General features: G+C 61.6%; 10 protein-coding genes, 2 long non-coding RNA genes, 1 other non-coding gene and 1 pseudogene across 24 annotated transcripts; 6 read left to right on the top strand and 8 right to left on the bottom strand.

Moving 5' to 3' along the window:
• Positions 1-14,215: 14,215 nt before the first annotated feature.
• ASB1 (ankyrin repeat and SOCS box containing 1) lies at positions 14,216-25,793 on the bottom strand. 2 transcript variants are annotated; one of them, XM_036236471.1, is made up of 5 exons: positions 25,718-25,793; positions 23,621-23,762; positions 21,386-21,688; positions 15,989-16,374; positions 14,216-14,799 (listed from the first exon to the last, which is right to left on the bottom strand). In XM_036236471.1, the coding sequence occupies exons 1-5, from the start codon at positions 25,764-25,766 to the stop codon at positions 14,768-14,770; spliced, it is 912 nt and encodes a 303-aa protein (XP_036092364.1). In that variant the 5' UTR covers positions 25,767-25,793; the 3' UTR covers positions 14,216-14,767. The 2 variants fall into 2 exon arrangements, with proteins under 2 accessions (XP_036092364.1, XP_036092363.1); XM_036236470.1 differs by having other exon boundaries at positions 14,216-14,895; positions 25,718-25,789.
• Positions 25,794-37,190: 11,397 nt separating this feature from the next.
• Positions 37,191-70,812, bottom strand: TRAF3IP1 (TRAF3 interacting protein 1). Of its 2 annotated transcripts, XM_016144255.2 has the most exons (16): positions 70,585-70,812; positions 67,565-67,633; positions 67,034-67,195; positions 65,153-65,296; positions 64,672-65,052; positions 62,426-62,497; positions 61,504-61,576; positions 56,465-56,485; positions 55,574-55,658; positions 55,130-55,210; positions 52,695-52,818; positions 52,481-52,517; positions 51,999-52,075; positions 41,687-41,910; positions 39,743-39,904; positions 37,191-37,770 (listed from the first exon to the last, which is right to left on the bottom strand). In XM_016144255.2, the coding sequence occupies exons 1-16, from the start codon at positions 70,705-70,707 to the stop codon at positions 37,731-37,733; spliced, it is 1,875 nt and encodes a 624-aa protein (XP_015999741.2). In that variant the 5' UTR covers positions 70,708-70,812; the 3' UTR covers positions 37,191-37,730. The 2 variants fall into 2 exon arrangements, with proteins under 2 accessions (XP_015999741.2, XP_015999742.2); XM_016144256.2 differs by lacking the exon at positions 37,191-37,770 and having other exon boundaries at positions 37,797-39,904; positions 70,585-70,811.
• On the top strand, positions 49,436-49,554 carry LOC118614576. The gene has a single exon (XR_004956124.1). It is a non-coding gene; the product is annotated as a 5S ribosomal RNA (ribosomal RNA).
• A 10,796-nt stretch (positions 70,813-81,608) lies between the features above and the next one.
• On the top strand, positions 81,609-81,727 carry LOC118614731 (annotated as a pseudogene).
• Positions 81,728-83,245: 1,518 nt separating this feature from the next.
• Positions 83,246-84,963, bottom strand: LOC118613778. The gene is made up of 3 exons (XM_036237447.1): positions 84,912-84,963; positions 83,512-84,264; positions 83,246-83,429 (listed from the first exon to the last, which is right to left on the bottom strand). Exons 1-3 carry the CDS (start codon positions 84,961-84,963, stop codon positions 83,332-83,334), a joined length of 903 nt encoding a protein of 300 aa, XP_036093340.1. The 3' UTR covers positions 83,246-83,331.
• Positions 84,964-88,561: 3,598 nt separating this feature from the next.
• LOC118613648 lies at positions 88,562-90,125 on the bottom strand. The gene is made up of 2 exons (XR_004955611.1): positions 89,804-90,125; positions 88,562-89,639 (listed from the first exon to the last, which is right to left on the bottom strand). It is a non-coding gene; the product is annotated as an uncharacterized LOC118613648 (long non-coding RNA).
• Positions 90,126-90,439: 314 nt separating this feature from the next.
• PER2 (period circadian regulator 2) lies at positions 90,440-125,453 on the top strand. 3 transcript variants are annotated; one of them, XM_016144259.2, is made up of 23 exons: positions 90,440-90,559; positions 99,140-99,383; positions 99,842-99,904; positions 100,815-100,969; positions 103,621-103,742; positions 104,542-104,743; positions 106,853-106,904; positions 107,615-107,757; positions 109,476-109,554; positions 111,602-111,708; positions 112,125-112,278; positions 112,510-112,618; positions 113,359-113,484; positions 113,891-113,975; positions 115,068-115,227; positions 115,311-115,435; positions 116,160-116,324; positions 117,113-117,343; positions 118,307-119,121; positions 120,222-120,408; positions 121,011-121,203; positions 122,145-122,295; positions 123,524-125,453. In XM_016144259.2, the coding sequence occupies exons 2-23, from the start codon at positions 99,154-99,156 to the stop codon at positions 123,671-123,673; spliced, it is 3,804 nt and encodes a 1,267-aa protein (XP_015999745.2). In that variant the 5' UTR covers positions 90,440-90,559; positions 99,140-99,153; the 3' UTR covers positions 123,674-125,453. The 3 variants fall into 3 exon arrangements, with proteins under 3 accessions (XP_015999745.2, XP_015999746.2, XP_015999744.2); XM_016144258.2 differs by lacking the exon at positions 90,440-90,559 and adding an exon at positions 97,316-97,484; XM_016144260.2 differs by lacking the exons at positions 90,440-90,559; positions 123,524-125,453 and adding an exon at positions 96,355-97,484 and having other exon boundaries at positions 121,015-121,203; positions 122,145-122,282.
• Positions 125,454-129,423: 3,970 nt separating this feature from the next.
• HES6 (hes family bHLH transcription factor 6) lies at positions 129,424-131,214 on the top strand. 2 transcript variants are annotated; one of them, XM_016144261.2, is made up of 4 exons: positions 129,424-129,585; positions 129,671-129,757; positions 129,864-129,945; positions 130,174-131,214. In XM_016144261.2, exons 1-4 carry the CDS (start codon positions 129,502-129,504, stop codon positions 130,596-130,598), a joined length of 678 nt encoding a protein of 225 aa, XP_015999747.2. In that variant the 5' UTR covers positions 129,424-129,501; the 3' UTR covers positions 130,599-131,214. The 2 variants fall into 2 exon arrangements, with proteins under 2 accessions (XP_015999747.2, XP_015999748.2); XM_016144262.2 differs by having other exon boundaries at positions 129,864-129,905; positions 130,174-130,302.
• A 2,934-nt stretch (positions 131,215-134,148) lies between these two features.
• On the top strand, positions 134,149-138,648 carry LOC118613646. Of its 2 annotated transcripts, none has more exons than XR_004955607.1 (2): positions 134,149-134,931; positions 135,300-138,648. It is a non-coding gene; the product is annotated as an uncharacterized LOC118613646 (long non-coding RNA). The 2 variants fall into 2 exon arrangements; XR_004955608.1 differs by having other exon boundaries at positions 135,362-138,648.
• A 4,331-nt stretch (positions 138,649-142,979) lies between these two features.
• Positions 142,980-166,544, top strand: LOC107510596 (ILK associated serine/threonine phosphatase). Its single transcript, XM_016144263.2, has 12 exons — positions 142,980-143,143; positions 150,475-150,540; positions 150,993-151,049; positions 153,485-153,604; positions 154,790-154,916; positions 156,533-156,639; positions 157,000-157,093; positions 157,377-157,464; positions 158,825-158,946; positions 164,202-164,321; positions 165,935-166,016; positions 166,274-166,544. The coding sequence occupies exons 1-12, from the start codon at positions 143,089-143,091 to the stop codon at positions 166,412-166,414; spliced, it is 1,179 nt and encodes a 392-aa protein (XP_015999749.2). The 5' UTR covers positions 142,980-143,088; the 3' UTR covers positions 166,415-166,544.
• A 2,421-nt stretch (positions 166,545-168,965) lies between these two features.
• Positions 168,966-177,587, bottom strand: ERFE (erythroferrone). Its single transcript, XM_036237450.1, has 9 exons — positions 177,473-177,587; positions 175,800-175,990; positions 173,668-173,790; positions 173,107-173,209; positions 171,673-171,905; positions 171,493-171,601; positions 171,304-171,394; positions 170,612-170,690; positions 168,966-169,539 (listed from the first exon to the last, which is right to left on the bottom strand). Exons 1-9 carry the CDS (start codon positions 177,585-177,587, stop codon positions 169,441-169,443), a joined length of 1,143 nt encoding a protein of 380 aa, XP_036093343.1. The 3' UTR covers positions 168,966-169,440.
• A 5,013-nt stretch (positions 177,588-182,600) lies between these two features.
• On the bottom strand, positions 182,601-193,939 carry KLHL30 (kelch like family member 30). Its single transcript, XM_036236476.1, has 8 exons — positions 193,860-193,939; positions 191,312-192,124; positions 189,943-190,075; positions 187,540-187,626; positions 186,879-187,034; positions 185,580-185,768; positions 184,636-184,781; positions 182,601-183,226 (listed from the first exon to the last, which is right to left on the bottom strand). The coding sequence occupies exons 2-8, from the start codon at positions 192,083-192,085 to the stop codon at positions 182,975-182,977; spliced, it is 1,737 nt and encodes a 578-aa protein (XP_036092369.1). The 5' UTR covers positions 192,086-192,124; positions 193,860-193,939; the 3' UTR covers positions 182,601-182,974.
• A 4,629-nt stretch (positions 193,940-198,568) lies between these two features.
• Positions 198,569-217,560, bottom strand: ESPNL (espin like). Its single transcript, XM_036236466.1, has 9 exons — positions 217,267-217,560; positions 215,969-216,159; positions 214,685-214,871; positions 212,531-212,713; positions 209,643-209,774; positions 203,873-203,984; positions 202,829-202,941; positions 201,598-201,792; positions 198,569-200,115 (listed from the first exon to the last, which is right to left on the bottom strand). Exons 1-9 carry the CDS (start codon positions 217,558-217,560, stop codon positions 198,574-198,576), a joined length of 2,949 nt encoding a protein of 982 aa, XP_036092359.1. The 3' UTR covers positions 198,569-198,573.
• A 980-nt stretch (positions 217,561-218,540) lies between these two features.
• Positions 218,541-242,590, bottom strand: SCLY (selenocysteine lyase). Of its 6 annotated transcripts, none has more exons than XM_016144265.2 (13): positions 242,423-242,572; positions 241,791-242,059; positions 240,139-240,251; positions 237,107-237,207; positions 233,250-233,427; positions 230,954-231,081; positions 230,613-230,777; positions 229,621-229,727; positions 224,984-225,020; positions 222,485-222,568; positions 221,957-222,056; positions 220,774-220,849; positions 218,541-219,763 (listed from the first exon to the last, which is right to left on the bottom strand). In XM_016144265.2, exons 3-13 carry the CDS (start codon positions 240,239-240,241, stop codon positions 219,610-219,612), a joined length of 1,233 nt encoding a protein of 410 aa, XP_015999751.1. In that variant the 5' UTR covers positions 240,242-240,251; positions 241,791-242,059; positions 242,423-242,572; the 3' UTR covers positions 218,541-219,609. The 6 variants fall into 6 exon arrangements, with proteins under 6 accessions (XP_015999751.1, XP_015999752.1, XP_015999750.1 ...); XM_016144266.2 differs by having other exon boundaries at positions 241,791-242,037; positions 242,423-242,507; XM_016144264.2 differs by lacking the exon at positions 241,791-242,059 and having other exon boundaries at positions 242,423-242,590.
• Positions 242,591-243,793: the final 1,203 nt, after the last annotated feature.

Genomic DNA, 243,793 nt, shown 5'->3' on the forward strand with positions numbered 1-243,793 from the left:
AGAAAAATTAGTGAAAAGAGCCTCATCCTTTAGAGAACTAGGTCCACCCTTTTCAGCCAGAAGGAAAAGTACAGGTTAAAAGACTGGAAGCAGCAGCCACTCCAGGCGAGTTATAAAGGTAATCCTATGCTGTCAAAGATTGAAACCAAGAAAGAGTACTATAAATTTTAATCCAGTGTATTACCCTAAATTATAGCAACCTAGAGTCAAGAACTGAAAATACGGTGTGAAATTATCTGCTAAAATGTGTTTCATAATTTGGTTTAGCTGAAGTGTTTATTAGCCTAACGTAACAGGTGTTATCAGACTATAAGATTGTCGAATTTATAAAGGATTTGGCCCAACATGACAGATTCTATGAGATAATTGTTATACTAATTTAATGAGATTACTCAGTTTGTCAGTATGGTTAAGCATAAAGACCAGCCAGCCATCCGGACTGTCTGATATTCACCACAATCTACTCCTGCAGAAATCCTTTTGTAGACGGCGCAGACGGATTTCATCGGCTCCTGCAAAGACAACATGCCCTTCTCCAGTCACAAAGTAGAAGCTGGCCGGTCTATGCGTGGCTGGAACTTAAGGAATTTCATCGTGAGACTCCTTATAATGGGGGACTAGGGAAGGAGGGAAATTAGAGCAGAAAACTGTAAGGTGTGCATCCATGAACTAAAGCGGGGGGAGTCAGAGAACTCAAAAAAGGGACCTGTATCTATAACTAGATTCAATATTCAGTATGTAATCCAGGTGGTGATCAGCCTTATGCATGTTACAACTCAGATGAACCTCCCCAGTTAAAATAGTTCTGAAACAGGGGAAGCTTTAAGGGGCCACAGGGGAGGATACAGACAGACCCACGTTAGCCAGAATCCAAGTTAGACACGAATTTTTATCTAGGAAAAATGTAAGGGTGATTCTTGATTCATCTACTTGATAAAACTGATAACTTCTAGAGTTTGAACTAAGTTGTAGTGCAGGAGAAGGCTAAATGGCACAACTGTTCATGTGGGCATTTACCCCAGCGAGGTACTTACTGCTAAAGCTGGACATAGACCTCGAAGTATCCTAGAGCATAACACCGAGTCTCACCAAGTAGGAAAGGAAAGGGGCAAATATAAGGAAGAAACATTTGAGAAGATGCAGGAATGAAGTACTGAACACACTGTAAATTGAGATGCAAATTTTCAGATGATCTTTTAAAATGAATTTGGAAACATCTTAATTCGGGTAAATACTTGTCAGAATTAGGGTTCACATATAATTTGCCCTGTCAAACTTCGAAACGAGGTGAATTAAAACTCATGGATTCCTCCTTTAGAAAAAGTCTAAAGTCATAAAGTTTGAGAGTGGAGGAGGAGAAAATAGGAAAAAATTCGTATATTAAGGCAGTCTTAGAGGTCATTACTAATGAAACTAGGAGAGCCCTGACCCTCCTTGCACATCAACAAACTCAGAGGAGAAATGCCACCTACCACAGTCAGTCAGTACTAGATTATCTGTGACAGCAGAAAGAGGCAAGCACAGGAAATTCAACCTTGCCAACTACTGCATACGGACAGATAAGCCAGGGCCAGGTAGCTAAGGACAATGTCGAACAAATGACAAAACTAGCACGTGTATCCGTGCCAATACGGCACGGACGAGACCCCAACAGCCTCCTGGAAGGTTAGTTCTCTACTTCCGGAGGCGAGGCACCAGCCTGGAAGTAGCGAAGACATACCTTCCAGAGCCACGCCGAACGTGGCAGGATTGACCACTGCCTGGACGCAAGTGACGCCCAAACAGGAACGCGTCAATAAGAGGGAGAGAGAAAGAAAATACAGACTACAGCCTAGTAGAACTGAGAAAACATGCACGTTAAATAAGTTTAAGGAATAGGCTTTCTGTACAGATGTTTAAGGCCATAGAAGAAAAACTGCAGTGAAGACCTTCAGGTAACAGAACCATCAGTCTCTAATCCAGGAAAATCAAGAAGGAAATCAAAAAGGTGATGTCCTAAAAAGAACTTAAACGGGCATCAAAAGGGAGGGATGAAGAGGAAATGTGGGCAATTTCATTAAAAACTACCCAGCTTTCTGTTCTGCTTCTGTAAACATGCTTGCTTTCTGCAAAAGTGCTTGCTGTATGCAAGAGCTCACTTGCGCTCTGCTCGATCTGCAAATGTAACTGTGTGTGCCCTTAGCGACACTCGTCTCTTGTAGCACTTTGTACCCTGGCAGCTCCTTGCTTCCTGTAACACCTTGTACCGGCCAGTAACCCATAACGACTCCCGCCCTTCTCTATGTTACTACTTGAAATCTGCATAGCCACTCCTGCTGTAACGGTTTGTGTTCAAACTGACCAATCAGCTTGTGTAGAATTTTCCCATCTAAGGAATGTTGCCACTGAGCACACAGGCCAGATCTTCAGAGCACTAGCTCGTCTGGGACCGCGCATAATAAACCTGAGTTCTCCTTCTCTCAGAGTTACTGCTTGGTTTTTCACTGGTTTCATTTTGGAGCTTTTCTGCAACCATTTTTGGAGGCCCTAGCGAGATTCCAACCACGCCATCCCCTGGAGCCATCGGACTGGTGGCTCAGCCTGGCCGAGGCAGAAGGGAACCGAGACGACTGAGGAGGCGCGCCACCCAACCAGTATTCCGGGTTCTCTTTCGGATCGGCACCCCGACTCCCGCTGAGGCTGAGTCACCAACTGGACTCAGGAGGGAAGGACCAACTCACCAGAAACAGCCACGGGAGGAGAAAGAGGAAAAGGTACCAAAGTTTTGTTTTATTTTTATTTTTGATCCCAGGATTAGCCCCCAATCAGGTCCTGTGTGTCAGACGGAAGAGGAGTAGGAACACCGCAGGTGTTCAGTGAGAAGACGTCGGTCAGGGAACCTGACAAGTATTCCAGGGTCATCAGCATCTCCAAAAGCGGGGGCGGAGACTGGGTCTCCCCAGCGGGGGAGACGTCGGCCTAGGCCAGAGGCCCCCCATAAGGGGGTCGGCACCATTCGGCCTGCTGTGCGAGTGAGAGCTTCCTCAGCGGGGCGGGGGTGGGCTGAGGCGGGCCCCCGCCGGCTGAGTGTGCGCTGGGGAGGAGCAATGTTTTGACCTGATGTGTGAACCAGTGAGTGAATGGGCAGCCTGCCATGTTTGCAGCCCCACGGCGGGGCGCCCCTAAGGCCCCCTGAAGGCCACGGCGCTCGTGTGGGCGCCCTGCGGGCCCGTGGCGGAGGGCACACGGCCTGTGGCCGCATCGGACTGGTGTCCGACTGCAGGTCATGAAGCTGAGTCTGCTACGGCGAAGCATCACCTGAGCGCCCGCGAGGGGACACGGCCAGATGAGCCCCCGAATGGCCACCTCTGCGGAGGGGGCACCCGCCCTTATTTGTCTTTGCGTCACCGTCACAGGGTGGGAAGAGTGTGGTCAACACTAAGAAAAGGGGGGAACTCCATCACCCTCCACGTTGCAGCGACGGCTAGGAAGAAGAGTCGGAGTCTGAAAATGCCGTTACTAACGGGGGCGAGGGGGACGAGGAACGGCCAGGAGGGGCGATGCTGGCGCCCCCGCCCCCGCCTCTCGCACAATGCTGGCCTCGTGATTTACCATCAGGTACCGTCGGGTTAGTGGATACGAGCTACAGCCAATCCCCAGATGCAGCCTCAAGGCCACCGCCGTGTTCTCCGCTATTTCTTCTCGAGTATCTTTTTCTTACCCTCGTCCCTAGAGCAAGAAGTCCCAGAACTGGTCAGGCGTGTGCGCCCTCCCTGCAGTGTGTCCTTGTGTGCAAGTCCACACCTGCTTCTGATGACCTCGTGGCTCCAAGCGCCAGGCATCCTGCCAGGTCCGCGGGCATTTCTCACAACACTCCAGAGGACCACCAAGTGCCCTCCACAAATTAGGGGACACGTTCGGGAACGGTGGGAGGTTGTAAGAAAGAGAGTGAATGCTGAGTGACTGAGACGTGGCCTGACTACGGAGTGTGCTGAGCCCCAATCCGCGGTTCCACGGCGGTCCTCATACGGCTGCGGTGGCCTCACTGGATCTCCATGAGGGGTCAACTCCAGTGGTCCAGGTCAGGGGTTTGTACCAACCCAGCGAGGCTAAAGGCGCTTGAAATCCCCGCGAGGGGAGGGGGCGGGTGGAGACAGACGAAGTGAGTGGCGTCCCCTCGACCTCCCCCGGCCCTGTCCCCCGCCCCTTTGTGGCATGATGGCTGTGTCGTGGGAAGCACCTCAGAGCTATACAAAGAAAAAAGAAAGCGTTTTGGGGAACAGGAGGTATACAGTCCGGAGACCTGTTCTGAAGGCGACTGAAGCAAAGGTATTGCCCCAGAGGCGGTTACTGCTGAAACGGGCAAACCGAAGGAACGAAGAAAGTGTGCGAGGAGGTTTACGAAGGGAAATCCTGAGAGGAATTTTATGAGAGGAAAGTGTGGAAGAAGGTTTTTGAAAGAGATCTTGAGGAGAAATCTTATGTAATAAAGCTAAACAAGGTTGGAAATTTGAATGCCGAAAGTAAGCTGATGCAAAATTGGAATTGCGTTTAATGTTTCTTAGACTGTTGGTCTGATGCAAATGTTACAAAAAGGTTTTCAGAATAGAAAACTAGGATTCTGTATTCCATCAAAATAATTGCAGAGTTTTGTGCTGCCTTAAGCAGGTTTCTTGCACTTTACAGAATATACTAACACCGGCCTCTGTGCTCAATTTGCAAAGGAAGTTCTTTCTGCTTCAGGTAGAGCGGAGGACTGTAAACTAGATCACGTATAGGGGTCACTGGTCTGATTCCGCCTCAAAGGAAGCTCCCTGCAAACATGGGGGGAAGTTCTTCTAAGCCAAGTGTCTTAAACTGCATGTCGAAAAATTTTAAGAAAGGTTTCTCAGAGAGGTACGGGGTCAAGCTGACCCCGAGAAAGCTTCGTCCCCTTTGTGAGTTTGAATGGCCCACCTAAGGGGTAGGTTGGCTCCTGGAAGGGACCCTAGACCTTCCGACCGTGAGGGCAGTGTATCAGGTAGTGACAGGGACCCCTGGACATCCAGACCGGTTTCCATACATAGACACCCGGCTGCAGGTCGCTACTGTAGTGCCCCCTGGGGTCCAGTTTTGTGCGAATAGGCAAGGAGAGCGTAAGGTCCTAGTGGCCCAACTGGCTCGGAAAAAGAACAAAGAGGAGCCAGCAAACGTAACCCACCAAGGGGACCCCAAGGGAGAACCTGTGTTCCCACCGCCGTGCATCCCAGCAGCTCAACCAGCCGCCGCCCAGGCACCCCGCCATCCGCGCCTTCGCTGCCCCGAGGGACCACCGAGCCCGAGTCCACGGCGCCTCCGCTCGGCCACACAGCCAGTCCAGCAATCTGCGGCCCTTCAGATGCCCCTCTGAGAGGCGCGAGGTCCCTTCGAGACTGGAGAAGATGGCGCACGCCAGCCAGGCCGCCCTGGCCTCTGCGACCAGCCATTCGGCACCACCGACCGCCGCGGCGGGCAGCGGCGCACCCCGGCCTGTTCGGAGAAACCTCGGGCGACGACTGAGCTGCTCGGATCGTCTTGCAAACTCCTCGGCCTGCCCAGGATGACTGCTGTCGACGCCTCCTGACTCTGACATCGAAGAGCGGCATCAGATTCTGTCGGAAGCGCGAGGCTGGCTCCAAGGCCAAGCACCGGGCAGTGCACTGGACCCTGTAGCAGGGCCTCAAGCCCAATAGGGACTTTAATGTACCACATGGAAGAGAGTCTCTCGGCAGGTACCGGCGGGCCTCACTGCCAGGGGTAAAGCTGGGGCTATGAAGCCAACAAATATGTCAAAAGCGGCAGCGGGACTCCAGAAGGCCAGAGTCGCCGTGGAGCTCCAAGAGAGGCCGTGCGAGGCGTAGCCCCCGGTGCAGACCCCTTTGGACCCTGAGGCACGAGAACCGGCACGAGGCCGACGCGGCGTCTGCGGCGCAACCCTTCACCGACGCCCGCCGCAGGCTTCCAGACTTAGCGGGCTTTGCTGGGGCGGATGCCACCCCGCTGCTGGGGGTCGCAAACAAGGTGTCCGCAAACCGTGATGTGGGGGCTCAAAAGGCAGCTGCCAACAACTGAGACAAAAGGCGTCCCTGCTGGCAGCTGCAGTAGGGACCCTGGACCCGGTACGACAGACTGCTGCTCCCCTACGGGGCAGAGAGGCCAAAAGGAGACCCACTACGCCGCGACCAATGCGCCTGCTGCAAAGAGGCTGGCCCCTGGAAGAACGGGAGCCCCCGCCGCGGGAGGCGCCTGGTGCGCTAGAGAAGTGTGACCCACCTCGCGAAGGAGAGTGCCAGCCTGAGCCGGCCGTCCAAGAGCTCACTGGCCTGGCCAAAGGACAGTCGGACTAGGGCCGACTGGGCTCCCTGATCCCAGGCACCCAGGAGCCTACGGTCGCAATAGAGGTAGGGGGCCCATGAACGACTTTTATGGTGGACACTGGGGCTGAACATTCCATGGTAACTAAGCCTGTGGCTCCTCCCAAGGTCGCACGGCAACCATCACTGGTGCCGCGGGGAACCGAGTCGCTCACTCGTTCCGTAAAGCCCACCCATGCAAGCCAGGGGGCCACCTAGTGACTCATGAGTTCTTGTACCTACCGGAGTGCCCCATTCCCCTTTTGGGCAGAGACTTACTGACAAAGCTTGGGGCACAAATAACCTTCACCTGAGGGAAGCCCATCCGTCTCCCACTGAGGGACCAGCCTGCTCTAATGCTGGCTGTGACTGTGTCCGGGGAGGACGAATGGCATCTTTACTCTTCGAGCGAATCCGACCAGTCTGCTGCCTGGGCAGAAGAAAGGGGCCCAGGTCTAGCCAAAGATCACGCACCCATCATGGCAGATGTGAAGCCAGGGGCCATCCTGTCACACAAAGGCAACATCCAGAGTCACGGGAAGCACGCCTAGGAATTCGGGACCACACCCAGAGTCTGCGCCGCTGGGATTCTAGCCGAGGGCCAGCCACCTTGGAGCACCCCACTCTTGCTGGTCAAGAAGCCAGGAGCGAACGGCTTCCACGTCATCGACAACGCAGCGGTCACCATCCATCCGGCAGTCCCGAACCCGCACACTCTCCTAAGCCTCTCACCTGCTCAAGGGAGCTGATTCACGTGCCTCGACCCTGAAGACGCCTTCTTCAGTCTCCAGGATCTCCGGCCAGCCAGGCCTTGCTCGCCCTCGAGAGGGAAGACCCGCACACCAGGAGAAAGACGCGACTGACCTGGACGCGGCTGCCATGGGGCTTCAGGACTCTGCCCCTCTGTTCGGCGAGGTCTCACTGCCTTCCCTGGGGAGGCTCTGGACTGCACACCAGGTTGTGTAGATGACCTGCTACTGGCCAGCCCCGCCCAAGGAGACTGCTGGGAAGGTACCAGAGCCTTACTGGCCCTGCCCCCTGCCATGGGATACAAGGTGTCACGGAAGAAGGCTCAAATCTGCAAACAGAAGGTCAAACACCACGGGTTCACCATCTCAGAAGGACATCGGGCACTTGGACATGAAAGGAAACTGGCCATCTGCTCAATACCCCGGCCAAACACCAAGAAAGGGGTCCGTGAGCTCCTAGGGGCAGCTGGGTTGTCAGATCTGGACACCAGGCTTCGCCGAGACTGCCAGGCCACTGTACAAGGCCACGGCTGGGTCTGGAAAAGACCCCCCGGATTGGGGCTCCGAACAAGAAAAAGTGTTCAGAGAAATTAAGAAACTCCTAACCGGTGCCGCGGCATTAGGACTACCGGAAGTAACACGGGACTTGAGCCTCTTCGCACGTGAGCAGAGTCGCACTGCGCTGGGGGTCCTCACAGTCGGGCTGCAGCAGCGCCCGACTGCAAATCTGTCCAGAAGGCTCGAGCTGGTGGCTGCGGGGTGGCCGCCGTGTCTCCGGGCCTTATCTGCCGCGGTAATCCTGGTCAGAGAAGCGGACAAGCTTATGCTGGGACACAGTGCAAACGTAAAGGCCCCCCGCGCGGTGACTGCGTTAATGAACAACTCGTTATCAGGGGCTGCTTCGCGAAAATCCGCGAGTCCGTCTTGAAACTATCCAAACATCGAACCCTGCTCCGTTTCTGCGCACTGAGCAGGGGCCTCCCGACCGCGGCTGTGAGGAGGTCACGGGCGCAGTCTACTCACGCAGGCCGCACCTGACGGACGTTCCCCTGGGGACCCGGAACGTGTGCTTCACAGACAGGAGCGGCCTCACCCGGGAAGGGCCGCGCAAAGCCGGCTCCGCAACGACGGCCGCCGAGGTCCTCGGGGCTGAGGCCCTGCCGCGGGGCTGCTGGGCATGGCGGACGGAGCTTCGGGCACACGTGCAGGCGCCGCGGCGGCCGCAGGGAACGGGCCGACATCCACGCGGACCCCAGGTGCGCCTCTGCTACCTGCACGCACGCGGAGTTTACCGAGAGGGGCGACGACTGGCGGCGGGAGGAGAGGAAATTAGGAACGAAGAAGAAACCCTCCCACTGCCAGGGACAGCCCAGAAGGCTTCGAACGTGGCGGTCGTCCACCGCACGGGCCCCCAGAGGAGAACTGGCCCGGTCAGGAACCGGCCCCGTCGGGAGAGGGAACCGACCGGCAGACCAAGCGGCGAGGAAGGCTGCCCAGCAACTGAGTGCTGCGGTGGGTCCCAGACCCATCTCCAAGGTTCTCCTGGCACCAAAACTGCCTCTGTCCCCATGACACGCCAAGGAAGATCAGTGCGCTTCAAGGGCAGCGGGAGCCAGGAGGAAAGGGGGCGGCGCTGGCGGTCCGGCTAGCAAAACAGCTCCACGAATTAACTCGCCGAGGGCAGGCGACTTCAGGAAACCTGCCAGGCCGCTTCTGTTTCACACCCGAACTCCCCCCCGACGCGCCCACATCAGTGCTAGGTGTGTGGCCTGTGCACAAAACGACGCTGACCAAAGACCGAGGCCTAAGCCAGGTAATCCAGGGGTGCCGACGGGTGGAGCTACGCCTGCCGAAGGCCTGGAAGCGGGCTCTGCCGGGGCCGAGCCCTGTGGGAGCCGCTGGCACCTGCCTGTGTCGCTGGCACCCGCTCCAGATGGGCTGATGCCTTCGCTGCGCGCACTGAGCGGGCACGGGAAGCCGCCGGGGCCTTACTGAGGGAAACGGTCCCAAGGTACAGACTACTCCTCTCTATAGGATCAGACAGTGGACCTGCCCTTGTGTCTGTGACAGTCCCGACCTTGTTAAAGTTCTAGAAATCAAATGGAAGCTCCACACGGCCTACAAGCCACCGAGATCAGGGAAAGCTGAACGCGTGAACTAGGCCTTCAAAACCACTCTGGTTAAGCTTTGTCAGGAAACCCAGTTACCTTGCCTTTAGCCCTACTCCAAACGTGATGCACCCCAAGACCTTCGGGCTACTCCCCACTCAAAATCCTTTACGAGAGACCTCCCCCAGTGATAAGGAAGTTAAAAGGAAACCCTCGATTAATGGCAGACCTGGAAGTGTCCCCACACCTTCGGGCCTTAGGGAGGATCCTCTGCAGCATCACTCGGGGAACTTCAGAGAGAGCCCCACCCCCTTAGGGAACGGGGTCCGCCCCCTCCAGCCAGGAGATGAAGTGTGGGTAAAAGATCGGAAAAAGGAGCCGCTCCAGCCAAGCCGGACAGCCCCGCACGCTGTTATATTAGCAACTCCCACTGCTATTAAAGCTGCAGGCATCACCCCGTGGATCCGCCACACCCGGGGAGAGAGAGCAGCGTCCCCAGGAGACCAGGAGGCCTGGGCTGCAGAGCCTCTTCCTGATCAGATGCTCCGAGTCGCACTCCAGAGGCAGCAGAAATCCACCTGAGATTGTCAGCCCTGCTCTGGCCACCCGGAAGCTGGCCAGTCCACGCACGGCAGAAGCCTGAGGAATTTCAATGTGGGACTCCCTATAACTGGACACTGGGGAGGGAAGGAAATTAGGGCAGTGGACTGTGAGCTATGCATTCATATCACCGAAGGAGATAAAAAAATTTCCGCTACCTTAACTTTCTACAGCTACTGTGAACGTCAGGGGACTCAGAAAGGGACCTGTACCTATGACCAGACTCAACATTCAATACGCGACCCAAGAAGTAATCAACCTTATGTATGTTACAACCCGAATAACCCTCCCACTGAAACAGTTTTTGAAATAAGGGTAGCTCGGAGGGACCACGGCGCAGGACGGACTGATGGACCCATTTGGCCCAGACTAGAGTGCGACAGAATCCTAATCAGATAATCCTAGTCTGACGCCTGTGCTGCCATGAGTCAGGGCCGACGGGAGGAAGGAGATCCTGCGCGTCTGTCAGCTGAGAAGAAAGTTACAGGACAGAAGAAAGGTACGTGCGTCCCCACAGTTCCTCATGTGGCACGAGCTGTGCCTATCGGTCACGCGTCCTACGGGCTGCTAGGGAGAAAGACACCCCCAGTAAGGAAGAGGTACTTGGAGGCAGAGGGGCAGCCTTATCAAGCTGCACCGCGCACAGTGCGATCCATTAGAGTTCATCATAACCAACCCCTTGAATCCCCGCTGGAGGATTAACACTTGGCATTGACGGGACAGGGCTAAATCCCTATGTTTAAATTCGTATTCGTATTAGAAGTCAAGTCCTAGCCCATTCGGCCGGAGTCTATCAGGTTTATAAGCCTTTCTACAAGGAAGTAAGTGAACCCCTATCCCCATCGTCACAATCAATCAGAAACTTATTTCTCAGAGTGGCTGAGGGAACAGCTCGCTCCCTGGATGTCGCTCCCTGCAGGTGTGCGGGGGAACTCCAGTGGGAGACGGCCCTGGGAAGCTACCGAATTGGTTTCCAACCAGGCAATGCCAGATATAACGGCCCCACACACCTCAAACGATGGTCAATGGATTTTAGAACGTACTATTAAAGGACAATACTGCCTGGCCAGCGATGGAGGAAATCTCAAACACCCAGTCAAAAACTTAATTTGCTCCCGCCAACGATATTGCCACCTCCAGATGAAGCGTGTGGCTGGGAAGCAGAAAAGAGAGAAATCCGTGGGCCAGATTCCCAGGGCTAACTAAAGCTTGGCATGACCCGGGCAGGGTCCGAGGCTGGACGGCCCCGTGTGGGCTCTCCTGGGTTTGTGGAAGCTCGGCCTATCTATATCCGCCTCCCCACAAATTGGGAAGGAAGCTGTATAAGTGGCATGATAAAACTATCCTTTCTCCTCTTATCTCTGAAAAAGGGGACCAGCTTGGTCACCTAGTCCCACAATCCTTGCAAAGGGTAAAAAGAGAACTCCAAATAGGGGACTGAAGGATGATGAGAGGCCCCCAGAACGAACAGTCCAATACTGTGGGCCTGGCACTTGGGCAAAAAATGGATCTTGGAGATACTGTACCCCCATTTACATGTTAAACTGAATTATCCGACTGCAGGCAGTTTTAGAAATCATTACTAACGAGACCAGGGGAGCCCTGACCCTCCCTGCACATCCACAGACTTGGATGAGAAATGTCATCTATGAGAACAGGTTGGCACTCGACTATCTCTTAGCAGCAGCAGGAGGCGTGTGTGGGAAATTCTATCTCGCCAACAGCTGCATACAGATAGAGGACCAGGGCCAGGCGGCCGAAGATCTTATCAAGCAGATGACAAAACGAGCACTCATGCCTGTGCAAGTCGGGCGCAGATGGGGCCTGAACGGCCTCTTTGGAGGTCGGTTCTCTCCTTGCAGAGGCTCAGGCCTTAGTTGGAGGAGAACTCCTCCTCAGCGCCTGCCTCCTCCGCCTTGCCTATTGCCTCTTGCTGCCGTTCATTACCTCCTTCACAGAGGCCATAGAGAGAAAAACTGCAGCAAAGATCCTAATGCAGTGGAATTCCCAGTCCCTGCCTCAGAGAGATCAAGAAGGAAATAAGGGTGATGCCCTATGAAGAATCTAAACGGGCATCAAAAGGGGGGAATGAAGAGGAAATTTCAGGATTTTCATTAAAAGCTAATCAGCCTTTTGCTCTGCTTCTGTAAATACGCTTGCTGCATGCAAGAGCTCACTTGCACCTTGTCCCACTTGTCTGAGCAGGGAATGTAACTGTGTGTACCCCTCAGCAGCTCCCGCTCCCTATAACAATTTGTAACACAGCAACTCCCGTCCTTCTCCAATGTTACTACTTGCAATCTGCATAGCAATTACCGCCATTTGTAAGGGTTCAAGTTCAAACTGACCAATCAGCTTGTGTAAAATTCTTATGTATAAGGAATGTTGCAACTGAGCTGGTTGCCCAGATTCTTCCGAGCACTAGCTCCTCTGGGACTGCGTGTAATAAATATGAGTTCTCCTTCTCTCCGAGTTACTGCTTGGTTTTTCACTGGTCTGACTTTGGAGCTTTTCTACAATGTAAGTGTCACTCGAAACCAGTAGGGATGACTGGAAGCAGCTACGTATCATGCTGCCTTCACATCCCCAGTTGGCAGCTACCTAGTTTCACACTAGGCTGAACCTGAAAGTCCCCGGGATCCTGAAAAAAACACTCAACACTGGCTGACCAAGGCAGCCGCCTGTCCTCTGGAAGGGGGCACTCAGGCCTGGCCCTGCACAGCACCCTGCGGGGACGGAGCGGGAGGCCCGCTCCCTGGATTCCCCTCGCCGTCACAGTGCCCGGCCAGTCTGGCAGAGGCCCAGCATCTCCTTCTAGAGACCCTGGCAAGCAGCTTGACCCCTTGAAACTGGCCCTGCACCTGCTCCACGAGGCGGAGGAGCTCGAGGCCTCCTGCAGCCTGGAGGTCCTGCCTACACGTGGGGACTCCCACACTGGCACCTTTGCCAGGTGCTGCTCTCCAGGAGGTCTGAGAACAGAGCCAGCCTCCTACCAAGGGCAGGGCCGAGAGGATGTGTGCAACAGTCCCCCCAGCCAGCAGCCTGCAGGCCACCCCGAGCCACTGCAAGTCTGCATGGCTGGCCTGGAGGACCTGGGTCAAGAGAGCAGCCCGAAAGGGGCCCGTGCTGGAAGGGCTTCTGAGCGAGTGAGCCACCCTCTCCTGAGACGCCTCCCGCAGCCCTAGCAAGAAGGTGACGAGCCACTGCTCACCCACTTCCAACAATAAGCAGCCCATCAGCGGCCCGATCCGCCTGTGGGTGCTCCAAGTCCTCACAGCCTCCCCCTCTGCAGGCAGAGCGCTCCCTCCCACCGCTCCCGCAGCTCCTCTCCGCTCAGAGGAACCCCTGGCCTCAACATGGCCAGACCCCGAGTCCTGAAGGCTCCCGGCCAGCCAGAGCCCTGGTCCTGCAGGAGGAGCACGCAGCTTGTCACACTTGTCACACTGCACAGACTCCCGTGACTGCACCTTCCCCCGAATCCCCCCGGGCCCAGCCCTGCGCTCACAGGCCAGCTTGGCTTCCCAGCACAGGGCCCCCCACGACACACGAGGTTTGCGATTACACCCCCGAGCCATAGAAGACAAGGGCCAGACGCCGTCTGTCCGGTCAGCTAAAACACACAGTGATGTTAACAACTAAATAAACTCTATCGTTAGTTCATCTGCTACAAATCAGGTTCCTCTCATTACAGAAAACCTAAGCGCAGTTTCAAATCTGCCCATCTCCGAACACTTCCCAAAGTCAGAATCGCCACAGATCCTGGTCTGAGGCCTCGAATGACCAAATGTGGTTTCCCTGGAAAAGCACCACCTGCAGTGTCGCCTCTGCCGACAGAGCCGCGCACCTGGCTGCACGGCCGGGACTGAGAGCAGCCCCAGATGCAGCGACCCGCTCGGCTCTCTCACCTACCATCGGGCAGGCTGGGGTGACCTCTCACCTCACTGCTCTCTGCTACCGCCAAGGCTTCGGGTACAAGGAGTGGAGGGCGACCAAGCGACCGCCCCAGATGCTCCTTCCACTGCACGCCAGGCACCTGGGGCCCGGACCCCGCCAGAAGGCAGGAGGCCTCCTGCCCTGGGACACGCAGGCCTGGAGAGAGCGCCGTGGTCTCCCCCGTTGGCTGGCAGTGGATGCTGTGTACGGTCCTCGGTCCGAACGCAGGCAGTCAACTACTGGCATGTCTGGGGGGGGGCCCAAATCGATCACTGTCGGGATGCGCCCCAGAGTGAAATGACCAAAGCCCCCTGGGGCCTGCTGGCACAGTGCCAGGCAGAGTCAGGTATCGGAGCGGGCACAGCACTGCGGAACGCTGGGTGACAGTGCTCTAGATTCCGAACGGCGGGCACTAACCTCGAGATAACAGCCAACCCCCGCGGCCAGGGAACCATCCAAGAATGAAGACGATTAATATGATACTCCCACCGCAGGGAGAGAGCATTGAATTGGCAAGGAAAGGGTGTGCGTATGACAAATGTCACGTGTCGACCCTGGGAGCACGGAAAGGAACTAGCGAGTTTATGAACTGCGTTTCTGTACTCTGTTATCGAAACTCCCTTTTTGTTTAGGTATTAGAAGGCTTGAATCAAATGATTAATTGAGAAGTAAAAATATAAACAGAAGCACAGTTCTGGAAAGTGCTAGAAGATTTCCGCACCGGGAACATCAGCAGCCCTCAAACCTCAGCCCATGCTTGCACTCACTTCATTAATATGCAACTGTGAAAATCCAAAACAGAGATAGTGAGGAAGAACAAACTTAAGTCCGTACGAGCCTCTCAGCTGACAACGACCCAAGGGCCGTGGGATGCCCCACACCCGCAGCCGGAGGCCCGACCGGAACACGGCCGCGTCTCTCTTCACCGGCGGCTCAAAGGGGCCCAGTCGGTGCGGGGTCACGCACGGGGTCACACACGGGGTCGTGTCCAGGGCCGCCCTCCTCCTCTCCTCGACGTCCTCGCCTTCTACTGGTACAGCAGGAAGCTTTTCATGGGCTCTGGCAACGGCAGTGAGGGAATCAGATGGAGCCGGTGTTTGCCGAGAGCCCTCCTCACAGCCACACGGCACAGACTCAGCAAGGCCCTCGGGACACCTGGACCACCACAGGGGGAAAGGGGGACAGAGACACAGGTTAGTCCCTCCCCTGGGGCGCCCGCAGGCCGAAACGCGCAGCGCCCTGCTGACTCCCGCTTCTGCAGTGGGGAGGAGGGCGGGCCTGGCAAGGAAGGTCTTGTCACCTGCTCCTCCACCCGCGGGGGGCGGGAAGCCCTCGTGACTGGGGCCATGTTATTCCCTGGACAGAGCACTAAGAATAACCACTGAAAGCCCCACGGGGGTCTGGGAATGCTGAGCCGACCAATACGTGAAGAGGGCAGGTGACGATTTTGCTCTGGGTCAAAAAAGCCTAGCCACGTCCCTGCCTCGGAACAGGCACGAGCGCAGGCAGCTTCGCCCTGCCGGTCTGGCTCCGAGAGCCTGCGAGCCAAGTCCCCTGGCAGGGCCCAACGGGGGCCACGTCGCACTGGTCAAGGAAATCCAACGACACAAACACGAAAAACCAAAGTTCTGCGAGACGTCAAGTTGGGGACAAGGCTGTTGACTCAGGCGCCCTCGAGACCTAGGCAGGAAGGGGACTGGGCCTGGGCAGGTCGCAGAGCCGTCCGGCCTGCAGAGGGCGTGCGGAGCACTTTCTGAGTCCCGGGGGAAAGGCTGGGCCGGGACGAGACCGAGCCCAGCAACGCAGAGCCTCTGGCTATCGGTTTATTCTTTCATTAGCATGATCTTTCTTCATAAACATGCCGACTACGGACTTCATTCCAGCAAAAATGAGACTTAATGCACGATCCAAAATAATGGCTTCACACAGTCCCAAACTAAAGAAAGGGAAGCGGGACTCCCTAGCGGATGGGCTCGCACTGAGGTAAGACGTTGAAAACGAAGCGAGAGAATCTGGGGTAAACGATACAATTCTAGGAGCTTCAAAACCGCGCCCTTTTATAAGTTTCTTGGTGTCAACTCTGGGCATCCAGAATTTTAAAAGAGAAGCCCGACCTGGGAAGTCCCTAGTCCTCACTGAGGGTTCTGACCGGGGCCCAGTCCAGTGCCATTTGGGTTTAACTGCTGCCACTTGGTTCATTCCCCTGACCCGCCCCAACTGCAGGGCAGAGCGGGGCCCGGCCACTTACTTCTGGCCTCCTGAAAGACCTGCAGCGCCGTGGGGTCCACCTTCCGTCGCCCCCTGGACTCTGGGCCCAAGGCTTCCCACTTCACCAGGTTCAGGTTGGCGCCGAAGTCCACGAGCAGGCTCACGAAGGCCGCCTCGCAGCCGTGGCGCAGCACGGCGTCCATGACGCAGCCGGGGGAGCCCCTGTGGAAGCCCTGCGTGTTGACGGGGCCGCTGCAGTTGAAGTCGGGGTTCGCCCCGGCCTGGAGCAGCAGCTGGAAGCACTGCAGGTTGTGGTAGGCGGCGCTGATGTACAGCGGGCAGACCACCAGGGAGGTGAGGCGCCGGGAGAACGGGGGCCGGACGTCAGGGGTCACGTGGTGGTTGACGTCCACGTCGGCCCCATACCTACAGGGGAGACACGGGGACAATCAGGGGAACGACGGCAGTCGACGGACTCCACAGCGCCCTGGGGACGGCCCGACCCCGGGAGCACTGGGGAGCCCCCGGCGGTCACGACGCAAGGGGAGACGGTAGTCAGGAACCTTAATTCACGCAAAATTCCTGAGAGAATTCTTTCACAACTTTAAAGACCAGAGAATCCCATGGTTACTCAAACCATTAAAAGAAGAAAAACTTCCAAATTCGCTTTATGAAATCAGCAAAACGAGAATCCCAAAACCTGACGAAGGCCGCGCCATGAAGAAAAACTACCATTTTCACTTCTGAATATCAGCTTAACTGTCAATAAAATGTGAGCGACAAGAATCCAAAAGCATAAAGAGAGCAACATACGCAGGGCCTCATGGGAGTTGTCCCACGAATGCGAGGGTAGTCCCCACACGGGAACCCGTGGACGTGACCCGGCACCCTCACAGAGCTAAGGGGAAGTCATGACTACCTCCATGGAGGCAAAAAAAGGGGGAGCATGATAAAACTCAACACTTATGCAAGTTTAAAAATACTCAATAAAGTAGGACGTGATGGGTGTTTTCTTAACACGATGAGAAGCATTCCCTCAGCCCAGAGGTCGGCATCTTCCCCGACGGGGACGCTCTCGAGGCTCTCCTGCCAAAGCCTGGGGCCAGAGACGCGCTCCCGACTTCTGACCCGCCATGTTTAAAGGCATTTTTAATAAAGGTATTAGGACAATTAGAGGAAATAACTAAGATTGGAATGGAAGAGTTATAAAACTTCCCATTTTCAGAAAATATGACTGTACCTGGAAAGCCCTAAATCATTCATAAAAATACAGCTAACAAACAACAGAATTTATTAAAACAGCAAGCTGTAAAACTAACGGCCTTCATCTATACAAACAAAAACAAGTTCAAAGATAAGACGGGAATACCTCATGACAGCAAAATAAACTTTAAAGTGAGACAGCTAAGCACGAACTGAACGGAAATGTCCAAAATGTGCACGAGGCAAATTATAAAATAAAGCTGCGCCCTGGGCAACGCGGTTCGGACGGCGCGGTCCGCTGTTCCGCGGTTCCCGGCACGCGGGCGCGCGTGCGGGCTCCACCGCGGGGTCTGCGGCGGCGTTTCCGGGCCGCAGGCGGGCATCTCGGTTCGGAGGACGACGGTCCTATGTCACGTCACAGGAGGGACTGGAGCACTGTGGGGATCCTAGAACCAGCCCCTCGCGATACCGAGGGCCGACTGCAGGGCAGTCTGGGCTCAAAGTCACTCGTGAACCTCGAACTGTGCGGGTGGCGACGCCCCGGCCCCCGTGTGGTCCAAGGGTCAGCTGCATTTTGATAGATTTTCCCTTTGAATCATGTAAATAAATATGTTGTAAAACAAATAAAAGCAACACTGAAAACCGAAAGCAAGAAGAAACACTTGGATCCGACCGCGTGCCCTCAGGTATGCGCAACACTCGGACAGCCACCCCCCGCCAGGCCAGGCGCGAGGCCAGCAGGGGCGGGCCTGGGACAGGGGCGCGGGCCTGCGACAGGGGGCGCGGGCCTGGGACAGGGGGCGCGAGCCTGCGACAGGGGGCGCAGGCCTGCGACAGGAAGCCGGCAGGGGCGGGGCTCGGGCAATCCCTCCACCGCCCAGTGGCTCTCCTCTGCTCACTGCCAATGACTGCCCCGGTGTGAGGACACCAATCTCACGGTGGCAGTGACAAGGACAGGAGTTACCTGACGCCTCATTCCACCAGAGCCAGTCTCTAAACGACTCTACAGGTCTCCACAGGGACTGGCCTTGTCACTGCACAGGGACACCCAAACATATGACATTCTATCAAGCATTTGGAGCACCGACTGCCCACCGGGCCATCTCACTGCCAGCAGGGGTTCACCACGACAGGGAGACACCTGGCTCGGCGGCGGCATCCTGCCGGAGTGAAGAGGTGCCTGCTGGGGGTGCTCCATGGCATGGGGACCCAGCGCCGCCAAGGGGCGGGCAGCAGCCACAGGCGCCTGCTCACACACGGGGGACGGGCGGCACGTGTGAGAAGGGTGGGGAACCAGGTCTCTCGCTGCTGGAAAAGAGACTAAGTCTGGAAAGGAAAAGGGCAGGCGCGCCCGGCGGCGCTGACCTGGAGTGCGGGCCCCTGGCCGCCGCCGTGCGCGGACGGAAACGCGGACGGAAACGCGCCCGCCACCTGCGGACTGAGACCCCCCGCACGCAGCACGCACCGCCAGCGTCCGCACGCGGCTCCTAAGAGCCCTGTCCACGCACAGGAACCCGGGCTCCGTGGAGAAATGAGCCGTTCCAGGGCTGAGACGGGAAAGTCCAAGATGAGCCTAGAATATCCTGTCACGCGAGAAAGGAAGGGACTGTCCAAAGAACGATGGGGACATGTCAGAAGACACAGAGCTGGCTCGACGGGGTCTCCGGAGCCCAATCGGAGACAATCTGAGCATCAAAATCAATTAACAATATGATAAATAACTCATTGGATGATACGGGAAACTGTGAACCTAACAGAAAAAATTAGTTAAAAATGTGATAAGGAATAGGACGTTTACATGGGTGCAAAATACCTCTCCACGAGATACTAATTAGATAATTAGAGAGGTAAAAGAATAACTTTGCAAGACGTCCTGCGATGACGAGAGAAACATTCTCAAACACACACCAAACCAACCAGAAACGCCCTCATTTCACACTCAACCAAGAAAAAGAGAACCAGATTTCAAGCAGAGATTCTTTTCCTCCTTGTTCTTAGGGGTTTGTCTCGCAAAGTGTTTGCAATGAGGGGCAGTGCGACGACCTGGCACGAGCTGGGCCGCAGGAAAGCCAGCCCTGCGTCCCCTCGTAAAAGCATGCTGGATGGGGTCCAGGTCATTCTAACCCTGAGCGTTTCCCAAAATTCCCCCATTGCTTTTAAAATCACTGGCAAGGAACCACTGGGACAACTCGATAAATCAACATAACTTTACGCATAGAGAAATGCCAATCTTTTTTTATAAAAACATCGGTAACATCGAGGGAATGCACAAGGAACAAAACAGAGGTTTACTTGCAGAGGGACAACGAATTACAACAGTGACAGAAGAAAGCCCTGCCCGTGAGAAGAGGACAGAAAAAGGCGGAAGCCGAGTTCAGATTATACTGAGACGGTGCTATCAGTTCAGCAATTACCACGTTGCTCTCGTTTTCCGACCCAGTTATCTAATAACTTAGAATACAGAAAACTTGTCAACAGACTAACGCCTGTTCTTGGTACCTCACTGTAAAATACCGTCCCGTGCTCCAGTGTGGGAACAAGATGTCTCAGGGACGTTTTCTCAAGAAGGGCCCCTGTGCATGAAGGGCCCCGCGTGCGAAGGCCCCGCGTGTGTGCTTCAGAAAGCTGTGCCTGAGGTTAATTTCTAGCAGTTGTGCATCACACACTGACCGAAATGCCCCAAGGATTTCTGGAACTGAGATGCAATTTCACTGACCGATCCTACTCAACACATCTCCAAATTAATGACTTACACTCTCCAAAATGCAAAAATATGGGACTGAGGTGGATTACATTATCGGACGAGAAATCCTTAAAAAGAAGGCAGAAAAGCAACACAGTTATCACCCTTATTTATCTCCCAAAAGGCAATTTCACAGCCATTTAGTGCATTAAAACTTTGGACAGAATAACCATGCTCTCGGCGCCTTAGAAACCGCGTTCCGTGCTGGTGAGGGCAGCGCCAGGCCCTGCTCTGAGAACAACTGCCCACTGCAGCCTGTGGCAGTGGAACCGCCACCCAGTCCTCCACAGAGCACCGGCTCCCTAAACCACTCTCCCCAACCATGGAAGGAACTGCCTCCCGGGTACGGAAGGGAAAAAAGGCATCTTTGGTAGAAAGAAGTCACTGGAGACACGGAAAATGAAAACACAGTCTGGTTCAAATACGAAAAAACGTTGCGGCATCAGTACAATTAAAATACGACCATGAACCATCTATAATAACAGAAAAGGAAAGCAAACACAGATCATGACACAAAGATATAAAATAAAGAAACAGTTAAGAAACAACAAAAAGATGACAGAAACAGACCTAACGTCGCTGCTGCGATGTTAACTGTATTACGCAACAAAGAATCTCGGACAGGCAAATCACAAGGGTGAATACACAAAGAATTACTGGAACCCACCAAGATTAAAAGATTAAAAACCAATGGATTTTTTTATTTAAAAAAAAAAAACCTTTTGTATGATAACAAGCATAATCAATAAGCAAGAATATTCATGAGCTCAGTTAGCACCACGACGCAGGAAGCAGAACCACTCGAAGTGTGACGGGAAAGCGCGCCGGCGAGCGGAGACTGGCAGGCGTCTCCGCGCCTGGAGCAGATCCGACGGCTGAAAACGTGGAAACGGAAAGGGAGACTCTAAACGACGTAACTGAGGCCGCCACACCGCACTACGCGAATGCCACTCACGGTCCCTGTCACAAGCATCCACAACAATGTGGTCTGACGTTAAAAAAAAAATTTTGAAAAAACACTCCAAAATAGAAATTAGATGGTCCATATTATCTGAGCACTATACAAAAAATTTAGAAGTTCATAAATACTTTTACTAAAATTTTCTCCTCCATAACTATAACAAAGAGAAAATCAACGACAATCACACCTATTTAAAAATGAAGAAAAAAAAATTAGTGGATGTGGCCAAAGCTATAAACAAAGGTAAATTAATAACCTTGAATGTTTACGTTATGGAGAAAAAAAATGAACAAGCTTCAACTTAAAAAGTTAGGAAAATAGGAAAAAATAAAATAAAAACAAATTTTATTGGTAAGAAAAAGAAAACCGATAAAGCTAAGAAGTAGATCTTTAAAAAGACTAACAAAACAGACAAACGCGCTAACAAGTGTGATTTGAGAGAGAGAAGGTAAACACAGAGCACGAGGAGTGAGAACGCGGCCGCAGGGAGCAGCAGGTGGCCGTCCCCGGGGACCGGCCGCGGCACTGACCTGATGAGGGCGTTCAGGATGTCGGCCCTGCCCACGCGGGAGGCGTGGTACACGGGGGTGCTGCGATGGTGCCGGCTTCCGTTGGGGTCGGCGCCAGCTTCGAGGAGGATCTGGGCGCTCTCCAGGTGCCCGTTCACCACGGCCACGTACAGGGCCGTCTGTCCCTTGACGTCCACCAGATCCACCTCGGCCCCCTTCCGGATGAGGAAATCCACGCAGTTCCCGTGGCCTGCGGTGGCCGCGATGCGCAGCGGCGTGCAGGGCAGCCAGCCACAGCACCACACAGACTTCTCGTTGATGCGGCTACGAGAGAACACAGGGGGGGCCAGGCAGTGGGGGTGGGGCCAGGAGCCGCCACGGGCGCGTGCTCCGGCACCCCCACAGCGAGGCTGCGCACCGGAGGGCCCGCTCCTAACAGTCACCCTCTGCTTCGGGGGCTTTCGCCTGCGTCCCGTGCGTGAAACACCCACACGTGTTTGCTCTGCTGGACGTGTGCATGTCAAGAGCCCGGTTTGCAGATGAGGACGCTCGAGTACAGGTAGACCGATGGGCACCAGAGCTACGACCTCGGGTTTCCTGACTCTGTTCCACGAGCGGGGACGGGCCCACCTGAGGAAGACACTCACTGGGTAAGCAGCTCGGGGCGCCCGGCACTTCTCACCAGCTACGACCCCCGAAGGCCGGACGCTGCATGACACACTGGGACTAAGTGACGCCCCATCCCTCTGATCTGACACAGCGCAGGATGCAGCCCGCGGAGATCGCTGAGGCCGCACAGGGCCGACGCTCCTGGCCACGGCAGCAGAGGGACCCTGTCCAGACTCAGCGCGCATCAGAAGCGACAATCAGACCACGACTCCCTGTCAACAGAAGCCATGGCCGTGCAGTCCAGTGCCCCACCATGTCACCAACGGAGGCGTAGTCCCCCTCAAGCTCCCAAGGCAGCTCTGAACGTTTGGGAGTCGGGCCCACTGCGACAGGGGCCCAGAGACACACTGTGGGCCAGAGGCCCCTCCCTCAGCCACGAACTGGCTTCCGCTGGCCAAGCAGGCCAAGGAACGCTCCAAGGACGCACTGGCAGAGAGACAGAGCAACCGCAAACACTGTGGAGAAACGGGAGTCCCCGAACCCGAGTAAAAGGGAATGAAAAAAGGGCTTGCAAAAGCAATGCGAAAATACGGGTCTAAGACCTAGCTGAACTCTCTATCCTGCTGTTCTGTTCTACTGTTACGTATGCAAATTTAAGGTTTTCTTTGGCCTCATAATCCATCCGATGTCTCTGCATAAAATCCTTCCTGGATATTTAGAACTCTTCCTAAAAACTGACACTTGTCCTGATGAAATAACGCTAAGACATCAGAAGGAAGAGAGAAAGGAAACCCATCTCTGTATTGCTGGAAATTGTCCCTTGGGAACTATCCACAAAAAGCAGCGTTAGATTCAGTAGCGACACGCGGGTGTTTCTGTTGTTGACTCGCTGCACCCCAGCCCTAACTGGGGCACAGAAAGACGGAAAAGACAAGAGGGGTTTCTGGTTGCAGGTGAGGTTCAGATCTAGCTGGGCTCCAGGCCTCGACAGCCAGCATCGGAGAACAGCGCAGAGGGAGGGCGGGCTCCCTGCGCGGGCGCCCCAGCGGATGTGAGGAAGGGCCCGGGCCGGTTTGGAGAAAGCGGCAGGAGCCGGCAGGGCGCCATCGACGAAGGGAACGAGAAAGTGGCCACCAGCATATGCCTGGGTGAGGGGACAGCTGTCCCCAGACCCTGGAGGCCGACAACTGAGGACCTGAGAAGCCAGAGAGGAGAGCACCCCAGAAATGCCGCACAAATACATCAGGGCGCATTAGGAGATCTGCATCCGTAGGGGGACAACCAGGCCACATAAACGAGGAAGGAGAAATGACGTGCATGGCTTGGGACAAAGAGCCACAACAGACACTCAAAGGGCGCGGCCACCCACAATTAAAGAGGAACGCTGAGGAAGCGGACACCCAGAGGGACAGAAGTTGCCAGAAAATACAAAGGCCAAATGACGGAGCTGGACTTGAACACCGGTCTCCCTGCCCGCACGACCCAGCGTCTCCCACAGCTGTGCCCCGTCTCCTCGGCCTCCGTTCTCCCTCGTTCTCTGAAACTGGAGAGCAGAGGGCTCTTCGCCCGCACAGCGGCGCGCCTGGCCCCCGCCCCGCGCCCCGCACGGCCGCGCACCGGGCCGGCCGGGGCAGCCAAGGCGCTCACCTCCGGTAGCTCTCCTCTTGCAGCAGGCTCCTGAGGGTCTGCAGGTCCCCCACGTAGGCTGCGTCATGGAGCCTCGTGTCCTCGCAGTGCTCCAGCGGGTGGTCACAGAACTGCTCCCTGAGCCACTCCTTCAGATTAGGACCTGCACTGAAGAGAGGGGCTCCTGTCAGCTCCCCGAAACCTTACCAACACCAACCAGGAGGGGGCGCCATCTGCAAGGACCCCTTCCTCCCAAGCTCTGGAAACTTCCGAGCTCGGAAAAATATACAAAGTTTCCCTTAATGAAAGTTAGCACATTCCTGACACCAAAAAACAATTTTTAAAACATCGATGGGATGGGGGATGGTGAGTCAAAGCCACTAAGAATAGAGGATCCTAAATAAAACAAAGGGTTTGTAAACATAGGTTCTCAGGGGCATGAGGAAGGAGAATGAACTCAGAACGCTCAGAAAGCCTGCACCAAGTTCCACGCGCCACACCGTGCTAGCGTGACCCCGCACAGCCGTCAAGCACACCCCCTCCACAGGCCAACGCCTTCTGATGCTGAAGTTGCTTTTTACATTCAAATCAAATCTCCTGAGTACCCTCCGCATACAAGACTCAACCACAGCACAGCAGGCGTGCTGGCTAAGTTTCCTCGCCCTCTAGGATCTGGCAGTCGTTGGCAGAGGCAGCACACGAGGTCGGCAGGTGGCTGACAAACACATGGGTCACTGAAGCTGATCCCACAACCAGACCTGCAGATGAACAGGCAGGAAGCAAGGAGCGTGCTGGGGCCGCCATCCCAACCCTCCTTCTCTGTACCCTCCACAGTCGTCACCCCATAGTGTCAGCCCAAAGTTCGGAGGAGTGGGTGAGATTCAGGTGCAGGGCGAAGACTGACAGGTACAAGGGAGCCGTGAGCTTCTGCTAAGTTCTCCCCTCGCCTCCCTTTGCTGGCCTCATTTCCGCCCACTACCTGGCCCAGCTCGATGCAGCTTCCTCGTCCCCAGTTCCAGATCCCTCCAAATAACTTCGAGTTTGCGTCTTTCTGATAGGGCTCGCCAGTGACAACACTGCACTTAAAGCTTTAAGAGGACACCTCTGTGGCCCCTCCCCTCCCCGGCCTGCAACACACTAAATAACAAGATGGATAGAGCCCCCGGACAGGGCAAAGCTGACCTTTCTTCCAGTCTTCTCTCTAAGCAGGAGGCAGGGGCCAGTTCTCTTTTCCCAGCTGAACACCTCTCATTCCATCCCTCACTCTCACGCGAGATGACGCCGCAGACACTTTAAGGTCCCAGCTGTCCCTGGGGTCAAAGTCAATACCAACCAAACCTCAGAATGGAAGGGGCTTTGTCTGACCTGTTCACTGAGCTGTTCCCAGCCCCAGCAAGGTGCAGCCAATACTAGGTCCTCAATGAATGTTTGCTGAATGAAAGGAGAAAGAGTTGGATGCAAAGTGCTACTTGCACGGGTCTCCGAGTCAACATCGTTATCTTAAGATGCGGCACAGTTAAGAATTAGAGTGATGTTTATTATCAAGATCTAAAAAACTCTTCGTTAGTCTCTCTCCAAAGACAGCTGAGTGTATTAGGTCCAGAGCACATAAAAGCACTCGGTACACGGGGCAAATTCAGACAGCAGACAAGGCGGGAGTCCCACCGCAGGTTAAAAGGGAACCTCACTGAACGCCGGCATTTGCGTCCCCTGCAGATGCACATCTGCGTCGCAGGGCTATTCCAGGGCAGAGACCCTAAGTCAACGGCTACTCTGGGCGGTGGGCGTGAGTCTTTCCCGCTGCCTCCGCCGCCGCGGGACGTGCTGTGTCACTGACAGCGCGCTGGGAGCCGCGTTATCGCGGTCCGCGGGCGGCGTGATGGGGTGAGGGGCCGACTCGGGGGGCTTTCCCGGCCGCGGCCCACGTCCTGGGCTTACAGTTGGGGTCCTATCGAACCCGTATCGGCTAACGGGCTGGCAGTTACAACGCGGGTTCCACGGGGGAGGAAACCCGGCGCGAGCGCGGGTCGGGACGGGCGCGGGGGTGACGCCGCCGCCGCCCCGGCCTCGCCCCCGCTGCCCCACGCGCCCCGGGACGGGCGGCCGCGCGCACGTTACCTGCGGGCCCCGGCCCGACCCGCCCGTCGGGGCCGCCGCCCTCCGCCATGGGCGCTCCGGCCTCCCGGGCCCGTCCACGCCACCCGCCGCCGCGGCCGCGGCCCGAGCGCGCGCCGCCAACCGGAACCGGCGCGGCCGCGACCACTTCCGGCGGCGCGCGCAGGCGGGGCGCGGCTGGGACGCGGCTTCCGGCGGGCTCGCGCCTCGCTCACGGGCCCCGGCACGTCCGCGCCGGGCGCCGGGCCGTCCCGTCCAGCCCGACTGCGGGACGACGCGGCGCGACCTCGGCCTCGGGCGTCGTGCACAGGATTCTGGGAAGCACGTCAAGCTGGGGGCGGGGCCGGGGACGGGGACGCTGGTTGGTCGGGCCCGTCCCCGCCCCCACGTGAGGGGCGTGGCCACCCGCCTGGGGCGAGAGGGCGGGGCCGCGGCGGGGTCGCGGCGCGGGCTCGAATTTGACCTCATCGGTGCCGGGGGTCGGGGGTGCGTCCCGGGCGTGCCGGTAAAGGAGGCCTGCGCCAGCAGCAATGGCCCAGCTCCGCTGTGTCCCCGCGCTCAGCCGTGGGCTCGGAGCCGCCCCGGGAGAGCGCGGGTGCGCGGCTAGCGGCACCCCCAGCGCTTTCCCCGCCGCACCTTCTGTTGGAGGGGCACCGCAGGACCGGACACGTACTAATGTGCTGTCAGATGAACGCTCCCCGACAATCCCTTGCTGGAGAGCAGGGATCATGTCTGTCAATTGCAGCAAAGTTCAACGCCTGACACAAGCTTTTATCGAATAACTTTTCCTGCACACTTGCTTATTAAACTGCTGTCAAACCATGTGCATTGAATTTTGGTTCTCAAGCATGGCTCCCGTTGGCCGCTTCCACGCTCCGCACCCGGGTTAGAGAGAGGGCTTCCGCAGGAGGAGTAGCAGGAGGGCCTCAGTGGGTGGGCACGGAGGGGGCACGGAGGGGACGCGGAGGGCAGGGGAGGAGCAGTTCTGGGCTTTAGAGGTGAAGCAGGAGTTCAGACAGCAGCGGACTGATGAGCGCGAGGCCGGAGCCCTCAACAGTGGTGCATGTGACCGGCTGGCCAGTCCTGTGTTGTAGTAACGACTATCTGGAGTAAGGGGAGCCACGCAGACAGGAGCTGGTGTCCGCAGGAGTGCTCAAGTGCGGGTCCTGAGACTGGCCCCCATGTGCTGGGTGGTACCCCAGGACCGCAGACCTGGGGGACTATGCTTGAAGAGGGGGCACTTCATGCAGCAGCTGTTTGGACTTGATAAACAACCAGCACTCTTGGCACTAGGGCTGGGGTGACGCCCACCGGGCGGATGTGCTGGAGCCTGAGCAGCCCCGCCCACTGGCTTCCACCAGAAAAACAGGCGCCACAGAAAAACATCTGCGAGCTTTAAAAACACGGATGCCTGGGAAAAAACCCAGGTGTCCAGCAGGTGAATGAATAACAAAGCGTGCTCTGTCCTTACAGTGGAGTAGTAGTCAGCCTTAAAAAGGAAGAAAATTCTGGTACATCCCACAACATGGATGAATCTTGAAGACATTATGCTCAGTGAAATAAGCCGGCCACAAGGGACAAATACTGCATGATTCCACTCATGCGAGGTTCCTCACACGAATTCACAGAGACAGAGCAGATGGTAGGGCTGGGGGGTGCGCAGCGTCAGTTTGGGAGGATGAGACGGTCTGGAGGCGGCTTGCACTATGGTGTGAGTGCACTTAATGCCACAAAGTGCACACTAGAAGGACTACAACGGTGAAGCTCGCCGTGTACAATCACCGCGACGTGTAAGGAAGCCTGGTCCCACTCCTGAGAGGCCGATGCAGCCGGGCTGGGGAGCGGCCTGGTCGTGGGGGTTTTTGAGGCTCCCAGGTGACTCTGAGGTGCAGCCAGGTGGAGAGTCCTGTCCCTGCCAGCTTCGGCTGCTCCGCCCCTGTTGTCGGGGGTTAAGTGGCCTGCGCAGAGGTCACTGCCTCCGCCTGGCACGGTGTTGACCTGGGGATCCTGTCTCTTTTGGAGAAGGACCTGAGGCACCAGTCAGTCCACGGTGTCCCCACCCCCTTCCCCTAAATGCCCGCCGGGCGCAGGGCAGCGCTCCCGATGCGCTCCCGATGCCTGGAAGTGGCTCTAACCCTCGACCCGTTTTTCAGGACCCTGGGGTCAGGGAGGGTCGGCGCCCTGCCCGAAACGCAGTGACTGAGATGGGACTGAAACGCGGTGGTCCGGGCCTGCAGCCGCCCTCCTCCGGCCTCGGCTCCCGTCCACGGGGCCTGCAAGCCCCGAGCAGCCACAGAGGGACGCCCGGCGGACGCTGCGGACGCGGTTCAGTCCCACCGTCTGATCTGCAGCCCACGGGAGCAGGCCGGTGCCGTCACAGCCACGGGCGCCCTGGACCAGCACCAGCCCTGGCGGCGCACAGGGCCGCCGCAGGCGAAGCGGGGGCCGTCCCCCCCCCCACCGCGTCCCAACGGCACCCTCGCATTTCCCCACCCCTCCGCTCCTGCTGCCATCCGACAGCTCCGGCCGCCCCCGCCGCAGCCCACTCCTCACGTCCCCGAAATAAAACGCTCAGCACCCCCAAACGGTCCCTCCTTGGAGCCTGGCCCAGTCTTCCTGGAGGGTAGCTCGGCATGAAACGCTCAAAACCTGAGTTAGACGCCTCTTCTCAGCCCTATTCTAAGGACACGTTGGCTGTGTGAGAGAGGGAGCTACAGCAGAGCTCGCTAAACATAATTTTTATAGCACAACTGTCCGGCATAGTCTTCTGGCTCCGGAGGTCTGGGACGGGGCCAGCGCCCCTCATGTGGAGACCCCTGTCCCACTCTGTTCCCGCCCCCCGTGGGGACCCAGGTGCGCAGGGCGGCTGGAAGCCTGCACCTCCATGCTGCGTGCCGAGGGCCCCTTTCCCGGGACTCGGGGGTGCTGTGATGCCAGCAGCCTGACTCCACAGCCCAGCCCCAGAAACGGGGCAGCAGACAGCCAGCTGGCTGGTGGGAAGCAGGCCGCTGTGGGCCAGGGCCGCTGAGGCCTGCATCTGGGCCGCCCCCACCTGCCCTCAGAGGGAGCAGGGCTGTTCCTCAGGTTTACCCAGCGGAGGCCATCGTTTTGACCAGCCCTGCTCTGCAGACCTGAACCCCTCAGCCCCAGGCCCAGGCATCTTCCCTAGAAAGGGAGCAGCCCTGGGGTCAGGAGCCCGAGGCCGTGCCCTCCCAGCTGAGGGACCTGGACGAGGAGTGAGGCCTCCAGGCCTGGCCCTCGGTCTGGGAAATGAGCGGGTGATACCTGCCTTGCAAGGCTGCTGTAAAGCGCAGAATTCCCGGTGTGACAGAGCCTCAGACCAAAATGGGCATTGGGGCCATGGCTGCCAATGCCTGGGACAGTGTCCCTTTGCTGAGCGTGGCCCACAAAGTGCCCTACACACCGCTGTCTCTGGCCAGAGACGGTGAAGGACAGTGTGGACCCCTGGGCCACCGCGGGAGCCCGGACAAGCAGGCGCCCGCTCTGTGTGTGTCCCCACAGGCGTCCGAGCACGCCACAGTGTCAGGAGACCACAAAGCTCCTAGCCCGGGCGATGCCTCACAAGCACCCACTGTGCGCCGGCCACTGGGGGCGGGGCGGGGTGTTTAGAAGCAAAGCTGGGAGACGCCTGGAGCTGTGTCCCAAGGAGCAGTGCCTCAGGGCAGAAGTGGCCGATCCTCAGAGAAGAACCCCAGTCCAGGGCCGCCAAGCACCCCGTTTGCCCCAGACTGTGGGGGATCCTGAGCAAGGACTCCGCTTTAAAATCAGAGCGAACGGTTCACGAGGTGAACTTTTCCTGCCATTTAAAAGGGTTTCTGCCACTCAGACTGACAAACCTGAATGACCCGGGCACCCCTCCGTGTCCCTCAGCGGGCATCTGGGCACCGGACAGCACAGGCCCCGGCCTCCTCCCCTCCTGCAGCCCCTGAGACTCCCTCCGGAGCCCAGCGTGTGCACACCCCAGGCCCCTCTAGTCCCCTCGCCCCGCCTGGGGACACCAGCGCTCCCGATGCCGCCCCCAGTCCCTCCCGACCAGCTGGGTGCCTGGGCTCCCCGCCAGCCTCCCCCACCCCGGCCCCACATAACCCCTCTCCCCCCACCCCCGTGGGAGCTGTGCTCTCTCTGCCGACAGACACCTCGCTCCGGCTTCGCCGAATGCTGCCTCTGGTCACACGGGGGTATCCTGAGCTCACTGGGGTTTGTGGCTGACAAACAGGTTAAGTCACTCAATGCTGCCTCAGCCAGGCGCTGTGCCTGCTCCCGGGGGCAGGGGTGAGCCTCTGGTCCAGCGAAGCGTGGATCCGCGGAACCCCGAGCGCTCTGTCGCTGGGCCTGCACCAGGCGCTGGCCTGAGGGAGGACCTCCCCAAGGGAACGGGCGAACAGGGGACAGAGAGCTCAGAGACAAGCACGGCCACGCAGCTCCTCGTGGCCGGGCGGCTCAAAACGCACGCTGCTTCGGTCACTCTTTTCCCAGAAATTGTTCTGATGTGAAGATGAATTTATTTTCTCAAAGGCCGTAAGCCAGAAAATGCATGCCACTCACCTGTGGATGGGAGTGGAGGTAACTGCGTTTATCCAGGTGACGGACGCATTGCACCTCGCTGCTGCTCCCCAGAGCGCTGCCACACCACGGTCGGCCCCCGGGGCGCGCGCCCTGGGCAGGGGCCGGAGCGAGGGCACCGCCGACTCGAACGCCGCCGTCGTTACCGGACCGAACGAAGCCGCCTTCGTGTCTGCATTCGGTGGCCGGTCTGGCAAAGCACTCAGGCAGCCCAGGCCAGCACACACGCGGAGCGGTTTTCATTACATCCTGTGAACTCAGTTTTCCAGAGAGAAGTATTTCTCGGGGAAATGTCCATAAAAGCACCTCCGGCCGCAGTGTGGCTGTGCGTGTTTCCTATAGGAAGTCTGTTTAGTGTAAGTCCCAGCCCTGAGCACACCTTTTACAAAGACGGGGGTCCCCCAAAGGCTGACAGCCCGGCGATGGTGGTCTGGTGGCCGGGGACCAGGGCACGCTGGGCATGCGGCCCCTCCCGCCAAGGGAAGGCAGCTGGGTGGGGGCGGCTCGTTCCCACGGGCCCCCATCCAACACCCCTCATGAGTGTGCAGGTGGCTCCCACGCCCTAAGCCAGCTGCACTGGGGGTCCCTCCTGAAAGCAAAGTCTATGGGGTCAATTTCAGAAAGAAGGGAAGGGCCCCGGATAGAAGGCCTGAGATGCAAGAAATAATAAGCAGGTATTGCTAAATATGTGAATAAATTCTGACAAACCGTGGTTGTCTAAACAACAATAAATCATTTAATCTATGTGCAAAAAAAAAAAAAAAAAGGATCAAATGAAAACACTGGATAATAAAGTATATAAGTTGGGTAGTCATTGCATTATTGCAATAAAGCTAAAAACACCGATTAATCCTAAATTTTGTAAACTATCAGTATCAAAGTCACTAGGTGACCATTAAAATAACAACCATATGATGCACAAGTTCCAAACTGGAGAGATCTAAAAAAAAAAAAGAGCAAGAAAAATAGGATGAATATTTTTTCTTCCACCCCCAAAAAAAACAAGGCCAAAAAGAAAAAAACGAGCCTGAGAAAAAACGAAGTGGGGCAAACAGAGGCGACTCAGTAAGACAGTGTAACACATCCAGGTGGACTAAACGAAGGCTCCCGGCCAAACGTTCACGGGACACAGTTAAAACGTAAGAATTCAGAGAGGTGGCAAGGCCCAGGGCGAGAACACTTATCAAGGAGAAGCCACCCCATCTTCAGAGCAGGTGGGAGACCGTAACGCATGTCACTCAGCATGCGGTGACTCAAACAGAACAAGATCTACAGGGACGTGGCTGGGGACACACGAGCCAGTTGGACGGGAGGGCAGATCCGGACGGCACGTGGCGCCCAGCACTGTGAGAGCGCAGATGCTTTTCAGAATTATACGCGACGTGTGGCAAAGATGTGGGGAACTGGACCCCTCGTGCGCGGCCGGAGGGGGCAGAAAACGGTCCCCCCACTGCGGAAAACGGCACGATAGCGTCTCAAAAAAAGTCGCAGAGACCGACCATGCGGTCCGGCGATTCCAGCGCTGGGCACACGGCCATCCGCGCAGAGAGCAGGCGTGTACACGGCCATCCACGCCGCGTGTACACGGCCATCCGTGCCGCGCACACACGGCCATCCACGCCGCGTGCCCGCAGCAGCGTCATTCACGACAGCCCAAGGGTGAAAGCAGCCAGGTCTGTGGACAGGTGAACGGATAAGCAAATGTGGTTCGGGAGGGGGGACCAGCCCGTTACCCAGCGGGGTCTCCAGGGACTGCCCTGAGGCGGGAGGGGGCTCACCCTCCAGGGCCCAGCCAGAAAGGAGGAGGGGCCCAGGCCCGAGCGGTCCCCCCGCCCCCATCCGGGGGAGCTGAATCACAGATATTAACCATGACACAATAATGGATTCTAGAAATATCAGTGGTATAAAAACAGCCCACGATTTCCAAGAAATGAACGCAGCAACGCTCTTTTTCGTGAATTCCATGGGGACGCTGGAGTCTCTGGGACGCTTCCGTTGCGTTGTGCTGAACCCGGCACCGGCCGCCCAGCCACGACCGCGACTGAGGAGTGCGTGCGGTTCTGACACCGGTGCCGGTCAGCGCTTTTGCTCAACGAGAAAAGCGAGACCCGCAGAGGCACCCGCTCGCTCGGCAACGGCGCGAGCGGCTCTGCCGGCGGACGACTGGCAGGCGTCCCCCTCCTCCTAGCCTGCCCGCTGCCCGCTGCCCGCTGCGCAAGGGCCGTGCCGCCGCCCACGCCGGGTCAGGGAGTGGCGCGCGGCGGCGCCGACGGACACGAGACACGAACGACCTCGACGGCACAGACGCGAGTCAGATGTGACGACAACCCAGAGCCGGTGAGTTTTCGGTATTGACCACCTTTGTTTCCAACAGAAGGGGCTGGAAAACTCCCGGAGGTTTAATTATCCCTGGCGCCCCTCCCCCCGCCCCGCGAGACCGCAAGCTCAGGCCCTCAGTGACCAGCATCTGGGGCAGGGGCTTGGAGGTCAGGACGGGGTGACCAAGCTCAGACTTGAGGTGTCCTCCAGGCTGGGGGTGATGGTGACCCCTTAAAACAGCCCGACTCACCCCAGGGGCCACTTGCTCTTTATAAACTGTGACCTTGTCTCTCGCCAATGCCACGATGGTTGTTCTCGCGGGTGTGGCTGGAGGGGACGGTGACATGGGTGTGCAGTTCCGCAGGCAATAGAAGGGGCTTTGGGAAAAACCAGGCCTGTCCCCGAGGCCTGCGCCGGTGAGCGGGGACGTTCTCGGCAGGACACGGCAGCCACTGCAGCCTCGGGGCGCCCCAGGCTGCGAGCGCCAAGCCCACACGCCGGCTCGAGGTTGTGATGTGCAGCTACCCAAACGAGACGAGATGACGGCTGAAATCCCTGGTGTAGGCGTCTTTACTTGAAAGTTCTATTTTTAAGTGCATCCCAGTGTTTGCCCTGAAACCGCCCCAAAGACGTGTCTCTCCAGCGCCACAGCCCCTGGAAATGGAGAACCCACCGCAAGAACGCAGGCCCCGCTCGGCCCCGCTCCCCGGTGCGTCCTGGGTGAGGGCGGACTGAGGCCACCTTGGCAGTGGGTCCAGCCACACGGGACGGACGGGTGGCGTCATGGCCCGTGGCGTCTGCACCTCCGTGGGCCCGTCCTCCGTAGAAAACAGTTAACGGTTATATTTTATAACTGCATTGATAGAAAGGCAAATACACTAACATTGTATATGAAAACATTTACTCTGACCTCAAAGTTCACTTTTTCTTCTGCTTATAGAGGTTACACTCCCGCCAGCCCCTCGGGCGCCATGGCCCCTGGTGCGCGCACGCCGCGCCTGTTCGGGGAGAGGCCGGGCACGTGGGTATCCTGTTGCTGGGGTGGGCGAGGCCTGGGGTTGCCGCGGGAGCATCCGGTGGAGCCCTCACTGGCATCCCTGAGGAGCGGGTAACAAGCCCCGCTTACACGCCTCCTGTGACGGGGAGCTCGCTGACTGCCATTCTGAATGGAGACCTCATCCTTGCATAGAGCCCAAGTCTCACCTCCCCGCGCTTGTCACCCGTGGGTCAGCCCCAGGCGGCAGGACCGGGTCCAACCCCTCCTCCTCCTCCAAAGGCCAGACCTGTACTAGGACAGGGTGGCCACGTCCCTGCTCCAGGTCTGTCCTCTGTCAGCAGAACGGCCCCGTTTTTAATTTTGAGAAGTACTCCCAAAACACCTTCTAAAAACGCTGAACCGTTCACACCGCGGCGTCCTCAACCGCACCATGCATCACGCCAACAACCTGAGAACGTTCGCCGGGGTGACGTTAACGCGCACTATGCGTGTCGCGAATGGCAGCCACCAGTAACGCAGCGTGCGCCCTGCCAAACATCGCTCTCTGCGCATTACAGCCGGCGAGGCAGTTCCCCTCTGATGGCAAACCACAAAGGAGGTGCCAAGAGGGTTCGCCCGATCGAACGCATGGGAAAGTGAGATCAGAGGGTTAGGCCATCTGCCCCAAGTCACAAGCGAATAGGTAAGAATAGATGAGCCCTTCAGGGGCTGAGGGCCGCGCCCCTGACCTGCGGGATTCAAACCCAGGCGACTCTCTCCGGCCCGGATCCCCCAAGGCTCTCCTGTAAACTCCGGCTTTTTGCACTTCTCGATCACTGCATCTTCCACGAGTTCACTCACAGCCCATCTGTACCTTTTCTCCATCGTTCAATGGGGCTATAAGTATTGTTCTTAATTAAAGAGGCTTTGCGTATTACAAATAACCTTGTTGGAAACATTGCGAATTTCTATCCTGGTGTGTCATTGATTTTCACGTCCGGTGGGCTATAAATTTAAAAATTCTTATAGAGCCAAGTGCTAATTTCTTTGGTTATAAAGCTTCTGAAAATCATGTCGTTTTTTGGAACTCTTTTACCTTGAAGTATACTCAGCGCTTACTCCGGACTCTCCCAACCGCTTTACACCTCCACGTCGCACTGCTCCTCGCAAAGCAGAACTGTTAAAACAACATGAATGTGCACACAGCATATCGTAATGTAAACACCCATGAACATCACAAATGTAAAACGTTCTCCAATTATTTTCTTCTAGTATTCTCGTATTTTTTAAACTCCTTAATTTTTGGAAGTTATTTTGCATGTGCTATTTTTACCGTATGGATAACCATATGTTCCGATACCGTTTACTTGGAAAACAATCTCAAATACTTCTGCTTTGAAATACCACAGTTATCAGGAACTAGGTTCCCAGACCTACGTTACGTGGTCGTGGGGTCCTACGCTGTCCCACGGTCCATAATTCCCTATGCCAGTACCACTTGTCTTAATTCTTACAGTTTTTTTTTACAGTGTATTAGCTTGAATTTCTTCAACGATCTCATTCGCATTTTTTTACTCTTCGGTTTACAGATAATTTGGGGGAGGAAAGGTGAGCTCGTGTGCCCGAGGTCTGCGCCCTACCACGCGCTCTGCACCCGAAGTGCGGTGTGGGGTCCAGCACTGGGCGTCCGCATGCCGCACCCTCGCCCGCCCTGCTAGGCAGCTGAGGGTCCCCAAAAGCATCAGACACAGGGACCAACGCGTCCCCACTGGAGTCAAGTCCTGTGTTGGGGTGTCCTTCCTTTCTCGGCCTCCTGTGCTGGGGGGCCGGGACCCGTCCTTGCTGCACCCCACCCCTCCAGTCTCTGCGGCTCGGGACCGGAGCGCTGTCCAGGTCCAGGGAGACCCGCGCCGGGCTGGCCCCGTCCGACCACCCGTGAGACGGGTTGGACAGGGTGTGGGGAGCGGGGCCCCCGCACTGGCCCTGCCCGGTGACCCGGCACCCTCGCTTCGGGAGCTGGGGCGGGTGAGCCCGGCGCGTGGCGTGCGGACGGCGAGCTGGCACTCGGGGACGCACAGGGGGTGCCCCCGTCAGAGGGAAAGGCGAGGTGCGGAGCACTCGGCGCACGGTGGGCACGGAGGCGTGAACGCCCACGCGGCATTGGCTGGCGCTGCCCCGAGGGGCGGACGGGTGGGGCCTGGCGAACACGGCCGCCCGCGGGGCCGACCAGGGGGCCGTTCCTGTCGCTCCGGTGCTGGTCCATGCGGACACACTACCGAGCCAAGAACAGCACTTCCAGCGAAACGCAGACAGAAGCCACATCACGGTCGTGCCGCGCGACAGCCCGGAACGCAGGACCCTGGCGTGTAAGTCGGCGTCATTTTCTTTTTTTAAAAAACTACTTACGAACAGATTGTCACAGACGTCACACGGGATCCGGTGGGGACATCTGTCCGCCCACGTCCACACCGTGCATCCCCACCAGACCCTCCGCAGGCTGCACATGGCACCCTGGAGGGCTTCCCCGGGGCCCGCCTGCCGCACGCACGGCCTCGGGGGTTCCTCATTGCTCCCCGAGGCAGGGTGGGCGCAGCTCCAAGCTTCCGCATCCCGAGCCGACCCCTCAGGGTCCTGCTGTCTGGTCACCTTCACGCCAGTGGCCAGCCACACAGACCTACCTCCTCGGCCTGCAGAGGTGTCCTGGGGAGAGGCCACCCACATTGCAACACCTGGCCACGGACCCGAGACACGGCCCGCGTTTGGCCACGCGGAAGCAGAAACCCCGCCCAGCGTCTGAGGCCAATGCGCCCTGTGCACCCCGGGGCACTTCGTGTCCACAGGGCCTGGTCCGTGCACAGTCACGACACACCTGTGTCAGGTTCCAACTGGGGAGGGGCCGGGTCGTCTCCCTCCAAACCAGGATGCTGCTGGGGAGGGGAAGGGACGCCGGGGCTAAGGCAGGGCCCGGCCGCCCTCGCAGGCCTGGGCGCCCACCCCCCCGAGGGGCGAGGAACCGGGCGGACGGTCAGCTCGGCCCTCACGCCGCGTGCTGGCGGTTCCGCCCAGCGAGACGCCGGCCGGCCACAGACTTCACTACTTGGCACACGTTAGGCGTCACGTCACCGACGGCAGCTTCCCCTGAGAACAAACGGATGCCGTGAACTGGGCCGACGCCCTACGGCTGAACGGGGGTGCAGGCCACTGCGCTCCGGGCGGCCCTGACCACGGCAGCGATAACACAGGGGCCCGGAACTGAGGGCCGTGGCTGCCGGGGGCCTTGGGGGGCAGCGTGCATTTTGGTCACACTCACGTACAAAGCCCTGGGTCCCCCCGGGATTTGTGGATTTAAAACTTTTTTCTGAACCCCATTTTCTCACCAGTAAAACCAGCTTGCTTGGTTTAAAAAGTTGATGATCAATTTGGAATTCGACTCTAAATATAAAATCGAAAACTCATTTTACAGTTTTAAAAGCCTTTCCATTTTTCTCTTACTGGATTAAAAAGTCCTTCCCAGTCTCCCTTTATGAAAACACACAAAACAGGCAAAAGGGGCCTCTCCCAGCCGCCCTGCGGTACAAACGCTACTTAGCAAACACCTTTAGAAAAACACAGCCTTTTATTAACAGAGTGTGGCGCCCGATCACGTGAAACCCAGAGCCCAGCTGCGGCCCCCCGCCTGCCCCCAAACTGCTGGGCTCGGAGGTGGCCGGGGCGGGCCCCTCGGAGGGACAGGGTGGCGAACGGGGGCTCTGCTCTCTGGGGGTGGGCGGAGGGTTCCGGAGCCGGGAGCTGGTCCCAGCCTGTGTGGACTTTCTCCCCCCAGGGCGGGCACGCCCTGAGCACGTGAGCTCGTGTGCGAGGCCTCATTCCGCAGCCGACTCTTGTGGAAGCTGGAGCAAGCGGGTCGTCCGAAGCCTGTGACCGCTGAGGTCCAGCTGTCATCCAAGGGCGCTAACGGTCTGGACTGTCTTTTCCGCCCCCCGGTGCTGTGTCACTGCTCACGCTGGCGGACACACCCGTCATCCGGGGCGCCTTCGAGGACGAGGACAGGACAGGTCGGGGGACCTGCCAACATCCCAGCGAGGGCTCCCGGCCACACGGGTCACCCTAAACCGTGCTCAGTGTCCCTAAATGCCATCACCTGTCTTCGCAGATGTCCATCGCTATTATTAAATTGCTGTTGCAAAGAAAAATAGGTAGGAATATCAAAGCAGAAAGCCTGAGTTTTAGTCTTGCATTATTTTTTCCAAAGGCTTGGATATTTCCTTTGAATATAAATTTGTGTCAGCTCAACTTTTGAATTAAAACTTCTGAAGTATGACTCTAGTACTTCCTGAAAATTTATAAACCAAAGTAGAGAAAATATTTAATATTTGTAATTCTATTTTGTGTATTTTACCAAAATAATAAATAACAGGATATAATTCATCTATGAGATACAGTAATAATCACATGCAGAAAACTTTCAAAAACTTCATGATCTTAAAATTTCTGATAAATGCTTACCTGTCTTATAACCTTTCAATTTATACAGAAAAGAGATATGTCCCAATATGAATGATAAAAATAAATTTTCCTGAACTTTCTTCAAAGAAAAACAAAATGCACATATTTGAAAATAAAAAAATCTTAATGCTTATAAAATTATTTTCCAGGTGTGAACTGAATTGCACAATCCATACACTTATAGAAAAAATATGTGATTATTTTTAATGATTTATGTATTTAAAAAAATAAATTTTATGTTACAATTTCAAAGACTACTTCATACAAAATTTTACCCACATACAATGTATGTAATTTTTTGCAAAGCAAAAATCCTAGTCACGTATACAAATTCACAAAAGGCAGGCATCTTAACTTGAAGCAAAACAGTCCATTTAGGGATGTGCCTAAGTCATTCAATTTGGTCTAAAAAAGATTATAAGCATGTGAAAGCCCCGTTCACTAATACACCGCCTCTCCTCCTCTAATGACGTGTTTGGTCTAATCTGATCCAACAGAATTTTACAGTGAACTACAGAGAGAAAGACACATTTCTAAATGGTAGATCTTAATAATCTGATCTTGAACTTATTCAGCTTAGAAAATCACAAAGCTACCTTAGTAAAAATTTATTTTGGAAATCACACTGGGAAAAATGAAACTGTGCCGTTTGCGCTAATCCTTAAACAACCTCCCTGCCCCCCAGGGCAACTCTAATGCTTGAAACTGTACAATAAATACAGTGTCTAGAAATAAACCCCCAGGACCCGCCTTGACACCGTAAGCCTGTCTCCAAATGGCGAAGTCCTTTGTGCGCAAACTCTGGGACCTAAGTTTTTACAGTATTACATGTGCATGAAAAACTAAATATAAACCATGTTTTAAAAAAACCTTTGCTTTAAAAAATAGTTTTCCCCCCAAAATGTCAACATCAAAAAAGTTTTGTAACATGGTGCGTCCTCCGGTCTCCCTGTCTCGGTCTCCCGGGGGCCCACGCCGCGCGGAGCGCCTGGTGCCGGCGCCGTGGAAAGCCAGCCCCCTTCTCAGGGAGAACGGGGACCCCCGCAGGGCCGCGCCGGCGTCCACGTGGAGGAGCAGGGCCGCGCGGAAGGCGGGACGGCCTGGCAATCCATGCCAGACGGTGCCACGACGGCACCCGGAGCCTTTTTAAATCTATGAACGTTACGGGCTGGAGACGCGCGCGAACGAGACCAGGGGCCGGTGAGAATCACACGCCGGAGCGGGAGCCGCTACGAAGGGGCGGTGAACACGCCCACCTGCGCCTTCGTCAGGCACAGGCCGACCTCACCCTCGTCGGGGTCCACGGCCGAAAACGCAATCCCTTGCCGTCCAGGCCCCCCTCCCTGTGACGGGCCCATGGAAAAGGACCGCCGTCCTCCACTCGGCGCCCGGCTCACGGAAGTCCTGTCACTAGCCCCGCACGCTGAAATCAGCGGCCACCCCTGCCCGCGGGAGAATCCCGGCGCCCGGGCTAAGGAAACCGGCCTTTTTTACGCGCGGAGTGAATGCGCCCACAGTCCTAAAGGCCCGACAACCGGCGGGGGGCAGCGTGAGGCGTTCGCCTCCTCAGCAGACTGAGGGTCCACAGCGATGCGCTCAGCCTCCCTTTATTGTCACGCGGAGGTGGAGCCGGGCGCTCTCACCTCCGGGAGCTCAGGGCGACGCTGTGCACCATGCGCTGCATCTTCTCCTCATTCCTCAGGATGTTGGCCTTCACGGCGCAGATCTTGTCCTGCTGGTCGCGGATCAGCTGCTCCAGCTCGGCCAGCTCCGCCCGCAGTGGCTCCACGGCACCGTCCGTGATGCTGGCGGAGACAAAACCGCAGTGAGCACCTGGCCGCGCCTCGCACGCGCTTCCTCTTCCAGACAGTGGAAGGCTGCGACTGCGAGCTGCTCACCACACCCAGAGAAAAAGCGTAAATATTTCCTAAAGCCCTTAAACTATGGATGTCGCGAAGGGCCCAGGGACGGCAGGGAGGGGAGCAGCGAGGCCCGTCGGCGCTGAGCGCCGCCACCGGGGTGGCCGACACGTCCCCCGCCTTCCTACGCGGGGACCCCGACCTCCGGAGGAGGCCCGCCAGCTGAGGGGCATCGCTGCCGAGGCCCCTCCAAGCCGCTTGCTCGAGACGTGGCAGGAGGCCTTCCGGGGCCGGGCTAAGTCCTGGAATGACACACTGGAATACTGGGAAGGCCAAGGTCAGAACGAACCTTTTGCTTTAGACATTTTAAGCACAAAAAGATCTACAGTTTCCAACCACCCTACCATAAAGCAAGATCAGGGTTTGTCCAGAAGAAACATCTGGAATGATACTTTTCAACATCTTAAATCAAAACACAAGAGCAAGTGCTAACCAAGTACAGGTTCCCCCCGCTTTGAGCAAGTCTGCTTCCTGCACCTCGCTTTTCCCAAAGCCCCACGTCGCTATCTGTTTTTGCTAACCGAGAGAAATCCGAGGGGATTTTCGCTTTTACAAAAAAAGGCAAAAAGCAAAAACAGCGGCCGGTGTCTGTTCTGCAGCTGCCATCACTGGCAGCGGCACCGGGGGGGGAGGGTGGCCCGCAGGCTCCGTCCCGGGGACACTGATTCTCTTCTGTGGCAGCGGCGGCCACCAGGCTCTGGCCTGTCCCGAGCCTCCAGGCTTCGGCCCGACATGCTCCAAGCACGACGCGCCTGGGGTGCCGGACGCAGAGCACACGGGGCGCAGAGCCGGACGTGACCCGGCATTTCGATCGTGGCGACGATCGTGGGACACCGTGTGCCGCGAGCCGCCTGTGCCCGCCACACACGCCGCTTCCGTGGAGAGAAAGGGCCCTGCTGACCACGGTGGCACGGTTCTAGGTTTCCTGTTACTTGTATGATTTGCTGGGCTATCTTGGGGGCCTGGGAATGCCCCCAAATCTTTCCGCATGAATTAACATTAACTGCTTCTTCGCTCTACGCCACCCTGGCCGACGACAGGCTGCAGAGGGAAGCGCCGCTCCAGGACAGCAGGGCGCCCAGGGCTCGGTGACGGCCACTCCCGGACGGCGGGGCGCCGAGGGCTCGGTGACGGCCACTCCCGGACGGCGGGGCGCCGAGGGCTCGGTGACGGCCACTCCCGGACGGCGGGGCGCCGAGGGCTCGGTGACGGCCGCTCCCGGACGGCGGGGCGCCGAGGGCTCGGTGACGGCCCGACGGCAACGTGCGGCACGTACGGGGCCTTTAAGACACCGCAGACGAGCAGCACAGGGCGAACCTCGTGACACACAGCGTTTTACCACACGCGCTTCGACGAACCATCGAGTCACGTGCAGCATTTCCTAAAAGAATCCACTTAACGGCTGAAGTAATTACATGTGCCCCAGAGTCACTGATTATAAGAACAGAACATCAAACATTTCCCTAAAATAAATCTCCTTTTTAGTGACTTATGCTTGTGGTACAGAAGTCACTTCTAAATGGGTTCACCAGCATTTCTTTTACAGTCAAAACCTAAAATACTTTCAAAACTATGAAAGTTATAAAGCTTTGGGATTTTGACAGGACGGGTGAAGAGCGTGGTGTCCCGCCCGAACACGCCCGCGCCCCGGGGTGGCGGCGCACTGACCTCTGCTCCGCCCGCAGGGCCTCCGCATGCTGCTGGCGCTCGCCCCGCCACAGCTGCAGCTCGCGCTGCATGGCGTCCACGTCCTCCTGCAGGTAGTCCATGACCTTGCCCAGGGGCAGCGCGCTCCGGCACAGCGTCTGGATGGACGCGCGCAGCTTCTCCATCTCCTTGGCCACGACGTCCTTCTCCTTCTTCCACGCGGACTCGAAGACGAGCGGCTTCTCCTGCGGGGAGACCAACTCCTCACTCCGAGGCAGGACGGCCTGGGAGGGGGCCAGCGCTGCCGCAGACCCGCCAGGCCCCGCGCCGCCGCAGGCGAGGGCCCGTCCCCTCCTTCTCAAAGGGGGGCTCTTTACCTGCAAGGCCGTTCCAGGGCCACAGTTCTGTGCAGCGAGGCGTGACTTCCCAAAGGACCAGAAACTTACTGCAGCCGTGGTTCCGCAGCCTGGAGACAGTAACGACTGTCCCAGGAGCACCGGAGAAAAGGGGGCCCGGCCGCCCCTACAGCCCGCTGCTCAGACGCACGGCCCTCCGCCACAGTGGCCCTGCAAACCAGCTCGCGACTGGTGAGGGGAAACGGGCCGCGGGAGGGGAGCGGGCGGCTGGGGCCACGGCACCGAGCGGGCGGGGCGGCGGTCGGCTTCACAGGGCCAGACTGAGCCGGCTGGTCCGGAGGACCCAGGGGCCGGGCCCTCGCGGGGCATCGCGGTGCGGGGTGGGGTGGGCGGGGCTCACACAGCAGCAGGTGCAGGCGGGGAGGGCCCAGAGGCGACCCCGGAACTTCGCTTGGTTTTGGCCGAGTTCTCTGATAAGCGACATTTAGAACTCTGTTCGTCTGAGCGTTTATCACAGACATCTCTGAATTTCAAGAACTGACGTGAGGTGATGAGCATCAGTAAGTTAGACTTGGGAAACTTTTCCTGGGAAAACGAACACTGTCCATCCGGGAACCCTCCCTGTCCCTCCAGTCCACTGGGCCTGGCTGTGGTGTCCTGGCCTTAACGTCAAGTGCATTAGGTTACAATTAACCAATTTCCTGTTTCCCGTTTGAACTGTTGTATCTCCCCTGTCCCTCCAGTCCACTGGGCCTGGCTGTGGTGTCCTGGCCTTAACGTCAAGTGCATTAGGTTACAATTAACCAATTTCCTGTTTCCCGTTTGAACTGTTGTATCTCGTTACGGAGCCACGTGTTTCACCTGATGCGGTTCTAGACCGCAGGCTCCAGGAGGGTAGGGACCTGCGTGAATCCGCCGTGGTCCACACGGGCCCCTCAAATATCTGTCAAAGGAACGAATGAAGTGAACAGTTTACCTGTCCAAATCCTAGTCTGCCGCCTGCTGACCTTTGGCAAGCATGAGGAAAGCCTTAACCCAGATGCCTGACACACTGGGAACGTTAAAGAGAAATTAAAACTCATAAACTAACGAGTGGGTCCAGCAAGGCCGCAGGATGTAAGATACACGTCTGAACTCCAGCTGCATCTCCACGTACTGGCAACGAACACACGGACACTGAGATCAGAACTACGATGCCCCCGGCTGCTCCGAACCGGAGGTGCTGGGTGCAGATCCACCACGACACGCATAGAACTTAAGCGCTGAAATCATACAATGCAGATGAAGGAACCCAAAGATCAAAGCGGATGGAGACACATACCACGTCCTTCAATTATAAGATTCAACGTAGTAAAAATGTCAGTTCGCCCCAAATTGATATCCGAGTTAAACACAAATCTTTTGTCGATACCGACAAGGTCATCTAAGATTTATATGAGAAGCAAAGGAACTGCAATGGCTAAAGCATTCATAAAAAGAGAACAAAGCGCGAGACCCCGGCCCCCGGTCCCGGACGTTAGGGGCAGCTACGGCTCCCAAGAGTGGGGTCAGCAGGGCGGACGCACAGGGCCATGGGGCAGAACAGCAGATCCAGCAGGACAGCCCCGCAAACGTGCCCGAGGGGTTCTCGACGGGGAAATACAGCCTTTCAACACACGGTGCCAGAGCCACTGGGTCCGGAGGGGAAAACGACCCTTGACCTGAGTCTTATACGAAAACGAGCTCAGACTGGATCGAGGACTTAAACGTGAAATGTCACAGTATAAACCTTTTAGAACACCTCTAGGCTCTAGGGCCAGAAGGAGCCGTCAGAACGGACACGGAAAACACAACCCATTAACGGAAACACTGGCGGAGAAGATGCCGCGGAAACGAGAAGCCTCCGCTGCGCAGGAGGCCGCGGGCGGGGCGGGGAGCGGCGGGGTCTCGCCTCGCACCTGACGGCGGGCTGGCAGCGGACCGTGCACGTTCTCAGAACTCGGCAGCAAGAGAGCACGCGAGTCCCTGAGAAAACGGGCAAGAGGCATAAACGGACACTTCACCAACGAGGACGCACGGACAGGAGGCCAGCCCACGAAAAGACACTCGCGACCACGGCCTACGGGAAACGCACGCTCGAGCCGCAATCACGTCACTCCGCGCCCGTGAGGACGGCTGACGTCAGAGCGTGACGCACCACGCGCCGGCGGGGGCGGAGCGCGCGGCCCGGCGTCCGGGGCCGGCGGGGGCGGCAGCCGGCGCCGCTGCCCCGGAGAAGCCCGGCGGTCCCGGACCGGCCGCGCCTGGCACGGGGCCCAGCAGTGGCTGCCAGAGGACGCGGACGACGTCCACGCACAGACCCGCGCCGCGTGCAGCGAGGCCTACGCAAAGCGCCCCGCAGTGGACTCGACCCCGCGCCGTGGCGTGGCCGGGCACAAGAGCCGAGCCGCAGAGCCGCCCGATGGGCCGCGCAGAGCCCCGCGGAGCGAGAGGAGCCCGCGCGCACGGCAGGCCCGCGATGCCAGATCGGGGCTGCCCGGGGCCGCGGCGGGGTGGGCGGCAGGTGGCGGGGTGGGGTGGTTATGAAACGGGCGGCGCGAACGCTCCGGACGCGGCCGTGCCCAGGCCGGCGCCCTGGGCGAGATTCGGCCCTGCGGAGGCGCCAGGCGTCACCGGCCGGGAAACCGAGGGAAGGGCGTGCGTGACGCGCGGGCGTTTCTGACACGTGCCAGCCAGGGAGGAAGCCGCCGGCGGCGTGCAGGCCTCCCGGGTGCCGACTGCCCGACGCATGAGCCGCTTCCCGGGAAAAAGCGGCGCGGCCCTCACCACGCGCAGGGGAGCGGCTCGCGCTGACTCAGGCGAGAAGGGCCGAACTACGGAAACCCACGCGCTACGCGGACCACGAATCCCCACGTGTTCGGCACCCGGGACGCTGACGCGGGGCTGCTTAGGGCCTGGAACTTGGAATGGGCAAGCGCCGCGCATGAATGTGCTGTGCGGTGGGCGAGGCCCCCGGAGGGCGAGGACACGCTGGTCAGTGCCCCCCGCCCCCCGCCCCCGTGCAGTGGGTGAGGCCCCCGGAGGGTGAGGACCCGCTGGTCAGTGCCCCGCCCCCATACGGTGGGCAAGGCGCCCAGGAGGGCGAAGAGGCGCTGGTCAGTGCCCCCCCCCCCCCCCCCCCCCCCCCCCCGCCCCCCTATTTCAGGCGGTCTGGTCAAAGTCCTTCCCATTTCTGGGTCCCAGGCCTGGCAGAGTCCAGGACACAAGCCTTAGGTTCACAGCCTTGTGTTTAGAGGTTAGGGACCTAGTGAGACACCGAGCTCAGGTCTTGACAGTCAGGAGGGGCCATTATCACGGCTGCACACGCGCCACTGCGAAACGTCGAAGTTCTGGGACTTTTCAAACGTCCATCTAAACAAGCATGGTGGGGTGGGGGGAGGTAGGGGGCTGGCGAGAAGCCTCCCCGACGCACAGCCACAGCGCAGCTCTCCGGACAGACACAGCCGTTACAAGCCCGTTTTATGACTTTTAATACGCACAGAAAAATTTGATAATCTACCACCACGCTCACCACACAGGAATTCGTCGTATGAAAATACGCTTCATTCCTGAAAACAGAAGAGCCAAAAAGGACGACAGGAAACACCGCCCGGGTGTGAATCCAGCCTGGCCGCCTCGCCCGGCCCACGGCCTCCGCAACCTCCGGCCAGCTCCCGGCGTCCCCGGGGTCCAGCCACTGTCCAGCACAGAGACGCAAAAGAATCGACAGACGCATTTCGAACACAATCAATCGGACAGTACCTACAGCAGCAGAATGCACTCTGGAGCCCCACGTGCGGATCTAACACAGATACGCACAACCTCTGCGGAGAAAGCCACACCCTCGAGCTGGAAGGCAGGAGGGTGGCCGGTGAACGGAGAGCGTCTTGCTCACACGCGCACTCTGCCCCACCAGAACCACAGGGGCGTTTCTCACGGCGCGCAGCGAGCGGCTCACAGCACGCGTGGGAGAGGAGACGGGGCCGGGGGGCCCGGGGGACAGGGGACCTGTTTTTCTGTACAGCCCATGAGCTAAGAACGGTGTTTACATGTTCTGATGGTTGAAAACAATACTTAAAGAATACTATTTTGCGACTCATGTGAGGTTCTGTAAAATTCGCAGCTTGGCATCCGTAAAGCTTTCCTGGGACCCAGCCACACTCACGCAGCAGGGCGTCGTCTGCGCAGGCAACGCCAGCACTGGGGACAGAGCACAGGGCTCTCCGCCGCTGACACTGGCCACCGGCCACTTTCCAGGAAGTGCAGAGTCCAGAGAGAGCCCCACACAGGGCAGGTCAGCGTCCAAAAGACAGAAACCCGGTTATCTGCACAGCGGGGAAAAAAGCCTGCACCTCCCTCTTGCAGAATATAGGACAATCAACGCCAGGTGGATCGAGGACTTTAAATGTCAAAGCGAAGCTTCCACTTTTAAAAAAGAATTAGCGTCTTTCTGACCTCAGACGAGAGAAGCATTTCTAAGGCACAGAAGAGGCACTAACCGTGACAGAAGATCGAGAATGCTCGCCGGACTGAAATTCGGACTCGGTCATCGAGACGCCTCAAGGAAAGTGAAGAAACAATCTTTTGAATAAATGACGACTGCCATGTGGTCTCACCTCCCTGGACCCTCCACCCTACCATCTGTTATGATGTTATTTTTCCATGAAACTTGTTTTTTGAAAACTGGTTTAGCGCCTTTAACTTCATTCTGAGGCCGACCCGCACCCACCCGTGTGTCGCAGCGAATGGAAACGCCGGGGGGACGGCCCCTGAGGTCACCCCCACGGGCTTAGGCTTAGCGTCGAGCAGACGCGATTCCTCATGCAAAGCGCAGAACGGGGGACCGACGGGGCACGGTCGGAACGACTCACTGGGCCGAAGGTCGCTAAAATCGAGAAAAGTGGTTAATACGTAAATTTTAAGTTGAAATTTTGACTAAAAATAAGCTCTTAATTCATCACGTTGTCATTCACTGAGTAAACATATTAAACGGAAGATGGCCATTCAACGTGGAAATGTAAGGCCACAGCTATTAGCATTTTTATAATCCAACTTTCTTAAGCCAATGTACGTGCTTTTCAAGTAAAAGTGCCCTGACAGCCACGTCTTGACTCTCGTCTACACGAAAGCCTCTTTATTCACAGCTATCTTCCCAGAGCTCACACACACGAAACGGTCTGAGGGTTTCCAGACCAGCTCCGCAGCCTGTGATACAGCCATGGCGTACAGACGTGAATACTGTTCAGTGATATTTTTGATAATTTGGTGGTGACGAGTTTATATTCAAAACCTGAACCCCGAGCCTGTGTATGTTGGAAGATACCATATTACTTGAGAACATAAAACTATCACCCTATTTCCTGGAAAAAGAAAAAAAAGAAAAAGAAATAACAATTTCAGTGGTTCCTCAGCTCAGCTATTAAAGTCTCGCCAGTGAGGAAATTCTGTAGCTTACATCCCTTTTTATTTCTTTCACAGCCATTTTAATGTAAACAACATTCCTAGCAAAAGAATACCCAATACTCTAACTAGGGCCACGAGCGTCCAAACTAAAAATACTTTTATCAGGTGTAGAATTTCAGTGGAGGAGGAGTTCTGAAAAGCATTTTTCTAACAGTTAAAGTATTTGTGTTGAAATTGCACCATCTAGCTACCAAAATAAGAAACAATTTAAAGATCTATTTAAATCAACAAAGTAAAAGAGAGTGTATGACTGAAACCCCTAACATGTAAGTTTAGCTATCTAACATAAACTAATTATTACAATTAAAATATAACATGTTTGTGATAAGGCCGTTTTATCCATCAAGAGGCATTTCAACACATAACAGGTTCTCATATTCCCGGATTGATGCTTCTTTCAAACGGTCCCCCATAATCTCTGCAGACACTGGCTGCTACGCTCGGCCCCCGTTACCCCGCTCTGGAGAAGGGCAGTGAACAGCAGGGGTCCCCACCCCCAGGAGGCGGCCGCTCGGCAGGCGCTGAGCAGTGGGTGGCGGGTGAGCGAAGCTCCGTCTGAATCCGCAGCCGCTCCCAGCGCCAGCATCGCCGCCTCAGACAGTCAGGCATCAGGTTCTCACGGGAGCCGCGGTCCCTGGTGCCGAGAAGGCCGGGGACCGCCGCGCTAAAATGCACGCACGCAGGTCAAATCCGGCACGCGCTCGGCCTGCCGTCTGCCGAGAACGACCGCCAGCCCCCCTGCGACGCACCGTGCTCCTGGCCGAGGGGAGAGTAAAATCACAAACGCCCGACGTAAACTGGGGGGGGGGGGGAGACCCACAAAAAGAGCTACTCTGGGTCTGCTTCAAAATCAAGATGGTAAACAAGAAGCATCTGAAATTTATTAGATTAGAACGGGTATAACATGAAATAAAGCTGAAATAACGTAGAAAGGAAACTGAAAATCACGAGAAAGCTCTGCACAGCGCTGGAAAGGGAGCGAGTCACCCTGGAATCGCTGCTCCTCTGAAGCGTCTTCATTTACAATGTTCATAAAGCAAGTATGTTTAAAGCATGAGAAATACTATTAAAACCGTTTTTATGGTCGTTGTTCAAAAACTTCATAAATCTGAAGGAAAAATGTTGGCATGAACTAAATTCTTACTATTAGCAAAGTTTAATGTTTCCTCTTGAGAAGAGAGCGAGTCAGTCAGGATAATGAAAAAAATGCTCAAAGCAGTTGGATTCACATATTTATCCCATAACGTATTATTCAAGTCCATTAATACAATGAGAAATGGTTTTCTTCCAACGCAACTTCAAAGACAGGCTGGAGAGATGCCCAGATTACAAATATGTATTTCCTTAGCACTGGGGGAAAAAAATGCTCCCTCTGGAAAGAAAAAGAAGTCCTGAGACTGAGGGTACACCCACTGCAACTTAGTGGAAAGCAGAGGAAGCGTCTCCTTTAAATGTTAATTGAGTTAGAAGATAAGCAACTAACACCATGATTAATATGTACAAATCGATAACGATGACAGGCAGACACGGCCCGCAGGCTGGAGCACACGGTCTCGCGACCGCCTCCCCGTGAAGACCGCGGGGCGCCCTGAAGACTGAAAGCAGAAATGCTCTGCGAGAGCTCACGCACACTAACTGCAACTGAGGCCACGGAGAAGCCTCCCTTCCAAAAACTCAGTATCGAACAGACTTCATTCTCTGAACATGCAAGTATGTTAGATATTGTCAATAAAAGGACTCTTTAAAAAGCTTTATGTTTGAAAGCTAGAAACAGACTCCTAAACGGCCCAGATGTTTAAAAAACAAAGTACTTTATGTTAATGTTCAATAAATTTTCATATTTAATGTTATTACTCAAGGCATTTAAAATTCAAGAGTAAAGCATGCTTAAAGACAAATGTGTTGTACTGAATATATTAATTTTTAAATGATGGTCTACAGCCATGCCACCCTGAACAAGCCCGATCCCATCTGATCTCGGAAGCTAAGCAGGGTCGGGCCTGTTTAGTACTTGGATGGGAGACCACCTAGGAAGACCAGGTGCTGTTGGTATAAAAAATAAGGGATTGTAAGATGACAAGATCCTTGCAATCTGTGAGGTCAACCAAGGGTTGCCTCGCCTAAAATAAGGAAAAATGATGATGAAGACTAAAAATAAATGAGCTAAGTGTTTTACACGAGGCTAGAAAAACATCTGAAGAAATTAAAAGGAAAAACGAAGAGTAAAAATCGATGAAATGAAAACGAAAGTGAATGCCTACAAAATCGAAAGCTGATTCTTTGCTAGAAGGTATCAACAGAGGTTTAAGACTCATCGGGAAAAGAAGCTGTTTCTGGAAGGAAAGGAAAACTACTCGTAGACACTTTTTATATCACGAAAGTGTGCTTCCAACACCTTTGTGCCATGACTTTGGTACACGTGAATGAAGCGAACGATTTCCTAGAGAAACGCTACTGGAAGAAACTGGGTCACCCCGTTTCTGATCTCCCTTCTCACAGCAAAGCCTCCGGCCGCCGAGTGCCCCAGACACCGCGGCCCCACGGGGAGGTGGCCTCCCGGCGTGCGGAGTGCCCTGTAGGCATCGCCCGGGGCAGGCCAGGCAGAGCGGAAACCTGGCGAGTTTTAGTCTGCGATTGTGAGCCAAGCAAACTGATGCCTGGAGTAAAGATTTCACGGCACGGTCCCCTTAGTGACAAAGATCTGGCCGCTATAATGTAAGTGGAGTCGTGTGCACGGCAGCCAACCAAGAGCCTAGAGAGGGCCCTGCCCTCCTCCCACGGCCCTGCCCCGTCCTTCCAGCTGGACCGCAGTCCCGATGGCTGGACCGGGAGCAGCCGCCTGGCCCGCGAGGCGCCCCGGGCACAGAGGTCAGTCGCAGAGCAGAGGCGTGCGAGGAGGCGTCTGGGTCACGGCCACCTCCAGACTCTACTCGGGGGCTAAGGCACTTCCGTCCCCCGTCAGCCAGAGCCTCCCCTCACTCCCACGCGACCCTGATCCTAACTAAGTCAAATGTGAATTACCAAAAGAAATGCAAAAAGACACAGAGAAACGGGATACGGCCGCTAACGAGCGCAACTTGGCAACACAGACAGAAAGGACACGTTCGAGGGCACAGAAGGGCGGGCGACAGGAGGAGGGGCCGTCACCAGCCGCTCAGGAGACGCACGTCAAAGCCACGAGCAGCTAAACGGCCGAGCGCGCGGCGCTGACGCGGGCGAGCGGGGACGGGGGCTCACGCGCGGCCGGGGGCGAGCAGACCACAGTCCAGCGAGCTCGCGGCGCGGAGAACGCACCTTCGCCGCGCGACCCAGCGGGCCCAGCGCCGGGTCCTTGCCCAAGGGGCGGGGCGTGCGTCACACAGACTCACACGCTGGTGTTGCTGCGGCTGTCACGGTCCCTGACGGGTCACAGCGCAAGCGCCGGCTAGCGGGGAAGCGGCCCCCGCGGGACATCCGCGCGGACTGCCCACCAGTCGGCCAGGACAGGCCTGGACCGGTGAGACATGCCGACGCGTGACACCCCTCGGAAGCCACGATGCCCGAGGGGGGCCAGGCTCTGACAGGTGCACAGCACGAGACCGTCGTGTGCGGTCCGAGGAGGTGCGAACGCGGTGCCGGGGCGGGCGGCAGGGGCCGGGGCGGGCGGCAGGGGCTCTGCAGGGCACGCGCCGCCCTCAGGGTCAACGGGCATGCGCGCCGCCCAGCACCATGACCGCCTGCTGGCTCCTGGAGACACGGAGCCCAGCGCCCCCCACGGAGACCGGCCTGGGCACAGACTGCACAGCTGGCTGGCCGGCCCCACCGCCTCGCGCCCAGTGTCACGGCCACACACGGTCGCATACCGTGACACGGTGCCGTTGTCCGGGCCACAGCGGCCACCGGAGAAGCCAGGGCACAGACCACGCACACACGGGCCTGAAACACTCGCCAACCACTGGTTGAGGGACAGTGACCCCCACAGGCCAGGGGACACGTAAAGGAGCCACACAGCTCTACTCACACGTGAGGGGCTGCAGAACCCTGACACCCCCAATAAAGGGGCCAATATGCAAACAAAAGAACACCGGTCACCAACCAAAGTGAGTGCACCGGACCCACAGACCTAAGAGGAGGGTCTCAGAAACGCCGCCGCCCGAGGGAGGGAGCAGCCCACCCGCCCGCGGGGAGGAGGGGTGGAGGGGGGAGGAGGGGTGGAAAGGTGGAGGAGGGGCGGGGGAGGGATGGAGGAGGGAAGCAGGAGGCATGGAGGGGGGGGGACGGGGTCCGTGCAGAACGCAGCCTCCAGGCGACGCTGCCCACCTAGGGAGGCCGCACGGGGCCCTGGAAGCAACGGCACATCGAAGGCGCCCCAAATTTCCCGTCCTCCCACCTGAGGGGGCGAGGGGGGCACGGGGCCGCTTTTAAACACGTAAACGGACAGTAACGGCAGCCACACCTGACAGGTGCTCCTCGTCCTTAAAAGCGGACGTGCGACTCAGAGGCGGCCGCGCCGTTACCTTCTCTCCGGGCTTGGGCGACAGCTGCAGCTTCTCATAGTCTTTCTTGGTTTCCAAGATTCTTTTGACGAGTCCTCCTGTTGAAAAGTGGGGGTTCTACGTTAAAGTTATTCTCTTCTTGGGGGGGTGTGCAGTGGAGGCAGGGAACGAGGGCTCGTTGGACTACTGTTTCCGTAGATGTTTGAACTAAGAGGAGACAGTGCTTTTAAGAAGAAAACAGAAAACCTCACAGGACTGCCCACCTGGGCATGACCTCGGAGGTCACGCGTGCCAAATCTAACCACGGGAATGGCAGGCCCCCAGGAGACGGCTCCCAGCTGAGGTCCCCGGCCCCCCAAGGACGGGAGGCGCAGCCATCGTCCCCCAGAATGAAAACCCCCGCCTGGGAGCTCGTGCCCCGGGGTCCCGCGGACGCTGTGCACCCCGGACCCGGGCGGGGCACGGACTCGCGGGCACCGGACACGGCTCACCCCCCGACTCACCGTGCTTCTCGTCTTCGTCCAGCTCCACGGCCTGGGCCTGGGCAGGAAAGGGAGGAGCAAACGGGAGATTCGGGTTTGCTGGACTCTCGTCAGAGAAATGACGAAATCGGCGAGGGCAGAAAACTAAGGGACGTCAGAGGAGAGTCCCGCCCACGTAGGCCCGCGCGCCCGAGGGTGGGTGCAATGACAGACTCGCCCAGCCCCGTGGACTGACCGCTTCGAGGCCAGCCACCTCGGACGGCGGCGGGGCGGCCTCCACCACAAACTGGCCGTCGTCGTCACTGTCGGAGTTCTGGGAGTCCGCGATCACGTGGGGGACGGCTTCGCCACGGCCCGGCCTAGACGAAGAGAACCTGGGTGAGCCGTCACGGCGACGCCGGCCTCGGTCTCCGGCAACCCCAGGCACGCGGGCCGGGCGCGAGGGTGCCCCAGGCTCCCCAGCAACCGTCTCTACTCCACTGAGGATGCCGGCGTAGGCTGAGCGGAGCGCCCGGGCCCGGGGAGCCCTGCCCTCCGCCGGGTCCCCCATGCTGCCCAGTCCGTGCCCTGAGCCCTCTGCCTGCCAGCCGCCCTCAGGGCGACGCTCCCCCCCAACCCCAGCCTGCCCTAGCCTCTAGCTGCAGCCCCTCCCCGAGGGGCCTGTTCTCTGAAAGCGAAAACCCCGGGGTCGGGTGTCACCAGGCCTCAGGTCCTCGGTGTCACTAGCGAACGCGGCAGCTTCCGCGAGGGCCACCCCTCAGCACCCCCGCTGACGCCCGCTCTCCACCAGGCCCTGGATCTGGGCCGCCCGCCCGGACCTGGTCCTCGCAGGTGGCCAGCTCCATCGGAGGGCTCGCTCCCGCCTGCAGTGACCACCCCGTACCGGAACTGTCCCCCCGCCCCCACCGCCATCACCCCGCTGCAGACCGCAGCCAGCTTCCCTCCCGCCGCCCCGGGTCTGGATCGCAAGCCCCAGACCCGGGCACTGCGGTGCCGTCAGCCCCCACCTGCCTGGCACAGCCGTGCATTAATGAACATCCTCAACGCACCCGGCCCCCAGCACGCCATCACACGCAGGTACACACGTGTGCGCACATACACACGTGTGTGTACAGGCGTGCACATGCACGCGCGTACCCCGGCCCCCCGTGCCAGCACAGTGCGCCAGGCCAGCCGGGAACCCACACGGGTGGAATGCTCCCCAATGGCCCCGCCCCGGGCCCTCCCTGGTGAGCAGACCCGCCCGCCTCGCCCCTTCTGCAAACACCCCCAGTCCCCGTCCCCAGGTCCCCAGGAGGCACACCTCCCTCCAGTCTCGGTGGCTCCTTCCCTCCCACTGGCCTCTGAGGGCCGGGCCCGGAGGGAGGGAGGGTCGCTGTTTCCCTGTTGCTTACTACAGCTTCCGGATCATTCTGGTGAAAATCTGCCAATCTGAAGTCAGAGCGTCAGGCCCGCTCGCCCCCAAGCCCCATGTCGCCCCTGCTCTCCTGACCCCACCACGCCCGTCGGAAGCCGTGACTCCCTGTCCTGAGCGCGATGCTGCCCAGGCCCGGGCTCCCTGGCCTCTCCCGCCATGACCCTGAGTGCACCACCCGGCCACACTCCCAGGTCGCATCTTATCACTGCCACAGACGGCGAGACCCCACGTGGAAACCCCAGCACCCACTCTCTGACCCCCCCCCCCCGACTCAGTGCCCCCTGGGGCTCCAGCACACGGTGGCCATTGGGACGAAGCCCACAGTGACGCCGACTCCACGGGCTCCCGGGTGCAGCCCAGCCCCCCCCCCGCCCCTCCAGGCTTCTGCACGCACGGCCACTGGGGGTGGGGGGCTGCCTGTCCGCTGGAGGACCTTCCCTGCACCCTCTCCCCAGCCATGACACGACAAAATGTGTCCAGACACGGCCTCAACGTCCCCAACATCCCCTGGGGTGGGGGCGGCCCCCAGAAGAGACTTCAGCTGCATCTGCAGCCCCCTGCCCACCCCGCCCCGACCTGCTCCCCCTCCCCAGAGCACTCAGCTCCCTGAGCTTCACCCCGCCAACCCTCCACGGCCCTCTCTCGAGCCAGGCCCCCCACATCCCCGCGCTCACCCAGGACTCTGCTCCAACAACCCCCGACCCTGCGCCTCCGACGTCACCCATGTCCCCCTCCCCACTGCCCTGCCCCTTCGCTTCTTCGCAGCAAAACTTGAGTGACGCGTCTCCAGCCTCGACCTCTCGTTCCCTCTGAAACCGGCTCCGAGCCGGCCCGCTGATTTCCAGCGCTCCGAGGACCCCGCCGTATCCACAGGTCGGTCTGGAAACTCACAAACGCCCTGTCTGCGGCTGGTCTTCACACTGTGACTTACTCACAACCTTTCCACTTTTGTGCATTTAAGCCTCTAAACCTTTTTTCCTATTTTCTCCCTCAGTATGTAGAGACCCGGGAAACACGCCCCAGCGTTTCCCCGCGCACTGGGAAGACTTCATTGCTGTGCGCGAACGTTTTCCGCTCACCTGAGATGTGAGGCAGGGGCACGGTTTGAGGCGAGGGCCCAGCTGCCACTCCCTGCCCCGGCCGCCCCGGCCGCCCCGGCCGCCTCCCACGCGCCCGCCTCCCACGCGCCCGGCGGCCGCGCTCCAGGCCCGCTCAGCGCGCGCGTACCTGCACGGCGACCCCGCCCGCCTCACCTGTCTGCCGCCGGCACCTCCACGCTGTCCTGCCGCTTCACCCGCGGGGGCGCGGGCCTCGCGCTCCCAGGCCGAGGCACCCTGCTGGGCCGGACGGGAGAATCAAAGGGGTGCAAAGCGCCGGGCCCCACGCTGCCGCGCCCCACGCTGCCGTCCACACTGCGGCCGGCACACGCTGTGAGTGCTACCGACGCTCCTGCCCCGAGACGCGTCCCGGGGCACGTCCGATCCGGACCTTCGTTGGCTTTAAGGTACGTAAACGACAACCACCAGTACTCGAAACATCCCGTGGGTCAGCCGTGACTGTGAACCCCCCGTGTGGGGGCGGCCAGACCCCCAGCGCGGGAACACCAAGTGCTCGGCCTCAGCTTCCTCGTGCAACTACGCCCTCGAACCCGAGCTCGAGCGTCCAGTGACCTGCGGCCGGCGGGCGGGCGCACGCACCTGACGCTGGGCGGAGGCTGGCGGGGGGCCGCGGGGCTCTCAGACGCCTCGACCCGGTCCTGGCCGACCGGCCCCACTTCTCCTTCTGGACGGACGGCAAGCCAACCAGCAGCGCGCAGGGGAGAAACAAACCACACACGCATGAAAAAACGGCATCGAATCACCGCAGACACCAACGAGCCTGTTCCCTCTGCCCTTCTGAGGACGGCGAAGCAGACATCTGACATCGAACTCTGGTGGAGACGGGGAGACGGGCGCCCCCGAACCCTGGAAACAGGGGCCGGCCCAACAGCTCGAGAGACGCTGCAAGAGGCGAGACGACCGGGCCAGCGGTTTAGGCCGAAGGCAGCACAGCCGAGGGAACGGGCAGGTGTGAGCGCAGGTGTGAGCACAGGTGTGAGCGCCCGCACGGGCCAGGTATGCGCCGACCCCGCTCACACGGACGGCCGCTGTGGCCAACCCGCGCCTCTCGGTTTCTTCTTCCTATTTTTCTGCATTTAAACATTTTTCTACTTTGAGTATGTACCTACTATATTTATAATCTAAACAAAGTTTCCTTCTGATAAAAAGATTTAATCACTAAATGCAAACCCAAACTTAACATAACTAAACCTGTTCCACTAAAGTACAAGGGCTTTATACTTCAGACTAACGCAGATAAATCAATTTAAATATTGAAAATATACTTTATGCCCTGGAAAACAATACTAAAATGTAGGCTTCTGAAGCATCAAACATGTAAATTAAACCTTAAATTGGTGTAGTTAGGATACGTTTCCTTAAAATATTTTCGCTGTCGTAATTCGTGAGACGTGAAGCTAAGAGCGGGAGTTCACACCCATACGCGCACACACACGCGTTGTAGCAAACACAGTTGAGGCCACGCCTTACCTGCATCACTTGGAGAGTCACCTAAAAAACAAAAGAAAGCACGTCAGAAACTTACTTTTGTGTTACTAGGTTAAACCTCAGGGTCGGTTTGGAGAAGGCACGTGACGGTAACGGGGGTGCCCACTGGGGGCAGAGCAGCCGTCCTTCGCCCCGTTCCCTGCTGCCGCTGCTTTGTTTCGGGGACAGGAGAGCAGAGGGCGCGACTCAGAAAACGCCGTTACGCGAACGCGGGAAGCAGCGGCAGGAAGAGAGCCGGCCGCGGAGGCAAATCAGACTGCGCAGTGGCCGGCGGGGCCGGGGGCGGGCCCCAGACGCGCGGACGCAGCACGGGGCCCTCGGGGCCCCCGCCCCGCGCGCCGCGGCGGCACCGGCTCCTGGACTAGGAGCGGCTTTCTTGAGCCGCACGGCCCGACCTTCGCACTTCCCGCCCAGGATCCTGTCTCCTCGAGTGCTGCTTCTGGGGACGAGCGTGACCGATGCGGTCACGGGGACCTGAGCGGAAGCGCCGTGCGGGCGGCGGGCTAAACCCCTCGCCTGGGCATCTCTTCGCAGTTCACGTGCACGGTGCGCGACCGCATCTGCAGGGCAGCGAAGAAGCGGCTCGCGCCCACCGTGTCCACCCTGCCCGCTCCGAGGACCCACAGGCAGACGCAGGGTCTGTCCACGGACTTCGGGACTTTCCGCTGCCTACGGAGCACCCGGGAGCTTCGCCAAACCCCGAGTCCGCACAGACAGAGAGAACGTGGAAACAGACTGCGTATCCGCTAACGACACTGGAGTCGACACGTACTCAGAGGGAGCAGGTTCGCTAGTTTGCCAAATGACAGCCTAAAAAAGAACACACTCACGAAGACTTAAGTTACTCTCAGCTGCCAAAAGAGGTCAGCACACCAGCGCCAGCTGCGGTCTGAGCTAGAGGTGGGCCAGCGAACCGGGCAGGCGGCGTGGCCTTGGGCCAGCACCTCCTCCGTCCTGCGGTGCAGAGCACTGCGCCCTGGGCCGGCCCCTGAGGCCCCTGCATCGAGCCGGGGCGCTGTGCCTGGCGAAGGCCCGACCAGTCAGGGGTGCTCCCTGGACCTTGCTGACCAGGGACAGCGGCATGCAGGGCTCCGCTCACGGCCACCAGGTGGCGCCAGGCTTCGCCCCAATCTCCGCCAAGCACTCAATGCACGATCAATCACCTGTCCCTGGCTGGTGCCCCTGCACCCCGGGGGCAGGCGACAGCTACGAGGGGACGGGGCGGGTCGAGCTCACTGCTGCGTCTACTTAAATGCGCTGATCCCTCTCACCCTGACTGGAGTCCTCAGCGACCCACAGCGACCCGTGCTGGGCCGGCCACCTTGCAGACAGCACCTCGTGCCAACGAGGAAACCTCAGAGGACGAGTCAGCAGGCTGCTCGGGCCGGGGGCGGGTAAGCGGACGGGCGGAACCCCACCACGGGTCTGGGGGGCGGGCGCATCCCCCCGCTCCCGCATTCCCACGCCCCCCCCCCCCCCCGTGCAGCACGGGGCCCGCCTGGGAGTGTCCCTCCTTGGACCGCCGCGGCTGAGCAAAGTTCCCGCAAAAACGACACCGACTGTCACTGCCGGTGGCCGACGGCAGCGTCAGGCCCTGCGAAGTCCCCGCCCGGGAGCGGTCACTGCGCCCCGGTCGTCCCTCAGTGCCGAGGACCCAGGCAGAGCGCGCGGCTGACCTCGTGGAGTCACGGCCACGGCCCGACACCGCGCCCGCTGAGCCCGACGGAGCAGAACCGCGAGGCGCGTCTCGGAGGCGGCAGTGCTGGGGGGCTGGGGGCGGGGGGCGGGGGGCGGGGGGCGTGCAGAGAGGCGCCCGTCCGCGCCCCGCTGCAGGGCCGGAACCGAGGGGCTCGGAGCCCGGGCCCGGTCGCCCCGGACCCAGGCCCACTCGGCCCCTGTCGTCTCGACACCACTACCTGGTTGTTCCACGGGCATTTCAAACTCGGGGTTCGCGAACACAAGTCCCGGTGCGGCCGCCCTCCGGCTCCCCCCAGAGCCCTCCCACTTCCGTAGAGGGCGCCACGCAGGTGCCCAGACCCCGCCCCGAGTGGACCTCGCCTTTGCTTCCTTCCCTTTCAACAAACGCATCCAGTCCATCCCCACGGGCATCTGTCAACCCTCCCATCAAAAGCGCCCCACCCCCGGCCTGCTCTCACCGCCGACACTCGGGCGCCAGCAGCTCCGTCTCTCGCCTGGACACCCCGACAGTGGCCCAGCCGCCCACCCCCTCCAAGGAGACGCCCCTAGGACCCAAGTCTAATCACGTCTCTGTCCTGCTCAACACCCTCCGAGGGCTCCAGCCCACACCTGCTGCGAAGCACTGGGGTGTGGCTGGCGCTCGGGCCAGTCCGCCCGCGCGCCCCTCCCCCCGCCGCGCGCCCCTCCCCCCGCCGCGCGCCCTCGCCCCGCCGCACTGCCCGCCCCTGGCGCCCCCACACGCAAGCCCGATCCGGCTCCGCCACTCCTGGACTTCGCACGTCCCCATTCACCCCCCCGCCCAGATGTCCCCTCCTCAGAGGCCCTGCCCCAGCCATCGTGCCCGGCCTCTGCGGGCCACCCGCTCCAGCCTGGTCTGGACTGGCTCCCTCTCGCGGGCTCCTTCTTAGCCTTACTGTGAGAGGAGCCACGTTCTTTCTGAGGAGAAAGACTGTTCGCTGGTCCTAGAGACCCATCTTCCTGATGTGAAGCTGCACAACCACAGTGTGTATTAAACGTAACTGGGAACGCTGCACGGCTCCCTAACTAACGAAGCCAAGTGCGCGCACCAGCTCAAAGTGGGCAGTTCTGCCGCAACACACTCCCCGAGAACAGGCCGAAGTCGCCACGTTCTTGTAAAGAATGTTTTTGGGTTCCATAGGGGTCTAGAATGGCTTTAAGATTCTAAATATGTCTAAAAAACATGACGCCCTCGCACCCCAGCAAACGCAAGGCTCATCCCTCGAGAAGAGTCTCACACACGTTCTGGGCGCTGGACGTCTCCCCAAACGCTCCCCACGTAACCAAGCGAGGCGAACGTTAGGGTGCAGCGCCAGCTTTGCTGGGTGAGGCTCCATGGTGAGGTCAGCACCCCAGCCAGCAGGCCAGGAAGGGAGTTCACCACCCCGACAGCTCGGTAACATGGAAAAGCTTGCCAACCCCTGGTAGGCAAATCTCGTAAAGACCGCGTACCGGAGCCCGATAGCACAACTTGCCAGCAGACTCAGATGTGAACACCCTGAGCGTCAGAAAAGCAAGCGGGCTGGGAGCTCGGACACCCCGAGGGACCACAGAAGAGCTGTGGGCTGAGGGTCGGCAAGATGCGGCCGCGGCCACCGCCACTGAGAACTGAGGACGCCGCAGGTACCGTTTCCAAGAAACAGAAAACGAAACAGCGCCAAGGAAGCCGGGACCGGCGACACACCAGGCCCAGACACACGCCGCTGGGGCGGGGGACTCCCGCAGCAGCGCGACACCGAGGGTGCCCACGCTCCCCGAGAGGGAGAGCGGAAGCTCAAGACAGACCCCATCAAATCCAGGAAAGTTCGGTAGTTCCGTTTGTGGGAGGCGGCATTCTCCGACTCCTTAAGTGGTTTTAAGATACACATGGAAGAGTAAGTAAGTAAAATGACCGAAGGCTTTAAAAAAAAAAAAAAAAAAAAAGATGATAACTAGTAGGAAAACAGAACAGAGTGCAGGTAAAAAAAACAAACAAAAAGACCCGGACACCAGACCACGAAAGGCGTGTGCAGGGCATCGCGGAGCCGGAGGGCAGGGGACAACCGCCAGTGAGTTATCCCGAAAGAAATACAATAAAATCCAGAGCCTTGTCTTACACCAGGAATTAAAATAAGAGACACTGAAAAGATAAATGTGAAAATGTCCGACAAGACACAAATCTTGGTCTCTCTAATCTCTGGACAAACTATAAAAAAAAAAAAAAAGAATGGCACCTTCTAGTACATAAAAATTAAACACTCGGGAAAGTCAGAAATCAAACATAATCAGCAGAAATGAACTGGAAAAACGTAAAAAACACTTTTTAGGAAATTGGCAGCCGCCCTTACGGCCCAGGGAGGCCATGCAGGGGGCCGAGACCCCCAGCGGAGTGACGGGGGGCAGAGCCGCGCCCCAGGGTCGGGAAGGCGGTGAAATGACTAGCGCACGGCTCCACCAGGAGCTGAAGGGGACGGCGTCCTCCGTTTTCCATCAGTCGAAGTCAGCACCCCCTTAACCCCTGGAGGAGGGCGGGGCGGAGGGCCAGGCCGCGGGAGCTGTGGCGAAGCCCCGAGCCGGTGCTCCCCGCCGGAAGCCACCCCCCCACCCCAGGGCTCCCGGCCCAGAGATGCTCGTCAAGCAGCACGTGCTGGGGCTTGTACCTTCCACACTATTTTCCCGACGAAAAATTCCCACGTTACATTCTTGCCTTACTTCTTTAACTTCTACGAGTTAGGGAAAGGATGCTGCTTCGGAAACTGCTCAAAGTAACTTTCTACTCGATTAGAAAGCTCCAGCACCACCGGCCCCCGACAGCACTGCCCGCACTGACCGGACCGGACCGGGCCAGACCGGGCCGGGCCGCGGCTCCCTGCTCGCTGCTCTGCCCCAGGGAGGCCCGTCCCCGGCTGGGCCCGTGCACGGCAGCGTCAGCCGTGAGCTTCCGGCCTAACTCCCGGGACCGCTTCTGCTCTTTTTACACGCATAGACCCACCTAAGAGCAGGACGCGCCCCGTGTCCATCCTGCACGAGGATTAACTGACGGACTGACAAACCCTTCTGGAAACCTGGAATCTGATCGCGTCCTTAGACTGCACCACAGCTCTCGGGCAAGGAGGTGCTGCTGTGGCCCGGGTGACACGGGCTCCCGCACGTGTGTGCACGTGCATGCATGTGCACGTGTGTGCCTGTGCGTGTGAGCGCCGCACGTCCACGCCCCCGACGGCGGACCTGCTGTCCAGCCCGCTGCTCCCCGCCAGATGCTGTGACGAGGGCGAAGACACGCACGCCCCGCTCCCGGCTGCCGCGTGGCTGACGGCCGTGCGCACCTTCCGAGGCCTTGGACCGCCGCCTCGCCGTCTTCACTGTCGCCGCCCCGGAGGCTCTAGCGGAAACCTCGGCCTTGAAGAGAACGAGAAACAGTTCACTGCCGCGTCGCACGCCCACCCCGGGCAGCTTCGCTGCTCACGCCGCGCTCAGGGGAGACCGGGAAGGAGGAGCCGCACCCGCACCCTTCGGGGGGAAGTGGTGCCGACGGGCGCATCTGAGCCCCCAGACCCACGAGCGAGTTAGAGGGAAGCCGAACCGGCCTCCGCTCTACATCTGGAACCCCACCTTTTTGTGCAGCTTTGAAAAGGTGCTGACCGGCCACCCACGCTTTCAACAACGCTGTCTCCTAAACACTGGGGTGTTTACGAGGGCTCGACCTCTGGTGCCAACGCACTCGCCGACACACGCTCGTCCACAACGCAGCGGGACAGCACGTCCACCTCCGCCTGCCACCGGCAGCCCCCACTCCTCACCTCTCGGCCACCACCAGGGCCACCACCATGGCCTCCCCGCCTCCACCCCACCCCTCGTCCACCCTCCCTGCAGCTGCCTGGAGACGCTCTCTCAAATGCAAGCGCGATCACGAGACCTGGGAGGAGTGTCGCCTCCCTGGGACGGGTCCCTCTCCCTCTCCCGCGGTCCCCCGAATGACGACGCTGTCCCTTCCTTCATCCCACAGCATCCTGCTGAATTCGGCTGTGAGGAAACCCCGGGTCGCCACAGGAAACCAGAGGATAACGCAGCCCGCCCATGGGACCAGGTGCTAAACCATTCAAACCACAGCCGGCACCACCCGGCAGAGGCCTGTGGTGAGGAGCCCGCCCACGGCCGCCGGTGGCCGGGGCAGGCCCACAGCGCGATGGCCACCACTTCAGCACGGCCCACGGTTTACGACTCCTAAAGTGATTTTTAAAAGTTTACCTCTGTTTCAGCTTTGGACTCTTTCAAGGATCCATCTGACAACTTTTTAGACATCTCCCCCGAGCTTGACGACTGTAAAAAAAAAAAGTTTTTTCTTCAATTTCTAGAATTTTTCAGATCTGTTACATCTAAAAAAAACATCAATTTACAAGCCCTGTCTCGACTGATCTCAGAAGCTAAGCAGGGTCGGGCCTGGTTAGTACTTGGATGAGAAACCACCTAGGACGACCAGGTGCTGTAGGCGTAAAAAATAAAAAATAAGAGATTGTAAGCTGACAAGATCCTCGCAATCTGTGAGGTCAACCAAGGGTTGACTCGCCTAAAAAAAAAATAAAAAATAAAAATAAAAAAATATCAAAATGTAAGATGTTCCTTGCTGACCAACAGCAAGATGACCCCTGCCACGAGAGCACCTGGCCACACTCCGGATCTGACTCATGCCTGTCATGCCGCCTTGAGGGTCACTTTCCAGGTCGGGGGCAGGCTGGGGGGCGAGGGCTGAGGCAGCGCCCCCTAGCAAACTGCGCAACTGAGTCCGGCCAAACGCCTCAGAACATCCAGGGAGTGCAGGGAACCTGGAGCGGGGAGCAACAGAGACCCCAACGCCCCGGGAAAGCCGCCCCCCAACCTCCCAGGGTGGGTCGCCCTCAAACGGAGCGGCTTTGCTTAAGCAAAGGCTCCAGATGCGTCAGGAAAGCACCCTCAAAAGGAACTGGGCGAAGCCGTACACGCCGCCCCCCACCTTGAGTCAATTACCTGAAGGACGCCTCTTGGCACGGCTGACGGGCACCGAACTGCGCGAGGCCTGCTCAGTGTCTCGGTGACCAATGCGCTCGTGAGGGGACACACGCCGTCGCGGGCGCCCCTGCCCCCGACGCACCCGGCGGTCCCCAGAGGGCGCCGCGCCGACCGCAGGCCTGGCCCCCACCGCACGCGGACCGCTCAGCGCGCGCACCCACCACTGCGCCTTCCTCCGCCGGACGGCAAGCGGGGGGCGGGGAGCACGGCCCAGCCTGGGTCACCGCGAGTCACCCCCAAAGCTGCCCGCACAGAGGCCGCACGCTGCTTCCCGCACCGGCCCCATGCGGGAGCCAGGTCTGCACCGACGAGCCTCCCCGGGAGGAGGGCCCGGCTCCGGGCAGGACGGTGCCCTGGCCCCGGTCTCTCACACCGCTCATACACGCTCGCCCCCGCAGGGCCCCGCAGGGCCCGAATGTCCACCCCGAGCTCTCTCCTTGGAGCCGTCCGTTTAAAACACTCATCACGTCACAATTCCGGTGGACATAACAGGCGGGAACACTTGACCGAGGGACCTGGCAGCCGACGAGGTGACACCCAGACTACGCTAGTGCCTCAGAACGGTCGGTCAGCGGAAACACCTCCGCCCAGACCTCCGGAAAGAGGCAGAAGGCGGGAGCGTCTCGGATGCCTGACTCCGCCCCGGGGCGCGCTCCCGGCAGCACACTGCTCACACCACTCACACCGAGCACACTGCTCACACCACTCACGCCGAGCGTGCGCGGGCTCACACAGAGGAGCCCGGTCCCCGGGCGGCGGCACGCAGGCCCTGGGCCCACTCAGGGCTCCGAGGTGGCTTCTCAGGCCTCGGCCCTCAGCGCCCACCCCACCTGTACGGACCCGAACCTGCCGAGGCCTCGCCTCCTCCCCTTCGGCACCCAGAGGCCAGGTCCCCATGACCTTCCCAGGATGCTTCACAAGCACGCGACGTCCCCACAAGGATGGGCGTCTGGCGCTGCAGGCCTGACGGGATGCCTGCACTACCCGGAGCGAGCCCACAGCAACCGCACGTTCTGAAACACTGTTTGAAAGCAAAGAAATTTTCTGGCCACTCCTGATTTTACCTGAACACTTCACTAAACTAAAGTCGCAGTCAGCCGGGGTCTCACCGCACGTGCCCACTAACGCCTGAGGCGCGGATGTGGCCCTGGCCCCCGACGAACGCAGCCACGTCCACGTCCGCGCGCCGGGGCCACCCCGGTGCGCCTGCCCGTGAGCGCCGCCCGCCCGCCGGCCCGCCGAGGCACAGGCACACGGGCTGCAGAGAAACGCCCCAGCGGCCCTCGCGGTGCCCGGCAACTCCGCTAACACCGGCCGACACTGGCGCGTCCCCTGCCCTCGACGGGAACCCGAGCCGGTCAAGACGTCCGGTTCACGCTGGAAGCCGCCAGCCTCCCACCCGCTGGCCGGGCGCTCGGCTGGACGCACGGACGCGAGCAGGGCCTCACCTTCCTCTCCGGCTTCTCGCGCTCTCTGCTCGTCTCCCTGCCAGGGTCGCGGGAGGGCTCCCCGCTTTTCGCCTTCCGCCTGTCCCTGTCCCTGTCCCTGCCCTTGTCCCGCTCGCGCTCCTTCTCCTTGGACCCCTCGTGCTTCCGCTCCCGCTCGCGCTCCCTGTTGCCCCTGTCCCTGTCCCTGTCCCTGTCCCTGTCCTGCCGGGCCCTGGCTTTGGCCCTGTCTCTCTCGGGGTCTTTGTGCCGGTCGCGGTCGCCCTCCCTGGGCCTCTCCTTGTCTCTCTCCTTCTCTCTCGGCTTGCTTTCTTCCCTCAGGTCGTCTTTCTGTTTTCTATCTCTGCTCGTGCTTCTCTCGTCTTTTTCAGAGTTTCTTCTGTCCTGAAAAAGAAAGGCTGGATAACGACAGCCCCTGAAAGGGTCCTTGCCTGGACGGAAGCCCGGCCGCCTCGCTCTCCCGCAGGCGCAGCGTGCGGCCCACCTCTCTCTCTCGGGGGGCCCTGGGCCCCTCGTCTCTCGCATTCCTGTTGTCCGGCTCCGGAGGTTTCGCGGTCACTGAGGTCCTTCCCTTCGCGTCGCCCTTCTCTCCGGCCAACACTCTCTTCACCGCGTCATCGCTGGACAGCTTGTCCCGACGGGAGGAAATGAAACGCAAGGCGAGAATGAGATTAGCAGAGTGACGAGTGAGAACGGCTCATTACACAGAGTCTTTGTGCCCGTGAAGCTGGAGGGACCGGCCAGTAAGGAGCACTGTTACGACACAGCCTGGCACCCGCGGGGCGCCGTCACCGCCGGGGTCCACCAAGCTAAACGAATCCGGTTCAGTGCCAACCAAGCTGTCAGGTGTGGACCCTTGCTGTCCAAGGACAGCAAAGCTGTCACGGCCCACAGGGTCACAGAAGCCCGGCATTAACGGGCCTGAAGGAAGCTCCAACTCGACCCCCAGGGGAACCCCCCTGCGGCATGGCTGACCGCCGCCACAGCCGCGCACACCTCCGCCAGGAGGCCCACTCACTCACTCCCCGGGAGTGGGCGATACTCGCCAGGCCCCAGACCCCGGGCCGAGAACACACTGCGCGCGGGGAGACAGCCAACCACCGGGATGAGCCAGCGGTGAGCTCCGGAACACAGGGGCGGAGGGGGGGAGCCTATGTCAGCCCGGGAGGAAGAAACCAGCCCCGCCGCTGCCACACGGGGCTGGGAGGAGGGTGGCAGCTCTACCGAAAACGCAGGGAGCACAACCAGCCCCGGAGACAGGCGCGGGCAGGGCGGGTGGAGCGGAGGGGAGGCCAGGGCTGGAGGGCGGGGAGTGGCAGCAGTGTGCAGAGCCTGTGGGCCAGGTCCCAGAGCTGCCCCCGCGCCCCCCGGGGGACAGAACGCTGGCGTGGATTCGGCAGGGGAGGCGGGAGTCCAGTTTGCCTTTCAGAAAGAAGCAAGGCGGGGCTGGGAGCTGGCGACCGGTGCACCCGCAACACCAGCTTCTGCGTCTCCGAGGCTGCGGGTCGAGTGGGAGGCAAGGAGGGGCGAGGCTCTCGAGGCCTCCTGGGAGTCACCGTGCCCTGCCCCCTTCCCCCCCTCCACTGCTGCTATGTGGGCTCAAACCCACCTCTAACCACTTCGGTAAAGACACAGGTCGGCGCCCAGCCCACAGCCCATCGGTACACGAAGGGCTGTATTAGCTATGCCCTTGACAAAGGTCCAACTCTGCCCCGCTGGCTGCTGCCCGGCTCCCACAGAGAAGGCGGCCCTGGGGTGCCGGCTCCCATCTCCAAGCGAGACTTCGCCAACGTTCGGGCAAACGCGGCGGGGCTGGGTCTAACCAGAGCGGCCTGCGCGCGGCGAGGGTCTCAGGAAGCAGCACCCCCGGTCCCTGTACAAAGAGAGGACTTTCTGGGAGGTGGCGCAGCTCTGCAAACAAGAACCAGGAGAGACGGGGCACGGGGGCCAGTGCGGGGCGGGGTGCGGGGAGCAGACGGCAGGGGCTGAGAAGGAGGGCAGAGAACAGGGGCGTCGCAGGAGCCCCAAAGAGGAAACGCGGCTCCTGCGTCCGCCTGGGCGGGTTGGAAAGAGTCACCCGCCCCGAAAGGAGGCCCGACGGGAGCGGCGCAGGGCCTGGACGCCGGCCGCGCAGCCCCGAGAGCCACGGCCGTGACCCCGCGGAACGTGTGGCCCGCGTCGTGCTCGGTCGTAAGCTCCTCTGCCTGTGACTCCGAGGTTCCGGGACGGGGGGAGCAGATGCAAAGCTCGCCGTTCACCACACCCCGGCAAGCGCCCTCGGATCACCGGGGGCCCACGGCGCACTGGGGGGCCCCCCACTTCCGCTCCCCAGCACCGGCGCGCCCGGGGGCGGCCCGGGCCTCACCTTGTGGAGGCAGCACCTCCCGATCCTCTGCAGCAGCTCGTTCGTCCTCTCGGGCTCGTGCCCGGCCACGATCCGGGCCGGCTTTGCTGACAGCGGCTCTCCCGTCACCATGACTACCACGTCGATGGCCTTCTGAAGGAAGCTAATTTTTGCGTCTTTTTCCTGAAAGATTGCCATTTAAAATACGAATAACAAAAGACTTCAAAAACATTCTGCATTACTGTCAGCAGGTTCAAGAGGCACACTTCCTGTTTACACAAAAAGCTATTTTTAGATGTCATACTTAGAAATACTGAGTCTTTATAACAAAACAAAAACAACTCATTAAAGCTTTTAATACCAGTTGACAGGCTAGCATGTACCCTTGAAACACCAGTTCCATTTCGCAATGGACAAAAATACCATAATTTGCAGTCTCTGAAAATGAGAAAAGGGAGCGAGACAGGGTGACCGCCTCGTCCTGCCCCGCGGCCAGCACACGGCTCCCACAACACCCCGCTGACCGCGCGAGCCCGGGCAGCTCACACCCACCTTCACGTTATCCGACTTCATCTCGGCGTCCGTGTAGAGGCCCTTCAGGAAGCCGGTCACCCTGATCACCTTCAGAAGAGAACGTGAGGCCACGGTCAGGCCCCCACAGGACAGCTCTTCCCCGGCCTAGGCCGCTGAGCTCACGTCCCGGGGCTGAGGAACCCGCCCGCACCCAGGACCCGGTTCGCTGGCTCACTTGGCAAACACAGGAGTGTGTACTACACACCAGGCCTGTCACCAGCAGGCCCCAGTGGCTGTGGGGATAGGCAGACGTCACGGAGGTGTACAAGGTGCAAAGGGGTCACGGGGACTGCCCCAAGCCCACACTCAAGAGGGCGGAGGTGTCAGGGCACGCTTCCTAGGAGAGACCACGCCTAAACCGAGGCCCGAGGCCTGCAGGAGCTGGGGGAGGACACGCGCCTGGCCAAATAGTCCCTAAAAGGCCCAGGGCCGGGCGAGTCCTGCTGCAGGGACAGGAGGAGCCTGAGGCCGGTCAGGCAGGGGCCCGACCCACATGGCCTCGGAGCCTCTCAGGAACGTGCACCACGAGGAGGCCCTGCGAGGGTCGAAAGCAGGGACAGCATCTCACAGGGGTCCCTCAGGCCCAGTGGGGAGGACGTCCCAGGCCGGCTTTCTGGGACTGGACGGCGAGGCCCGTGTCCTCCACCGCCGGCCGCTTCCCAGGACGGGCGGCTCTGCGCCACACCACTTCTGCTCTCTGCCCACCCGCCCCGCCCCTCAGTCCGCCTGGACCCCCAGCGAGCCGGGTGCTGATTTTCCCTGAGGGCCCGGGGCCCTCTGAGGCCACCGTCCCAGCATGTGCTCGGTCTCTGTGAAATCAACACGGCGGGTGGCAGCAGCATGTCTCCGACGACACAGAAAAGCCCATCAGACCGCACTGTCCACAGCAAGGACGAGCACGCCTGCACGAGGGGGTCCTGGGTGGACCTAACGCGTACTTAGTACCGCAAGACGCGCCCCTGAAAACAGCCGCACACCGACAGCGACTCCTTCGCCGAGGCCCCGCTGCGGGAGCCGCCGCCGAGCCAGCTTCCACCCGTCGCCACACTGCACGGAGCCCGGCTGCTGTTCTTCTGAGCGAACGGCTGGGACAGGGAGTGGCCCGCACGTCATATGCCTGGAAACTTTTCATTTTGCCTCTTTCGAGGTTTCCCCAGTTCCCTGGCAGGTAGAAGTGCGAGCGTAACTTTACGTGACAGGAGATAGTGTCACAAGACCAAGGGGCTCTAGCTGCAGCTAGATACTAAGACGGGGGGCTGAGCACAAAACTCGGGGCCAGTGGAGAATCGCCACAGAAGGCTCTTCGCCTACGACTGGAAAGTGCTTCCAGTGCGCCTGCCAGCGCCACGCCGACGCCCACAAGACGAGGCACGTCCTGGCGCTGTCGGCGGCCCGACCAGGCTGACACGGAAGACAAAAGTGGGAGGCTGTGGTGGCAACCGCTGCGGTCGCCCGGGGTCACGTCCTGGTGACTGACGCGTTCCCTCCTGGGTCAGAGCACGCTCCCTGCCTGCCTCGCCGGCAGAGGTGATGTGGCGCCCCGCCCAGCTCCCGCACTGCCCCGTCCCTTGCCCACGGCCATCCAGGGCAGGCGGATGTGCCGGGCTAGCTGCCGGAGGAGCCAGGCAAGATGGCCCTGGGGATGAGGGTGGGGATCAAGACTTTTAAGCACAGAGTGTTAACACAGGGGCGCACATCATAAACTAAGAGGGCAGAAATGAGGAAGGCGGAGTCTGTGGACACGTAAGACGCCCAGCCTGCTGGGAAGAGCGAGAAATGACGTTTGAGGACGACATGGGCATGATCGGGGGCACCCAGCACCTGCAAGCTCAGCCTGATTCCTAACTCCCAAAGAGCAGGCCCGAGGTCCCGAGCGCAACGCCCACCCGAGGGGCACCATGGGGCTGGGTGCCGCCACCCCGGGCTACAGGGAGCCTCGGCGGATTTCACTGAGAGTTCGTTGCACACCTTCTGTGTGCCGTTCCCAGGAGATGCCAACCAATGGGCTACGTACGGTCTCTCACTCGGAAACTCCGCTTCCCCTAGGAAAAAGTTACAACCCATCTCGACTGAAGGCAGGTCATGCTACTTAACAGCAGATGCTGACCTGCTCTTTAGAGTTTCCCTTTCAAGTTCACCTGCAACCACAGGTATTTATTAAATACCTAGCATGTGGTGACCAATGTGCAGAGCCCTGTGGAGGAAAACCTGGGGGGGGAACATAAAAAAAAAAGAATAATTTCATTCTCTCTGGATTTCTGAGCACTTTCCACACGCTAGGCACTGAAGGAAAAGAAAAAAAAAATCTCTGGTAGGCAGAATGGAATATGTGCTCTAACGCAGGGGTCCCCAACCCCTGGGCGCAGACCAGTACCAGCCGGTGGCCTGTCAGGAACCCAGGCACACAGCAGGAGGTAGGGGTGGGGGAGCCAGCCAGCCAAGGTCCATCTGAATCTGCAGCCGCTCCCCGGCGCCAGCATCACCGCCTCAGCTCCACCTCAGGTCACCGGGTGTTATTCTCATAGGAGCACCCGTCCCCCGGTACCAAAAAGGCTGGGGCAGATACAAAGGCCGGCTGGAAAGAAAGAACGCTCTCCAAGGGGCCAGGAGACTCCCTGGAGAGGCGGCAAGGGGGATGGGTGAGGAGGGAAGAGCAGAGGTGAGGGCGAAGGACTCTGCGCAGAGACACCACGGAAATGGGCCCGGGGTCGCCCCTCGGGGCCGCAGGCCAGGCCAAAGGGCGGGCTCCCTGGACAGCGACGCGAGTCCCGACCCTGATGGCAGCCGGCCCTGATTCTGGCCCCAGCCCACACCCGAGCCCCCGACCCCGACCTGGGCACCGACCTCGACCCACAACCGGGCCGCACCCCTATCTGGGCCCTGAAACCCGCCTGCACCCCAACGCTGATCCCCGACGGGCACCTGGGCCCCGACTCCGGGCCTCACCCGACCCTCACCTGGGCCCTGAGCCCCGGCCCGCACCCCAGCCCGGCACCCACCTCCGTGATGATGTCGTGCAGGTAGCGGAACGGGGGCTTGTTCAGCAGCTTCTCCGTCAGCGGCGGCCTCCGAATCACCTTCCCCAGAGCCTCCTGCGTCCGCTTCACCACCGCCGCGTTCATGGCGGCGCCGGCCGCGCCCCCGCGGGCCCGCTGAGCCTAAGCCCTGCTCCCCGGCTGCCCGCTCCCCGGCCTGGACGCGCCGCTCGGGTTTCCATCCCACAGTGCACCGGAGTCCGCCAGGGCGCGTGCGCGGCCGCGAGCGCTCGGTCGCCAGGGCGCCCGGGCCTTAGCAACGGACGCGCCGCGGCGCCCCGCCCCCGCCCGCCGGCTGCGCGCGCACGCGGGGGCGTGGCCTTCGGGGCGGGGTCTGCGCGCGGGGGCGGGGTCTGCGCCGGCCGTGCTCCCCTTGACTCCCGTCGACCTCGGGAAGCAGGCGCCGCCCCACACCCCGGGGTCAGAGGTGACCGCCCGCCCCAGGACTGTTTCACGACGACGCGACTTCCAAGATTGGTGTTGCCTGTTCGCAGATTCCAAGAGGACCGAACTAAGCTCAGAAACGCAGAGTAGAAAACACCCAATCCTGCCCGTTACTGATGGCCTTCCGGTCAAGTCCAGTAACTCGTTTTCTCTGACACCGCGTTTCTGTACCTAGGAAGCAGGGACACTGCGCCGGCCGCCCTAACTCCCGGGCGCCGGCGCGCGGCACCCAGGCGGAAGCCACGCCCTCGTCGTGTGCCAGGTGTCTGCGGCCCCGCCCCACCTGTCCTCCGTCCACCATGCACAGGCTCGCTGCAGACATCCTAGCAATAGCGATCCAGAAGCTCTGCGGTCCGTTTGCAGCTCTTCTAACGGATGCCTTTATGGCTTTTATGTACATTCCTTGTCACCATTTTCAATGCTCTTCATCCCTTGTGTGGATCCACATGTCCATCTGGTGTTACGCCCTGAAGACCTTCCTCTACCGAATCTTTTAGCGCAGGCCAGCTGGCAGTGAATGCTCTCACCTTTTATTTGTCTGAGTCTTTCTTGCACCTTCACATTAGAAAGATAATTTCACAGACTGTAGACTTCTGGGTCATTTTTTTTTTTCTTTCAGTACTTTAAAGATTTTACTCCATTGGCTTCTGGATTTGAGCTTCTGCTTTAGCCTTAGTCTGCTTTAGTCTGCTTTAGCCTTATCTTTGTTCTATTGTGTGTCTCACTGCCTTCAAGACTTTCTTTTTATCATTGGTTCTCATAAGTTTGCCTGTGATGTTTCTAGGTGTGGACTTTTTTTACTTAAATTTATATTTGATTGACATACAGTAAAATTCACCTATTTCAAATGTGCCGGCTGATGCACTTGAGTAATTATATACAGTTATGTTACTAGCACCACAATCAAGACATCGATTATCCCTGTCCCCTAAAACATTTTCTCCTGTTCACTTGCAGTCCACTCCCTCCCCCACACCAGCCCCAGGCAATCACTGATCTAGTTTCTGTCATTATAATTTTGCCTTCCTAGAGTTTCATATAAATAGAATCATACAGTACATAGTCTTTTGTGTTTAATTCTCCTACAATGTTTTTGAGATTCATCCATGTTGCTACATAATTTAATGTGCCGTTCCTTTTTTGTGGCTGAGTAGTATTTCATAGTACAATTTGCTCATTCCTTCGTCAGTTGGTGGACGTCTGGGTTGCTTTCACTTTCCTGTTATTCACAGAGAGCATAACTAAAATCATTCACATACAAGTCTCTGTGTGAACATAAATTTTCCTTCCTCTTGAATAAATACCTAGAAGTGGGATTGCTGGATTGTACGGGAAGAATATGTTTCGTTTTTACAAGATACTACCATCCTGTTTTCAAAGCAGCTGCACCATTTTTCATCCCAGACAGCAATGTGTGGGATTTCCAGGTGCTTCATTCCCATGTGACACCTGATGTGTACGTCGTTTAACTTATTATGGCTTTAATTTGCATTTCTCTAGTGGTTAGTGATTTCGAGCGTCTTTTCATGTACTTATTGGATGTGCACATAGATTTGGAGAAGGTAGCCCATAAAGCGTCAGTCAGGCACTTACTGAGTCACCGCTGTGTGCTGAGTACTGTCAAGGTGCTGGGGATTGCATCCTGGAGAGCGACTTCCTGTCTGTCCAGTGCATCCGCTGCTCCTGGGAGAACCACCTCCCTGCAGCTGACGCGCCCGGGACCCTGTGAGCCTTGGCCAGCTAAGCAGAGGCCAGGTGAACGGCCAGGCCTCAGTCTCCCACCAGCATGCCAGGCTCGCTCTCATCAAGTGCGCTGGCCTGGTCAGACCTTAGTGGGGATGGGACGAAGCCCGAGAGAATGACACCCCACGAGGGAAGGAGTTTGAGAGCGCTCCCTGTATGGAGCTGTCCCACGGCCTATGGGAAAGAGAGAGTCCCTGCTGGGTGGCCCTCACTTATCAACCCTGCTTCACAGCCTCCAGGTGCCACCCCTTGGAGGGGCACCTCCACCCTAGGCTGTCCTTGTCAGATCTTCCCAAGGGCTCTGCAGATTCACACCCCGAGGCCTCGGCAGGACAGTCCACCTTGGTGTAGGGCACTCAGGTCTCTTGGAACAGTCCAGGGTGATAACAGACGCTCATACATGGAGGTCACAACCTTAACTCTGCCCCTGGGTAAGGCTGCACTCCCCACACGCAGGGGCCTGGGAAAGCGGAAAACGGGCTGAGAAGATGCAACTAAGGGTTTCTGACTCCAAGGGACCTGGAGCAGGGGCCTCAGGAGGGTGGGCGGCCAGAGGCCAGCCTGGAGCCTCCAGTGCTGGGGCTGCTGGGGATGGGGGTTGGGCTGTAGCCTGAATTATCCCTGAGCCCCTCAGAGCTGTGAAAGGGTTAGAGGGAAAGGCAGAGAACATAAAAGGAGTCATTCATAAAACAAGATAATTGATTAAATAACTATAGAAAAATCACAGCAAAGAAAGTGTTTGAAGCATAAAAGGCTGGCAGGAGATGCTTTTGAAATAGGTGGTTTCAGAATGAAGGAGGAAAATAACCATGACCATGACTCACCCTAGGAGAGAGCGCCCCACAAAGCGAGGCGGCTCCCGGCCCTACCTACCATCGCCTGGGAGGCCAACATCCCCAGAGACAAAGGCCCAGGGAGGCCGGCTGGGCCCGACTCAGAGCTCCACATTGGTGAAGAGCCCAGATGTGGGTCACTCTTCGGGAAGGGCTGGGGAGGCAGGTGCCGGGCGGGAGGAGACGTGGCCCAGAGCCTGGAGAAGCCTCACCAGCCCTGGATGCAGGACTGGACACGCTGACCGGCTCGGGAGGGCAGGCACCGGCCCGTGAGGCCAGTCAGGTACCTCGCTGTACGTGCCATCATCTAAGCTGGGAGGTGACCGACACCATCCTGTACGCGAGGCTTTGTCCCCTCCTCTCAAGCCTAGAGAAGAAGACAAAGCCTTCTGTGGGCTCCTAAACTTGCTCGGACCGTTTCCGCCTCAGGCCCCGGTCCCTTCGGCTGAATGAGAAGAGCACTCGGCCCCCGGACCATCATCTGTTGCCATCATTCGGGTCTCAGGCCACATGCGACATCCTCAGAGAGGCCGGAGCAGGCCGCACTCTTCGGCCCGCTGGCTTTAGCCCTCCCAAGTACTTTTCCATCCACGTCTGCCCCCGCCCCCATCGCCCCCAGAAAGTGAGGTCACAAGCACCGAGCCCTGACTGATTTGCTCATCCTTGAACCCCCCTGTACCTTCCATGTTGTCACACGCATGTGGGCACTTAATAGCTACTTTGCCAAGTGTCAAGTGGATCATGCTTTTGTTCAAACTGCTCTTTCCCAAGGGGCCTTAATAACACACTTTGCTTACACCACAATTTTAAATGTAAAGCTCAGTGATGTTAGGTGTGCATGTATGTGTAAACAAGTCCAGCAATGTCGAGGTTTCGGAGATTACCTGGGAGTTAGGATTATGAGATGCTTCTTCGGCTTCTTCATACCTCACTGTATCTTAGATTTATTTCTCAATAAATAATTACTTTCAAATCAAACATATGAGTTAAGTGGTAAGAGGAGACGCCCCACGTAGGGAAACCCACGGCGTCAACGTCCTGTTGATTGGCCGTGTCCTAGGTACCCGTTTGTACCCCATTTATATAAACCTACCTCAAACGGGATGAAATTTACCTGGTACTGCGGCAAGTTCCCCAAATCACAGCAGAGCAGCTGCCACCGAGTGCGACCTTTACCTGTAACTAGCTGTGTGACTTTGGTCAACTGTGACCTTTTCGGTCCTCAGCTATTTCACCAGGAAAGTGAAGGGTTTGAACCAAATAAGCTCGAACATCTCCTCCGAGAGCCATCCCTAAGCAACCCTGCCCCCCAGAATTCATGGGGCGAAGCCCAGTTCCAGCAGTGTCCCCTCACCCAGGGTCTCCCCGATCTGCGAGGGCGCTGGGCTCCTGGAAACACACCCAGACGATTGTGTAAGCACTCTGCTGGAGTGGCCGTCCACGGCTTTCATCCTATTTGCACGGGGCGGGGGGCTGCTTCTCAAATACAGGGCAAGAATCATCTCCCATTGGCGTCCCGAGCAGGCCCTTTACGCTCTGGTGAACTAGCGTCCTAAGTCGGTCACTGCTTGCCCCTTCCAAAACTAAATGAGGACAAGACACACGTGTGGACTTGCAGCTTTCTGTCAGAGCAGGCATCGGCAGGCAGGCAGACGGGCAGGTGGGAGTAGAGAGATGCCCACCCGGGCAGGTCGGAGACCTGAGGCTCCTCAGCTCAGCCGGGAGCAGCCGCCCATCTACCCCCCTGTGCCCGGCCCCTCGTGAGGGTGCCACTTACCAGCTTCCGGCACGCCGGCCGGGCCTCGGAGAGCGGTCGAAGAGCACAACTTCCTTTCGAGTGACATGAAGACTGGGTTCTGCCGGATGGGAGGGGTCGGAGGGCTGGGGAAAAGACAAGAAGCACACACCGGCAGTTAGGAATAGTCACAGGGAGGCCAAGTACAGCGCAGGGACCAGAGTCGATCACGTCGCGGAAACTGTGTACGGCGTCTGGGGAGCCAGACTTCCGGGGTCACTGTGCTGGACACCTGCAACCAAGAGAATGCTGAGTGTCAGTTGTAAGAGGAAAATAACAGAAAAAGGTTTTTAAACTGAATTCCCCGCCCTCGCCCGCCTCCCCTGCAGCCCGTACCTTAGGGCCACTGACTCGTGGGCTCCCCACCAGGCTTCCTCCGGGCACGCCTAAATGAGAATTGTGTGACCGTACGATGTCCCCTCCCCAAGGAGGAGCCTGGCGGTCGTCTCCCGGGGCACGCAGTGAATCCGGGCTGAACGGGCACGAAAGAGCATGTCCGAGCCCCCGCCGTGCGGGCCGTGGGCAGCCGCCCGATGCCCGCCAGGGCCAGGCCCACTCCACAAGGACTGCTGGTCCTTGTCGGCTCACTGCTGAGTCCCCCCTTTGGGGACTTAACCAATGTGGCCGATGGAGTCAGGGGTACAAGCCCCGTTTCCCAGGGACCCCGCCGAAGAGAGTCGCTCTCAGGAGCGGTCCGAGAAGGCAGCATCTCACCTGAGATTTCTGGAGCCGAATCGCCCGCCGGCCAGCCGAGCCCCGCCGCGAGTGTGCGAGGGAGAGCCGAGCCCCGCCGTGGCGCTGATGCAGCCATAGGGACTTGGCCCGCCGTGCGGAGGGACGGGAGCCGGCAGGGGGTCCCAACACGGGGGTGCAGGCCTCCGCGGGCAGCTCCATGGGCGCAGCGGCCCCCGTCTCTCCTGGGTCAGGCGGTCCCTGCAGGGCCGTGCCCACCGGCAGCCCCCGGGATGGGGGGGATCCCTTGAGTCCTGAGCTGCACCTGGTGTTCCGGCCCCTCTGCCTCACGATCCTGCCCCAGAGCAACGATGCCATCTGTGCCCGTGAACCTCCACCTCGTGGTCTGCGTCCCGGGAACCCCAAAGAGAAAATCCACCGAAACGGCACAAACGAGAAGGCGACTCGAAGCAACGCGGCCCAGGGGTTTGCGACGACGCAATACGAAAACGACACGACTCGAGCTCCAGTCGGGATGAGAAAGCACAGGAAGAGGCAGGCGGCAGCAGGAGGCAGGACGGCGGCACCGGGGGACGGGCGAGGGCACGGAGCCCCGGCACTGGACGGCCAGCGCGGCCGCCCCGCCCCCCGACCCTGATGCCAGGGCCAGAGCTCGCCCAAGGACGGCAGCTGGCCAGGCGGCGGCCAGCAATGGCTGGTCTTCTTTTCTCGGTGGCAGCCAGTTGTTTGCCTTAAGGGGTACGCGACGAGTCTGCATAAATGTTTTCCTGTTTCTCCGGCCGGGTTATTTTTATTTCTGCGATGTTGATTTGATTTGAAAGGGAGCGCATCAGAAGGCAGTAAACAGGCTTGTTTGGGGGGATCAGAGACCAACCTGAGAGCAAGGGGAAAGAAAAAGGAGTGGGGGCCTGTGGGGGGGGCAGAGCAGGCCAGGGGTGCAGCCTTCCTGTACCGGGGGCCGGGGTGGGGCATAGAACGAGAGACAGGCCTGGGTCTGCCCCTGGGTGTGGCCTGAGAAGGGGCGCCGCAGACGGCTGACCTGACCGGAGCCTTCGGCCCCTCCAGAGACGCAACCCCAGGTATCCTGTGGTTTGCTTTCACTTTTCATTTTTTATCAGAAAAGATGCGCGCTGTGCAACAGTGGCTCGCATTTCACGATTCACGCCACTGACTTTATGTTTACTTAAAAGGTTATTTTAATCCTGCTTCCTAAAGTTCCTGTTTGTTTTGGCTCCAGATGGTCAGATGCTATGTTGGGATCCCAGGCTCCCAGATGCAGAATGACAGCTGCGGCAGGGGGTGGGGAGGGGGCCTAGCCAGGACCCCCGGGGGCAGGTACCACGGTCTAGCCTGGGGTCGCGGCTGTGATGGGAGAAGTGTGAGGCTGACAGACGACAGGGAGACAGAAGGAAGGGTGCCAGGCCCGGGGGGGCGTCGCAGGCCCAGGGGACCATCGCAGGCCCGGGGGACGGTCATAGGCCCGGGGGGCCATCGCAGGCCCGGGGGACGGTCACAGGCCCGGGGGGCCGTCGCAGGCCCGGGGGGGCCGTCGCAGGCCCGGGGGACGGTCGCAGGCCCGGGGGGGCCGTCGCAGGCCCGGGGGGGGCCGTCGCAGGCCCGGGGGACGGTCGCAGGCCCGGGGGGGGGGCCCGGGGGGGCCGTCGCAGGCCCGGGGGGACGGTCGCAGGCCCGGGGGGGCCGTCGCAGGCCCGGGGGGGCCGTCGCAGGCCCGGGGGGCCGTCGGCGAGTGCGGCAAGGAAGGAGGACCCGGTGGGCGTTTCTTCCGTTCCCCGCCACGCACCGTCCGACGTGCGACTGCTTCACGCCGCACAAAGCGTGCTGCCCGGCGTGCGCCGAGCGCTGGCCGTGCGCCAGACGCCGTGGTGCGCGGGTTTCACGGGCTCGCTCGTTAAATCCTCCGAACGGCCTTCGAGACGACGACGACGACGACGACGACAACGATGTGATTTAAAAATGGGCAAAGGACTTGCACAGACGGACACTTCTCCAAAGAAGATACGCGAACGGCCAACAAGCACAAGACGCCCAATTCGTGAATCATTAGGGAAACGCAAACCGAAACCACAATCAGATACTGCCTTCTGCTCGTAAGGATGGCTAATATCAAAAAATAAAAAAATTTAGCCAATAACGACTACTGGGGAAGCCACAGAGCCACTAAACCCTCGAGCACTGCCGGCAGGAGTGGAAGACGGTATGGCGGTTCCAGAAAGACTGAAAATGGGGTGATCATACGAGATCTGGCAATTGCACTCTGGGCATGTGAGTGAAAGGACTCGGAGCAGGGGTCGGGGCGGCATCTGCCCCCTCGTGTTTACAGCAGCATGATTCACGATGGCTCGAAGGCGGAGACAACCCAGCGTCCACGGACAAACAGACAGAGTGCGGCCGTCCGTGCGTGGGATGTGACTCAGCCTTCAGAAGGGAAGGACAGGCCGACACCTGCTCCAGCGGGGACGAACCCTGGGGACACTGCGCTGAGTGAAATAAGCCAGTCACGAAAAGACAAGCTTTGTGCGATTTCACTCGTGCGAGGGCCCTGGAGGGGCAGACTCGTGGGGACGGAGGCTGGGGGGACGAAGGGGGAGTCGTTTAATGGACGCGAATTTTCCGTTTTGAAAGATGGGGGGAGTTCCAGAGGCTGAGCCGCACCACGTGGGCCTTAACACCACCTGCAAATGGCAAAGATGGTTAATTTTGTGTGACGTGTATTTCACCACAATCTAAACATTTTTTAATTTGGGGGAAATGCCCCCTGAGGTGGGCGCCACTCTTAAGCAGACTTCACAGCACCGAGACTCGAGAACTTGACCAGTCTCTCGGGGCCGGGCGACAGCAGAGCTGGGAATGGGGCACTTGGGGCTCCGTGCGCTCGGCCACCACCCCCTACCACCTCCCAGTCACTGGCTCTGGGGCAACAGGCGCACTTCCCCTTAAATGGCCCCAAAGAGGGAGAACACACCCACGCAGGGTCTTGCTGAGACGGAGGTCCAGGCACGATGTATTTCTTCACCAAGGCAATATTTGGCTAACAATTTAGACATCAGTCTTGTCCATTCACTTTGTTCTGTCGAAATAGTGAATTTTATATTATGCCCAACAGTCGTCGTAGATTTAGGGCAGATAGTAATGCTAGGAAGCATGGTCTTGCCATTGAACGGCGCCACTAAGTGAGGCCGGGCCCTCCCGAGGCTCTTGGGGGTCTGTGTGCAAGGGAAGCATTAGCTATTGTAAGTGTGGAAGCAAACGTTTTCATTGTAAGTGAAATTTCACAAGCGAACTGAACACTCCTCAGCTCTGGACTTAGCAGGCTGAGCGCGCTCGGCTTGGCCTGCCTTCTGGCTCACACGCCAGCGCCGGGCTCGGCCGTGTGCGAGAGCCGAGCGAGACTGGTGCCCGCGTGGCACCCACCACCCGGCCCCGAACCCCAGCTCCCGGCCCGGGTCACGCATTCGGGGTTTCCCCATTGTCCACTCTCGGCTTTGTGTCTGAGGAGAAGTTTAAAGTATGACTGAGAAAAAGGAAAGCAGCGTCCTGGAAATTTTCCAGAAAGAAAGGAGGTAAGAGTTCCCTGGAGACCGTGGGCGAGCTTGCCCCCCACCCGCCCAGCCCCCTCGCCGCTCACACACGCAGCCCGGCTCGAGCGGGTTCGCGCTTCAGGTCGCTGTACACACCCAACAAAGGCTTCAGCAGCTGCCAGAAGGTGGTTAATGAAAATGGGTCAGTCTTTTGATGCCGGTGAAAAATGGCGGTCCCTCGTGATAGGCACGCCACACACACACACACACACACGCACGCACACGCACACACACGGCCCTGCGGCCAGAGGCCCACAGCCTCCAGGGCCAGACGCGCCTCTTCCAGGTGTCATGTGGCCTCGGCCTGCCCGCCCTCCCAAGACCTGGGTGGGGCAGCTCCCAGTGTACGAAGCATCCCCTGCCATCTGCAGTGAGGACAGTTTTCTCTGCTGTTACATAAATGTGGCCTGAAATCTTGATGACCTGGATATTGAGGGGGAGGGAGGAGAAAAGGGAATAAAAGAGGGGAAAACAAACAAACTTCAATGCTAAGAGGTGAAGCTCATCCTTGGAGAAAGAGGGAAATAAGATTCACTTTGAGTGCGTTGCAGAGAGATGTGGAGAACACTCCTCGACCTCAAGCCCGAGGTGGCAAGAGCTTAGTCCCGGGCGCGGACGCCGGCCGGAGCCACCACGCGGGGCAGTCGGGGGATGAAGAGGGCAAGAGTGGCCGCTGGGGGCCGGAGCAGGGCCTGGGCGCAGGGCACCCCCATCTCGGGCACGGGCAATAAGTGAGAGCTGGGGACAGGTGGAGACGTCCGCCGGGTGGTTGTCAGGATGCCCGCTCGTCAGCCCCCACCTGGCGCTGATTGACATCGTTGTCTAGCGGCTCGGGGTCCCCATCCCGATGACACAGGGGACCCGGTCGAACCTTCACCAGCAGAAGAGCATGAGCAGAGCTGTCCCACGTTCAAACCCGGGTGCATGCGGGGTGTTGGAGGAGAAAGGGGCCGCAGAGTGGCCCAGAGGCGCACTCAGCGCCACCGGGCTGGGCGGCAGGGTCGGAGCTGCAGGAAGCAGGGAAGGGGTGAGCACCCCCTCCCACCCCACACACGCTGGGAACCCCCCAACACGCGGCCCAGCTGCCGCAGGAAGAGCCTCCCGCCAGACCTGGGACGTGAGGCCGCTCAGCAAGCATTGCCGCGAGAGTTTCTTTTCTTTAGCTCACGTGAGAAAGAGCATCAGAAGTAGCAACCCTGAAACCTGCATCGTTTATACAAACGGCTGAGGCAGCCGCCAGCGAGCTGGAAGGGTACGTGGGCGACAGGGACGTGCGTTCCTCCCACGCGCCCCGCCCTGTCCTCCTCGGGCGCGACGCCTTCCCGGCTGCGCGCGCACCACCCACAACCCGAAAAGCACGGCCTCCGCGCGGCCTCCCGGCACCGTCGCCAGGTCCCGCTCTGCTGGCTTCCCAGGCGTGTCTGTCCACGGCCGCGGTCCACATTGTCCACCTTAGCGTGGCATTGCGTGGCTCTGAGCTCACGGCCTACGGTCGCGCCCGGCCCACACCCGTCGCACGGTCTTCTGTTTGTCCATCGTTTCATCATCTGACTCTTGCTCTGTGGACTGTTGATAATTTCCACAAAGGTTTGAACGATAACCGTAAGCTCGGCGCATCTCCAGCAGCAGGTGTGTAAAGAAGCGTGAAACTCACATCCATCTACTTATTGACCAAAGCTGGAAAAGTAATAGAGGTCGAAGCAAATAGAAATAAGAACTGGTGTTCTCGTCCCGATGCTCCGTCTCAATTAATACAACCCGAGTCACGGAGCCGGCCATGTTAAACTGAGACTGAACATATTTGCAACTACTCTTTTATTTTAAATTTAGTAGATTATAACATTTAAAACTATATGTATTCTACTGATAAAAATATTTATTGTCTACGGCCACGCCACCCTGAACAAGCCCGATCCCGTCTGATCTCGGACACTAAGCAGGGTCGGGCCTGGTCAGTACTTAAATGGGAGACCACCTAGGATGACCAGGTGCTATAGGTATGAAAAGTTTTTTAAAAATTCAAGAAGTGCAAGAAATATCATAATATATAAATGTTGGTTATAAAGAATTTACAATTTGTATATATAAATATATGTAGCACGTAGTGAATACTTGTTATAGAATGTACGAAGGATGCTGGAAAATGTAAAGAAGAAAATTAATATCACCCATACTCTACTACCCAGAGGAAAATCGCTGCAAAAGTTATGACATTCCTTTTAGTTGTTTCTCTGAGTACGTATTCACACAAACAGACTCCTCTAAAAACATAGACTGTGAATTTATGCACGTTGTCTGTAAGGCAAGTCCATTTTCTTTTAATCGATTCCAGGTCTGGGTTTCGCAGGCCAGCATTCTGCAGCAAAGGCAGGACTCTCAGGCACGGCTTGTCCACTGCTGGCCGTACTTACCCTCCCCCGCACTGTGGGCCAATCTGCCAGGAACACGGGGACTTTTGCTGACCTCCTCCTGGCCTTCGACCACGAGCTGGAATCGGTCTGGGGCTGGAATGCTGAGGTCAGCCCAGACTCCGGCTCTCCAGGCTCGGCCGGTGAGCGTGGGGCTGGGAGGAAGGAGATGCGGAGAGCTCGGGTCAGTCCCCAGGGAAAATCAGGAAGCTCGGCAGGCAGCTGTCTGTCCTTCCCTGGAGCCCTGACTACTGACTGACTCCAACACTCGGGAGAGAGACAAGGCCCTAAGGGGGCCCTCGCTCAGGGGGCGGGAGCGGCGCGGGCTCCTTCGTGCTGTTGGTGGATTCTGCAGTGCCCTGAGTGAGGACGGGCACCCCCCTCCCCCCGCCCCCCACGAACCGCGAGAGCCGCTGCGACACGTCCAGCTCAAGGCGGACTCCGCAGGTGACGCCGCCCCCCCCCCCCACACACACACATCTCCACAACGACACTGTGTTGCGATTAGTTGGTAGCAACGGCGCCTCTTAAATCTTCTAAATAAAGGGTTTGGAGAAATTGTCTCCTGGGTGTCGAGCTTGGGGAGACCTGTTTCTCCCTGTAACTCTCCCGTCTGAGGAGACGCTGATGTCGGCCGCCGGGCCCCAGGCTGGGTGACGAGGCCTCCGCTTGCGACTTGGACTTGCCGCGGCGGGAGGACTTAGGCCACAGGCGCTGGCGAAGGCGGCATGTTTCATCCCCGCGTAGGGGGGGCAGTCACCACGCTGCTGCTGGCCCTGGAGTCGTCCCCGCAAGGGCCAGGGCCAGCTCCCGGGGCCGAAACACGGACGTCCGAGTCCCGGAGGCATGCACGTCACAGCGAGCGCTCCTCTGGCCACCAATCCTGCCACACGCCGAGAGCTGCCGCCACGTGTGACCCTCGGGTCCTGCTGGCACGGGTTAGCCAGGCCCGCAGCTCCCTCAGCATGTAGGGCATTCTCCCCGGGGGACCCCAGGAACCACAGGGTGGTGCAGGTCTCGAGGATGACACACGTCATTCTGCAAGATGTCTGCTCCAGGCGAGGCATCTAGTGAGGACCACCTTTCCCCTGCAGGGATGAGGGGCTGCTTCTGCCAGCTAAGAGGCTCCTGGGAACTGACATTCTCGGCTCGCCTGCCCAGCCACCCGCATCCATGGCCCGGGGGCATGCCGTATCCTACTCCTGACCTTGGCGCAGGGGCCCGTCCAGCCATGACCGCCTTCGGTCTCCTTCGTAGCTGTGAGAACCCCGCGATGAGAGTGTGGGCTGCCTCCCTTAAAAAAGTAACACCATTCCTAGCTCAAGAACCTTCCCCAACCAGGCGTGGCTGAACCCCCATTCTCCCCACGCACTTACCACCGGGAGTGGGGCCCCTGTGGCTCGGGGACAGGTGGGCAGTGCGGTTCCAAAGCGAACCCCTGAGGGCCCGCTTTCGGTGTCTCCGTTTCGGTTCTCTGGAAAACGGCCCGGGGACGGGCTGGAGAGCAGATGCTCCCCGGGGCCAGCGAGGGTCAAGGACTCGCGAGGGGGCCTCGGACGAGGCCGGTCCCTGCTGGCCGCCGCTCCCGGCGAGCCACGTGGGGCGAAGCGCATGCTCAGCACGTGCACGTGCTCGGCCCCGTGGGGCTCCTCCGGCTGGCCGAGTGAAAAGCCAGAGGGCAAAGGGCAAGGCGTTGGTCAGCTGGCTCTGTCCTGCCCGCTGCCTCCCCCTGGGTACGCCTCGGGCCCGCTCTGTGGCGCCCACTGAGGGGACATGGGGAGAACCCCAGGAGCATTCACGACAGTGGCCTTTCTTGGGCCGTCGGCCCCTGGGCTCCAGGCCCAGCAAATGGGGGACCGTGCGACTCCTCCCGTTGCCAGCATGCGGGGACTGGAGCACACAGTCTGTGACCCCGGGAGGGAGCGGAGGGCACGGGACCTCGTTCTGCCGGTCTGAAGGGCTCAAGTGGGGTGCAGGGCCGGCCGGGCCGGCGCTGGTCTCGCAGCCACGGGAGCTTCCTTCAGACGCCCGCGTCTGAGTCGTCAGAATGTGGCCCGCCAGCTCCCCAGCGGTACCATGTGAGGGGCAGGAAGCTAGGCAGGGTGGACCGCAGAGCAGAGACTGACGCCCTGCGCTCCCGGGGTGCCCCGGCCCCAGCCCTCGGCTTGTCCCGCCTCCCAGTCCCACAGTCTTGCTTCTCCCGTCCCGCCCCCCCCCCCCCACACACACACACTAGGCCAGCGGCCGGCCTGCCGCCCCGGGCCCTTCGTCACCCTCCCCCGCGTGGGCTTGGCAGGCCCTCGGCGTCCTTCCCGCCGCCCTTTGTTCCCAAGCCGCAGGCGCACGGTTTGGGAAGGGGGCCAGCTCTGTCCTGTCCTTGCTTCCCTTCGCTGTCCCTGGCAGAGATCTGGGGGGACGTTTCACCCCAGCAGCACCTCCGCCTGGAGGAGCAAGGCCACGGCTACGGCGCCGTGGAGGCCCCGCTGCGTTACGTCACCCGGCATCTTCTGAGTCCGGGGCCCGTTGTCAGGGCTCTCTCTGGGTTCCCACACGTTCTCTCGGGGCTGCCCGTGGCCTCGGCGGGGTGTCCTGGTCCAGGTTCTCAGGGAACTCCCCCCCAGGACAGGTGTGCTGAATTCCCCTGAGCGCCCGCTCCCAGGCGCGGCGGGACTGCCAGCCGGCCCAGACCACTGACCCCGCGGCGGGCCCGGGCCTGCCCGCCCCCGCCCCTCGCCTACCACTAGCTCTGCTCGACAGTACCCTCGGTGCCCCTCACCATGCAGACACACCGTCCGGGCTCCCTGAGAGGCCCGGTGCTGGGGCACCATGCCGGGGGGCCCGTCTGTCCTCTGAGCACCCCCACACTCACACCTGCGCGACCTGGGGCGCAGCAGCCTCCTGGCACCATGGGCGGGGAGGGGGTCTCCTGCTTCCCCTCCCGCCTCCCCCTAGGGCCAGGCTGTGTACAAGGGGCGGGAGGGGCGCACGGCGGCTCCGCTCCCTCACGGGGCCACCACGTGCCTCGAGGCTGCCGCAGTCCACAGCCACGCCGGCTCCGGCCTTTGCAACTCTGTGACCGTCACCACCCGCAGAGGGGTCGCCTCCCACCCCACAGAGGCCCCATCAAACCCTTTGGTCTGGGGACAAGTGGCATTTTTGTCCACACTGGTCTCCAAAGAGAAGCTGGCAATCAAGGACAACAGGGCAGGGTCTACTGGAGAGAGAGTGAGGGGCAGAGACTTGGGCAGAGGGTGGGGGGCCCTGCTGGCCCCCGAGAGGCCCTGAGAACTGGTGTGGCCACGCACAAACGGGGGGACACGGCCCACGAGAGGGGCTTGCACCCCGCCGTCCGCGCCCGAGAGCCTGTGTGAGTTGGAACAGGAGGTGGGGCGTGCCGGGAGCACCTGGCAGCCACGCACACAGCAGAGGTAGACTTTGGGTGGTGAGAATGTTCTGGGCATGGGAGGGACGCTGGAGTTTGGCCTCTGGTCACCTGGTTCCCAGGCTCCGCAGAGGCGGGGCGGGGAGGGCGGCCACAGGATCGTTCTGCAGACAAGGCTGCCTGTGCTCGGGGACGCAGCGCAGCCCCACGCGGTTCCCACTGTGCCCTGAGGTCAGGCGTCTTCTACAAAGCGGCAGAGACGCACACGTGCCCAGCAGAGCAGTGAGGAGGGCGTGCACGAGGTGCCCAGTGAGCGCGTGTGGAACCGCGGCCATCCACGGGCCCTGAGGTCCGTGCCCGCGTGAGCCTCGGCCCTGAAGCTCAGGAGTCCGGACAGGGAGCAGCCTTGCCGGCCCCCAGGTCCTGACGCTGCCCCGGGACAGCCAGGGCTGGGGGTGCCCGCTGGGTACCCCTCAGCACCAGAGGTGGTGCCGGTGGAACCGAGCCGGGGCGACAGCCTTGGGGGACACATGCCAGGCAGAACGTGACAGGGGCCGAAGACGAGCTGGACGACACACCAACCGAGGAGAGGTCCTGCCGGCCTCTGAAGAAAGGGTCACCCCGGACCTGGGCGCCGTCTCGGACGCGGGGGTCACCCCGAACCTGGGCGTCGTCTCGGACACGGGGGTCACCCTGGACCTGGGTGTTGTCTCGGACGCGGGGGTCACCTCAGACAGTGGGGTCACCTCGAACACAGGCGTCACCTCGGACACAGGGGCTCTCGCTGACAAGCTGCCATCCCTCAGCCCCACTGAGAGAGTGAGGAGGACTAGCAACCCGGAAGCTGTGGGAAGGGGCTCAAGCCTCCAGGGGCCAGAAGACCCGACCCACACCTCAGCCCTCGAGGTGCCGAGGCAAAGATCTGACCGCTGCTCAACCCCTGCCCCGTCTCCCCCACCAAGGGCACAGCCCTCCTCAGTGAAATCCTTGGTTTCTCAATGAATGGCTCGTAACCAAGAAGTTTGATGTTTAATTCTTCCTCAAGTGATGGGGTAGCATTTTTTTGGCTCCGGGGAAAATCACGCCTTTTATTTGGAAAACCGATCCCAGAAGCCAGCGGGGCACACACTAGCCGTTGGCGTCCTGTGGCAATAAAGGGAGCACTCGCAGCGTAAGGAAGGCAGAGACCTGGGCGCTAATCTTACCTTTTTGTTTTCAGATGCAATAACGAATCAAGCAAGTCTATCCAGGGTCACACACGAGAGACAAAGCCGTGTGACTTAAATTCTTTGCAGACCCATAATAAATCAATTAGATTTATTTCAGGGGAGTATTTTAAAATAATCATTGCCACCGATTAAAAGCCCATCGCATCAATGTATGAGTGTTAAAAAGCTCTCAGCAGACCAAGTAAAGCATAATGGAAGGACGGCCATCTGACAAGGACGGCCGTAAAGAACTAAGCACCTGAGGCTCACGGGCTTCGCAGTGAAGTATGGAGCACTTCTTCCCTCAGAGCGAGAACAGGGCCGGGCTGTCCACTCGCCGCCTCTGACCGACAGGGAACTGGAGAGCCCAGCCCAGGCCACCGCGCCGCGACGCCGAGACTGCCTTTCGCGGAAGGACAGCGGGGACACGACGTGACACTCTGGGCCGAGCCGCACCAAGCCGGGCCGAGCCAGCTCCTTTCCGGGTGCCCTCCCCGGGGGTAGGGGAGGAGGACGGAGCCCACGCCTTCGCCGCTGCCCGTGACTCCCCGGGGCACACAACACCCGCAGGTCTCTCTGGAACCACCAACAGCCTTCTCTGGATCTAGACTTGGTTTAAAGACCAAAAAGCCCCTCTCGCAGGTGGCTAGCACACAATAAAGATGGCTTCTCTCCACTGGTCCACAGACCACCTCACATCTGGACAGAGGCAGCCGCCCCCTGACCGCTGCCTGGCTCCGGCCCTTCCCGACCACGAGGGGTGGGCAGGCCTTGTCCCCCACTGTCTACAGCCCCAGCATGCGGCGGCCCTTGCCTGTGGGTGCACCTCTGAGAGCTGGCTGAGGGCAGCCTGCCAGGGGCTGCCACTGGGCCCCGCTCCGGGCAGGTGCGTTGAGCCGCTGTGCACCAGCGGCAGGGGTGAGGGGGGCTGGAGGGTGAGGCTCAGAGTCAGGCCTTGTCATCTCGAATGGCCCTGGATCCAGGAAGGGGGCTCTACAGCTGGAGGACAAGACCGACGGTGTCCCCTCTGTCTCCTTAGAGAGGGTACACTGCCCCCCAGCTGTGGACCCACACAAGCCATGTGATCCCCAAGAAGAGGAAACAGTGGCCAGCTCAATGCCTGTCACATAGTCGTTGCCAGGAAACAGCCGGCTGATTGAGTACATGAGTGAGTGACGGAGCCAGCTAGCGGCCTGACAAGGGCATGGAGGCCCAAGTGCACGGAGACCTGCCAGGTAGGGCCCAGGCACAGGCAGGCAGGGCTCACTCAGGCCAGGCCCCTGGAGGAAAGAGGGCAGTGGAAGGAAATAGACTGGGGACAGGCACAGAGCAGCCCTTCGGCTGGGAGGCAGAGCGAAGGCTGAGGCCAGAGGCCAGCTCCTCCCAGGAGAACATTCCTCGGGCAGCTGGGGACCTGGCTCACCACCCCCTCCCCCAGACTTCCTTCTTGCCAGCCTGCCTCCCCCAGTGCCAACGGCAATCTGCCTGGCCGGGAGCTCCGTGCTAGAGGCGACAGCTAATTCTAAGACATTTCCAGATCAGTGCAGGCTGACCACATTGGCCTGGGGCATTCTCCTATTGACCTGCGTCTGCGCTGGTCTGTCCTGTTCTCCCAGGACTTACACCCCAACTTAGACGAAATTGCTGCCCAACCTGCCTCATTTCCAGACTCCCGACAAGCGAAGGAGCCAATGAAACCATTGTTTGCATACCCCTCATGCCCAGGTGCCGATAAACGCCTGGGGAGTGCGTGAAAGTTTCCAACGGCGAGAAGGAAAAACTAGCTGTGAGATACTGAAAATAGATTAGTTCCGAAGAATTCTAGAGGCCACAACATTTACTTTCTAAAATAGTTGATTTCAATATTTTCAGCATCAACACAGAAAAGGCTAAATTTAGGGTGGAAATGTGACATTAGGCTGCAGACTGAATGTGGAGCGAGGCCAGGGCAGGTTGAACAGGAGAATGTCTGTCCGTGTGGATGAGCTGTCTGTTTACTCTTGTTTCCGGAACAATGGAGCTCAGCATTGACGTCAATGAGTATGAAGAAACAAAGGGTTTTGGGGTGTGTCCGTGCAGCTGAGCCTGGATTTGCTTGGGGTGTGTGTGTGTGTGTGTGTGTGTGTGTGTGTGTGTGAGAGAGAGAGAGAGAGAGAGAGTGAGGGAGGGAGGCGGGGAGTGTGTCCAGGTGTCCTTGTCAGAGAAACAGGAAGGGACCCTCTCACAGTGAGTGTGAGCCACACAGCAGACCTCCAGGGCTTATGTGGGAAGCCTTGCCCCGATGAACTTGGCATTTGCCCCGTTTGCACCTGGGGCAGTTGCAAACATACCTCGTCAGAAAGAGAGAGAGGTGGCTGGCATGCAGGGATTCCTAAATGTGCGTTTGGCTTCAGGAACTGGCGGCTTAGTTTGCCTGCAGGCTACGAGATCTTCCTACCTTCCCAGCCCTGGTCCTCAGGAGAGCCCGGGGAAGAACAGGTCTCTTGGAGGGAGATGCTACAGGCACCAGCTTCTTGGCGAGCTCGTGCCCCCTCAGCCCCACAGAGCCCTGCCAGCCTCGCCTCCCCTATCGGACCCTGTGTTTCAGAGCCTGCTGCAGCTGAGCTGCCTCCGAGCCTGCATGCTGTTCCATGTCCAAACGACGTCTCACCCTCCAGCTGGTCTCTCTCAGCACCTTAGACAACAGCCTGGGAATTTGACCCCTCAAACGATGTTTACTGAAAGAACAGGTGGGCTCAGCCGAGGCGCTCCAGGGCACGGTGCTCTGTCCCAGGCCCCCAGCTCCTGGGTCTCTGTGGCTTGTGCCGCCGTTCCCAACTCTTCAGGTGCTGCCTCCAGCATGAAGCCTCCGGTCTTATGATCCGCGATGCCCAATTCGGCGTTTGATTAAGTTCTCTTCTCAAGTCCTTTGTGCCTAATGATGTGGTTGGGGGCAGGGACAAAATCGTTTATTTCATTTGTACCACCCATAGTAAAAGTTATCCTATTTCTTGAACCTAAAATTGGACACATGATCTCGAAAATAAGAAAGGCCACTTGGAAGCTGACCGTCCTGGCAGATCTGGGACAAATGCTAACCTCGGTGGCCTAGGTGGGCGTGTGCCGGGAGCTCCTACAGGGCCGGCCAGCTTTGGTCCCCTGGGCGGCTTCGTTGCCTAGCAGTGAATGAATAAGAGCGGGCAAATGCATGAATGTGAATGTGTGAATGAAAGATGTCCGCCAGAGACGCGCCTCCGGCCTGTCGCCGATGGTGGCGGCCTCCGGGGCCTGGGCTTCCGCGGGAGTCCGTCTGCGGGGCGGACAAGGCTGGGAGCGCAGGAGCGGGTCCGCGCCCCGCGCCCCGCGCCCCGCTCCCCCAGCCCGCGGTGGTACGCGCCACTCTGGGCTCCCCGAGCCGCCGGACGCGAGCCGTCTTGAATGGAAGGCGCCGAGGCCGGAAGTGGAAGGGACCACTCAGGAGGACGAGCAGGGGGGCACGAGCGCGCCGCGTCTTCATTGAGGAACCGACGCGGTGAACATGGAGTTCCATGTGCGTCTTATGTAAAGAGAGTGACGGGCACCGCGGCCAATGGACGCGCGGCGCTCGCAGGCCCGACTCCCTGGTATGCAAATAAGGCAGCTCCGCGGCCAATGGAGGGCGCCGGGGGCGGGCGCGGCACGCGCGGTCACGTTTTCCACTATGTGACAGCGGCTCGTCAGCGGCGGCGGCGGAGGCGAGCGGCCCGGCTGTCTACGCGCTGCTCTCGGCGGCTGCGGCCACGCGCGGGGTCGGCGGACGGAGCGCGGCCGGAGCGCGGACGCGCCGGCGGACAGGCGAGGACGCGGACAGGCCAGGTGAGTGCGCGGCGGGGAGCACCGGCGCCGGGCTGGGACGCCCACTGCCGCCCGGCGCCTGGCTCGCCGGTTACGTAACCGCCCCGGCCGGCGCGGGCCTCGGGCGGGCGGGTCCAGGCTCCGGCGGCCGGGCTCCGGGCCACGGCGGCCGTTGCTCCGGCCCACCGAGGCGCCGACCGAGTTTCCTGGGCCCTTCCGCTCCTTCTCAGCTTGAAACCGTTCTCCCCATTTCGCAGATCAAGAAACTGAGGTTCTCAGGGGTTCCCCGCGCTCAGAGAGCTGCTGAGTGACTCCAGACCAGTTGTTAAAGGCGCCCTCCCTCCCCTAAAGGGAGGGGGCGGGGGGCCAAGGCGGCCACGGGGCACCGCGGCTGTCCCTGGGAACACGGAGAGCCCCTGGGGGTGCCGGCTGCCTGCCCTGAGGCTAGAGAGCCCAGTCCCCAGCTGGGAAGGATCACTGCTGGGCACTGGTCTAGAGCCCAGTGTGGCCCGCCCATGGGTCCCCTTGGGTGTGTGAGCAGAGTGGCAGGAAGGCCCCACCTTATGTTCACGCCCGGGCCCACCCTGGGCCCCCTGTACTTATTCTCTCACCCTAGGTTGGGTAGAAGGGGTCCCAGTTTGTGTTAACAGTGATTAAACCACCTTTCTGGGGTGTCTTTTGGCTGCCAAGCCCCAGACGTGGACCAGGGGCCACACAGCAGCCTGCTAAGCCATCCAGGAAGGCCAGGGTAAGGGGTGACAACTCGGTTGCCACGGTTTCTGTAACCTACACAGAAGAAACCAGTTTGGGAAGCTGATTCATACTCACAGAACAACGGATCCAGAAGGCGCCCTGGAAACCATCCAGGATGACCTCTTAGCTTGACAGAGGGGGAACCCGGGGCCCAGACACCTGCTGGCATACACCGTGGCAGGGCCGGGCCTGAGTTCAGGGTGTCTGCAGGGTCTTCCCATTATCCTGAGGGTCTTGATCTGGGTCGGGGTGAGCTCCTGAGGTTCTGTGAAGGCCCGAATCCTGAGTAGGCTGGAATTTGGGGGAAGGGGCCCCAGCACAATGGCAGAAGCCCCCATGAGCACCTCTCACCCCGCCTCCGCCAACCCCAGGCAGACACAGCGGGGCCCCTGGCTTCTCCCTGGCTGCAGAGCAGAGGTGCCCCTTCCCTGACCCGGGGCCCGGGCCCGGGCCAGGTTTGGCTGAGAACGGAACGGCTCTACCCGAAGGCTTTCATTGGTAATCGAGTCTTTAAATATGAGGCTAATCACTTTTCATAAGGTGCCTGGGTGACATGAGAAAGGGACTTCTCGACTACTTATTTTTAAATGGAAGCTACGTGATATGCCAACACAGGATGGTGTCGTGGGTGTTCACAGTTATCTGTCGCCGTCATCGGGGTGTTATTCACTGGCACAGCGCTAACGCAGCCCTGGCTTTCTGTGGAGGCTGGGGTGCTGGGGGGGCGAGGGGGAGCCTCTCTGCCAGCCAGCGGCTGCTGCTGGGTGACTCAGCCCCCCCCTGTTTCAGGCCTCAGTTTCCTCATCCGTACAGAGGGACTCAGATTAGGCGATGGAGGCTGGTGTCAATTCCTAGGCACACTCTTGCCTTCGGGCCACCTGGGGTTGCTCTGTGAGGCATGTCCCCATGAGGCACGTCTGCCCGCTTACAAGGAAATAGGAAAGGTGCCTTTCATTTGTGCTATTTCTCAGTCACACACTTAACTTTCAGAAAATCCTGGGGGACAAGCCCCTGCTTTTAGACGATGGTGTAACTTCCCTGGGCCTCAGCAAACCCCAGGCTCCATGGGGCCATTGAGTGGCCGGCTGGACCGCCCAGCGTTTAGTCAAAAGAAACGAGTGACGCTGAAAACTACCGTCTTCAGCAGAACTAGAAACACCTAACGATGCTGTGCGGACGCTCTGCACCCCTCCCTGGCGGAAAGCTGGGCGCCTGAGCACCCGGCCGGGGCCCTGGGGGTCCTGAGGGGACCTCTGTCCGCTCTTTGTGCTCCTTGTATGCACGTGCAGCAAGTTGGTTGCTGTATTTCCAAGTCTAGAGCAAATAGCAGTGAGGGACCAGGTGAGCAGTCAGCAGTCATGGCTGGGGGTCAAGGCCTCTGGCCATGCTGAAGGAGGAGCAGGCTCCCACCCTGGGGGCCTTGAGGGTGTGTAGAACTCCGCCTGGGTAACAGACGGAGCGTGACAGAAATAAGGACAGCTCGGTGTTCACAGGCCCCGGAGTGGCCGGCTCCCTGAACTCTGAAGCCAAGAAGCTGGGAGTTTTGCATCATCGTTGTTTAAATCCGGCCGCTCAGTGTCTGAGGTGTTAAAAGGCAGAGCCCGGTCCCGGAGAGGCCCCGTGCGAAGCCCAGACATGCCGCTCCCGGCCCCCTCCCTCCCATGTTTGGAGGGCCGCGGCCACATTTTCCTCAGTTACCCAGCGTCGTCATGGAGAGCGTGGTGTTTATTTAGCAGGACAAACATTTTCTCCCGATTACAGTGGGCTGGCCTCGAGGACTTGGCTCCTACCAGGAAGAAGCGACTGCGCTGTGATATCTGGGGTTGTAAAACACCGCCCGCTCGCGGACGTGGAGTGCAGGCTGAGAGCTGTTACATAAAGTGCAGATTCGGGCAGAATGAGCCGGCCTGTGAGAGGGCAGGCTGGGCGGGGGCTGGGGGGCCACCAGGGGCCTCTGCCGAGCTGCCAGCTCTCCGCCTCCGGAGTCGGGGGCTAGGGACGTGGGTGCTCCCTCTGTGGACACACGTCATGCTGTGACCTTATGATTTGGGACTTCTCTGTACGTATCCGACGCTTCACTTCCAAACACTTGATTGCCTTCAGTGGCCCGCTGTACGCTGACTTCCCATTTCCACGCAGGAATGTCCTTCTCCCGTGGGCTCAGGGCATCGCGTGGGAGAGGCCGTCACGGGGCGGGGCGGTGGCAGCGCACAGTGGGAATGCTGTCTGTCCAGGCTGTGCTTCTGTCCCCCTCTCCCCCCCGTTTAACCGTTTGTGATGGAAACTCTGAATGTGCGAAGGTAGAGGAGAGAGGGTGATGACCCCCCATGAGCCCTCGGGCCAGCTCCAACAGTTTCAGCTCCTGGCCCCGCCCCGTCCCCCCCTTCCAGCACTTTCTAAACGTTCCTCTGGCTGAGCGGGGGATGGGCAGGGAGGGAAGGGGAGGCAGCCCATGCTACTGAAGGTGTGGCCAAATTACGAGCTCCTTGGGGCCCCAAGCTTCGCTCCTGTCCTTCGTCCTGCGGTGTGACCGCTCTCCACAGACGGGGGCAGCGTGTGGACGTCTGCGAGGGGGGCCTGGGGCCTCGTGCCCAGAGCGCCTGGCTCCCCCGACAGCCCCTTTGCAGCCCAGCCGTCCTTTCCTTTCCTCCCCTGTGCCCCAGGCCAAGAGCCCCGCCCGCACAGGGTTGGGGGGCGGGGAACCCCGGGCTGGCGGGAGCGGCTACACAGACGTCTGTGGCGAGCAGGAGGCAAAGTCCACTCTCGCGGCGCGGCGCTTTTGCCGACTTGGCAACATGAGGTCAGCCCATTGGAACTGCCAGTGCTGAGGGCGCGTTTTCTAGAACGTGAAGTTTTGGGGGACGTGGTTGGGTTTGTTGCTTCACACTTCTGCCATGCTCGCGGACCTTCTTCCACCTCGGGTGGCCTTGTGACGCACACTCAGCGAGTCCTGCTCAGACAGACTCCCAGGGACTGGGAAGGTCAAAGCCGGGAGCTGCAGCGAGGGGCCGCGCGGAGCCCCAGGGCGTGCCCGGCGGGGCGTGCGTGGTCGCTCCTTCCTGGGATGTCTTGTGCCTGTGCTGGGGGTGGCCAGCGAGCTCTTGGTCCTTTGAGTGTAAGCCAGAGGCGGCTCAAAAAGTTGCTTCTGCAGCCTCGTCGGTGTTGCCGAGTGGTTGGCAGTGAGGATAAAGCCAGCCTGTGGGACACCGGCTGTGTTCCAGACACCGTGCACGGGCCACGTCATCCCCGCCCCCCCCATCCCGCAGGAGGCAGGTGCTGCTGATGCCCCATCCTGACCTGAGGAATAAGGTGCGGGCGGCTGGGGAACTGGCCGAAGGTCACGGGGGCGGGAAGTGGCGGGCCCCCTGCAGCCCCTGTGGCCCGGGGCTGCTCACTTAACCGCGTGGCCTCCACAGTTCCCTCAGCAGGAGGAGCCGGGTGCACATCGGGGGAGGGCTGCAGGGTGACCCGGGCGGGGCCGGGGCATTGGGGCAGCGGGGATGGGGACGCCCTTGGCCCGCAGATGGCCCCTTGGCAATTCCGCTGAGCCGCAGCGAGAGCCCCTGAGGGGCCCTGGTGCCACCTGACCGCCGCTCTGCAATGCCGTGAAGTGTGAGCTGCAGCTTGCGCGGGACACTCCGCGTTCCTCAAGCACACAGAATGGAGCCGGAGTCCGGCCCCAGCCGCGACGGGCGGGTCTGGCTGTGCCGGCACACTGCAACCGGCCTCCCGCCTCGCCTGGCCCTTCCGCTCCAGACCCCAGACGCGACCATCTTCCCCGAACCCCCTGCCTCAGGACCTTTGCGCCTGCTGTCTCCCGCCCAGCGGACTCGTCCTGCAGCCTCGGCCCGGCTCGCTCCCCCCGTCTGTGCAGTCCGCGCCCACGGAGCGCACGTTCCGGGGGAGGCGGCAGGTGACGAGAGGTCACCGCCAGTGCCCAGTGCCAGCAGAAAGGCAGAGGTGGCCTGGGGGGGGGTCACCCTCTCCACTCTACGTTCTCTACACTCAGAGTTTTCCTCACAAGTGGTAAAGAATAATGGGGGGGGGGGTGGAGGGGGACAAAAGCCCAGCTTGGACAGACGGCGCTTCCGCCGGGTGCTGCCTCGATGGCCTGAGCCCCAGGCGCGAGGACGCTCCTCCGTGGAAGTGGGCGTCAGCGTGTGGCGGGCGGCCGCCCGTGACCCGGTGCTGGGCAGCGGGGCGTTGGTTCGGGTCCTCTCACAGGCGGGGTCTGGGCAGGAGCTTACGCTTTGCCGGGGGGTGCGGGAAGGGCAGCGAGGACGGGAAGGCCCGGGCGCTCACACCAGACGACACCCTAACATGCCTCTCGCAGACCCCGGGCAGGTCGCCGAGCCCCTCGAGACCTCATCTGAAAGACTGTCAGAAGAAGAACGAACCGAGGGAGGGAGGGAGGGAGGAGAGAAAAGCTCCAGCGCAGGTCGTCCGGGGAGAGCGGACTCGCCGCCTGGCCCCTCCTCTCTCCGCTCACCGTGGTCGTAGTTCCCCCCGGGGCTGCCCGGTCCCCTGGCCCCGTTGCTTCGCCAGCCTTGGCAGTAGTTGGAGACGCACAGGCCCGCCCCATGGTGTGGCACCTCGTTCAAGGCCACCCGTGGCCAGCCGAGCCAGAGACTCCTGGTGGCCTCAGGCGTGAAGCGAGGAGGACCGCGGGGCGTGTGCCCGGCAGCGGCTGGGGAGCAGGTGGCTCCAGGGCTGCGGACAGCGAGGCTGCGGGGCTCCGCACCCACGTGACGCGCAGGGGCTCGGGGGCGAGGTCAGCTGTCGCCTGTGCCCTAGGCGCAGCCTTCCCTGGCCCCGCTCCCTGAAGCTTCACGCCCGGCCCCTCCCACGCCCTCCCAGGCCGCCTCTGCCTTTCTGCCGGCACTAGCCGCACTCTGTGCGCCGTCTTCCGCTGCCTCGCTGGCGGCCCGCTGTCCGCCCTGGAGCGCGAGCTCCGCAAGGGCGGGAGGGCGTCTGTCCGGTCCTCCGCCCCAGCACCCGCCGTCGGCACCGTGCGCGATGCACACGCGTCCCCTGCCGGGCACACAGCGGGCACCCCCAGCGCGAGCCCTGCCCAAGCGCCGTCTCCCGTCTTGGCGTTGCTCTCCCACCAGCTCTTTTAGGACCTGGCATCTTCCCACGTCAGAGTCTGGCCTCCCTCTTTTTGATGGGTGCATAGTGCTCCCTGGTGCAGATGCCCCAGCTTTACGCATTCGGCCTCGAGGGCCAAGCCCTGGGGTTACAGCCAGCAACCATCGGAGTGCAGCGCTGGTGTGGAGTCCAGTGTGGCAGTGGAGGAGGCAAAGCCGGGAGGGGGTGCAGAGCCGGCAGGGGAGAAGGCGGTGCTGTGTGCACAGGGGAGCAGCAAGTTCCAAGTCTCTGGGGAGCAGTGGCTGGACCAAGGGGGCAGCCTCGGCAGGGGCTGACAGCAGGCGGCCGGGAGGCCTTGCTCGGAGCCGGTGGGGAGAGCATCGCGCTTGCTGCTCTGTGGATCGTGTGGCCAGGGAAAGGCCGGGGCCAAGTTTGGAAGTTGAGGCTGGCACCTGGCCCGGGTGGCCTTAGCAGATGGGGTGCCCCAGCTGGGACGCCGCCAGCCTCCCTGCTGACGAGGGAGTCGGCAGATTGTCGGTCCTTCTCTCTGTGGGACTAGCCCATTCTTAACCTTTGGTCTCTAGTCCCAGAAGGATCACTTTCATTCTCTCCTTGACTTGGCTAGAACTTCTGGGAAACGCTTAAAAAGACCAAGCGGTAGACTTGCCGGTTCTCTTCCCGCCTTGCGCTGGTCTGTGCTGGCGCTTTGGGCTCTGTCATTGGGGGTGTGGATAGGCAGCAGCCGCCTCACACCTCGTGGGCGTGTGCCCTCCGCCGGGGTCTCCCTCCTCCTCACGCCGCAACGTGGTCACATCACAGCGGAGCTGCCCAAGGCCAGCGGGGCTTTCGGTCCTCTGTGGGTGACCTGTTCGTGTTTCCTGTTTGGATGCAGGCAGAATTTTCTTCCTCCTTGAAAACAGCCTTTTCCACCGCATGCCGCTAAGCCCGGACACCCATCAGGCCGCTTTGCCTGCCACCCAGGGAGCCCTTGGGTGGGCGCGCACAGCCGCGTCTTCAGCCAGGGCGGCTTTCTGCGCGTGCGCCTTTCGTGACGCTGCCAGTCCCACGGCCTGGTGTCTTTTCCAGAAAGAGCTGCTCCCCGCAGGTCAGCGTCGCGGGCCCAGCCACGGAGCCGTCGTCGTCGCTGGCTCTGGACTTCATCTTCCTAATTTCTCTTCTCATGTGGCTCCTTCCTCTGCGGCCTCCACTCTCCCTCCCTCGCCCGTTCGCTCAGTCTGCCCTCTCGGCTTTGATCTGCGGCGCAGCGCGGGCGCTGCTCTAAAGCCGGTCCTGAGCGCCACGCCGCGGAGCCTGTGTCCCTCCGTCTCCGCTGAGTCTTTTCAAAAGCCAGGTGTTGGTTCTCATCTCTTTGTCGGTGTGAGAACAATACAAGGTCTCATCAGACCTGCTGTTCTCCAAAGACTACTGCGCTCGGATCCTCCGTGAGTCTCAGTCTTCAGGGGACTCCAGTGCCGTCACCTGCTGCTGGGTGGCTTCAGGCAAGGCACCTACCTGTTTTCTCAGCCGGACGCTGGAACCCAGAAGGGCGTCCCACGTGCCGTATGAACAGTGGCGATGAGCGTCACGTGAAATGCCGGGCGTCAGGCCCTTAACGCGGTGTCTGCGGTTCGGGATATTGATAAGCGGCAGCCGTCAGCACGACCGGAGGCCACGGCTGCCGGCTTCTGGCCTGTTTCTGTGAGCACATGGACGCTGGCCGTGGGGCACATTCTGCCTTCTGGGGACGCCTCCCTCTCCCCCCGTGAAGGCACCGCCGCCTGGGCCCTTCGGATGTGCCCCCCCCCCCACCCGGCGCCCAGGGCCGGCGCTCTGACTTCCCGACTTCTGCAGTCAGGAGGCAGGAGCAGCCTGGCCCGCGCCGCCGGCTGCAGCTGTCCGGGTCCCTCCGCTTTCCGGGGCCCCCTCCTGCCCCCCGCAGGCCAGGCCCAGGCCGGGAGCGGCTGCCCCCTCCCTGCCCTCAGCAGCGGGGCCCCACAGCTTCGCTGGGCCCTAGTCCTGACCGCACCCTCTCGTGTCCTGCCCTCACCAGACACTCTCTGGTCTGCGCAGGAGACGGCCTTCCGGGGCCTCCTCGCCCCCCGCGACCGCTAAGCCTCCCTGTCCTCCGGCTCCTGTGAGCCCCCTCCCACACAGGGTCCTGGCCCATCCCGCGTTGGCTCTTCCAGGGCTAGTGCAGAAGCCTCGGGGCGCTGTTCTAAAGCCGGTCCTGTGGGCCACACCGCGGCCCTCTGCTCCCCGTTCACACCTCCTTGCTGAGCGCCAGAACTGCCCAGCCCTGGACCCCTCATGCTCCCTGCCGCTCTGCCCACACCCCCTCTCTCCCCAAAGCCTCCCCCACTTACATCCTCATTCCAGGCCCACGGCCTGAGTTGGGGTCCCCCGTACCATGTGATGCGTGAGGCTTCTGACCTACATGAAATGCAGGGTCCCAGGCCCTGCCAGCCGTCCCGTGGGACTGTGTCTCTCCCGGAGGCCCCACGTGCCGGGTGCCGTGCACCCACACTCCCGCCGCCTCCCGCACAGGCCATCAGCAGCCCGCCGCGGGGGGCAGTGCGGCCCAACCCAGCCGCCCTCCTGCCCGGTGGCAGGCGGGGGCTCAGTGAGAAAAGGAGCGAGAATCCACGCGGGACGCCGACCACCGCCGCGCGCTCGGCGGGGCGTGGGCAGAGCCGGGTGGCCGGGTGGTGGGCGCGCTAGGTGCCCGCACTACAGGCTGACGCCAGTTCCCTCCTTTGCCAGCTTACGGAGCCGACATGAAAGGGTTTGCTGGGTTTGCCCCCAGCCCCAGGAGCCCCCCCCAGGAGCCCGTGGAGCCCACGCCCGGCCCGGCCCCGCTCCAGGAGGACGTGGACATGGGCAGCGGCTCGAGTGGAAATGAAGCCAACGAAAACTGCTCCACGGGGCGGGAGCTGCAGGGCAGCGACTGTGACGACAGCGGCAAGGAGCTGGGGATGCAGGTGGAGCCGCCCGCCGCCCGCCAGAGGTGGGCCCGCCGCCGGCCCCGTGGGGCTGCGGGTGGGGGGTCCTCGCTGCCTCGGCCCTGCGCCGCGACGGCTTTGCCCCCTTGAAATCGTGACGATCAGCGTTTTCAAGATTTTGAGAATCTCAGTAACTCAGAATAACGTTTACCGGGCTGTCCTGCCTCGCAGTGACGCCGCCGTCCGCTCTGCAGCCCTGGGCACCGCGGATCAGTGGCGGGGCGGTGGGAGCCAGAGCGGGCCCGCCAGGGAGGCCGGCGGGGTGCGCAGGGCACGGGGCGGCCCCTGCGGCGCTGGCGCCCTGCCCCGTGCCCGGCGCCCTGGGGTCGGAAGGTCTCGTGTTGCGGCCACACCTCAGCCTCGCACTCCGACTGCCCTGCGGTCGCGCCGGTCGCCCTGGCCGGCCGGGGGAGAGTGGCCCGCACGCCGTCCTCTGACTCTGTCTCTGTTCTTGTTCTCGCAGTCCTGACGCCTTTAGCCTGATGATGGCGAAGGCTGACCACAACCCCTCGACGAGCGGCTGCAGGTAAGGCCAGTTTGAACCACTAATTTTGTTACTGGAGGTCAGGTGTCGGGGCGCTAGGGTGTTTTCCAAGCTTCCTGTTAGTCCGCGTGACCATCTCCATTGTGGACCAGCCACGCCCTTCCCGACACCAACTGTCCCCAAGGGCCCCTCGGAGCGTTGCTCTGGATCCAAGCAGACCTTGTCCACCTTCTGCATATGTCTATCTGGAACATTCTGCACTGTTTTTAGGTATTAGCAGCAAGTGTAGCCTTGACTTCCTGTCCGCAGACATGTCCGCCTCAGCCCTGGAGCTGCCCCAGCCTCCAGCCCGGGCCGGGGCACTCTGCCCTCTCTGCCACCTGCTTCCCACCGTTCTGCCTGCGCCCCCCGCTCTGAGCAGGCCCGTCTCCCTCAGCGAGCGCCACCCGCCCCGCCGTCCCCCTTAGAACGAAGGCCCCTCTGTAGGTCTCTCGGGTCTTCCCGTGCTCGCCGTTCGCGTCCACGCCGCAGGAAGTCACGCCTGTGCTCTGTGGTCGCCATCGCTCGAGGCTCTTCTCCCTGAGGCTCAGCGCGGCGCTGCGGTCCACTCAGCAGACTGCAGGGCACCCCGCTGGCCTCGCCGGCACCACGCAGGTCGCACCCACGCAGGGAAGAACCCGGCTGGGGGTGCTTCTCACCCCGTACCCGGCTTAGAGCACCGGTTCTCAGCCCCAGACAATTCTTCTCCCCCCAAGAGACAGGTGTCTGGGGACACTTTTGGTTGTCACAGCTGGCACGGTTCCTGCTGGCCTGCGCTGGGAAGGCCAGGGACGCCGCTCCCCTCGGGCAGCGCCCACAGAGCACCGCGCACGGAAGTGCGCCCCGGCTGGGGAGCGTGACCGGAGCCACGCGTCCCCGCGGAGGGCACTGACTGCCGCCCTCCGCCCCGCAGCAGCGAGCAGTCCGCCAAGGCGGACACGCACAAGGAGCTGATCAAAACGCTCAAGGAGCTGAAGGTCCACCTCCCCGCAGACCGGAGGGCCAAGGGAAAGGCCAGCACGTTGGCCACGCTGAAGTACGCCCTGAGGAGCGTGAAGCAAGTGAGGGGTAAGTCCGCACACACGTTCGTTCCGACCCGTGGCAGGGGGTTCCAGGTCCCCGCAAAATACAGCTCGGACTGTGCCGGCACCTGCCGCTCAGGCCCCGCGCAGCACAGGGGGGTCGAGGAGGCTCGTGAAGCTGCCGCGGGTGGGAGCCTCAGTCCGTTGGGGGTTTGCACTTGACTTTTAGAGGAAAAAGTAAAGTAGCAGAAAACCAGCTTATGAAAGAAACGTATTCACAACACGAAACCTCTGTGCTCTGGGCCGGGGCAGTCACGTGTCGGGGTGCAGCATCTTCCAGGCTCCGGAGGCCCTGCGGTGGGCATGGCCCCGTGAGCAGCTCCGAGGGAACGGAAGTGAAACGCCCCCAGCCTTGCGCTGAGGGCTGAGGGCCTGCCGCCCCTCTCCCAGGGGTAACGTGGAGAGAGGTAGGGAGGGAGCGGCCAGCGCTCACCCTCTGGGGGCAGTGGTCAGGGCTTCTCGGTTCAAGACCCCAGGCAGCTCCCTTCTGTTGAAATGTGTGGACGCCCCGCCATGCTCTTTGGACCGGCAGGGCAGAGGCCCCCTCCAACACAGCCCACGGTAACCCCACTCTGCGTCTGGCCGTCCGCGGATGAGTTTGGACTTTGTCATTAGGCGGCAGAACAGGTCAGAGAGTTTAGCGCTGGTCAGTGGACTGCTGGAGGCTTCTGTCTGAGGATGCATTGCAGAAACCTGCACAGAGGCAGCCACCTGTGAACAAACCCTGTGACCTCCAGAACGGCCACGTCACTTGGCTCAGACCCTCCGTCTCGGTTGTCTGCAAGCCCCTCACAGAGCTTCCAGCAGAGTCTGGTCTTCTTCCAGTGGCTTCTGTGACCAGACCTGCCACCAGGCCGAGGCCCGTGTCCTGGGTCGCAGGTCGCTGCAGGCGCCTCTGTCTCCAGAAGGGCGAGGACCGCACTGCTGGGTGTGCGGTTCCTCCAACCGCCTGAGCCGGGAGCGCAGGCGGGGGCCCTGCGCGGGGCCGTCGAGGGCGCCGTGGCTGCGCGGGGCCCGCATGTCCGGGGCGTGCGGCCCAGCCTCGCACTCTGCGCCGCGGACGGGACGGGCCCTTCCAGCCTCCTACCCTCTCCGCGCCGCCCGCCCCGCCCCCGCCCCGTGCTTGGAGAAGCAGCAGACAGGTGGGGCAGGCGCGCGTGTGCGGAGCTGGCCTGAGAGTCTGAGAGTGGCAGGCGCCCGGGGGTCCCTCCCTTGTCTCCGTGGAGACCGCCAGTCCTGCACTGTGAGGAGTCGCTTAGCCGTTTGGGTTCGTTGTGATGAGCGAGCTGAGATGGAAGGAAAACGAGCATCACCTCGGGCAGACGTGCGGGCCCCGTCCCGGCCACCGCGCCCTGGTCCATGCGGCGCGTGGTCCCGCTGGCCGGCGCGGTCAGAAACGCGCGTGGGACAGAAAGCCTTGAAGGCAGAGACGCGGCGAAACGGTGGCTCAAGTCCGTCACCGTCGGTGACTGTCTCAGGGCACGGCACGCGGTCCGGGTGAGGCTTGTCCCTATCGGGGGTTCGATGGCCACGGCGAAAGCCTTGCTTCAGACGCCGCCCACGCCTTCTCACGTCCCACAGCGGTCGCGGGGCGGGGGTGGGGGTGCTGCTCGCCGGCGAGGCGGGGCGGGGGGAGCGGCACCGGCGCGGGAGGGCGGGCTGCCCGTGCCCTTCGGGGGCCTCCCTGAGCCCCCGCGGCCGGGGCTGGCTGTGGCGCTGGCTTCCCCAAGCGGCCCTCGTCTTCGAGTCCCGTTCCGAACAGTGCCACGCGGCACTTCTCACGCCTCACGCCCCTGAGCAGTGAGTTCCGGCCGGATGGCCCGGCCGAGGCCTCCCGGGGAGGCGGACCAGGCCTGCCGCAGCCGTCCTGTGTGGGGCCGCGGTGCGTCACGCGGGGTGGGACCCTGTGCCATGTCATTTACCGTGGCGCCTGTTACCATTGTAAAGTCCTGTGATCAGCAGTGCAGGGCGGCCAGATCCCCCCAGCGGGGTCTCAGCCTGGTCCTTGGAGAGAGGGTCCTCGACTCCACGCAGGACAGGGTTCAGTGTGAGCCAGCGTTAGGGTGGGGAGGTTCATGAGGGAGGGAACAGCGCTCCACAGACAGCGCGGTCTCCTCAGAGTGGGGACTGCGACCCCGTGTGTCTGAGGACGTGTTCGAGGAATGGAGTTTGTGCTTTTGACTTTCCATGAAAAATTACTGATTATGGGAAGCGAAGAGTGGAAAGCGTGGTCGGGTTTCTCTTGAACTCAGTGCAAGGTGCAGCCGAAAGCGTGTGTCTTCCCGTTTCCCTTTCCTGCTGGGCCGCGCAGTCTGAGCGACTCTGCGAGGCCGGTGCTCTGTCCCGAGGTCGCCCCGTGGTCTGGCCTGGCCGCCGTTCCCATGTCAGGCCGCACGTAGCAGGCTCTGCGTTCCGCTCGGTTTAATATTTAACCCATGTAGTTTTTATGCCTCTTCCCTATGTCAAAAGGCCTGATTTTCAGTAAAAAAACAAAAACCAAAAAACACGGAGGTTTCTGTTCGCGCCGCCTCATCCTCCTCTGTGGATGTCCCGTCCGTGTCCCAGCAAGACAGCCCCCGCGGCCCCCTCCATTCCGCGGAGGCCAGCTCAGGACCCCGCGCCCCGTGTCCCCCGCAGCCAGCGAGGAGTACTACCAGCTGCTGGTGTCCAGCGAGAGCCACGGCTGCGGCGCCGACGTGCCCTCCTGCACCGTGGGCGAGATCGCGCGCGCCGCCTCCGAGTTCATCCTGAAGAACGCGGTGAGTGTCCCGCCGTGCAGGCCTGCCCCCACCGGCGCGAGGCCCGCGGCCATGCGGCCGAGCTGGCGGCCAGGTGGCCAGAGCAGCAGTGTCGACGCAGGAAGTGACTTCCTTCCTTAAAAAAAAAAAGTGAAGTCATGGTGTAGACGTCTGCTGTTTCCTGCTCCTGCGACCTCGCCTCAACCCCGCGCGGTGCCGGCAGGGGGTGGGGGCACCGCGATGTGACCGTCGGCTTCGTGCCCTGGGCTTCAAACTCAGCTCGTGAGACTCTGAAGCTCACGTGTTTCTAAGGGGCCCATACAGGTGGGGGGCCCTTGGAGATCTGGGGCGAGGGAGCGAGTCGGCCCAACCCCCGAGTCCCCAGTCCCCGGTGACAGAGAGCAGGGCGGGCAAAGCTGGCCTGGAGGGCGGGGCGCCCACTCCTCCCCGACTCCTCCCCCCAGGGCCCCCACAGCCGCCCTGGCGCAGAGGGTCCCCGAGGCCCACAGCGCCTTCCCCTCACAGCCCGGCCCGGCCCAGACAGCAGAGCCTCTGCGCCCAGGAAGACCAAACGCACGGCGCCCACGGGGTCCCCACGGCCGGGTTCCTCCAGCAGTGGGACCCTGACATGCTTCTTTAGGTTCAGTCCCGTCTGGACCCCAATATGAGCGAGGGCAAAGGGGGGTTGTTCTGCAGGGCTGAGGCGGGCGCAAGGGGCTCCCCCGACCCTCCACATGCCCTTCCCGGCTGCCCGCCGAGCCTGGCCCCTCCCGTCCGGTTCCCGCTGCGTCCTCACCTGGGCCGTGTGCTTCCTTTCCAGGACATGTTTGCTGCGGCGGTGTCCCTGGTCACCGGGAAAATCCTGTACGTCTCGGACCAGGTGGCCCCCCTCTTCCGCTGTAAGAGCGACGCCTTCCAGGACGCCAAGTTCGTGGAGTTCTTGGCGCCGCACGACGTGGGCATGTTCCACAGCTCCACCACGCCCTGCCGGCTTCCGCCCTGGAGCGTCTGCAGGGGCGCAGGTGAGGGCCTGGGGGCGCCGCGCGGCGGGGGGGGGGCCCGCGCCCACCCCAGCTCTGCCGGAGGCCAGCACAGCGGCCGCCCTCCCCGTCCACGGCGAATGAGAAAAACCTGCTCAGAACGAGTTGAGGAGAAAAAGGCTTCTTATGCATTTCAGAGAGGGAAGCCCTTCCGGAGCTTAGGAAACGCCAGGCCTCCTGGGAGCAAAGGCGTCTGAGGAGCTGGGGCTCACCCGAGTCTGCAGAGTGCAGGGAGGTCCGAGGCGCACCTGCGCGTCCTGCTGAGGGGCGTGACAGTGGCAGAGTGACAGCAGACGCGCTCCTCACCTTGGGAGCAACTTGGTGACCGCAGACATGACAGACATGACATCCTCCCGGGCTCACGCCAGGGGCAGTGGTGTGTGGGGCCGTCACAGTCCAACCCGCCTCGAGTCAGGCTCACCCCAGCCCGGTCTCCCAGACCCCAGCCGCCGGGCTGCGGCCTTTCCCATCCCCAGAGCCAGCGATGCGTGTGTCAGCCTCTGGCCTGTGCCCGTGCCAGATTGCCCTGGGCCGAGGCCTGGGGCACGTCTGTCGGACTTTCCCACACCACCCCCGTCAGCCCAACAGCCAGGCGAGTGCAGGTGACCGTGGTGCGTCATGTCCTCCTCCTCCAGTGTGGCTGGGAGCACTGAGTCTGGAAGGCTTGGACGCTGTCCCCGGGACCAGCACAGGCCTTGCACATAGTAGGTGCAGGAGGGGACGGTACAACCAGGCAAGACTCAGCAGAACCATGGCGTGGGGGCCCAGCTTCGGGCGCCGGAGACGGGAGGGCCCCTAGCAGCTCAGGCCTTCCCCGCAGCCCCTCCATGCTCGCAGTGACCAGGGGGCCAGCGAAGGCCCCCTTTGAAGCGTGAGTCCTTTGGTTCCTGTCCCTGGCAGTGCCGGCCCCCCGCAGCGCCCGTCCATCTGTCCTCCTGCACCCGGCGGAGCCCTCGCTCCTCGGTGGGCTCCGATTGCCCTGGGCTGAGCTTGACTGAAGCCAGACGCACTGAGGAGCCGAGGGAGATGAACGGAAAACGAATGGGGCCAGGAGCCCCCCAGCCAGACGCGGCCTCAGCCAGAGGTCTGACTCAGAGCCAGCCCTGGCCCCCTGACCCACACTGCGCCCCGTTTCGCCCGTGGCTCATCAGTCCGCTTTTCCGCGCCCGTCACACGCCCGCCGGCCCCACGCTGTCACCACCGCGGTGTCGCAGCTGCAGCTTCGCGGTGACAGACCCCCAGCTCGGAGGTGGACGTAGGGCTGGCTCCCAGGAAGAGGGGACGCTTGCTTTGGGCTTTGGGTTTCAGATACAGAGCCATCCACTTTGTCCCCAAATCCAAGCCCAAGGCCTGTGCAGTCGGATCACCACAGCTCGCAGGGCACGTGATGAGGACGGCCAGGGCCAGGCTGCCGTGCAGAAGGGGTCACGCTGCGTGCGGGCGCACAGTCCCCCCTGATGCCTGGGACTGAGTCTTTGAACGAGGCCCAGCTGGCTTCGCGGGGCCCCTCCAGGCCAGTGGCTTCTGTCGTGTCCCCTAGTCAGGCCGTGTGTGCTTTTCCTTGTTTCTTTTGAGTAGAGGACACTTTATGTGCAAGATCAAAGTTTAAGATTTCTTTTTAAAAAATTCTGTTGTTACCTGCAATGAGGTCGCCTAGCTGACCTCACGCTTCTACTAAACATCTAAAATTTCAAAGTAAGCACTTTGCAAAAGGACTGACGTAAGCTTTGAAACGCCCTGAGCTGCTTCCGTTAGAACCGAATGCCGCCCAGATGTGCCGGCTGGAATGGTTAGGGTTTTACATCCCAAACTGCTGGCGGTCGGTCAGCCTTCCAGGGTTAACGTGCTCGTGCGCTGGCGTGTTCGTGGCAGCATCGTGTACCGCTTCACAAGGGGCAGACTCCCGCGTGACCTGGTGCGGGCCACGCTGATGAGACGTGTTTCACCGCAGGCAGAACGGTGACGGGAGGTCTCTAATCAAAGCCTTGGCGTGAGTCTGCGTTCACACCCGACTCTCCTTAGGAGAAGTACAGAGCGCTGCCCACACTTGGTTGTGTGATCGGATGAGTGACTCTGGGCTTTTTCTTTTAGATTCTTTCACTCAAGAATGCATAGAGGAGAAATCTTTCTTCTGCCGCGTCAGGTGAGCCCAGTTGCTGGTTTTCCTACACGTGAACCGGACAGGCTTCCCAGCTGCAGCGGCTCGTGTGGGTGGAGGAGGCGCAGCAGCGCAGCGCCCAGGGCCTGCTCGCGCAGGGCAGGGCGGGCTGCGGGGGGCCCTGCCGCACCGCGCCCCACCCCCACCCACGTCCCAAGAAGGGCGTGAACGCACGTCCACGTGCACACGAGGCGGTGACGGCGTGGTCAGCAGGGGAGCGATTTAAACAGTGCTCCTGGGGAGTGTCAGCTGGGGGAGCGGCCAGAGAGGCGCACACCCCGCATCTGTGAGGACCCCAAAACACGCAGCCTTTGGTTCACGTGCGTGTTGTGCGGGGAATTGACCCCTAGCCTTCGCAAGTTGTTAGCCGGAAACAGAGTGACTGGTCGAGCATGCAGCCACAGTGTCGGGAGCGAGCCCTGGCCAGGCCCGGCGCCCACTGCTGGAGCAGAGTCCCTTTCCCCAACTGAAATGCGAACTACTCTAGAGATGGGCTGGGGACCTCCCACTGCTCAGGCTGCTGACCCCGCACTCACCTTCAGTGTCGCTGGAAGTCTGAGGGAGGGGGCGGAAGAGCAGGGCGGGGGCCCGGCTCCGAGTGGGGTAGGGCAGGGGCCACCTGCAGGCTTGCGGAGGGGGCCGCCGGCGTGGGGACGGCCCCGTGACCGCAGCCTCCGCTCCACCCTCCCGTGCAGCGTCGGGAGGACCCGCGAGAGCGATGCGCGCTTCCAGCCGTTCCGCATGACGCCCTACCTGGCCAGGGTGCCGGAGCCGCAGGGCACCGAGAGCCAGCTGTGCTGCGTGCTGCTGGCGGAGCGGGTGCACTCCGGCTACGAAGGTGAGGCCGGGCCCTGCCCCCCGCCCCGGGTCAGAAACGGGATCAGAAACGGCCCCGTGGGGCTGGCCCCAGCCCGGCCTCTCCCGCAGCGCTGGGCAGAGGCTCCGTCCCGGGATGAGAAGGCACCCCGCTGTTGGCGCCCGGCCCTCCCGGGGCCCCCGCCACACCACCCCTCGTGCCCGGCAGACATCTGTCACCCGTGTCCGGGCCATCGCCGTGACAGCCGTGCCTCCCCCCACCCCGCCCCCCGCCTTCCATCCGTGCAGCGGGAACAGCCCCACCCCCCAAGTCCGGGGCCCAAGTCCCTCCCTCCTGCACGCACCCCCAGACCTCAGCCCCCAGAGCCCCTCTGAAGTGCAAGGACACAGCCTCCTGCTCAGAGCCCCAAGCCACCCTGCGCCCTCAGGAACGAAGTGCAGGGCGCCCCCCCCTCCCCCGTGCCTCGGTGCACCTGCTTCTGCGGCTCTGCCGCCTCTCGCCTCGCGGGGCGAGCCCGGCTTCCGCACGCCCATCTTCGCTCCGCCGTTTCTGCTCCTCGCTGTCTGTCTGTGGAGGTCCAGTCGCCGGAGGCTCGTCTCACCCAGCGTCCTTTCCTGGGCCCTCAGGCCACCCTGTCCCCCCAGTAGAACCCCAAATCTGGCTTCTTCCCTTAAAACCCAACGGTCCCAAGGCATTTTGCCACCCTGGCTCTCCTAGCAATGCCTCCTCATCGCCTGCCGGTGACACAGCCTCACGCTGGCCACAACACTTGGCCAGGAACCACGGTCCTCAGCAGGAGGACTCGGCGAATCTCACGACGTGGGGAATGCGCTAAGCGCCGTGGGAGCCGCTGGCCTCGGGCCCGTCTAGCCCACGTTGAACCGCGTTTACGGTCTCAGTGGCCAATGACAGCGGGTTTTTTAAAACAGTTTTAAATATGTGGCTTTCTTTCAAATAGTCGATAGGCTCCTGTATACAGGATATCCTCTTCCCAATGATTTCCTTTATGCAAATTACCTTCATCCACCCTAGAAACCCTGAAGTCCCAGTACAGTGACATTTGCTGACAAGTTTGAATCCAAGCCCTCAACTCGTTTTTAACCCTTTTCCCTTTTAGAAAAAAAAAAAAAAAACGTGCGGCCCATGCGTAGGAGCGCTGAGCTTTCTGGGCTCTGACGTTTTCACAACCAGAATTACCGTGTTTTGTAGATGGACACACCACTGCTAAAAACAGAATGCCGTAAACGGGATGGTGTCGTGTGTTTCCTAACACTGTCGATATGCTAGAGCGATGTGAAAGTAATAATAAAAGTGAGCTATCTTGTGGCAGACTTCGGGGCGAGGGTAGGGCTGTCACCCGCAATTTTCTCAGGGTGAACGCTGCAGCCGCCCGTGCCGCCCGCAAGTATTATCAGGGCGGACGGGAAAAGGGTTAAAAAGCATCTGTGCAGCTCGTCTCATGGGATGTTAAAACCACAACGATGCCTTCCAGCAGGAGTTCGGTTCTGTACATGTGGAATTCCTAGCTTTCTAGGCTAAAACTGGCCCACGTGGAAACTGAGAAGCTGGCTGGCGGCCCTCGGCCGCGGGTCCGCTCGGCCGCCCTGGCGACGGGCAGGTGTCAGAGCCTCCTTTAACTTTTCCTCGGCTCCGAAGCCACGTGGGGTTCTCTGGTGCTTGTGATACAACTGTATTAAGTGTATCTCTCAGAATCTGAAATGTGTAAAATTCTATTTCAGCCCCTAGAATTCCTCCTGAAAAGAGAATTTTCACGACCACACATACACCAAATTGCCTGTTCCAGGACGTGGACGAGAGGTAGGCCCCGCTCACCACCCCGCCACCCCGTGCGCACCAGGCTCCTGCCTGCCTCGGAGCCAGCACCGCGTCCTCACGCCCTCACCGCCGAGCGAGTGACCCCACGACTCAGTGAGGCGTGACACAGGCTCACGCCTTTGACATGAGGCTGCTGAGCCGGAGCCAGCCTGCAGCTGGGTGTGATGGCCGACCGGCGTGCGTGACGGCCTTCGGGCAGTGACATGGTCGCGGAAACCCGAGACGCGAGCCCTGTGGGACGGGGCTTTCTGGGGAGCTGGTGACCGTTCTGACCGAGTCTGTCTTCCTCACTCTGTTTGAACGCATTTCAAAAACTGGACGCATGAGTAAAGAACGGTGCGGCTGGGGACCGCGTAGGGTCGAGGCCGGAGACGCGGCGGGCGGGGTCCCAGCAGAAGTGCCCTGCCAGCCCCGTGCCGCCGCTCAGTGCGCCTTCCTGGCCTCCCACCTGGGCTGCTGCAGCTGGCGGCCACGATGCGGAGGGGGTCCCGGGCCGGCGGCGTTGGGCCGGGGCTGGGGCGCGCGCCCCGGCTCCTGCACAGGTGCCTGAGAGCGGAAGGCGCCCCGGGATGCGGGTGGCGGTCGGAGAAGCCTGCCCAGGGGACGCACAGGGAGCAAACAGAGAAGCGCCAGTGTGCCGGGCTTTCCGAAGCAGGCCATGGTCACCTCCACAGACGCTGTCAAGGGTCAGGGCCTCCCTACAGCCGGGTGTCCAGCCCTGGGTGCAGGCCACAGGGCTCCTGGGGAAGTTCTCTCAGGCAGCCAGGGATGGCGGCCCCCAGCCCCAGGCCACTCAGAATGGGGGACGGGCTGGGCTCAGGGGGATATTCCAGGGCCTCAGAGGGCGGGGCCTGGGACCTGGGTTGCTGAGGCAGCCCCCCCCACCCCCCGCAGCAGTCTGAGAACTCCTGCCTGCTTACACCCCGGGGCGGGGCGGCTCACCTGTGTGGGTGGCGGGGTGGAGGGTTGAGGGCAGGTGCGGGTCAAGGGCCTCGTCTGCACAGCCTCCCTTAGCGAGGCCCCTCCCCACCCCTCCTCCCCCTGGCCAGGCCTTGAGCTGGGAGGGTGCCAGGAACATTCTGTACGTCCTGGGCTGAGGAAAACACAAAGCCGAGAGGGTGTGCCTTCAGCGAGGAGGGCTCAGGAGGGGTCAGAGAGCGAGGAGGGCAGGCACACGAGGACGCCCCGCCCTGCTCCGCCCTCCACGTGGGGAGGGGGCCGCGCTCAGGTGCCCAGGCCCGTGCCGGCACACGAGCCCGCCTCGGGCAGCATCTGTGTGATGCCGCAAGACTGGCCCCGGCGGCGGGAGACTGAGCTGCAGCGCGGGAGACGGGGCAGCAGCTGAGCAGCAGAGGGGACTGGGCGGGACGGGGGCCCTGGACGCGGCGGGACTGGGCGGGACGGGGGCTCGGGACGCGGCAGAAGCAGACAGGACTCTGCGGAAGTTTGGCAGAAACATTCTCTTGGAAAACAAGACCAGTGGGCACAGAGGGCAGTCCCAGTAACGGCGACACCCAGGGGCTCAGCACAGGGGCCAAAATAATAGGAAAAAGAAAACCCCTTAGGCGGGAAAGAGACACCCAGGGGTTCCAGGTCCAGGCGAAACGTTAAAAAAAAAAATCCACCCCAGGCCACCTCTGGCCAAACTTATGAACAACACAAAGACAGAAAACATCTTAAGAAAGACGAAAACACGTGCATGATTTGTTCTTCAGTGAAACAAGACAGGAAGCTAAAGCACGCGGCCGGGAACGGGGCCACACGGGGCCTTGGTTTGGGGTCACGGCCCCGGGGGTGCTCTGCTCTCTCGCCAGTTCATCAGCTCAAGGCCGACTGTCTCTGTCGGCCTGATCCCCACACTCGGATCCTTGGGGAATGTGGGCGCTGTCTCTTCCCCACGAGTGGGTGGTTTGGGCCATGGCCTGGTACCCTGTTGGGAGGCTGCATTCTGGAACGCGTCCCCAAGTGCAGGTGTGGGGCCGCCTGGGTGCCAGCGGCAGCGGTGACACCGTGCGTACCTGTCTTGCAGGGCGGTCCCCCTCCTGGGCTACCTGCCTCAGGACCTGATCGAGACATCCGTGCTCCTGCAGCTCCACCCCAGCGACAGGCCCCTGATGCTCGCCATCCACAGAAAGAGTAGGTCCCCTCGGGCCCATCCCGAGGCTCTGACCAAAGCTGGGGTGCGCCCGGGCTCCTCCTGAGCCCACGCCAGCAGAGGCCGGCGGGGTCGGCTCCCGAGGCCGAGGCGGGTGCCCCACCCCCAACCGCGCAGGAGGAGGGCACACAGGGTCATCTGTGGTGGGGGACGTAGGGCCCAGGCCGGGGTGGCCGACAGCACATGTGCCCCGAAGCCAGCAGAGCTGTGAGTCCTGACACACACCATCGCAGCGCCAGACGCAGCCCCGTGTTGCGATTTAGCGCAGATTGGGGACTGGACGCGCTGGCTCGGGACAGGGCTCAGCAGCTCCTAAGTCTCCAGGCGGTCGGGGACGCAAGGGTGCCCCGCCTGTCTCCCCCGGCCGCACACGTGCTGACCGGCTCTTCCCTGCCAGTTGTGCAGTCGGGCGGACAGCCTTTCGACTCCTCGCCCCTGCGGTTCCGCGCCCGCAACGGGGAGTACGTCACGCTGGACACCAGCTGGTCCAGCTTCGTCAACCCCTGGAGCAGGAAGATCTCCTTCATCATCGGGCGGCACAGAGTCAGGGTGTGAGTATTCCCAGGGCCCCGGCGGCTCAGGGCCTCGCTCCCCCAGCAGACGGTGGGCCCACCACCACCTGGCTGTGGTGACCTGCCCCCTGCCCCAGGTTCAAGCAGAGCGGTGAGTGGGAGGAGGGGGTGGTGAGCAGGCCAGTGGCAGCCCGGGAGGCTTCAGGGCAGAAACGGGGCCCACAGGGGCATGCAACAGGCACCCCAGCTAACACTCGTGCAAACCCGCAGGGGCCCTTTGAACGAGGACGTGTTCTCTGCTCAGCCGTGCCCGGAGGAGAAGGCCCTGCACCCCGGCGTTCAGGAGCTCACGGAGCAGATCCACCGGCTGCTGCTGCAGGTGGGTGCTCCGCCTCGCGACGCCCGCCCTGCAGGCGGCCTGCGGCCTGCACGCTGCTCCGAGGCCTGGGCCCGGCCGGCCTGCTCCGCCCGCACTGGGGCCTGTTCTCCGCACTGCCCTGTCGGCTGGTTTGGGCGAAGTCTGTGATGGGCCCTAGACCGTCGGGCGCACCTGCAGATCGCCCAGTTTGGGGCAGCCCCAGCCTTGCGCTTTTGGGGGATCTGTCTCTGAGCTGCAGCCCTGGGCTAGCAGCTAAAGGATGAGTCCAGGCCCCTGCGCCCCAACTCAGCCAGCCCCACGTGTGGCCTCTCACATGTGGACAAGGAGCACTCCAGTGCAGGGTGCCGTGCATGCAGCAAGGGGAATTTGAGGGCGCCTGCCCCTGTCTTTGGGGTCATACTACTCAAGAAAAATTAGTGAGAGCACCGTGAACCCTGGGCTGAGCCGCCCTCTGCTTCTCCGCCGCCAGACTGCGGTGAAACCGACTTGTCGTGCTTAGTCTCTAGCCCCCCTCAGCAGACCCGAGGTGGCCGCGCACTGTGAGGGGTCCGGGTGGCGGCTGGGAGCCTGCCGCAGCCTGACCGAGTTTCCACACAGCACCACCTCCTCCTTGTCCTCGCCCAGCGCCCCTGGGCTGGTCACCGCGTCTGCGCGCACGGCTCTGGGAGGACAGACCTGCATGCCGGCTGCACCCCTGGCCCCGGCCCTGCACCCAGGCCTCCTGTCTGCTCTCCCCCCAGCCCGTCCCCCACAGCGGCTCCAGCGGCTACGGCAGCCTGGGGAGCAACGGGTCCCATGAGCACCTCATGAGCCAGACCTCCTCCAGCGACAGCAACGGCCACGAGGATGCCCGCCGCAGCAGAGCCGTAGGTGCCCCGCCCCCGGGCCCGGCCCGCGGTGCCCACGGGAGCCGTGGGCTGCTCAGCACCGCCCGAGCCGGTGTCCAAGCCCTGGCGGTCTCAGCCCCCTCTGGCTCCCCTCTGAACCGGTCACGGGCTGACTTTATATGAGAGTTAAGGCAGCTAAACGCTACGGTTACAGTTCGGGATGAAAATTATTTAAAGCAGGCAAATCAAGCAAAAGGGAAGGTTTAGCTGCAGGATAGGAGACAAGGCCACGCCATCGCCTTGCTTTTCCGTTATTCGCCGCCCTCCCCGGGGTCTCCGTGGGAACTCGCTCCTCTCCCCGGGGTGGCCCTGGCCCTTCTCATCCTCGCCCTGGGGGCCGACGTCTCCCGTGGTGAACAGTGTGTTCATTTTGTTTTTCTTCAAGGAAATTCCTAAAAATGGTAACAAGGTCAAAAACAAAAATCATTATTCTGATGAATCTGGAGAACAGAAGAAAGAGTCTTCTACAGGTAAAAAAACGACTCACCGTTTCCTTAGAGAAATGAGCCGGGAAGGAGAGGACGGCGTTTGTTTGGGCTCCAGGGCGGCAGGGAATGTGCCTGTCGGCCGTACAGACCCTGCCTGCCCAGGGCCGGCCGCTCCACGGGCTCCGTGACTGAGCCGGCGGGCGCCTCGCCGCGCCCCCACACGCCCTGAGCTGCGTTCACTCCCTGGACACGCAGACCCACGTGTCCGTGCGGGCGCCTGGCGCCCCGCAGGCCTGTGCACCCCCTACAGAGTGGCCTCAGGGCCACGCGCGAGCACGCACACGCGCACACACACGCTCGCTGCAGGCACTCCAGCCCGGCCCTGTCCGAAGCGGAAACAGCTCACATGGGGTCCCGCCGGCATGGGGGTGTTCTGTCTGCCCCACTCAACAGCTCGATCCCACACCCTCATGCCCACATGCACGCACGCACACCCCCGTCTCCCCCCTGCTGGGCGCGCGCCCATCCTTAGTGCTCAGGCCTCACCTCCTGTGGGGAACGCCGGGCCTGAGCTCGCCTCCCGCCTGCCCACGGCTCCGCTCGGCCGGGACCCTTGGCCTTCGAGACGCACCAACATGCGCTTTGCCTTTGCGGGTGCACTACGAGCTACGTCTGTGGGGCTGCTGGGGACGCACTGTGAGCAGGCCCTGGCTCTGCCCCCAGGGCCTCTGGGGACAGTGTGCGCCGCAGGGGGTGAGGGCGGGAGCAGAAGTGTCCGGCAGGCCACACGGCAGCGTCGTTAGTACCGCCAGGCGGTCGTGTCTGGAAAGAGCGGCCCTCCACCGCGGGGCTGCCGATGGACCGCAAAGCGCCCCAAGGGCCCAGGAGTTCAGTGAGGACTGACCTCTCTCACTGCGAGCCCTGGACCCTGGGGACAGCCCCAGGCCCCATCGACAGCACCCTCCAGGCTCCCTCTGCCGAGGGCAGAAGGCGCAGCAGCTCACGCCAGAATGCCAGTGTCTGAGAAGTGTGTCCCGATCACTCGCCTTAGCTTTAGGCAGACGTGCAAATATAAAGTGTACTCTTTGGGGAAAACAAGCATTCTCTGAAAGAACAATTTTGTCGTTCTCTCAGAAATGCAGAGTGGTTCCCCTGCTCAAGTGACGGCCGTCCGGACCATGGAGGACAGCTCAGGCGCCAGCCCACCCAAGGCCGCCTTTGCCGAGGAGCTGGCTTTCAGGAACCAGCCGGCCGGCTCCTACCAGCAGATCAGCTGCCTGGACAGCGTCATCAGGTGCGGGCACCTCTGGCCTCCCCCTCGGTGGTCACCTGCTCTCCGGGCTCTGTTTCCTGAAGACTTTGTGACCCTCCTCACAGGTATCTGGAGAGCTGCAGTGAGGCCACCACCCTGAAGAGGAAGTGTGAGTTCCCCACAAACGTCCCCACGCAGAAGGCCAGCGACAAGCGGAAGGCCACAGGCAGCCCCGGGCCACCTCCCGCAGGTACTGCGTTGGGGCGGCTGAATGTGTGACAGCGTGCGTAGATCTGCATGGTGGGCTCAGGCGTCGGCGGACAGCCCAGAGTCCCCCCTTCCCACCCCCGTGAATTCCAAGCAGCTCTGGGAACATGGTGTGTAACGGCAGCTGCTTTTGAAAGGACCAGAGTAGCTCACACGTCAGCGACCTTCTCACAGGCTGGAGGTGAAGGCGCTTCCAGACTCAGAACAGGGCCCCTCGGGGCAGCTGGGGGCCCAGGGGCCTGTCAGGTTGTTGTTCCCGGGCAGCCCATTCCCGCGGGGTCTGGGTATCAGCTCAAGTCACAGGAAGTCTCAGGCCGCTCCCGCATGAGTGTTGCCGGTGGGCGTTGCCGGCATGGGCACACTCAGCTGGACAGCGCACCGTGCTGCGCGGTCTGTGCCCTGGTGCAGGAAGGGGAAGCCAGCCCCTGGCTGGCGCTCAGCTGGCCGGCAGGCGGCCCGTCCCCACAAGGCAAAGGCCCATGACCCCGTCCCCGCCCGGAGGACCCCGGATGCAAGGGCGGAGTCGTTGCCCTTTCAGAATTTCCCGTGTCCGCCTGTGCCCTCTGATGAGAACCGGAGGACAGCACGTCGCCTGCCGGAACGTGCACAGTCACTCGGGTGTTGGACCCATCCGGAGGTGGCGTCGCACACCCAAACGGCTCGTGTTTAACGCGCTCCTGTGTCTTCTTCCGTTTTCTCTTCTGAAGAGGCGGCTGCGCCCCCTGGAATAAACAGCCACGCGGACGTCGGGGCGCACCTGCCGCCACTGACGCTGCCGGGCAAGGCGGAGAGCGTGGTGTCCCTCACCAGCCAGTGCAGCTACAGCAGCACCATCGTGCACGTGGGCGACAAGAAGCCGCAGCCCGAGCTCGGTACGCCGCGGCCCCGCCTGACGCTGACGGCAAGCTGACTGTGGCCCGAAGGGTTAGGCGTGTCCACTGTCACCTCAGAATGCCCTTTAAGTTTATGCAAGTGCAGAAGAACCCTACCACTGCCCCGTAAGGGGGTGGTCCAGGAAACCCGGGTGAGGGGACGGGGCACAGCTGGGCCTGTGGAGTGGGGGCACTGCGCCCTGGCGCCACCTGCTGGCAGTCGTCTGCGTAGGCGTCAGTAAGGACGGGCCTGGTGGTGCCGAGCCCGGGTCCCAGGACTGACCAGGGGGCCCAGGCCTCTCCCCCCCCCCCCCCCCCGCCTGCCCTGCCGGCCTCGCTCGCCCCTCCGCGGGGCCCCGGCTTCCCGTTCCAGGGCGGGCGGGAGCCAGGACAGGCCTGCACAGCCGTCCAGCCAAGGCCAGTGTCCCCGCGTCGTCCTCCAGACGCCCCCCCAGGATGGCACCGCACCCCCCTGGCCTGCCCCGTCCGTGTGGCTGTGCATGGTCCTGAGCCAGGAGGCAGGTGTCCGCACGCCAGGCTTCGCCTGCTGCGCACTAAAGCTAGACACAGCCTGGCAGCAGCCTGCTCGTCAGAGGCTGGAACCCCACGGTTCCCCAACTTCCGTCTGAGGAGCCCCTCGGTAGCGGGCTGTCTGTGGGTGCCGCGGGCTGGGCCCACGCTGGGGCGTGGGCACATGCGGAGTGAGCGGCCGCCTGCCTCACAGACGCCCGTCACTGGCTTTGGACACGGGGGCCCTCGCCCAGGACAGGCTGCGTCCTCTGTTCCAGAGACCATGGGAGACCCTGCCAGTGGGCCTGAGTCCCTGGACTGCAGCCTCGGCCAGGACCAAGAGCCCTTCCGGAGGCTGGGCCTCACCAAGGAGGTGCTGGCCGCCCACACCCAGAAGGAGGAGCAGAGCTTCCTGCTGAAGTTCAAGGAGACCAGGAGGCTCAGCGTTCTCCAGTCTCGCTGCCACTACTACCTGCAAGAGCGGTCCAAGGGGCAGTCGGCCGAGAGAAGTACGCGGGGGCGCCCGGCGGGTCGTGGGTTTCTGAAACATCCTGAACGGGGCCGGGTCCTGGTGGCTTGTGCACAGTGAAATGCCCCAGCTGGGGACATGTGCACTGTGGCTTTACCGGCGATGCAGTCTGCCTCGGCGGAACCCTGTCAAGGATGCCACGTCGTGTTCCCAGGGGAGCAGTGCTGTAATCGCAGCGACAGCCCCAGGCTAGACCCTGTGGCGCGCAGCGCGGGCGGTCGCAGGGCCGGCTGGGCGACTGAGAAGGGCGGGGGCCTTCACCCCACCCGTCCATGCGGGCCACAGGCTGACTCACCCAAAGAGCCTGAGCACGGTGCTGGCGGGTGCCTAGGGAGGCGCGCCCGGCTGTGCAGCAGGAGGGCGTGGCCGGCGGGCTCCAGAGCCGACGTATGGACGACGGACGGAGCCTGCGGGTCCACGACACTGCGTGTTAGGCCGAGAGGCACCACGGTCCGAGGGCAGGGGGGCGGGGGCGGGGGCGTGGACTAGCTGCTTCAGCCCCTTTCTGGCCCAGGAGCCCGGCTCCCGAGTCCCCAACTTAGATGACATGAGACATCACAAGCCAATGCTGGGAGACAGCGTGGAGTTGCCACTTGGTTAAACACAGCTTATCAATACCCCTCGCCTCCACCACGCGCCGTCACTTAGAAGAGACGCTTTTTAGCGTCGGCAGAGAGCGAGGAGTGTGGTCTTGCAGCTGGGGGCAGTCCTGCGAATTGGCCGAGTAGTTTCATGAAAACTAACGTTTTGCCCTGATTTTTCTCACTGCACTGAGGATCAGAAAAACTGCGTGGTGGACCCAACCATGCTGGCATTTGGGAACGTGGGACTGTTACTAGGCAGTGGCTTCAAGTTGCTGAGGTTCTGCAAGTCTCTGAGAGTTGACGTGACAGAGATTAGACACGTGTTTACATTTTAACTCTTTGTTTTCCCATTGTCGTAGCTGCCCCTGGACTAAGAAATGCCACGGGAATAGAGTCATCGTGGAAGAAAACCGGGAAGAACAGGAAACTGAAGTCTAAGCGGGCCAAGCCTCGCGACTCCTCTGGCAGCACCGGGTCCGGGGGGCCCGTGCCCCACCGGCCCCCGCTGGTGGGCCTGAACGCCACGGCCTGGTCGGCGTCGGACACCTCCCAGTCGAGCTGCCCTGCAGCGCCCTTCCCCAGCCCCGTGCCGGCGTACCCCCTGCCAGTGTTCCCGGCCCCGGGCCTCGTGCCAGCTCCAGGGGCCGTGGCCGCACCCATGGCTCCCCACGCCGGCTTCGCCGTGCCCACGGTGCCCATGGACGCCCCGCATGAGTTTGCAGTGCAGCCGGCGCCGTTCACCGCCCCCCTGGCCCCAGTCATGGCGTTGGTGTTACCCAGCTACCCCTTCGCCCCAGTGACCCCCAGCCTGCCCCAGGCCTTCTTCCCCAGCCAGCCGAACTTCGCGTCCCAGACCCCCGCCTCGCAGCCCCAGCTCCCCGGCCGGACTTCGCCCCCCACGCGGCCCTGCGCTTGTCCTCGGGCAGAGCGTGGGCCGCCAGCATCACGCGTGGCCACCCCGGCCACCCCCCTGTCGGCCGCCGGGCCCACAGGCCGGGCGTCCCCACCCCTGTTCCAGTCCCGCGGCAGCTCGCCCCTGCAGCTCAACCTGCTGCAGCTGGAGGAGGCCCCCGAGGGCTGCACCCCGGCCGCGGGGGCCGCGGGGGCGACAGGCGCCGGGCCCGACAGCAAACCCGGCACCTCCTGGGATTGGCAGCCGCCAGCACCGCCGACCGTAAGCACGTCGCGACGCCCATCCTCACTCAGACGCGGGCGTTTCATGCGCTTGCGGTTTCTCCCAGGCATCGCGGTTTCTCCCAGGCATCGCGGTTTGCCATAAATACCTGTGCCCAAAACGGGCACTTCCAGTGACGCAGCCCTGAACGAGCACATTAGCGGGGACTTTTCTGTCTTGGGATCTGAGCGAAGACAGACAGACAGACTGTCTGATGGTCGCATAGGTGACCTGTCATGGGCCTCGAAATCTTGGATGGAAAATTCAGGGATAAAGCAAGTCAGGTTAAATGCTAGAACTCAGGCTCCCTGGGGGGCAATGGTGGCCCAGGCGCCCACCAGCGAGGAGGGGGCAAACGGGAGAGCTGAGACCAGTGCCGGCCAGTCCCCCTCCCAAGCCTTCGGGGACACAGGCCTGGCACTGGAATCCTGGTAGCAGAGGGGTGAGACCGCCCCGTGAAACACTCCGTGTTCTGTACGAGCTCGGCTCAGCTGCGCAGAGGCGGGAGCTGAGGCGGGGCTGGGGGGACTGCGGGGGGGCCCCAAGCCTTTGCTCTGGGAGAGGGGGTAGAGCCTCATCGGTCAGCACAGATCAGCCCCCCATGCCAGCCGCCCTCCTGACCTGGTTTCAGGATCCTGGGCCTACAGTGCGGGCTCCAGGGTTCGGAGAGTCAGGGTGCTCCCAGGATGAGCCTGAGCCTGCCGCCACCAGGACAGCCTTGAGGGGCCGAGAGGCGTCTTCCAGCTTCCGTGTCCCTGTGGGGAGGAGCAGGCCTGGGCTTCCTCGCAGGGACCTCAGAACTGCCGTCCTGGGTGTGACGCTCCCAAACTGAGTTTCATTGGATGGCGTTTGTGGACCACAGTGGAGACACTCACCGTGGGGCCAGCGCCCACGGCGCTGCTCGCTCTGCGTGCGCGGGAAGGGCCAGCACACGGCCGCGCCGCGCCGCGCCCTGCCCCCGAGTGGCCTTGTGCAGACAGCCGCCCCGCAGCCCTCCGCTGCCCCCGGCTCCGGGGGGCTGGGTCCCGTGCCTCCGCCCTGACCACCCTGACCGTGGCCCTGTCCACCGCCGCCCTGACCGTCTTCTCCTGTCCCCGAAGCGTGACGAGCCCTCAGACGCCCAGAACAGCGACGCCCTCTCCACGTCCAGCGACTTGCTGGACCTCCTGCTGCGCGAGGACCTCTGCTCGGCCGCGGGGTCGGCCCTGTCCAGAAGCGGGGCCTCCGCCACCTCCGACTCCCTGGGCTCCAGCTCCCTGGGCTGTGACGTGTCCAGAAGTGGGACAGGTACGTCGGCGACGGGAGCGCCCGAGTCCCGGGGGAGCGGGCGCGTTTCAGGCTGCTGGGTTTCTGGTGCATCTGGAAGATTCTCATATGAGGCACCTGGGCGTCCTCGACGCCTCCCGTGCTCCGGGGACCCAGCTCCACGAGCGCCACAGGCCACATGTGCTCAGGGCGTTTGACCCGCCGATGGTGCAGGTGTGATCGGGACCCGCTGTCACAGACCCGGCCCCTGCAGGGAGCTGCCGCGTCTCTGCATCTGCTGGCCTCTCCCGAGGGGGGCTGACCTGGCCGGAGCTACTCGGGGCCCGCCACCCTGCTTTCCAAAAGCAAAGCGGCTTCTCTGTGGCCTGGCTCCATGAGGAGGAGGGAGCATGGGGGAGGGGGCCCCACTGCTGAGACGGGGGCCCCCAGGAGAACCACCACCGCCGTGCTTGCTGACACCCCAGTGTTAGTTATCTGGGTGATACAGGAGCTGGGAAGAGATAGGGGACCCCACCAAAATGGGCGCGTGTTACCCAAAAGACTCTCGACTAAAGCCACAGAGCACGTCACGCAGGGCGAACGCAGCGTCGGGGGCTCTGACACGCCACCTCTGTGTTTTAAAGGCAGTAGCGACACGGGCCACACCAGCAAGTACTTCGGAAGCGTCGACTCCTCAGAGAACAACCACAAAGCAAAGGCGAAGGCAGACGGAGCCGAGAGCGAGCGCTTCATCAAGTACGTCCTGCAAGACCCCGTCTGGCTGCTGATGGCCGACGCGGACGACGGCGTCATGATGACGTACCAGATGCCTTCCCGGTAACCGCTCGCCGCGTCCGGGGGGCGCGGGGGGCTGGGCGGCGGACTTCCTGACAAGGCCACCACCCCGGGGCACGTCCCTCTGAAAGCCTGCTCTCAGACCGAGTGCCGTGCAGCACACAGAGAAGCAAGGTCCTTCCAGATGGTCCCGTGGGTCCCACAGAGCCCTGGGTATGGCAGTGGGCCCGGAGCCCCGCAGGGCAGCCTGCTGCAGGCTCCGGGGACGGTGGGCCCCAGCACCCTGCAGGGCGTCACACTTGATGCGTACGGAGCCTTTACGCCAACACGGGCTCTTAGGCTCTGGGGCTCAGTGACCCTGTGGGGCAGATGGGGTGTGTGGTCTCAGAGATACAGAAACCAAGGGTCAAGGCAGGTGACCAGCCCGAGGCCACCAGCTGCTCTGTAGTGACCCCGGGTCTGTGCCCCAGCTGTGCCCCGTCCACGTCAGGCTGCTCTGAAGAACCATCATGGTCCCTGCAGACCCCGCTCAGTGGAGAAGCTGGTGGAGAGAGGAGGATTGGTCACCCCTGAGGCTCAGACGGCCAGGCCGCTGGGTCGGGGGTCTGGCTCGTCCCCAGGGCAGCTTCAAGCTGGCCCGGGGCCAGTGGGAGGCAGGGAAGGCATTCCACCCGCAGCCCCCCTGGGAGACCCTCCCCGACTAACCATCCATGCAGAGCCTCTGCAGACACCTGGCGCCCCCGTCTGGTCTAAAGAAAAACTAACGTTGTGACTTGGATTGTCATCTTAATGGAAAAACCAGATTATTTACGAGAGAGATTTTTACCTTAAGCAGAGTAATCTGTTTTAAGTGAAAAGGCCACGTGCCTTAAACACAGTCACGCAGAATTCCGTCGTTAATGCCGAGCTGGTAGGGAACGAGTGTGCTCTTTACACGGAAGCCGCGAGCCCCGCTGACTGTCCTGTTTGTAAACGCCGTGAAGGGACCCAGAAGCCGTTCTGCAGGAGGACAGAGCGAGGCTGAAGCTGCTGCAGAGGCTGCAGCCCAGGTTCACGGAGCGCCAGAAGCAGGAGCTGCAGGAGGTGCACCCGTGGGTGCGCTCGGGCGGCCTGCCCGCGGCCGTGGACGTGGCGGTGAGCGCCCAGACCGCCCTCCCGCCCCTCCCCCCTCCCTGCCGTCCCAGTGCACTGGCCTCTGGCCGTGCCGACTGGCAGGCGGGCGTCCGCCCCCCACCGCCCGGGGTCCTCTTTCCTCGGACCCACGGCTCGCCCCGGATTGCACACGCTGCTGCGCTGGCTACACAGTGCGGCGCAGCAGGTGGCCCGAGCTCAGCTTCTTAGGCCGTGACCATCCCTCACCCCCCGCCGCTTCCGTGGGTCGGGAATTCGCGGGCAGCGTGGCCAGGTGGTTTTGGCGCGGTCTTTCCTGAGACCGAAGGCGGGGTGTTGGGGCCCCTGCCATCTGGAGGGCCCGCTCCCCGCGAGGCTCCCACCCATGCCTGTCAGGTCAGCGTTGGCCGTTGGCAGGCGGCCTCTGGGTCCCTGCGCCACGCAGACCTCTCCGTGGGCTGCTGGGCTGTCCTCAGGACGTGGCGGCGGCTTCCCCAGGACGGACAGGGAAGCCACACACGTCGCTTCCGGCACGTCCTCCTCGTGAGAGGCGAGCCACTCACTCCCGTCCCCCCTTACGGAGACGGCGGTGGGGCTCCAGCTTGAGAGGAAGGCGTGTCGAAGAATCTGGGGACCTGTTCCAGCCACCACAGTCACCCTTCCTGTGGCCTTCTCTGAATGTCCACTGTGAGGTTACGGACGTCCCCCACATTTCCCCACTTCCTGTCTTTCACACACTATGGGGCACTGCGCATTCCCTGTACTGTCCCCTCCACTGGGACATGGGTTTTTGTCTTTGTTCACTGCTGGCTCCCAGTGCTTAGAGCATGCCTGGGACGTGGCAGGGGCCTAACGCATAGTCGGGCAATGAGCAGATGAGGCCGGCACGTCATCCGTACCCCATTTTACAGATGACAAAACTGAGGCTGCAGAGGGCAGGTAACAACTCCCGGTCCCACAGGCAGAAAGCGGGAGCGGGCCCTCCAGAGAATAGAGGGTGAGCTGCCAGCCGAGCCTCCCCTTCTCCACGCAAAGCCGCCTCTCAGATAAGGACCTGACTTCCCTCAACCTTGGGGAGCTGAGTGTGGGGCCCCTCGGGAGCAGGTAGGGGTCCCACAGCTGAGCAGCACCCTTAGAGGCTGCTGGTCCCCCTCACAGCTAACACCTGGTCGCCTGCACCTCACTCAGGCTGGGCTGCATTTTTGTAATGAAGATCTCATTTTTGTGACTGATTTCATTTTTCTCTCTTAAGGAATGTGTTTACTGTGAAAGCAAGGGAAAAGGCGACATTTGTGTGCCATATGAGGAGGACAGCCCTGCTCTGGGACTTGGCGAAGTGGCAGGCACCGAAGAAGAGGAAAATGGACCCCCCTTGAGTCACAAAAACGGAGAGCAGACGTAACCCCCATCCCGCCCCATGGGAAGAGAGGACAGCGTCATGTTTGTTTCTAATGAAATAGCGGGTATACTTATGTTGGTTTATTCTTGTTTTAGACAAAAAAAAACCCAAAACATAGTTTTCTGAAGGGTGACTTAAAACTGTGGAGGATAGGAAGGGTTTGGGAAGAAATACATTTTTACATTTTAAAATATTGATGTGAACTTTGGGTTATGGGGAAGACAGCTTTCTTGTGACGTAAGCTGAGAAAGGCTGAACCCCCTTTGTGTCGGGGGGGCCGCACTGAGCCTCTGTCCGCCGCGCCAGTGTCCACGGGCCCCCAGTGGGGTGTCCCGAGGCATCACGGGCTGTGACCACATGCGGCTCAGCGGAGGGCACAGCCTCCCGGAGCTTTCCCAGGGCGCGTCTGCACAGGGGGCATCCTGTCCTCCCCGGGGCTGCTGCTCGTCTGCATTCCCCTCAGTCAGACCCGGCGGTGTAAAATCACGCCCAGCGGGGACCACAGCCCCTCCTAATCTTCTTTCTAATCGCGGCGCGCCCGTGGCGTGTGCGTGGTTCAGCACACCCGCAGCCTGACGCATCTTCGTGTGCGGTGACGGAGGCGAACGCTTGCTCCGCACTGAAGAAGCCTCGTGGTCCTGTGACCAGCGCGGCCCGCCGAGCACGGCTCGTGGACCCCCCCAGGCCGTGACCCCGCGTGGATAACACCGTCGTTGGTCCTGTCCCTGTGGTGGCTTCCGTCTGCAGCCCGGGCTCTGCTCCCTGCGCCCAGGCCCGTCGTGTTGGTCCTGCGGGCGACGCCCCCCCACCCCCGGCCGCGAGCCCGGCCCCGGGCTCAGGCCGCGGCCTCCCCGTCCATGGGCCCCGCCTCGCTCGGGGCAGCCTCCAGCCTCCGCGGCGATGTCCCCTAGTGTCGCCGGCACTTTGGCGTCCTTGGGACACGGGGGGCAGTGAGGCCAGTCTGCCCAGCTTTCTGCTGAACCTCATGCTGCATCGCACGCCCCAAAGACTGTTTGGGACGACGTTCCTGGTCCCTGGACTGAGGGAGAAGGTCCCACTGCTAAAGCGATGACTTAAGGCCGGACCGAGCGTGGGAACCGAAGGGGGCAGGTTTGTCCGCGCCCCGCGACGGAGAAGTGGCCGCTGGGACGGGCGACGGTGACGTCCGCTCGCGTCCAGCTGGTTTTCATCGCGACACCATCTCACGCCTGAATATTAATCCTGTTTTTACAAACTCGAACACAAGACGCCGTTGAAATGGATTTTTTCATTTACAAAGTAGCGTCGCGTCGAGCAGCGCGTGTGGCAGTGAGATGCTGCCTCCTGCCTCCGGCGTCACGTCGGTGACGGAGTGAACGAGAGTGAAGGTCACATTTTTGTCACTTAAACGAGCTGCCGAAACGTCCTCTGCTGTCTGAATGTTCGCCGCCAGCATCATCGCATTATTTATGAAGCTCGTCCGCTCGCGGCGCCGACGTCGCCGCGTTTGGTGAGGCTGTTTACACGGCGCCGCGCCCCGTCTTCTGCTGCTGGTGGTGTGCTTCCACGGGTATCATGACGACTCTCGATGTTACACTGAGCCTTCTTCTTCATCTGTTCCTAAGAAGAAATGTAAATAAGCTCTGGGTCGGTGCCGACCCGCCGAGCCTTGCCGGACAAGGGGTTTGTTCACGCGCAAACCGAGCTTTCTCCACCCAGTGCAGTATGTTTGTTCGACTGCTTGTGTCTTTTTATGACTTTTTTGCCTTTTAGAAAATTGGTAAATAAAGTAAGTATATTTTTATTGTATGTATTTTTAATGTAACAGAAGAAAAACTGAATAGGGATCAGAGATTTTCAAAAGACTAAAGAAAAACTCTAGAGGGTCTGCGTCAGGGACCCTGTCACAAGGCCCCCCGCCCCCGCCCCCGCTTGGCGCGCTGCCCGCTGGGCCCTCCCTGTCTGAGTGACACGTGCCTCTTCCCCCCGGGCGGCAGCTGCCGCTGTCCCTGCCCAGTGACCTTTCTGGGCATAAATCGAACCCTATGATCCGGCTCTCCCCCGGGCTTGGTCGCAGGTGGAGCGGGGCACTCCACTCAGCCCCTGGAGCTGCTCCCCGCTCTGTGGTGACCCCAGACACCTACTCTGTTCCCTTTGTGCACTCCCAAGGTTGTCACAATCTGGCCCCACCCCACCTGTCCAGCCCTTCCTTCCACAGTGGCGAGGTCATAAAGGACCATGGGGGTCAGAGCAGGGAGGCCGCGGCTGCTGGACGGAGCCCCCAGCCTTCCAGAGGCTCCCTGACTGGGAGGGAGGGCTTGACTCTGCCTCTTGGCCTGGCTGCCTGAACCCAAGCGACATGGGGATGGGGGGTGTTGGGGGGGGGACAGAAGGCAGAGTCCTTCCAGTGAGCACGGAGGCCTCTATGAACTGGCCCTACATGGCCAGATGTGGATGTTTCAATGAACTTCCGAGTCCCTTCGGGGACTCTCAATTGCATTTTTATTTACCACGTAATCCCAAGGGCACATCTCCCCTCCTTATTTACAAACTAAAAGATTCTCAGAGCCTCCTGGGCTGATGGCCTGCAAGGAGCCTACACACCCGCAGGCTGCCCAGTGCCTTTGTTCCCTGGGGATTTATAGCCTGCCACCCCTGCCGCTATCTGGTCCTCCTGTGTCCACCGCATCCCTGCCCAGCCTCTGCTGGCCTCTGTTCCTGGATCTGAGGGGACCAAAGGGCCCAAATGCTCAGGAAGTCTGCTTGGTGACCTTTGAAGGTAGGGGGACAAATGGCAGGAAGGGGGCCTGCTCGGGGAAGCCACACAAAGGAGGGAGTAGGGCTTGGCGGCCTCGAGACAGAGCAGCCGGGCTTCTGGGAGGAGGAGGCCAGGCCAGTCGGTCAGCCGGTGGGCCCGCCAAGGGAAACTGAGGCCGGCCTCAGGATGGGACCTCAGGCAACTTCCAGTCCAACCAAGGCACACGGCCCGCTCTGTCCTTGTGCTTTTCCCCAAAGACACTCGGTCACACGGAGGCACACCCCAGAACTTAATTTCGCCCTTTCGACTCTAAACGGCCTTCCTCAGCGCCCCCCAGCCCCCGGAGGACACGGCTGTGGTCCCGAGCCCTCCCTCACCTCCTCCTGACAAGTCTCACCCTTTCGACGTTACAGTCAACTGAGTAGCGGGCCCTGTACGCACAGTGAAGCCCTCCTTGCCTTCTCTAGAGGTCGATCCTAAACACCAACGCCCCCTGGACAGGGCCGTGACGGAGACAGTGGCTGCTGCGCCGGGCGCTGAGCTCACGCCGCTCTCCTTGGGCGCCGTCTCGTTTTCCCTGGAGCTCCTCGCGGCCTTTCGTCCTCCTGCGCGCATCCCTGGCCATCGTGCCCTCCACCGCCAACCCTCCGCACGCCATCCGGTCAGGTGTTCTGGTGGCCTCTTCCCCAAGGCCTGCCCCGGGGCCCCAGGGCCCTGTTCCGGCATGAACTGCCTGTGAGGGAGGACGTTCTAGAATGCCTGTTTGGCCTTGTGCAAGCAACATAACGGGTACCGAGAGGGTGTGGATCAGTACGAGAGCGCACTGGGAGTTTCTCCACATTGCCGCTGCTCAAAGGAATGCAAACTTAACCGTAGGTGCGTGTGCGCGCGCGCGCGTGTGTGTGTGTGTGTGTGTGGGCGCGCGTGTTGGGGCGGGGAGGGGGTGTCTCCTTCCCTGAGGTGATGTCTAAACGGCAAAAAAGAATAACGTTACCGGCCAACTTGGGGTCTACCACTCAAGCCCCCCTCTGTCACAGTAGAAGTGGGGGGGAAGGGCAGTTGGGTCTCAGAGCTTGTGAGGAGACTGAGGGACAGGCGGGAACCAGCAGGAGGGCCGCCCGGTGGGTTACAGGGCCAGGAGCTGGTGAGGACCTTCATCCTCTCGCTGACCTTGCCATACCTGCGCAGGTCCCTCCCGTGGGAGCCCAGAATGAACAGCCACCTGGAGGGGGCCAGATCCGTCCTCAGGGGGCAGGGGCGAGGCGCCTGGTGACAGTGCCTGTGACCTAGCCCCCCACCACTGCAGTCCCTGGGGGTCCCCTTCCTGTGCTGCCTCCCAGCCAGGCTCGGGACACACTGTGAGCTTCCCTACCCACCCGGTGCTTCTGCAAGACCAGGTTCGTGGGGTCCTGGGTCAGACCGTACCCCCAAGCAGAGAGGCTCACAGGCTGGAGGCTGCGGGCCAGACCTGACCACTTGAATCCAGGGTGAGCAGTGGGGGGCGGGGGTGGGGGTGCGGCGCTCCTGGGGGGCAGGTGCGCGCCCACCAAGCAGATGAATAGCAAAGCTGAGACCCAAACAGTGACAAAACGGCCCTTGAGGCGGGACCGGAGAGCGCCGGAGCGTGTTCCGGACCGAAGGCAAAAGCCAGAGGGCGTCTTGGCATTGCGGCTCTGCCCAGCTGCTTGGACGGACGCAGGCCCCTGGAACAGGGGTCTCCAGAGCGCTGCCCAAGGGCGCGGCCCCGCTGCCCACGCACCGCACCCATGGGGAGGCGGGGCCGGCAGATGGGCGGCTGCGGTGGGGGTGGCGGTCGTCTGGCGGACACAGACGCGCCCCCCGCCCGCCCGCGGGACAAAGCCGGCAGAGACAAAGGCGCGGCCAACACCTGTCGCTCTTGGCGAGGTCGCCGCTTTTCTGCTTTTCTCCGCTGAAGCCGCTGCAGCTGCCAACTGTCACGGGCATCAAGTTACGGGGTCCAGACGGCGGCCTCCGCGAGCCTGGCAGGGGGAGGGCTGGGAGGGAAGGGAGCCGAATGGGGATGCGGCTGGGGGACGCAGGAGACTGGCAGAGGGGGGCCAGGGCGGACGAGCAGGAGTGGGGACCAGGGAGGAGTGGGAGGTGGGAGGCAGCAAGGAGGGTGGGTGGGGGCGGGAACCAGGGGAAGGCGCGGGGGTGGCGGGGAGGCGGCCGGGGAAGGGAGGTCAAGGGGGACCGAATGCGTGAGGGGTATTAGGAGAAGATGGGGGAGTTCAGGGGGTGACAGAGATGATGGCCAGGAAAGAACAGGCAGCTTGAGGGGGGCGAGAGGTGGACAAGGGGAGGAAGAGCAGGGGTGGGGGGACGACCAGAGAGCCCGGAGGAGCAACGACGCCGGCCGGCCGCGAACCCCGCCCGCCGGGATCTCCGCGTAGGTGGCGGGCGGCCTGGAACTCCGCCGTTCCGACCCAAAGGTCCGCAAGACCCGCAGGGCGCCGCGCGCATGCTTCCGCTGCCGTGGGCCCGCACCTCTCCGGGGCTCCACAGCCACCCAGTGCAGACCCTGCAGGTCTGGAGACCGCGGACTTGACTGGCCCTGGCCCGCCTTCCCCGGACCTGGCACGCTCGCACACAGCGCTCCTCTCCGCAGGCAGCATCCGTGAACGAAGCAGGTGTGAACGAGCGAATGAGCAATGAGTAGAGGGATGCGCACAACTGACCTGGGCGCCTAGCTCAGGGTATGGAGGGAAACAAGCGCACCCCGAACCGCAGCTCTCTGGGGTCACCACCTCCTTGGGTGCCTCCCCCGCGGGGGTCGCGCGGAGGCCGAGCGGGGGCCACGCCCATCGGCCACGCCCCGCCAGCTGCCAGTCGACGCCGGCGGCGGGGCTAGACAAAGCCCACCGCTCCCATTGGCTGCGGCGCGCCTCCCGGCCGCCGGCTCCAAACACAGTTGGCCAATCGGTGCATTGAAATGTAAATAAGGCTCTATAAAAGGGGCGGGGCCGCCGTCGGCGGAAGAAGCGAGGAAACCGGGACCCTAGCGAGTCGGCAGGCGGCGAGGCCAGGGGCGCGGGCGCCTAGTGCGCTCGCGGCGCTCCGGACTGTGCGAGTCATGGCTCCGCTCCTCGCGTCTGGACGGCTCCGTGCCGGCCGGGAGGATGAGGACCGAGGCTGGGAGGCGCGGGGGGACCGTAAGGTGCGGGCCAGGGCCGCGGGCGGGCTTACAGGGGTCTGCGCGGCGCGCCCCGCGTTGCTAGGGCTCAGTCTTCGGCTTCCCGCAGGCCCGGAAGCCCCTGGTGGAGAAGAAGCGGCGCGCGCGGATCAACGAGAGCCTGCACGAGCTGCGACTGCTGCTGGCGGGCCCCGAGGTGAGGCCTGCAGGCGGGCGGGCGCCCAGGGGCTGCGGAGCGGGAGGCGGGTGGGCGGGTGCCCGGCCTCACCGTTCCGCCCCACCCGGCGCCCCCGCCAGCGCAGGTGCAGGCCAAGCTAGAGAACGCGGAGGTGTTGGAGCTGACGGTGCGGCGCGTGCAAGGAGCCCTGCGGGGCCGGGCGCGCGGTGAGTGGCGGAGGGGCGCGGGGAGCGTTCTCACAGCCCGCCCCCTGCCCGCGACCTAAGACTTCCCCGCGCGGCGCCCCTGTGCTGTCGGAGCCGAGGCTCCTCCCGGCCCCGGAGTAGGGCGCGCCCGTGCATCGCCTCGGTGAGCCCCGTCCCCGCGGGCCAGGACAGGGCAGTCCTGGTTCACCCGGCCGGGTGCGATTCTCTTTTCCCCATCCCCGCGCGCAGGGCGCGAACAGCTACAGGCGGAAGCGAGCGAGCGCTTCGCCGCTGGCTACATCCAATGCATGCATGAGGTGCACACGTTCGTGTCCACGTGCCAGGCCATCGACACCACCGTCGCCGCCGAGCTCCTGAACCACCTGCTGGAATCCATGCCGCTGCGCGAGGGCAGCAGCTTCCGGGATCTGCTGGAGGACGCCCTGGCTGGGCCTCCCGGAGCCGCTAGGCGAAGCGGCTGGCTCACGGGAGGGGCCCTGGCGTCCCCGCTACCCAGCCCTCCGGGCCCCGGGGACGACATGTACTCCGACCTGGAAGAGGCCCTCGAGGCTGAACCAAGCCGCGCCCTTGCAGAGGGGCCAGACTCGGTCCCCGGGGCCCTGAGCAGCCTGACAACTGCCCGGGGCCCCCAGAGCGTCTGGAGACCTTGGTGACCAATGCCAGCTGAGGGCCTGCGGGGCTGGGCCTGGCCTCCTCGTGCTCTAGTCACTCCTCGCTGAGTTCTGGATGTGGGCCAGATCCCGGATGTCCCCCAGGCCCGCCCCTACTCTCTCCAGTGGGCACCAGTCCAGCAGCCCTTGGATGCCCAGCCAGGCTCCTAGCCCTGTTCCTTAAAGGAGTAACTTTTATGGACCCATGGCCCGGCGGGGGGAGGGTGGGAGCCACAAAGGGCAGGAAGGATCCCACAGAGCTACCAGGGCTAGCTGGGGTTCGCCTGTCCCAGCCTTCTCAGGCTCTGTGTGGGTTGGGGGCAGGGGGGCCAGAGGTGACCAGAGTGGTGCTGAGCCTCTCCTCCTTCCTGAGCACTGGTGTCCCCGCAGAGGGAGACCTCAGGCCCTGGCAGCCTTGTCCTGAGTAGAAGTTTGAACTTGCCACTTCAGCCAGGACACAGGGGAGGCAGGTGCAGCATTGCACACAGCTGTGGGAGAGACTTCCCATATATCTTGCATTTAGCACACTTGAGTTTGTGTATCAGGTTATCATCGAACGTTCCAACCTATTAAATAAAGGATGTTGGAGAGTTAGTTATCCTTTTGAAGTATTACTAAATGATGTGTCATTAATGTGGCAAAAGTATGAATACTAAATTAAGCACATTTTCCTGTGTCTAATGCCAGGGGGCATTTTTAAAGCCTCTCACCCTTTGTCAGCAAAGCGCGTAGTGTGATGGCGGTGGTGATGGCTCACCATGGCACGTCTCAGAGCCTGCAGTGCTTCCTCTCCCGATGGGCTTCGCCTGCGGGTCCTCGGGGCTGGCCCGCTTCCCCTGGGACTGTGTGCGGCCTGGAGATGAATGTCATCATGCAGGCTTTGTCTGCAGAGTAACCAAACAGGGCAATAGTCCGCCCTGGACCGCTCTGCTTCCTGCTTCCTGAGTTCCCGGGAATAAAGGAATGCCTAAATCCCAGCCACATGGTTTGCAAGTTTCTTACAGAGACGCAACCTATGTCAGGATCCATGAGCATGATGTCAGTCTACTTGTGTTAGGTTGTCACTTTTCTGGACTGAAGAGGGAGTTTCCACCAGTGCCAGTGACCTCAGGGACAAGGAGACCCACGCAGTTCATAGCTTGAAGTGGAAGCGCCATGGCTGCAGGCGACTTGGACTGGAGGTCGACCCGGGCCCAGGAGGTCAGAAGCCTTGCAAGGAGACTGACGGCATAGGCAGCTGGGCCGTGGGGAGACTGCCCCCCTCTGGCTGGGTTGGGGCCTGCAGCTCATGTGATCAGTGGACAGCAGTGACTGTCACAGGCAGCCCAGCCTCAGCTGCTCCAGGACCCCAAAGCAGCTTGTTCTCACTTTGGATGGGTAGGGCCTAGGCCCAGGGGGAGGTGTGACACTTTAGGACTGACACCTGGGTCCCCTCTCTCGTTGTGCCTTTGCTTGGAGAACGTCTTTTCCCAAGAGCCCTCTTACGAAAGCCCCCAGGCAGGTCCTGGCCGCCAGGCGTGTTTCACGCCGGCTCCCCCGATTCAATCTTAGATCTCGGTCACCGGGCTCTAGCCTGATGAACCTTAATTTTTAGCGACAGGATGAGTCGATCAAGGGGTAAAGAAGGGGAGGCAGGTCCATAAGACAGGACCCAAGAGGATGGAAACGATACTCCTGGGATTATTTTAATTGCCCCAGAGATGGTTATAGGATGTGTCTACAGGGACACAGATGAATAGTCCCACCTGTGAGACCGCGGTCCCCTGTGGCTCCCAGCAGCACCCAAAGGTCACTGTGGTGAACTCCCGTGCCATTGGAACAACTCCACACCCACGCTGCCATCCTGCTCTGCATTCGCCTTCTGCGATTGCCATAAATTGCCACAAATTTGGTGGTTTAAAGCACCACAAATGTGTTCTCTCGCAGTTCTGCAGGTTAGAAGTCTGATGCAGGATTCACTAGGCTAAAACCAAGCCTCCTTTCCGGAGGATTCAAGGTGACTCCATTTACTTTCTTTGTTCTGCTTCAGAGGCTGCCCGCAGCCCTTGGCTGGTGGCCCCTTCTTCCGCCTTCAAAGCCAGCAACATTGCATCCTTCTGATTCTTCCACAGCCCCATGTCCTCCTGACCCTCCTCTCTGTGTCTCTCTTCCTTCTACTTTTGGGGGGCCTTTGTGATTACACTGAGCCCACCTGGATGATCCAAGATACTGTCTCGAGGTCCTTGATCACATTTGCAGAGCCTCTTTTGGGGCGTAAGATAACATATCCACAGGTTCCGGGAATGAGGGTGTGCCCCTCTCTGGGGGGCCGTTATTGTGCCGACCACACCCACCTGCACCTCTGCCCAGGCACTGTCCTCCCACGTGGGCGATGGGACCCGTCCCCTCCGACCTCTCTGACTCTGCTCTCTCCACCCCGTCTCACCTCCTGCCAGACCATTCTCATCATCCCACAAGTAATGTGACGTCTCCATGTGGAAAAGGAGAACGCCTCCCCGGCCAGGGAACCCTCAGCCTCTGCCTCATTTCTCTGCTTCAGGGCAAAATACGTCGTCTACACGCACCACCTCCACCTCCACCCCTCCCGCTCCCTTCCTTTCCTTCTCCAGTCAGGATAATGTTCCCGCCCCTTCACAGAAACCTTTGTCAAGGTGTCCCGCGACATCCACGTTTCCGAACCCAGCAGCCAGGCTTTTAAGTTTCAGGGTGCTCCAGCCGACAGTGAAGCTCTCCCTCCGTCCTGAAACTCTCTTCTCAAACTCAAGAACAGCCACTCCCCAAGTTGTCCCAACTCATGGGCCATCCTCAGTCCCCTTTACCAGATGCCTCTGTCCTGCCAACCTCCCAGCGTGGGCTGGCAGGCCGCCCCCGTCCGCCCGCCCTCTATCCCATACGGCATGTGGCCGGGCCCACCCCGACGCCTCCATCCTAAGCCCAGGTCCGAACTCCTTGGCCTCCTTATATCCTCTCTATGCAACGTCTCCACTGAGATGCCTGACGAGCATCACGGACCAGAGAAAAAGCGAGACTAGTTTAACCCCAAAAAGCGGTCGCTGAGGGTCTTTGCCACTTCACGGCCCCCCATTGAGTAGGCAAAAAAAAATCCAGGAGTCGCCCTCCATTTCTTCCTTTTTCTATCGGCCGACTTCCACTCAACCAAGTCCAGGAGCGCTCCTTCAAAGCCGCGTCATCTTCCCCTGCGGCCACCAGGCACCCTCGTCTCGTCTTAAACGTGGACTTGGGCCCCAGGCGCGGCCTTCGAGGCTGGGCCCGACCCGCCGGCCGCCCCGCCTCCCGCAGCTCTGCTCTGGGCCTTGGCGGGCGACGCGGCCACGGGCTCCGGCCAGCGTGGCTCGGCGCCGGCCCGTCCCTGGACCGCCCGGGTCGGCCTCGCGGAAGCCGGCGGGGCTGCGGGGCGGGCGCGGCGGCGCCGGAGGCGCTCGGAAGGCCTCGGGGCCGCGGGGGACGGCGCCGGAGAGGTCTGCGGGCCTCGGCCCGGCGAGCCGCGGGGCCTCCTGGGAGATGTAGTTCCCGGCCTCCGACGTCCTTTCGTCCGAGTCGGCCGCGGGCCGAGCCCCGACTGCGGCTCTCGGAGGCACCCGGGACGGAGGCCACCCCTCCGCCGGCACCAGCCCCGAGCCGGTGACCCACGGTGCCGCCGAGTTTAAGGGCGGCTCTGCGCCCCGCCCAGGCTGGGCCGTGGTCCCTCTGACATCCCCGGGACCAGGAAAGGGAGCGAGGAAGGCATCGGCGCCGCCCAGCTCCAGCCTCCCATTTAGGCGACGGGGAGGCAAAGGCTAGAGGGCTCCGCAGCTGGCCGGCCTGCGGGCAGTCGTCAGCGCTGGGTCCCGCCCAGGGCCACTGGGATGGGCCCACAGCGAGAGACCGGGGCCACCGACCACCGTGGGCCGCAGGCGGCCTGCACGTCAGGAGCGCTAGAAGCTCCCCAGGGGGTTCAAAAGGGCGCCCAAAGCCAACAGCTACGGATGCTGAGTCCGGAGGGGGCCGTTTCGGGCCGCGGATGGAAGCAGGTGTCTCGAGGAGGGAAAAGGAGCCATGCGGAGCTTGGCGACCATGCCGGAGACGCAGGCAAGTCTTTGCTCAGCATTTATTTTTTCTACAGATGCATTGAGCACCTGTTACATTCTGGGGACACAGATGAGGCTACCCCAGACCCCTGCTGTCGCAGAAGTTGCATTCTCGTAAGATGAGCGGGAGCCACAAGCCACCGCCAACCACCCAGAGGGAGACAAAGGCCTTGCTTGGTGGAGAGCAGCCAGGGAAGCCCGGAGCCTGCAGCTGCGCTCAGGTGGACCTGCGAGGAGGAGGAGGAGGGGTAAGAATTTAAAATCCCTCCTCCAGGGAGGCCCGGACTTTTGGCTCTTCCATGCGTGTGTAACAAAATCGCCCTCCCGTGACGACGGCACTGCACTTGGCTGTGCCTGTCCTGCCCCAGCTCATTGCCGTGCCATCCAGTGTCAATGGAGGACACTTGGGGCACCACCACCCCGTCCACCCCCAGGTCCCGCCCCACCTGGGAAAATGCGTGGACCCTTAGACACCTCCCAGGGCCTTGCCTCCCCTCGCAGTTGCACTGGCTCCAACACTTTAGGCTTCTACCACTGCCCTAACCACTGTACCCCAAGAAACTTGTTCTGACCTCCCCGACGTCTCCCAGTGACTGTCCTAGCGTTTCCCGCACAGTCAGGTTTATTGGAAATAGTCTGCGTTCTCGTCTTCGTCTCCTCGCCTGCTCGCTCCTCCAGAGTTTCAGCGTGGCCACTGTTAGGACGGCGGGGGCAGGCCAGCTGGATGCCTGCCTGGAGACTTCCCAGCCTGACATCGGAATCCGGACACCCCACTGATAAGGGCGCACCCTCAAGCCCTGGTGCCAGTACCCCAACCCAGATGCTCAACTGACACTCCCCATTCTATACCCTACCCCCACATAAGCCTATAAAAACTATGCCCTCCCGTCCCAGGGCACGACGTCTCTGGCCCCTGTCCTCTCGGGACCAGTGAACCGCACCCGGGAGCGCTCTCCCAATAAAGGCGTGCTTTTAAAACTTATCTCGGCATGTCACGCATTTACCTTACAGCCACGTCTCCTACTGTTCTACTGAAGCTTCTGGCAGTTTCCAGCGAAGACCTAATTGCCCAGTAGACTCCAGTTTTCATCTTACCTAAATGGTGCAGCATCTGACACCATCCGTAACCCCCTGCTTCTTAAATCACCGTTCTCGGCTTTCGTTGCTTCCTCTCCAACCATCCCTTCTCAGATTCTGGAGACGCGCTTCTCAACCCGGCCCTTCAGTGTTGCTGCGCCCACATCTCTTCTTTCCTGGGCTTTCGTAGCTCTAGACTACGGTCCGTGTGGTCTCCGTGGCCTCTCCTACTGGACTGCTGACTCCAAAAATGACTTGCAGCCCAGCGTATCCACTTGGAGCTCTAGTGTGTCCACTTCTCCCTAGCCGTCACCGCTCAGATGTTCCACGGGTACCTCAGCCTCAGGACGTTCAACCTGAATTCAGCTGTCATGCAGAAGCTGCACCTCCTTCCATGCCCTAGCTCCCCGAGAGCAGCAGGGCCGCGCTCCAGCACTCAGGGCGGAAGGCTGACCTGCGAGGACACGCCGCGTTTTCCTTCAGTCCCGCCAGGCAACCAGGGTCCTGGAACCATCGCTCTGCTCCTTTCACGGGCTTGATGAATGAGATCGCGTTGTACACCTCGTCCCGTTGGCTCGGTCCCTGTTGCCGCGTCCTTAGTTCAGGTTCTTCTCTCTCACCTGAAGAGTGGCAGTGGTCACTAAGGAAACGCTAGTCTTCTAGTGCATCTAGTCTTGAAGAGGAAATTTCAGGATTTTCATTAAAAGCGAATCAGCTTTTTTTTCCTGCTTCTGTAAGCGTGCTTGCTGCATGCAGGAACTCCCTGTGGAGCTCTTTTGCACCTTGTCCTAGTTGCCTTTTACTCAGCAAATGTAACCGTTTGTACTACTTAACCCTTAGCAGCTCTGGCCTTCTGTAACAATTTGTATCTCTTGGCAACTGGTGACAACTCCGGCCTTACCAATGTTACTACTTGTAGTCTCCAAAGCAACTCCTGCCCTTTGTAATGGTTTGAGTTCAAACGGACCAATCGGCTTGTGTAAAAATTCTGGTATATAAGCAATATTGCAGCTGAGCCCACTGCCCAGATCTCCAGAGCACTAGCTCCTCTGGGACTTCGTGTAATAAACCTGAGTCCTCCTTTCTCTCCGAGTTACTGCTTGGTATTTCTTTGGCCTGGTTTGGGATTTTTCCACAACAGTCTCACCTCCCCAACTTCAGCCCTTCAGAAGCCCAATACCGCCAATTAGCAAAGTGTAGCGGGCCCATGAGTCTGTGGGTCAGCTCGGAACGCCATCACTCTGCCTGGATGTCCCTCTCCTGTCCCAAGCCCTCGCCTGCTGCACTGCTCTGCTCTGCCTGCCTTCAGGGTTGGCTCGGTGTCACCTTCTGCGGGAAGCCTTTCCGGGTCACCCCTGGGCAGTTTCCAAGGTTCCCTCTTTCTGTTCCCCTGACGGAATCTTTACCTCTGACTCTGATGGTCACTGTGTTCTAATAGCGTCGGTGATAAGGAACTCCCATTTTCAGTAGCTGGGATCCTGCTTTTCTATCCAAACTTGTAACTGTTCCCTATCATTTTGATCCAGTTCTGAATATGTTTTGCTTCTTTTCCTGAATACTGTACCACTTGGCTTTTCAGATACCAAATTTGTCTAAAAATTTTTAGTATACATTTAAGATATATTTATTAAGATAACATAACCAATGTAATCTTATATATATCTCAATATGAATTGTAATATTTAACAAGTAGGTGTACATAAAATTTTTTATCAAAAATACAGAAATCGATTGCTGATGGCAGTGTACAATGGCACAATCACTGAGCAACACAGTTTGTCACTTCTTCTGAAAGCCGCACGTAGGGTCACTGAATGGCTCAGCAGTGTCGCTCCTGGGTGCCTACCTGGAAGCATCGAAAACTGGGACTCAAACTGACACCCTTTCACAGCGTTCATAGCAGCATTAGTCTTGGGAGCCAAAAAAGGTGAAAACAACTCAAGCGTCCATCAGCCACAAACGTTTAAACAAGAGTGGTCCATCCACGCAGTGCAGTAACATTCAGCCATTAAAGGGAGTGCGTTTCTGATGCACGCTGCAATGTGGGTGAGTCCTGAAAACGTTTTCCTCGGTGAAATAAGCCAGACGCAGAAGAACGAATAGTGTTTGTTTGATTCTACTATGTGAGGGACCTAGATTATGCGAATTCATAGAGACAAGTGTAACAGAGGGGCCCAGGGCCCAGGGCCCGGGGGAGGGAGGCATAGAGAGAGTTTACTGAACGGCACAGAGCTTCTGACAACGAAAAGGCCCTGGAGATGGGTGGCTGTGGCGCGACACTGTGAATGCAGTTAACGCCGCCGAATGGTAAATCTTGCTATGTGGACTTTACCACAATACAAACACCGACTCGGGAGGGTGCCGATGGGGCTGAACGCAAAGGCGCCCTGTGACCCAGCAGTCCCACCCCGGGTGCGTCCCACCAGCGTCCACCAAGAGACAGTCCTGGAATGTTCCGGGCAGCATCATCCGTAACAGCCCCAGACTGGGTACAACCCAGCCGTTCATCAACAGGAGAAGGCAAAAGTGAGCCTGGGGCAGCCAAACAGAGCATGGCCACCAGAAGAGACAAACCGTGACTGTCCCCTGTGGGGACGATTCTCACCAACAGAAGGTTGAGGGAAAGAGGTCAGGGTCGGGAGAGCACAAACGGTGTGATTCCATTTACATGAAGTTTAAACCCCGCCACACGACTCTGTGGCAAGGTGCTAGCGTGGGGGCATCATGACCGGAAGTGGTTTCCGGGGTGCACGAAATGTGCTGGGTTCTGACCTGGGTCCTACTTAATGGGCGTGTTCACTTTGTGAAAACGCATCAAGCTGTACATTTACGACTTGTGTACTTTTCTGGAAGTACGGTTTTACATCAATAAAAAAGTTAACTAAAAATACAGGAATCAGTTCTTACAAATAGCAGAAAATTATAAACCTGATGGAAATAGTAAAAAAAAAATTTTTCTACAAAAAAAGTGAATAATGGTGAACTCTTTATCACTGTTTTAAGTGAATGAAGTATAAAAGTTTCCCAATACATTTATTTTCCTGGTCGACAATTTTCAGAAGATGCTTGATCAAATATCATTTGTGAAAAGTCAAACATATCCATAAATAAAATTAATATTGCTCGCCTAAATGCCTAAATGGGGATCCGGGACAGGAAGGAAGCCAGGAAGCTGGGCCACAGTTAAGGGGTGGGCCGCGGGAGGGGGTGATGCCTGCTCAGGTGAGATCCAGAGGGCCTCATAGGGGTGGCCTCATAAGGGGTTGGATTCTAAGTAAACAGGACGGAGGGAAGGGCTTACAGCGGGGGAGGGCTGTAAACAGATCTTCTCTCTCTTTTGTAGACCATCAGCTGACAGAGGGCAAGAGTGTAAGGGGGGGGGGGGGTCTCATCCGCCTAGGAAAGAAATGCCCGGGCTTGGTCTAGGATCGCAGTGGCCGGAAGCGGCATGCAGGGGTTTGGGAAGCAGAGCAGGGGAGACTTACGAGTGAATGGATGTCTGCGAGGAGGAGGGAAGGGCAGGAGTCCAGGGTGGGAGCCGCGGGGCGGAGAGTGACTGGAGAAGGGCTGGGAGAACAGGTGTTTGAGGAGAAGGCGGGAGTCGTAGTTGGCGTAAGGTTAATTTGAGATGCCTACTAGATACCCAAGTGGGGATGCTGAGTAGGCAGCTGGGGGTACGTGGGAAGAGTTGGGCAAGAGGCAGGCGAAAGTCCTAGGGGGTTCTGTGGGTGTCTGGTCCAAGTACCCTCAGAGCCCCTGACCATTCCTTTGCATTCCACATGTGCACTGGGTGCACACGCATGCAAGCGTGCACACGCACACACCCACGCATTCCGAGGGCTTTCCACTCTGGCTCGTAGATACAGGAACTATTCCCGGCCCCTAGCAGACTCGGAGCATCCTGCCTCTGTCTTCCTGGTTGCTCCTTCCACAGCCTCAGGCAGGCGTCTCACCCAGCGCTAATGAGAGCTCACCTGAAGACTCCACGGGCCCCCTCTGCAGACCACTCCAAGGCAATGTTTCTTCCCTCACAGGCTGCTGAGAGCGTAAATGGAACTAACACTGGCAAAGCACCTAACCAGCGTGCAGAGTTCCCAGTTCTCTGCCACTGTCTACGAAAACATGTCCAGCCTACAGAAAAGTCTCATAAGAGTTTATTTGGGCCAAACTTCGAGGACACATCCAGAAGCAAAATCTCGCCAGATTGAGAAACGCTCTGGTGAACAGCAGCTTTGAGGCCTATTCTATACATCAGAATGATAGGAAGCATCAGGGGAATCACGCGACATCCATCGGTGGAAGATTAAGGGGGTGGGACAAAGAAAAGTGGGGTAAGGGGTGAGGGAGGAATGTCCAAGTTTGGATAAAAGGCAAATGGAGAGACACATTCATCTCTTACATTGGTGGGTACAGGAGTTAATAACACAGCACACAGAGGTGGTGATCGGGAAACGAGAGAATGATCGGGTCTGTGATCTTGGGCTCTGTTTTGAGGGGAGTGTGCCTTTGAGGGGTGGGGAAAGAAAATCACTCTGATACGGTGTCCCAGAGGCATAAGAACAATGGACAGGGCTCGCCTAAGGTAAAGACTGACCTTTCTTAAAGAAGATGTAAGCCTAGGATGTGACTACCTGCTCTCATCTGTCCGGTTAGGGATTTGTATCAGACCATCCTGATGGTTATTTTTGGTCACTGAGCTCGTCACGCCTGTCATGTGGCTCCTGAACCTGTCAGGTTTATTAAATGGCCCCCTTGTCGTTCACAGCCCTACCCTAAAGGACGCAGTTCACAATAAAAACAGCACAGTCAATTAATTCAGCAGTGTGAGAGACTTTTTCTGACCTTTACTCAAACTTCCCCAAACCAGAGTTGCTATAAAATCCCTCTCCCCATCGCCATGGAAAATAGAACAGTCAGGTCATTGTCTTCATTTTTCAGCCCTCACAGTGCACAAAACGAGCCTTGTAACATGTTGTTCAGTTATTACTGCCACATCATAACGACTTAGCAGTTTAAAACAGTCACTTCGTTCTGCACCTATATTGCACGCCAGGAACTCTGGAAGGGCTGGGCCTGGCACCTTGTTTGAGATCCTTCATGGAAGGAGCCACTTCCACACTCACATGGCTGTTGGCAGCGTTCATTTCGTTGTGGGCTCGTGGATGGAAGGCTTCGGTTTCTTGCTGACTGTCAGCTGGAAACCATCCTCAGTTCCATGCCATGGTCATCCCCGTATAGCAGCTCAAAATATGGCAACTTGCTTCTTCAAAGCAGGGCACAGAGAGTCTCCCAGCAGGATGAGTGTCACAAACCTATGTGTAGGAATCACATCCACATAATCATATTCGTCCTGACACTTTCGCTGGACTCTATTGGCCAGCAAGTCGCAGGCCCTGTCCGCCCTCAAAGGGGACCTCACAAGAGTTGAATATTAAGATGTGGGGGTCACGGGGCCACGTCAGGAGGCTGTCTTCCACAGAGGAGTCCTGGGGCAGGAACCCAGGGAGGTGTCAACCTGGAAGAACAGATTGAAGGAGACAGGTTGGGGAGTAGAGACGATGATTTCAATTGGGGCACATTGAGTTTGAGGTCCTCTTGAGATAGCCGAAGAGCTATCACATGGTACTTATTCAAACACGTGGATCTGGAACTGGTAGGAAATCAACAAATCACATTCAGCTGAATGATAATTCAAGCCAAGTGTGGATGAGATTGCCAAGGGAGAGTAGATGGAATGAGGAGAGGATCTAGGATCAAGTCTTAAAGAATCCATTAATAGCAGGGCAGAAAGAGTTGGGTCTGCAGAGGAGACAGAGATGGAGCAGCCAGAGAACAGGAGTGAACCCGGGAGGGCGCTGTGTCCCACAAACCAAGGGGAGAGAGAGGCCAGCAGTGTCAGTGTTGCTGGTATTCCTGTAAGATGATTTAAGAGGTCAGTTCCATTAGCAGCAGAGCAGGAAGTCACTGGGCAGAGCAGCAAGAGCTGTTTTGGAGGACCGATCAGGTGAAGCTGGGTCGGGTGGACTGAGGAGTGGATGAGAGGCGAGGAAATGGACACTATTGTTATGGTATTTCTACTGCAAGGGAGAGGCAGTTCATCCTTGAGGGTGAGGGGAGGTCAGTGGTTTCAAAGAGGGGTGTGGGTTAAGTGGGCAGGCAAGGAGAGAAGAGGCCGGAAGGCTTGCTGGGCCCATCAATGTCCTGCAGCCATAGAGCAGCAGAAACGCACCTGCAGGTGAACGAGCTGGCTTATCACGCATCACAGCCGGGGAGACCACTGCCACGGGGAGGCTCGGGGGTGCTGCGAAGGACTTGAAGGGTCTGGGCTGGTGTTAGTTGATTTGGGGGCACATTTAAGGAAGCGGGGCTTTGCTCCGGATCGGATAATGTTAGAAAGGAGGTAATTCCTCGACTGGGTGTCTTAATCTTACCTAGAAGGCGGGAAGACCAGACAAAGGCTTAACTTGCACTTAGTGAAGCAGCGGCAGTCACTCATTACTCAAGATAAAGGGGTGTCTGGTCTTTTCCGCGGCTCGGACTGTGTTCACGTACTGTGTGTTCACACATGAGTAGCGTGGCCTCGTTTTAGCCTTTGCCTATCAAAGACTGATGTCGACTTAAGAAATTGTGTATATGCAACGGGAGAACGAGGCCTGGCTGCGTGGGCCTGGCCGTCTCCTCGGTGTCCCCGTCAGGTGGAAGCCCCCTTTTTCCCTTTGGTTGCTTCCCGCCACGCGCCCGGATGGGTGCAGACTGGCGGAGGGGTGCCGCCTTTACACCCTGCATCTGTGGGGTGTCAGTCTAAGGCCGCTCTATCAGGCCTCCGTTCCCCAGCCTCCAGAACGGGACAGGAATGGAGGCCGGCCGTGGTGGGGAGAGGGCGAAGGGCCGCCCCTTCCCACACATCAGGGCTCACTACAGTTGCCGTTGAAGGCAGACATTTACGTCTGCACCGGCCTCGTCGGAACCGGACGCCCCCGCCATGGGAGAACAGGAAGCGCCGGACCGACCTCCGTAGGCAACATGGCGGCCACCGCGTCAGCGCCCCGGGCCCCGAGAGGCGGGGCGCCTGCGCGCGTGCGCACGGCCGCGCCCCGCCCCCTCGCCGCCCCGCCTCGCTCGCGCACAGGACTCTGGGGCGGCCGGGCCTCGCCGCGCGCCGATTGGTGGCGCCTTGGGCCCGCCTTCTGTTGATTGACGGCGCACGGGCCGCCGCCGCCCGGTCGCTGCCGCCACCGCCGGTGTGGAGCGCGCTGCCGCCGCGTGTGGGGCCCGCCGCCGCTCGCGGGCTGCGCGTCTGCCAACCCCGCCACCGCCCAGCCTCCGCCATGGACCTGTTCGGGGACCTGCCGGAACCCGAGCGCTCGCCGCGCCCGGCTGCTGGTAAGCGGGTGGCCGCCGGGCCGGCGCGAGGAAGGCGGGCGGGCGGCGTGGCGACGGCCTGGAGGCCTGCGGTGCCTGAGGCGGGCGGCCGGCGGAGCGGGAGGGCGAGCGCGGCCCGCGCCGGCCCCGGCCGCGGCCTGGGCAGCGGCAGCGCCTCCGCCATGTTCGCTGCGTAGGAAGCAAGGCCCGCTCCGGGCGCGGGGCCGAGGGCAGCGCCGGGCCGCCGCGTCCTTTGTGTGCAGCCCACACGCGCGGGCCCCGCGCAGCCGGCTCGGTCGCGGCCAGCACCCGCGCGCGGGGACCGCCGCCGTCCCGGGCCGCCCTGCGCGGTGCCGCCGCCCCGCAGCCGCTGGGCCTGCGTCGAGACCACTTTCCCCTCCTGCACGTTATCCCGCGCGGGCACAAGCTCGGGCTTTCGTTTTGCTTTGTTCTCGCCCCAGAGATCGAGGCTGAACCGCCCGCGATTTCGAAGACCGGGGAGAGGGCTCATCCTCTGCTCCTCTGACTTTTCGGTTCATAGTGGTTTTCTGTTCTCTCCCGGGTCGCAGGACGTTCCCCCCGTCCCCAGAGCCAAGAGCCCTAGCCGGGTCCACTCCTGCGGCCCTGACCTCGGCCGCGGGAGTCCCTGGCTGCCCGCGCTTGTGCTCCACATAGAAGCCGTGTGTGGCCGCTGCCTTTGTTAGCCCTCTGTGCCCAGGGGGTTACGCTCACTCCAGGTTTAATGTGTCAGGACCTATATGTGTCTACATAAGAACGACATCGGGCTAAGTGCAAATGTCTGGGCAGGCCTCCAGTCGGCCTTACCAAATCCCCAGGGGGATTTTGACTGGCCGAGCCCGGCGGGGGCTGCTGCGGGGGACATGGAGGTGAATGAGACCCCCTGCCTTTGCCTTCCAAGAGCTTAATAATGAGTGCTGGTGATTAACTAAAACTGGCGAAAGTTAAGGGCCGTGGGAAGTGCGGGGTGCGGTCAGGAGTGATGTTTGTAGTCCCGCAAAGAGTGGGGAAGGAGGCGGTGCTGGAATTGGGCCTCCAAAGATGGGGGGACTTGTGATTTGCAGAGATTCCTGCCGAGGGAGCGATGTGCTCAGAGGGGCACGTCTAGTTTTCCAGTTTGCTTGAGCAAACCAGTGTGGAGGAGTCGTGGGACCTGGCGCCCTCAAGAAGGGGTGGTTCTGTCCTCCACAGGGCCTGGATGCTGGCTCGCCACATGTGATCAGCCTGGTGGGTCTCTGGGCCGTTATTCCCACTGACCATTCTGATGGTACAGAAGCATCTAAATGTCATTGATCCTGTGTACTTAATTTGGCCATTTGTTTTCTAGAGTGTTCTAGTTGTGGGTAAATATCTTGGCTTTGTGTATGCAGTCTTTTTCTCTGTTGATGGAGTATAACTTCTATCTGAATACATTTGGGGCAGAGTTTGGATATGCAGATGTGCCAGTAAGCCTATCGTTTTTTTAAAATCCCCATAACTTTTTACTCCAAATCAATTTAGATCTGCTCAAGAAAGCATCCTTGAGATGATACAAAACCTGACAACTCCTGAAGAAATTTTGTCTAGTTTTTAAATTATAATTGACATAAGTATTATATTAGTTTCAGGTGTACAGCCCAGTGATTAGACATTTATGTAACTAATGAATTGATCACCCCTTTAGTCTAGCACTCACCTGATGCCATGCATAGTTAATATAACATTATTGTCTGTATTGCCTACGGTGTACATCCTGTTGAAAAACCTAAGCCTTACAAGTTGGCCATTGGCAGCCTGTTGCCAGAGACAGTGGGGAGGGCATGTCCAACCCCGGCTGGGGCAGGAGGGCTGCATGGTGTTTAAATCCCTTCCCTGGAGAGCGGATTAATGAAGTGCTCCCTGCCTGCAGGAGGGCACCGACACAGGCCCTGCTTGGCTGAGTGTGTTTTTAAAAATAGCTTTAAAAACAAAGAAAGGCATGTATGTATGCAAATGACAGGAAGCTGAGAAGGATAAGTACAGAAGTGAGTGACAGAATTGGGATCCAAAGTTTTCTTGACAGGCACTTAGGTAAAAGCAACAAGATGAGATTTAATAGGTTAAAAATAACATTTGAAAAAGAACATAATCTGACTTCACATTCTCGCGAAAATACTGTGATTTTTGGAAACTTAAACACCATACTTTTTCAGAAAATTGATGGTATTGACTGATAAAAGTAGAATAAATGAGAGGAGAATAATGTTGGCTCCATAAAGTAGATGGAAAGATGAGGCTAAACCTCACCGTCGTGACCCTCGTGATACGCAGGTGTCACAAATTTCTGAGCTAATGCAGAATGAATGATAAAGCCCCTCATCGTTTTCACAGTCCCGGAAAGAGTTATTCAGGACATGTGGTCAGACTCATTTCAAACCTGAACTCTCCCTGCTTTCTGTGACCGTTCCTGCATCTGTGAAGTGGGACGGCCACCCCCTGCTGCTGACGCGTGGCTTAGAGTACTAGGTGTCCGGCGCTTACTGCAGCGCGAAGCACACGTCAGTGCTCAGCAGAGGCTAGTATGTGAGCTGTTAGCTTTAACAGCTGTTTAAGGGAGGAGGGCTGCACCCAAAGGGGTTTTGTGGAAAACGCTGTCTCCAAAGGGAGGAAAGATCACACTGCTCAGATCACATCAAGGGTGTTTTGTTTAATTCTTTGATTTTGGTTTTAAACATCACATCTAATATTCTTACCATCAAGCCTCTTAATTTTTTATAGTCCCAAGAAAAATATAGAAAGAACACATTGCAGGTATACCTCAGAGATGTTGCAGGTCGTAGTCCAGACCACTGTAATAAAGCGGCATTGCAGTAAAGTAAGTTGTAATCTTTTTGCGGGTGGAGGGTCTCGCCTTCAGTTGGTAAAAAATGCAACATCTGCGAAGCACGTCCAGAGAAGCACAGTGGAGCAAGGCATGCCTGTGGGTGCTTTCAGATACTGTGCTGAATCAGTGCTCTCCAGCCCAGCACTTACAGATTTGCTTGCTGAGTGGAGTTTACACGCGTGCACGTACAGGTGTGTGCGTGTGTGCGCACACACCCACACACAGTCGACCCCAGATCAATGCGGAGTTAGGGGCACTGACCTTCCACACAGCGGGAACCGGCTGTAACCACGTTTAAGTCTGCCAGCCCCTCGCGTGCTCGGATTCCCCACTGCAGGTGACCTTGAACGACGTAGGTGTAACTGGTCGAGTCGGCTGAGAAGGTTGACAAATGTCCGCACATCATTGGGCCTGCACAGTTCAAACCCACGTTGTGTACGTGTGTGTGTGCGCATACGGCTTACCTAAAAGGAGGCATGTTTGCTCACATCCGACAGAATCGGAACCCCTCAGCTCTGTCATGCAGAAGTGCAGGCTTGATGTCTTAAGATGGACAGCTTGTGTTTGATCATCCGAGCAAGGTAACGGTGTCCTGGTTTAAAGTCACTTTGGCAGCCACTCGGTTTCCAGTTTCATAGCGAAGTCATTTCATTTACTAGGTTGCTGCACCAGTTCACTTTAAAACTGCCGATCAGCTGTCAAGGGCTAAATAAGTACTTGGCAGGCCAACTTCACAGTTTCTTAAAAAAAAAAAAAAAAAAAAATCGGAGCTCTAAATATGAAATAAAGTTTAAGATATTAGAAAAAACTTAGACTAATTGTAAACTTCAGAGTTAAGGAGGTTAACTCAGGTCATAAAAAATTAAAATAGATTTAACTATGCAAAAATAAGCAATTTCTGCAGGACAAAATACCACAAAAGCAAAAAAAAAATTGAGAGGAAATAATTGTAATGCATTTTACTAAAGGTTACTAGTCCTAATGAGTGAAAGTCTCGCACAAGTTAATAAGAAGATAACCCGGTAGGAAAACGTCCGAGGACGGCCTGTCGGGTTACGGAGGAAGCAGGGGAATGACTCATCAGGAACCAGGGCTCCGCTTCCTCGGTCGCTGAGGAGAGGAGTGACAGGTCACTGCTGTGCCGAGCTTTCCGCCGTCAGGCTTAAGATGTAGCGGGGACGTAGAGAAATGGACGTTGTCGAGAAGTGTGGGCGTGGAAGTTACCACAGCGTTTTTTGAACAGCTTTTGGCACCTGTCAGGTGGAAACTGCTCACACCCTTGGCCAGCATTCTGGCAGATTAACTAAGGACCTATGTCTGAGGTAGTTTATGGTGGCATCGTCTGTCACATACTAAACCGGATTCAGCCTGCATGCCCATCAGGAAGGGCACTGGACGGGCGACCGGCGCCGCTTCCCCCGTGGCCGGGCGCGCAGCTGTCAGAGTGGGCGGGCGCAGACGCGTCCCGTGCGCTTCTCCCTTTAAAAATTAAAACGCACACGCACAAGCGTGTGGGTTACGCGCCATCGGATCAGCCCTGACTCCTGGCCACCCCGTGATGAGCCGTGTCCACCACGTCCTGTGCTCGCCATGCACAGCACAGGAGACTCAGGAGAGGGGCCAGGTCCGCAGCTGGTGCCCGGGTGGCCGCGGTGGGCGGCGGGCCTTCCTCTCATACCTCCCTGCTGTCGGGAAAACGTATCGCGTTTGTAGTAGGAAAGAAAGAATGGGTATAAAAAACAGTGTAGGCAAAATATTCAGTCATTTTATTGTACATAGCAACCATTAGCTAAACCGAATGTGATCAACCCGAGAGTATTTTTCTCAGCATAGCATGCAATTTTCAGTAGACTCGGCTTCAGAATGTAGAGAACTAAAATAAATAAATAAACAAAAAACAAAGCCTAGGTGAGATTAGCTAATGAAGAGTTGTCTTCAGTCTTGTTTCATTCTTTATTAAGGTTCTTCCGTTTTGAATTTGGGGTACCTCTTCCAAAGTTTTGGGTCAGAGTTACACTTTTTGCAATGATTGTAGCCCCAATATTTTGAATTACTGTTTATCCAGAATAGAATGTAAGGTTTTGGCTAATCGAAAGTTTCCTGCAGCGGTCCCCAACCTTTGTGGCACCAGGGACCGGTGCTCCGATGAGCATCTAACACCTGAGGAGCTGAGGCGAGGTGAGGCGGTGGTGCGGGGAGCAGCTGCGGACACCGATGGAGCTTCTCCTGCCCTCCGCTCACCTCCTGCTGTGTGGCCCGGTTCCTGACAGGCCGGGGACCAGTGCTGGTCCACGGGCCGGGGGTTGGAGACCCTGCTTTATAGCATCTATGACCTGTGGATTTTAAAAAAAAGAACCCAGATGCAAACTAAGTATGATCCCTTGATAGATGCAGAAGGTGTCCCGGAGGCATTCTGGAGCCTGGGAATCACCTTGAGGCTGAGGCAAGGTTACCGAGATGACCCTGAGATGACCTCACAGAGTCCCTGGAATGCTGCCTGGGAGAGGCGGGGGCGGGCAGTGCGGCTCCTGGCGGGAGCGTGGGCTGGGAAGCCGGGCGCCTGGGTTTGGATCCCGCTCCTCACCAGTACGGCACAGTAAGAGCAGCGTCTGCCTCCCGAGGCTGTTGTAGGGCTCGCGGCATTAGAGTCGGGAGAGCCCTGCGCTGCTGCCCGGCGGGCAGGCGTGTTCGTGACCGCTCTTACGAGCCAGGCCCGGTGGTGGACGGCAGCGGCGTGAGGCGAGCTCGGGTGTGAGATTGAAACACCACTCGGTGTTCCAGAGTGAGACAGGAGGGGACAGACTCTTTCCACCCCGCGTGTCCTTGTTCCCCGGGTGGTGGCACTCAGTTTGGGGCACTGAGACTGCATTGCGGCCAGAGGAGGGGGCCAGGCTGGTACCGAAGCTGCGGCCTCTGCTGTGAGGGGTGCTTGCAGGAACCGGAAGTGCGTTCCCCAGGTAAAAGGGGCAACCCCCCCCCCCCCCACCTCCCCCCAGCGTTAGACGTCGGCTGCAGAAAGACTGGATTTAGGCGCGTAGTCTGATTCTGCAGTTGAGACCTGCCCGGGCACAGGCGGCGGGGTTGGCTGTCTCCGGGCCGGCTTCCTCCCTGCGACGCCCAGCTGCGGCCCGGGTGCAAGGCAGCCGCGTGTCCCGGGCCCGCCCGTGCAGCCTCGCGCCTAGGAGGGTGGGCCGGCCCGGTACCGTCCGGGCTCCCTGGCAGGTGGCCTGCGGGAGCATCTGGGCTCCTGGTGGGGGTTGGATCCTGGGAGTAATGGTCATCCTAAATGCCACTTCACGTCCTCGTAATGCTGCTTGTCTTCATGTCGCTTGTGAGAAACACGGAAGTAGTTGCAACTACACCAGTTCCTAGAGCAGTCCCGAGGGGTAAGGCAGTAACGGAGTAGACGTTTTTCACTTGCATGAGGAGTATAAAGTGGAGGAGTTACTTTTTGTTAAATCAAGAATTTATCAGGTATTTCAGGTACTTCTGACCAAAAGACTCCCGAAAAATTTTTTTTTACTTGGAGATTATAAATGTTCATTAAAATTTTTATTTTCGAAAGAGTAGAATTGATACCCAATTCATTCCTGCATAGAGGCAAAAAGATGATACGGATGAATTGGTTTTAAATTAGTCCGTTTCTGTCCTTGAACCCCGAGGGGCAGGAGCCAGGGCAGCCAGCATGCTGTGCTTCATGGCGGGGGCGCACAGCCCCCCCCCCCCCCGCTCTGTGTGCTGGTTCCTGCGTTTAATAGCTTCGATAGAAATGCGGGGGGAGAGCTGGAAAACAAGGAATTGGGTTCAATTTTATGTGGAAAGGAATAATTGAGTGTAACACATTTAAGACGAGTACTTTGTTTTGTAAATCTTCAGCTTTTTGGATGAAGGATTTCTCTGGGTTAATCTCGGAGTCTCTGAAATGCCTCATTTTCCCCGTAGACATTTGTTGACCTGGGCATTGCGCTGGGGACACCGAGTTCACACTGATTGGCCGCCCGCAGCGTCTCCTCGTCTCTGCGCTCGCTGACTGGAGACTGGGTGGCGGTTAGTTCAGAGTGTGATTGAAATGGGATCTTTTTGAGACCTGTAGACCTTTGAAGAGTCCCCGTAGCTTTGAAGTTCTTTTCCGAGGTACCAAATTATTGTTTTCTTGCTCAAGAATTAGGTTTTTTTTCTTCCCAGGATTCACTTTTTAGAGAAAGATTTTAAAATGATTGTTGCTTTCAGTAATGAAATTATGAAGACAACTATTTTTCTCAAAATACCCAGCATCCTTTAAAAATGCCGTTGGATTATCTTTTATGGCTTTTATGTTGCCTGTAACTGTTGGAATCGTGTCCATATTAAAGAACTGTCAAAATATTTTTAAAAATAAAATTTGTCCAACAGAGAGAACATTAGACTTTAATAGCACACTTATCTCAAAAGTTTCCCCCTTAGACACGCCCCCGCCCCGACCGGTGACCTAAGTAGGTGTCCTGTGTCCTAGGGAAAGAAGCTCGGAAAGGATCCCTGCTCTTCGACGACCTCCCTCCGGCCGGCAGTACTGACTCAGGTACAGTCTTCAGGCTCTCCCAGGTGTGTGTCAACGTGTCATCCTGGGATTGTAGTTGTCTCAATCTTTTTCCCTTTCCCCCATTTTCAACACGCAGATGTTTTAGGTGTTGGACTGTCTTAAGTTTTGAATCCATGGCATCAGGTAAGGCAGAAAAATCCACTAGTCGCTAGCCCTGAGAAACTGCGTAAAAATGCTGAGCAGTTTTCTCTGGTTCATTTGAGTGTTCATTTTACAAATAAGATTTAACTCTTTAAGGCAGGTTTTTGTTTCCTTTCAACGATAGGACTTTAACATAGGTTCAAGACATTAACTGCAGTGTGAGTTGCCATTGGATTGACACAAGAGCTTTGAGTTTATCTCAATGACATCGGTGTCCTGGTGGGATGGATTCTGAAGCGTAAGCCTCGCCCAGGTTTTGTGGGTTCACCAAGTGTTCTGCTGTGTTTCAGGATCAGGGGGACCTTTGCTTTTTGATGATCTCCCACCAGCCAGCAGTGGTGATTCAGGTAAGCGGTAGGGAAAAAATCCAACGTGCTGATGGAAATAATACAGATTTTACTCTTATGTCAAATTTATTTATAGCTTTTAAGAGGGTTTAGGATGGCATTAAATCATAGTACAGCATAAAGTTTATTAAAACTAAGCACGCACCATTAGGTGGAAGCAAAGAGGTTAGGTAGGTACTTAACTACATCGTTTTTTTGGTGATTTTTTTTTTTTTAACTTCTTGGGGTTCATCTTTCAATTAAGAATTAAGAGTGCAGTAATTTATGTTGATTTTGTTATTAATGTTTTTTTGTTTTGTTTTTAAGTCCGTGTCTGTCATTCTGGCTTGCCTTACGTTCCTGATGGATCCAAATGGATCCAGCAGGTGTCTTAATACATGAAATAACGGGTAAAATATTTTCAATATTGCTGAACCCATAAATGCAGGTAAATAGGTCTTCTGTTTCATGCTACTTACATGAAAAAATTTTCGATTTCAGAAAACAAGGTCTGAGTGACATTGGTTTAGTGACTTGACTGGCTGGTACAGACCCTGTGCAGGAATTTTTTTAAAATGCGAGACCTTAGTTAATATTTTTCAGTCAGTTCATATGTCGTCAAGATTCTGTCCATTGATTTGATATTTTGTCAAGCCTGTTAACACTGCCTCTGTTCTATAAATGTTTAACTTCTTTTTATGTCCCAGTTACGTAGATGGGGAGCATGGAGCCGATTCCTCTAGGTTGTCATAGTGAGGCTCTGTGACTCCATCTCCCTGAAGACATCTCTGGGGAATTCCCAGAGGGGAGGGGAAGGTACTGTGGTGGTGGTGGTGGGGGGGGTGTGTCAGTTTGGGGTGCAGGCTGTCTTTTTCATGCGCAGTTAGATTCTGGTGTGAAAACCTTCATATAAAGGTTTTCATAAAAGCATATGAACTATATGCTTTTTATATAGTTTTTTTTTTTTTTTTTATTCATTGCCATAAAATCCTTGGAATTAGTCTAGAAAGTTTGGGTTAAATTAGTATCATTCCTGTATTTAGAAAAAGTAATATAATTGTCTTACCTTTACCAGGAAACTACAACATTCTCACGCTCACAATTTAGCCTTCCCAATAAAGACAGTGCCTTTAGTTATAATGAAAGTTAACATGGGCACGCAGGGCTCGTAACAGGCTTAATAAAAGAGAGTCAGCACAGCCATGCTTAGTTACCTGTGGGGCAAAAGATGGTCAGCCAGTAACAGCTGAGATCTCAGTGCCTCCGTTAACGAGTTTGATTTTGGGGACACAGAATCCAGTCTTCCATCCAGTAGTTTGGATTTCTTGAGAAAATATACTCTTCTCAAGCAGGCAAGAACCGTTTATAAAAATTGACTGCATTCTAGAACGTAGAGGAAGTGCCAGTAAAGACTCGATTTTATAGACAGACCACATTTCTGATTATAGTGTGATGTAATTAGAAGTTAATAGCAAAGCTTTAAACATTTCTCTGTTTTGCAATTTAAGAGAAAGGGTTCTGTTACGTGCCCGTGGGGAGAGTGGGACACACACCGCGAGTGGCAGGAGGCTCACGGGCGGCCGCCGGGGCGTCTCCTGGAAATGCCCGGCGCTTTCCGTTAACTCGTCGTACTGTGCGGGTGGGACGTCTGTTATGGTACATGCTGCGGCATGAAACAAAAATCAGCTACTTGCAAAAGGACGGACTATAAAATGCTGGGACATTTTCTTCCCTTTTTCTCTACTCAGAAGTGCCGGGCAGAGGGGCGTGGGGTAAACGGCCGCACGCGTTACACCCGAGTGCGGGGAACGCTTGGGCCCGCTCGCTGTGACTGCGGCTGCCATCTCTTGAATACTCGATGGACCAGGCACTGTGATAAATGCTTTATGCACCTTGTCCCCATCAGTTTTCAAACAACCCTCAAGATGACTATTCTTGAGTTGCCGGTGCAGAACTGGGGCCGGAGACCACACCGTCCTCAGAGCACGCGCCCCGCTGGCGCCGCAGGCTCCGGCCGCGAGTGCAGGTGCATTGCTTCGCGTCTGGGAATGGCTCCGGCAGCCCTTAAAGTGCGACATTTACCTCATCGTAAGCCCTTTTTGGCACTTGATATTTTTTCGAACTTGTTCAGGAGTGTCGCTTTGTGGATTTTGGAAATGTCCCTATTTATAGATAAGAACCTGTGGGTGTCAAACATGGAGTCGTGCTGCAGCCCAGGGTACAGCTGTGTCCTTTTACCGCTGCGAGGCCTCGCACATGCTCCCCTGGTGGGTCCGAGCAGGGCCTGGACCCTGCCTCGTCTCCCGCGCGGGGGCCCAGGCCCGCTGCGCCTGCTTCTCACGGGCCTCCCTTGACATGTCATCTGCCGGTGACGGCCGAGGGGAGCCCGGCCCGCTAGGGGATTGTTCACAGCAGTCCACAGCTGTGTTTCTGTCTGGTTTTTACTTCATTTCCAGGTTCTCCCGACACCTCGATAGCCCAGCTGGTAAAGAATGAAGGGAAAGGCGCGAAGAGGAAAACCTCTGAGGAAGAGAAGAATGGCAGTGAAGAGCTTGTGGAAAAGAAAGTTTGTAAAGGTTTTAGACAGTTTGAAAACAAATGTATTAGACTTCATCTTTTAAAACAACCCAGAGCAAAAACAGGCTCAGCTTTCTGACGCTCCTGCTTCCTTTCGTGTCTGTATTTAAGAAGCGAGTAGGGCTCCCTTTTTGCAAACAGATTTCCAGAGTTTACTTTTGGTTCCTCTCTCTTTACTTTCTCTGCTTTGGTCAGGTGGGAAACCTACATTTCTTCCATGGGTTTAAAAACACAGGTAGCCTTGACTTAGCCCTCTCTGTCTTTCTGATGCTGAGGCTTTGTTCCCTGCCTGCTGATGGGCACCGTGAATTCCCTGTTGGCTCTGTAGACAGCTTCCCCAGAGAGCCCGAGGCTGGAAAGAGCAATTGGTATTTGTAGCCAGTCAGCCTTGTAGCTTGTCCGAGTGGGAGAAACTAAAGGCGTCAGTGAGAGAGAAGTAGCTCTGGGTTTCAGCCGCTGCCCTGCGGAGGCTTGTCCTTCCCCTCAAGCCACCTCAGGGCCGGAGGGGGCCTGTGGAACTGTGGAGTCAGGACGCACCTGCTGCTCTGCTGGTCTTCAGCTGCACTCGTCACCGCCTAGCCCTGAGGGGCTCTGCGCCCACAGCACCAGCGCGCGCAGAGTGCTCGCTCTGCCACTTACACGGCCCTCGGGGTCAGGAAGCTGGCCTGGAGACTTGTGTGCCCAGGCGGACGCCCTCATCCTTCTCCTTCTCAGTTAAAGCGAGAGCAGCCAACCTCGCAGTTCAGATGCTTCCCCATCCCCGGGCGTGCAAGTGCAGGTTGTCAGGTGTCCAGCAGGGCCTTCGGCATAAGCGCTGCTTGCTTGCATTTCTCTAAAGCAGGACTTTTCCAGTCCTCGTTAAGTTACCGACAGGACCAGACTGGCACGTGACTCCTTCCCCCATTCAGGTCCCGCGTCTGCAGGGTGGCAGCACTGCTCTCTCCGGTGCTTGGCCTGACGCCGTCTCAGACGGGGCCGTCCCGTGCTCCTCGCTGTCCTCTGCCGTCTCCTCTCCACTGTTCAGCCCTGCGGAGACTGGCCCCGGGGAGAAGCCCCGCGGGGCGTGGCTCGTCCATGTGCCCCGCCAGGACACTGCTGACTGTTCCCTCGCATTTGCTCTGGGGTTAGGGCTTCTGGCGGGAAGGGCACAGTTTTGTATTGGCTTTGTGTTCTCTCTTCCTCAGCCTCTTCAGCGATCTTCAGTTTGAAAGGCTATGTGGCCGAGCGGAAGGGCGAGCGGGAGGAGATGCAGGACGCCCACGTCATCCTCAATGACATCACCGAGGAGTGCGGGCCCCCGTCATCTCTCATGTGAGTGTCCGCACTCCAGCGGGCCGGGTGGGCGTAAAGCTCTGGGCCAGACTGACGCGTTTCGGGCTCCGTCCAGTGTGTATTCGGTAGAAGGACTGGCACGCAGCGTTTGACAGTAGTAGTTCTCAGCTGGGACCCACTCGCCCCCTCACGCCTCACGTTTTTGGTTGTCACAGTGGGTGTCCTCCGGAGTCTGGTAGGGGAGGCCAAGGGTGCTGCCCAGCGTGCCGCAGTGCACCAGGCAGCCCGTGACAGGCGTCCCGCCCCAGGTGTCAGCGTGTTGACGTTGGGAAGGCCCGCTCTCTGGGGAGTGGCTCCACGTGGGGGGTCGGGGGTGTTCCTCACCACCAGTGTTTGACGAGCTGCCGACAGGGAGTATCCCAGGTCTGTGGCCCGGAAGAGGGAGGCGGAAGCCCCGAGGTGCGGCGTGAGTGGTGATCAGGGAGGGCTGGCACGATGGCGAGGGCTCAGGGAGCGGAGGCCGATGGCTTCAGGGCAGGGAGGGCAGGGGGAGCGGCCTCAGCCTTCCGGGTCAGGCCTTGGGTGTGGGGGAAAAGCCGCGAGAGGCAGGGCACCCAGGTGGTCACCGGCATACGTTACGTTTACGCTCGCGATGTCGTGTGTATGTCACATAATGGCGTGGCACAAACCACCTGGTGGTTCTGTAATTACGTACCCCAGGCGTTGCCTTCACTGCCACCAGTCATTAACATGGTGTGCTGGGGCCGTAGGTGCCAGTGGCTTTTGTCCAGTGGATCAGGCTAATCGTGAGGCAGAGGCCCGAGCAGGGCACCCGGTCACGTTCGGAGGCGACCATACATGCGCGTGCACCTGCTGCTGTGCGTGTGCCCTGGACTCGCTTTCAAAGCCAGGAGAGGGATTCTGGAGGGTCCCGGGAACAGAGCCTCTGGGCTGGGTCTGATGGGGAACACCAGGCCACACCAGGCCAGCGCAGTGCCACGAGACGCCAGGTCTGGCATGCAACCGGGGAAGCTCATTCTTCCGTGGGTCGTAATGTCCCAGGTTGAAAAGGGATTCAAAATGTCAGGAGCAAAAGGTAAGAAAACTGTCGGGAGAGGCAGGTCTGCCAAGTGACTGTCCTTTCTCGTGGGCATTTTGTTCTTTCTTGAAATAGTTTATTTAATGCCATTTCCCCCCATACGTGAGTTTCCTGGCAGCACTTGGGAGGGGAACGGGAATACGCCGTGAGATGTAGACACCCCATCAATGTGAGTGACAGCCCGGGACGGCCCCTGCTCTGACAGGGGTTTTTGACTGTCTCGGGTCAGTGATTATCTCTGCTCTTAGTGTTTAAAACTAAAACTGGTGTAAGTAGAAAAAATTCTTGAATTTTAATTTCATCTTCACTGAATTAATAGATCTTGATTTTTGAAACAAGTGGTTAACTTTTAATTTAAAAATACCATGAAAGTTACTTAAATGTTCGTCTTAGTTAACGTTACTGTCTTTTTTCCCCATTTGTGACCACGTGACTAGTGTCTTCAGTGGGACTTCCTCTCTCTGGTCATTGCTCACTGGTTGAGATAAGATTGAAGAGCTTCTGACAGGAGTAATGTTTGCTGTGAGACTCACTGACTCTTAATTCATTCTCCTAGTACCCGGGTTTCTTATTTTGCTGTTTTTGATGGACACGGAGGAATTAGAGCCTCAAAATTTGCTGCGCAGAATTTGCATCAGAACTTAATCAGGAAATTTCCTAAAGGTGAGTCCGAGAACTAAGTTCACGTGCATTCGGGGTTTGCCGTTTGTGTGGATCAGAGATTTTGGCTCTGGCGAAGAGTCATTCTGAAGAGCAGGGCGGAGAAGCGCGCTCCGAGGCAGGCAGGCCTGGCGGCCGCGCAGACACACCTCAGGGAGCTGCTCGTGTCTCTGAGCGATTGGCACCTCTTGTGAAGCGTCCAGGCACAAGTGGGGGTCTCGCCTTCACACTTGGGGACTACTACAGCCGGTGCGAATGGCACTGTCTCGTGGGCGAGGAGAGGGGTGGTTCTGGGTCGCGGCAGAGCGGCAGTGGGAGGGAGCCAGCCTCCCCTCCTGAAGAGTTTGCTTTCTTGTGTGATAGGGGATGTAATCAGTGTAGAGAAAACCGTGAAGAGATGCCTTTTGGACACTTTTAAGCATACCGACGAGGAGTTCCTTAAACAAGCCTCAAGCCAGTAAGTACAGCCACGTGAAGGCGTGTGAGCGGAGCGTGCGCGTTGTCTTCCTAAACACGTGTCGGGTCTTCCAGTGTAGTTTAATGCTAACGCTCACGGTCTGGAAGGCACCTAGCACCAAGTAAGCTCTTAAACCGTTAACTGACTCCGAAATGGGAAGACAGTAAGTTTCGAGGAAACGGTTCATTTTAAGGTGTAAGACACTTTCTGTTCAGCTCTGGAAGTGAGTCTCGAAGTGCTGGCATGCCGGTGGTGACTGTGTTTCTGATGTCTTTCCCCCCAGGAAGCCTGCCTGGAAAGACGGGTCCACTGCCACGTGCGTTCTGGCTGTAGACAACACTCTCTATATTGCCAACCTCGGAGATAGCCGGGTATGTGGCCCTGGAGCCACCCACTTAGCTAACGGCAGGTCACGGGGGGCAGAACCGTAGCAAGCGCTCGTCGAAGCTGAAAGCGGCGGTGGCTGGGTCGCCGTCTCGGGCGGTCGCTGCAGGGGCTTCTGCAGAGTTCAGGTTCTGGGTGGGGACAGCAGCTGAGCTCGAGGCACTTGTTCTCCGGGAAGACTTGAGCAACCCGGGTCTCTTTTTCCTTTGTTTCCCGTGTTTTCCTCCTCGTGTGTGTCTGCGGGCGGCGCTGTAGGTCGGCATTCAGTTGGTAATCAGGTAACGCGAATGTGCTTTCCCTGCCCCTCTCCACCTCAGACAGGGATGGCGGGACGGTATTAACCCCCGCCTCCTGGAGTCATTGCGATTTCAGGGAAACGCAGCAGCGTGGCTGGAGCAGAGCCGGGTGACGTGCCCGTCATCCACTTAGCCAGCCCAGGGGCTGGAGGAGAAAAGCCAGTCATTTCCCACTGGTGACGCACAGCCTGGGTCCTAGGCACGATGCTAGGAAAGGGCGTAAAGCGGGAGGGTGGCCCTCCGCAGGGCTGGCTCCCCGTCAGGCCCGGTGTCCATTCCAGCGGCGCGTTTCCGGCCAGCCTCCCTGCCCTTCACCGGTCACAGTGACGAAGTGACCCTTCTCCCTCTCAGGCGGCATCCTCAGACCTGGAGATAGCTGTACACCCCCCCACGCCCTCATTGCTTTTAGGGTGATTTGTGTATTGAAGAAATGGCCCTAGGGCTCCAGTGGTGATCATCACAGTGACGGTCCAGCCCAGTGGGGTTTGCACCAGGTGATTATTCTCCAGTGGGCTGTCTCCAGTTCACAGGTGTTCAGACCAAACGACTTAAGACTATGAGTAAAATGGGCCCCGAATTAGAACGGCCCTGCGGTCAGACTCGAACGTGAGTCCTGGCGCCGCGTTGGGCGTCGGGCCTCAGCTTCCTCCTCTGAAACACGGGCTCGTCCAAAGCGCCACATGGCCAGCATAGTGCGGACGCGCTCGGGCAGCTTGCCAAACTCCGCCCTCATCTTCCGGACTCCTCTAGTAGTAACTTGGCCAAAGGGGACCTCTGTGCTCACTAAGGGCTCCCTTCCCTGTCACCGTGAGATGACGGCCAGGGAGGGCGAGCACCGGCTGTGCTCACCCAGCAGAGTGTGCGCTGGGTTGAGACCCGAACTTGGGCTTCTCTCCCAGACCGGTGCTTCTGCGACACACTCTGCTCCTTTTCTAAACTCGTGTTTGTCGCAGGAGTCTGAATCTGAAACCCCATTGTCACCCTTTCTCTTCAGCAGCGACCCTAGGCCCGGGCGCCCGAGGCTTACCACCGCTGTCTTCTGTCTCCGCAGGCCATCCTGTGTCGCTACAATGAGGAGAGCCAGAAGCATGCTGCCTTGAGCCTCAGCAAGGAGCACAACCCTACACAGTACGAAGAACGGATGAGAATACAGAAGGCCGGCGGGAACGTCAGGTAACGGGCGCCAGGGGCGGGGGCTCACCGAAAGCGGCCGCGAGACCTCTGAGGGCGAGCGTTCCACCTCGCGGAGGCTTCAGGGTGATGGGACTCTGACCTGGCCGCGTAGGTCCACGTGGGAACAAAAAACGTGCAGGAAACGTGCTTCTAAAGTCACAGGAGCAGGAGCGCTGTCTCAGGTTTGAGTGCCCCCCTTGCCACGTTTCTCCGTGCCCAGGACCTTGGTAAATGCCGTCACGCCGTCCTTCGTCACAGCGGAATGAGCTACAGTTCTCACCTGGTTCTCCAGAGAGAGCTGACGTGGTTAAGACGGTGAACGCTCGTTGGGCTCACGGTCTCCGGGCACCTCAGGCACGGGGGCCGCCCGCGCCTGGCTCTGTCTGCAGCACTTGCACGCTGCTCTCGCTCAGCCTGGGGAGACCGGGTGCTTGTCCTGGTTGTCATCTGCCATCTGGCCACTAAAGGAGAGTTCTTCAGGGACGTGGCATTGTGAATTTGATCAGAAGTGTATTGTGGTTCATTGTACAGCTTGACCATTAGGGTTTTTTTGTTGGAGACGAGGGAGAAGTCGCAAGGCCATGTAAGGCTGCAGTCATGTGTCCTTGGACATGTGTGCCTGGAGACGTCTGCTCTGGGCTGATTGTAGCCAGCGGCATGGGGAGGTCTGGAGAGGAGGCAGGACTCTGCAAGTTGGTTCAGCGCTGCTGGGTTAGCACGAGGTGACTCGGGCCCTGGTCACAGCCATCTGCGTGTGCTTCGGTGGGGCCGTGGGCCTGATTTTCCACCATGACCGCTGTGGAAAGCCGTGCCCACGAGGATGACTCAGTGTTAGTGTCAACGTCACCTTTTCTGCCTTTCTGGCTTTAAAATTCTGCATTTGAACATGTCGAAAAGACGTTTGACTCAGTCGTGTGGCTGAGCGATTAGCTGTGCTGCGGTCACGTCCTGTTTCCCAGGACCCACTTAGTAGGAGCGCGGCATAGACGCCTTAGAGCGTTTGACCGTGGGCTCAGGGCCCGCCCCGCGTTTCAGAGAGCGGGGCGGGAGGCTCGGACGGCACTGGCTTTTCGCTCCTGAGCTGCAGGCCAGGCTGTGGTCCCATCTCCAGCCTGAGGCCAGGACAGGTGTGCTTTTTCTTTTCCTCCACACCCCCCTTCATTTTATTAAAATTTTAAAACGCTGAAAACATTTAAAAACATCAGAGCAGACGTTTCAATATCGACCACCTGGATTCAGTAGTTGCCGGTTCGCCATGTGCCTTTTGTCTGTGTATGTGAGTGTTAGGTTGAATTATTTGAAAATTAGTTGCAGAAGTAGCAGCTAAGAAAGTAATTCCTTACGTTACGTTAGGTTACCTGGCATCCCGTCTGTATTCACGTTTCTCAGTTACTCCCGGAGTGTCCCTGAAACCTGGGCTCCTCCGGCCTCCGTGTTCGCCTTGGCCGCGCACCCTGCGGCGTGGGCCGGCCCCCGCCTCCTCGGCCCAGGGCCCCCGCCGGGCCGGGCTGGCGGTCGTGCGGGGCCCCCGCCTTCCGAGGTGGCCTGTTTTTCCCTAGTGTTGTTCATGTTGTTCACGTGTGTTTCCTGTAAGTCGGAAGTTAGGTCTGAAGTTTCTCAAGGTTCACATTCAGCATTTTTAGCAAAGTGTTTGAAGGGGGCGCCCTGCACCTGCTCGCCCCTCGCTTTAGCGGGTTGGTCATGGAGCCTTCGGCTCACCCCAGTGCTGGGCCGTGGTGGTAGCAGCAGAGTCCCCGAGTGAGGGGACAGATTCCCCTGTGCGGTAGCAGGTAACCTGGGACATGCCCTTTGGCACCTCGTGAGTTTTCTGGTCACCGTCACCGTCCAGTCGATGGCGTCATCACCCCTTAGTGATTCTTGCCTGAATCGGTGTTTCATACGGTGGCAAAGACGGTTTTCTGCTCCTGAGAGTCCTGTCACAGCTATCAGCAGGCGTCCTACAGAGAAAGGCTTTCCTTTGTGTGCGTGCGTGTGGGGGGGGCATAGTTTCTGTCCAAAAAGCAGGATAAATGTTCAACTCTTTTATTGCCAGTTTACCGAGTAAGGGAGCCACACTTGCACTTGCAGAAATGAGTGTTCTTGCTTTCACGCCTCTGCTCCTGCCCCTTCCGTCATTCCTCGCCCCGTGATCACCGTGTGGCGGTGGATTGTACGTGTTCTGTGCGCCGATTCCGGCCGGAGGTCATGGTGATTTGCCGCTCGCATCCCCCCGGCGTGGGCAGCGGAAGGAGGCTCCTTGGAGCTGACTCTCGTGTCCTTCAGACGGGTCTGTGTGTGTCCTTCAAGCAGAGCTCCGCGCGCCGGGGACGCTCGTTGCAGCTGGGCCGCCTAAGCCGGTCCAAGGCCAGAGCCGGGACACGTGGGGCCGGGCGCGGGCGTCTCTGCCGCTCACCCCGACCTGATGGCGCGGGCCTCCTCTGAGCTGCGTGATGCAGTGGTCGGATCCCTTTTCCTCTGTTCTGAAAATCTCGGCTATCGCCAAGACTGTATTTGCAAAAGTGCTGTAAAGTCATGGTGTCGACGTCAGCGGTAGTGAAGTTGGGGCCCGTGCAGTTCTCTTGTCCTTGCACTGTTCCTCACGAGGGCCGTGCGGAGCCCCCCGTGCCGGCGCGGAGTCGTCGCTGCTCCTGTGCTTGCGTTGCCACCTCGGCTGTTGTGATCCCTTGTTTCAATTCGTTTTGGATTTTAGGGCTTTTCCCTCCGTCTCATCAGTCATTTTACACGGCGAGGCTGGAATTCTGGTGCATCGTTGGCGGGAGTGTAAAATGGTGCGGCTGCCGTGGGAATCGGTGGCAGTTCCCCCAAAATCGAAAACAGCGACGTGATCTCGCAGTTCCGTTCCGGGCGCACGCACGGGAGGAGGTGAAGCAGGGCTGTGAACAGACGAGCGCGCAGCGCGGTCGCGCGGCATCCCTGTCGGCCGCGGAAGGGGGAGAGCGCGGGCGCCGTCGGGCCCGAACCGGGAAGGAGCTGGCCGGCGTGCCGCAGCGTGCGCCGCGACATCGTGCCGAGTGAGACGCGCCCGTCACGAGAGGACGCACGCCGCCCGCGTCCACCGACACCAGGTCCGAAGAGCGGCCAGAGTTCTCAGACACGAGCGCAGGGGCAGCTGTGGGGGGGAGGCGTGGCGAGCGGTGGGTGGCGGGGGCGGGTCCGGAAAGGTCCCGGAGGCGGCTGTGCTAATGCCCCTCGGCTGTGCGTTTAAAAGTAGACAGAATGGCAAGTTTTGTGTTCTGTTTGTTTCTACCACAATTTAAAACTTGAAGGTCTGCGTTCTTACGTGGTTAGAAAGTTGAACGATATAAAAAGGCGTATTTGCAGGTGCCATGCCTTCACCCGTCTCTCCCCCGCGTCTCCTGATTCTCTCCAGTGTGTCTTACAAAACTAAGCCCATCTCTGATTTTTCCTACTTTCGTACACTGACAGCCGTGGACTGTGCACAGCAGTGCGTCACTGTCTCCCACGGATTCCTCTGGGAGGGCGGAGGCAGCTTTATTTTTACTTTCTAAGGAAGGCGGCTGCACAGCTGAGGCGGGCTCGCACACGCAGCCCTGGGTCTCGAACATGTGCTCCGGTGGGCCTGGCCTGCTCACGCACAGGGCCGGTAGCACGGGCAGTGGTCTGGGGCTGCACCTGCAGTCCTGGCCGTAGCACCCATCCGGTTAAGACACTGGACTTGGGCGTCCGCCCTCGGGATGCTCAGAAGATGGACCTTCCACCGCCCCACCTTCGCTTTGCTTGTAGATGGCCGCCGAGTGTGACCTTGCTTTTGCTCATGCGCCGGGGGGTGGGGGGCTGCAGCCAGCGTGGCCGCCTCCGCGCCTCTCTCCCTGACTGAGGGGCGGTTGGAGCGGGGAGCCTTGGGCCGCGCGTAGCCTGCCCGCCAGCAGGCGGTGAGGGGTGAGAACGGAAGCCGTACATGGCAGCCTCTGAGGTGCGGCGCATGCGTGGGATCGGCCCCCTTTCCTGTACTGAGTTGTGCTGTGCCCAGAGTCGCTCGCGGTAACTGGGTCTCCTGGGACCCATCACTGAGCTCAGTCTCTTTGAACAAGCTGCACTTAGCACTGGGACGAGGGGGCCCCACCCTGGGCACCCAGTCACTCGGCCGCCGAAGAGGCCCTTTGCTGGCTTTCCGCGGTCCTTGTGCTTTGAGCTGCGTCCTGACTGGCGCTGTCAAGGCCAAGCTCCCACTGGGTCCCTCCAGTGTTCAGCCCTGCTCCGCCCCTCCGGCCGCGCGTTCCAGTAATTGCTCTCGGGAGGACCTCTCGGCTTCCACCGATGCCAGCAGTTGTTTTCGCTGCTGATGACTCAGCTGTCCCATGGGCGGTGGCTTCGTGGGCTCGGCGAAGGGCCCGGGCGCGGAGTTCCCGGCCCCGGGCACGCGCCCGCAGCATCTGCAGAGCTGCTTGCTCCAGCACCGGGAGTCCCCGGGGACACCGCCTCCAGGCGGGCGCCCAGCGCCTTCCCGCACCTCGTCCACTGAGGCGTCTCCCTTGGCCACACAAGCCAGGGTGTGGGGGCCCGGGAGGTGGCAGCTGCCGAGGTCGCAGTGAACTGTTCTCGGGGAGTCAAGCCGAGGACCGTTCCCCTGCGGTGGGAGCTCTCTCACAGCAAGGAGCCCATCGCTCTCCCCACCCCGCCCTCCCCTGGAAGGAGAACGGGCGGAAGTGCCACGCGGCGCGGGAAGCCGCTGGCCCTGCGTGCCCCGGCCGGGAGGAAGGGTGCTTAGGGCATGGGGCTAGTCACCGTCCCGTAGCTCCCAAATCCCGTTGAAATGAAATGTGAAAGCGCCCTTAGCCCCCCCTGTTCGGGGCCAGGCCACATGCCCGAGTCACTGGAGGAGCTTTAGGGCGAAGAGCAAATGACAGACAAAGCCAGGCCCGCACCCAAGTCCCGTCAAGGTCGAAGTCTGACTCTGGGCTGTGGGCCAATCAACAGGTTGGGCCAGTGCTGCCATGTGGGCGGCAGCCAGCGGGGGGCGCTGTTCCCGTTCGTGCGCAAGGGGGCCCAGGTGCCAGGACAGCAGGCGTGTGGGCCACCGACCGCGGCGGAGACTGAGCACGCTTCCCTGTGTCTCGTATGCGAGGTCAGGAATGTCCGCGCTGGTTAACGGTGTGGACTCTGCAGGCTGCACCTGCCGCTTCGTCCCGTTTTCCTGCTTCCGAGGTCAGATCGTAAGTGCTGTGGCCCCGTGACCTGGCGGATGGAGTCTGAGTGTTCTCCCCTCGTTTTAGGGACGGGCGTGTCTTGGGTGTGCTGGAGGTGTCCCGCTCCATTGGGGACGGGCAGTACAAGCGCTGTGGGGTCACCTCCGTGCCAGACATCAGACGCTGCCAGCTGACCCCCAATGACAGGTAAGAGGGCCCCAGGGGCACAGGCGCGCGCACACTTGCCCCGACTCTTTGGCGTGTGTGACGGGCCATGTCTTAGGCACTGCGCTAGGCCCCGGAGCCGCAGGGAGAATACGGCACCGCCCCCGTGGGCCCTGCTGTCGGGCGGGGAGCACACATGACGGGGGCTCCGGTCCAGGGGCTCCTGGGCGGGGGCTGCTCTGGGAGACAGCGGCAGTGGGGGAGGAAAGAGGGCGGCTTCCTGGCCGGGGCGGGGCACGCACCAGGGCATGACAGCATGGCCAGGCAGGTGCCAGTGGCGGGCCACAATGGCGAACGATGGCAGGGTGCTTCGGGGCCTGGCGGTGGCCCTGAGTCCTGCGCTGAGCAGTCTGAAACGCAGCTTCTCATTGGTGAAGAATCATGGGAGGATTTTAGGCAGAGCCGAGCTAGGCTGGGAAAGACGCCTGCTTAGCTGTGCGTCCCCCGTCCTGAGCTGCCCGAGGACGTGGACGCCGCGCCTGGCCAGTCAGCGTTAGGGGGCAGAGCGGGGCAGAGCGGGGGGCGGCGTGGGGGAGGGCGGAAGCTCAGGCCCGAGTCGGTGGGGGAGGTGAGAGGTACGCTGACCGTCCTGTGGGGGGGGGGGCGTCCCTTCCAGAGGGCAGCCGAGGAGCCCTGCCATGTCCCTGCCCGCTCAGCTGCCCCCCCGTCCTCCACCCCTGCCCCCGCGTGCCACGTTCTTGCCGACCTGGGGTCCCAGGACATATTTCCACTGGCCCCTCTGCATTTCTGAATGAGGCTCGGAAGAACCTTGCCTGCCCCCCCAGACCAGGCCCCCTTCAGCACATGCCGTGCCCGCTCCCTCCATGCTGAGTCGTCGTCACGTTTGGGGTCAGTTACTCAAGGTCCGTCACCTCCCTGGAAGGGGTAGGAGTCTGCTGAAACTCGTGCCCTGCTGATCCCCAGCACAGGCTACGTGCTGGGAACATACTTGTCGCGTGAACGCCCAGTCAGGAGAGCCGAGACCCGCGCAGCACAGTGAGCAGAGGGGGGCTTGAGCCCGAGGGAACCCCTTTCGCCGTGCCGGCAGAGCTCCAACCAGACCCGTCCCCGCCACCGCTGCTGAGGAGGACTTGCCTGGGCGTTTCGAAAGTGAAGACTCCTGTATTCAGATAGTGAAAGTGGACGTTGGTCCTCCCTGGGCCCTGGGCTCACACGCGGCCTTGTGGGAGGCAGGCGCTCAGGGACGTTCCCGTAGGTCCCGACCGCGCGCTCCGTGTCTTTGGGAGGCGGCTCGAGGTGCGGGTGATGGAAAGCCAGCGTGCGTTCCCCATCACACTCGGTGTTTGCATGTGGCGACTTTCCTTCCCAGTTCGCCTCAGGAAGGGCGGCGGCCGCTGCTGGAGCTGCCCGCACCCCGGCTGCTGGCGGCCGGAGGGCAGGCCCCGCGTCAGGCATGTGGGGCCACCTACGGTGGTGTTTAGCTGGTTTCCACCTTTGTGTCTTAGGAGTTACGTCGGTCTTCAAAAACATTTAGCCTTTGAGTAGTTGGGCAGGTGTTTGTCTCACCTTTCTCGCAGCCGTTTCGCGGAGCTTGCGTAGTTACAACCCGTCTATGTTTCTTCCCTGCATCGCAGGTTTATTCTGCTGGCCTGCGACGGCCTCTTCAAGGTCTTCACGCCAGAAGAAGCTGTGAACTTCATCCTGTCTTGCCTCGAGGTAAGAAGTCTCGTAGGGGGTGCCAGTCGTTGCAGCTTTGGAGAACTGGGAGTCTGGGACACCCCGTCCCTCCTCCATGCCCCCCATTGTTGGGGGGCGGCCCTTGTGCGCTTGCAACGTCCACTCTGTCCAGGAGACGCCGGGCAGTCTGTCCTGCCTGCCCTGCTGGGCACGGCGAGCAGCTGCTCCTCTTGGTGACGCTCTCGAGAGGGCCGGGGTGTAGGGCCCCCCGTTTACCGGCCCTTCCCTGCGGGCAGGATGAGAAGATCCAGAGCCGAGAGGGGAAGCCCGCTGTCGACGTCCGCTACGAAGCGGCCTGCAACAGGCTGGCGAGCAAGGCGGTGCAGCGGGGCTCGGCTGACAACGTCACCGTCATGGCGGTGCGGATCGGGCCCTGAGGGCGCCGCGAGGCCGGCCCCGCGTCGGCCGAGGTCACTTGTGTGTGTGCACATCTGTGTGTTTCGTGTACTCCTGTGGGACTCCCATGGCTGTAAATAAAGGTTCCTTTTTTTTCTAGTCTTTTGAGCAGTTCTCGACCCTTCAGAGGTTAATGGTGTTTGGTTTTGAATGTGCTCTGGGTCTCGTTAAAACCACCGCGGCGACTTGAGTAGCTCGTGGTCACTGACCTGCACACCGTTCGCCGTGCACGGTTTTGTAGTTTCAGGCCCCGAGCCCGTGCTTTGTCACCCCCGGATGGCCCTGGATGGGGAAGTGGCGTGGCGTCCCCTAGTGAGGAGGTGGCAGTGATGGCCGGCCGCGACGAGCTAGGGCCTGAGTTCAGGGCAGTCAGGGTGTGAAATGAGGGTACGAGACGTTTTGCGCCCGCCCGCCCCAGGCCGAGCGGGGAGAGCAGACCGGCCCACGAGGTCGGGCCCCCCCGACAACTTGGGACTCGGCTGCTTCCTGACGCCACTGGTGCTGGGTGCAGCCTGCACGAGGGGCTCTGGGCGTGCTGGTTTCCTGAGCCGCCGGGGGTCCCGGCATGTGAACGGACGGCGAGCACTGCTGTTCAGTGTGGCCGCGGAGCCAGCTTCCTGGTTGGGCACCGCATGTTCGGTTGGCTCTGTGCCGGGCTGAGGTCGATCTCCCCAAGACCACGGCAGAGGGGCCCCGCTGTTCAGACATTGAGAGGGGAAAGCCTGGTCAGGTAGCTGGAAGACCGTTGAGATGCTTCCAAGCCCGCATTCCCATGTGACACAGGTCATTAGTGTTTCTGTGACTGCTTTTTTGTGTATAAATGCTTGCCTCAGGCTGATGTAAGATTTTAAAAACTTGCCTTTGAGGAAGCGTTTCTGTGATGTTTTCTGGCCCCCGCCCAGCACATGCACATGGCTTATCACCCTGCCAGTTTGGCAGTGGAGCTGGTGTCCCCACTGCCGTCCCTCGGGCAGCATTTGGAGCACACCCTTCCCCGGCTGAGGGCCAAGTTCTGGCTGAGGCCTGCGACATTGTGCAGTGTGCCGTCACTGAGGAAAGGAACCTCAGCATCTCAGAATGGGAAGCAGGACAATTTATTCAATAAATCTTGTCCCATAGCAAACTAGGTGACCTATGTCCTTAATTACCAGAGTGCACTGTCCAGAGCTGGCGGGCTCAGCACCGAGGCTTCCCTGGCAAGGCCCTCCCACCCTCTTCACCGTGTCTGAGCCCCCTCCTCCAGGCTGGGGCCAACCCCCACCTCATAGAGGTCACTCCTCGCCATCCTTAGCAAACCTGGCCTAAATGACTACATTCTATATTTCGAGGTCTATACTTTGTTTTTGTAATTTTGTATAATCACACAACACAATTTTTAGGTACTTGAACCACTATAAAGTCAGTTACATAAATATATATTGCTTGGCAACATCATACAATAAATACTAAAGTAAATTGCTATGTAACACACTGTTGCCGAGAAAATGAAAGATCTGGGGCTTTTCCCAGGGTGAAAGATAAGTTTTCTAAAATATGTGTCCACTGGATACAAAGTGAAATCCATAAAAGGGTGTGGCCACACCGCCCCTTATCGGGGAGCATGGGGTGGCGGGGCCAGGCCGGCTGGCACTTCCCGGTAGGGCGGGTGCGAGGCCTACTGAGAATCGCGCTGGCCCTGGCCAGGGGCACGCGGTGGTCACTTTATGTGTGCTGGGCGGGGCTCCTGGGGAACAGGCGGGTCTAGCTGTGGTCACCTGCCATTGTGGGGCCAGCCGGAAGTTTGAGGTGACAGCAGCCATCGCCCCCTCTTTCCCAGGCCTGAATGCACCCAGTTCGACCCCCAGGATATCCTGCGAATCCAGGTCTCCGGTTAGCCCGGTGTGTAGGGATGGGGGTTGGGGTGACCCTCAGGCACTGGGAGGCCCTGGACGGACCACCCACTCTTGGAAGAATTGTGCTGCGAGCTGACGGCCCGTCTCCTCGTAGGAATGTCCTCCACCCCCCAGGTCCTGACGCTGCTGCAACAGCACCATGGACTGTGCTGGGCTTTCCCAAGGCCGGCTCTCACCTGTCAGCTTGGGGCCACGTAGCCACCCAAGTGGGGAAGAGCCTTTGAAGAGCCCCAGAGCTGGCAGTGAGGCCATGGGCGGGCTTCGAGAGCTGTCAGCAGGGTGGGCAGGGCCTAGCCATCTCTGGTCTGGTGGGCGGATCTGAACAGTGAGCCTCAAAGGGGAAGGAAGGGGATCTTTTGCGTGATCAGGTTTGCGGAGGGGAGGGCAGCTCCTGTTCGGGGAGCCGTCTGTCTGCAAGGTGAACGTGTGCTCGTTAGAGGTGCAGACAACTGGCGGCCAGGCCTGGGCGCACACCCCGCGAGCCCCGTCTGGTGTCCAAGGCTGCTGTGCCTAGGAGCCACAAAGGCATGGTTGGGGGCGGCAGGCAGGGGCCAAGGAGCCCCAGCTGGAGACGGAGCAGTGGGCAGGCCGCTGCTGCCCAGCCTGGCCGTGCTGCTCCCGCTGCTCGCCGCCCCCCCCCCCGGCTCCTCGGCCCTGTGCTGGCCGTCCCTCTGCGCCAGCAGCCGGCAGGCAGGCCTGCCTGTCCCTCCGCCGGCCCGCCTGGCAGCGCACGAGAACACAGATGGGAGCGGTGGGGCTGGCCATGGCGGAGCAGCTGAGGCTGCGGGCAAGCGGCCGGAGCCCAGGAGGGGCCCAGGTCCACAGCCAGGGAAGAAGCAAGTGCTCCTGGGTGCGCTGACCCCAGCTGGTGTCGTTCCCAGGGTCGCAGCCCACCAGGGCCCTTCCCCCACAAAAGATGGGCCTTGAAGTCCGTCCTGGTTCTAGGACTGCAGGCTCGCATGTCCCCTCCCCAGGCTGCCATAGTGGCCATCTCTGGGCTGAACTGTGCCGGCCAGTGTGGGCGGTTCCAGTTGGCTTGCTCCTGCAGGCGGCCTCTGGCACTCGGCCCCGTCCAGAGATCCTAAGGACCCCAGCCCGGCTAGCTGGGGTGGGCCTCACACGCCCAGGAGGACAGCGCTGAAGTGGGAGCCGCTGCGCACAGTGAGCGGGGAGCCGCTGGCGTTGTCCAGGAAGACGGACGTGTGCTGCCCCGTCTGCGGGGGAGGGCAGAGTCAGCCCGACGCTGCCCACTGCACCCCCACGCCCGCCTGGCCGCTGAGGGCGCGGGGCGAGGACGGGCCTCGCCCTCAAACCCAGGCCTCCGACCCCTAGTCTAGTGCTTTTCTTCCCGGCTCCTGCAGTTCCCACGTGCGGAGCGAGGCTCTGCCTGGCCAGCAAGGGGTCAAGGCTTCCATGGGTTCCAGCTGCACGAGGAACCTGCAGGGTCCTCGACTGGGCTCTGACGGTGGCTCCGAACCCCAGGCCTGGCCCCTGACCCGTCTGACAGGGCCATCCTGGGACCAGCCGTCTGGCCTGGCTGCCCCAGATGTGGCCCATCCCCTGGGGACTCCCAGAGCCGCAGCCTCTGGGGACGCACCTGACCTTCATTTCGGAACCCCCGGGGCATCATGTGCCCTTCGACTTCTCCCAGCAGGCTCTGTGGTGCCCGGGAGCTCTCTGAATGCCGTCGGCAACCACAGCGGATGAGCCAGCTGGGCCTGCAGTCCTGACCACTGTGTGAGGGTGGGCGAGTTACTTAACCTTTGTGTGCCTTCGCCGGGCCCCCCCCCACCCCGTTTATCAACGGGAGTAACAGTAGTGTTCGGCGCCCCGCACCGAGGATTGAGGGAGCAGCGCAGAGCAGGGCCCAGCGTGGCGCTGTTTAAGCCCGAACCGCTGTCTGCACATCTGCACTTGCATTTTTGGTTTCCCAGTGACCCCCACCTCTACATCGATTCCTCAGCTGCCTGCCCAGATCCCCAGTGTGAGAGAGATGGTCACTTAGGGTTTTGTGCAGGAAATTACACATCCTGCTTCCCGCAATGGCTGTGGCCCGGGGTGTTGTGAGCTCAGCCTGGGCTGTGGAGCTGACTTGTTCCCTCACACCACCAGGTCCCTGTGGAGGGCCCACTGGGGGCGGGGCCAGCGGCCCTACAGCCAGTCTGGGGGGGAAGGGGGCCTGGACTAGTCAGTGCCGTGGTGCTGCCCTGAATCTCCTCCAGGCCTGGAGTCAGGGTGTGGCCCCCTGGAGCTCCTAACCACCCGCCAGCACCCCCTGCCCCACACCTGCAGGTACAGGACGCCATTCACGGAGATGGTGAAGAGCTCGCTGCTGCTCTCTAGGCCCGTGACAGCCTCCAGGGAGCTGTGGCCAATGCAGAAAAGGGTCAGCCAGTGCCTCCCGACCCCACCAACTTCACAATGTGCTCACAACCGACACAGGGCCCGGCAATGTGCCGTGGGGACAGCTGCCTTGGTCTGGCGGGGGTGGTATCTGAACTGGGTCACCAGGAGGAGTGAGGACAGCCCCCCAGGGCGAAAGGTGTGCTGCGGGTGCCAGAAAGGCGAACAGGCCCAGGCCAGGGGCAGTTCTGGAAAACAGCACTGGCGGGTGCAGCCGGAGGTGGGGGTGGCTGCAGTGTCGCTGAAGAGCTGGCTCAGGCCAGTCCTTGGGGGGCTTGCAAAACTGGAGGTCTCGAACATTCCTTCAGCTTCCACTGCAGCACCTGCCAGCGCCAGGGTCTGCTGTGGTGCTGGAGACACCAGAGGGCGGCGGGCAGGGGTCAGCCCGGCCCTCCACGGGCTGGTGCTCCGGGAAGACGGGACATGGTCGTGTGGGTCACGATCAAGTTCACAGGGGAGGGGAGGCCTGAGAGCAGGAAGGAGGCGTCAGGTCCCCCAGGCCACAGTGCGACTGGGGCTGCCGGGCCGGGAGGGGGGGCGCACTCACGCTGCTCGCGCCCCCCGCGCGCACTCACGCGTTGCGCTGGCACCGGGACTGGATGCAGATGAGCAGGCGCAGGCGGTCGCGGGGTCGCGGCGGTGCTCGCCTCGGCTGCTCCGCCAGCGCTGCGGGAGGGGGTGGGGGAGGGGCGGGGTGGTCACAGTCGGTGGTGGGCGGGGCCGAGGCGGCCCCTCCCACGCCGCGCCCCCGAGCCGGGCCTCACCCACGTGCAGCGTGGCGGCGAGGGCGTAGAAGCCGGCGACGGGTGCCGTGTACTGGCCGCTGGTCAGGTTCAGGCCCGGGCCGCGGCGGAAGGCGCCCTCGGCGTCGGGCTGCGGAGCGCACGCACGGTCACCCGGGGCCCTGTCGCACCCCCCGCCGTGGCCGCCCGGCCCGGACTCACCAGGTAGTAGGCGCCGAGCTCGTGCAGCGCGCGCCGCTCCACCGACGCGTCCCGGCGCAGGCGGCAGTGGAAGGCGGCCTCGACGCGCGGCACCCAGGGGCCCGGAGCCAGGGGCGCGGCCAGCAGCGCCAGCGCGCCTGCGGCCCCCGACACCGCCTCCTCGGCGTCCGGGGTGGTGGCCGGGGCCGCGGCGGAGCCTCGCGTGCAGGGCTCCTCGCGCGGCTGCACGGCGCCTGGTACGGAGCAGGCAGTGGCCGTGCGTCGCGCCCCGCGCCCGCTCACCTTCCCTTCCGAGCCCCGGACCCATCCCCCAAAACCCAGCACAAGAGACCCCTCCGGGCCTGCCTGCGGGGCCCGCAGGAATTTTGCTCTGATCCTGCGGTTGCTCCGGTTTCCCTCTACGCTTTGGCTGCCAGGAAGCTCAGGGCAGCCCTGCGCCCAAGGCCCCTGTTCTCTGCCTCACCTCCCTGTGCTACCCGCCCTTCCCCCTTGGTGCTGCTCGCTGGCTTGTTTGGTTTTTTGTTTATATTTTTATCATGTTAGCAAATGCAGTCAGATCAACCAGCCCTGGGCATTTTTTGAAGGAAGCTGGGTTTAAATAATTAGTGCGGCTACGCTGGAAATAGCATGGAGGTTCAGCCCCCGAAGCTGGCGTGTTTAAATGAACACTGCGGTGAAGCGATGGCGGAAGAGGCTCCCTCACAGCGCTTCCGATGAAATGAACCTAGCAAGGAGCCTGAGCCGCGGACCACAGCCGGCCACAGCCGGCCACAGTCCAGGGACGCCCTGCAGCCCGCACGGCAGCCCAGCTCAGCTGCCTCTCTGTGCCTTCCAGTTCAGCGACTCCGCCTGGGCTGGCGGTGCCCTGCGGAGGCCAGGCTGGGCTCCACCCTGTGCCGCCCCCGGACACCGTCCTGCCCGCCCTTCTTGGGCAGCCTCCTGGTGCCCTCCCACGAGTCTCCGTGCCAGCAGCTGAGATCTGTCAGAGGGAGGAACAGAGGTGACCGATGGAAAGCAGTTGGGTCAAGGCCCTGTATTGACTAGATGACCTCAGATCTCTGGCGACCCTGTGGGGTCAGAGGAGCACCTTGCACAGCTTAAAGGGCCCTGACTCTGCCCTGGCCGTCCCCACTGTGGGGGTATAGGTTCGGGTCTCTGGGCCTTCGCTGGGCTCACCTGAGTTCCAGGTGGGGCGTGGCTGCTAGTCCGTGAGCACCGACCGAGCAGGTGGTCAGGTCCACCTGCGCCTGCCAGCATCCTCCTCACCACTCCCCCGCTCCCGGCCCCTGACTCTCGGCCCGCCCCAGGCCAGCCGGGTGGACCCGGAGCCTGGCACGGCTCAGAGGCCTTCTTGGGTGCTGCCAACATGCCGAGGAGACCTGCCCCTGGCCCCCCTCACGCCAGGGTATGTGCCCACGTGGTGCGCACCCTTACCTTTCAGCAGCAGCCGGAGCTCCTTCAGCAGCGCCTCAGGTGGGGTGATGGGGCCTGGGGGGCCCTGGGGGCCAGGAGGCCCTGGGGGCCCTGGCAGGCCAAGCTGAAAAGCAATCTTGGCCGTGAGGACATCGGAATGGGCAGGCTGGGAACCCAGGGCCCTTGCCACTAAGGCAGGCAAGAGGCGCTCCCACTTTGACCCCCAACCCTGTCGCAGGGTCCTCAGACCCCAGAGCAGGCAGGGACGTGGGGGGCAGAGGGGGAGAGCAAGGCTTGGAAAGCTGCCCTCTGGGCCAGCCCAGGCCTCATGTACCAGGATGCGGAGGGAAGAGAAGGAGGCCGCCTGGCATTCCAGGGGTGCGGGGTAAACGGTTGCAGCAGGTCCCAAACTTGGGGTCACCTGGGCCCCTGGCTTGGCACTCTGTTCTCCGACCCAGGCTGAGGGTGAGGGTCTGCTGGGTCAAACGTGTGGGGTGCGGCAGTGGGGGCGGGGACCCGCCGGGGGAGGCTTCTCACGTGGGCTCGCACATGCGCACACATTCGTGGGGCTCCCCTGCTCACCTTCAGTTTCTTGGCTTTGCCTCTGCTCCCTCTCTTGCCATTGACACCCTTGTCACTCTGCCTGACGAAGAGCATCCAAGTGTCCCAGGGGTCGATGCTGTGTGCTCGCTCGGGGCCGGGACCCTAGGACGCAGGAGCCATCGGGTCAGTTCCCACCCCCCCCAATTCCTACAGTGGGCGCCGGCTGGGACACTTCAGAAGGTCACTGTGCAGGACTGGCCTTCAGCACTTCGATCCTGTCCTTGTCGACTGTCATGCCCTCAAAGCCAACACAGCCCCTGGGGGTGACCCCTGGGGAGCAGAGGAGCCAGGACGTGGGCAGCGGAAGACGGGGCGCGGAGCTCTGAGGCAGGCGGCAGTCCTGACGCTGCGGCCTCCCTGGCGGCTGCAGTGCACACACCTCCCAGGAGAGTTCCGGGGAGGATGGGACCACCCACACCCACGGGTGCCCAGGAAGAGGTGACTGTGATTACTGGGGTGTCCAGCTGCCAACAGGCCTCGCCCTCCACCCCCCAGCTAAGCCCCGTGGCCCAAAGTCCCAGGAAGCCCCACCTCGGCTGTCGCAGTCCAGGGCAGTTAGGGGGTTCGGGCAGCCCAGCACTGAGACGTCATGACTCGAGGCCTGCGCCCGGGGCGGGTCGCTGCTCATCTAACAGGACTTGCGGGACACATGACCCAGGGACAGTGACAGTTCCAGAAATATCCATCCCTGTCCATGCTCCATTCTAACCAGTCCTGACACTGAGGAAAGTTCCAGAAGGTGCCTTCCGGGGAGAAGCCTTTGACCATTTGGGCACCGGGCCCTGGATCGTCTGGGCAGCGGGCAAGGCCGCCGGCTGGAAGGCGTGGAGGAGGTCACGGGGCCCGGCCCGGGGCTGCTGGGAGGACGGGGCTGTAGGGCTGGCCAGGTCCTGCCATCAGGGACGGATCCCCCTTCACGGCCTCTCACTGCCCTCAGCACAAACACGGGGCGGGGGCCCCACGAGCGCCGGACACAGGTGGCGAGCTGACCCTCCCGGCTCCCGGCTGGCCAGGGGCCCGTGGACGGACTCGGACCCCGGTTTGGTTTGGGGGAGCAGAAACAGGTGGAGCCAGGTTGGTGTGGGGACCTGGGCCAGTGTCGGGCAGCGCCCTGGCTCCCCAAGCTCTCCAGCCTGGAAGGGGGGCTCAGAAAGGAGCTGGGAGCCTCTGGTGCCACCTCGACCCCCAGAGATGGTGCAAGGCCAGAACCGTGCTTGGAAGCACCCCAGAACCCCCTCTGCTTCCTGGCGACTATGTAGACATTGGGTGGCCCTCTCCTCTGGGTGTGGCTGGCTGGCTGGCAGGGTTCGCCTTCCATCCATGACAAGTGGCTGGGGTGGTAGAGGCGAGGACTTCAGGGGGGCCCCTGCCAGGGATCCCCAAGGGCTGGCGGCCACCTCCACCGGTGGGTGGGGTCCTTGGCCTTCGTGGTTCCCAGTGTGATGCCGAGGACGCAAAGGCCCAGGCGTGGAACCCAAACTACCTCGCCATCTGAAGGGTCCACTCGCGCCCTTCCGTCCCCGACCTGACCCCCTCTGTGCCAGCTGGGACCGAAGGAACAGGGCAGAGCCGAAGAGCACCTCTTCACAGCCAGAAGTCGCACGTCTGTGGGGCGGGGAGTCTGCCCCTCACACTTCCCCCACACCCACGGCAAGGCGGTTTCTGTTATTCACGGGGAATTGCCCCAGATCCACTGGGGGAGGGGTCAGTACTTTGCTCACACCTTTACAAGCACACTCTTCTCCATGTCACGAGAATTAACTTTGCACTTAACTTCCTAAGCTCCGCGGTGCCCCCCAAACGGCATTTATCCCTGGCCTAGGGGAATTTTGCTGTAATGCCAAAGAAAACTGTCCCGCGCCGAGGGCAAGGCTGGCCTCTGCGTCAGCGCCGGGGCCACCGCGGAGCTTCGCGAGCTCAGCGCTTTTATCCCCTCGTTGGAAAGCCGGACGTCAAAGTCACCAGGTCCGGGGCCGCGACGTCGGCTTACGCGGCCCGGGACGAGCCTTCCGTGCTCGGTTCGCCCGCGACCCCGGGGCGGCGCGGGCTCCGGGGGGCGGGGAGGCCGCGGGGACGGAGCGCAGGGGGCGGGTCGCGCGTCTCGGCCTTACCGGCGGGCGGGTGGCCTGCGCCGCGCGGCCCGGCCCGGGTCCCGCGGGCAGCGCGTGGCCCGGCAGCGGCTCCTCGCGCGCGCGGCCCGCCGAGGGCGCCCCGGGCGCCGGGGCCCCGAGGCCGGCGGCGGCGGCCAGCAGCCCCGCGAGGCCGAGAAGCAGGCAAGCGGCCATGCGGGCGGCGGGTCCCTCTGGGCTCCGAGCGCGGCGCTTCGTAACCGCTCGCGGACTCCGCGCCTTATAAAGCGCTTGAAACCCCCGCCTCGCCCGGCGCGCGTCACCGCCCGGCGCCCCCTCCCGGCCCGGGCGCGCGCTGCATCGGGGCGCGGGCCGGGCGGGGCGCAGCGGGGCGACCCCGGGTCCTCGCGCGGCGCGGGCAGCACCCCCTCGCGGTGGCCGGCGCGCCCCCTCCTGTCCGGCCCGTCTGAGCCCCAGCTGCGGCCCGGGGGTCCCTCTCTGTGCGCTGTCCTGCGCTGTCTTTTCGCGGGCAGCCGGGGCGCCCCTTCCTCAGGCCCTGCAGATTCCCTTTTCCCCCCAGGAAGCCAGGGCACCCTTCCCGCCAGCACCCTAGGAGATCCAGACGTCGCTGGCATGGCTGAGCACACCAGGGAAGAAGGACCCGCAGGTCCCCTTCCTCGCAGCCTCGCGGGGCTGCCTCTCCCGGTGGCTGAGGCCCCTGCAGGGACCTGAGGGTGGGGCCCACAGCCAACGCACAGCCCCAGGCTGGGCCCTGCACTCATGGGGCTGGACAAGACCAGGGTGGGCAGGACCGAGCCCTCTGGTGACTCAGCCCGGTGTGGGGGCACCAGGCTGCCCACTGGGACAGGTGGACCAGACGCCGCGGGCCTGAATTCCAGGCCCACCCCTGGGCTCTTTGTCCTGTTGAGTCCCCACGGCCTGTCACCGGCTCCCCCAAGGTTAACAGCATGAGCGCAGCACGCCAGGCTCTCTGACCCCTGTGCCCCCCAATTCCTGCTCCTAGTGGGTGCGGGGTGCATTTTGTTCAAGCCTGGGGAAGGCGCTGCTGAGGAACGCGCCTCCCAAGGGCCTGCCGCCCATTCCAGGGGCCTGCCACCCACGCCAAGGGACGATTTTCCTTTCTTCTGAGAGGGGACGCCTTGCCCTGTCCTGTTTCGGAGCAGGGCCCCTGGGTGGCCCTCCGCTCCTTGCCGCTGCATCGCCTAGTCTCTGTCACCAGCCACCGGTCCAGGGCTGGCTTCCTGCCCCGGAAGGAGGAACAGGAAATGCTCTGTGATTCTGCCTCTTTTCCTGTAGCATGTGGGGATGTTGGTGGAGGGTTGTTTTTTGTTTGTTTGTTCGTTTGTTTGTTTTTTCATTTTTTTGGTGGTGGCAGGGGAATGTTAAAGAAAAAAATTACCCTGCCCAGCCCGAGAATGTATGTCCCCAGGAATCAGTGTGTCCCGTAGAGTTACTTATAAGATGTCTTCCAAAGGACATTAGGATCGGAAAAGTTCTGTCTTTATCCTTTCAGCAATTAAAAAAAAAATTATCAGTGGAACGAAAACATCGAAATTCCTATAGAAATTGCAGATCTCCAAGATACTTGGGAAACATGGCTCACGGAATTTATACTTTACACAGCGTACGAACTTATTTCGTCTGCAAACATTCTGCAGCCTTGTTACAAATGATGACATTCGCTCCAAATCCACGCGGGGTGTCCCGGAAAGCCCCTCCAAGCATGAAGGGGTTCTCGGTGGCTTCTCGCTTCTGGGCCCATGAGGAGAGGCCGGTGGGAAGGCAGGTGTTGGGACTTCGTGAGGACATGTTTGCGTGAGCTGGGGTGTAGGCTTCAGTGTTAGGCATTAGCATTTTATTCATATTCACTTCTGCTTATTTGGGGGACGACCCATGACCCGAGGTGCCAAGTGTCGGGCGATCCCTTTCCTGAAACGTGCTCGGCTAGTACGGGGGGGCTGGTGTCCCCAGGACAGGCTGCTCCGTGAGCGTCCACACCCGGCACCTCACCACTTCTCGCAGGACCAGAGGGGCGGGCGGCTGGACCAGGGACACACGGCCGGGCTCTGGGTGGCGGCCAGGCCCTCTTGCCCCCAAGCTCAGTCACGTCTTCACAGCTGCTGGTTTTGCCCCTTCGGCTCCTTCCTATTCGAGGTGGTGTGGGCACGAGCGACGCCCCGAGCGCGAAGGATGCTGAAGACAACGGCCCCGCCTCCCCCCCCCCCCCACTGAGACAGGCAGGCACTCCACATGGGGCTTCCTGTGGGGCCTGGCCGAGAGGGACCCCAGGGGCTTGTCCGCAGAGCTTCCCCCCACCCGGGGGAGGAGGAGAATGCCATGGGACAGCCGGCTTGGTGGCTGTCTGGGCACTCCCGGGGCCTGCCCTAGGGTGAGCTGAGCTCATGGTGGGTGCCACGCGGGGCCCGTCGCCTTCCAGCTGCCGAGCAGTGTGGGTCCCTGGGCTGTCGGCACTGCGTCACAGCAGGGCATCCGCAGGCCCACGCGAAGACAGAGGCTCCAGGCGGCGAGGTCAGAGCCCAGGACAGACAGCAGGGGTTTGCTCAGCACCCCTGGTTCTTGTGTGGCCCTCTGCGGGAGGCACTCAGCCCCCGAGACAGTGTGCTGGTGCGTGAGGCCGGTGACAGCTGGTGGCCCTGAGCCCTTGCCTGGGATCCACTCGTAAGTGAGGGGTGAAAAGGCAAGGCCAAGGCCAGGAGGAAAGAGGCCGGCGAGACTCGGCCCCAGGACGGAGGCCGGGAGGCCTGGGGACCACGCTCCAGGGAGTCCGTGCTCAGGGCCAGTTGCCAAGGGGCCAGCCCAGAACCCGGGGCTCAGGCTCAGCCTCTGCCACCCGTGCTGGGGGTGTGTGGGGAAAGAGAGGCCCAGTTTGGGGCACACGTGACCCTAACGATGTTCGAGTGACATCATTTCCACCTCATGGGGGGGCCCAGCCCGTTTGAGGCCAGCGTTGAGGACAGGCACTGTTGTCATGGGAAACAGTTATTTTCCCAAACAGTCAACAATCCTAGTGACGTCCTGCAGGGGGCCCGGATCGAATCGGTTCTGGTGCCGGCGCAGCTCCTGCAACACCCCCCCGAGGCGATGGCATAGACTGGCCGGGCGGGGGTACAGGGGGGGGCTTCAGGTGGGGCCCCCTGCGTTTCTGGGGTCATGTTACACGACAAAGAAGGACTGCGGCTTAGTGAAGAGTCGCACGGGCCAAGGACCCCCAGAAACAGGATGGCATGGCATTGGACACCCTTCCCCTGGCCGCAACCCACAGGGCTCACAGTGGGGGCACAGGGGAGGCGGGGGGCCCATGGGTCCCAGGGTGGAGATACCGAGATACCACAGGAGGGGCTCAGGCCTCACCCTCGCGCCCCACGCCTGGCCGAAACCTCACCCTCCCTCCTGGGCCTTCCTGTCAGTCACGGCCTCGGCCCTGGCTCCCCGGCGCCCGATGCCACCAGAATGTCCCCCGCTCTTCCCCCTTCCTCCGAAGGAAGGACCTTGCGGATGAAGTCATGGGAACGGAGCTCCGTTTGCCCCGAACGCAGCAGGACCTGAGGCCGGCTCGTCACGTGGCCTCCAGTGTCGACGGGGGACCTTTGCTGCTCCCCGGAGCCTCTCCAGCACCCGCCGCCATCTAGTTGTCAGAGCAGGTGGCTGTCCCCAGTGCTCAGACGAGGACGCTGGGGCTCAGATCTTGGGCCTGGCCCAAGGTCACGATGCCACCAAATGAAACCTCATCCAGGCCCAGCCCCTCCGACAAACCCACAGACTCGCTTCGGTTCAGGGCGTCTACTCGGTCCCCGCCGCCTGCTGGACATGGGGTCCAGTGCCAGGACCGCCCCCCCCTCCGACGGGTCCCGGGCACTCTCCTCTCTCGCCGCCGCCCAGAGGGTCTTGGGGTCCTTCAGCTCCCCTCTCCATTTAAGTGAAAGGCTAGATATACGCGTGGCTCTGTTTGCCATTTTAGCAAAAATCACATTCTTCGGTGTGACTGTGACCAAAATCGCCTCAGCCCCGGGCCCTGAAAGACCCCCGGACGGTCCACTGGCTGAGGAAGCCGCCTGGGCTCCTGGGCGCTCGTCCCACGCAGGAGCCACTCCGCCCGGGCAGGTCTCGCCCCGGCCCGTGCCGCCGTTCACGCAGCAGCTTCGTGCCTGGCTGACCCCCGTGTGCCCACTGCTGGGGACTCAGGACAGTCAACGGCAGCGTGCTGCAGGCCGAGGGCCTGGCTCTGTGCTGGGCGCTGGGGACCGATGATGAATGACGCGGCCCTGCAGGGGTGGGCTGCCTTCCCTTGCCACCTTTGTGGCTGTGACCACCCCCTCTGCAAGGCCCTGACGGATTCCAGGGCGACACAGTAGGTCCTCACGTGACATCGTCGATGGGTTCCGCGACTTCAAGCAAAGTGGACATAGAACAAACGCAGAACAAACCAGTTTTACCGCAGACGGGATAGAAGCAGGAGTTAAGCTCCAGAGTCTCCTCAACAGTGTAACGAAAGAAACGAAATGAAACAACGTCGAACGAAGCAGCTTTGAGACCTTGCTGCGGACGCGCACACTTTCCACGGGGAGACCTCGCCCAGTCGACTCAGGAGGTGGTCGGAACTGATGACAGCGACTGCCACTGACCCGTCCATTCGATTACAAACATTTTCATGGGGGTGTCGACTGCCCGATTCCAGCGGAGCTGGAGGGGAGTCTCAGTCACCAACGTCGCCCGTGGGAGAGATAGTGTGCCCCCGCCTGGCAGACAGGCACCCTTGGGCCGGGGAAGCGGCCTCCCCCTGCGGGCCTGAGAGCTTGGGGGCCCTCGCACTTCCTCCCAAGCTGTCCAGTCCCCGTTCTGGGAGCCCGCAGGAGCCCCGACCTTGTAGAGGGTCCTCTTGGGGACACTTCGGTCAGGGAAGAGGATGGCTTGGCCTTCCGCAGGGACGTTCCTGCAAGAATTCACGCGAGCATCTCAGAGCTTCCGCTGGCCGCCTGCTGCCCCGGCCACCCCTCCCGGCCGGCTCTCTGTCCCCTCAGGCTGGCCGCTCTGTCCCGTGTCAATGGCCTGTCTTCCCTCTGCTTCTGGCTGGGCTTGGCCAGGAGAGGCCCTGTGGGAGACGGTGGCCATGAAAGAGAGGGAGGTCGTCCCCGGTCCCCCACTTCTCCCCCACTGAGTGGCAGGTGGGTGGCCGTGGCCGGGCTCCTTCAGCAGAGGCCCTCCCTCCCCAGCAGCCCTCCCCCTCCAGCTCTCTCTCTGGGGTTTGCATCTGCTCCCTCCCTTGCCCCTGGGGCAGAGAGGTGGTGACACCCTGTGTCGCCAGCCCTGGGGGCCTCTCAAGCCCTTGCTGAATTCCCATCAGCCTGCCCACACCTGGAAAGCCCCCCTTCATTAAACCTTCTCCTATCGCTGAATTCGAGGGGCCATCGGTTTCCTCCGGGGACCCCAAAGGATCTAACTGGCCTGACCCAGGCACCGACGACCAGAGGAGGGGCGGTTGCCACTCCAAAGTCGAGGACCAAGCCCTGGGTTCCGCCCCTGCCAGGAGGCTGTGCGGAGCGGGAGCCGGCCTCACGCCCCCCCGCCTGCCGCCACAGTCACTAAGTCCATTCCAACCCTGAAACAGCCGTGGCTGGGCATCTTTAATGAGCATCAGAAAACATTTCAGAAGATTTTTGTACAGAAAGAGTCAAGGATCCCAAAGCCTTCGTCCTCATTGTTACCCACCCCGCCAGCCGACTGGTGTCCTTGGGTCCCAGGCTCGCGTCCCTTTGGGGCAGACACCCAGGAGGCCCTGCTGCACTGGGGCCCGGGGCCAAACTCGATTCCCTAGTGAGAGATGGGCGTCAGGGGTCAGGTGTGGGGGCAGAGCGGTTCTGGTCTGTGGGAGCTGGGGGCCCAGGGACTCTTCCTCAGAAGTAGGATGCCAGAGGCACCTCTGGTCCCCAGTGGGGTCCTAGGAGGAGCCCATGGGCTGGCCCTGCAGAGGAACCCAGGTCCAGAGGGAGGGAGACGGGAGCCACCCAGGGCCTCAGCCGGTCAGTGCAGGGCCGGAGCCGGGCTGGGCCCGGGACCCCGACTTGGAGCCCTGTGAGCTTCACAGGGCCAGCGACAAAGGGGAAAAGCCACTCGGCACCTGGTGACAAGCCTTCACTGCTCCCTCGGTGATACACACAGGGTCTCCTTCAGGACTAGTGAGGAGGAGCAGGAAGGCCAAGCCCGCTCCACAGGGGACCAGGTCAGACCTGGGGATACGAGGGCAGGCCCGAGTCACCCCAAGTCAGACCACGAGCTGGCAGGAGGAGCCTGCAGGGCGCTGCCTCCTCTGAGGAGTCCGCCTGGCAGCAAGCCACGAACGTGCCCAGAGGCACCCCAGGAATCCCAACAAGACCCCCCCACACGCAGACACACACCCCGCCACAGGTCTCCGCCGGGGCTCCATTCTGGTGAGCAAAGCCCCCCAAGACACAGGAGACGCCTGCCAGAGGGGCCCCCCCCGCCCCTCGGAGCCACGCTGACACACATCCCCAGCCCCGCACAGCTCAAGGGCCCTCTGTCCTGGCCCCCGCCTGCCTCCTGCCTTCCAGCAGCTCGGTGGGTGCTGCCCCTCGAGGGCTGTGACACAAAGCGGCCTTCAGAAGCGAGGCGCCAGCACGCAGAGGCTGGGGGCGGGGAGAGTGGCCCGCGTGACGCGAATGTAAAGCCTGAGGCCCAGGGACGGGCGGCCGTGGCCATGGTCACACAGCTGTGGGCCGGGCAGAAGCCCACGGGGCCAAAGACCGACCCCGGCCCTCCCCGGGCCCCTTCGCCCTGTCTGCCCACCCTCCCGACAGCTGAGACCTCCCGGGCCCCTCTGCGTCACCCGGCATCCAAGTCACCCGGCATCCGCGTCACGCGGGGCCGCCCTGGCCAGCATCGGGGGAACGCGGACTCCTCGCGGTGCTTCCCAGATCCCTCTGAGGTCTCTGACCCCGCTGCAGGCCGGGGGCTGCTCCTCCCCTCCAGGCAATGTCCGGGGTCCTCCCGCAGGTGGCGTGGGGGCAGCGGAGACCAAGCCTGTGTCCCTGGGACCTCCCCGAGCCCGACCCCAACTGGAGCGGTTGGCGCCCTGAGTGAACAAACACACAAAGGTGGCCCCTGGGGGGGTCACCTGGGGGGTCACCCAGCCGGCCACCTCCAGCCGTGACGGGGAGGGGTCAGTGCTCCTGGGCGGGGCTGGGGGGCTGTGTCCACTTGGAGACGTCCAGGAAGATGGCGGAGGCCCCGTGGTAGAGCCAGAGGCGGGGCAGGGCCCCGTGGCGGGTCCAGGCGTCGCGCCCGGGGTCGTAGGCCTCCATCTCCACGCGGTAGTCCCCGTCCATGCCCTGCCAGCGGCCGCCGGTCACGTACAGCGCGCCGCCCAGGGGCACCAGGGCGCCGTTCTCGTGCAGGCTGTGCAGCGGCTGCACCTGCGGGGGGCGGGCGGTGGCCGGTGGGCGGCTGGAGGGCGGTGGCTGGGACACGCGCCGAGGACGGCCGGCCATCCGTCCAGGGCACCGGCACCCCCCCCCCTGCTGCCTGGGCCCGGCGGGACCCCTGACTGCCCCTCCCCGCCGGCTCCCCCTTAGTGGGGAGAGCCCACTGCCCCCTCTCCGGCCATACCCCAGGACAACATTCCAGCCCCCACTTGCTCTCTTAGCCCGAATTTGCTCATTTTGGACAGCCGGGGAGTTGGGGGGTGTCGTGGAGGCCGGAGCCCAGAGCTGCCCTCCAGGGACTGATTCTTGGCCATCTTGGAGAGGACAGATGTGGCCTTGGCCCTGAAGGATGCTTGTGTGAGGCCACTTGCCCCACAGGACCTTTGCTCCGGCCCTGCAGCCCTGGCCTCAGGGGTGCCCTTAACCGGGGTGCGGGGTCAGGGCCAGAGGCCAGAGAGAGACGTGGCCACTGCCGGAAGAGCCCAGCGGGCTGTGAGGGAGGGGTCCGGTTGCGGCCTTCACCCCTAGGTCTGGAGAGGACAGGTGGCGCCCTGGTGGCGGGACCCCCGCCCGGGGCGGGGCGTGGACCGGCGAGGCCAGCTGGGCAGGCCCGGCCCGGCCTGGCAGGGCGCACCTCGCACCTGTTCTGCCTCCGGTCAGCTGAGCGCTGACGCCAGGGGACAGCTGTGGGCAGCGGGGTCACAGAGGCCCGGCTGCGGTCAGGCTGGCACAGTGGCCACAGGGAGCTCGGCCACCTCCTCGGGCCTCCAGGGACTGAGGATCTCACGGCAGGCGGGGTGGGCCCAGGGCGTCTGGCTAGTGCCGAGGCCAGAAGCAGCAGGAGAAAGGCCAGGGCTCCAGGGCCCGAGATGCCCACCCCCGCTCGCTCCCTGGGGCCCAGCGGCAGGGCTGGGTGGCGGTCCTGGCAGTGCAGGGAAGTGGGGCGCCAAGAAGCTCGCCACACCCATCTCACCCACAGCCGAGGAATCTGCTCCTTTGCTTGATTCCCCCAGGGGGGAGGGAGACTCACTCCCTTCTGGGCCTGGCCAGCACCAGGAAGGGAGAGCTGCCTCTCAGTCCACAGCTGTCCCTGAAGCACCCCTGGCTGAGCAGGGGGGCAGGCCACCCTGAGCAGGGGACAGCGTCCTGAAGAGGGGACAGGCCACCCCGAGTGGGGACAGAGCACCCCGGTGACCAGCGGCCTCCGGGTCCTCGGCTCTCCTGTTCTCACAGGCTCAGCCCGGGCTCTGCGCCTGCATCTCTGCCCTCACTGTCCGGCTTCCCCGACGGCGGCCCCCGGGGTCCGGCTTCCCCGACGGCGGCCCCCGGGGCCCGGCGCCCAGGGCTGGGCTCTGTGGCGCCGGCCTGGGCGTCACGCGGGGGGCGCGGCTGAGGCCCACCTTCTGCCACAGGTTGGCCCCCGGGTCGTACACGTAGGCCTTCTTGGTGTTGTCCCCCACCAGGTAGAGCGCGCCCCGCAGGGCAGCGCAGCGCGGCGAGGACAGGTACTTGGGCAGGAAGGGCGAGGCGATCAGGCTCCAGGCTTCTGCGGGGACACAAGGTCCGAGGCCGCCGTCACTGGGGAGGCGGGCCAGGGCTCCCGAGGCAGTGCCCCCGGGAGCCTGCGGTGGGGCGGGGGGGGGGGGGGTCCACAGGCCAGAGCCCAGCGCCCCCCTCCCCGGGCCTCACTCCTTTCGGAGGGGCGGGGCTCAGGCCCTTCAGAGGCCCCGGCCTGGCTGCTGCCCCACCCGCCCACCCTGCCCGGCCCCGCAGGTCTCTGCCTCCTTCCTGCCCCGTGCCCTCTGTCTCGGTCCTACTTGGGGACCCCACCTGGCTCTGCGGCCGGCTGGACTCCCATGGGATCCTCGCACCCAGCCCGCAAAATGGATCCCATTACCATCCCCACCATCCGGGGGCCAAAACAGAGGGTGAGAGGTGGGGCGGGGAGGGCCACCGAGCCAGCGAGAGACCCCCCCAGGGCCGGCCCCTGGCACGGAGTCTGGAGCCCAGGCCGGTGCCTACAGGCCGTGGGGGCCGCACGCTGCTTCTGGCTCCTGAGGCCACTTCCAGGGGGACACTGTAGGCAGACGCCTTCCGGGCCCGGGTCTGGGCTTGCCTGCACCTGCCCCCGGCCCCCGCTAGTCTGGATTGGGCCGTACAGGTGAGGTGACCTGTGCAGGTGAGCCTTTCCGCTTCCCACCCCCTGGATCCCACCTGCGCCTGCCCCCCCCCCACTCACTGAGATGGGATCGCAGCCTTGCAGAGGGGGCCGGGACCACCTGCCCCTCCCCCGGGGCCCCTGCCCCCAGCACCGCCCTCCGTGCGCCCACCGCAGGCCGCCCACCTGTCACGGGGTTGTAGCACTGCAGGGCCAGCGCGTTGTACTTGCAGGCGCTGGAGCCCACCAGGTAGAGGCGGCCCCGGCAGCCGGCTGCCGCGAAGTTGCTCACGTACTTGAGGGCGGGGCTGGCGGGCGTCCAGCTGTCTGTGTAGGGGTCGTAGCTCTCCACCTCCACCACGTCCTGCGTGGTGCCTGCGGGGGGGAGGGGGGCGAGGGGCGGGGGTCAGGGCTGCGGGGGCGGGGCCCGCGGGGAAGGGCCCTGGCCCGCCACCTGCAGGAGCCACCCCGGGCGCCCCAGGGGGAGAAGGGAGTGGGGGGCATGGCCTCGCCGGGCAGGCACGTTGCCCCCGCCTCGGCGGAAGCCGAGGTTCTGAGAGGCGAGGGCGCCTGCCCAGGGCCAGGTCTCTGGGACATGGCGTGAGGGCGGGGCCTCGGACCCGGGATCCGGACTTGCGAGTGGCCATGCGCCTCGTAGTGAAGCCCCGCCCCTCCCGACCCCGCAGGGCCCTCTCCTGGGGTGGAGGGAGTCAGTCCTGGGGGAGCTGCAGGCAGAGCCGGGGTGCGGTGACCATGGGGGGACCTGCCAGGGGCATGCCTGCGCCCCCGCATCCCCTGGGGCTCAGGACCTGTGGGTTCCCTCTGCTTTTTGTCTGGACTCGGCAGGAAAGGGGCTGGCTAGGACAGAGGGGGGGGGTGTCAATTAGGAGTGGCCTTGGGGCCAGCTCGTGGCCCATGGAGGCCTCGGGAAGCTCACTCGGCCCGAGGATGTCGCGTTTTAACATTCCTCCGGCCAGGAGTGCTCCCGGAGCGACGCCTCGCCGTGGCTGTGGGGTGAAGGGGTTAAGTGGGCCCAGCCTGAGGTGTGGTGGGGGAAAGGCGGTGGCCGGTCCCCTCGCCCCGGGAACTTCACCGAGGAGGGGACCCCGAGCTGGGACCAGAGGCTCTGGGACGGAAGTGGCCAGCCATCTCCACTGGCAGCTCGAGGCCCCCGCTCCTCACGGGTCCCCTTCTGGGGACTGACTCATCGTCCTGTTCTCCGTGTCCCCAGAGTGAATCAGAATCACCCGGAGCCGGGTCCTGAGTGCCTGAGCCTCTCAGGACGTCCAGGTAGCAGGCGGCACAGCCCAGGTGTGGAGACGCCCGGCCTGGCCGGGAGCCCTCGACCCCGGCAGTGAGCTCCCGAGGCCAGCGCGGGCCTTGCGGCCACTGCCAAGGACCGAGAGGCCCCAGGAGGCAGAGTGGGGGGAGGGGACTCAGACGAGCAGCAGGTGGCCCCGGAGGGGTGCCGGGGGGGGCCCTCACCGCCGACGGCGTAGACCTCCCCGTTGAGGGCCGTGCTGGCGTGGTTCGTGCGGGCCTTCAGCATGGGCGCCACCGGCCTCCAGGCCGCCTCCTTTAGCGGGAAGCACCAGGTCTGGGTGGTTGACCAGGTGTCAGCCCTGGTGCCCCGTGAGCCACCTGCCGAGAGAGGTTCTGTCCACGCGGGCACCCAGCAGCCCGGGGTCTCTGGCCAGTGGGGAGTGGGCACCAAGGCCCCTGCTCCCTCCTCCCCACACCGCCTCTGAGCTCCAGACACAGGCCGGGTGGGCCGTGCTGGCATGGTGTGGCCCTCCGTGCCATGAAACCAGGGCGAAATCCCACCTGTGGGAGGTGTTTCCCAGCCGAACCTGACATGGACCCCCGACGTCTGAGACGAGGGACCCCTCCCCAGCAGCACACGGCCCTGGCTGCAGGAGCTCACGCAACAGCGAGGCCACCAGGGCCATGGCAGTCAGGCCACGCGCGTGGCCGGTTACCGCGGGGTTCGCATCTGTTTCCCACCACAGAGAGCTCCGGAAGGGTGTTGACTGAGCCTTCGGGTCCCGCCGGGCGAGGGGCAGCTGGCCCTGCCGACGTGTGGGTGTCCGGACGGCTGCCGTTTGCCGGGCGGCAGCGGCCCGGGGCGGGGGCCTAAGGGCCTCACCTGTCACGTAGACGCTGCTGTTCAGAGCGGCCAGCGAGAAGCCCCACTTGTCGTGGTCGGGGAAGTCGGGGAGCGCCGTCCACCGCTCTGGCGGGGAGAGGGGGGTCAGCGCAGAGCTCGCTGCTGGGACCCCCACCTCGCCGCGCTGCTTCTCCTGGGTGGGTGCGGTCCCTTCGCCAGTGGAAGGGGAGGGTGGGGGCTCAGCCACCGCAGGGCTGGGGGCGGCCCCCTGGGGCAGGGTCGGAGGCGGCCCCGGGTGCCCCGAGCACACTGCCACCCTTGCTCCCGGCGCGATGGCCCTCAGAGCCGGCACCCAGACCGGACACAGGATCACCCCAGGGTGACCGAGAGGACGCCCCGGCCCGGAGGCTGCTTCCCCCGCCTCAACCCTGCCATTGGTCCCGTGCTCCCGGAGTGGGTCCCTGGTCCCACCTCGGTCAGGGGCTGACGGTCCCTGGTCCCACCTCGCTCAGGGGCTGACGGTCCCTGGTCCCACCCGGTCAGGGGCTGACGGGCCCTGGTCCCACCCGGTCAGGGGCTGACGGGCCCTGGTCCCACCTCGCTCAGGGGCTGACGGTCCCTGGTCCCACCCGGTCAGGGGCTGACGGTCCCTGGTCCCACCCGGTCAGGGGCTGACGGTCCCTGGTCCTACCCGGTCAGGGGCTGACGGTCCCTGGTCCCACCTCGCTCAGGGGCTGACGGTCCCTGGTCCTACCCGGTCAGGGGCTGACGGTCCCTGGTCCCACCTCGCTCAGGGGCTGACGGTCCCTGGTCCTACCTGGTCAGGGGCTGACGGTCCCTGGTCCCACCTCGCTCAGGGGCTGACGGGCCCTGGTCCCACCTCGCTCAGGGGCTGACGGGCCCTGGTCCCACCCGGTCAGGGGCTGACGGGCCCTGGTCCCACCCGGTCAGGGGCTGACGGGCCCTGGTCCCACCCGGTCAGGGGCTGACGGGCCCTGGTCCCACCCAGTCAGGGGCTGACGGGCTCAGGAGCCTGCTCTCTAGTCACAGTGGGCCGTTCGGAGCCGTCAGCCGTTAGCTCCCGCCTCCTGCGCTCATTCGCCCCGAGCACCCTCTGTGCCCGCGTGCGGCCAGGTGTGCAGCGGGCGGGTGGGCCACACGCAGCTCCCACACTCCGCACCGGCCGCGCGGCCTCGGACGAGCCCCAGCCTGTGGGATGGGGATCGTTCCCACCTCCCAGGGAGGTGTGAGGACCACACGGCATGACGTGGGTCAGTCACACAGCAACTGCTCAGCCAGAGGTGGCTTCCGGGACAGAGGGGTGCGCCCAGGCCAGACCCGCCCTCACGGAGCTGCATGAGGTCAGCTGAGGCAAGAGATGAGGAAATGTGTTGGAGAAATCAAAACGAGACGACACACGCGGGAAGGGTTAAGCCCTGCAGAGGGGCACGTGGGGCGTTTGCGGCAGAGACTCGGCCTCGGGGCGGCCCTTGGGAGCACTCTGTTTACTCGATGACAGTTTTCAGGACACACAGAACTCAGGGCCTCGCTGGGCAGAACTGCGTGTCCCCCTGACTCATGTCTGTGTCACCCCAGAGTGGAGACTGCCCAGCAGCCACCGGGGCCTTGCCTGCCAGCGAGCCACCCCCTGCCCCCCGCTGCCGTCCCAGCGGGCTCCGAGGGACAGCTGGCTCCGGGTGCAGCCAGCCAAGCTCGTCCCCTGACGTCAGCCCCCAAATCCCCTCTCGCCAGGCCCTGGCCTGGGACGGTGGCCCCAAGCCCGCGGGCCACCGATGCCATGTGGACGGCCCTGGGACTCACGCCAGCCTGCGTCGGTGCTGTGGGGGCCAGCATGGCCCCCGCAGAGCCCCGCTGCCCACTCGGACCCCTCCTTTTCCCATGAGGGGCTCAGGCAGGGAGACAGCCCCGAACCACAGGCCTGGCCCTGCCCTCACGGGCTCCTCATCTCAGCTGTGCGAGGAGCCCATCTCTCAGGAAACTGAGGCTCAGGGGCTGACGTGGGCTGCTGGAAGGCTGGGATTAGAGTCCCGTTTGGGCTGACTCAGAACCCGCGCTGTCGCCCCCCGGCCGCCCGCACGCCAGCCTGGGCCGCGGTCCCCCAGCTGCACAGGGCGGGAACACCAAGAGGGAGCGGCCGGCCAGGCCCCCCGAGCCCCGCGGCGCAGGCCGGCCGTGCGACCCTCTGCAGGGACCCGGCGGCTTAAAGACGAACCTGCAGGCTGTGGCTGGGGGTGCGGGGCCCGCGGGGCCCCCGCTCTGAGCCCCCGCCCGCCGTGGCCCCCAGGCCACCCTGCAGCCCCGGGAGGCCCAGGCACCCCAGGAAGGACCCCGTTCTCCGTGCACCTTGCTCACTCCGCCTGAAAGGGAGACACGGGGCCCCTGTCAGGACGGTGGCCTGAGCTCGGACGCGGGGTCACTCACTGGCTCTGGTGTCGTAGAAGGCGAAGTTCCCGGGATGGGGGACGGGCCCCTCGGCGGCTTCCTCGTCCTCCAGCGCCCGCCCGCCCACCACCACCAGAACCTCCTCCAGCTCCCGCGGCTCGGCCGGCGGAACCTGTGGGCCGGGAGGGCTGGGGTCAGAGGGACAGGCCCACGACTGTCCCCGCGCCCCGGGCCTGGGCGCCGGCAGGCCTCGAGGGCGTGCTCTGAGGCAGGCGGTGACTTGGGCGATTGGGGGGCAGCTGTGGGTGGGTCCCTGAGTGTGCCCCTGGGTCTGTGCACACGCGCGGGGTGCGGTGAGTGTCAGTGTGTGCACGTGTGTGCGCATGCGCGTGTGCCCGTGGGTGCGCGCGCACATGTGCTGACCGCGGCAAAGCTCAGAATCAGGAGAGGTGACTGCGGGGCCCTGGGCGCACGCCCCAAGGGTGAGCCCCCTTCCTCCAGCAGCCGCCCCCACCTTTGGGACCGAGCCCAAGGTGCTACCCCCAGGCCCCCACAAAGCCTCCCCCCGCGCCCTGGTGGCCCTGCTCCCCTGGGCCAGCATGCGGCCCGCGGACCAGGATGGCCCTGTGCGTCAGGAGGCGCAGAACGGTCCACCTGGGAGGCACGTAGCCAGCCAGCGTCTGAGCTGCCGCGACCCGGGGATCCCCCCACCTCTGGGGATCCCCCCGCCTCCCCCCGCCAGCGATTACAAGGTGACCGCCTATCGTGGCAGGTCCCCAGCCAGCTCCACCACGAGGCGGGCCCTTTGTCACCGGTGGCATAAGGATTAGGAATTTGCCACCGCGCACCCCACCCTTGGCCAGAGCTGCGTCTTTGTCCCCAGACTTGGCTTCTGGGACGTCCTTTGGAGCGAGGCCCTGAGCAGGCCGGCCGGCGGCAGGTGCACTTGCTGGCTCCTCGTCTCGGCCACACCCTGGCCTGTCACGTCGTTAGGACCTGCCTTGCCTGCCAGGCCCACTGCCAGCCCAAATAGGAAACTGCGCCCCGTAATCGCCTGAGCAGCTTCCCAGGGGCAGGTGGTGGCGGCGACCACGCCCGTCTGCGCTCCTTGCCATCTGCCCCGATGGTTTTCCCTCCTGCTGAGCTCCCGGCCCTCCCCTGAGGCCCAGCTCAGACGCTGCCTCCTCCGGAGAGCCCTCCCTGACTGCCCGCCCCTCTGAGGACGCCCCCGGCCCAGTGCTGGCCTTTCTCGTGCGGGGGTCAGGCGTGATCGCTCTGGGTCACCGTTCCCCTCACATTTGGCACACACGGGCACACACTCTGGACTTGGGAGTGAATGGTGCCTTCCCCATCCTCGTACAGGTGGAGTCTCTGAGGGTCCCCTCTCTTCTCCGCCCCCCACACTCACCCCGTCGTGACCCTGGGACAGAGCCACCCGACACGCCTCCGACTCCAGGATCAGTGGCTCTGTAGCCAGCAGCTGCTGCACGCAGGGCCTGGGCACGGCACCCAGGTGCACCAGGCCCAGCAGCCGGGGCAGGTGGGCGGCCCGGGCCTGCGGGTCATGGCGCGCCCAGCGGAGCAGGGCCTCCAGCCGGCTCTGCTCCGGCTGCACCTGCAGCAGGTCGCTGGCCAGACAGGTGGCCAGCCGGTCTTGGGACAGCTGCAGGAACTCCTCCTCCCGGGCCACGGCCTCGAAGTTCTCCCGCAGGAAGGCCCAGGCCTTGGCGGCCACGCCCAGCAGCCCCTGCCGCTCCCCGAACTCGCAGATGCCCAGGCAGTTGCTGGGGTCCAGCTGCTGCTGCAGGTAGCGGCCGCAGACCTTCTGCACGGCGGGGAAGTGCAGGCGCGCGGCCGTGCGCGTCAGCGCCTCCACGTTGGCCTGCGTGACGGTCAGCCGGCCCGTGTACACGAAGTCCAGCAGCTGGCCCACCACGGCGGCCTCCACGTCCCGCAGCTCCACGCGGGCCGAGAAGCTCTCGGCGAAGTCCCCGGCAAACATGGCGTGGAAGTAGGGGCTGCTGAGCGCCAGGAGGCCGCGGTGGCAGGGCAGCTCCCGGCCGCCCACCAGCAGCGTGACGTCGGCCAGCTTGGGCTGCGTGCGCAGCCGCCGCAGCCCGTCCAGCACGTCCTGGGCGTGCGAGGGCAGGTGGAAGTCCAGGTCGTCCACGTTCCGCACCATGACGGCCGCGCTGGCGCCGCCCGGTCCCCGGGGAAGGAGCTGCTGGGGCGAGAGGGGGGCGGGTCAGCGGGGCGGGGGGTCCCCACTGCTCATCCCTCCCTCCCTCCCCTCCACGCGCCGCAGCCTCGACCCAGCAGCCCCCGGCCCAGCCCTGGAGCCTGCAAGGCGCATGCGTCATCCACTTTACAGCGGGGAGGCTGAGGCTCGGGGGGCGGGGGGCCTGCCCCCAGCCAGGCACGCAGGGCCGGATCAGGCCAGCCAGAGAAGCCAGGCCCGGGGCCCTGCCACAGAACAGACCCCTGGAGCGTGGAGGGTCCTGCGCTCCCCAAGCCCTCTGCTGGCTTCCTTCCTCTGCTCCCAGACCCGCGTTGCCGGTGAGGGCGTGGGGGTGCTGGCGAGGGCGTGGGGGTGCTGGTGAGGGCGTGGGGGTGCTGGCGAGGGCGTGGGGTGCTGGCGAGTTCTCGCCCCACGACTCTCGCCGTCCATGGTCACACGAGCCTTGCCCGGCCACGACCTCGCCGGGTGCCCTGAGGGGGGCCATCCCCCCTCAGGTCCCAGCTTCTGCCTGTGCGATCGCGCCCCGCGCAGCAGCCCCCACCTCCTGCGTGCCCGGCCACGTCCCAGGGGTGGCCTGTCCCGGGGGGGCTCGTGCACTCAGCACTCGGCCCTGGCGACAGCCCTCTGAGGCGCACGCTGTTGCCATCCCTTTTACAGGTGGGGAAACCGAGGCACAAAAGGCTCAAGTCACTCGTCCAGGATCACAGAGCAGGAGGTGGGGGAGTCAGGCTCGGGGACCCCGCCGCCCAGGTCCCCGCTGCTGGGTGTAGGTTGGCAAAGACAAACCCAGGGGAGCTTTCTGGAGGCCGACTTCGCGCCCAGGGCCCGGGCCGTTCTTCGGCAAACCTGTCTCTGGGCTTAGTCAGTTGCATGCTTGCTCATTCGTGAGCTTCTGGTATTGTGTCCTAAGACAGCCCCCGCGGAGGCCAAGGTCTGCACGGGAGGGACCCACAGCAGCAGACGCTGCACCCCGGAAACGGTCTGTCCACCAGGGGGTGCCTTCCCGTGAACTGCGGCTGCTGAGGGGGGCAGGGGCTTGCTCAGCTGAGAGGCCAGTGGCGGAGCCGGAGCCCCCTGCCCTCCTCCCTCCGCTCCCCGCCCCTCCCAGTGGGCCCTGGCCACATCCGTCCTGCCTGGAAATCTCTGGGGAGGCCCTCTGGCCAGTCGAGGCAGCTCCGCCGCCCTGCAGGGGACTGGAGATCAGCCAGTGGCCACGCCCGGGCCTCGAATTCCCATCATTGTTCTGGTCCCTTTGGGCAGCTGCTACCATGACGGGGGCCAGGGCAGGGGTACCCAGCCACCCTCCCATAGGGCCTCAGAGCTGTCTGCTGACACCTGCCGCCCTGCGGGCCCAGCTCAGGGCGGGGACTCCTGGAGGGTCCCGGAGCCTCGACCCGGTGCCGGTGGGGGCAGGGAGTATGAGGGCCGAGCGGGCAGAATAGCAAGGCCAGGGCCTTAATCAAGCTCCGGCCGGTGTCTGGACGCCGTGGCCCTGGCCGCAGTCGGGGTGTGGTCCAGCCTCCCCTCTGTCCACCTCTGCAGCCAGGACACAGAGAGAAGCATGTCCACCAGGCCCCCGGGCCACCCTGCGGGGCCCGGCTTGACCAGGGCCTGGGGCCTCTCTCCCGAGCACGGAGCGCTGTGATCCCAAGCCCACCCGCGGTCGCGCTGTAACCCTCCCCCCAGTCCTCACCCCTCCCGCCCGCCCGGGCCCTACCTCTCAGACGGCCCCTGGATCCTGCTGCCGAGCACTCGGGCCCGACACAGAACTGCCACCAGGCTGAGGGGCACCGAGGGCCTGCTGGGCTGGGCCGGGTGGCCACGTGGGGACGAGAGGGTATTTTTAGCCTCTTTCTGCATCGGGAGGGAGGGCCGGAGGGGGGGGCCGGAGCGGGAAGGGGAGTGGTGCTGTCTCCTCCCGGCTGTCCACTCCGAAAGCCCATGCGGGCCGCATCGTGTGGCACTGACCTGGCTGGCACGGGGGTGCCTTCTGCCTCCTCACGTGTGAGAGGGGACAGTGGCGCCTGTGCTGGGGACCCAGGAGGGCACACAGAGGCCCCAGCCCAGGCCCCGGCCCAGGCCCTGGCATCGTGAGGGTGTGACGGGCCCCGGGTTCCCTATGGTTACTGACCGGCACCCAGGTGGCCTCTTGTTCTGCCCAGTGTGAAAAGTGACAATCATGAAGAAATGCAGGGCGGTCATCAAAGGCTTCCCAAACGGGTTCCATGGTGGCAGTGGGCAGGCTTTGGTGGTTAAGGGGTGCCCACCGGGCTGGTGACTGGACGTAGGATCCTGAGGCCCTGTCCCCATCGTCTCGTGGCCTTGGCTTTGGGGCTGCCCTGGTGTCTTCACTAGTCGTGAGAGCCAAAGACGGCCAAGGAACGGGGTCATCTGAAAACACAGCAGCAGGGTTCGCGGGCTCGCCCGCCCCGGCGGCCCACATCTGGGCCCCGCCTGCTTCACGAGCGAGCATCTGGCCTCGCCTGCAGCACCGGCGCACGTCTGGGCCCCGCCTGGGCTCTGTATCCTGGACTCTGGGAGGCGTCTCTGGACACGTCCCATGCTGTTGGTCAGGGCAAAGCTACCTAGTCGCAGGCCTGCCGGTACGCAGGAGAGCAGGTCCTGGGGTGGCCAGGTGGGGGCCTCTACCTGTCAGGCCCTCCTTTCTTTTCCCGGGCGGGCCTTACTAAGAACATTTCTAGGCATGTGGGAGCGTGGGAGCTTCAGGGAGGGCCAAGTCTGATGGAGACCCCCCCGACGTCCACTAGGGACTGGTTTGACGCTCTCGGGCTGCCGAGAGGCCCAGGTGGCTCTCAGAGTGACAGCTCTCACTCCTGGGGAAGTTAAGTACTTTCTCAAAGGTAACAGAGTATCGCGACAGCTTGGTAGGGGACAGTGGCATCTGCCCGCAGCAGAGCCGCCGGCCCTGCTGCTTGCTGGGAAGGTGGTCGTGAGCTGGGAACCCCATGATGTGCGCAGTCAGGTTGAGGGCACGGCTGTCGCACAATTGTGCCAACGATTGCTTAGCTAATTTACAAGGTCACAGGGACTTCCACACGCCAGGCGCTCCCCGGTGCCCGGGTTCCGTGCTTCCTGCCCAGCCTCTGCCCCACGCAGACCCAGGACTTCCCGCTAGCCGCAGCGGCAGCCTCGTGTGGGGCGAGTCCTGTGCCCGGAACTCCCACAGGGAGGTCTTGTCCCCGGCCCCCTCCACCTCCGTGTGCGGGAGGAGCACGAAGGGTCAATGTGCTGCTGACTCAGGCCGGGGGAGCTGAGGACAGGGCCGCTGTCGGCACGGGAGGGAGGCCTTCCAGGGACACGGCATCGGCCCGGCACCTCGCATGACTGGTCCCTTTGGGAAACTCGATACCGGGGGCTCAGAACAGGTCCTCACTGGCAGGCCACGCCCGAGGGGCGGCTTTAAAAATACGTGACTCGTGTCTTTCCGTGATGCCCACGTGACACACGCCTGCTGGGGGACACGCGGACCCAGAAACACAGCAGAAAACGCGGGTGGTCGCACGCTCGCCACCCGCTCTGGTCTCCCTCCGCTCCGCCTGCCTCCGGGCCCGGGTGGCCGCCGGCCGCCTGTGCCCTGTCTGTCACGTACACCGCGCCACACGGGCACTTCTGACGTGGTCGGCCTTCGAAAAGGCGGTTTTACGCTTCATCCCGATGGGGCTCCATCGCACCGTAAGACGCTGGGCGTGACCTCCAGCCACTTCTCTGAACACACATTCGCGTCGAGGGTCATTTTGGATGATGAAAATCCGGTGTCGCCTCTGAGGCTACTTCCTGGAACAGATTTGGCGTGAAATCGCCAAGGCGACGTGTGTGATCGTCTCTACAGGCCGATGCGCAGACCAGAGAGAGGGCTGGCTGGGCGAGGGACGCACTGTCCCCGGCCAACAGCAAAACCGTCCCCGTCACGCTGCGAGGCCCCCGGCGCAGCCGGGCCCGCCTTCCTCCCCTCCTCTCAGGCGGCCTCATGGCCTCGCTTGCTCACAGTATCTCTTACTCCGTCTGAGGTTTATTTGGGGCACGGGGTGCCGTAAGGTCACCTTTTTTTTTTTTTTTCTGAAATCCTTGACCAGTACCCCTGGGACTGTGCGGGACAGTCCCTCCCCGCCCGGACGGGCTGTGGCATCCGCTTTCTGGGTGACACGTCTCAGCTTTCTGTCTCCCGGCTGCTGGCGCAAGGGGCCGGGTCCTGGGGCGGAGCCGCCTCGTGGGAAGTCACAGCCTCCCCGCGCCTGGAAGGCGACCCCTTCATTCTCTTCCATTTCCTGTCTCCTGTGTCAGGTGCTGCTGCAGCTACTGCAGGTGTCCCCAGGGCCCTTGTCCCGGCACAGCGGACACCTGTCATCTTGCTGTGGCCTTGCCGCAGCCAATGCCTCGACCACAGGGGACCCTGCTCCCCACGGGAGAGCTGCTAACAGGCAGGGTGCCAGGCATGCTTGTGGGGCGCCTCCTGCTGGCCCTGGTCCAACCCTTCCGCGGGACACTGAGGCCCGAGGCCCAGAAGGGACAGGGATGCCTGAGTGGGCGGGGTGCCCGAGCCCAGCGTGCCGGCCGCCTGCCCAGTGCTCTCCTGAGCACCCGGCCAATGGGCCGCCTCTGAGGCCAGGCTCTGTGTCCACTGCCCACCCCTGTCCCAGCCCCGTCACCAGGCCCTCGGAGCGACCGTCCTGCAGGCCCGTCCAGTGCCCACACCTCCTGGCGCCCCCGCCCCAGGGCTGGCCAGCCCACCCCAGACCTGCACCCCCGGCCTCGTCCAGCCGGCCGCGGCAGCCTCGTCCAGCTCGCCTGGTCAGGTTTGGAGGCCGAGAGCTGGCCCCTCACCGCTCGAGAGGTGGCGCCCTGCTCACTGGGGCGTGCTCCCTGAACTTTGCGGGTGGCCGAGCCACGGCCCTGGGCGCGGGCCAGCCAGGGGGCCCCCCACTTCGCAGACGAGCACGTGGGGCTCGGTGGGGCTGAGGATACCGCCGCTGTTTGGTGGGTCTGACGTGAGGACGTGGATCTCGGGGCCCGCCCAGTCCGGGGCCCTCTCTGGTCCCAGGTGGCCCTCTCAGGGGCGACGGGCAGCCAGGAACGGGAGTCTTTATTTAGCAAACACACATCCTTCCTCCACTCCAGGCTCTGGTGGCCCCAGCCACCAACACCCCCGACTTCATATCTCCCCAAGCGTCCCTCCCCGGGGGACCCCGGTCGGCTGGCTGGGAGGGCTCCGTGTCCCATCTAACAACTCGCCTGCTGCCCTCCGAGCTCTGCAGGTGGGTGGGGACACTCCTGTCCCAGGAGGCCTGGCAGCAGGGAGGCAGTGGCCGGAGGGAGATTCCTGAAGCCTCTGCCCCGCATGGCCGCAGCACACGCTCTCCCGAAGTCCCCCGGGCTCTGTGCGAACCCTCCTGGGCCTCAGCCTGGGCGCAGCCCACCCACCACGGCCCACGGCCAGCACCCGTCCACGAGACACTGTCCGCGTGGGAGGCCCCGTGAGGGGTCCGTGCCCGTCCCTTGTGGAGAAGGGTGCGGGTGACGTCAGGTGACGAGGGTGGCCGCGCATCACTGTGGTCTGGCTCTGGTGCCCCCGCCTCCGCTACAAGTTCCGTTGCGTGCAGCGGCTTGCCTCTGGGGGGGCGGGGGGCAGGCCCGCGGCTCAGAGCCCCCTCAGCCGCCACCTCTCGTGGATGCCCCTGCTGTCACGAGCCCGCCACTGTCTCTGCCGCGTGGCCTGGGAGGAGCTGCTCGGCCGAGCACAGGAGCCCCGTGGAGGCCGCCCCTCCAGGGACCCGCCCCCTGGATGCCCGGGTGGCACCGTCAGGCATGACAGCAGAGCACGTGTCTGTCCGCGGGCGGCTGCACGTGGCCAGCAGGCGTGTCTGCGCGGACCCTGTCCCTGACGTGGGGATTTCGGGAGGGCAGCTCCGTGCGACAGGAAGGCTTCTCCCCCCCCGAACCCCGCTCTGTCCACGCCCAGCTCCTCTCCCACGTCGCGGGTGAGGAACAAGCAGCCCGGAGGTGAAGGAACCGGGCCCAGGGTCCCCAGAAGAACCCGAGACGGGACCAGTGGAGGCAGGTGGAGGCCCTGGACGCAGCTGGGCCACCGGCACTGCTGAAACTGAGGGACAGGAGGTGGGCTGGCACCCCGGGGGCCTGGGGACAACCCGGCAGAGGGACCTGGGGCCGGGACGGCAAGTTGTCAGCTTCGGAGTCGGAGGAGAGACTGGAGGGAGGCTCGGGTTTGGGGTGAGGATCCCGAGGCTGCGTCTGGGGCTGAGGGGACCTCTGTCGGGGACGGGGCTGGGGGTCACGGCCAGCATGCTGAGTGTCTCCGGCCTGGCCTTGGGCTCGCCGGGGCCAGGTGGGTGGAAAGGAACAGAGAAGGCCCACACCGCCCCCGAGCCCTCCGGTGGGCAGGCCGCCGGCCCGCCTCAGTCCCCGAAGCTGAACATCTCGGCTTCTTTCTCCTTCCAGAAGGCGAAGCTGCGGTCTATGTAGCCACAGATGTCCTCGCTGCTGAAGCTGCCCGGCGGGGAGCCGGGCCCCAGGTGCTCTGCTGCGGCCTCCTCCGCCTCGGGGTGGCAGCTGGGGGCGGTGGCTTGGGGTGGGGGCCCGAGCGGGGACGGGCCCGAGTCGTGGCCAGGCTCTGCGTCCCCGGCGGGGCTGCCGCAGGAGCCGAAGAAGCGAGCTTTGATGTCCTCGAAGCCGTCGGCCCAGGCCCGGCGGCCGCAGGCCACCTCGTCAGTTGCGGCCTTGTGGAAGGCACGTGCGGCCGCCCAGCCGTGGGTGCCCAGGCGCTCGAAGACCTCGAAGCAGAGCAGGTGGCGGGCCCGGCGCTCCGGGGCCGGCAGGTCGCACTCCAGGAGCTGGAAGTAGCCCAGCATGAAGAGGTCCAGCGTGAGGCGGCCGTAGGGCACGGGCGCGCCGTCCACGTGCGGCAGGAACTGCTCCGGGGACAGGAGGCCGCGGGGCCGCCGGCTCAGCCGCCGCAGCTGCCGGGCGGGCACGCGGGCCAGGATGGCCTTCCAGCTGCCCAGCAGGTGGGCGAGGACACTTTGCTGCTGCCACAGGCGGCCGAGCCGCGGGGCCTCGCTGCGCGGCGGGGGCCGGGCGCGGCGGGCCTCCCGCGTCCTGCAGGCGGCCGTCCGGAGCGCGGGCGAGTAGGCCGACTTCCTCCAGTGGCTGAGGAACAGCATGACGATGCGCTCCTTGCGCAGGCTGGCCAGGTCGGGGCCGCGCCCGGCCTCCCGTGTGTCACCGGGCCCGGGCTCCCCTCCGGCGGGGTCCCCGCGGGGCTGGGGGGCGGCTGGCCAGCAGCCTCTCGGGCATGGCCCGAGCTGGGCCCCCGCCGCACAGGGCCCGGGGTTGGGGATGCAGGGCGGGGTGCAGGGCAGGCCAGGGGTCGCCTCGAAGGTGCCACGCAGCATCCGCACGGACACCCCGCATTCCTGGATCTCGCGCTGGGCCTCGCTCTGCGGGCGGCCGGCCGGGGCGTCCACGCAGGTCCCCTGAGTGGGCTGGGCCACAGGCCCGTCCTTGCCCTGTGCCGGCCCGTCCATGCCCTTCAGCAGCAGGGACAGGCTGCGGGCCAGCCGAGCGGCGTGGCCGCACCACAGCGGCAGCAGCCGCCCGTCCGGCGCGGCCTCCGCGGCTGCCTCACAGCCGTCGGGCCCGGCCACCGGGCCGGGCGCCCCTGCATCCTCCGCGCCGGGCGCCCGGGGCGGGAAGTGGCTGTTGACGGTGATGCTGAGCAGGGGCGCGGGCAGCAGGGCCTGCAGCTGGGCCGCCAGCTGGCCCAGCTGGCCCTCGCACTCCCAGCAGCGCTGCCGCAGCTGCAGCTCCGCCATCTGCCTCTCCAGCTGCAGCAGGTCGTCCTCCGTCAGCAGCTCCCCGAAGGGGCCCAGGACCGCCTGGCGCGTCTGCGAGTAGCGCCAGGCCGCCCGCCCTGCGGGGCCCGCGTCCCCGCCGTCGTCCTGGGCAAAGGGGGCACGGGTCGGCAGGGGGCACGGGTCGGCGGGCCTCCCCGTGGTGGCCTGGCCCTGTGTCCCCGGGGACCCCAGCCCACCCTGCCCACCCTGACAGCAGCTGGCCTTTGCCTGGACTTAGAGGGTAAACAAGGCGGCTGGTCAGCCCGCTTAGGGACAGAGGTTCCGCGCAGCCACCCAGCCATGGGGGGCCGCCTTCTCCCTCGGAACAGGCTGGGGCACCCCCGCTCTGCCACCGTCCCGTCTGCCTGGTGTCCCCCTCATCTCCCCTCCTGCCACCCAGAGCTTTCTGTGCAGGACAGGCTGCCTCCACCACGCTGCTCCGTGTCCTCCGGAACACGCCCCGGGCCGGCCCTGCACCAGATGCAGCCTGTGCCCCGTGTTCACTGTCCGGGGAGGACAGACACCAAGGGACCCTTCGCTGGGCTCCCCCTGAGCCAGCCTCAGCGCTTCCCGAGGGAGGCGTCCCCACCACAGAGGGCACCGAGTGGCCGCCCGGTGGCTAAGAAGCCCAGGACTGTCTGGGGCCAGGAGCACTGTTCCTGCTCCTTGCCCAGCAGGCCGGGGGCGGGGAGCGGAGGTCGGGGGAGCCAGCGCTGTCCTGGGCAGTGTCAGCCTGTGACTGGCGAGCACAGGGACTTGAAGCATTTGGCCAGGCTGGGCCGGCCAGCCCCCTGCAGCCTGGCCTCCCTCCACTTTCTGGGTCTGCATCTCCACGACCCTCTGACCTCCCCGAGGCAGACTCTCAAGATGACCTTAGAGCGGCCAGTCTGACAACACCCGCCCGTCCACCCCACCCGCACCTGCGCCCACCATCCCGCCCCATCCCCACCCCCAGCCTCCGCCGGGCCCACCCCTGGGTGGCCGCTCTGCCGCGGGGCCTCTGCACCTGCTGTTCTCGCGGCCTGAAATCACCTGCCCCCCGTTTCCACACGGCTCCTCTCTCCATTCCGGCCCCTGCTCAAAGTCACCTCCCCAGAGAACGGGACAGCCCGCCCCTTTCCTCTGCTTTGCTTCTCTACGTCCTGTGGAATGACCCCGGCCCCCGCCCCACACCCAGTGCCACCGCGCGTCCACCGCTGGTCCCTTCGCTGCCCAGCACAGAGTTTGGCCCAAGGTTAGGGGGACACAACTCGTCAGATCAAAGAACATTTGGGAATCACATTTCCAACGCAGGCCAAGGGGCACCGCTCACAGCCCTCTGATCTGGTTCTTCCTCATCTTCTGGCAGAAGAGGGAGCTGAGGTACCTGGGTCTCAGGCCCCCACCTTCCAGGTCCACCCGCCAGGACCAATCTCCTGGCCCCGCCTCTGCTTCCAGCCTCTGTCCTCTGGCCCCGCCCCTCCCTGGCCCCGCCCTCCCCACGCTCGACCCCACCCCCTCCCCAGGCTCCAGGCCCCGCCCCTCCCCAGGCTCCGGGCCCCGCCCCTTCCCCTGGGCTCCAGGCCCCGCCCCCACGCCGAGCCCCACCTGGTCCTCGGGTGCGGAGCCTGCGCTCAGGCGCGCCTGCAGCTTCCGCACCATCACCTGACGCTTCCACTCCGGGATGAACTGGCCGCGATCGTCCTGCGTGGGCACCAGTCCGTCCAGGTCACCCGAGGGCAGCCTGTCCAGCTGCAGCACAGCCAGGCCGTCCCGAGTGTCCTCCGCCGCCCTCTCTGTCCCCTGTGTGGAGGCGAGTAGGTCGCTGGGGACCCCGAGAGGACCCCACCCTGGAGAGGGGTGGAGGGCCACCCCAGGCCGGGGTGGTGGGGGCCAGCCAGGGAGGGGTGGTGGGGGCCAGCCAGGGAGGGTGGTAAGTGAGCTTTCCCAGGGCAAGGGCCCACGGTGTCCGCTGCGGGTCCCAGCTATGTGAGGGGAACCCCTGCCTGAGGGGCAGAGATTCCAACCCCCTTTCGAACTGCAGGACTCGTCAGAGCCTTTGAAGTGCCGTGAGCGCTGACTCCCGGAGAGGAGCCCCTCCGTGGGCATGGCCCACACTCGCACAGACTGTCTCAGCAGCTGAGAGTCCCTGGGCACTTGCTCAAGGGACGGTGTGCTGGGTCTGCAAGGGCCTCCCCGGTCCGGTCCTCGGCTGGCTGGGAGCCCCCAGGAGGAGGGCGGGGAGCGCCAGGCCCCGCCTCCATGGGCCTTTGCTTCTCTGTAGGACAGTGGTCCCCAAACTTTGTGGCACCAGGGACCGGGGCTCCTGCGAGCATCCGAGGCCTGAGGATCTGAGGTGGAGCTGAGGCGGTGATGCCGGCGCGGGGAGCGGCTGCAGATGCAGATGCAGCTTCTCCTGCCCGCTGCTCAGCTCCTGCTGTGCGGCCCGGTTCCTGACAGGCCAGGGCTGGTACGGTTCTGGGGGTTGGGGGCCCCTGCTGCATGGGGGAGCAGCCTCCCTGGAGGGGCATGAGCATCCTGAGTTCAGAGGTCAGGAGGAGGGGCCTGGGACTCCCTAGGATCAGAGGTTCCCATGCCTTCTATGCTGTGGTGACAAGCTGCCTGTGGCCCCGAAATCCCCATCTCCTCAGAACCCAGGGGCGTCCTGCAGAGCCAGCCTGCCACGCTGGGCGCCGGCCTGACTTCCACCTGCGAGGGAGACGCTGGCACCCCAGAAGTGGCCTGGTCTGGGCCCGCACAGGACACCGCACTGCGAGGGAGGCTGGGCTCCGGGGGTCGGCGGGGAGGCCCTGCCAGGGACTGGAGAGGGCGGACGCACCGTGGGGACGGCCACGGCACTGGCGGTGACCCCTGGGGGTACTGCGTGGGTCATCCGCTCCGTTGCAGGCAGCTGGTCAGGCTGGTCAGGCCAGGCCGGGCTGAGAGGCGCCACTGCTGGGAGGAGCCAGAGCTGGAATCGGAGGGGTTTCCGGAAGGGCAGGGTTCTGTGGCGCAGAAGCCCCTGGACCTGGGACAACCGGCCTTCCTACGGGACCCCTGGACTTGGAGCCAGAGACCCGAGGAGCCCCCACAACGTGCCCCAGGGCCCGGAGAAACACATTCGTCTCGGGGACATCCACAGGTGCCGGCCGCTGCACACCCCCGCCCCCTCCCGCCCCCCCTCCCCAGAAGGAGCGGGAAGGGCATCGGGGTCAGGGGTCTGGGGCCCGGTGCAGCCCATCGGACCATAAAGTCTGTCTCCCCTGCAGACACACATGCCACGGCCACACCCGCGTGAGAAAGGTGTCGCGCACCCCGCCCGGGCACGCGCCGTCCTGTGCCACGGTGCACCCGTGAGCTGCCAGGTGCCCTCGTGACACTGGAGCCCGCGAGCAGTGTCGGTGCTGCTCGGTGCCACTGTGGTAAATGCTGGTCACGGTCCCCGATCCCTGAGCCCGAGGCGACCTGCAGTTTGAGGACCACGCCCCTGCTCCTTCCCGCCCCCCACCCCCAGCCCCAGACGCTCCACCTGCTGGAGTCTCAGCAACGGGCCCAGGGACCCGACTTCCGCCTGCCTCTGGACAAGCGCAGGCCCAGAGCAGGGGTGAGGCCGCCTGACCTCACCCGGGCCGGCAGGCCAGGCCCCAGGGGCTCAGGAGGCCTCACATTAAAACAACGAAGACGCCGGAAGGAAGCCTGGAAGAGGCAGGGGCCGGGCGATGGGAAGGGGGGCCCCACCCGCCCCTGCGTCCTGAGTGTGTTGCTGCAGGGAGGCAGCTCCTCCCCCCTCTCTCCTCCCTCAAAGGGCCGTGGGGGCGAGGCCCGCAGCGCCCAGTCCTGGCACCTTGGTCCGGGCCAGTCCTCCCGGGGGGCGCGTACTCACAGGCGGGGCTCGCCACACCGGAGCCCACTCTTCCATCCTCCGGGGAGCCCCTTGCGGCCCACAGCGGAGGAGGGGGAAACGGCGGGGGTGGAGGCGTCATCAGGAGCGGCACCTGTGGGGACGGGCTGGTCAGCGGGCGGCCTGTGATACCAGGTGGGTGGGGGCGGGGGGTCCAGCCTGGGCCCATCTCACGGCAAGGGGCCCGTGCATCTTGGAACAGGGCCTGGAGAGGGTCAAGCGTGCTGAGCGGGGGGCAGTACCCCGTGTCTTTCCACGCCCTGCACGCAGGTGGCCAGGGCCCCCCAAACGCCCCATGCGCTTGTCTCAGTGCCGTGAATCGCTGTGCCCCCCAGGCCACCGGCACCACGCGAACCCCTGCCTCACGGCCCAACTCACGGGCTCCCCCTGGAGGCAGCTTAACTCGGCGGCACCGGGCGCAGGGTCAGGGCCTGGTGTCCGGCTTGTGCTCACCTCTTTGGCCTTCCGGGAGACGCATGCACACGCTCCGCACACACACCGCACACACACATCCTCCCTGACCGTCCCTGACCGTCCCTGACCCCCAAGGGCCCCTCTCAGAGGACGACGGGTGCCTGGCCCGTGGGCATTAGGGAAACAGCAGGGAGCCGGGAACTCAGCCTGTGAGCAAGGGCCATGCTCTGTGCCCGCCCCTCGCAGGGGGGGAGGCGCTGTGCCCAGGACCGACAGGCCGCGTCCAGGCCGCTCTCCCCAGGGCCAACGGCAAACAGACTGCCGAGGTCTGCCCTGGGGAGCCCTGAGGGCCCCCACGCCGCACCCCACACCCCGCCCCACGTCTGGGATGGGGCACAGGCCTGGCCTCGACACCTGCCGACAGGTGGGCAGCCAGAAACGGCCCCTCACCTAGGGGTGTCCCCCAACCCCGCCTGACCGGCCCGGCTTCTGCATCTGGCCAGTGAGAGCCACGACTCCTTGCTGAGCAGCGGACGTGAGGATGCAGGTCACCCCAACACCGCGGGCGTCAGAAGGCTGTGCTCACCCCCCAACCCCGCCTCCACCTGTCCCTCCTTGGGTGGCAGAGAAGGCGTCCAGGAGGACTCCTGAGCTGCCATTCCGGGACCCCGGAGCTGGGCCTGCCGCCTTCTGGTTGGAAGCTGAGAGCTGGTGGCTGTCTGCCCCTGGCTCTCTGATGCCCGACGATGGCTCCCAGAAGGGCCAGGGGCCTCGATGCCTGTCCGGCCCACAGCCGCTCCAGGTGCCGTCTGGGCTAGCAGAGCCACGGGCTGGTTCCCCTGAGCACCCCACCCCGGCTCCCTTCTCCCCAGAGGACAGACGTGGCCTCAGGGCCCCTGGGGTGGCATTGGATAGACTCCTCAGCAGGACGGAGGACCTGGTTCAGTCCAGGACAGTCTCCTCTGTCCTGCTGGGGAAACGTGGCCGGGGCCAGGGCCGGTGTCGGGACCGTGTGGCCCACACTGCAGCCTGGTGTCACACTCTGCTCTCTGTCTTGAAATTCATAATTGTTTTTGAACAAAAGGCCTGCGTTTCATTTTGCACAGAGCCCCGCACGGGAGGCTGCCGAGCCTGCTGGTGCCGAGCCCTCGGCCACTCCGAGTGTCCCCTTGCTCATCTATAAGGTGGGACAGTCCCACCTCCCAGCAGGGTCACGGACACCTGTGCTGGCCACCGCAGCCTGGGTGCCCTCGGGACCACCCCGAGTCTGCACCCCCCACCTCCTCAGTCGCTCTCCTGCCCAGGCCCCTCCCCCGAGGGTGGCCACTGGACAGGAACACAGCCCGAACCCCCGCCTGCCCGGCCACCACGCACCTCGCACCTCGCGGGAATCTGCCGAGACCAGGAGCCCAGCAGGCGGGGGCCGGGGGCCGGGGAGCGTCCGCTGGCCCGCCAGCCTCGGCTGCGAGCACTGGGAGCCGAGGCTGCCCCGGCTCTGTCGGGGCCGTCGCAGCCACTGCCCCCAGGAGTGGGAGGTGGCGCATGAATATTTGAAGGCAGGTGTCCGGTGGACGGGCGGGCTCGGGCTGGGTGCGGGATCCCTTACCACACGCCGAACCCTCCACGGTGCAGGGCCCGGGGGCGGGCCCTCTGGGGAGGCGGGGAGACCTGAGATCTGGGTCACAGAAGAGGGAGAGACCACCTAGAGGGATCCCCAAGGACAGGACTTCCGGCCCAGTACAGCCTGGGGCACAGATGGGGAAACCGAGGCTCGGAGATGGCCCCACAGCTGAGACAAGGCAGAATGGGGATCAGAGCCCCCCTGAGACCACATCTTTGCTCCTGCCAGGCCCGGAGCCCCTCGAATCGCTGCTCCGCCGTGATCCGGAGCAGAGGCAGGGGCCGTGGAGGGGGGGCGGGCGGGGGGCTCCTGCCCCCCTACGAAGGCTGCAAAGCCAGGGCCGTCGTCGGCTCTGCATTTCTCGAGGCTGCTCACTGCTCACTGTCACACGACTTCTCAGGCTCTGACATGTCCTCAGCTGTGACACAGACGTCCCTCTGGGCCCCAAATCACATCACCTGGGGACTTGAGGGTCAAGGGGACCCAACACAAAATAACGCCTGTGTCTTGGACACAGGAGTCTCACGTCCACCGGCATCCAGGGTGCCGACGCAGCCTGGCTTAGGAGCTGTAGACAGGGTCAGGCCAGGCCCCAGGCTCCGCGGCACGGCTGGAGAAGCCGGCACCGATGGTCCGATGGGCAGAGGGGCACTGAGCCCCGGGGGCCTCAGCAGACCCTGCCCGGCCAGGACGGAGCCGCGGGCCCTGCTCCCTGCCCCCAGGAGCCCTCCGTGTCCCCTGTCCTGCTCAGCTGGGGTGGCAGCAGCCCCTCACGGGGAGACAGGAAAGGCAGAAAGTTAGTCCAGGGCCCAGAGGAATGGACTGTGGGCCCAGGGCCACACCTGCGGCCGGGGGGACCTCATGCCACCTGGTCCCTGGGGCCAAACCCTGCTGCACTCCACCGTGGGGGAGGCCTGAGGAGGCCGCCCTGGGCCTCGGGCTCCTCGCCCGTCAGTCAGGGTGGTGGGAGCACGAGGCGTCGTGGGGAGCCCCTGGCCGGTGGGCACCCCGCGGGACGGACCTCGTTCCGGTGGTCACTGCGGTGTCTGCTGAGCTCTGCACTTCGGCCGGGTCAGGGGCCGCTGTGGGGTTCCCCTGGCGACCGGAGCACCCACGTCTCCGTGTCCCTCACGCCCCGGACACTAAGCACAGCCACGAGGACCGGAAGCGGCAGAGCTGTGTCCTAACCTTTGGGGACCTGACCCTGGGGCACGCGCGGCCCCCCGGTGGGCAGCTGGCCCGAGGCTGGCGCCCTTCCCGCGGCCCGCAGTCCCTCTCCCTGGTGAGATTAGAGCGGTCCGGGCCTGCCATGCATTATACATGGCGGACGGCGGCGCCGAGCCGGGTCACAGGCCTGTAATGCCACCTGGGCTGAGAAATCATGACCGCAGTCGGGCGCCAGACTCCGGCCTCCGCGCTGAGATTCGGTTACTGGCTGCGCAGCCTCCCTTGGGGAGATGGCTTCCCAGGGGAGTCCCTCGCCCGCTCTGGGCTTCGGTTTCCCCATTCGTAAAATGAGGGGTCCTAGGGCCTCTGGACCGGGCATCAGCACCTGCTGGGTGCTCGCTGGGCGTCTCCTTTACCCACCAACGAGGCTCTTTGACCCCGGTGAGCACTCGGAGGTGCTCGGAACGAGCCGCTCGTTCTGGAGAGGACGGGGCGGGGGCGCGGGGGATGCGGGGACCAAGGGCTCGTTCCCCAGGCTGCCCCTCTCGGGACCTGTGACCCCCCCGGGGCAGGCGGCGGCGGCGCGTCTCAGGGACAGCGGCGGCTTTCACCACCTCCTGCGAGCCCGACGCGGGCAGAGGCCGGCGCCGTGACCTCCGCGTATTGCATGTCCATCAATACTGCATCAGGCGCGGCCTCCGCGCCTCGGCCCCCAGCTGACGGCCCGCCCTCCTGCCAGCCCGGCCTGCGCCTGGCATGTGACACGGTGGCCTGGGTGGTGGGGAGACAAACCCGGCCAGCGGTGAGCGGCTGGCACCCCTGCTGCCCCAGGCGCCCACCGAGGGAGTAAGGACACAGAGCTCAGCCCTCACCCCGAGTCCCTACGGGCTCCCGACACTCACGGGCCACGCCAGCCCGAAGGCGGGGCGTCTGGGCTTGAAGGCGCCGCCCGTGGCCCCGGATGCAGCCTGGGGGGCTGTGGCCAGGAGGAGCTGGACGGGCCCACCCGCCGTCCACCACCACAGGCGGAGCGGGTGCACGGGCTGGGCACCGCCGGCCAGTGGGCCGAGCGGGGCGGCCGCACGCACGGCCCGGGCTGGGTTGGGGCGCCCTGAGCGAGGGCGCCTGCCTCAGATTCTGCGGGGACACCAAGGGGACAGCAGGACCTGGGGAACCCCCAGGAAAGCTGGGGTGGGCCAGCGCCCCGTGGCCCTGGGTGTCAGGAGAGCAGCTGGGGCCCCGTCTACCGGACGGAGGGCGCAGTGGCCGGAGGGGCGGGCGGACGTGTGGCACCTGTGCGGGGGGCCGGGGCTGAGACCCTGCTGGACGCAAGGCCCCGGCCGCTGGCGCTGCAGCAGGGCTGGACTGGGGCCGGGCTGGGGGGCCCCAGCCAGAGGCCGGGCCGGACCCGCTGCCCCGCAGCCAGGCTGACCTCCCAACCCCACCCACCTCCTAACCCCAGCTGCCAGGCTGAGCCCAGTGGCCGCATGGGGGCCGGCGGGGAGGGGCCCCGGGGGGCCGGGGCACCCCTGGTCTGGGGCCTGCGAAGCTCTGTCTACTGCAGTAGGAACTGGCTGAGTCCCACTGCTCTCTCCAACCCAAGCCAAAAAGACGGCCTTTACCACAGTGCCCGCCGGACGTCTAGTAAATAAATAGTGAATCAACTGCTTCAGTGGTAACTACTTCTTCCCGAAGCTACGACATCAGGACGAACCGGGCAGCGGCGTGCACCCCAGGGCCCCCGGCTGCCCCGACCACGGCCGGCGGGGGTGGGTTTCAGGTGCTGGTGACCAGGGGCTCTTGGCGGGTGGCCGGGTGACGACCCTCCACGGGCCCAGGGAGGACTGTGGCTCGGCCTCATTTGGTCGTGGACACCCCTAAGGCACGAGGAGGTGCGGCAGCACCGCGGTGATGCTCGGCGTGGGGCCCCTCACCTCGCCGGGCCTCAGTGTCCTCAAGGGAAAGTGGGGGCCGGCCGCCCCAGAGACGCTCTGAGTGGGCGCCCAGCGAGAGGACAGACGGGTGGGGGCTGAGCTGTCACAGTCAGTGCCTCGGGCCTGGAATCGGGGGAGGCCGCGGGGAGCCTGGTCCCACGCTGGCCAGACTGCCACCTCCGCCCACCCACTCGTCCGTCTGTCCATCCGCCCTCCCATTGTGCATTTGCCCACCAGCCCGGCTACTCGTAGCCTGTCGTGTGCTGGGGACCGGGGCCAGCAGGACAGACGGGGAAGGGCCGGCCGGGGTGGCAGGGCAAGTCTGCAACCTGCTGGCTTCGGGGCCACGTGGGGCTGGCCGCCTCTCGGCAGGGGCGCCTCGCCAGGGACCTGGGTAATCTCCGTCCGATCGCCCATCGCAGCCCCGGCTCTGCCACAGCCCCTGCCACAGCCCTGGCCCCCGTCACGGCCCGTCACGGCCCTGGGCCTTGTCCCAGCCCCTGCCACCGGCCGGCTCAGCCCCAGTCAGATAGCCCTGGCCCGGGCCCTTCGTCCTACCCCGTGAGGGGGCCCCGCCACGCCGGGCCCCGGGAGGCTGGGGAGGCACGAGGCTCACCTGCCTGGCCGTCTCCCGCAGGAACTGGGCGCAGTCCCGGTGTCCGTGGTACTCGGCCAGGTCGGCCGCGGTGTAGCCGTCCTCGTCCCGCAGGGAGTGGTCCACGTGGTGGGAGACCAGGGCCTGGCAGCACTGCGGGGAGGGGGCGCCTGCGACCGGGGCACACGCCCGTGCCCGCGGCTCTCGCCGGCGCCGTGCACGCGGTCACCCAGTCTGCCCCCCAGGGGGGACGCTGAGGCTGCGAGGGCCGGCGCTCGAGAGCCCACGCCTCGCCACGGCCACCCGGTCCTGGCGGCCTGGCGCTCAGCCCTGCAGACGCCGGTCCGCGGCCTGCACAGGAGCCCGGGCCCCGCGGCGCGAGCCTCGCCCTCGCGGCCTGTGTCCCCGCTCCGACCACGGCACCAGTTTCCGTTTCTACAGCAACTCCAGGGTGTGTGTCACCTTCACGTGCGGGAAGGGGACAGAACGGCGGCCCGGCCGCCGCTGGGACTCGTGAGCCGAGTGCGGTGGTTCCAGACGGCCCAGGCCGAACGACCGAGCCTGGAATGCGGGAACCTGGGGGGGGCCGCGCCAGCGGCAAAACCGGCGGGCAGACGGGCGCGCGTCAGGGGCGACGGCGCGGGGGGCCCCGGCCGAGCCGCTCCCCCGTCAACGGAAAGCACCGGCCCCGTGCACGAGTCGCCTCCCGAAAGCATCCGCGCGCTGACAGGCAGGCGGGGGCCGCCGGGACCCAGGAGCCGCCGGAGGGACTCCGCGCTGAGGGCGCGCTGACCCGGGAGACCCGGCCGTCACCCCGGCGGTCCTTCCGCAGCCCGCCCGGGACCACGGAGGCCGGAAAAGCCGCGGGCCCGCCGAAGCCGGGGCTCTGAGTTGCCACCTCCCACCCGGCCGAGGGCTTCGGGGGCACCCCGCGCCGGGAACGTGGACGGAGATGACCCTGGCTCGCAACCCCGAAAGGCGCCTGACCGGCCAGGGCAAACGGGACGCCACCCGAGGCCCGGAACGCGTCCTGCGCATCGTTCCTCGGGTGCGATGTGCATCCCACACGCCCAGAACGCCGGCGCGCAAGGCGGCGAGGCCGAGGCCGAGGCCGGGAGGCCGGGAGGCCGGGAGGCCGCCCGCGCAGACGGGGTGACGGCGGCACCGCGGGCGCGTCCGAGGGAAAGCCGAGCTGGGGGTCCGGCTCAGGAGGGAAACCTTCAGCGAGCCGCACGGCAGCCTCGGAACACGACTGCTTAGAAGTCGGTTAAAAACCGAAGCTGCGGAATCAGCAAACGGAAAACGGGCCAGAAGAGGGACGCGCGGTCAGACGGAAGGAGGAAAACGGACGCGGACCCCGGGACGAGAGAGGAACCGCGTGGGCGGGGGTCGCACCCGAGGAGGGAACAGGGCACAGGGAGCCGGCTCGCCCCGGCGGGGCGGGCAGACGGCCGTCCGCCCCGTCCATGTCACGGGGCCGGCGCGGAGGGCCAGCGGCTCCCCCTCGCGGTCCCTCGGGTGCTCGGCCTCTGAGAGGAGACCCCGCTCTGTCTGTGGAGCGCGACCCCTCTTCTAATAAACCTTCCTTTTGACTCTTTAAAAAAAAAAAAAAAGGCCAAAGGCGAGACGAGCACCTCAGAAGCAGCGAGAGAAAGAGAGACTTTCCTCACGCGGCCATCCCCCTGCAGCTGACTCGCTGACGGAGCCGGAAGGTGACGAACTACGTTTTTCAAAACTGAGAAGAAAGTACGTGGAGCTCGCCGAGCTGCAGTTCCCTACCCAGCAAAACTGCCCCTCAGCACTGAGCATGAAATCGAGATGTTTCTAGACAAACGAACGAGAGGGAACAAAGAGCTGGCCAGCGGCGACCGCCCCTGAGGGAGCATTGAAAGCATTTGCTGCACGAGGGAAACGAATGCCGTCCGGAGGGCGGAGCGGCCGGCGGGATGAAGGGGGACGCGGCCACTCAGGGGCCGGTTTAAGTTAAGTCTCCATTCACGAAAATGTGACGGCGTCATAGCGGTCTGTAAAGACCCGAGAAGCAAAACGCACTGAAAAAGGCCTCCCCCCCCCCCGCCCCCCTGCCCCCTGCTCCCCCCCCCGCCCCCGGCCCCCCTGCCCCCTGCTCCCCTCCCTGCAGCCCCCCTGGCCTCCGGCCGGGCCTGGAAGAGCCCCGGGCCACGCGGGCGCATCGGGGGCCCCCCCTGGAGGGGCGGGGCGGCGGGGCCTTCCCACGTGCCCTCACGGTCCCGGGCACGGTTCTGGGGTGACACGTGGAGCCGCCCTGTGGGGTTTATCACTGGGCACGTGTCACACAAGGGCGGACGGGGAGGAGGATGAACGCGAGGCCCCCACACGGTCAGACCCAGGCAGCGGGGAGCCGGGGCGCGAGCAACGGCTCTAAGGGCCCATGGCCTCAGGGGCCACCTCGGGACACGGAGCGTCCCAGGATGCGGGCCGGAGGACGAGCGAGCCCGTCACGCCCCATGCCCTCCTTCGCCCAGACAGCTTCTGACTCCTCGTTCGGAAATGACCTGCACACGGAAGTTTGAAATAACGGGTGTCCTGCTCGAACCCTAACAGCAAGAAGGAAGGAAAACCCATCACGGCATGGGAGGCCGCGCACGCCACTGCGTCGGGGTTCGGCGGTGCCGACGCCCGGGGCGCGGTTCGCTGGCCGAGTCGGGACGAGAGGGGCTCGGCGGCAGGCGAGCGGCCGCGCCGCGGACGGCTCTCGCCCGGGGGCCGAAGGCCAGTGTCTGTCCGGCGGGGGCCACCGACGGCCGCACCTCTCTGTCCCTCCCTCCTGACCCGTGCGTGGTGGGGACACCCGTCTACACGTACGGTCTCCTTGAATCACTGGGTGCCTCGTTCACCAGGGCATTCGGGAGCCCCCCGCCCCGCCTCACCTCCATCTGCCCGTTCTCTGCGGCGTCGTGCAGGGGGGTCCCGCCCCAGGAGTCTCGCGTGACGGGGGCGCCCATCAGCAGCAGCCGGTCCAGGACGGGCGTGTGGCCGCCTCGGGCTGCAAAGTGCAGGGCCGTGGCCCCCTCGTTATCACGCGCGGTCAGGCCGATGTCGGTGAAGGTGACCTGGGGGGGAAGGGCGGGTCGCGGACCGCTGAGGCTGGCCAGGGCTGCGCCCCACTAGAGGGCAGGGCGGCCACCAGGCGGAGGGTGTGGAGGGGACGGACCTTCAGGGCAGGCGCTCTGGGGACAGAGTGGCTCCTCGCACTCAGCTTGTCATCACCCCTTGGCCTGTCACCCCCGCGGCAACATGAGGGGACGTGAGCCACGGCTTGATTGACAGCCTACGGCCCCCAAATCGGCCTCAGCCCAAATCCTAAGCCGAACACCCCGCAGGCAGGTTTCACACATCGGATAAAAAGAGTACCTGGGCCGGCCCCACGGGGACGGTGACCAGGTGTGTGCGGTGAACAGGAGGGAGGTCAGGGTGTCCACAGTGCTGGGCGCCCCTGGGCCCTGTCCCCTGCCTGGCGCAGGCGCAGACGCGGGGTGTGGGGAAGCGGGTCCGGCACAGCCTCCCAGGATGCCCGGCCCGGCTCCTGCTCGGCGTGGGGCTGGGGCCCAGGCCTGTTGGCGACCACACCGCTGTGGGGGCACCTGCGGCCAGCGGTCACCACGACGCAGGCTGACCCCGCGGCCCAGCTGCGCCCGACAACCAGATGGCTGGTGTGGCTTTGGCAGGAGGGTCCATCTGGGACATGGCCTGAGCAGAGTGTGGCACTGGGGGTGCCTCAGGGACGGGGGGCCACCCTGGGAGGGGCTCCGGTGAAGGGAGGCCGGAGGCAAACGCTGCCAGACTCCGGACCCCGAGGCCACGGCCAGCAGCTGGACTTCGTCCCCAGGCCAGGCACGCTCCTGTTCCTTCGGTCACTCATTTGCTCACCAAACCCCTCTGGAGCCCTACTGTGTGTTGGCTGGGGGAAGCAGCCACAGGCAGAGTCCCTGCCCCCACCTCCTGGACCTGATACCCCCACAGTAAAGCAGCCGAACACACAGTCCACCAGGTGTGGGGCCAGGGAAAGGCCGGAGTGCTGGGCGGGGCGGCTGCCACCCCAAGCGGTGGGCAGGGACCGCGGGGGTCACCTGGGGAGCCACCTGCCAGGCAGAGGATTCGGCGCATACAAAGGCCCCTCCGGGAGTGAGGCGGGCCTGCTGGAGGGAGGGCTGGGTGGGGGTTCTCAGCAAGGGCTCTCCCCTCCCCACCAGCCAGCCCCGCCCTGGCTCCCAGCAGCCTCAGGAGAGAGCCCTGGTCCCCCCACCCCACCCCACCGGTGGGCCAGGGGCCCTCAACTCTATGAGCTGTCCCCCTCCCAGGAACTCCACCTCCTGCCCAGACAGTGCTCAGTGCTGCCCTCTAGGGGACACCCCGCTCCATCACGTCTCAGTGACCCACCTCAAGCTCCCAGAGCCCCTGGCCTGCTCTGATTCTAGGGTTTCCCCAGCTCATTCCGGAAGGAGGCACCCCCCAAACCCCGCCACTCCGCGATTCGGGGCCTCAGGCTTCCTTCCTAAGAGGCCTGGGTGAACCCCCATGGGTACAGAGGGGAGGGGGTGGGCTCTGACCCTGATCGGAGGCAGCTGGGCCTGAGCGAGCAGCCAGAAGCCCGGGGTCCGGCGCTGTAGGGGCCAGACACCGATGACCGAGCACCTGGCTGCCACCAGCTCCGAGAGCACCCAGGAGATGCACCGGGACCCCTGGGGGCGGGCAGGAGGGCCCCAGGGGGTGGTAGTGCAGGTCCCCGTGGTCCCACAGGGGCTCCTGCGTCCAGCCCAGTACCACAGCCAGCTAGCGCTGTCGGCTCGGCACTGCACCCCGGCCCAGCTGGGGCCTGGCGCCTATGGGTGCTGGGAACGATTGGCACGCACATCCGATCCCCAACAACCCTGCGGGTCCCCAGTTCTCAGGTGGGCAAACAGATACAGAGGGTGGAGCCCCCACCCCGGCCAGGCCCTGCTTGCTCGGAGGGGCTCTGCGGCGCAGGCAGGAGCAGGTGCCAGCCTCCCGGGACCTCCCCGCCCCCAGCCGCGCGCCCTTACCAGCCAGACGACGAGCGAGTAGTGGCCGCGGGCGGCGGCGGCGTGCAGCGCGCTCGTGCCGTCCAGGGCGCGCAGGTGCACGTCGGCGCCACCATCCTTCACCAGGAACTGGGCCAGGTGCAGGTGGCCCTCCCTGCAGGCCAGGTAGAGCGGCGAGGCGCCGCTGCGCGTGCGGCGGTTCACGGTGCTGCGGGGGAGGGCGGGGCTCAGAGGGCACTCCGCGGGGTCGCAAGGGTGGGGGCTGCTGCAGCTGAGGGCCCAGATCGAAAGGAGGGGCGGCCCGGCAGCTGGCCGGCCTTTTGCTCCCAGCCCCCTCACTGGCTGGGAGGGTCCAGAGGTCACCTGCAGGGTCGCACAGGTTGCATGCCGCGCAGAGGCACCAGCTTGGGGGGCGGGTGAGGGAGGATGAGGACCCGGCTGCTGGAACCCAGCTCCGCCCACTCCCCCATCGGGCTGTGCGCGCTGTGGGGTCGCCAGGAGGGACGCTTCTTCGCTGCTTCAGGGTGACGCCCAGCGGGTCAGTGACTTCTAGAGCTGGGGTCTGCTCTGTGACAGGGGCCGTTGTGGACAGGACACTAGGCATCCGTGGGTGCCCGGGCCTGGCGTCCGGCCACATGGATGGGCCGGAGTGGGGTCCCGGCGACCCCACATCCGCCTCGGCCTCCACCTGCTGCAGGGCCAGGTGAATTCTTGGTTCCAGTCACCCGCTGCAGGGAGGGGTGGTCCCCTTCCCGAGGCCAACCGACCCCCCCCCTCTGGTGACACGGACGTCAGTCCTGGCTCCTGCAGTCAGTGCCAGGCGGGACGTGGGCCCGGGGCATGAGACCCCTCCCCGTTTGTGTGTGTGTGTGTGTGTGTGTGTGTGTGTGTGTGTGTGTGCGCGCGCATGTCTATGTGAGTGCTTAATGTGAAGTCTCCCAGTTTTCAAACGGCAAAAACTTTTTAAATCTGCAGGTCTGGGAGACAGTCTGTGGCCAGCCAGGTCTGGGGCGGCCGTGCACTCTGGGGGAGATCCTAGAAGCGAGTCCCAAAGGCCTCCGCCCCGGGTCGGGATGGGGAGACCAGGAAAAAGACCACTGCTCCACAGCGGAGCTGTCGGGCCTTGTCGGGGACACACGTGGGGCTATGGGGACAGCTAGCCGTGCCCCTGCCAGCCCCTCGTCACTGTGCGTCTGCCCCAAAAGGCCCACCTCAAAGGCCACCAGCCCCTCACCCTGTCCCCCTCGGAACGGCCTCCCGAGGGCCAGCCCCTGAGTGCCCGCCAGGGGGCGCTCGGGAGCTCACCTCCCGTGGGCAGCGGTCAGGAGCTTCAGGCAGGTCAGGTCCCCGCTGACCGCAGCGTGGTGCAGGGGCAACGCCCCCTCCAGCGTCTCCAGCGTGGCCGCGTGGCCCTCACGGAGCAGCCACTCCACCAGCACGGGGTGCGAGAAGCGGGCGGCCAGGTGCAGCGGGGAGACACCCGAGGCGTCCTGGTCCTGCCAGGGCACGGCGGGAGGTGGGCGGGTGGCAGGTCCCACTCGCCCCTGCTGGGCAGCGGCGGTTTGGCCAGAGCCAGCCTTTGGGGCCCCACTGCCGGGGGGGGGGGCGGGGGGGCACTTGTCTGAGAACTTCCGCCCCCATCCCTCCCTCACGCCCCTCCCTCTTCCCACTGAGTGGGTCAGCCTGCTCAAGGTGAGGCTGGGCTGAGACTCACATCCGGGTCTTCTGCGTCCAGCCCTGCGACCCTGCCACTCCCGGCGCCCCCCCCTCCCCCCTCCCCGGCACCGTCGCGCCCCTCCCCGATCTCCGCCCTCAGGGAGTCCCGCTTGCCCCAGTGCCCGCGTCGGGCTTGGCGGCCAGCTGGTGTCCCTGGACACGGCCCCCTGGGCTTGGCCCCACCCCCACTGAGCGGCCGCACCAGCCCCGGGTGCGCGAGGAGCATCTCGGCTGCGGGCTGAGAGCCGCGGGCGGTTCCCGGGCACGGAGCCGGCACCGCGCCCCCTGGCGCCGCTCGGGGCTGCAGGGAGAGCTGATGAGGACGCGGTGCTGAGGCTGCGCCACCTCCAGCTGTCACGGGTGAGGCTTCCCTCTCCCGGACCCAGCGGGTCGCCCTGAGGCCCACCCAGCTCTGTCCGAGCTTGCTCACCGTGGCCCTTCGCCTGCAGAAGGGGGCACTGCCAATCAGGCACGGAGAGGGCGGGCCCTGGAGAAACGCCCAAGGAGCCCCAGAAACCCTTCCCCACCGCCAAGGCCCTCGTCCCTCTGCCCCCAGAAGAGCCCCAGTCCCCAAGCCCCCGTGCCCACCGCGGACCCTGTCTGGGGCCAGGCCCCAGGGCTCGGGTGACATGGGAACAGTGGCAGGACCCCCTCAGCACGGCCGGGAGCTCCTGCTGGAAGCGGCGGTTTAGGAGGCGGCCTTGGCCTTCCAGGGCCTTGCGTTGCTTGGGGCAGGGCAGGGTCAGAGTCCCCCGCACAGACTGCCTGTGGGGTTTGCGTGGTGGTGAGGCCCGGAGGGGCCGTCCAGGCGGAGGACGTGCCAGCTCGTGGGCGGCGGCCCCTGCGTCCTCACGGACTCCACCCTCCGCGCTGCAGTCCGGGCTCACCTGCAGGCCGCAGCCCCCTTCGCGCACCAGCCAGCGCAGCTCGGCCAGGCTGCCGGTGGCGGCGGCGTCGTGCACTGGGGTGGCCCCGTTGTGGGCCCGTTGGTTGCCTGGCAGCTTGGCCCGCTGCACCAGGAACTTGACGCAGGCCAGGTGGCCGGCCCGGGTGGCGTGGTGCACCAGGCCAGCACCCAGGGCATCGATGACGCCTGGGCCCAGGGCGCCAGCCTCCAGCAGCTGCTCCAAGGTGGCCAGGTCCCCGTCCTTGGCGGCTGAGAGCGCCCGCTGCTCCTCCATCCTCAGGCCCGGCCGAGCGGCCGGCTCTCGGGCCTGTGCGCAGGCCCAGCTTCCTGTTTCAGGTGTGGACGCAGCTCCCGGCTCCGGTTACCGATAATGGTGCACAGGGCAGATGGGAGGCGGCGGAGCTGGAGAGAGGGGGCCCTGGGGACCAGGCCTGCGGCCCTGCCTGAGCCAGTCCTGTGGCACCAGGGCTGCAGTGGGCAGCGGGCATGGGGCACGGGGGAAGGGCTGCGCCAGGTCCAGGCGGGGGCAGGGCTCGGCCTGCAGACCTGCCCAGAGCATGTCTCCCTCTCGGGCGGTGCGTCTCTGCCTGACAGAGACCTCCCACCTCCGGGGGCTGTCTGCAGGTGCACTCATCCTTTTGAGGAAGTGGCAGGCTCTCCAGTGTCTGTGTCTGCCAGTCTGACCCTGACCCTGACCCCAGCTGGCCCGTGGGGAGGCCACCTGGGGGACCTGCCGGGGAGGGCCCCGTGGGAGGCCAGGCCCACCGAGGGGCTCCTTCTGGGACACTTACCACCAGGCAGCTGTGGAACCTGAGTGTCTGGCTGTGTGGTCAGCCGACGAGCCGGGGGCCTGCCTGCCCCCGGGGAAGCCATGCTGGATCCTGGCTCTCACTGGCCCGAGGCCATGGAGGCTGCGTGAACCACAGGGCTGACACCGGACAGGCTTCGGGGTGACAGCCGGGGTCCCCAGGGCCCCACCTTAGCCCACCCTCCAGCCAGTGACAGGCTATGGGGCCGCAGCTAAAGGTCCGTGGCCACCCACAGGTCTGGGGGCGGATCGAGACCATGGCCAGAGGCTGAGAGTGGGGCACTGTGCGCCAGGGACCTGTTTTCGAGGGGCTTCTGGAGACGGCCTCACTGGAACGTAGGCTAAAGCACAGCTGTGCACCCATGGGTGGGGGCTGGCACGCACACACCAGCGTGCATACCCTGCCACCCCGAGGTGCCCCCCAGAAGAGTCACACACACCCGATGTGAGCACTGAGATCTTTTATTAGTTCATTTAATTCCTGATGATTGTGCAATTGTGTAGTTGTTTGTTTCTTAAAACCACACATTAGAAATGTCATTCCATTAAAAAGTCATTCCTATGTAAATACGTCCTATGACATTTGATGTGGATCAGAATGGCGCACAGCACTTGTGACAGTAAGGAACCCCCCTGCAGATGGAGTTAAGGTGAGAGCTGATGAGGGATGAACTGGCTCCCCACCCGGGAACGGCCCAGAGTCCCCCGGGCCCTGGCAGCCCCGCCGCTCAGCGACGCCCCTCATGACGTCGGAGCTGAGACCCTGAGTAAACGAGCCAACGGGGAAAGGTGGAGGGGCTGGTGGCTGCGTGTGGAGGTGCAGAGTGGCCGCGTGACGGGCAGGGCGGGAAGGGGGGACCCCCGAGCAGTGAGCAGGGCCGGCTGTCCGGAAGGGGCTCGAGAGGCCCCGGAAGGTGAGGACACAGGGCCAGCCGACGCCCTGCGACACGGATGGGGACGGGAGGCCGCGATCGCAGTGGGAAGCCAGGTTTCCTGTTTCATGACAGCAACTGACAATTCATTACAAGGGCCAGGATTTTCTCTTCAGGATAAAATGGCACCTTCCCGGAAGGGGGCTAGGACAGGGTCGCCCACTTCCTAGAGGGCAGCGTGGTCCAGCCGAAGTGCTTGGACTTGGACCAGCGCCACTGTGGGGACGAGGGTGACGGTGTCCACAGGCGCGTCCTGGGCCTGTGGGTGCCTGTGGAGGCTGTGCGCCCCGCACACCTCGTGCGGGAGGGGAGGGGCACACGGGCTGGACCGAGTCACTGAGCTCGGTCGCCGTGCTCGGTCACCGTGCTCGGTCACCATACTCAGACACTCAGGCCAAAATGGACCTCCTGGGGGAGGAGGAGGTGGCCAGGGTAAGGTGGGTCAAATATGTAGGGACAGAAAGAAATCTAACTATAGGAGGAAAAAAAATTAAAAAATAAAGATGACATTTTCCCGAAAAGAAAAAAAAGGAGCCCCCCCTACCCCAGGACAGCCGTGGGCGGGGCTTCCCGCGAGGTGGCACTAGGCCTGGCCCTCCAGCCGGGCCACAGCCTGCTTAAGGTCCTGGACCACGAGGTCCACCTCAGCCTTGGTGGTGCCGCGGCCCACGCTGAGCCGGAGTGCGTTCCGGGCCACGTCGAAGGGGACGCCACAGCTCAGCAGCACCGGGGACGGCCTGCAGGGCGACACACCAGCATCAGAGGGCGCGGGGGGGGGACATGGGGGGACATGGGGGAGGGCGCGGAGGGGACATGGGGGGACGTGGGGGAACGTGGGGGAGGGCACGGCCCATCTGGTCTCGGCAGGCTCTGCTCCCCGCAGATGTACCCTGTCCTCTCTCGCTCTCCCGCCCCGGGTCCTCTGGGGCTGGGTGCTCCCCAAGGTAGGGAGGCCAGACTCTCTGCCCCAAGAACGCAGTCTTGTGGCCACTGTGTCTGGCAAGACCAGCCCCAGGGTACAGGCTTCCAGGTCTCATGCGCACACACACACGCACACATACATGGGCACACGCACACCCACACATGCACACGTGTACACATGCACACACACACGTGCACACACGCGCACAGCAGGGTCTGTTCTCCACGCGCAGCATGAGGCCGTGGCATGCCTGTCGGGTTCACGGCACTCAGCACAGGGCCCTGTGTACACGGGGTCCTGCCGGTTTATCCGTGCGAGGGGGCTCTGAGCTGGGTCATGGGAGGCTCACAGTGGACCCTCGACCCCCACGCATGGCCCTGCATTCACGGCCCGCCTTCACGGGCCGGGGGCACGTCAGCCGTGGAAACAGCGTGGTGGCCCCCGCCACACACGGCAAGCCGTTCTCCTGCTCCAGGCGCCCGACACCTGTGCCTCCGCCTGGTGTGGCCCCCCCAGCGCCACCCGGGCTTGCCACCCCACGCCCCGCCTGCACCCGGCTGTGTCACATCCCCACGGGGGCCTCGCCCTCCTGGGGACAGAGTGACCCTGCTGCTCCAGCCCTGCCCGCCCCGGCCCTGCCCCACACTGCTGGCCCCTCCTGGCTGAGCGCAGCCCTGCGTTAGGCCGTGGCTTCTGCCCCCAGCTCAGGGCCCGCGGAGGCTTTCTACGTGACCGGCCCCTTCCCATGTCCCTGCCAGGCTGCACAGCTCCGTGCAGGCCCAGGCCCAGTGCCGGGAGCACAGCCGTGCCCTGGAGAGCACTCACCGGTCCCCGTGGTCCGAGTGGCACGCAGCTCCCACGCTGGCCAGCAGCGTCCTGCACTGCGCCAGCACCAGGCGGCCTGAGGAGACAGTGCGCGTGGCCTGAGGAGGGCGCAGGGGCCCGACCGGCCCCGGTCCGCCCTGTCCCCCCACCGCAGGCCTCTTCTCTCTGCAGGCCCCGAGGCCCCGCCCCCGCCCTCACGCACCTGATGGAGCCCAACGCATGGGCCCCTCAGTGCGGTGAGAAGCTGAGGGCCCCCCCCTCCCGGCTGCAGAGACGCAGGCGCTGGGCCCCCACACACCCCCCACCCCGCACCCCAACTGGCTTCGATGCTGTTCCCAGCCAACTGCCTGGTGGGACCCAGGGTCTGATCGGCCGTCTGGCCTCCTAACTTGTTCTGGCAACAACAGGCACGTCTAGGCCTGCGGTTTCTAAACGGACACGTGGGAGCGGCCCACAGGGACCCCGCCTTCTCCTGCAGGCAGCGACTGCACGCGGAGGGGCCCGGCTCAGCGCGAACCTGTCACCGCTGAACGAACACAGGTCGTCACTGACCACGAAGTCTGCCCCCAGGAGGAGGGGGACTGGGGGCCTGGCTTCCCACGGCCAGGGAGCGGGGGTGGGGGGGGCAGAGGCCCACTTTCGCCCCAGTGAGGGCGCGGCCCCAAGTGTCGTCAAGCAAACACACCCAGGACGACAAGCTAGGCAATGGCCTCGTCATCTGAGAAGGCGCCGTGCCCTGCAGACGGGGCTCGCTCAGGCCCTCCGGCCACCGGCACTGCCCAATGCAACAGGGCAGGTCGCCGGCCTGCGCCCGGGCCGCAGGGGCTCGGGGCGCTGTTTTCCGTGTGCCCCCAACACAAGGCGGCCAATCTTTCCGACGCGAGAGGTGCTGTCCCCAGAGCAAAGGAAGCCCCCGGTCTGGGCTCGTCCTTACTCGAGCCAGTTTTCAGTGCTGACTACCTCTACTCCTCACCCTCAGAAAGCTGCCGACACGAGCGGCCCAGCCAGCCTGCGCGGAGTTCTCCTGGCGGCCTTCCCCCAGGGCTTTCGGTGGCCCTAGGACCGTGGAGCAGAGCCAGGGGCCCCGGCCCAGCACGGGACGGCTGCTGACCCCGCTCCCCACGTCCCCCCGGCCCGCTCCCGCCAGCCTCCAGCACTGGGGAGACCAGGAGACGGTCGTCACCTTGGAGCTGGGGTCCCCGGATGGAGAAGTTGCATGTGTTGGGCAGTCGCTCAGTCCCGGGAAACTGGCTGTTGAGATGAACTTTCTTACCAAATTCAGCCTGAAAATCAATGAAACATTCACTGCTGGCTTCAGGGTGCACCCCCACCCCCACCCCGCCCCGCCCTGACTGTTTGAACTTTAGACTCTTCTAGGAAAGAAAATCTGAGCCCTAACACTAAAACGCGATCTCGTCGATACGCATCTGCCTGTCCACTCAGGGGCTGACGATGGAAAGCCAACTTAATCAGGAGAAAAAAAATTCCGCATGCCTCACCCTGAGGCCGCGAGGAAGACAATCCCCTTGGGGGGTTTCTGACTCCGCTACGGCTTGTCGTTTAATTCCTCTCTCTTCGCTCGTGACCTCGGTTGTCCCCAGGGTCCCCGGGCACCGGGCTGCAGTCCTCACCGCGCCCCTCGCCCGGGCCGCGCCCCCACCCGCACTGCTCGCTGGCTGAAGGAGGCCGGCCCCGGGCGGGCGGCACGCACCACCAGCCGCTCCTCCAGGTAGTCCCGGACGCCCCGCATGTGGGCCTCGTACGCCTCGCAGTTCTCGGTCACCAGCTCGGCGGCCTGGAACACAGGAAGGCGGCAGCGGGGGAAGCGTTCGGTGACCGTGAGGGAGCGCGTGGGGCTTTGGGCAGCGGGGTGGGGGGGGCGGTTCCTGACGGCGGGGACGCTCCTTCAACTGCGCTCTCTGCAGCGTCACGGCGCTTCTCGAGTGGCCCTGAGACGGGGCCGTGAGTGTCACCTGCCCCCCCCCCACAGGAACGGACTTTCTTAGACACTTCCCGACACCGCCAGGCGCCAGAGATGCCCCAGCACGTTAAGACCAAAAGGGCTCCCAGCCCTCGAGGCACGTGCCGTCCCTTCAGGAGTGGGACACACGTGTGGAGAGGGGGACCCCTCTGCAGGCCACCGTCACGGGGCGGCGGGGGCGTGGAGGTGGCACACAGCCAGAACGTCACGGCGGAGGGAAGGGCGAGGGCGCTCCTGGGACAGAGGGAGGGGACCGGGCCCTGGAGGCCCTGGTGGCAGGTGGGCCCTGAGCCACGTGCAGCAGGGCACAGGCCCCGGAGTCTGCGCACGGGCAGGATGGCTGATCCGCACGTTTCCCCGTCGTTCAGGACGCCGTGTGGGGAATGGGAGACGAGCAGGTGTCAATGGACAAGAGGCAGATCCCCGCTGTCGTGGAGACAGGAAGGACAGGCCTAGCTGCTGAACCAGGTGCAGAGGTCAAGGGCGGGGTCAAGGGCCCCTCCTAGACTTTTGAAGTGAGACCCTGGGTGGCGGGAGGTGCCACGGGGAGAGGGGGGGACGATGGAGGAGGCGCCAGGGCACTGGGAACCAAGAGGGAAAGTCGAGCAAGCAGGTGGGGACGTGAGTCTCCCAGGGGAAGAGTCAGGACCTGCCCTGAGGTGTCAAGTTCAGAGACCTGAGCCCAGGCTGGTGTCCGGGCCACAGGGAGCCGCTGTGGAGAGCAGGCGGGGTGGGCCCAGGGGCCAGAGGACAGGCGAGGAGGCACCGCGGGGACAGCCAGGTGCCAGGGGAGCGAGCCGGAGCGCGGAGTGTCCCAGAGCAGCCGCGCGAAGGCGGCCGTGGTGCCAGCCGAGGCCGCGACGGCCCAGCTGCCGCAGAGGGACAGGCGGTGGCGCTGGCCGCAGCAGGAGGGCAGGGCGCGTGCTCTCGGGCCACCACTGCGGTGGAGATGCGCGGGGGACGCCGGAGGGGCGTGGACTGCGGAAGGGCAGTTCCGAAGGCTGGGGACGTCCTGGCCGAGCGCGAGGCCGCGCAGCAGGGGCCCCTCAGGGAACACCGGGGAGGGCTGAAGGCCAGCAGCGCCCTGGCATGGCCGGGGTGGGCGGGCGTGTGCCGGGGCCAGACTGGACAGGGAGAGCGTGGAGGGGACGGCACGTGTCCCCAAGTGGACGATGGAGTCCGCGGCTCGGGGCCCAGGTGCAAGCCGGGGGCAGGGAGGGGCCGCTGAGGGGCTGGGAGGCGTCGGGGGTCAGGGGGGCCACCCACGAAAAGGAATCTCTTTAGGAAGCTGCTACCAGGGGCCGGGGCTCAGGACAGGGGAGCGACGGGGCCCGAGCACGCCCCGCGGTCCCGCCCCCGCACGCCTCACAGGGGCCGGGGCAGCGCTTCCCCTGTGGCGCAGCCCACGCAGCCCGCTCCGCAGGCCTCGAGCTGCACGTCTCGTGTCGGTCCATCCGCCGCGGTCAAGAGCATCTCCCCAAGGCGCTGGCCACCCAGCAGCGCTGCCGGGGAGACCGACGGCAAGGCTTCTGTCGCTGGCTGCTGCCCCGGGGCCTGGCGCGGGGCTCCGGGGCCCTCAGGCCCCTGGAGCACCTGCCGTTCTAGTGCCTGGAGTTGGGCCCTGGCTCCTGAGAGGGGCCCTAAACCCCTCGGACGTTCCCGGGTGACGGGAACTCCCCCAGTCCACCGCCCCTCATTCTGCAGAGGGGTGAGGGCTGGACGTGGGGTCGGTGAGGGTCGAAGCCTGTGACCCCGGGAGCACGGCGTCTGGGGCTCGGGGCTGGGGGTGCGGCGGTGCCCGAGGCGTGCCCACCCCTCATCTACGCGTCACTTCCGGTCGGAGGTTCCGGGGTTCCCGTCCCCTTGATCACGTCCTTCTAGAGTAAACCCGTGACCCAGGCAGTGAGCCGCTTCTCTGAGTTCTGCGAGCTGCTCTAGCCAAGCAAGCCAACCCGAGGGGCTCGTGGGGACCTCCAGCAGACAGCTGGGGGGTGAGAGGCGCGGGCGACGACCCGGAGGTGGCCTGGGTCTGAAGCGTGGGGCGCGCGTCTGGCGGGGCTGAGCCCTTAGCCTGTGGGACCGGACGCTGGCCGCAGGCAGGCCGCGTCAGAGCCGGGTCAGGCTGTGGGACGGCGCTGGCCTGGCAGCTGCTCGCTGTGGGGGACCCCGCGCCGCGTCAGGGCGCCGCGTGCGGTGGCTGCTTCCTCCGCGGCGGGCACCGAGGCTCACCTTCCCGAGGCCGGCGATCATCGGCGTGTTCTCCGTCCTGCAAGAGAAGGGCCCATCCTATTTCATGCAAAGCAGGTGACAAACGTCCCAGGAAGGGATCCCGTGTGAAAGTCGTGTGTTCACATAAAAACGAAATAATCACATGACACTTTCCCTGAACCCATGCCACAGGGCTGCTCTGAAGCCCCCCGACCCCCCAGGGTCCACGCGGCCTGCGCCCATGGTGGCCACGCACGTCGCACGTCCTCAGTGACAATTCTCTCTCCACCCTAGAGAAACCTGTCCTCCAATGGGAGGCCCCAGAGCCCACGCTCTGGTCCCACTGCCAAACCGGGGGAGGTCCAAGGAGCTCACCCCGACATTCTCAACCAAAGCAGGGTAAAGCCACGTTATTGGAGACGTCAGGGTGCGTGCAGGGGGCAGGGAGACAGGGCACCCGGCCCACCCACCTCCCAAGCTGAGGGCCAAGCCGAAGATCAGAGCTCCTCACTCTGTCAGAAAAGCAAAACGAAACGTTGACGTGATAATCACCTTCATTTTAAGTTCTGGCTAAATCGAGTTTGCTTAAGCCTTGGGCGCTGGGGACAGCCCATTCCCCAGTAGGTGACAAGGCACCTGAGCCCCTGCACGTGACTGTGGGTACACCGGGCCTCCTGGTCCTGCTCCGTCTAGGTGATCGGTCCACTGTCCCCGGAGAGGGACGCTGGTCTGGGAGGAACCAGGCGCTCTGGCCAGGGAGTCCGGAGGCCTAGATGTCCTGGGCCCTGACTCTTCTGCCAGCTGCGGGACCCTAAGCCCCGCCCCACCCCCGCCAGGCCTGCCCTCCTCGTCTGTAGACGGAGGGTCGGACCAGGGGCATCTCAAAGGCCTAGGGCCTGTGACTGCCCAGAGGGCTGCAGCGTGGGCTGGCCGGGGCTGTGCAGGACCTTGAGCCCGCCTGAGCTGGCCTGGCCCGGCCCCTGAGGACTCGACCCTCCCCTAGTACCGCCAAGTCACTCGTACCCCGATACTCTCTCCTCGTCCCCACGCTGAGCTACTTATTGTGGCTCCCGACACCCGATGTTGGGCCTTCTTCCTTTTTTAAACTTTCCGAGATAATGTAGATTCACACGCAACTGTAAGAAACAATGGAGACGTCCTGCATGCCCTTTACTCAGTTTCCCCCAAGTAACACTGCGGCATGACATCACGGCAGATGACGAGGGGACACAGACCACGTCCTGCTGGCCTTCCATCACCGCGCGTCCCTCTGCGGCCCCCACCTCAACGCCCGGTGACCGCTGACCTGTGCTCCACGCCGCAGTTCCGCCGTCTCAAGAACATTCTGCACACGGGGCCACGTAGCGCCCGACTTCGGGGCTGGGCTTTCCCCTTCCCCGTCGTCTGGAGCCCCCGGCTGCCGTCCAGCGCGCTCCTTCCCGCTGCTGAGCAGGGCCCCGCGGCGCCTCACTTGTCACAGGACGCCCGGGCTGCCCGCCGTCCGCGGCTCGCGAGCGAGGCCCCTACGAGCCTCGTGTGCAGGCCGCCGTGAGCACCGGCGCCGGCCCTCTGGCGTAAACGGCCAGGCGCGGGGCCACGGGGGCGCGGGGCGGAGGCGGCTCGCACGGTCGCAGCCCGCCCGGTGCGCGCGGGTCCGGCTTCTCCGCACCGGCACCGGCACTCGCGCTGCGCTGTGTCCCGGCCACTCCGACGGGTGTGGCTGACGGCGGCTCCCGGCGTCGTACACCCATCCTCCCGCGAGCTCTCTGCCGCGTGTCCGTCCTCGGCGGTGAAATGCCTGCTCGTGCCTCGCCCATTTTCTGACCGAATCATTTGGGAGTTTTGCTGTTGGGTTTGGGGAGTTCTTCACATGTTCTAGGTGCTAATCCTTTGCCGGAGCTGTTTTTTGAAATTATTTTCTCCTAGCGCGTAGTTTTCCTTCCCTTGTGGGGTAGGGAATTTTAAAATTATGAAATCAATTTTCTAATAGTTCGAGCTATTCAGATGATTTCATTTCAGGTGAGTTGATGGTTTTCCACTACTCCATCTAAGTGGTAACATCCGTGTGTATGGGGATGTTTTAGCATTCCTTATTGTCCTTTAGATGTCAGCAGGGTTCGTGGTGATATCCCGGTTCATTCTCCATACTGGCGATTTGTGTCTTTTTTTTTGTCAGTCTTGCCAGAAGTCAGTTTTGTCGATACTTTTAAAAAGCCAGCTCTTTGTTTCACTGGCTTTTGAAAAATCACGTTTTCAGTGTTGGCGATTTCTGTCACGTTTCTTACTTCCTTCGCTGGCTTCGCTTCATTGGTGCCGCACTTCCCGGGCCCCTTGGGCGGCAGCTGAGGCGACCGGGGAGGCCGCCCCTCCCCTGGGGGCGCGTTCGCTGCTGCCGGAGGCCCGCACATCTTGCCGTGCTGTATTTTCGCCTTCATTCATTTCCATGCGTTTACTTTCTCCGGGACGTCCTTCGTGACTCGCGGGTGGCTTAGAAGGGCGCTGTCTGTCCCCAGGTGCCTGCGGATCTCCCCACCACCTTCCGGCTACTGACCGCTCGTGGTCACAGAACACGCTGTGCGCTTTCGGTTCCTCACATGTACTGAGGTTTGCTTAAGGCGCAGAACGTGCTCCACCTTAGCGCATACTCAGCGGCGTTTGGAAAGAATGTGTATTTTGCTGTTGAAGGGAGTGTTCCGAACACGTCGACGCGAGCCTGTGGGGCGACGGGGGTTATTTTTTCCACGTTCTCACTGATTTTGACCTAGCGCTTCTAGCCATCGCTGAGGGGAGGGTTGTGGATCTATTTCTCTTTTCAGTTCTATTACTTTCTGTCTCACATACTTTGCAGCTCTACTGTGGGGTGAACCCACATTGAGAATTCTTGTGTCTTCTTGGTGGACTGACCCTTTAATCATCACACAACGTCCCGCATCTTTCCTGGTAATTTTCTTTGCTCTGCATCCTCATCGTGTAATATCATAAAACTATTCCTGCTTCTTTTTCATTAACCTTTGTACAGCTTTTCCATTCTTTCCTTTCGAGCTGCCTCTATCACTGCATCTGCCTTAAGTTTCCTATAGGCAGCATATGGTTGGGTCAGTTTTCTAAAAATCCACTCTGCCAATCTGTCTTTGAATTAGTGTATTTAGACCACTTAGATTTAATGTAATTACTGAAATTAAAACGTACATCTGCCATTTTCTGTCTGCTGTTTTTTAATGTTTTCTTTTTCCTGTCTTTCTGTGGGTTATTTGGACATTTTCCAGAAGTTCAAGTAAAGAACAGAAACCTTATCTCCTTTTTCATCCCTTTACCATCCTCCATTTGTAATGATTCTCTTAAATATTTATTTCTTCCATGTACATTTTGAACCACGTCGGACTGTGCTATTATTTTTGCTTAAGCCATCAAATGTAATCAGAAAACTCAAGAAGAGATGGAAAGCTTATCTTGTTCACCCACGTTTTGCTCACCATGCTTTCTTTCCGATGTCCCAAGGTTCCTTCTTTTACTGTCTCTTTCATGTGTTGAGCACTTCCTTTAGACATTTTTTGCATAGGTCTTTCGGTGACGAATCCTATTAGTCTTCCTTCATCTGAGAAGGTCTCGATTTTCCCTTCACTCCTGAAATACAGTTCTGCTGCGTGTAGGATTCTGGCCCAACAGTGCTTTTCACTGAGCATTTGAAAACATTGTGCCATTTCCTTCTGGCCTCCCTGGTTTCTGATGAGGAATCCGCTGTCATTGGGATTACTTTCTCCCAGAGGTGAGGTGCCGTTCCTGTCTGGCTGCCCTCAAAGTGTTTTCTCTGTCTTTCATTTTTGAAAGTTCGATGATAAGTCCTGGCGCGGATTTCTTTCGGTTTATCCTGCGAGGTTTGTTCAGCTTCTCACATCTATGAGTTTGTCTCTTGTCAAATTCGGACGTTTTCAGCCACCCTTTCTCCTCTGCTCGTGGGACGCCAATGAAATGAAGCTCGATCTAGAGTGACAGTCCCGCAGGTCCCCGAGGCTCTGTTCCTTTCTGCTCCGCTCCACTTCTTTCCTGCTGTTTAGACGGATAATTCCATTTGCTGTTCAGTTACCCGACTCTGCTGCTGAGCCCATCTACTGAATTTTTATTTTAGTTTCTGTAGTTTCTGGTTCTAAAGTTTCCGTTTAATTCTTTGCATCTTCTTTTTCTTTGCTGACACTACTTCATGGCTTTCGAGAGTGTTCGCTGAAGAGTCTTTAGGTGTCGGCCTTGAAATCCTCGCTGGTAGCTCTCGCATCTTTGCTGTCTCGGGCTTGGCATCTATTGATTGTCTTTTTTCCAGTTTCTTACAAAACCCGTGGTGCTGGCCCCTCACTCCGTGGGTGCCACACCCCATACGTCACATCATGGGGACGTGAGGAAGGAGAGGGCGCTCTTGCACGGCCCCCACATGCCCCACAGCCAGGAGGGGAGCAATGCCCCAGCCGGGAGGGCCCCAGCGCATGGTGATGTCCTTCACTGGCTCTGGCCCGTCTCCGGGAAGACCACAGGCCTGCGAGTCCCGAGAGTGGACGCGGTGGCTGGAGCCAGCTCCGGTTCAGGGACGCGGCCCGTGCTAGCACGTGCTCCTGAGACACAGAGGAGCCGCTGCCCTGCAGAGCGGGGGCGCCGGCGCGCTGCCTTACCCGGGCCTGAAACTCCGCTCCTGTCCGCCGCCGAACAGCATGGGGTGCAGGGGCGTGAGCGCGCCCAGCCCGCGCACGTACAGCGCTCCGATCCTGGGGCCGTAGAACTGAAAGGGAAAGCCAGACCTCGGCTCAGCGGGGCCTCCCCGGGGCGTCCCCCACACGCGTGCCGAGCGGGCCCCGCAGCTGTGCCCCCCGTCAGTGCTCCGGGCATGTCGGAGTCACCAAAGCCTTCGAGAGGCAGGGCCGGGGCTGGACCCTCATTCCCAGCGGGGAGGCAGCAGGGCCCCCCGACCACCACGTGGCAAGATTTTTAAGGGACAAGGCCTGGGACCAGAAGTCACCAGGAGCCTTTCGTAGTTAGGAGTCCATGCTTTCAAATGGAAATCATGCAAAAAGCTTAAGTGCCACTGCGCCGGGCCCACACAGGGTCCTCTCTGAACCCGGCTGAGCACTGTGCTTAAAACGAGCCCTGGAGACACTTCGGGCTCCAGTCGCTGCCGGGAAGGTGAGCGAAAGCCTCAGATGGGCCTCACGGCGAACTGTCCTCGACTCCACCGCAAAGGTGTGTCGCCAGAGCTAAGCTGTTACGCCCCGGAGCCACACTGCACGTCGACTCAGAGGAAGCGACAATACCTCGAAGCCACGTCCCCCATCCTTGGGGTGGGGGCTGTGAGTGGGCTGAAGAGGGGTCCGCGTGTTCTCTCTCGCTGCTGCGGAGAGCACGCGCCACCTGGCCAACCCGCCTGCCTCCCGTCTCACCCGCGACCTCGAAGCCCGCCACGGCTTGGCACTGCCGCCCCACTCCTGCCCTGTGGAGGTCGGGGTGCCCCACCATCCCCATGTGGGTGGGGGTGGCACTCGCTGGTCCCCCTTCTGTGAGCCCGAGGGCGGGGGCAGTGAGTCGCACGTCACCGCGTTCCAGGGCCCGGCCCTCGGAGGCCCTGGGTGACAGGTGAGTGCCACCCGTGCTCTGGGCTCTGTGGACGCACCTTGTGGCCCACGATGGTCAGGAAGTCCACGGCCAGGTCGGCCACGTCCACACGCCTCTTCCCCAGGGCCTGCGCGGCGTCCGTGTGCAGCAGGATGGGAGGCAGCCCGGCTGCCGCCCGCTGCTGGTTCAGGGCTCGGACCCGCTGGCCGAGCTCGGGGATGGGCTGCAGGGGGGACAGAAAGGGCTGAGGACGCCACTTTGACGATGCAAGCCGAGGGACGGGAACGGGGACAGGCCGCGAGAGTCGCGCACTGCAGCGTGGGGGGCGGGGGGGGGGGAGAGGGTTCCCACGGGAGGCGTGAGCGCCCCGCCAGGCCGGCGCGGGGCGAGGCGACTCACCATGACGACGCCGGTCTCATTATTGGCCAGCATGATGGTCACGAGGCACGTGGCCGGGCGGACAGCGGCCAGGATGTCATCGACCTCTGCTCGGCCGTTCACCTTGGACACCGGGACAAAGGTGACCGCTGAGGCAGGAAACACAAGCACTGAGGTGAATCCTACGAAGCGCCATTTTGATAGTTCGTTTAGATGCAGGTCAACGAACGCGCTTCCCACAGTGGACGTGGAATTTATCGTAAGGGCTCAGAACACCGCCGAGGACACCGAGCCCCATCGCGACCCGCCCGGAAGTAACTCGAACGCTTCTAAGTGAAGCTTCAACCAGCGGGTTCATTTTGTGGGACACACTCTTTCTGCTTCTCGGGGACCCGCGAGGGGACACGGCCCGCTCACGGGAGCGCCTCGGCGCGCCCCGTCCTGAACCCCTGCTCGCTCGGTGCTCCCGCCCGCACTGCCCCGGGCACCGACAATCTTATTGCTGCAACTGGAAAATAAGTGGGGGTGACTGAAAGAGGTTTTCGGTTCAAATGGTGGATGACAAAGAGCTACTTTCCCCTCACGGTCCCCCTGAAATGAGAGAAGAGGTATGCTTCTGAACGAGGGTTACCTGTGGGCACGCACTTTTGAGGAACCCCCAGAAAGACGACAGGAATGGCATCCAAATAATAGGAACGGGGGCGCTCCACTTGGAACTCTAAGCGTGTGGCTGGATCCAGTGACTGCCAAGGTCAGAGTGCGCAGCGCCGGGCAGGGCGGAGCCGCTGCTGAGGCGGGCCTGGCCGGCCTCCGACACCCAAGCACCTCGCCTTGCGCCCAGCAGGTGGGTGCCACCGCATATGGGGGAAGGGCAGAGCTCACACTCCCACTACAGAGGAATGAACACACGTCACACAAACGCTCATCACGGCATTAGCGCGATGCCAAGTGGTCATCAAATGGTCATCGGCTGATGAGTGGGTGAACAAATTGCGAATATTATCACATAAAACGGATTATTCGCCCGCGTAAAGGAATTGGGTAGTGATACCCATGGACAGACCTGGAGGACGGTATGTGAGAGCAGTCACTCACAAACACCGCGTATCGCGTGATCCCCTTTTGTATGAAAGACCAGAAGTGGGGACTTTAGGATCAGAACGGGGATTCGCAGTTGCCTGGGGTGAGCAAAACGGAGTCGGTTGCCTCTGGGAGGCAGGACAGGAAGGGGGAGGCAGGGGACGAACCTCTCCTTTGTACTTTATACCTTTCTATGATGTTTCAACTGTTTCCACCCCGTGGATGGTTACACTTTGTAAAAAGTTGTGTAATTTGAAACAAAAGCTTAAATGCAACAGTAACTAATCACCACGTGTACTAAGTTGCCCTTCCTTGTACAAGACACAGAAAAAGGCCCCAGGGATTAAGAAGAGCTGCAACTTAAGTAAGAAAGTGAGACCTGACTTGCTTTTAAAGAGGTGCATTCAGTAGGACCAGGAGGAAAACCTTTCCAACAGTCAAACAGCAAGATGAACAGGAGGCTTCGTCGTCACACAGAGCAGTTCTGCACAACCCTTTAAGATAAAAATAACTCCCCCGAGTCGCCTTCAGGTTTGCAGGCCACTTAAATAAGAAAGCTAAGGCTGAGAAGAAACACTTTCCCATTTAAAGGAAAGCATTAACCTCGGCTGTCAGGGAAGAAAAGGCTCTAATGGTTTCGAGTTAGTGGTCTACGCCCTGCGTCGTGAGACCTGTATCACAGGAAAAAGTGAAAGGGCCAGTTCTCATGTGACAGCGACAGGGACGCTGTCACTGTGGGCCAAGCCCGACTTATGCCTAGAACGGCCTGGCACCCCGCTCGCGTCTGCCACCCTGCCCTCTGACCCCGCCGCCCGTCGAGACAGGCGAGCCCAGGACCATTTACTCTGGCTTCCTCCACCTGAAGTCGGCATCTATTTGATCCTTTCCCTTCCGATCAGAGGAAGTGGAAGCCAAGATTCAGTTATTAAAACCAAACACCACTTAGCGTTTTGTAGACACGCTATCCAGACGTGTATTTGTTATATACGAAAGTCTGAAACGTCTCTCAGGAATACCCGTGACCAGCTCTGTACCTGATTATCACTTTTGTCCTAAGGGAAAGCCTCATGGCACCCCCGACGCAGCCTGGAAGAACACGTGCCCCCTGCGTCTGTGTCCCCTGCACCCGAGAACAACCTGGAAGCCCGCATACAGAGGGTGAATGGGTCACTGCGGCCCTCCACTGCACGGGCCAGCCGAGGTCAGTGGCGCTGTCCCCGCCCGGCTGGTCACTCACCGGCCATCTGTTCTTCCTCCAGGTGCTCCAAAGGAAGACGGATGGAGTCATGTTCCACATTGCAGGTGACAATGTGGGGCACGGCCCTCTCCCCCGGGCTGTGATGCTCAGCGTCCCCGCTTGAGGTGTGGGTTTTGTGGAAATGCCTCAGCACGGAATGGATCACCAAGTTATTCGACTGCAGAGAGACAGCGGAAACGACATTTACAAAACTCGTCCTGCAGAGAGGAGCAAGCTCTCTCACTTGGACGTTCCTGGTGGCTAACATTCAGAAAGGAAAACTGGTCAGCTTCCCAGCTGTACCCTTTGAAAGGCCTCGCTATAAAGATTTGGGGACTGCAAACTTTCAAAAACTTTGTAACTCATTTCCGATCAATTACGCCTGCTTTGTTATAAAAAGTGACATTATACATTTTAAAACTTTATCAATCTGTCAGGAAAGAGTACTTTGCCCAGGCCCCGGCGCTGGTGGGGACATAAGCCAGCACACCCGCTGCTCGGGGCCACCCGTGCATCTCACAGACCGATGCTTTGACCCAGCGAGCCTGTTCTTGGACTCGACCCTACAGCTACAGTTGCAAAGCAGAACGATGGGTGGAGAGTGTAGCGCTGTTTGTAAAGCCCTTCGGGGTCTGGCAATAAGGGAACATGTTAGATAGGTTATTCAGCATCCTCAGTGGAGTGCCAAGCAGTCACAAAAACATCGCGAGGAAAAAAGGTAGCAAACGTCATATACAGTATCCCACAACTTATATAAAAAGTGTGAGGTACACACACGTTTGCTTACACATGCAAAAAATGCTGAAAAAGTATAAAGGGAAGGAGAAAAGAATACATAAGTCTACAGACTTCTGTGCTTTTAATGCGCAGATCATATCTGGAGGACACAAAGGTCTCCTGTGGAAAGAGCGGCTAGCTGAGGGCGTGGGGGGCGGGAGAAGCCTTTCTTTAAAAAAAAATCTTTTCTCTTATTTTTAAGTGTAACACGTATAGAGAGAAAACTGTAAAATATAAATGTAAGTTTAATGAAAAAACGTGACAGTGACTACCAGAGTCACTCTTCTGGATCCAGACAAAACCACTGTCTGCACTGCAGGGCCCCCCGCCCCGACAGCTGACCACGCCCTGGTTTTCACAGACATAATTTTCTTGCTTTTGTTTATCCTTTTACTTCTTACGTAAGCTTCTCTAAACAAGATTTTCCCTCTTTTGACCTTCACATGAACGGAATCGAACCGAACTGATTTTTTGTGATTTAGGACGCGGTCTATTCCAGGATCCACACAGAGGGAGGCGGCAGGTGCTGCTGGCCCTGTGCCGAGGGCGGCAGTCACATGGTGCCCGAGGGAGGCCTGGAAACGCGCTGAGAGTCACGGCAGAGGCCTGCTGGGGCCCGCCGCAGCCACACAGCAGTTGGCTCCATCAGAGACACACGGAATGAACAGTGAGGAGGTGGTCGGGGATGACGGCTCGGACGTGCTTTTCCAGAAGCTGGATGCTTCTTTACAAGTCCCAGGTCACACCCTCGCAGAAAGCGCAGCTGCCCGCACAGCCAGCGATTCTGTGCAGAACAGCAGGGCCTCCTGGCTGCGTGTGGCTGCAGTGGCCCTGCCATCCCTGGGGTCTGTCTGTGTGCCACCATGGACGGCAGCATCAAAGAAAACCGCCGGCTGTGAACCAGATGCCCAGGCCCCGCCCACCCGCCGCCTCTACCCCAAGGTGGCCACTGACTGGGGCGCAGGACGCTGGGGACACAGGACCCCGGGCACACCGGGAGCACAGCAGCCTGTCGGAACCAGCAGGCCACACCTACGGATGCGCGCTGCGTCCCCCGGCCACAGCGCTGCTAGGCACCGGGTTCCAGATGAGATCGGCTGGCCCCATCGGCAGCTGGGACCAATGGGGTGCCTCGTGAGCCACTAGGAGTCTGGTCCTGGGGTGGGGGTCACAGAGCCCCCTCCCCTTCCTCGGCCAGGCCCCTGGACTCTGCTCCGCCAGCTGCGGCTCCCTTGTGACCGACGCCTTTCGCACAGGTCGCGAGTGGCACCGCGCTGCTGGGGGCCGCTGTTTGGCAGTCCACGGTGCGGCTGCGCCACACGGGCAGTCTCGTCTGGAGGGACGTCGGGGCGGTCCCGGTTTCTGGCTGTCATGAGCGCTGCTGTGACCAGTCCCTCCCTGTCCCCTGGTGCCGCGCGCCTTGTCGGTGAGACAGGTGCCTATGAGCGGGACCGCTGCCCGACGGGGCGCAGGGCCCTGCCAGCCCGCCTGGGCGTGCCCGCTGCCCCCGGCCCTCGTCAGCCGTCACCGGTTCTTCCCTTTCGCCGCCTGGCAGGTGTGCTGAGGGGCTCCTGCCCCGCTACTCGCACATCTGGTCACTGCTGAGACCGAGCGTGTCGCGTGTAGCTTCTGCCGCCCACGCCTCTCCCCTGTGACGTGCGCACTCAAGCTCACTGTCCGTGTTTCTGCTGGGGCACCTGCCTGCGGACTGCGGCGTCGGCCTCGGCCGCTACGAGCTGCGAGCGCCTTCTCCCGCGGTCTGACGGGCCTCGCATTTTCTTCCGTGTTCCTCGGTGAGAGTTTCTTTTGTTGTGATGGTGGTGGGAGAATTTATCGATCTTTTCCTTTGTGATCAATGCTTTCTCCATTCTATTTAAGCAAGCCAACACTCTTAAACGTCACAAAAAAATCAACTTATCACCTAAAAGCTTTATGCATCTTGCTTTTCATAATCAGGCCTTTACCGTACCCGGAGCTTCCTGCCCGTTGTGATGCAGAAATCCAGTTCCCTTGTCCACAGTTGTCCAGCACCGGTTACTCGAGAGACCATCTCCTGTCACGCTAACTGGGTCACTTGCGACGATCACATAATTTTTTGAGCCAGAAAAAGTATTAAATAAGAGGGTGCCGTTAAAATAACGCCAGGACAGGCGCAGACAGTGCTGCGCACACAAGTGCACGCCCACCCCGCCCTAAGGCCACCTGCCCGTCGCGGACAGAGCGAGTCCCTTCCCTGTGCTCTCGAGCTTCCCGGAGCCTCGACTGCTCTTGGCCTTTTTATGCCCCTATAAATCAGTGTGGTGACCCCCCCTGGAATGAGCGTCAGAATCCCACGGTGGCTGCGCTGCCCGAACGGGGCCCTGTGGGGGGAGCTGAGGTGCCCAGACGCCAAGTCTTCCAATCCGCGGGCTGGGCCGCCAGAGCCTCCGGCCCTGTCCCGTACTCAGCGACAGCCCCAAGGCTTTCCCTGTGGGGGCGTCGCGAGTTCCTTTTCGCCAGATGCAGTTCCTAGGTATTTGACGTTTTTTGTGCTCCGGTAAACACCTGGTTTGTTGCTGGTGTGTAAAAATGCAGCAGAGTCTTCTGTGTGAGAACTTTGCGGAGTTTCCTTAGGATCACGGATCACCGCGCGGCCCCCCAGGCTTCCTGCACCAACGGCCGCGGCCCCATGTGGCCCGCCGCCTTCCTCTCCAGCACCGCAGCGACGCTGAGGGTCGTGGGCTGAGCTGTGGCCTCGGTGCCACCGCACTGTCCGTGAACCTTTGGAATGGGTCGAAGCGCACGCCCCTAAGAAGGCAAACGACTTAGCGGGGCTTTGAAACATGCGTCTAGGGCGAAGCGAAGGGAGATGCTCTTTATTGGAACGGCCGTGCGATGCAAGGAGAGTTAAACGTGACATTACATGACATCAGGCGCCTGGAACTAATGGGATAAACATCAGCTAGTTATGTCAATTAACCTGCAAAACAGAAGGCCGAGCGTCACTCTTTCTTAAAAAAAAAAAAAAAAAAAAAGGTGCCACGAAGGAGCCACCCTCTGTGGCCCGTTCCGACTTCCGGCTCGAGGACGCGCCCGCTTACCTCTGTGCCCCCGGAGGTGAAGACGATGTCCTGCGGCTCCCCGCCTATCATCTGCGCCAGGTTCGCCCGAGCCGCACTGATGATGTCCTTGGCCTTCCTGCCTTGAGGACCAAAATGGAAATGTGTTAACGTGGCTTTGCCAGGTCCAACCAACGTTTAAGAGAATGATCAGCCGCAAAGGAACGAGAGATCTGAACGGGCAGTGCCAAAACCAAACGTGTCCTGTCGGGTAAACGCGAGAACATGCGACCGCCTAGAAATCACCCGGAGAAGGGGCGGCAGGGGCCACTCGCGGGGCAGCGGGAACGGCCGCGGTTCCAGCGACCGGGAGAGCCAGAGACAAGTGCGGGAGGACGCCGTGGAGCCTGACTGCCCTGAGACCTGCGCTTCCTCTTACCGGATGCTACAGGAGGGGGAAACTGGCCATCTGCCTCGCTTCCCACTCATCAAGACGGGAGAACGGAAGGGTGGCGCAATTTGCTTAAGATCGCACTGCGAAACAACAAAAATAAGCAAAGCAGAACTCGTGACTCGACACAAAGTCCCAAGCCGCACCTCACGGTGCAGGTGCCCAGGTAACCAGGGAGGTCCCTGCCTCAGGGACTCGCCGCCTTCGAGGGGGGCCTCGCGGCCCAGCCATCGCCCCGTTCTGCTGGCTCGCAACAGGAGCCACGCTTCCCGGGGCGAAGACGGCTCTGGGGCGGGCATTCTGAAATGTCTGAATTTAAGTTAAGACACAGTTAAGACATTTCTGAATTCTGAAATCAACCTGCAGCATCTAAACTGTTTTGACTACTCAGCCCTATTTGTAGAAAAAAACACTTAAGGAAGCACTACTAAAAATATATGTATGTATTACAAAATATACATAAAAACTGAAATATTACTTTCCAAAATAAAACTTCGGCAGAGTTTAAAGAAAGAACCCAAAGCCCATGGTGTATATTTGACAGCAACGGTTCCACCTCTCTCCCCGTCTCCTGCCCCCGACACGTGATAATAATTCAGTCTTACTTTTTAAAAAAGTCTCCTCAGTTGAGGACACTGAAATGTGGCCTGAACATCAGACCAGGGCCTCAGTGTCGTCTGCTGCTCCGGCCAGCACACGCCGATTAAGCGCACTTCGAGCACGTGCATGTGAGGGAGGACGTTGAAACACATAGAAATCTGGTTTCACGTATCATTCAGGAAGACGTGAGTCCTTGGAGGCGAGTCCAAGTCTCACGAAGTCGCAGACCCTCCACCTGAGGCAGGACGGGCCTGGAGGGCACCAGAAGACGCACAGGCCCAGGGAGCGGCTGACGGTAGTAAGAGGGTTCTGGTGGGAAAGGCCTAGAACCCAGAGCCAAAAGAGCCGGCTCCATCTGGGACCAGCCACATGACAATGCATGTCACGTGGCCACTCGGAGAGTCGGGACCCTCCACCATGAACCCGAACCCTAATTCTGCCCACCTCACAGGCTGTCGACTAATAATGAAGGTGGGGGTGTGCTAAAGCGGGGGGACCTAGCTCCCCGAATGCCTTCTGATGCCCTGCCTTCGTCTTCAACAACCAAGGACTCTGGCCAGGACAAGGATGGGGGCCAGGAAGCCAGTGCATCAATATACACCATGTGCTTCCTGTCAGTTCAGCATAAGGATAGCTCTGGAGAGAAGTCTCCCTGAACCCACGTCTCGGGAAACCTTCGTTTTCATTACACTGTGCTGCCAACAGCAGAAAAATCCAAAAGCAGGAAACAGAAAGAAAACACCCCAAACCTCCCACAGTCCCACGGAAGAGAATCTGACGCGCATCCCATCTGTGGGATGGATAGCCGGCCTCTCGGCCACGGTCCCTTCCTTCCACAGTGACGTTTTTGCTGGCACATGGTGGAGTTAAGGCCACATTTAGATAAAGAAATTCTTAGATTAATTAAGAATTAAGACCTAATCTCCCAATTCCATTGCAACTGGGCTGCCGACACATGGCCACGGGGCAGCCCTCCAGCACGGTCATGAACCGGTGTGGCACACGAACTTCCAGAAGTGTCTTCGAAGGACGCAGGCATCCCTTTCTCCTCCACTGGTCCTGCCTGCGGGCGGGACTGCTGACCTGATGGCTGGAACTGAAGCAGCCATCTGGACCACACGGGGTAAGAAGGGTCGGATGGACGGAAGGAGCCGGGGCCCCTGGTCACGGCTGAGGACCGCACGGGCCCTGGGCTGTGGGAGAAACGAACTGCGAGCTGTTCAAGCTGCTGTTGTTTGGAGTTTTCTGTCTATACGTTTTCCAGACTCGCACACACGACTTTTTCTGTGAGGTGGGCAGGGGAAACGATGAAGCCAGACTCCACAGCCTGTTGTACAACATGCTCTTCCTGCCTGTGTGAGGCTGCTGTCCTCGACCAGGACACTGCCCCAGACACCGTACAGGGTCCAGACCCCACTGCGGGGCCCCAGCGTGCTTTCTGTGACCAGTCCTCTGCTGAAGGACACTGAGGGCCTTGCCGGCTCTTCACGGCTATAAGCGAGGCTGCGGTAAACGGCCTGGGCCTCTAAACTCTTCCCACGCATCCTTCACACCGTCCTTAAAATTCCTGCCAAAGGAATCACCACTAGTACCACTAAGTCACAAAAATGTGAAATTAAAGCATTCCCCCATAAAGGCAATTTTCTTTATTTTTGTTTTGAATTTCAGAAGGGTCTATTCTGTGCACTCTGTAAGATTGACTGAGACAGACACAGGACAGGGCCGCTAACGGTGCTGTTACTACAAACAACTTTTTTTTTCTTTTTTACAAATGACTCTTAACGAGACCCCTTGTCCACCTGGGAAGACGACAGACACAGGTTACAGGTGAAAGATTGTGGCCGCGACAGGGTCAACGTATGAATTTGGATTTCTTAGGTAAAAACTACCAAGAATCGCAGCTTAAAAATTTGCAGTTAACAGGAAATCTGTTTTAAACCAAGCAATCCCACGTGGCGTGCGATTCCTCTAAGCGCGCCTCTGCCCCCCAAACCTCCCATCTGTGCGCATCTTCTAGAATTACCTGCCGGGTACGGACTGCTGGGATTTCCCCAGGCCTCCCGCATGGCCTCGGTCACGGCCTGGATCACCTCTGGCTCCAGGGGGGTGGTTGCATTATAGTCCATGTAGACTTTCCTGCGGGGCAGAAGACACAGGCGTGCCTAACAGGAAAAGGAGATGGAACCCCGACACGGCTGCACGGCGCGGGACGTCAGGGCGTCAGGGTGGGTGCGCCCCCGCAGAAGCTTCTTTCCCGCCGGCCGCAGCAGCGCGGCATCCGCCAGGGCTGGACCGCCCGCGGGGCTGCTGCAAGGGTCAGACCCCTGCCACCCAGGGCACCGCCCCTCTGGAGGGATCTTAATCCCCTTGCTTTTTACACCTCACCAGTTTTCCGTTTTTCCCCTGTGGCTCCTGTGAACGGGGGCTTTGAGGCTGGGGGTGTTTGGGCACCCCCCCCCCACTCTCGGCCTCCCTTCCCCCCACCAGAGGCAGGCGTGCTGCCCCTCCCCTCTCACTTCGTTTCCTTGCCTGGAACGACCTAGCGCCCCACCCCATCTCACTTGACTCCAGCTAGACCTTCGAGGAGGCCCCTTCAGCGGCTTTAGGCAGCGGCCAGCCACGCCCTCCTCCCCAGGGCTCTTTGACCCCTCCCCTCCCATTCCTCCCAGGCTCTGCATCACCTGACACCCTTGTTTACTGTCAGCCTCACCAGGAAGTGACAGGAGGTCAGCTCCCGGACTCAGGGCTCTGCCAGTCCTCCCCACTGCCCGGTCACCAGCACGGAGAACTGGCACCCAGCAGGGGCTTGATTTGTAAGGGGACAGAGTAAATGCCGCAGCAAATGCACATTCCCTGGACGACTTCTCACAAGTAAAATCTATCTACGTATCTTTTTACCAATATCGAAAACCTTCAGAAACTCTCATAACTATATACAGTAGGTAATCCTGCCTGCTCCTATGAATTTTTTAAATCTGATTTTAAAATCAACTAGTGTTTAAACTGATCCATGTGAAAATTCAAACACGATTACCAACTACAGCTGTTAAAACACATGTATTTTTTGATGACGTAGTGTGTTAATGCAGCATCTTGTCTAAAAGCCATTTGAAGGCACCTGATAGGCACAGAGCTTTGGGGCTTTGGGAAGATTGATCAGCAATCCTTGGCCACTGTAGCATTAGGGATCTCCGGGTCCTCATGCGACTTAAATCTGCAGGCACCCCAACTTGGCTCTCACTTCCTGTGAGTGTCCCAAGTTCCTCGAGGCATTAGTGTAGGCAGAGTGGGTGCCTGCAGCTTTTCACCCTGCTGCTTGGATTTCAGGTGGACACTTTGCAGGTTACTGCTCCGTTATCCATTACTTCCTTAAAGCACTAACTTATTGGATGGAAAAGCCAACTGCCACTACTTTCATAACCAAAAGGTAAAGTGGCATCGGAACTCCACGCCACTCCGTCTCTCTAGGGGACACTTTCCTGGCTCCCTTTCATTCCGTTCCAACCAGAGTAGAATGAAGGAGATGGTCCGATTACGACCTAGACCCAAATTTTAAAGGCATATGCACATGCCTCAAATTCAAGTAGAGAGGTCTGCCACCACCTCACAAAAGGAGTTACTTTAACACATTCCTGAATTAGAGGGAGAAGACTGGCAAATAAGAAAATGCCTTACCCCCACGGGGAAGCGGTTCCAGCAGGACGAAGCAGCGGTGTGGACCGGGAACGTCTCCCGGTCTGCACCCTACTTTCCCGGGTGCTCAGGCCGGCGTCCTAGGAGGCAGCCCTCGTAACCCGCCTCCTTGCCCCGCATCACTTCGGCACGTCATGCGGGCTCTGCCTCGGCACACGCGCCCCTCCCGCCGCCGCGCTCGCTCCTGGGATGTGACGAAGTCCCGCCGGTGCCCCTGCTCCCCTACTCTCTACGAGGCGGCCAGAATTTCCCTAAAGCGTCATCGAATCCCATCACCCAGCTGCTGAAACCGCCAAGACCCCCGCCCCCGAGTCCGAAGTCCTTCCTGCGCTGCGGCTGCCCCCCAAGCCCCGCCGCGCCCGCCCTGCAGCTCGCTCCCTGACCCAGGCCCCCGCCGCGCAGCGCGCCCAGCGCTGCGTCCGCACGCGGGTCCCTCGCGCACCTGCCGGCCGCCCCGCTCCAGCCCCCAGGGGCGCGACCTCCTCCCCCGGGGACTGCCCACCGCCCGGCCGCCGCTTCCCGACCGCCCCGGACCGGGCGCCCCGACCCTTCCGCCGCGGCGCCTGGGGGGCTTCCCGGAGGAGGGCGCCGGCGGCTCCCCTCAGAGCGCGCACCTCTCCGGCGGGCTGTTCTCTTCGCGGCCGCCGGGGAGACTGGACACGGGCCTCCGCGCGTCCCTGCTCGGCGCCGCGCACGCCTCCATCCCGCTTCCGCCACGGCCCAGTCCCCGACCACCCGCCCCGGCGCCGTCCAACCCGCCCCGGCGCCGTCCAACCCGCCCCGGCGCCGTCCAACCCGCCCAGTGAAGCTCCGGAGCGCGGCCAGAGGCCTCGGGGGGGGGGGGGGGGGAGGCGGGGCCACGAGGCAGGTCGCGACTGGATTGGCTGAGCTGCGCACTCCAGGCCAATCCCCGCGCTCCCACGGCTCGAGCCCTGCGCAGGGGGGCGGTGACAGACTGGAACGCTGATTGGCCGCGCGCGGTCAGGTGGTCTTCCGGGGCGGGGCTATGGGTGCGTCACAGGGGGCGTGGTCACGGCCGAGCAGCGCGCCACAGAGACGCTGGCGAGGTCTGCCGGAAGCCTCAAACTCCGGGGTTGGTGCGCCGGCCCCGGGAGCAGGGCTGGGTGCAGAGGCAGGCGCGGCACCGCCGGCGTCCTCCCAGGCCGCGGGCCACACTTCTGCGTCATCGCAGCCCCGGGGCTCCTGAGACACGCACCCAAGGCCCCAGCTGGAGGGTGCGGCGTGGGCCTGGGCGTGCATGACCCTTTCCTTAGGTGACTTTGAGCGCAATCTACTGAGTGGATTCGAGGGATCCGGAGTAGAGGCTGGAAGCCCAGCTGGCTAAGGCAAGAGATGAGGAACACTAAGCAGGGGTCCTCGAAACGCAGGAAAGATGGATTCAGGATAGGTTTAGAATGTAAAACAGGAATTGGGGGGACAGCTGAATGTGGGGCAGGAGGGAGACTGAGGTAGCGAGGACTAACGGAGTGATTCAGATGGTAGCGCCTTCATCTGGACAGGAAGGCAGGAGGGGGAGGAGAAGAGCTGACTTTGGGATATCTTGTCTGACAGTCGTGGATCCAGCCAGCCACAACGTGTCAGTTGTGAGTGGTAAGAGGGAAAAGATCCAAGTTCTTGAATTCTTGACTGGCCACCCCTTTCATAATTACAACCTCTAAGTTTAACTGATCCCTAAGCATGCACCAGGGAATGTCCTAAGCACTTTTCACGTATTCAAACTAACACCCTTATCAAGGAGTTACTGTTAGCCCCATTTCATATATGAGGAAATTAAGGTACAGAAGAGCATCTTGCCTAAGTTCAGAAGGGTAGTGAAAGAGCCAGCATTTGAATTCGGGGATGCTTGGCCAAGAAACTGAATTTAATTGGCTTTTCATAGACTTGCTCAACCTGACCTCTTTCGGGTTCCAGCAGTGCTTTCTTAGTACTGCAAGTCTCCATGTTTCTAGATTGTTCATGTCCTT

The sequence above is a fragment of the Rousettus aegyptiacus genome, unplaced genomic scaffold (assembly GCF_014176215.1).
Source record: "Rousettus aegyptiacus isolate mRouAeg1 unplaced genomic scaffold, mRouAeg1.p scaffold_m13_p_2, whole genome shotgun sequence".
In the NCBI taxonomy this organism is placed as follows: domain Eukaryota; kingdom Metazoa; phylum Chordata; class Mammalia; order Chiroptera; family Pteropodidae; genus Rousettus; species Rousettus aegyptiacus.

Bases quoted from the DNA above. Each gene is read 5' to 3' on its own strand.
- ASB1 (XM_036236470.1), bottom strand. From the start codon at position 25,766: ATGGCGGAGGGCGGCGGCCCCGACGGGCGGGTCGGGCCGGGGCCCGCA. The intron at 21,689-23,620 runs GTGAGCGCCTTG...GTTCTCTCGTAG, and splicing joins CAAGAGGAGAGCTACCGGAG to CCGCATCAACGAGAAGTCTG. The intron at 14,896-15,988 runs GTAAGTGGCCGG...GTGGTGGTCCAG, and splicing joins GGTCTTTCAGGAGGCCAGAA to GTGTCCCGAGGGCCTTGCTG.
- TRAF3IP1 (XM_016144255.2), bottom strand. From the start codon at position 70,707: ATGAACGCGGCGGTGGTGAAGCGGACGCAGGAGGCTCTGGGGAAGGTG. The intron at 55,659-56,464 runs GTAAGGCGTGGC...CCGTCCGTCCAG, and splicing joins TGACTCTCCAAGTGATGCAG to AAGGAGAAGTGGGGCCGGTC. The intron at 52,518-52,694 runs GTCAGTCCACGG...TTTCCTGCCCAG, and splicing joins AGGTGGCTGGCCTCGAAGCG to GCCCAGGCCGTGGAGCTGGA.
- LOC118613778 (XM_036237447.1), bottom strand. From the start codon at position 84,963: ATGGTGCCCCAGCACCGGGCCTCTCAGGGAGCCCGGACGGTGTGTCTG. The intron at 84,265-84,911 runs GTGAGGGGCACC...CCGGGAGCGCAG, and splicing joins CCGGACGGTGTGTCTGCATG to GGCGTCAGTCTCTGCTCTGC. The intron at 83,430-83,511 runs GTAAGTGCGTGG...TACTTTTTTAAG, and splicing joins CAGGGGCCCCACTCCCGGTG to GGAGGCAGCCCACACTCTCA.
- PER2 (XM_016144259.2), top strand. From the start codon at position 99,154: ATGAAAGGGTTTGCTGGGTTTGCCCCCAGCCCCAGGAGCCCCCCCCAG. The intron at 106,905-107,614 runs GTGAGCCCAGTT...CCTCCCGTGCAG, and splicing joins TCTTTCTTCTGCCGCGTCAG to CGTCGGGAGGACCCGCGAGA. The intron at 119,122-120,221 runs GTAAGCACGTCG...CTGTCCCCGAAG, and splicing joins AGCCGCCAGCACCGCCGACC to CGTGACGAGCCCTCAGACGC.
- HES6 (XM_016144261.2), top strand. From the start codon at position 129,502: ATGGCTCCGCTCCTCGCGTCTGGACGGCTCCGTGCCGGCCGGGAGGAT. The intron at 129,586-129,670 runs GTGCGGGCCAGG...GGCTTCCCGCAG, and splicing joins AGGCGCGGGGGGACCGTAAG to GCCCGGAAGCCCCTGGTGGA. The intron at 129,946-130,173 runs GTGAGTGGCGGA...CCCCGCGCGCAG, and splicing joins CCTGCGGGGCCGGGCGCGCG to GGCGCGAACAGCTACAGGCG.
- LOC107510596 (XM_016144263.2), top strand. From the start codon at position 143,089: ATGGACCTGTTCGGGGACCTGCCGGAACCCGAGCGCTCGCCGCGCCCG. The intron at 156,640-156,999 runs GTGAGTCCGAGA...CTTGTGTGATAG, and splicing joins AATCAGGAAATTTCCTAAAG to GGGATGTAATCAGTGTAGAG. The intron at 164,322-165,934 runs GTAAGAGGGCCC...CCTGCATCGCAG, and splicing joins CAGCTGACCCCCAATGACAG to GTTTATTCTGCTGGCCTGCG.
- ERFE (XM_036237450.1), bottom strand. From the start codon at position 177,587: ATGTCCTCACGAAGTCCCAACACCTGCCTTCCCACCGGCCTCTCCTCA. The intron at 173,791-175,799 runs GTAAGGCCGAGA...CCTGCGTCCTAG, and splicing joins CGCAGGCCACCCGCCCGCCG to GGTCCCGGCCCCGAGCGAGC. The intron at 170,691-171,303 runs GTGAGTGCGCGC...CATTGGCCACAG, and splicing joins TCCCGGTGCCAGCGCAACGC to CTCCCTGGAGGCTGTCACGG.
- KLHL30 (XM_036236476.1), bottom strand. From the start codon at position 192,085: ATGGTGCGGAACGTGGACGACCTGGACTTCCACCTGCCCTCGCACGCC. The intron at 187,627-189,942 runs GTGAGTGACCCC...TCTCCCCGCCAG, and splicing joins CTTCTACGACACCAGAGCCA to AGCGGTGGACGGCGCTCCCC. The intron at 183,227-184,635 runs GTGGGCCTCAGC...CGCCCCCCGCAG, and splicing joins GGGCCAACCTGTGGCAGAAG to GTGCAGCCGCTGCACAGCCT.
- ESPNL (XM_036236466.1), bottom strand. From the start codon at position 217,560: ATGGAGGAGCAGCGGGCGCTCTCAGCCGCCAAGGACGGGGACCTGGCC. The intron at 214,872-215,968 runs GTGAGCTCCCGA...CCTCCCCCGCAG, and splicing joins CTGACCGCTGCCCACGGGAG to CACCGTGAACCGCCGCACGC. The intron at 200,116-201,597 runs GTGGGGCTCGGC...CCCTTTGCCCAG, and splicing joins GCTCCGCACCCGAGGACCAG to GACGACGGCGGGGACGCGGG.
- SCLY (XM_016144264.2), bottom strand. From the start codon at position 242,511: ATGGAGGCGTGCGCGGCGCCGAGCAGGGACGCGCGGAGGCCCGTGTCC. The intron at 240,252-242,422 runs GTGCGCGCTCTG...TCTGCCCCGCAG, and splicing joins GAGAACAGCCCGCCGGAGAG to GAAAGTCTACATGGACTATA. The intron at 233,428-237,106 runs GTAAGCGGGCGC...GTCTCTCTGCAG, and splicing joins TCACCTCCGGGGGCACAGAG to TCGAATAACTTGGTGATCCA.